We start from the raw sequence: 284,774 nt of genomic DNA, 5'->3' as shown, positions 1-284,774 counted from the left end.
GCAATATCTGATGCTTTTGAAAGAAAGATTTCTTATATAAACACCTGGGTGATCTGATGAAATTTACTACACATACTTGTGATAAATGAATTTGTTAAATACTATTTAAGAGTCTGAGCAATCTTTGGAGACCCACTTCTAGTGCCACAGTATTAGTGGAACACATCTTTCTGATCTTCTATACAAGCCAAGACAGAGATTTTAGTAAGGGGGTTTTTTTGCTTTTTCCAAAATGGAAACAATTTTAAAACTGTGTGTAAGTGCTCATTCATGCTTAGCTATGTGTAACTGGATTTAGAACAGTAATCCTGGCAATGTTTTTTCTTTCCCTCTAAAATGCATATTTTCCATTAAGTACTGTAGCTAATGAATGTTGCTACTTGTATGAAGTCTTTTTTCCAGTCTACCAGTGAATCACTTCAGGCTGTGACCTTATCTGATCTTGCATGCTCAACAGGGCTGGGACTAATCAATAATTGGTGAGATTTCATCACAGAGACCGTGGGTGCTGCAGGAAGCAGTTTGGTGATTAAGTAGTTGACACTCTTTCTCTCAACCATTAATGAAACTCTGTCCCATCGAAGCCCTAATAGGACTCTGCAGCCTTTTGGATGGGATGCAAAATTGAGATCTTCACTGCTCATCATTCATAACTATCTCATGGCATTTTTCATGTGTGAGCGTGAGAGTAGGACTATTCATCCAGGCAGTCCTGGCCGAATTCCAGTTTTGATAATTGTTTTCTGCCTAGCTTCCTTCGGTTTCAATTTAGACTGTTATTCTTCTTTGTTTCCTAACCCAAGGTGTTAAACTGCTGGTATGAGTGCTTCCCAGGCCAGCGCTGGGAATGCTGCCTGGCGGAGGGGGGTGCAATTCTGCTGCCTCTAAACTTTATCAAGTATTTTGTCATCTCCTCAAAGGGCTCTCTCTGTGAATGGCTGATAGGGTCGTGTGGAAACATCTGGACAGGGTGAGCTTTTCAGCTTCCTGGGCCGGAAAGACTTTAGCTATTGAGGTGCACAGATGTAGTCTGATCTGCAGTTTGATGTTTAGATCATAGACAAAACTCATGCTTTTTTCCCCCTGTGACAGCCTCTGGGAAATATTAGTGTTGGTGTTAAAGTGCTCTGTAAAACATAGAGGGAACGTCTGAATGCCTTTCTTGTTTGTTTGTCTGCAATATGTGTAAAGACAGCCTGGAAATCTCCTGGTGTTTGTTGTCGGTGGCATTCTCTGAATGCCTCCATCTCCCTGCTCCTCGTGGAGAAATACAGGAGATTTAGCAGCTGATCTCCTGCCCCACCTTCCCACTTCTACTTCAGTGCTGCCCCTCCAGGGACAGAGAGAGCATCCAGGACATTTTGCTGGGCTAACAGGGAATTGGGGGTTGTGTTGTGGGGGGGCAAAGACTTTATATTTCTGGGATTTCTAAGAATCACAGACTCAGGTCCCAATGAGGAATATGTGCTGCTGAAATGAGCACTAGGTTTTGGAAAAATCAGTGTTCCCCCTCCCCCCAGGTAAACCAGTCAGGTTATGAAAATCATTCAGATTATTTCTGTGCATCACAGGAGAGGCCAGTTCCAGTCCCCCACTCCTCCCTTCCCAGTCCAGCTGCTGGTTTCGCCTGGGTTGCCTCTTTGCAGTAAGAAAATTCAAAGGGGTAGGAAGAGAGACTGACTTTCCTGAGCTAGAGCTAGAGCTGCTCAAAGCCAGACAAAACCAGTGCAAAATAAACTTATCAGAATCAGATTGGCTCAACCTGATGTGAAAGGTTTTAATTTCTGTGGGGAAAATGAGAATCCTAAACCCCTGGCTGAAGCCTGGGCTATGGATGCACTCGGTCTCCTGGCTGCAGCTCTGCCAAATGGAGCTCATCACTGCTTTCCCCATCCAAAATTACCCCTAGCTGCATCTCCTGGTGGACCTGTTCCTTGGGCAGGGGTGGGAGGATTCAAACCTGTTTTAGTGAAAATGAGCAGGTCACCTTGTACAACACACACAGAAGGTCTTTGCTAACTGGATTCATGTAATCCTCAAGGAAGGTCTACCTTGCTCTCCAGGAGCTTCAACACGCTTCATCTTGAGCTCAGTGACCTGACACTTCCATGCCTTAACTTTCCTTAGGGTTGTCTTGCAGATGAACTCTGAAAGACAGATTGAATTTTTTTCCGTTCAGCTGAAGTAGCTCACCGGTGTGGAGGAGGACAAGTCCCTCCTGCCCTGTGCCTGCATCAGGCAGCGTCAGGCAGCATCCATGGTGCAGGAGCACTGCTGCGGCCAGCCCCTCGCCGGCTGTACTGGGTGGATTTACGTACTGGACATCCCTGTGCCTCAGCCTTCCAATACCTCCCTACAGGGTCATCCTGTTGGGCCTGTTTGGGCACACTTTGTTTTTGCGGGGTATTGTCACCTGGAGAGTGCCAATGGAAATTTTTGTTCCCATATCCTACGTGCTACATAAACATATGAGTAGAAATAGACCCTGCCCAGAAAAGCTGTAAATAATGAAGCCAGAGAAAGGCCATGGCTCCCCAGCTATGCTACAGTGGTATGACCGCACAAATTGCGGGCAGTGCTGAGCCCCAGCAGAGCAAGCTCACATCTGCCTTTATGGGGCCATGTAAACACTCTTGAGTTGTAAGATGAAGACAGCACTGTGTTATGTCTAGACGGGAAACTGAGGCACTAAGCAATTTGTCTGTCTGCCTGGCAGAGCTAAGAAATGAGCCTGGACCTCCTTCCAGTACTCCTACAGTGAGCCCTCCATCATAGCTACCCAGGGTCTGAAAATGATCACACGTTTGAACTGGTCCCCGGCACTCAGGACCAGTTATTTCCTGGTACAAAATCTCCTGTAGTTTTAAGTCACAGCTTTATTTTTAGATCTGCTCTACCTCAGCCATAATTACATTTGTACCAATCAAGTATGTGGTAATGCTGATAGGTCGCTGACTAGTCCTTTAGTGTAAGAATTAATTTGTGGGGTTGGAAAAGGCAGAATGGCAGGTGTTTCATGGTAGCATGTCATTGAGGTTTCACCTGCCCCATAAGGCTACTAAAAGGTGATGTCTCAAGAGAAGATAGCAGCAACAGTGGGGACTTCATTTAAGAAGCAGTGGTTCAGGGTCCTTCTGTACCCTCTCATTTCAGAATGGGTCCTCTGGCACTGACCATATCTTAGCCCTAACCCTTGACAGGCAGCACATTTTTAATGCTGCTTTATTAGAGAGTCAGAAGCATTTGTGGGATTGGTGTGGGAGTACAAAATTGTTTTCTGATGAGGAATTGAGTCAAAGTTTGCTGGCGTCTCATGTAGTGGCTGTTTATATGTAAACTTGAAACCAAACCAAGCAAACGGAGTGAAACCATCCAAGGCCTAAAATGTCATCTGGCAGCGAGGAGCACTGCAAATACCAGATTAGGAGAGCCCAGAACCAGCTGGCTGCTGTGAGCGCTGAAGTAAGCGCTCACCAGACGTTCAAAAGCTGTCCATAAAGCCTTTCTAAGCTCACTTGCTGGAGCTCCTATGGTCGCTGCTACTCATTTTAGGATCACAAGCAAGCATGAAGGGTGCTTCTGTTTAGCTGTGTGAAAGAAGGCAGGCAAAACAGCATGACATCAATAGCTTTAGCATCCTTTCTCCTGTGGTCCACAGCAAAGACCCGTTTTTCAGCAGAAGTAGGGTGAAACCAAAGTATAATGACTACTCACAAAGGCTATATTAAAGACTGACGCGTGCTCCCTGAGAAAACAGCTGTGGTGGTTTAAGAGGTTCTTGCCTCTTCTGGCTGTTTTGCCCCTACCCCTCTGACAGAGGTTACTTCTCCAAAATGGTGCCAGCAGAAGGGAATGTGAGATCATGCTGTGCTTCACAGCCTTCGTATAACCCTGCTTTCCCGGGAAACAAGCCTGTTCGCAGTTGCAGGCTGTGAACTAGAGCAGGCAAGCTGCTGAGACACATACACGCATGGCTTCTGGCACCTCCACTGTGGGGTGGCCATCTCCAGTAGAAGGGCGGGCCAGCCTGATGGGGGTGATAAGAAACCCACAGCAGCAAGGTTCGTCAGAGCCCATTGTCAGAGCCTGTCATTATCCATTGTTCCTTTTATTGAATGCAGTTGTGCCTATTGCATGTCTCCATACTGGCTTTGACTTAAAAAATTAGACCCGAAACACAATGGATAGAGCTTGTTGGTCAGGAAGCGTTTCTTTTTATACATTAAAACACATGAGGCTTTGTTGTTGTTGTAGCAGCAATATCCTGATGCGCTTGCTGTGATGATGGGTGAAGGAAGTTTCATTCTGAATATAGCTAGTCTCACAATAGAAACTTAACACTTTGAGACCTGGAAGTAACCATCACATGTGAAATCTCAACTGTCATGGGAAAGGATGACTTCAAAAGCCACCTTTGAAAGATTATCATTAAACCAAATCTTACACAGCTTTGGACTCAGATCAGTATTTGCACATATGTGATTCCAGTGACCTTGATGGAGTGGTTTCCCAGCATGAGTAAAATCAGAAGCAGAACTTGCAACTGCAAGCAAATACGTCTTTGCACTGTGCTTCAGACAGATTCGTAATGTAACAGCTCTTGTATAGTGTAGCTGTGTCCTTTAATGTTTTTTTTCCTTGATGCTAATGTAGCTTAGAGTTTCTTCAGCTAAAAAACTCACAGCTCTTGGCATCCTGCTCCATGACATTTACCTGGAGCTCTTGCAACCTTCTGTGACATTAGTTTTGCTGTTGAGCGTGTAATTGATCTTACCCAGTCTCAAATGTGTTTATTATATAATTCATTACGGCTCTTTTTGCACAATAGTATTTGCCCATCTCAGGAGATCTATGCAATATATATCTCCATATACTTTCTTTAGTTGTATGGACCATCACTAGGGGTTATGTTTTTTTGATCCTCGCAAAGTGTGAGGATCAGAACACCCCAGGGCAAAGAGGGAAAAAAAGTATGGGGAAAAATATTAAAGAAGAATTGCAGGCTGTGTTGTCTTTGTAAACTTAGTAGACTGCATAGATTTTTATGTATTTCTTTTCTTCTAGTGATGTTTTTATGAGCTGGTTAATTTGCAAGTCAAAAACTTAAAGCATCCAGTAGTTCAGCCTCTCACTTCAAGAAGCCTTTGTGGATCATGCTAACGTGGCCCATGGAAATTCACTTCAGATGAGAGACTATGGAGTAGAGGGACTGGGAGATCTGTCTTGGTACTCATTTATTAGCTCTACTGTGGGTCCCATCCCAGTGTCAGGGACTCCTGCATAAAATGGAAAACCTTAATTCACACGAGGTGGGTGGAATGTATAGTAGACTACCTATAGAAAAATACAATCCACATTATATATGGTTTAGGGTGGGTGCATTTATAGGAAGAGGGAAATTTCCTCCACTTGTCTCCAGGAATTTGAGACATGGTTTCATTTTTGTAATAATCAAGCATGTTCAGTAAATAGCATAAACATCACAACTGAAGTAATACCTCATCAAATACTGTGAAAAGGATGAAGACATTTAGATGACATAAATATAATGAGTTTTCAGCCACGGTATACACTGAACTATTTTCAATGGAAAATCAAGGCTTTCAATGCAATTCACTTAGCATTTCCGTTTTAACACTTCCTCAAAGTCAATTGCAGCAGAAAACACAAAGCTCAATGTGCTTCTTCAAACTGAAACACAGAATAGGCAAGAACTTCTGCTATGAAGCAACAAAATCTCTCCAGGACAAAAATGCAACCTTTTTGTACTATGACCAATAACACGGCTTAAGGGCTTTTTCAGTTTGCTGTCAAAGAAAAGGTACATCTTCATTGCTGATTTAAATTCAGTGTAATTAACTAAAGTTTGGTTTGGTTTGATGTTTTTCCCTCCCAAGTAACTTCGGTGTGGATAAAAGCAGCCCCTCCATGAAACAAAATGTGGGCAGTTGGGTACATGCTGGTCCTGCACTCAAGCATGTATTATGCTAAGGTTGCTGAGGGTTTTATCCTGGGGGTCTCTGCAGGAATTTGACTCATTTTATGAATTTTTACAGGAGTATTATCTCAGCACACAGGATTGCTGGGGAAGTCATTAATGACTAGTTGTACCCAAAAAAGAATAAAGTTGCCCAAATTGTCCTGTTAGCAATTGAAACTGCGTGCTAGCTAAAGCTTTAGCCTGTGCTTCCTGCAAGGAAGCTAAGATTGGTTTAAAAGGTACTAAATGCAAGTAAAGATCTTTATATCTAAGTAGGCCTCAACTGAAAGGCAACATTGAGGCTATATGTTTTGCAGTGAGGACAATCCCTGAGTATTTCTTTCTGAACTACTTATTTTTGTTTCATTTATTAATGGCTTCACTGGAATTCCCTTTATAATCAGATTTTGGGGGAATAATAGTACCAAGAAAAAGCCAACATAAGCAACCTCCCATCCTGTCCTTTAAAAATAAAAATTAAAAATAAAGTCCACCAATAACAGTTTGTTCTTTGGTAAGGGGCTAATGGGATACAGAACTTGGCATGCTGAAACAGCAACTGGAATGAAGATATTATCATAAAAATCACCTAAATCTTGACTTCATTAAAACCTATTTAATAGGATCAACATTTTTTCTTGGCCAAAATTTCTTAAGTTATGTAATAAACTCTGTGTGCCTTATCCTCCAGGGTTATTTCCACACTCCATTAACAGGCTATAGCAGGTTTTTAAAATATGCAGCATAGTATGGTGTGTACCTGGGAACAAGGAACAGAAAGTTCTTTTAAAGATTGTATGTACATATGTCTGTAGGCTGCATGAGCTTGCCTAAACAATTCACACCATTATCAAGAAGATTTTGGCAAAAACAAGAGAAAAAGAGATTCAGTAAGTTACATAACAAGCACATATCTCTTTCCTTTTTAAGCAATGGCTGCTTCCACTTAACAAATGATATTTAAGGCATTTCATAAAAAAATGCTAACAAAATCAATTCCCATGGCCTATCCAGGAATGGAATTGATTACATGTAGGGTGGTAAAACATTGGCTTCGGTTGCCCAATCTTCAGGGTAATTCCAGATATTTACATTCCTGGAGATTTCAAAATTTGTATTTATAAATATTTGATGGTAAGAGGTAGATACAGAAAGCACTAAGTTAGGAAGAAAAGTGGAAGGGCAAATAGTATGCTTTTTTCCCAGGCTGAGACAAACCTGATCGTACTGTAACTTTAGGGAGTAATCCACCTGGAAATCCCCCCAAACAGCTACTGAACATGCACAAATCCTGTATTTCTGGATGTACGTGGATATTTCAGAATACTGAGGACGGTCAGATGATCAGATGTGTTCACAGGGTGGGTGGGTGGAGGTGGGGATGCCAGAGTTCCAGCCTGGCTACCTTCCCCAGAAAGCTGTACTTGTTTTAGGAAGGTTTTGCCACTTATTCCTTCACCCTCAGATGCAGCAAAACCAAGATTTTTGATAAAAGTTATAGAAATGGAAAGAAATTTTCTAAACGCTTACAGAATTTTTTCACTTAGGGGACTGATGGGTGTTGAATATGACTCAAATGCCTGGCTGACTGAAGGTTTTGACTTAAGCATTTGGTCCCTTGTAGAAGAAAAGCCCCACTGCAAGAGGCCAAAAAGCCAGCCAGTTGACTGTCTCATCTCTGGACAGCGGACACCCAGAGCAGGGTGCAAGAAGGGGGCAAGCACACGTTCACATTCCCTCCAGCACAACCTCCTCGCTCCTGGCAGTCACTGCACAAGGACTTCCTGGCCCAGAGGCTGTATTTGTGGGTTTGTGTTTAACAGCTCACGGTGGCCTTCTCTTCTGTGAATTGGACTAATCTCTCCAGTTTTATTTTTGGCTTCTATAACATCCGATAGTAATGAATCCCACAGCGTAGCTATGTGCTTCGTGAAAAAGTGTGTGTGCATGTGCGTGTGTGCATGTGTTTTAAAACTATTTCCTCTCTCTCCATATCTTGCAGTGTGAGAAACAAAGAAGGAACTTCCCATGTTTGCCTCCTCCCAGTCACTCAGGCTGTCATGCTCTTTCACTCGAACTAGCTGTGTCATCTCTTGTGCAAGCCAAGGGCTTCTCATCTACTGATAGGTGTTTTTATCCAATTTGCATAGAAGCTGAACTTCTCTAGTTCTCCTTAATGTTGTTTGTTACAAAATCAAAGATGTGGGTGCATTTATATTAACATACCCTGTTTTGTATTACCTTAGCTGATAAGGCTGTCTTGTGCTTACTCCTCAGCAGTGCCGTCCTTTGGTTTGGTCAATGCCAGTATTTTCCCCTGATAATGTAAATTGTCTCTGCTCCTTTAAGCACCATCTCCGAATAACAGCTTTGAAAAATGCAAGGCAGGCTTGATGGGTGTCTATCTTTTATGTGCTGAGTTAGCTCCTCTGCTAGCCAAGACAAGAAAGCTCTGGAAGCAAAGTGCTTTGTCCAGAGGGGAAGAAGTCTCTTCTATCCCTTTCCCACAGTTAAGAAACAGCTTTTGTTGAGTTACAAGGAAAGTCACTTACATAATCTATGGTCAGAAAGCTGGGCTGGCATGCTTTTGGATGACTGGAAGTAGAACAAAGAGAAAAAAAATATTGAAATTTCCCAGCTGACCCCAAAATGAAAACCTCCCATTACGTTGGGACTTACTGCACGGCCACTGTGTAATTTGGTTTTGTACTGACTCCTTAAATTGAGATTATCTTTATGTAACTGTCATTCATTTGTATACAGGTTTCCTCGTAGAAAATGCATCAATGTCACAGCTCTCGTATGTCTGGAAATACATCCCCCAATGCCTTCCCCTAGCTCTCCACAGGGACCTGTTCCGCTTCCCCCCGTGACAGCGTTCTCTGCTCTGCTTGTATTTTAGGGGAGCAAAAGGTGCATCCACCTTGCTCTGCGGAGAGTGCCTTTCCATCCTTTGGCCGTTGGGCCTGGGTGGGAGAGGGAGCCAGAGGCAGCTGGGCAGGACAGGGTTGCGTGGGCGGCAGACGGCTCCCAGCTCAGAGAGGTCTCCCTGCAGGGTCCTGGCACTTTGTTGTCTTGGCAGTAGGACTGGAAACCCCACCGAGGTACCAGCCAAATACAGTTTCTTCTGCCTTGATGCAAGCGTACGCTCTTGCTGTGAAAACCAGAAAGAAGTGAGGGTCTAGGGATGGTGAACTCCCTCTAGCCCAGACCTGCTGATGTTGGCAGCTTCAAAAACAGGGGAGTCTGACAGGCAGACTTGTTCTGCACGTGTGCAGTAGCTGTTTGGGGGGATTTCCAGGTGGGCAAAGCACTTTGTTGGCTTTGCTGGGTATGAACTAGTGTTTTTAATTTTTTTTTTTTTTTAATTTTTATTTTTACTTCATGTCTGACAGTCTTGAGGAACTTTCCAGAATACATGTTGTAAACCATAGTCTTGATCTTCTGGGCGGTCAGTTGCCTGTGTGCCAGCATCTCCATGAGCTTCTGACCATGTCTGGAAGCGATCCATGGGTCAGTGAGTGTGTCTGTGTGGGACGGGCATGATAAGCTGCATTCTGCAGAAATCCCTGTAAAGATTACTCAACTTTTCTCCTGGAGTCTCTTCAGAAGGGATGGGATCCAAGAATTGCCTGCCTACCCATGAGCTGTCCTTAACAGCACCCCAGATAGCTCTCCCAGAAGCCCCCCAAAGTCTAGCGCTATGCATTTTTCGTACAGACACACTTAAAGCTTTTGGTTTGTGTAAGTGAAGACTTATGTCACAACTGCAAGAAAAAACATTATGACAGAAGGCTGGAGAGCAATTCCTCTGATTGTTTCAGAGGCTCATGTGGGACTATTCCCAGGCTACAAATGATACTGGTTACTTGCTATTTGGGAATATTGGATTCAATAAAGCCTTCAGGTGCAAGGCCTATACTGTGTTATTACACATTTCAGCACACCAATGGCATGATTGTGTGTCTGGTATATTAACCTAACAAAAAGGTGTAAACCTCATTTCCTCACTAGTTGGAATTTGGAAGCCAGTAAGCTATTTTAATGATGTCTTCTTATCTTTAGTTATATGTAAACGTGAAATAAATGAGTATATGTAACAGACAAATACAATAAAAGGTTTAGCATGTATAAATTTGCATTAGTATAAATGCAAGGAATAGTATAAATGCAATAGGAATATATAAAAGTACATATGTGCTTATCTGCATATGCTTATATACATGTAAGTCTAATGTAAGTCTAAATACATTAGGTATATTTATATATTAAAAACATTTGGTATATAAAAATATTAGACATTATTACACTCAGAAAATGCTTAATTCATCTGCAAAACTTAAAGAAATCCCTACATAGCACTATTATTGACAACAAAGATTGATTTCTGCTTCTGATGTGAAAGTCTGTGAGAGGACCAAAAGAGAGATTTTTCTGAGTCTCCTTAGATTACGTCTAAACTCTGCTGCTGTAGAAGGGAAAGAAACTGTCCTCAGTGTGTGCAGCAGAACATGCAATTGGTCCCCAAATTCTCTACTTCATGAGTGCGGGTTGCTTATGTAAGTTCCCTGTGCCCTCGCATGTAGCGCTAAGGGTTCCTCACTCCCCAGCTTCCACCCTCATCACACTACAAGTCCCTTGCAGCGTAAGCACGACACCCTGCTCGGCACTTTGACCGAGGGACCTTCTCATGAGATTCCCATGTCCAGGCAGTCTTCATGGGGATGTCAGCAGAGCTGCTGCCTTGTCCTGCTCCCCATGCAGGATGCACGCTTGCTTGACCATCCCCAGCCTGCATCCTGCCTTGCGGGGTCTGCGCCGTGCAGCGCTGAGCACCCCCGTGAGCCTGCAAGGAGAAAGACCCGCTGCCTGGGAGGTACTTGATCATACATGAGCTTACCAAAGTGCTCTTTCACTTTCTTGAGCGAAAGTGGCCCATTGTCTGACACATTTTGGAGAGGCGTGATTTTTGTTCCTCCTGCCCTCATCTGTGTTTTGGAGCGTCACCTAATTCGGTATGTTAACTTCGACAAACTCTTAATGAATTATTGCCATCATTCTTTCTCTCCTCCTATCCTTCCCCTTTCCCTCCCCCCATCCCCAAACTCCCTTATTTTCCATTACAGTCATCTTTAGTGAGGAGCAATGGCTTTTTAATTTTCCACCAGAAATGGAAGTGTGCAATTATTATGCAAAGCAGCTTTCTTTTAATTCCCCAAAATTTCCGGTGTACACTGTAATCAGTCATTTTCTACTGTACATTTTACTGTCTGAAATTGTAAGCCTAGACCATTAGAAAACCATAATAAATAATTCAGTGATTTCCTTTCAGCTTCATATTCTATTTTACTGAATATGTTTGGAGGTGTAAATATCTCTCTGGAGGGGGATAATTTTAAGTTTAGTTTTCTAATTTGATTAAGGAAGCGATGCCTGCCTGTTTCATCTACAGGCAGGAATTCAAGTGCACCAGGGAGATGTTTTGATATCTGTGTAGGTGTACTTAATATGTTCCGCCTAATTGTATTTCCTTTTCACTAAATAAGAAAAGTTGAAATGCAATGGGATTAATCTTCCCATTTCCCCCCACTTCCTTTTTCCTGTTTTTAATTGTCTTGGTCCTCACAGCCACAGCGGCTTGCCCTGGTAATGGATTTTGGCGGATCAAAGCATATCCCAGCATAGATGGCTGTGGCCAGCGTGGGACTCCAGCCCCATGGCTTCATCCAGGTGACACTTGGTGGGTAGTCCAGCCTGGAGTGAAACCACACAGCTGGATTCAACCCCAAGGCTGCACATGAGTTACTCCATCAAACGCGATGCGATGCAAGGGACACACTGGAAAACAGACTGATCTGTCTTGCACTGGTTTCACTGCCTCTGAGAAGGAAAGAAGAGATACCTGCATCAAAGTGTACAGCCTGTTCTCTCCCTCTCACGAGTGAAAGAGGGACCATCTTACATGAACAAGTCTTTAAAGAAAGCAACTTTCTTCTGTTTCCATATGGAGTTGTGGCTAGCAATTCAGTGTAACAAAAGAACAGATTTAACTTAGCAGCTTTTTGGAAACATTTCAACATATTTTGAAAAGGTGATTGTGATAATTCATTAGAACAAAACTGGCCATGTGATATGCTAAAAAAAGAGAAAACACAATGCATAGCTACACAGAAGTACAGGTGGGCTTAAAATTGTGATTTTTTGCTTACATAAGCTAAGGGTTCTTGAGTTTGTTTTCAGAGCCTGTGAGATAAATTTGCTTTATCTTTTCAAGCTATTCTTTGAAACCAAGAGAGATCAAAACACCAGGTCTTCAAAAAAAAAAAAAAAAAAAGAAAATTAAAATCCTCGCACAGTCTCTTGGTTTCTCTAACTGGAGTTTGAAGGGGTGTGGGGGAGAGAGCAAACATCGGCATAGCTGCAATGAGATTGCAAATGTTGGCAGTGCTCTTCTGTGCACGGCAGGAGGGGGTGTTAGTGTGGGTAGGCACCTTCCGCAAACTAATCCTTGTTCATCTTCTCTTTGCTTCTGCAGAAATTGAAAGGGCAGGTGTGCCTAGCCCTAGTTTCTGATTTTGCAATTCATATTCATCTATGTGATGCTCCTGGAAAATTCTGTTGCCATCAAAATATGCAAGGTTTATTGGACCGTATGTGTTTTCAAACATCACTCTTTCTGCTCCTGCAGATACCATGACCCCAAGTACTTCTGCTGAGTTTTGAAACATAAAGGTGAAAAACAAAGTTTGTAGTGATGTTAGTAATACCTGAGCACGCAGATTACTCATACATACAAAACAGTTTTGACCAATTCCTTATTTTATTCTGTAGCCCTGTGAAGCATAATCCTATTAATGCACACACAGGCCTGCTTTGTGACCGCTTCTCCCCAAACCATCCTGAGATTTTCTGAGACAAAGTAGTGCAGTAATTCCCAGCAGGTGAAGTCATGAGGGCATCATGGACAGCATTCAATTTGCGTCCCATCTACTTTGCCTCTCTTGCTCGTGGGGGAGGCTATGCAGTGCTGCCCTGGGGCTGAAAAATCCAATTTTACTTACACTGCTGAGCCTGTGCTGTGCCCAGTTTAGCGACCTCCATCCACACTGCAGCTTGATGCTCTTGCTGACCAAGCAAGAGAAAGACTATTGCCTTCCCCCTCCATTTTCTGTCTTCAGTGCCTGTACTGCTAACAAGTTAGTTACTACTGACCCTGGATAAACTGCTTTTTGAAGAGTAATTACAACATGCCTCTGTATTACTCAAAATGCAAAGAAAGTCTAAATCAGAGCATTTTGGAAAATGTTCCAATACTACTGCAGGCAGAACATTTTTTTTCTTACTCATCACCATGTTATCAGAGGGCCTGAGGGCTTGGAGGGGGCTGTGACCCTGGGCCTCCACTTCATTCTGTCCCCAAGTGCTGCACTATTGTTTGCTCCCATGTCTCTACACTGACAGCTCGTACCGTCTTGGCTTCACAGGGACCAGATGATAACAGGAGAGCATGGTGTTCCTCACCCAGGATGACCCATCCTGGAGATTAACGTGCTTTTTTGGAAAACGTGCTTGACTCCCTACAGGCTGTAGCATGTTGTTTCCAGCCCTTTCATTTCCTTAGCAGGTATGGTCAAAAGCTAACTAGCTGGACACCTTCACCTGCTATAGCATTATTTAAAAAGAAATCCTTCTGAGTGCCTTTGGTGAGGAACCTGGGCCAGTCTGAGGTGTGCTTCAAGCATCCTTGGCGGGGGGGCACTCCAGGGGATTTAAGCTCTGTGTCTGGAGACCAGTGGAGTTGAAGTGGAAACTAAAGGCACCAGGGCAGGGCAGCGCTTGGAGCAGGGTGCACCTAGAAAGTTCAGAACAATTTGAGGGACTGGCATCCTATCTGGGGGAGGGAGGCGAGGTGTGGATTACTGGGCCATAAGCTGTAGGTGGGCTTAAATTCTTTTTGAAGCCAGCCCTTTGTCAAGGGATGGTTCACTCTACAGCTTTTGGTAGGCTCTTGAAAACATCCTGTTTTCTGAGGAAGAGAACTTCCTTCAAGGCCTCACCCATTATCTTCCCTTTCATGATCCTTTGTATTTCTTGGTTCTGCACAGGACCAAAACCAGACATGCAGAAACACCATGAAAAAATGCAACTGGAGCATTCTTGGCATGACTTGTCATGTGGGAGCAGAGAGATAGGGAACCCGATAGGCTTCCAGACGTGTTCTGCAGATTCAAGAAGTGCAAGCAGTTGGATAAGCATCTGAACTTTTGTATGTTTGTCTGAACTGAACTCGAACTCCAAGCTATTTCAGAGTTTACCTAGCAGTAGCTAATAATTACTAGAATGCTTGTTAAAATTGGAAAGTAATCTCAATAATGAATTAGTTCACAAAAAGACATAAAGACATATTTAAATTGTGCTGGCCCAGGAGTTTGGAGCAGACATTCCTCTCAGCAGACAGTGAAGAAAAACCTTTGAAGCAAAAAAAAAAAAAAAAAAAAAAAAAAGTTACTAATTCTCCTCTGTTTTAAAAACTGTTGGGAAACTATGAAGCTGAAAAAAAAAGGGAATTTGATAAACAGAGAGGTGGCAGACCTGATTCCAGTTCTTGTATATCTTTGTATGTCAACAGCAATACTATGTAGTTACCTGCTGTAGTGGTGTTAAGCCAGTATAAGACCAGACTGTGCCCAACACTTCTAAAGGCAGAGTTATATTATCAAAAGAAGGGCAGTCAAGAGAGGCTCATTACTGTGAAAAATGTGTTTAGGATACTGCCTAATGGATCAATGGAACAATATGGTCAGCTTTCTCAGTAAAATGTGTTATTTAATTAAATAAATAAAGCCTTTTTGGTTATGTAGGCTTAGTTGTCATTTACTACCTCTTTAGTGATGTTAAACTTTAACGTGATAACAGCGTGGTGAGCAGAGAGAACAGTTTCCACCCACATGGATAAATATTGATCTCAGTGATAAAGAAGAACAAACATTCTGATAGAGTGGTAGGAAAGAAATTGAACATGATATAGGAGGGTTATTTTTACTGCGCAGTAAAAGCAAGCTAGTCTTTCAACTAAGAACAGGGAAGGGCAAGGGGATGGCTTATCAAAATGTTGTTTACAGGATAATAAATTCTCTGACTTCAAACTGTGATATTTGCCCATTGGTTGTGCACAAAACCAAAGAGATGACCGGGGTGAAGTTCTGGTCACAGTCGAATAAGCAGCAGCTTTGCTGCTCACTTCAGTAGCGGCAGGTATTTATAGCTGGAGTGCTGTGCAGAGGCTCTGATGCCCTGTAGAGGTCTCGTGTGAGCAAAGTGCTTCTTGAAGTCCTTCCTTAGCCAGTGTCTGCGTGAAACTAAGCGTGCGCTTCTCTGCTCTGCTGAACCTGGCTCTGAGATTGATGACTAGTCTGACATTTTAGGAAAGTTTGAATCGCTAAGGCACAACAAGCTTTTTTTTTAAACTGAGCTTGCCCGTATGGATGCCCATTCCCTCACCTAGAAGAGGCAGCTTTCTGCAGGGCCTCCTTCGCTTCAGTAAGCTCCATGTGGGAGAGCGTGGCCGGAGCTGAGCAGCAATGCTGGTGTAACCTACATGATGGAGTCATGTCCCCTCGCCACATGGCATGACAGGGCAGCACTAACCTCTGGGCGGTGAAGGCAAATGAAAGCCTTGATATCTTTAGAGCTCCAAAAGTCCTTTTAGCTGGGTCTGTGGATTGTGCTACAGGGCCAGAACCAGCAAGTGTGATTTGTATTCTCAAAAAGAGTTAAAGCACTAACCATACCTTCAGTACTGAGGCACGTGGATGCTTGGGAGGGTGAGGGGAATAGGAAGAGATTAATCTGACCAAAAGTAAGTGTCCTCAATATCTGTGTCAGAGTTAGTCATCTAGGCTCCACCTGCAGTCAGTGGGGAGGTTCAGACACCCGTAGGGCATGATTCATCTCCTTCTACTGCATATATGGATCAGGTGAGATGAACTGCCTCCTGCTAGCTGCTCGCCACTGGCTGCGAAAGGAGCCCTGTGTGACGTGCTATCTGTGCAGGTATCTTACCTGCCGGCATGTAAAGGTAGGTCACATGAAAGACCTGCCTTTGTTTTGGAAGCTAGCCATTTAGGAAATGTATAACACACTCGCAGGACCAAATAAACAAAGCTCTGATGTGGTATTTTTAAAATGTAAATTCTCTACTCTTCTCATGTCTTTCAACACAATCTTCTAGACAAACCACATCCATCACTTTTCCTAATCATTCTCTCTCATCAAATCTGGCTTTCTACACAGTATTCCTACTGCTCAATACAGTGTGTGTGACAGGGACATACCGCTACACATGATGTTGTTTTGTGATGCAGACATCTTTTTAGGTACAGATTCCCTAAGAGGTGGTTACATGGTCCCATTCCCATAATATCTTAGCACCTCATATGCCTTAATACATTTTCCTTTAATGTACAGATGTCAATTCTGTCTCTTCTACCTCCTGTCTTACCATTCCTCTTGGCTTAGGAAGGACCTAGGGAGAATTATACTTATGGAAGAGCTCATTTGGCTTTGAGCTATTCCCAGTAGCTCCATTCGGCTGCCTTCCTCTCTCTTTATAGGAGCAGTGATGAGTCTGGCGGGGAGGCAAGCAAACTCCAGCTACCTCTGACCTTTGCCTGTTAACTTGTGCCTCCTCTACATGATGCAGAGAGGTTTTCCAACTCAGTCACTCTCAGTTACCAAGAGCTTTCTGACAGTCAGTAAATCACACCACAGCCTCTAATCTTGATTGGAGCTTCTGCTGGCTGTTGCCAGATACTTACTGCAAATATTCGATATTACTATTACATTAAATGAGGTTTTAATCACTGCCATAGGTAATTGTAGGGCAAGGGTTGGGGGACTTGTATGCCTTAGAAATGGATTTTTGTGGGGATAATAATACATGTACATTCCAGAAGAATATTTCCTTCTTGAAGGTGATGAATTGAAGAGGGAAATGGTGGTTTGGAATCAGTGGGTCTCTGTATAGCAAACAAGCTAAGCAGTATTTGGCTTTGATGGGATTACCTGGAAAAGTTTATCTCTGATGGAAAGTGTGGCTTCTGCCTCAGGAAGTTTTGAAATGAAGTTTTTTTTTTTCGTAGCTGTTCAAAAGTCAGGCAGAAAAGGTGCAGAATAAAATAATCATTTCTCATTCCACTTATGACTCTACCTAGCTCAGTCTCATTCTTTCTTAATCTTTCAGGTTTTTATCCCTGGAGGTAGGCTCCCTTTGAAGAGCAGTAAGAATTGTCATCATCCTTTTCACCTTTTCAAAAGAAAACATCTTTGAATTTTCCTCTGCCTCCCTCTGTCTAGATTGCCTCCAGTAAGTCTTTTTCCCTGGCTTTCCTGGGATGTCCTCAGCTGTCAACGTGACATGCCAACCTGCCCGCACATCTCCAAGACCAGGGCGAGAGCAGTGTGAGTCCTTAGTGCCCTCTCCCATGGTTTGCCTCTTCCAGAGAGACACCACGGCCGCCAGGTTGCTTTGGAAATGTCTCACCTATGTCCCTGTTGTCAGTAAGAGCATCAGAGTGAAAATGCAAGTAGGAACAAGATTATAAAATCTAGGCTGGCTTATCAGCCCTCCTGTTGGATTAGTTACCTATATATGGAAAAACAAGGAGTGCCCCATGACAACTAAAGAGCCTTTTGGCCTGCGGTGGTCTGTAAGGGCTGCAGTGGAGGCAGGACTGTTGGGCCCCAGGCTGCGCGGACCCACTCCGTGCTGCGAGGGGTTCAGCTTGGTTCGGTACTACATGTGTTGCCAAACTGTGAAAGGCAGAGACCCTCGAGAGGCTGCCAGACTTAGCTACCAGGGTATCGAGCACATCCATTCACGCTGGGATTGTATCCTCTATGTTTGCTTGTCAGTTACTGAGTCTTCATTTGGCACGAGGCTGCCCACCTAGCAAGAAGTTTGTCTGCTATCTTCCCCACTTTGCAGGACCACATACAGCTTTCCTACACACAAAGTTTTTAATTAAAGGCCTGTCATTTTTTCCCAGACATCTTGAAGAAATGGTTTTGTCTTGGCCTCCTTCATAGTTTCCGCACCCAGCCAGAAAACAGCTCTTCGGAGCAGTTTCTGCTCCTTCACCACAGGCACACACTTGTTCCCCTTAGGCTTCATAGAGGGCTTTATCTTTCCATTTTTGCTTCTATTTTATCGACACTGAGAGCCTGCCTGGGTTTTGCAGGCTTTCCTGTAATGAGGCAGCCGGCTCGCGAAAGGCTGTGTCACGACCTGGCTTGTTCTTGTCAGTGGCTTTTATCTTCCCTCTGCAGTCACTTCTGTACTACTACTTTTGATTTTTGTTTTAGTTATTCTAGTTGGTTTTAGCTGAGGTTGCTTTCTCTGTTAGTAGAAAGATGATTTAGTTCTGCTGAAGCCTGGTGATGGTAGTACATAATAGCAGTATGTATTTTTAATCTAGATTCAGTTTCTGTGTTTTACGGCACCAGGGAGAGTCTGGTTTTGTGTCTGAGGTGTCACTAAAAGATGTGTATGATTTCCTGAGTGTTGATGATTGCAGTGAATTATCCCAGCTCTGTTTTAGAGCTGTTGCTTAGAGAGTTTTTAGTATTTATGTACAAAGCTAGCCAAAAAAACCAGTCTTCTTTCCCAATTCACAAAAAAAATCATTCTAAAGTTAGGTTTTCATCTAGAGTGGGCAGAATCAATTCTTCTCCCTCTCTGAAATCTCTGATGGATTTGTGAAATAGGTGCCATGTGCAGTTGCATGGCTCTTACCGCTGGTGCAATTTGACAAGGATGTCACTTTGGCAAAGCTGCCCAGCATTGCCAGGGCTTCAGGGAGCCATCAACCACCAAAGAGTCCTTGTTCCCCAGTAGCCAGGGAGCCGTGTAATTTGAAGGGTTCCTGGCCCCAAGGAGGACAGGCCAAGAATCATGATGCTGCTGAAAACCCTTTGAACCAGAGCTTGAATGAACACAGTGTTTCAGGCTAAGCAAACCAGCATTTTTCTGAGAGTCTCTCTACATTGTAGTACTTCTCTGAAGAACCGTAAGGGTAAATTTGGCCCTACTTAGTGACATAATTTAGTGCTAAGACTGCACTCCAGACAGATGTGGTGAAATAAAGCCTGAAGAAATTCAGGTCGTGAGCTTCTCACATCATGAGCTTCTGGAACCCCCAGATTGCCTGATTTTGAGGCAGTTCACTGCTGGGCGTGTTCTCCTGCACTGCTCTGGAATGAAGCGCTAGGGATTTGAAGGCTGCCTTTGGGCATTTTCTGAGGCTTTACAGACACTCTGTTTTACAAGTGGGCCTGTGGAGCTTGTGCATTACAGTGGTTTTCTAGGAGGTAGATGACTCTCACATGCTCACTTTGGCTGCAGGCAGGGTTACTCTGCTGTCCTCCTGAGCTCTCCCAGCACCTCCCCAGTGCTCTCTGCAGAAGGAGCGCTGCTCCCTGCCCGGCCGAGTGCGTGTTGCAGAAGGACCCCTTTATACAAGCTTGCTGTGTGTCAGGGTCATGTATCATCAGGCAGATAACCAGACAGTGTTTTCTTCATCTGCTCTGGTCCGAGCTCTGCATAGGAGGGGAGCTTGGCCTGACAAGAGCTGAAAACTGAAGTCAGAGGAAACAGTACTGAAGCATTTTAAGCGGAGACTCTGTTAAGTTTCTTATTCCACCTTATATCACAGTATGTGGATTATCCCAAACTATAAATTGCGGTAAAAGGAGGAAGGTAATGACCAAATCTGGGAACAGAAATGACTTTTTTGTATTACTGATAAGTCAAAATTAACAGGTAAAGTGGGTCTGAAAGAGTGCTGTGGTGCTCTTCCTGGCAGCGCTCCCTTATGAAACAGCCTTTCACTGTGAACCCAGTGACCTCACCTGGGGCCAGATCCTGCTCCTGCTTGCGGCACTGGCGGTCCTGCTCCCAACCAGCAGTGAGAACATGGTGAGCCCTCAGGAAAGCACGCACACAAGGCTAGACTCGCAAAGCAAACCATAGTTTAGTTTTGCTACCCAGTGATCCTCCTTGCAATACCAGCAAGTGGGCCAGAGCCCTGTGTGATTCTTCCTTATGGGCTTCCTTTTTTGACTGATCACCACTGGGAAGGATAAAAGATCCGGCAGAGAAGCTAAGGAGTGGGAGAAATGAGTCTGACATGAAGAAGGCTGCTTAAAGTGTATGTTGAATCAAAGCTTTGCTGTGTGGGGCATTTCTGCACAAAGACCTTTGCAGGGGTTGGCTGGTAGGTTGTCATTGAATTTGAGTTTGGAGCTGTATGTTAATTTGTCACAACTTTGGCCCCAGTGTGGTGGTGATTGAGGATCTCCTGTAAGACTGCTGATGAGTTTCTGTTGAATGCTTTGTCCTCAACAAGTAGAGCGGTACAATATCAGAGGGAAATGTAAGCTATTTCCCTACTGCTCTGGTAGCCTGATAAATTCCCATTGAATTTATTTTCCGTAAGTTAAGCAAGGATAAGCTATTGAACAAGAGGAACCAAGTGGGAACGACTAACATGTCAGAGTGTGCAGAGGTGAGCTCATGTCCCCATGAGGATATCTTTTTTGTGTGTGGTTTTTTTCACTGGGAAACCAGAAGTAAAAATAATTTTTTTCTGAGTAAAGCAAGAAGCAAATCATGGTGACATTTCCTCATTTTCTGTTTCCTCAAGGAAACACTTAGTCAGTCTGATTATTCACTCTGAAACATGTCCTTAGCTTTCTTTGCATTCTAGGAAGAAAAATTTTAAAAATAAATAAGTGAAGTATACACACACACACATATAGTTTAAGTTTTGGACTGATACCTGTTCTTCCCTCATCTTGATTCAGAGCATTTTCATTTCAGTGAGGGAACTGATCACAGTAATAATTAACCTCTTGTAAACCTAAGGCAAGCTAACTCCTCATGTTTTCATTAGTCCAGGACTAAAAAACCAAAGGAGTCTATTTTGTAGAAGGTTATGTCTTTTGGAAGTGATTTAAGCTTTATGGAGAAAATTTGCTCTAATTTCAGAATGACTTTGTCCAGCCCGTTTAATGATATGAATGTGATGCTTCAGGTTCTCCAGTCATTTTCCTTCTGTAGAACTCTGGAGTTCTCTTTCATCTGCTGTTACTTCTTATTTGACCCAGTGTGAGAAAATCAGGCAGCATAGGAAAGACTGGCTTGCTGATCAAAACAATGGAAGATCCCTCCTAAAAGCAGCATTTAGTCCAGTGGGTATGCATAGTAATGTTATCAGTTTTAAGGAACTGGTCTTCTGAGATGGCACTGATTATTTTCCATGGTAGCTTGGAAGGGTCAGTTGCTACACTATTCACAGAAGATGTGAGTCCCAGAAAGTCTGGAGCAATACACCTGGCTGGAGGAAGTCCAGGAAGGAGGGAAATATTTTTCACGTAGATCAGGCTTTGGCAAATTGTTACCTTCCCCATGTTTGTCATCTGCCTTTCTATCATAAATGTATAGGTTGGAAAAAAATCTTCCTTCAGGAGAACTGAAGCCGGATAGTAAGCCTTTCCTATGTGTGCTGTGTATCTATAAAATATGATCGTTGCTTTGACAGTATGGCTGTTGGCCTTCTGTAGTTTGGTTATATAGTTTTTCTCATTTGCAATGCACTGAATAATAGTGATTTTGCTATGAACAAAGTCTCTTTATATAATCGAGGCAAATCCCTGATATTAGCCACATCTCTCAGCAGCTGAAATGTCATGTGTTGAAACCTCCTGTGTAACCTCAAACATGCTGTTGCTGCTACCAAACTTGAGAAGTCTTTGGCAACACAGTTTTTGGCTTTTCAATGTGAAAAAGACCAGAGAAATTTTTTACTGTATGTTTTTTCACAGTTAAAGAAAAAAAAGAAAATCCGTTATTTATTTTTAATCTGGACTGTTTTGCAAATCAGGATTTTTTTTTTTTTTACCGCAACCTTGGATTTTACTATCTTCCTTCCCCTTCCCATTCTGAGAAGCTACTGCTAAAAACAATGTTTTTCTTGAGAATTACAATTTTTTTCAAGGTAGGTGAAGAAGGAGAAGAGAAGCCAGTTGCAGCTGCTGTTAGTGGATAAGGACTTGGTCCTTAGATGCTCTTGCACACAAGTAACTTGATGTATCTAAGCAGCCACATCAAATGCTCTCGTAAAGTTACTCATATGAACAAGTGTTTGCAGGACCAGTATCTAAACCATTGTTCCAGTTCTGAGTTCTCTCTTATTTCCCCATCTGTAAACCAGTGATTTTGCAGGTTTCATTTTGTAAATGCTTTGAAATCAATTAGTTTAAAGCAGTATAGATGAATGTGACATTTATTGATGTCAGAGAAGAGAAGGAATACTGACCAACAAAATGGCTATTTTCCACTTTCCCCCGGAAAGAATGATAAAGTAGAACAGTTGAGAGATTAACCTGGGAAAGCAATGAATAGTTCTTAAAAAGGAATAATCCCACAAAAATAATGCCTGAAGGAAGGCAAAGAAGCCTCTAGAGAAACCACGGCAAACACAATTAAAGCAGGAGAAAAATGTTAAGTAACTTTGTTGTTAGCAGGGGAACTTGGTTAGTATGATGTCGAGAGAGCTGCATGCTTTTTTTCTTTCCCTCCAATAGGCATGCATCCATTATACTTTCAGACACATTTTCTGGTTGATTCACCTGCCACTCTTCCTCCTGTAAACCAGGAACGGTTCTGCCAATGCACGTGGATTCACACTTCTGTGAAAAAGTCAGGCCCTGTATATTTTGATGTGACCCTCCAGGGGAAATCTTGGCCACACAGAAGCCAATGGCAAAAGTGCCACTGCCACCAGAGGAGCCAGGCTTTCCTCCAGCTTTTTTTATCTTCCTGACATTTCTGCTTTATACCCCATAGCAAACATATAATCTGTATGTTTCACAAATTGCTGGTGATGACATTTTGAATACCAGACTGCTGTCCTGCACACCCTGACACTTAATCTGCTCAAGCAGCAGTTTTGAATTCAGTGCCCTGTACTTTCCATGTTTGATATATTTTGATATCCTTGCACTGATGTTAGTGGTGTGGTGAGGGAGGTCATCTGGCAGCCCACTGGGATTCCTCCCTGCTATTTGAGAATGGTTTGAAAAACTTGGCCTAGAAGGGGAGTGGGGAAAGAAAGGTTTTTGTTTTTCTTTTGAAAGCATTTTTTAAAATGTCATGAGACACTCTTACTCTATTTCTTTTCAGCATGCTGTTTGTTAAGCTAATGTTTTGGGCTCAGTAACACAGGCAATTCATGTGTGTTTAGCCATCTGTGAAGGTCTCATAAATTAAAAGATGCAGTGCTGTAAAATGATACTGCAGTTGTTACCCTGGTTTATTTGGGTTTTTTGTTTTTCTATTTATAATGCCCTTATGATAGCAAGTGCTTATAGTGCCACCCTCTGGTTGAGACAGCTACTGTCTTCGCGTTCAGATTTTATCTTCAAATAAAGGTTTTGCTATTACTACAAGAAAATACAAGCCAGTCTTGTGAGATTGCTAACACCCCTTTCTCTTGTTTTCTCGTTGTTGAGAAGAATAATTTGAAGGCAGCAGCTAAAATGACTGGCACTCGAGAGGGACTTAATATCATCTATATAGGGTATGAATAACTTAATTTATCCACTTTGTAAACTGTGGATATTAATCTATGTTAATATTTGAAAGCTATCATTTAAGGCAGAGTTCTCAGCTTTTAAATGTGGTATGTGTTTTTGTGTTTGTTTAATACAAAATCCTTCTGTATGTATTTAGTCGTTCCAAAAAGGGTCTATTTTTGTCTTTGCTTCACTGATTCAGTCGAGCTGGGCAGTGAGATGATTACTTACTACAGCTAATTTTTCCTTTTTTATTTTTGCTTTTCTACAGTCTGATCCTGCAGTTATAAACGCCACATTAGCAATGGTTATGGGATCAAGCATGCAAAATAAGTATATAGTGTTTGTGACACTCCCCCCACCCCGCCTCAGTCAGATGGATCTGGCTAAGCATGGGAGCCCTGCAACAAATGCCTGTGGGGCAGGTAGCCCTCTTGGCAAGTAAGTGTCCTAACAGTCTGGGCTGGTTTGTAATTCCACTTATTTCTTCTGCATGTTTGCCCTCCCATGGGTAGTACAACTATGTCTATGCATGATGCCCAGCAACTGATAAAAACTGGGTCTGTGCTTGCTGTGCTGCCCTGTATTTCCATCCGCCTGCTGCCAGGATGGTCTTTCCAGTGTGCTGGCCTTGGGTTTCAGCCTCAGCACTGGTTTTGAGGACTTCTTCACTGCCTCTTCCCTGGCTCACCACTGGTATTACCTCCACCTGCATTAGATGCCTGAAGTTGCCCAGAACGCCTGCAGCAGCTGGGGGTGGTTGCTCCACAGTGCTCAGGGGAGTCCTGGGGGTACAAAAGTGACATAAGCCCACCTTTGCGCTTGTGGCCAAGTGGCAAACCACTGCCTTCTGCTTTCTTGGGCTCTGCCTTTACCATCGGAGAGCCTCAAGGAGGAAGTAAACCCAGGAGCAGATCCGTGCTTGCTCAACCGATGGACCCCGTGCAGTCCGTTTCTTTGACCCCCTTTTTCCTCTGTGGACGATTCCCTTGTAGGGTCCTGCTGAAGAACTTGGGTCCTCCTATGGGACAGGTTGGCTATGTCGTGCTGCCTCTCCCAAAGCTGGGAAGACCATTTAGGTGCTGCTTGCTGCTGCTTGAATCTTCTGTCCTTTGCGTAAAGCACAGGCACATGTGACAGTCGCTGGAGGACACAATGGTAAATATGGGTACGTAACCTCAGTTCTTTTATGGGTTTCTTCTCAACAGCTACGTTGTGCAGGTGCCATAAGCAATTACCAATTTTATAGGATACTTGAGCGAAACATTTTCGGAGGGGGAAATGTGGGTAATCTCCAGGCCCCAAGGAGTTGTTTCATTTTTAATTGTGCATTTTAGGGTCTATGGGGCTCTGATACTTCAAGTTCTGTGCAAACAGCTAGCACACTGCTATTATTGTGTTCCCCTGCTCGGGGCTTGTGGCTGAATTACCTCATGATAGGCTTTTTAAGTCTTTTGGCCTCCTTCTTGGCCTCATATTTCAACACAGCACGTGAAAGAGATGAAGAATGAGCTAAAACTCCCCTCCCAACTGTTGCAGTTATGGGCTATTTTATTTTTCATTCCATGTGTTTTTTAGCAACCTCTGGCTTTGCTAAAGCAATGCAAGCTAGGTGAAGGTGGCATGGAAGGAGGGAGTTTCCCTTCTGATGTCAGCAGTTTGACATATTTACCTTCACCTAAAAAGGTAGAGTTTTGCTTCTGTTTGCTGCAAACAAAGCAAAGGTCCCTTCCCCAAGTGTCCCTCTCCCCCCTGCAAACATCCATTCGTAAAGCATGGCGCACACTTTTCCTTGAAAAGAAAATGCATTGTGACATTTCCCTAGCTGCACAAAAGGCTTTGCGTTGCTAAATGTCAGTCAGTTATTCAGTACAGTAATATTTTCCCAAGGCCTGCCCAGACCCCTGGCAGAGCTGGCCGTGCCTGTGCGGGCATCCCCTGCCTCGGTTGAGAGCTGCCGAGGGCTGGGGCTGGAGAGGCACCGCTCACAGCATTCAAAATCTGCCAGACCTGGTGCCACCGGGGATTGCAGTTGATCTGCCACAGCCTTTTTCAGCTTTTAAGGAGGTTTTGGGGTGCCCGGGATTCCCTGGCCATGATTCTTCAGGAAATAAAAGGGAAATGGAGTGCCAGTGAAAGACAGAGACCTCTCCCCCTCCAGATACAGTCCTGTCCCAGGCAGTGTTTAAAAATGGTGCCGGTCTCACTGGAGGGGAGCGGTCACGTCCCAGCAGAAGGTGGGCAGCTGCCTGCGCTTCCCACTGCACCGCCACGGGCAGGAGCGGTGCCGGTGCCAGCAGCGGTGCGGAGGGGCGGCAGGGCGGTGTGCCGCCGAGGCAGCGGCAGCAGGTTCTGCCGGGGAGGACAGAAGGCAGCAGAAGCGGTTGAGCATCCCGAACTCCTTACTCTCCAGTGCCAGGGTAGCCCCCGGGCTGGTTACAGCCTGGGAATCATGCAAGTCCTTGAAAGCAAACTTAGTCGTCGCTCCGCATTCGGGCAAACGTGGGTGTTCATCCACGGGTCGCTCAGCTCAGACCTTCCCGTTGTCGTTTTGTGACTGTATGCATCCACTGGCACAACCGCTCCTTGCCAGAGAAACCTTTGCCCCTCCAAAGTGTGCATATTAAATCTTGGTCTTGAATGGAGAAATGCAATTCCCATGGAAACAGTGGCAAACATCAGAAAATGGGGCATGAGGGGGAGGGAAAAGAAATGGCCGAATTTGTCTTGTGACCATTTAATCGAAGTGTATTCCTATGGCATGCTGCCAGGCTGTTTGAGTTACAAGGCGTGTGCTTGGGGACATCACGGCGCAGAACCAAGGGACGCAAAGGCAGAGGATGGAGCTGGGAGTGCTCGGCAAGCCCGAGTGCTGCGGGGCTAAGGGACGGAGGAGTCAGCCGGTCGGTGCTGCAGAGCATGCAAGGAAATTAGCAGACAAACAGATGTGGTGTGAGAGAATGAGACCTCACTCCACGGCTAAGGTCTGGAAGGGCTGGGATCTTCATAGAACCTGTGAGGAAGAGCCAATTTAATATGGGGGAAAGGAATATTACTGCAAGAAGCGCTTACAGCAGAAGACACTTTCACTGGGTGGTCAGTACAAACTCTGTAGCCTGTTCTCTGTAGTGCAAGTCAGCCCAAATATATAAGAGAAGGTGGCTGTATTGAGCTGGAAAACTTTCTTCCATGCTGTCATCTGGAACTGGTTGAAAGCAGAGTGCATAAAGATGAGGAAAGGGTAAGAGACTTTGCTTCTGTTGGGTAATTAAAGGGGAAAAAAGCCTCATCACCATAAAAAGGGATGAGATAAATCATGTCACAAAGAAATTTGTTGCTGTGGTTATAAAAGTCTTCCCCTTTCATAAAAAAGAAGCTAATATGGCTAGGATCAAGTATGATTAGAGCTTAACTCCACAAAGAAAATAAAAATACAAAAACTATAGCAACCATGGAGGAAGAGTGGAGGAAGAGATAAAGGAGAACACAGGAACAAGATGTGGGTAATTTGTAACTTGGTATTGCATTCAGAAAAGATTTAGAGAGTCTGTATCCTCCCAAAGGAGCTTTGGCATATCATTAAAACCTTTAATATTGTCTTGACAACTCTTCTATTTCTTCTATGTAGCTGACCGATAAGGCAATATTCTTAACATTAGCATTGCCACCTTTTTTTGTTCCTTAAGAAAACTCTAGTTGATCTTGCGCTAAGAAAAGAAGAAGGAGAAAAAAAAAAAAAAAATCCTCGATCCCTTGAGATGCTTATTTTTTTAAGATTGGAGCCAGCAAGCCTAACAAAGCATTAGAGGAGCCTACAGCTTCTCTCCCTGCCCCTCCTCCCCTTCCCCACTTTGCTGCTGGAAAACATTTCTTCAGATTTGTTATGTACCTTTGCTGCAAAACCTGTCTACACATCTGTGGGTCCGCAGGTTATCTGCCTGGGGACAGAGCTGAGCTAGACTGTGAAACCCTGGCTCGTGACTTCAGGTCTGGTAGTCTGCTGACTTCAGTGCGGCTGCTGCCGTTATATGCTGGTTTTCAGCATGAGTAATGGTGTCACAATCTGGCCCATAAATTCTGAGTAATTTGTAAAGTGCCTGTCACAATGTTATCTACATAGCAATGGCACATTGGAAACTGTTCTGAGCTGTTGCAGAGAGGAGTCTTCTCAATTTGCCTCGCCAATGCAGCTCCATTCTACATTGTAGTACGCTCCTTTCCAACCTCATATTAAGATCATCGGAACCCTGTTCATATCATGGTAAACCATGATTCCCGGAGGCATTTTGATACTTAACCCTGGCAATAGACAAAACTGAACAGAATAATAGATGTTGGAATAGGTGCTACAGAAGGCAGCAATTACCTCCCGTGTTCTTTTGCTGTTTCCAGATGAATTAATTTTGCCTTTCTTTGTACCTTTCCTTTTTTGAGAGTTTTGAGTGACTGGTTTTCACTGGCACAATTCCATGGAAATCAGATTTCTAAGCTGCACGCATCGTTGTTGTTCCTGGTTGTGCCCATGGTGTCCGAGGTTGTACAAACTCAATAGAAAATGCTTCATTCATCACTTCCGAGTTTTCTATTCACATGAGAGCATTCTGCCAGAAAACTTCTTGTGCTCCCCCAGCCTGGTGAGCACATGTGGTGAATTACCTGAGCAATTAAATGAAGGCACTTGTGAGAATGGTGCACATGGAATATTCTTTGAAGACGTCCTGTGATCAAAGCAGAGAAAGGAAATAAAAATGAGTATGTTTGCTAAATATTGAATAAATTAAACATGAGGGTACTGCAATGAAAAGGCAGAACATGTGGTCATGGAAAGAGGCTGTATCCACTTCATATTCATGACAAAATATTTTCTGTTGTCCTGTTAACATTCCTTCCAGTGGTTCCTGGTAGAGGAGCTAGAGGATAAAGGAGACTGAGACATAAGGGGTTTTGCGGGCATCTCTTTATAATTAATTGTGTAATTGCTGGGCCAATGTCAAATTTCTTTTATCTCAAGAAGAAACAGAACTAAGAGGGCTGCCAGGGCATACAATTGTACAGTGATGCAGACACCAAGATAAGATTGTTCTGGATAGGTAGCAAGAACCATTAAGCACATACGACTTCTCTTTAAGTTACCTGAGTGGCACTAAATGGGAGAAGTAAAAATCAGGCTAGGCTAGGTTTGAAATTGTTGATGGTTCAACCTTTCACCACAGGGTCACCACCAGTTTGCAACCCCTTATAATTTACTTAATAAGCTTTCCGTGGATTGGAAATTGAGCTTTCATCTTTGTACATCAGTTACAGAATTAGCCATAGCTGAGTTCTTACTGTTCAGTACGTGCTTATTATAGAATGAAATACACCGTGGAATAAAAATGCATAGCCCTCAAGTCACAATTTCCATCTATTGTGAAGAAAGTCCCTTATAGATGTGGGAAAACAATTTTGCCAGGTTACAACTGGGAATACAACAGCACAAAAAACAGTGAACTGTAGATCATATATTCAGTGTCAGAAAGGGAAAAAACCTTGGGTCTCTTGACTCACTCCAGTATTCTGCCTAACAGTAATAAGTTGCTAGTCTTGTTTTAACTACTACTGGGCAGCCAGCAGTTCTCCACAGGAAGTACAATATTATTTGGTATTTCTTAAAATATCCAATGGCAAGTTAAGTGAAGATTATGATGCTTGACTGTACACAGATATGAAGTTATGCTCTTGCTCGCATGTGTGATTCTTCAAAGTCACAGTGAATCTGAGTGCGTGTATGTGTGTGTATGTGTAAGAGAAACTTGGTAGTTAATTTTCCAATGTCATCTATCTGGTTTATTTTTATTAAATCAAAATTCACTTTCAGATGTCACTGTGTAAAATTCTGAATTAGGCTGTCTATTAGCTACCATAAATAAGTTCAAAAAGGCTAAACTTTCAGATACATTTTATAGGGATAAAAATAACTGCCTGATTTCTGTGATTGCTGCTCATGAAAGATGTAAAGGTGTGCTTCTACTCTTCAGAAATAAGATGGTGATTATATGGATCATATTTTCAGACATGTAAAATACAGCAAAAGAAAAAACTTAGCTTCTCCTTTTTCATGAACTACTTTCTGAATAGGAGGGGGTTCCCGCCTTTTAACATGACCCTGTTCGGTTTCGCTTCATCAGATTTCTCGGTAGATGACAGAGTCCCTGCAGCACAGAGAGAAGGTGCTCAGAATTCTTCTGAACATGAATTTCTGTTACTTCTTCTGACTAATCAGGGAGTTTTCAGTTTTTCTAATAATTTCTCTTCTAGGTTGCCCCATTGATTTCAACCAAGTTTCCCTTAAAGGCATACACTTGGAAATCCTTAATTCACAAGAACAGCACCTTTTTCTGCTCTTTATATGCTGTATACATGAAATACAATACTTGGCATGGAGCCATGCTGTACCTTTCTTAGAGTGCGGTATAGTACTATGGGATCATCAACCAGGATTGTCAGACCTCGTGATTAAAGCACAGGTATTTGGAAGCACAGCAATCCTGAGGTGGAGCTTCAACTTTATTTAAGATTGATTGACATACTTATGTCAAACCACCATGTTGGGTTGCTTGAGTGTGGAAATAAGCTGAAACAAGTAGGATAAGGGAAGGGAGCAAGGCCAGATGGGATGCTTTCATACGGAATCCCCTGTCAGGAGGAAGTGTGTAAGCTTCCACACTAATACTGTCGACCTCAGTGTGAATCTGAATGCCAGGATCCCCTGGGCTAGTTGCCCCGAGCTCCCCAGGACCTCTGCGGGGGCTGCTGGTGGCAGGGGCACTGGCTGCCGGTGAGGGGGCCGAGCTGGCAGAGGACCGCTGGGCGAGATCTGCTGCTGCACTCACGTTCCCCTCCCGCCAGGCGCGAGCTCACAGGTGCCTCTCTCCTGAGCCCTCCGAAAGCTGTGCCCTGACTCACAAGGAGAGGGGGTTTGGTTTTACAGTCTCGTCAATACAAAGTAAAGCCGTGGTTTCCAGAACTCAATTTTTTATGTGGGAGCGCTCAGATCTTGGATCCTAACCCATGAGAGATTGTGAGGGGCTTGAGAGAAACACTGGCTGTTCAGCCAGTCTTTGCTTCCTTTATACTACCACAGCAGCGCTGACTCGAGTCACCTGAATTAAGTTTAAAGTTATTAAGCTACAGTCTTGCTAAATACAAGGTGATGTTTCAAAAGATGCCATCTAAGGCTTATAATCCAAAATGAACATGATTTACAACCCACCTTTTTCTTTTAAACTAACTAACCTTTAATTGCTGTGGTTAGACTTCACAAGTATGAGAAATCCATCAGCTGTTAGTCTCAGTAGGTGCTTAGTACGCCTCAAAATCTGGTCATTTTGTTCTCTCAAAAACATTGCACTTTGTTGTATACTAATTTTCTTGTACATTTGCAAAACTACATAGAAAATATGAAGAATGCAATCTTTGTCTCCCTTAATGTGCATTCCCATAGCTGGCAGATATCAACATATATTCTATTCACAAATACGTGAGCATACTTCTTTCTAAAAATATTGCGTATTATCTGCAAACCCTGTGATGTCTGCACATGTGCTCTTAACCCTGTTCAAGTAACTTTAAAGAACGAAAGCAGTGTTTCTTTATAGCCTACATTTAGCAGAGATTTATTAACATGTCTTAATTGTAGACCCTGTTTTTCTTAGAAGAAACGGCAATTGCACTAGATCATGGAGGGGCAAATTGCTCTGGAAAATAGTTTTAATACAGTGTTCCTTTCTGTTTCAAATCACTCAAATGTCTATAAAAACATGTATTTCTTCAATGACAAGTTAACTCCCAGGAAGTATTTAATCATAAATATATGCTGTCTCTTCAAAGTACGAAACCTGTTTGTGATCCTTAATGCTAATCACAATGGAAAGTGGATAAGATACCGTCTTCTAATTTAAATTAGGAGTGGCTAAATATGTTATACCTATGATCCTATTCTAAAAGTTGTGTTAAATAGGTGAACAACGAGTTCTTTAGGGCCACTGGGATGCTTAGGGGCTTGGAGCATCTGACATGCGAGGAGGGGCTGAGAGAGCTGGGACTGTTCAGCCTGGAGAAGGGAAAGCCCAGGGGGATCTTGCCCGTGTGTATAAATACCTGGTGGAGGGTCAGTAAAGAGGATGGAGTCCAAGTCTTCTCAGTGGTGCCCAATGGAAGGACAAGAGGCAATGGGCACAATCTGAAATAAAGGGAATTCAACTTAAACATAAGAAAAAAAACATTTTTACTGTTAGGGTGAAAAAGCACTGTGAACGGGTTGCCCAGAGAGATTGTGGACTCTCCCTCCTTGGAGATGCTCAAAATCAAACTGGACCTGCTCTGGCTGACCCTGCTTTGAGCACAGATTTGGACTGAACAATCTCCAGAAATGCTTTCCAACCTCAGCTGTCTTGTGGTTCTGTGTTTCAAGTTTTTGATAGAGAGGACTGTGCCTACAGGGCACAGGTTGAATTTGTGAGGATTTCAGAGGATGAACATATGCAGTGTCCTCTCTGAACATTCAGTATGGCTGGTTTGGTCTTGTTGAAGGCTACATGAGTACGAAGGGAACTGTGCTGTGGGAAGACCTCCACTGAGGCACTGGTCCCTGCACTACAGAAACCTTCTCCTTCTTCAGGGGAAGCAGAGAGACTGGGCAAGGTGGCCGCTCTTTCCCCTGCCCTACTCCTATAGAGAACAGAGATTCTCCCAAGTGGTTTCTGGATGTAGATGCACCACTGTTACCTTCACTCAGACTCCAGGACTACTTCATCTACCTTTGCAAGGAACTCCTCTTCCTCTACTAGGTCCACGTAACACAGGGGAAGGGCCTTTGGATTTTGACTCCTTTTTTTCTTATTCTGTCCCTGTAAGTAGATTCCTAGCACACAGCTGGGAACCTGTGCACTGTATCGGGACATGCTCTGCACTTTATGTGCTTTGGTCAGACATCAGGCAAATATTCACCAGCAAAACTTCACCAATCCTTATTACCTGTCACAGTGAACATACCTGCAGGAAACCATGGCTGACAGGGATCATCACTCTTAGTGCATACACAGATGTAGTCTGTTTTCTAATGCTCTTTCCCTCAGGCTTTAGTTCATGCAATACCTTAGATGCCACATTTCTATATATTAGGGGTTCAGTGACCTTGCCTCCTCCCCTTCCCCTGCAGTCTAGTCTTCAGCCACTTGAGAACCCAACCTTTGCTTGTATGCTAAATGACAGGACGTTTCTGTGTGCTTGGTATTTTCTGGCCCATAATTTCCAGTCTCAGAGCAGATACATTAAGCAGATTCCCTTTTTCTTATTACCTCCATCTATTAACAATTGCAGTCTTCAAGAATGGGAACATTCAGTATTTTCCCTAATGCAACACTCTCATTCAATACAGATTAGATTCCACCCCCTCCACCCCCATTTATTTTAAGGTGCAGTAGAGAAAAAAAACATGTAGAAAATAAGAGACTGTTTGTTTAAGCGTGCGGCATATTTTGTGCAGAAATCTTAATACATGCAGGAGAATTCTTAAAGACTTCTTTGTTATTCGGGTAGAGCCTGAACAGTTACCATGTCCTAATCAGTCTTATTCCCTGAGCCTGTCTCCTTTCTACAGTTACTAGAGATACAAGATCTTTTCACTGCAGAAAATAGAAACCTTTCTTCCCATCCTACTTGTCAGTAGCAGCCTTAGCCCACTTCCTTTTTTGATGCTATGTTTTGACTTCAGTAAAATATCTGCTCAAAATGTTTTGGGGTCTCCAGTCTGCCCTGCAACTTTTTTCTGCATTTACCTGGTTTAGGGCTGCTTGAATCATGAGGTTTTTCCTGATGCTGCAGGCTGTTGCTTTCCTAGGCAGATCGCAAACCATCTAGAAGCTCAGTTTCCAGCTCAGCTACGTTCTTTGCTTCTAGCCGAAAGCTGTTGAAGAACTTCACTCTTCTGATGGTTAGCAATCTCATTCCCCGTTTAAATTTACTTGTGGCCAGTTTATATTTATTTTCTCTTTTGTCAAGTCTATCCTTTGCTACAGTAGCTCAAATACCTCCCTAATTTGCTTGTAGAAGGCACTTACGCCTTTTCCCCCTTAGCTCTAACTTTGTTGGACTAAACAAATGAAACTCTACTAACTTCCTTGGGTGAAAAGCCTCTCTGTTTGCCATCCTAGTAGCCATTCTTCACATCTGCTATCATTTGGATGTTATTCTTACAGACACAGTTGTACAGCAATGTTTGCAATACTGAAGGTGAGATCTTAATACAAACATGGGAGCATTAATATTCACACTATACTGGCAGGACCTTCTGTTTGAATTTGTCCGTTTTTGAGCTGTATCACAATGTTTGTTTTTGTGAATTTAATACACCTGGGTCTTTTTTCTTTCTTCCCTCTCATTTTCAGCTAAGAGCTGCTTAGCATGCATGCTATTTCTGTGGATATTTCTTAGATATTTGAGGGGACTGGGAAAATGTGGGACTTCTGGTTTCCTACATTGTGATCTTTTCTGGAGCCAAGTTGCGTTTGGAGATACCCTTACATTTAACATAAGAAAAGCCAGGTGGGATCAAGCTTGAAGCCAACTTCTGAAACCTTTGCTCTTCATAATCCTCTGCAGACATGATTCCATTAGATACTTCAAAATATCTCAGCAATTATGGGCAACTTTTTTATGAAGTATCTTAGCATTCAAACAGTTGTTCAAGTGACACAGCTCGGAACTGTTATGTTAAAAGGCCTCTTACATGTTCTTGGCTACTTTATTTGTCATGACTGTTTTTGGAACGCTTATCCTTAACAGTCCAGTGCTTTGGCCTTTAACTAATACTTAAATATTCATGGTTCTGCCCAAAAAGAGCTGCTCTGATCTCAGCACAGCCCCCAAAGGTCCTGTTATTTCTGAAGGCTTACATAAATCAGGTGGAGGCTAGATTGGGTGTGACACAGGACTGGAGAGTGTAGGAGCAACTGTGGAAAAAGAAAAGCTTACCTATCCTCACCATAAACTGAGAAGAACATTTATCAGAAAGAAATGTAAGCAAAATAAATCATAGCTTCAGTATAAAAAATGTGTACAATACAGTGCTTAATCTCTTTGCAAATGACATAGAGGAGCACTTCAGACACAATCAGTGGTGATGTCCTGCATGTTATAGCAAGGGCTTGGTAAACGATGGAAGATTAAATATTCCAATGGATAAGGAATTTCTTAGCAGTTTAATGGTGTAAGAAGTAGTAAAGAAAAAAAGTGAACTGAAATAAGAAACAGCATGAGATAGATGTCTAGCCTTGGAAGTGCTAGAAGTCTTCTCCAGTTGCCAAGATTTCTGGTTAGCCAAGATGAGACGTAAACTAAATGTCACACAACCCAAGTGAGTGTGGGTATATAAATGACTGTGCAGTGACCGTGTAAATTAGCCCACAAAGGGCAGATGCTGTATAACAGCACAGCTAGTTTTCATTAATTTCTCCTCAATCCTCTGGCTACGTCTTCTCAGTAGCAGCTCTGGAAGACTCATTCAGGGATTCCCAAGATGTCTAGAATGGCAGTTTTCTGAGAAGCAGGACTGCAGGCAGTGATGAGTTATGCAGCACCTCTCTAACAACCAGAAACAGGGCTAAAATCCTTTCTGGTAGGGCACCAAGGGGGAAGAGGTAGTTTATGCAGGTTTATTCTAGGTTGTATTCTCTCCCTGCCCTGGTAGCTTGTGATCCGATAGATCTGCAGAATAGGAACTGCAGATTTGCCCTCCTTCATTTCTTCAGTGTGTTGGACATTTTCTGCAACAGAGTACTCTCACAGCAGCTCCTCTGGTATGCAGGACTGTGGATGTTGCATTATTTTGTGAGGGCTATAATTAAAGAATAATACCAATCTTTTCATTTTGTCTTTATGTTTTTATATATGAGGTTGTTACAGACAATTTCATTTTTATTTTAATATCTATAAAATAATTTTATGGGAATAGTCTGCAGTGGGATAGTGTTTTGCCACTGGAAATTTAGGAATACAGCAAAGGACCCATATTACTTCTTGGTAGAGTCATCAGCACCAGCTAGAGAAGACAATCCTGCATATGCTGTCTGTGTAGGATTTATTTTCATTTGTGGACCCATTGAAATAGTTATTCTCGGTTCAGCTTCATGAATTTGAACACTGTAACCCAGAGAAATTAGAAAACATCTTCTGTTTATGCAAATCTTGACAGTCCACACAGCTGATAGGTTTGGTTTTAATCTCTAACTTCTAAAGTATCATTATTATAGTATGTGTTTAAAATACTGAAAAAGCAATTCAGAAATGAAAAATTAAAAGAGTATTTGCTGGTTTTGACAGGCAGATTCAATGTGAGGAGCTGTCGATAGTGTGTTCTGCATTTAGTGAAACTAAAGCACAGTGGAGTAAATGATATGGTTCTCAGATACTTCACAACAACTTTGTAAAATGTGTTAATGAGTGAGCTAGTTAAAAGAAAAAAAGAAAAACAATCAGCAAACAAAAAACTATAAACAATAAGGAAGGAAAATACTTCATCCCAAACAATACTTGTCTGAGGAGAAGAAATATAAAAGAAGCGATAATGAGTATTTATATTTCAGCATGACTAAAATATCAGATATGGAGATGTTTATGCCCTATAAAGACATTTACATGAATAGCTAAATACTTTGTATGTATACAGTTTCTTATACAGAATATAAGAAACTAAATGAAACCAGGGCAATGTATTACAAAAAAGTGAATTAAGCATTCTTCACAATGTGCCTGCTCTGCCTAATGGTTTGAAAGAATAACAAATAATCTAACACATCTCACTAAAGATTAATGAAAGGAGAAGTTCCATAGACTTTTAAGTCTAATAATTTGTTGCCTGAATTCTACAGGCAACAAAGCTTGTGAGATCTCAACGGACCTGCATATTTGTCTTTGGCATTTTGCCTTTTAGTTCTTGTGTTCATTAATTTTTGAACTTTACATTTTCGGTGAGATTTGACACTAGGTAGCAGGCTCAAAAAAGTTATGTTAAAGTTTGTTACAAGTTTTATTAACATAAGTGCCTAGATAGAGAAGGGACACCCTGTTGATGCTGCTGCTGAAAGAGAGGCTTAAGTATTGGCTTATTCCCTGTTAGACGTCAGAGAATCAGCATGGGCTAAAAGCTTATGAAGGACCCAAAACCAGAGAATCCCTCAGCCAGACACACATTTGATCAGGCAGCAGAGGACAGGAAGAGGATAGAGGATAGAAGCCCAGATGTCATTAGCTGCTGCTCACAAATCTCCTCTAAGGGACTGCCTGGAGGAGGGTCGACGCTTTACACTGCTGCAGTAGGGACAGGTACACACAGGTGGCCAACCACGGGCTAGCCTAAGGACTGTGGTGTGACACACAATACACAAAAACCTGTGATAAAAGGACCTTTCAAGATCAAAACCTGTCACACAGGAAGACTTGTGTTAGCTATGCAGGGTAGTTTTACCCCAGCATCACCATGTGGAACTAGCTTTTGGTGTTGGAGTCAAATGAGCCCAGAGCTAAGTGGCTTTTCCATGTTAGGGCACGACGGTGGAGTTCATTACTGTGCAGATAGCCCATCAGTCAGCCACCAGGGTCGGCTGAATCCAACGTGCTTGCTCACAACAGTATTTTACTTTTTGTGTAGATTAGTAGAGGGTGTCTGAATTCACCTGTAAAATAAATATTGCCTATTTACTAGGGGTTACCATAAACTTTGATAGGATTTCATTGACTCTTGTTCCACTTCGACTTCAGGCCTTGCCAAATGGTTAGCAGGAGGGTTCTGACAGATTTGAGAAGTGTAGGAAAAGTGGAGTCAAAGCTCAGCTTTCATTTCACAAATGAGTTTCTTGCTCCTGGTCTATCTCACATTTTATGAACATGAACCAGCATAAATCTATGTGACCTATGATCAAGTAAGCCAGAGAAAGTGGATGTATCCGGGTAGAACAAGGTGGAGGTTTCAGTAGTTCTCACCATCCTCTAGCCCATAAATACTTCTCATGTCCATTTGGACTCAGTTTCGTCAAGACATGACCTGGAAAATTCTCCCAGCATCCTGTTGCATTACATGTATTGTCCCTGTGGCTGAGTAGCATAGCAGCGTGATAGCAGATACGCTGGTATTTGGTACATGAGGTGGGCGACTGCCACACCAGTGACTTAGTAAAGCTCCTGCAATGGTGCGAAAGCTGCATCTGTCCCTCTACTCATCAGGAAGCTAAAAAAATGGCAGGAATTCTTCAATGAATTACAACTTTTAAAAGCTGAGTTCCACTTGGTTTGCCTTTAAAATGCCCACTCCAACTGTTCCCTGTTTTGAAGATGTGTAGGAACAATCTTTCCGAGCCAACATTCCCCTGTTAAAAAAAAAAACAACAAAACACAAATAAGTTTACTGTGGATGACTTGCCATTCTGTTCTGTAAGACTCTCACTCAGCAAAGCCCTCCGGTACACGCTTAAATCCATCCCTGTTGACTCAAAGCACATGCTTCAAGGCTGTCCTATATTCGAGCCAGGGACTGGCACGGTCCGCAATTTCGGCAGGCTCAGACACCCCAGCCACGAAACCAGGGGAGAGAGTGCAGTCAGAGACACAGGGGTTACGTGCCGGAGGACTTACTTCAGCAGGACTTACTGTCAGTCCTGCCCCTTGGTTTTGTTCTGAAAATGCACAAACACTTAAAGCAAAAGGCGGAGACAGAGGCCACGCAGGAAGACGCGGCGCGTGGCACTGGCCTTGGGCGGAGAGAAGGGCGGCAGCCAGCCGGAGCCGTGTGAGCACATGAGTTATTGGTGCGGCCACGAGATCCAAGGTGGGAGACATGTGTCACACCGCAGATCTGTGTGACTTGGCAGGCACGTGCTCGACAGGAGCTGTGGGGCCTGCCGGGTTTTCCACCACCCTTCAGATCCCTGGCTGTCACATTAATCCCCCTTTAAATCCAACCGCTCTTCGCCAGTGATTGACTCCTACATCTTTTTTTCATCTCTCGGAGCAGCCAAACAGCATCCTGCGCAGCTGAAAGCTATTCAGCTCCAGGACCAAGCACACAGTGCGAGGGAAGCTTGTGGCCTTTCTTGGTGGTGATGGCCAAATATGTGTGTAATGTGCTTAGTCTTCCCTAGCCCACACAGCGAGAGACCCTGCTCCTCTCTTGAACTTGGGCGTAACATGTTCCCTCCGCCATCGGGCAGGCCAGCTCTAGACTAATATTTTCTGTACAGTTAATTATGACAGGACAAGTGCTGTACCCCAGTGGAAATTTGCCACTTGAAAAATTGCCTAAAAATATAACCTACAGTAAATGTTTCTCTGTGTGATTAAGTGTGCATGTGGACTGTACTGCGCAGAGGGTTTCCCAAAAACAAATGTCTCGTCTAAGTCTCTTGGCAAGGCCTCCTTGTTTTTTTAACAGTTTATCAGCTTTTGTGTTATTTACTAATGGCAGGAATTGCTCTGTAATTCCTTTTTAAACTAAAAATTCCAAAAGCCTGCAAAGATTAGGGACCATAAAGGTAAAAAGAGGAGGATGGGGTGAGGAAGAGTTTCATTCTTAAGAAGAAAAATGCTCCAGGGATTAAGATACATTCTTTGGACTACGAAAATTGGGGTTAGCTCCTTGTTTTGCCTCTGCCTTCATGCACACTGTTGGTACCTCACTGCTGCACAGTGACCACCTCCGTGCCAGAGGACCCAATGCACAGATGACAGGGAATGAGTGAATTCTGGAGCAAAGGTGACGTGACCATCTCAGGCTGTCACCACTGAGCGGCAGGTCAAAATACTGCACGCGTGCTGCCATGAAGATCCGCCTGTCCTGCTTTTAAGACAAAAAGAAGCATGCTCTCCAAGACGGTGCGGAGGCCCCAGCCCGGAGCAGGTCTGGAAGTAGGGTTACTTCTTTTGACAGCCCCGAGCTGCTGGATTAGTCCAAGAGTTGTGTTAACCTGCCCTGCGAGGCACGAGAGAAGCAGTTTTCTGCATGTGCGGCACTGAAACGGGGTTGTGCTCCCAGCTGGCAAGTGGGCTCCCGCTGAACATTCAGCTCAGCTTCTAGCAAACGCAGCCTGGGCTCTGATGCACTTGATGATGGCTTGCAGATTTCTCTGAGACAATATTGTGTAGCTGGCAAAAGAAAACACAACAAAGGAAGGAAGCAGCATTGATTGCTTTTCAGCCCTTTTCTGTTTGCCTCATCTCTTCCCAAACATGCAAAGACATCTCGCAATGCCAAAGACCCAACGCGACATAAGGACAAAACATCGCTTGGACCCACAGAACAAGTTTCAGCACAGACCTTTGCCTTTCCTCTTCAGACAGACTGGTGCAATTTGAAGGGCATAAGGCAAGCTATGTGAATGAGAGAGCACTCCCCTGCAAAAGCATGTTCCCGTAAAATGTCTCCTGGTGTGTGCCGTCTCAGTGCTCCAAGCTGGATTGCTCTGAAGACGAGAAAGGACTATTGCAATTGCATCCTCTGAGACAAATTAACACAATTCCACTCTGTGCTCATACAAGACTTACAATTCTGTGATCTGCCAGGGTTGTAGCATAGTTAATCTTAGAAGCAGAGTTTTATAAAGGTGCTAACTGGTGTTTCACGGTGCCCCTGTGGTGTTTCGTTTTCATACAAGGCCTTATTTGGAGAAATGCTGCGTGAGCATTTAAAGCAGTTACAAGGGCTGTTTGATCAACCAGAATGGTTCCTTTGGGCAGTATTTTGGAAAAATAATATTTAAAAATTGCACTTTATAAAAATTCCAAGGACATATACTCTGAATTGTTGAATGTCAGCATAATACCAGTTTGAGAAACATTCTTTTCCTTACTTTAAATTGTGACAAAAGAACACAGAAATTAGAAGGAAACCAAACTGCACAACTTAATACAGTGACACATTTTAACAGGGTTTCCACAGTTTTCTATATATCATGGAACTACAATTTTGAGGTGGGGTGGTTTTTTATTTTATTGAGCCCAAGGACAACTCCTTCCAGAATTAAAAGTGTTAGGATTTCATAAGTAGCTACTGCCACGGGGAAATTGTGTTCCTTCAGGGTATATTCATTTGGAGCTTTTGGAAAGGATTCATGAGAAAGACCCTGTTTGTGTTCAACCCCCAGCCTGCTTCACACCTCAGTGCTGTCACCTCTCACAGTGGATGCACAAATGCAATCCTGCAGACATCTATATATTTTAGGAAGTGTGCCACGGCAATTCAGAAGTCCACACTCTTTCTTTTCTCTGGCTATGGAGATGCCATAGGTTGTGCAGAGAGGTACCCAGGAGGGCAGGGAGAAAAGAGAAGAAGAGAAGGGGGGACACAGGGAGACTGAGTGTATCAATAGCTCCTGACTGTTTGTATTCAGTAAAGCTCCTATTGCCTTTTTTTTTTTTTTTTTTCCCCAAGTTTTAAAGGTCTACCTTTGGTGTCCTGGCTGTATTCCAACTCGTGTGATCTTTCCTCCTGACCTACAGTCCTTCTTCAGTTTCAGCTAAATAAGCTATTCCTCATTTTCTGTCTGTTTACCTTTGCTGTATCCTGTTAGGACTCCATCTGTGAGGTGTGGAGCCCTCCTGTGATATCCCAAATCGAAAAAGGTAGCAAAAGCCTTTCAGTTCCAGTAAATGTTATCCAAAGATTTTCCCCATTCTGAAGCTGGAAGAATAGTGGGACAGGAATTTGAGTGGGGGTCTCCCCTGCCCACCTGGGCAACCTGGCACTGTGCAACCAGTGCTCCTCTGGGCTGGACAGGAAATTTCATCCCAAATTGCAGAGCACTTACTGAGGTGACTTTAGTGAAAAGGGGATTTTCTTATGAGAAGTTTTGGTGTCAGTAGCTTGCAAGGATTTAAGCAGGGTTTTGTGTCATCCAAAAATGCTAGTCACCTCAAGCACTGAACTTTCTTTTGACTTCGCTAGCAGCAGGCAGCTTTCCCAGCCAAATGGATTTAGGTCCTTAAACTGCTGCTGCTCTTCCTTTGACTGATGATCTGCTCACTCACTTCAGCAGGCTGTGTGCCACGTGCAGTACAGCTCTCTTTGGTCTGGGCTGTCCATACACATGTATGCTGTCACTCTGTGCTTTGCAAAGGGTAGCGTTCACTTCTTAACACCCGGGGCTCCTTAACTAACACTTAGCTGGTGATTAAACCAGGTTCCCAGTTGAAACGCTCACCGCCTTTCCCTTTTGCTTCATTCTTGGAGCTCCGTGTGGTGTTATTTCTTCTGTATTTTTTTCTTTTTTTTTTAAGTCTGCAGTTAGGTTGGTGTCAGGACCCTGTTAGCAAAGTGGCCTCAGTTGCCCAAACCACCCTCACCTGGTACCCTCTGTCCATTGGCCAGGAGCTCCATTTAAGCTCAGCCTGGGCACTTGCTCTTTGCCTGAGTTATTGTGTAGGTATAACCTGGTCTCCAGCCCCATGTCCTGCTGCTCCTCCTCTTGACTGGCTTCTTGGATGAACCCTGAACCTTGTTCATTACTTGCCTGCTTGGGGTTTGTTGATGGACCCTGTTATGAGGTTCTGCCTGCCATGTTCAGATGCTATGGGCTAGCACTCTGTTGGTGAGGACGCAGCTTGTGCTGGGGTTATGCTCGGCTCCTGGGTCATCGCCTCTGCATGGAGCAGCCCCACTCTTGCCGCTCCCTGGCAGTCATTCCTCACTGTTACCTCCTGATCTTTCAAAAGAGAGCTCTATTGCTGCTATTAAGCTAGAAAGAGAAAATTGGAATAAAACTCTGAACCGAATATGACCTTGAGATCATCTGGATTCAAGTATTTCCTTATTCTTTGGATGGGTGTCTCCCAGCAGATGTTGGGCCCCTTACCATTAGTGCCTAAATGCATCTCAGATTTCAGGGAAGTCTTCATACAGGAGCCTTTTATTTCAAGACCTACAGGATTTCCTTCAGCATTAATCCATGGTGCTTACCTCAGATCCAGGATCTCACAGTCTGTAGGCACCATTCCAGGGAACCGCTGATCACCAGTGCAGGATCCCTGTTTACAGATCTTCCAAGTCACAGAGAGAACTGGGATGTGAGGTGACATTTTCAGAGGAAGAGCCTTTACCAAGTGACACTGAGAGGGAGACTGTTATCTTTGCACTACCCTCAGAGCTAAAAAAAGTTGTTAATGAAACTGGAGCATGCTAGTGCACCTGGATTGTAGCACAAGTTGGCAGTTCTTTTCTAGATCTTGATACCCATAGCCCATAGCTCAGTGGTACTTGCCTCTGAGAAACACCCTTGTTACATGGTCGCTGGGACCACGGAGACCTGTGTCAATGATACCTGCAGCATCTGAGCTGCCAGGCCCAGGACAGCTGTCTGCTTAGCTACTCTCACAAATGGTGGACCAACCATGGGTTCGTTCATGGAAGAGGTAACCCTATGAAAATGTGACCTGAAAGCAAGAAGGTTGGTAATTAAGCTTAATATCCTAATAAACCAAACCTCATTATCTCTTGAAGTCTCCATAAATTGCAAACAGCTCTGAAGGAGGAAGAACCTGTTTCACATTCAGATACAGATCTCCTGGAATGATCTATGGCAGTGTGCAGAAAAGAGGGACAACGAAAAAGCATTCTGGACAAAATATATGGTTGAGTATCTAAGCTGTCTCCATCCTCTGATCCCTAACAAAAGAAGAAAGAAGCCCTAACCAGTAAAAGCCACAAGACCCATGATTCTCCTGAGGGGAGAAATACAGGATCGCTTCTATCTGACATTTACTACCCACAGCTGAAAGATGTTCAGGTATCATGGTGAGATTTCTGGGGTACCTCTTCAGAGACACGTGAGAGTAAGTTGTTCTAAATGTTTTCATTATCAGGAGATATATATCTCTGAAGTCATTCTATTATCAGTGATATTTGTTTAAAATCTCACAAAATCTTTTAAAATCTGTCTTAAGGCATTCATATGTAATGAACGGGTTGTAGAGTTAGCAGAACAAGGGTCAGCTGCCAGACAGGATTTGGCCATTTTAAGGTCTTCGTTGCTGGTATTTGTTTCAGTGGTTTTGCTTTGGCTACAGAACTAGATGCCAAGTGCAATGCACAGACTAAGCACCAGATGCAGGCTGTTCCCCAGTTGAACACTTGCCAGTTTTCAGAGGATACTGGGGCATGATTGGCATCTTCTATAATAATTATTGTATTTATCAATTAAATATCATTGATTATAAACTCATGCTTTTACACAAATGCACATGCGTATCCACAATAGAGGAGGAACCCTGTGGTACATCAAGACCTACGCTAGTGGATCACAAGGAATATAGAGTCCTTTAGTTCTAAATTATATCTGATCCAGATCAATAACAGATTAGCTTGTTGACAGACAATTTTTTTGCAGCCTAAACAAGCTGAGTAGGGCAAGTGCCTTGAGTACTTAAGCTGCCATCATAATGAACATTGTCTCCCTTATTAGTAGTGATAACATATAAGAGATGACATATGTAAAATTCCCTGCCCCTTCCCCCAAACCTACAATGAGATTCCTCCAAGCTAAACTCACGTATTGAAACTCCCCTTGACCTTTTGTGGAGCAGTGCTTGAGTCCATTCTCCAGAGAAGTTTTCCTTGCACATCTTAGGAGAGGTAGGTTCACTGAAGTGTGCTTTCGCAAATGGAGACAGAAATTTTGTGGATGGGGAGAGCAACAGTCCAAGGGACATCACCTTCCTTGTGGCAGGGATATCTGTTCTGTTCATGGTAAATAGTAATACTTTGCCTATCATAATGCTACCTTGTAGTTTCACTTCTGTTGCAGAAGAACTCCATCAAGGTCTTTAAGCACCTAATCCTCATTGAAATAATTTCGAGTTAGGCATGCAAACCTTTTGAATGGTCAGGGCCCAAATGTACGTTTCTTTGTTTGCAGCTCTGATTTCTTCTCCATTTATATCTAATCTCTCAGTATAAAATTCAGTCTTTGCATGTGTAGGGCCATACCTTGGCCCTAATGAAGTCAGTAGTGGCTGATAATGAATGGTACTAGTGCAGTGATGGTGAAAGACATGTGAGTGAACAGAAAGCTTACAGTCATATTAAGACCATCTAATAATCAGCCTCACCTCTCGCTACCAGAACAGAAACAGCTGCAAGCAGAGAGATTTTTCACATTTGCTCATAAGATTTCCAAATGTATGAATTATTTCTAGATGGTAAGGCGGTAAACACTTACAAGAGATCTGGAATCTTGAAAAATATTTGTGCGAAGAATTTCGCTCTGTCAAATTCTTGTCCCAGCCGATCCTGCCAGGAAGGGGCCCAACATCCCCAAATCTGGCGGGTCAGTTTTAGCCCCTTATGCTAAAAACACACCCATGGGTTTGACAACATTTTGAAAAGGCGCTGTTTAAAGCTGGCTGCAGCAAGAATTTAAACAAATAACACTGATAATGGGAATAACCTCAGAGATAGTGTATTTTTTGGTGACCAGAACACTTAGAATAATTTACTATTGTATGAAGTGATGCAGCTGGTTAACTTAAAATATTCCTCTCTTCCACATGGAGAGAGAGATGGCCACAGGAAGCAGTTCTAGAAAGCCATTTGCATTCCTCTGTGGCTAGTTTTGCTAAATCAGTTGCAGCAAAAAGAGCTACTCCAAATGGTGCATTTTTCCTGCCTTGGTTTATTTTGTACTTGTTCAATAAAATAGATTCCAGAAAAGACAGGGTTGTATAATTTTTAATAAGATTTGTTAAAAATAGCATGGCTGTGGTGAGAGGAATGACCAAAGGAAGTGATTTGTTTCCTGCGATCATTCCTCCTCCTTTAACCAGTGACCTTTCCGAATGCGAGTAGAAGAGAAAATATTCACTTTATTTAAAATTCTTCGCAAACAGCGAGAGGGTAGCAGGGCTACCACAACTCTCATAAATTACATGCAAGCCTGACCCTTCTGGAAGACGAGGCCTTACTTTGCTGAAGGGCTTTCAGAGTTTGGTGCCGCCGCCTCCGACCACAGTGGCACACCAAATATACAGCGGGGAGCTACTCGGAGGAGACGGGGGCCAAGCCGCTTGCTCAGCGCCCGAGCGCGGGTCTGTCCGCCTGCTCCAAACCTCTGCAGAGGCTAACCCGGGAAGGAAGCCCTTGCCCGCAATGGTTCCTGCCTGTTCAAAAGGGGAACAGCGTGTGCCTTAATGTGGTCACGGCTCCCGCTTTCGCCGGCGTCCCATCCCTCCGCGACAGCCCCGGCGCGCTCCCCCGGGAGGGTTTTCTGCCCTGCCTGCACCAGGTGGGTGCTGCAGAGCCCCCGTCCTTCCCTTCCCTTCCGCCGGGGAAAGCAGGAAAGCTGCACCTGGCAGCAGCAGAGCGGTTTCAGATGCATATTCTGCCCGTAGTATTCGGGCATCTTTTTAATTCTTGTGTGACCGGTATTTCTCATGCAGGATTCCAGCAGGCACAGGCTATGCAAACAGCAACGCACCTTTTTTTTGCAGCCATGCCATAAAAGGGAAAAGCCGAGGAAGGTCCTGCGGAGTACGGTGGTAAAATAATCAGTGCAACGAGCCATATTCCGACTGAAAGTAGTCAGTTCAGTGCAGTTCATCCCCCTAAACTGGGGAATCTTCCTCCCATATCCAGAAATGATCATTTTTGTTCTAAAAGACTTTTCTGCAGGTCATTTTTGCCAGAGAGCTTGGCCAGTTACTCCGTGCTTAGTCCGTTTTAATAATAACAACAGCAACAAAACTTTACAAGATGTTCTTTCCTCTTTGTCTGGCAGGATTAGCAGTTCAGCCAAGGTCTGACCGGCCGCTGGCTCCAGAAGCGAAGGACTCAAAGGCACTCAGAGGGAGCAGTCATGTGGAGAGCCTTGTTACCAGAGTGGACTTTGGGGATTGCTTTTTCCTCTGTGCTCACCCAGAGCGGCACCGACCGCTGCCCAGAGTGCAGAATTGGGCTCTTTTGCTGTTGGAGGAACTTGCTCTGAGGAGTCTTCTAGGAAAAGCAAAGTCTGGGAGGCAGACAGACATACCAACAACATTTTTCCCTGCAAATCCACTTTTATACGTCTCGTTAGCACCGAAGGATTGAAATAGCAAGTCTTTGGAAATAGCAAGTCTTTGGAAATAGCTTGGAAAACTGTTTTCTCCCTTGGAGCAGTCATCTTTGAACATTTGTGTTTAAGCTAAAAAGAAGAGTAGATGTCATTCAAGCCGACTGAAACAAAAGAACAACCCCATCAAACTTATCTCTGAACAGCTTTAGCCCATCACTGAAAGTGGCGAGCGCATCGCAAGAGTGGGGCAGAAAAGGACCCATTAATAGAGCCTGGGGAGACAAGGTCAGGAGGAGGCGATGATGATGACAGGAGACCTTCATGCTCAAACAATGCAGTAAATGAGATTATTTTTTTTCCCTTCCTTGTCCATGCGAGCGGAGAAACTTCTAAACATTTCATAGGCACAAGAATATAAACACACAATCTCAGGGCCATAGGTACTGCAAACACTCAGGCTTCTGCTTCTCTTTACTCCATGGGCAGTTCCCATTGAAGATATAAACCGCACCATTTGCTTAGAGCAAACGTGTAAACGTTTGAGGCTGTGTAAGTAAAGTCAAGCAGGTGAGCCTGCGGACCGAACCGCACTTCCGAGGAAGCTTGGTTGAATTTGCCTTTTGGCTCACAAGGAGTCAGCATTAGGCCCTCATTCTTCCTATTTACATGCTGGATTTTCACCTTTTGTGCTCCTGCAGTGCAACTGCCTGCTAAATTTAGAATACCTTTTTTAGAAGTTGTTTTATGAACACACACACACATACAAAAATTACATTGTAAAAAAAAATGCAGGCTTTTGAAATGCCATTTGTGGAGCGTTCCAACTATGTATGACTGGCTCAGTTACTAGTTCACAATTGCCATCTGAACATCTATTTTTCCAAGCATTTAAGAAAAGTGATGTGTACATTTTTCATGTGTAATTAGGCAGCGTAATGTGATCTCTTGCTGCAGTCAAGCTGCCATGTGCCGTAGCCTCACTGAATAGCTTCCAGATTTCAACCCAATCTCTTCTGTCTAGACTCTACGTTGCTATTTTTTTTTTCTTTTTTTTTCGCCTAGCTTAAAGCAGACTCCAATATAAAATGCCAAAACCAGAAGGTTTTGTCCCTCTTTCTCATAAAGACATGGGACAGATCTGGGAGGCCCCGCCGAGAGCTGGGTCCCAGACTTTCATAAGACACGTGTCGTCTGAATCTGACATTAAAGATTGTGCAGGCATTTCAACAGGTCATGCACACGCGGGGGGAAAAAATGCCCAAAAATATGGTTTTCATTAAGAAAGTGAGTATTTTTAGAGAGGTGTGGTTCAGTTCAGATGAAAAGGAAAAGAAAGAAAAATGAAAGCGGCGCAAGAGATCCCCAACTGCAACATTATTTATATTGCTGTTGAAATGCAGTGTGTTCTCTTTATAAAGCTGCTTTTGGGAGTGAAATAATATAGACCCTGCCAGAACCAGGTGCATATCATGTAGATTGTTTATAATCCAAGTTAAAGGATAGCAGATTTATACCAGAAAGAACTCTCCAAGGGGACTTTGGAGTTTAGTGTACTGTCTTAATCTATACATTACCCCCTCAACAAAGTGGTTGTCTTGAACAAAAAAAAAAAATACAGTTTCAATGAATTCACAGATAATTCCAGGAAATTTTATCTAGTGTGATATAGTTTTAGACTGCTTATTCTGTTCCCAACTTTTTATTTGACTCTAAGTTGTTTTATTTCTGCATCAAGAAGATGAAAAAGATCAGAGCGGGATCATTTCCACAGAAAGATGCTTTTGTGCAATATAAGCAAAAAGCTAGGCTTTCCCTGGCTTGCATTTCTACCGCCTTGTCCTGGGATTTGCTGCAGTTTGCATACACTGCAATGGCTATTTCTACCCAAAGCAGAAAAGGCTCTTGTTTTAGTCAAGAAACAGAGTTGTGCAAATTTTCCCCCACTTTTTTCTTTATTTTGCTTTTTTTTTAAAAAAAAGCTTGTCTTCTCATCTATACTCTTGTAACACCACACCTTAATTTTCCTTTTTCTCTCAAGAAAATGGCTATTGTCCCACTGAAAACATGTCCTTCTGCCCGCTTTTCGTATAAATGGCAGATTGGTTGGAAAAACAGGAACATTTTCACTCCTTTCTGAAGGGAAGCGTGCAGTGCTTGCTAAAAATTCCCATGCTTCTGCAGAACCAACTGTTCTTTTCATTAAAAAACCATCCACCTACTTTAGCAAACTTTTCAATATATTGGCCCATTTTTTCATTATGGTAAAATGTGAAATGCTTGAAATGTTTGAAATAATTGTGCAAATACTTTCTCATACGTGCAAAGGGAAAGTAAACCAAAAAGCTACCTGTTCAAACTGAAGGTCCCTCTGAAATGCCAAATGATGACAGCAGTCAGCACAACAATTTGATGATTGTTAAACTTTTAAAATTACATTTTAAGTCAAATGAAATTTTTTTTCTCGTGTCTGATACCTAAAATCATCATGGGAAGTGGTTTTCATCCTTCTGTTTCAAACAGCTTTGCAGAACTAAAGCTAAGTAATACTACCGTGTTTGGGAAAAGGGGAAAACAAAGGGGAAAACAAAGCTCAGCAGTGAACAGCCCTTCCTTAAGGATGCAGGACAGGCCGATAGGTACCGCTTGATCCCCACGGTATGGCTGCACAGGGAAACAGAAGGACATGCAAAGCCAGCTGCTATGGCAGAGACACCCCAGGCAGCTATACGCTGCTGCCGCCGAATCTGACTGCCTGGCTCCCTGTTAGCAATCTTCTCTCAGTTTTTCCTTTTAATTTCACCACGGTAGTGGTGTGATGTTTGCCACTGTTCATACGGTAAGGACTCATTTCACTAAAATAGGGATTTTCTGAGCTGTAAATCAGGTCAGAATTTTGACACAGGGGCTAAGGTGAGTGTTTGCAAACTTCACATCTGTAACGGCTTTTTTACAGAGTGTCTATCCTAGACTGTATCGATTTCATAAATCTTAAAGCCAGATGGGACCAATTATGATAATCTATTCTGATGAATGGTAGTAAAGACCGTAGGATTTCTTACAGTTGTTTTGTGTCGCTGTCTTGTTATCATCTGTTGCACATTTCTGGACATTCCTCTTAGCATTTTCAAGAGCGTGGAGGGCCTTGTCCTGATCTTCATTCTGCTCATAAGCATCACCAAATATATACGTGTAAGGTGAGCAGCAAAGGCTTTCTTCAGTCTTCATGCAAAACCGTCATTGCCCTGGGAAAATGTCATCCTTCAGGAGCCACATTGCAACAGGTCATTATGTCCAGCACACCTAAGCTACCTGTGTAGCCTGACAAAATCAATCAGTTCTTGGTCTGAAGAACCTATTCTCATATTTTGCTCTAAACCCACAGTGTCAGAAGCATGTTTCAGGAGTGAGATATTGCTTTTGAATATTTTGCTTTTGGCAATGAACATTGAGCCATGTGAGCCTGGTCCCCTCTTGACTTGCAAGCATCTTTCAGCGTTCTCCAGTTAATACAAGGGCTGAGATACAAAATCAAGGAAAGCGTGTCCCTTTGAGGGATAATCCAAAGTATCTGAGGCTGTAAGGCAAAAACCAACGGCGCTCCGGCATGTCTTTTTTTTTCATCTGTGACAGAACAAATAGACTTCACTTAATCCAGTCCAAATGGCTGTCCTGAGTTAAACATGTTCTTCATTTTTCATTATTCAGAAGATCATGTCTGAAAGAAATGCAGAACATAAATTGTTCGTGCTGGACAAGACTGAGAGATGTGTGGTGGAACATACAGGGCATGTGCCACCAACCAGCCAGTAACGGAGACCTCAGTCAAGGTGCTCTCTGTGAAGCATCTGCCGCGGCATGCCCGTCCCCACGCACCGATGGGTCACCCACATCGCCGAGTGCTGCAGCTCCAGCAGTTACCATCCTCTACTTTAGAGGTGTAGCTTTAGCAGCTGGGAGTTGGGGGTGGGTCTCTCCCTTCACTGTGGCTCATCCAGAGGGTGATTCAGTGTCACATCCAGAGCTGAGTCACCTTCTGCAGCCGCCTCTCCCTTCCTCTCCAGCCGGCAGAGAGGGAGCCTTCGCTGAGGCACCTGCGTCCATCGGTGCCCGGCAATGCAGCAGAGTGAGCTCTGACCTGCCTGCAGCCTACGCGGGTGTCATTGCTAGGGTATGTGTAACTGGTTGCACTACTGCCACAAGGTAGGTGTGAAAAGAAACCTCTGTGTGTGTCTGTGCATTCATGTGTGTGCCTATAACTGTAGCTGTGGAAAATCAAGTATCTCTCATTTGTGTATCGCTGAGCTTTTTGTAGCTTCAGGTTCCGGGGGAGGCTGTTTTTCTGCCTCTGACTATAATTTCAGGTATTAGTCTGTTTTACGACACAGCCAATGAAGAATGCTGCAGAAGACTTGTGTTGAATTATCTAAATAAAAGAGGGGGGGTGGTAAAATGAGATGATTATATATGGGGATAGCTGCAAAGAGGTAGGTATAGAGGAAGAGCTAAGTCTGCATGCTAAAATCACGCTTCTTAGAGCTGTTTATGGTAGTATGCGGGTCTGCTAGCCAAAGCCATATGTACAGCTGTATAGGCACTTGTATATGAACATAAGACTCATTCCATAGACCTGAAGGCAAAATTTAGTTTTCTCCTGGTACCATGACAAATGCAGAAAATAGAGGAGCAGTCTAATGTAAAGGGGAGAGACAATTAAGATAGTTCACAAATTTAAATTGTACAAAAATTTTACTTATCTGGATAGTGATTCTCTATTTACTTACATTTTTATTAAGCTATGGCCTCTTCAGAGATCACTATACACCAACTAATTAAAGGGAATGCAGAAATGTAGGACATGAGCAAATAATAAGCAAATAACTTCATGGTATTTAAACTTATTAATTGCTCTCTATTGAACAGTGTAAGCATTTTATTCTGGGGTGGACTTGTCTTCATGCATTATCTATCTGCAGCCTTTTATGTTTAAACACCCATTCTGACCTGAGTCATTTCTGTACGCCGGCTGAATTCTTCACTGGTAAATAAATGCATACTTTAGAAATTAGGACATTTTGTCACCTACCCTAACTTTGTCTTTCTGTTTTTGAAAATGCTTCAACTTTTAGCTTTCTTATTTTTAATTTGTGCCATGTGGTTGAAGAAGTTTGAAGTTCTTGCAAAGAGGTACTGCTCAGCATTTGTGTGTTGATTCACCAAATGAGTTACTATTCCTTGAATCTAGGCATTGATGCAAAGAAATGCCCATTTGGAGAGGAGAGGGGAAATTCTTTGGATAAAATAGGAAAAGGCCTGAATTCTGCCACCTGCCCCAAACTGAGAATGAGTCAGAAGTTCAGTTCTGGCTGTGGAAATTTGCACTGGGGAGTTTATTTCATGATTATTCCACTTCACCTTGCAGACTGATCTTCAGCTTTATCTAGTTTGGGACTTACCTGCCAAAATAGAGGGAAAAGAGGCTTCACTTTTTTTCAGAGAGTCAGGATGTTTAGGAGGGATTCAGGCAAGCATCCCAGCTTTCCCGTCACTCAGATCAGACCTTTAACTTTTTCAGATGTCTTCCATCATTACTTGTGGCCTCATAAAAAACCCGGCTGAAATGCATGGGAGTCTCAGCTGTTCCCTGGACCTTTCCTGCCAACATACTGTTTGTTTTTTAATCTCAGCTATCAGTTTAAGCAGAGAAAAAAAAATAAAATGAAAAACCCAAACAAAACCCAAACGACGATTTCTCTTCCCTTTTAACCAATTGTTTGGGAAACAGTGTGGATTGTTTTAAATTGATACAGCAGTCCTGAATATCCATTGGTGTTGAATATTCTGGTGAGCAATATCCTATTCATCCGAACACCTTACCTAATCACATATTTAATGAGGTAAGTTCCAGTGCCTCTCCCAACAAAATGTTTTCTTTTGCTGCCTTAGAGCTTTTAATAAGAAATTATCTTTCTGTCCCTAATTAAAAGTGATTCTGTCATAGGAGGGACTCCAGTGGTCTTCTCAGAGACTGCCAAAATGCTGTCAGTGTCCAGTCTGTGACTAAAAGAAATCCATGAATGCTGTAAAAGTCATCCTTTCTGGTACTTGAAAAACAGTTGCCTGTTCATATCTAGGCAATAGGATGTGTCTCTATAGCTGCTTATCTCTCTTGGTTTAAATGTCATTTTTACATAAGAGAACCTTTACTAGTGAATGTCATCCACACCTGTGGGAGGTAATATTTGTAAAGGTGTCCCCTTTTTGTTGCCGAACTAGTTCATCTTCAGTGGTGTTTTCATAGGTACAATGTTAATCCTTTCTGATTTTACTGAGAAAATCAGGTGCTGGGATTGCATTTTGCCAGGCAAAAATGTTACACAGTGGAAAAAAAAACCCAACTGCTCTCCACTTATTCATATCAAAAGAAAAAAATCAAACCATTCATATATCCTATTGCATTGATAATAACTGCCATAATTAATGTTATGAACTTTTCACTAATATCCTTCTTTCTTCAGTTCTATTTAATGTATTGGAGTTGAAATACCTCTAAGATAAATAAGCGCTAGAACTGTAGCCCACAGAGGGCAACTGGTTTGTCCGAAGCCGCATGAGTTTGTGAACTGCCTAGAGCAGAGTTTCTGTGCTGCAGCTCACAACCCATCCTGCTGGCGTTTAAGTGCAGCAAACATGGGACACCTCTCACCTGTTGGTGTACAGGCAGCCCAGCACTACTGGACAAAAACCATTTTTTGTGTAATATACAGGAGGTCAAAGATAATTCCTTCTGTTTTGAAAAAACAGAAACTTCAAACTTCTGTGAACCTCAAAGCACCACACAATATTTGCCCAACAGTAGTGGAAACAGAGGCATGTTGGTAAATGATGAGGTGTAGGTGGATCCCTCATCCAATTTTGAAATCCCACAGCATTTGCCATTGCCTTCCCCGGAGCCTGTCGCAACCAGACTCAAACCGTGGTAAGCTTTGCACCCCTGAAGCGGTCCAGTCCCCAGTGAGGAGGTGTATGTTCTCCCATTAAGAGACTGCAAGTTACCTGAGGCTGTGCTACATGTTACATGATAAATGTATTTTCACAGGCCCACTGCTCTGAAAGAAAAATAGGAAAAGAGCTGGTTATGTTTGTGGGGTTTTTTTTCCAGATGTGAAAATTTGGTGGTTTTGATTGTTTGTTTCAAACATGTATTTTGAAAACTGTGTTTAAGGAGATGGAAGATGATATGAACACTGTTTTCTTTCCACATGACGCTCCTGAACAAGAGGCAGCACTTGAAGGCACACTCTTCATCTGCTACTATCTGCAAGTTTCCTCCTTCCTCGTGAGAGAAAGCTCCAGGCATGAGTCAATGAGACAACGGCCGGGACAGAGCAACTGGCTGCGAGCGGACGGCTGCTGGGCCGTGTGAGCTGGGGCTGGCTGCGGGAGGGGGCTTCTCGATGCCACCTTAGCCGTGCAGATTGGTGGCACAGCAAGAGATGCTCCAGCCTCCCACCCGGCTGTCCCCTTCCTCTTGTCCCTTTCCTACCTTGTGCTCCGTCGCAGAAGGAATGCTTTACTTTCTGCAGAAACATCGGCTGAGGATTTTAGGTTTACACATGCAGGGTTTAAAGGATCAGCAGAAGATTGGTTTATCGGGCAGCGCTTTAAACCTCGGTCCCCGACTGCAGTTTGAAAGGACAACGTAGAGGGGTTTGCACAAGGAAGTCCACCAGCTCGCCCCCTGTCCCCTGCGGTGGTGGCTTGTTTGCAGAGGGGCTGCGTGCCGCCCCAGCCTGAGAGCGACCGCACAGGGCTTTGCATCTGAAGGGGATGCAGGAGAGACGCGGCCGCATGGGCACACCGATAGCTGGGCATGGCCCCCACTGGCTTTGCTGCATCTCCTCAAGGAAAATACAGGATTTGAGGGCCCCACCATGGGTACTGTTCCTGCATCCACACCCCCCAGGGTGCAGCAAGAAGCTGACAGCATGCTCGGTGTCCCCCTCTCCGCTGTGTTATTCAAGTTAATAGGAATTATGCATCGCACGGTTTCACAGAGCAGTTTGTGGCCATCCCGTGTTACTGAGAGCTGCTGCGTGTACAGTGTGGCGAAGCGGTGCGCGACAGGGGCTGCAGGACCCCCCGCAGCCCACCTGCCCTGTCTGCTCCCGTCCTGCCGGGCATTTTCTGGCCCCAGGCGAGGGGCAGCTTGGCCCTCACCTCCCTACAGGCGTATCTAACTGTCCTGCTCCTCCCAGCCACGGGTATCTAAGCACAGCACCGGCGGGCAAACCTGGTGCCACTGGCACATTGAAAGGAGAGAACCGCTGCTGGCTGCAGTTTGTTTCGGGGAACGACCGGTTTTGGGGCCGTCTCCCTGCTAGATTTATATTCTCTGAAGAGTTAAGTACATTAGTGTGGGTAATCTCACTCCATTACCTTCTATAAAACCGAATCTGTGATTTCCTCCCTGGTGAGCATTTACCATAGCGCAATAGGCTACTATTTTCATATTTAACTCATTGGTAAGTCATAAAACCAGCTCAAGTTGTCTGCCCCAAAGAGCAGAAGCTGCGGGACAGGACGGTGGGTTGGAGCTTTTACAAGGCCTGGCAGTGTCGGCACAGTGCGCTCAGCATCGCCTCTAGCTCGCCCTCGCATCCCTATCGCATCCCCCCCCCCTTCCGCTTTGAAATCGACAAAATTCAGAAATTTACAAGGCTTTTTAAAATCCAAGATGAAGCAATTAAATCTCCAGACTGGAGGATGTGAACCTTTAAAGGCCCTTTGCAGAATATCAAAAGAAAGAGAGGATTATATTTAGCAGGTGTGACAGCCCTCGCAGGACATTTCATTGCAAAAGGGGCTGACATGAACCAGGAACCGATACTTAAATTAATATAAAACATCTTGGGGGAAAGGTGTTTTCTTTTCTTTTTTGAGCATTAGGAAATCATAATGCTTTCTGGCTTCTTCAAAAGCGAAAGGTCCAAATATACAGGAGTCATCTGGCATGTAAAATAAAAATGAGGGGGGCGGTGAGGGGGGGTGGGACACCTAAAAATGCTTGGGACAAGGTTGGGAGGTGAATGTTGGGGGGCAGGGGGGCTATGACCAAATGCCTGGCCAAGAAACCCAGTTGTGGTTTTTCCTCCCCTGCCTCACTTGAGGCTTTGCATTGCTGCTTGCAGATCCACGGGTTCCCCTGCCCCGGGGCAGGTTGCTCAGGGCAGAGGTGCAGGATCGGGACGTGGGATCCAGCCTTGCCGGGTGCCCCAGCGGGGTCTGCGCCTGCTCCCGCGGCTCTCGGCGCTGCAGCAGCATCCTCTCTCCCGCCACCTCTCCTTGTCATTTCCCTAACTCCCTGGAGACGCAACCCTTCCTTACAGGGGTGCTTTATTCTGATCGCTCTCTTTCTATTCATATCATAACCTACCGAGCCTCAGAGTGGAAAACTCGAGTTGGTAGTTTCATAGGGAGGTGTCCACTAACTTCTTGCTTCATTCACTAGTGCGTGTTCCTAATTTTAACCAAACTGCTCGGTTTTGATTTTCCTAAGCTGTGGATTTAATGCCCAAAAGCTCGAGTTGTTTTCACGCCCACTCAATGAGGGCCACATGAGTGACGCTGCCTATCCATAGCAGGGGAGGCAGCGGCTGCGGGGAAGGTGGGGCGGCCAGCGACACGGTCCCCAGCTCTGCACCGCGGCCTGCGGGGAAGGGACCGCGCGATCTCGCCAGGAGATCTCCATAGGTGGGTGCTGCTGCGGCAGGTCTGCGGCAGAGGGTACTCGGTCCCACTTTGGGGGTATTTTGTCTCTTCGCTCTGCTGGACGTGACGTGCACCAGGTTGTTGCTCGGGGCCTTTGGGTTCTCATTCACCCAAAAACGCACAGTGGGGTAAAGAGCCATCTTGCTGTTATGGCTATTCTCAGTGGGAGGGAGGCGTGTGGTTGCTCGGACCGGTGCATTAGTGGGTACCCTTTGGCACTGAGAGAGTTAAAGGTCCTCGGCACCCACCAGCCCTGGTCTAGGCAGTGTCTAAAATCAGTCCTAGACCCGCTTTATTTTTTCCTTAAAAACAGGAAATGGAGCCCTGAAGGCTTTTTAACTGGAGAGCGAGTGAGGAGGGGGTATACTCGCTCTGCCCATATCCAGCCCTGAGCCTGACCCAGACTTGGGGGTCTCTGTGTGTGTTTTTTTTATTTCTTCTCCTTTTTTTTTTTTTTTTTCTATTATTTTGGCAGACTTTTTGGAATGTCTGGGAGCTAAGGGCTTTGCTTCATGGAGCAGAATTCTGAAGCAAGAAAAAGAGAAAGTTATAGACTAAACCACAGAAATGTAAACATGTCTGCAGCTAAAATAACTCCACTTTCATTGAAAACACTCCTCGCTCACAATCAGACTTCTGTGTGCTATGCTCAATAAAACTGCATGCTAATAGCGACCAATTAATACATTATGTAGTTCTGCTTTAAAAACTGAGACGCTTTTAATTATTTTTTTTAATTTTTTTTTATTATTATTTTTAATTAAGGGAGTACTGGGTTTTCTGCTTTGTACGCTGGCTCTCGGCGCTGACCGCTGGCTGAGAAGCGCCGGGGAGAGCGGCGGGCGATGCCCGGCGGTGCGGCGGGGGCCGAGGCGTGCCCGGGGAAGGCCGGGGCAGCGCGGCGGCGGGCAGAAGCGACGCCCCGGTAAGGAGCCCCGGGCCCGCGGGCGGGAGGGACGGCACGGCACGGCACGGCACCGGACGGGACGGGACGGGGCGCACCGTCCGCTTCTCCCCGGCGTGCGCGGCTGGCCCGCCTCCCGCTGGGCTTCCCCGCGGGTGCGTGTCAGTGGGAGAGCGTGTGCGAGGTGAGTGCCGCTGCCAGGCTCGGGACGCATCCCCTCTCCGTCCCCCCTGCGGCGCCGGGCGACGGGGCGCTCGGCCCCGTTTCGGCCGGACCAGGCTCCCCCGTCCCTCCCCCGTCCCTCCCCCGTTCTTTTATTTCCGTGCAGCCCGTTATTTATCTCGCTGCCCTCCGGAGCCCCGCTGCCACCCGCTTAGAGGCCAGGCTTGGACTTCACGTCGGGTCCTCGCAACAACCGCACGCTTGTTCTGCCCCTCAAAACACGCTCTTGTTCCCCGCGCCGGCAGGAGAGGAGCCCCGCCGCGCCGAGCCCCCGCGAGCCCCGTGTCCCCCCCCCCGCGGGTCCCGCTCACCTCCAGTTCCGCCCGCCCCCCCCCCCCCCTACCCCCCCCCGGAGCGGGGGCGCCCGGGGGAGGACGCCGGGGAGTAGGGGGGCGGGGGGTCCGGTGCGCCCCGGGGGGTGCCGGTGCCCGGCGGGCGGCGCGGGGCCGCCCCGACGGCGGCGGGGGAGCCGGGGAGCGCCGGGGAGCAGCGGCTGCCCCGCTCGGCGATTGGAGAGAGGAAGAAGCGCACGGAGCCCGGGGCCAGCGCGATGGGCTGAGCCCGTCCCGACTGAAGTGACTCACTGCAGTCGGCAACGCCGCCGTCCCCTCGCCCGCTCCCTCACTCCCTCCCTCGCTCCCGCCGCCGGCGGCCGCTGCGCCCCGGCCCCGGCCCCGGCCCCGGCCCCGGCCCTGCCCCTCCCGTCCCGGCCCGTCCCGTCCCGACCTCCCCCCCCGGGACCCCGGACTCGCCCCTTTCCCCGGCCTTGCCCGGTAAGTCCTTTCCCTCCGGGGCTGCGGTGGGTGGAGGGGTGGACGGGACGGGGACGGACCGAGCGGGGCGCCGGGCGCGGAGGGGGCGCGGCGCGGCCCAGCCGTCGGGGCCGGCAGCGGCGGGGAGAGCGGGGCGGGCGGCGGGCAGCGCCGCCGGGCCGGGCCGGGCCGGGCCGAGGCGAGGCGAGGCGAGGCGAGGCGGCTGCCCGCGGGCGGCGGGGCGGCGGGGCGGCTGTCCCCTCGCCGCGGCACGTCGGCGGCCGGAGCGGGGCAGCCCCGAGGGCTCGGCCCGGCCGGGGCGCGGGGCGGCAGCTGGAGCCGTGCATCTTCTGCGGGAGCTCGTTGCGCAAACTGGCCCTTTCCGACTTTCTGTAGTTTTAAAGCGTTAACGCTGTTTGGTTTCGTTCAGGCTGGCTGCTGTCTTTTCGGGCATCAGCCTCTGAAATTATATCATCCTCCCCACCCCCCACCCCCCCCCGCCATCGTTTTTTATCCTGGTGTCTTTGCAATTCTTTCAGCAGTTCATCATTCAATTAACTAATACCTCCATTGCCTTTTCACAATCTGACTAGCTCTTGCCTGTAGGAAAACCTTCAGTTACCTGAGTTGGTCTGAGGAGAGTGAGAGTCGGTTGTGGTACTTTTCAGAGTAAGCGCTGCGATACAGTATGCGGAGATCTATTTTGGTGACCAGATGACTTTGCTGTAGAGTTTGGAGTGTACGTAATGATATTTACAAAAGCTGAAGTTGCAAGTTCTGGCTAACATAAACTTCCATTCATTGCTGCCTTTGCTAAGAACCCACAGTACAAGTAAACTTGCTCTTTCTTTAATGAAGTTGTTATTTGTATTCAAAGTGTCATTCTCTGAATTAACACTGTGCTTCAGTCCTGAAGTAATAGTTTGGAAATTACATTCTGCCCATGTAATTTTGAGTCCATTAGGAAAACCAGGATAGGTCTATGAACTACACATGGAGAAATGTCACATTCCTTTGGTTTAACCCTTTAACCACTTCCCCGGTTTCGCTGAAACAAGTGAAGTAGACAAAGACAGCTTCTCACTAGGGTATGAAATGTAAACTTTCATCAGGATATGTGTATCAGGTATGCGATTTCAAGCACACCTGAACTGATTGGAAAATCAAGGAAGAGAAATAGATTGTTTGACAACTTCCTAGTTAAAAGGAAATAAGCAAAGGCAAAAATCAGCAAAGCCGTATTTCATATGGGACAAATGTATTTTTACGTTGATTATCTTATCTGTTTCATAAAGGACATTTATAAAAGCAAAGATATGGTACATTGGAATAGTAAGGTCAGTTCTTATTTTCTCTCATATATGTAGGCGAACAATGGCAAACTTGCCATGCAATTCTTTGAAAAACTTTGCAAGAAAAAAATCACTACCTTCAAAAGCATTTCAGGGTTTAGAGCTTTGAACAGCATCTGTCCCCACCTCCCACAATTTAGTCCCAAAGTTAAACAAATCATATAGTACTGGATAGAGTTACATGTTACAGGAATTTTATAAATGATCTGTCAGTATAAGTCCTAGGTGTGATTAGTCGGACTTTTTGCTCCTAAGGTGTTATTCCATTTGGATTGTAATTTATGTAGCATTTGGTTCTTAAAGATATATTCTAATAGATATATATTAGGCATATTTTTCTTCCGGTGGTTTATAAGCAGTAATGACTATGTGGCTTCTCTCTCTCTCTCTTTTAAGCAAGATTGAGCTCTTTGTCAGACACTAAAGAAATCTGTGTGCCTGAGTCCATTGAGGGATTTCAGTGATAGGAACCATGAGCTTGAAATACAGATTGTTACAAACTTGGAGGTGGTGTCTCTATTGGAAGTACGCTCATTTGTACGTTAATAGGTTAGACCTTTTCTATCTGAAATTCCAGGTTGGATCCACAGTTGTTAGTGTTCAAATGACAATTCCACCTAAGACCAGTGCTTTCACCTTCCCAGTGTGGACACGTCTTTGCTACCTGCTCTTCTGTGGGCAGTTTATTTTCTGTGTGCACATGGAGTTGTGTAAACAAATACAAACCCCTGGGATGACTGTTGTAATCCAATTGCTTTGAACGCCACATGAGCAAAATACCTGGCTACTGATGAGGCAAATCCTCTCCCATTGCGCTTTCTCCAAAACACCAGTGCTTCGCTATCAAAATGTGAGGCTCCTGGCATTGGCTCTCCCTCTGCAGAGCACGTCATTTTAATCACTTTACTGAGGTCCCCGTATACAGCACTTTCTCCTCTTGGTTAAATGCACTCCCGTGAGGATCAAAAAACCATAAAAAGCTTTTGCAGTGCTGATGGCATCTGGTAGCCCTGAAACATTACATGTTACGTTTCCTTCCTTTCCTTGCCTCTGCATTCCTAAATGCTCCGGCAGTTACTCGCAGGTAACAACAAAATAATTTAAAATGTTTGGGTTGAAATGAACCCTTTCCCCTGAAATATCTGTTGCGCTGGGGTTTTTTCCACTATCAGGAAGCTTGTCGTTTTCTTTTAAGTGAATATTTTTAATTTTTTCGGGAGAAGGCAGCTGTAAGGGCAAACCATACTTCTTTTAATCATGCAAGTAGCTCTGTGGAAATCTGTGTCCCGAACTCGAGGTGGAAGTTGTTGACAGGGGGTATGATCAGAAAGGGCCCTTTGGGCCTGATCCGTATCAGCTAAGGTCAGCAGTGCAGGCTTAGCCTTGAGTGCCTAATGCTGCCCACTGGTTTTCTGCTGTACAGCTGGGAAGGTAGGCCGGGAATTAGTTGATGCTTTGTACGTCAGCTTTCCTGTACAGTTGATTTAAAATGCTTTTGTAAAAAAAAAAGTTCACATTGGTAAGATATTTTCAGCCTGAATTATAATGATGTTTGTCTTGCGCTGAAAGAATTACCTTTTGTACAATAACACCACACTGTTTTTCATTATACCCACAATTGGCCACTTTCGCAGCCACTAGAATAATTTTTATTTCCCAGTGTGGTTCTAGCCATGCACTTTTTGACAGGCAGGTTTCCCAGTAAAGTCGAGCATCATTTTGTCTTTTGGTTGAAGGTTTCAGTTGAGAGAATTTGTATCGCTTTGGCATTTTGGAAGGTAATGATAAAAATGGAGAAAATCTAATATGTTTCCTTCACAACATAGTTAACTAGTGTAGGTAGAAAACTGGCAGTCTAAAATTACTTTGCTAAATTTAAATGTAAGTAAAAAGTAGGCAATAGGAAAAAATTAAAGGGTATATCTAAATATGGAGTTGCGGACATATCTGTTATATTTAAACTGCATTTTAACCTCTTCTATTTATATTTAGTGGTATGTGTATAATCTGGAGGGCTTGATTGAGTTCAAGAAACAGTAATTTCACAATGAAAACCAAAGAGTTTATTCTGCTGTGGACATAGTGCACGTCCTTGTTAATCGGTATATGTATCAAAACTAAAATGCATGCAGCGAGACATTTTTTATGTTGTTTGAGAGCAAAAATGATATTTGATCTAAAGTAAGCATGAGTGGATTTGCAAAAAGCCTGCTTCCCGTACTGCTGTGGCAAGCGTATCTCCTACTGACTTTCGTGGCACTCTCTCTTGCGTGGAGCGTGAGACTGCACTGCAGGGTTCATTTTCATCAACTTACCTTTGCTATGGCCCATTCTGAAATGCCGCTTTTTAATTTAGAAAGCTACCATGATAAATGGATTGTTCTTGCATGCTGCTTGCATCAGATGAAATCCCTCCTTGGCACAACTTCATTCCAATAAGAAAAAACTTATTCCAGGAACAAAATACATAGTTATTTTTGTTTGATAATGCATCGTATAAATATTAATGGTCTGCCCAAAGAGAAAACAATAAACATATGTTTTCATTTTAGCTGGAGATACAACAGGCTTTGACAGAGGATGGTTTAAAACTAAGGGCCTCAACTTGTAGCCACACAAGCTCTTCAGCTGAACTCCGGGTGACCACTCATGTCTGGGAGGTTACTGCTGTGCACAAGTGGCTGGAAAGCTGGGGGCTTGGTTTTGAATTGAGGTCTTCTGGTTTGATTCATTTTAATACGGACGCTGAGTGATACGATACCCAGGTGCTTATTGAAGTGTCTTGACAGTAGCATTACTTTCAGCCTTCTCACTGTCCGCTAAAAGATGCCGTGCTTCTGCTGGTCCTTTTAGCAGCGAGAAAGCTGTAGCTGCCCGGATGCTTAGACACTCTGTAATATTGGTAGGATGTTAAAAAGCTGCTGCCTCTTTTAGATGCTGCTCCTGCAAATGAATATTGACTTCTGTTGTGTTTCAGATCTTCTGGATTTGTCAGGTAGTCTGTAGCTTTGAACTACACGCACCTAATTAGCTGCTGATTTGAAAAAGAAAGGTTGGCTTGTAGGAAATGATGAGCACCGACAGGCCCGCAGTACTGCGCAAGGCAAGTTAAACAAGTATGAGCTTAAATGTGGTTTCGATCAGCTCCATTTAGACACCCAAGTTTTCAAGTTTCTCCAGGAGGTCCGTAATGAAACAGGCTTGTTTTCTTTTGACCTCGCAAAGAAATAGCAACGGGAGAAAAATTCTGATCGAGCTTGCACCAGCTGAATGGGCAGCCGCTGCGGGAGAGCAATTCGGGGTGCGAAACTGGATGGGGCAGCATCAAGGAGTTTGAGACTGTTGCTGCTAAGTCTGGGAATACTGCCTATGACTAACACCCAACTCTGTAATGAGAGGAGAGCGGGACACAGCCGTTACTGCAGCACCTGGGCTGCGAGCTGGGATGCAGTGGGGTGGCAGGGGCAGACCTGGTAAAGGCTGTGCAGGTGTGAGTGGGTCAGGAGTAGGTTCCCTTCGCTCCCCTCATCCCAGATATGTTGCTTGCTGAATTAACATCTTTTCCTTCTGCTTTTTACTGTGGTCGGTAAGGGTCTTTTTTTTTGCTAATATTACGCTGTTAGTAAATATGCATTGATTTATTAACTGTTCAGGTCTTTTTCATTTTTTCTGGTGCTGGGAGCAGTGGCTTAGGAGTAGCAGCTTGCTGCCCTGTAAAACACTTACAACAAAATGTTTTGTGAAATCTGATTGATTTCTTCTAATTTGTAAGTCATGTAGGCTTACCAGTTTGAGCTTTTCATAATACCTTCTGGCCTTGCATTGAGTTTATTACTTTATTTTTAGCTTATTAAGTATGGATGTACACAGTATATTTGACCTGATTTGACTGAAGGAGACTCTTTCAAGAAGTCACATATTTTTTGATACTCAGTAGCTATACTGCATGCAGTTCCTGTGTGATTTGTTTTGGTGCAAATAAATGTATATGTAAAAATCATGTGGATTTAGCAAATTGCACAATGTAACTTTTTCTGTAAATTACTCTCATTAAATGAGAACAAAAAATGAAATATGCAGTCAAACAATTCACTTCAGACAAATTGCGTTTCTATCACAGTTTATATTTTTCTGCGTAATTAAAAAGGGCTTTATAAAGAAAGAAGTCTAGTAGTTCCACCGAAGGAATGTCTTCTAAGCAAAATTCAGTTTTCTAAGGAGGCTTTGTCAGTTCTGAATAAACCCTGCAATAAATTTAAACCTGGTGTTTTAAAATTCTGTTTATAAAATGGACTGCTCTCTACAGAGTTCACAAATTATACACAAAGGATTTATAGTAAACGACTAAAGTAACATTAATATGTTGCATTACAACATGCACTGAGACTAAACTGCAAAATCTGCTTGAAAAAGCAGCTGATTTGCAGGACTCTTGCAAAGCAGACACGGTCAAAATTCTCTGTCATTTCTCCAAAGAACTGCTTTTACATTGATTGTTCTGATTGTAGTTGGCTCTTCAAAGGCTCACAGAGGTTTGGGGGGTTTTTTTGCACAGGCTTGTGGCTGTGGCATTAAAAGCAGCTTTGAAAAAGAAAAAAATAAAGGATTTGCTATCGAATTAAGACAAAGGATTTAATATCAAATTAAGATCTAGTTTGGTCCTGGTGGGTATCTTGTGCCTTTTCTTGGATTTCATGAGATTTGCCCAGAATGCGAAGTTGGGAATTCGGGCTGGTGCACTTCATTCCTTTGCTACATTTGTAAGTTCTCTGGTATTTTAATGTATTTATAGCAAACAGTCTGTAACATGCCCTGTATCTCTTGCAATCAAGACAAGCCAAATCATCTGTCACCAATATGTATGTCAACATCCTGAAACCACAAAGAGCACCTTCTTGGTAGGCACAACCAAGGCTTCATTTCAGCAAAGCAATTCATCAACCTCTTGAAATGAAGACCATGGAGAAATCTGAACCTGACATCTTGGTTCTTCTACACGGAGAAGTCACTTCTACGTGATGAGACTGAAAAATAGTTTTAGGAGGGTAGGATTCACCTCACCTAGCTGTAGCCATCTAAAAATCAAGCATCTAGTTGACAGTAATTGTGTAAGTTCCCTCCTTAGCCAGAGGACAGGTTAATCTTGCCAGTCTGAGACAGTTATGTTAGTTTGGGAAAGTCACTGAAGATGCAGCCTCTGTCCATCAGCTTGGGTAGGAATTGGGGTTGCAGGACTGGGTATTTTGGCTTTCAGATGGCTGGCATTGAGTGCACGGTCCGATCCAGGCCCCAGCAGCTGATCTGAGGGAGATGTAAGTACAAGTACAGCAGAGAGACCAGATGAATGTTTTACAGTCTGACTAGGAATGAATCTTGTTGCTTACTTATTATTTTCATTTTAACGCTGACCCAGTACGTAATAGTTTCATTTTTACTATCAAACTACCTTTTTGCTGTCCAGTTTTATCACCAGCAATAGAAACATTAGAAATAGCGATGGAAAGCCCTTTTATGCTTTCTGCACTGCTGTCTCTTTTAACTTCATTGAAAAAATTGAAAAATGAAGACATTAACCATCATTTTTTTTATCATTAGAGTAAGATAGGAGTGCATTAAACTTTGGTCTTTCTATTAAGATTCTGTTCTGCTCATGAAGGAAATAGTAATATCCATTTAGGTGTTTTTTTTTTTTTTAAACCGGTCCAGTATCTCATCCTGCGCAAAAGGGTTTTGCCAACCATATAGGCGACACCCCTGGGTCTATACTTTGCTTAAATCTCTCAAAGCACAACTGTGGAAAGCTTGCTTTGGAAAGGCCGTAAGGTTTGTGCTTGGCCCCAGGCACAGGAGCAGTTTTTGGCCCCCGGTCGGTGTCTTGACATGAAAGTTGTCCCTGCAACGAGCGCAGCTTACCTCTGAAGCTGCCGGCAGTCTTGCAAAGTAGCTCTGCAGGAGCTAGCAGGAGGGAGGGGCGAGCTTCGTGTTTGTTATTTGCTTGTGATTTCCATGACAGTTTACAGGAAAGACAGTTGTAACTAAATGTGAGCCCCGGGAGCTCAGCCTGTGGTTGGTCTGCAGAGCAGGACCGGGGGGTGAGGTTTGCTGAAAGGCGCGGGAGCCGGGACGAAGGGAATTAGAGCTGCCTTCCTCTCCTCTCCCTCTCAGTTAACACCACCCTGTGTGATGTGATGTGCCTGGCATAGGGCAGGGGGACCGGTGGGCAGCGGCACCGCCCGCTCAGCCACCCGCAGGGACGCATCCAGCCCTCGCTTCTGCCCCTCGTACTTGGTTAACGAGTCCCGGCGGGTTTTGGTCTAGGATAGGATTTATATAACTCCCTCTTTGCTGTGTTGGTTCCACAGGACTAAAGAGGAGTGAGAAGTAGTAAAAATCTATTTTGGTCACTAAAATAAGCAGACATGACTCAGAATACTCACTGGGAACAGATCTGCTGGATGAAAAGGTGCCATTTTTACATAGTCACTTTTCTGACCATGCCCTTTAAACTCTTACAAAAATAGAATACTTTCTCTGGCACTCGTCTTGGAAAGCAGAAATGGGAGCGAGAGCAAGGATGTTTGCTGCACTTCAGCCCCTGCTTCGAAACCGGACAAATTGTGTGCGAGTTTTGTAAGGCATATGTAACATATGTTTAACACCAGGAAAAATAGAAGGAAGGCATTTGCATTTTGTGGGGAGGGGATTTGGGCTTGGATAGTTTTACCATTTGTAGTGGAAAAGTGTGATTCCTAGTTCCTGCCTGTTAACGGTTGGATGAATTCTGGCTGGCTCTCTGCGCCGATTTCTGGCACCCTCGTGTCCCTGCAGAAGTACAGTTCAGATCAGTAGACTCGTCTGAAGCACAGCGAGGCTCCTTTTGACCATGGACTCTGGGCTGCTCCTGGACCTTGCGAGGCAAGTGGTCTAAGCTAAAAATGAGCCTGAAACCACATTGACGTAAGTCGTGAGTGTTTATGGACCTGCGAGGAAACAAATCATCACTGGCAAACAGAGTCCTGAAGCGGTAGTGTTGACGCTCACGTGCGACGTGAGTACCCCCCGCGCCGGCGTGCTGAGCGCCCGTCCAGCTCCCGGTGAGGCTGATGGAGCTGGGCTCTTCTGTGCCAGCTGCAGACCTGCCCCAGCCAGATCCCCATCCATAGCGACTTTCATCTGCATTTCATGGAAGGGATTAGCAAGGCAAATCATTCCGCAAAAAGCCACTCATAGCTAAGTAGGCGATACTGAATTTTTGAACTCCTGTCTCTTTTTTTTTTCCTTTTTTTTTTTTTTTTTTTAATGGTTTGGTAGGAAGCTAGAGCCTGGCTGGCACACAGAAACTCAAAACCAGTGGTGTACGCCATCACATGTGCTTATGGGCGTTTGTCAGTCCTGTTGTTCTCCTTTGGACCATTGCTCTCTTGAAAAGAAAAACAACAAGCCCATTTTAACATATTCACCACTTTCAGTTGGTTTTACATGGAAGAAAACCACCAACCCATAAAATCCTCTTCCTCCTCCATTCCAGAATAACCCATGAAAGAGTTCGAAAACTCTGAGTTTCTATTCAGTGGATGAAATCTTGACCTTGCTGAAGTGGCTGCAGCTTCTCCGTTCGCTTCTGAGGGGGCAGAGCTCTTCAGCTTAAGTGTTTCTTCCTCGTGTTTCCACTGGAAAGCCCTGAAGCGTTTTCACTGTGGTGATTTCCTAAAGCCTTAATTCCCCCCGGTTACTACAGCATTTAAAGGCACTGTCTTTTTAGCACAGGAAACAGGCACTGCTTTTTCTCTTGATAAAATTTCCCTTGTAGGAACCCAGAGAATTTCCACTTTCTCTGTGTGGGCTCATCTTTCACAGAGGAGGAGACATGGGTCATACACCTGCAGGTCTTATGACTCCCTCCTGCTCCATCCCTGGCCTCCTCCCAGTCCCTTGGCAGCAAGGAGTCAGTGAAGGTTTGCTGTCAAGGTCTCCTGTTTCATTCATCATAGGGCCCAGTAGCTTCCTATTGCAGGGGAATCCTAATTTTTCTGTTTTACATTTGAAAGGCGTTTTGGATATGATGACATCTACAGCCAAAGTGCACCACCTTTTACACATCAGCTCCTTCTCTTGTGATTTCAACAGGCCAGAAAAGGGATGAAAAGCCCGACAGGCTTGGGAGACACACACAGGATTGTCACTAACCCAACACTGAAGGGCTGTGAAGAGAGTCTTCCCTTCTCAGCCCTGCTGATGTTGTCTGGCAGGAATCTGAGACCACTACAGGGGGGGAAACCTTAAACTCCAGTTTTTGAGTAGAGCTGGTTTAGAAGTTTTCTGTGTTCCGAAAGCCTGTGTGCTTTCTCTCACCAACGCTGAAACAGTTTCGAAAGACAAACTGACCCTGGGAAGGGGCAGCACGGCGAAACACAGCGTGTAATGAGGCACCTTCATTTAGCTGCCGTCACAGACTGCGGCGGAGATCGCACCGGGGTGCTGAGGGTCCCGCTGCTCTGAGCGCAGCCTGGCCTCCGGTCGTGTGCCGGCGTTAGCCGTAGGGTTTGATACGCCAGTGTCTCCTAACCACTATGAACTGAAGGGCTACCTACAGTTTTTACAATTATATCCCCATTTTTTTTGTGTGTGCGTATCTGGCAGTTGTTTGCCGGGGGCGGAGGGAATGAATGAGGAACTTAGCTTTTAGGTAAACAAAATGTTGCTGTTGTACTGCTATAATTACAAGCATTTTAAATTAGGTATTGACAGCAGTTGAGAGCCGGTTCTCGACTGTGCCTGCTGGCAGGCAATGAGATGTCTACCAGCTCCTAAGGGGAGCCTTATTGCAGGCTGTGAGAATAACTCATTAACCAGTTAGTCTATGGCGGTGTTACTCCACATATGGTCTGCGGGCTGCTGGTGGTCTGGAAGACATTAGAAAGTGGTCTGAGAAATGGCTGCACAAGAAAGGCAGAAATAACCCCACATAGACAGATTCACGTTCCCACATCGCTGGCAGGTATGTGCCCATGTCAGCAAGTCGCCCTGAGTCAGCAGGCTGTGCCGGGATATAATTGCCTTAGCCCCCCGGTGTGAGCCCAAATGGATGGATCTTGAGTAATTGCACGTGAGGGGAGCCATCGCTTGATCACATCAATATGGAGCAAGTCTTCCTCCGCTAAGGAGGATGAATACTTTGCCTCTTCTTTCCTGTGCTTTTGAGGCATGGGATGGGCTAAGGGATGCCGATTCTACATCCGTGTTGCTAGTGGTAATGAATGCTACGGGGAAACGGACGGCGGCGAGCCCATTTCCTTCACAGTGGGAGGAAAGTAGTAATTCAGGAGACCATTAAACATTAGAAATACCTCTACGAGGTCCCTACAAAGATACACTCCATTTAGATTAAAGTCCCATAGGGCCAATTATCTTGGAAGAACTTAAGAACTTAAACAAAAGCTGAGTTAGGTATGCTGCCCACCAATGGATTTGAGCAAAAATGGATGCAGTGAGAAAACACTCGTGTATTATGAAAGTGAGAACATTTAGAGTAGGTCTGTGCAATAACCAACTTTTACTGTTCCCCCAGGATCAGCGTGCACAGGAAATATCTGTGGCATGCTTGCTTTTCCTGGAGATGACAGCAGCCCTTTGGCAACTACTTTGTAATACGTGCTTGATACTTTTCAAAATGTTGGGCTGTTGTTTTATGAACTTGCTTTGATTTTCTGGTGCTAGAGCCTTTATGCATGACTTTCTACCCTTCCTAAACTTGCTTATTCCCATTTCGACCCTGGGCGCTTCTCCTCTAGCGCTGTTTGGTAGCTGTGATGGTGCCTCCATTCTTCTCTGTGCTAGCACTGGGATGGGGCTTGAGGAAAAAGGGGAGCCAACAAAAGTCCCTTATGCTCCTTGTGTGAAAATAACCTCTATGGCCTGTGCTGGTCTATGTCTGGGTGGCTCTGGACTCCTGGGGATGGAGACATGACTTAACACTGTGTTGTGGCTGGAGGGTTAGGGCAAACAAATTTGAAACACTTTGTTTCTGTTAATGTTTTCTAAGAGCGGGCTGAGTAATTTGCACAAGACTACAAAGCAGAGCTTGATACTAGCACTGGGGTTGAAGTCTGCCTTTGCTTCAGCTGCTAGACCACAGTTTTAATTGAACATTTAGCTATTTACAATTAGACCTGAGCACTGGAGTGCACTGAACCTTCAGGCAAGGGATTTTGAAAATGAGTCAGTTCTAAGACACTGGAGCAACAAGTTCCTAAAAGCGATTACTGATGTAAATTGCTGCCTGGTCTTGAAATGGCCTCTTCCATTTAACACCATAAAAGAACTTTCTTAGGAGAAGACACAATAAACAATCTGTGGCCTAATAACTGAACATGCAAGCCTGCAAGGTTTTAAAATACTGCTTGCTTAAATAAGAGTCATTAACGTTGTAACTGATAATGAGAAAAATGCTCATGCCATTAGTGGTTTACCACTTTGGTTCCGAAAGGATAAAAACAACTTCATAAAAGAGACCACAGACTGTCCATTTTCAGCCTCACTGTAGGGCAAACGTTTCAGAAAATACAAAACCCATCATTTAAAATAATAATTTAGTATTTGTGTTTGGGAAGCATGGTTGAAATGCCCGTTGAACACACGAGAGCACAGCGATGGGGGGCTCTGTGGCTGCAGCTGAAGCGGAGCGCTGCGGCTCGCTCTGGTGCAGCACGGGGAGCCCCGGCACCGGGTCTCCTTGCCAGGGCACCGCGGTGGGGCATCGGCTCGTCCTCCCACTGGGAGCAGCCTCTGCCCTCCAGCTTGCCTTTGGGATCCTCGCCTGGGTGGGGAAGTCTGTCTGTCTCGCCTTTGGCTGGTAATGGTGCAGGCTCAGCGGGTACGTGAGGATGTCCTGCGATCCTTTCTGCACTGGCCCCAGCGTTGCCTGCTGCAACACTAGTTAAGTTTTTTAGAAATGGTTACATTTCAGTCCCAGCTCAGCCTGCTGGTAGAGGAAATAAAAGATACTGGGTCTGGGAGGTGCTCGGTGCCTCAGGGCATCGCTGGGACTTGGTGGCTGAGGAGCAGCATCAGTGGCAGTGGTATGACCTCATTTAATTTGCCGATCTGGGCGAGCTGCTCTTTTCTTTGAGGATGGCCGCTTCCCCTTCTTCTGTGTGCCTTTTTCCCCTGGGCAAACTAGGCTGGACCCTATCTCCCGCTCAGGTTAGTGGAAGGACTTGCATTGACCTCAGCCAGGGCGGACTCAAACCCTTGAGAAGACCTGGTGTTTCTCCTGGGAAAGCTAAGTTTGGGACTCAGCGTGCTGTATGCTAGCCTTGTCTTTAGTAAGGGCAGCCGGAGGTTGAGGTGTTTTCTCCAACTATCTCTGATTGTAAATACAACTACACTGGGTTTTACTGATGCTTCATGCAGCCCTATTACATTGACTACAGCATTTGCTCTTACGTAAAAATGGAAAGTTTCCCCAGCTCCCCCCATGAAAATGACTGTTGTGCCTTATTCAAAATGAAAATCAATCAAGGAAGGAACACAGCTGGGCAAATGACAAGAGAAACAGAACGGTGCCAGGGTGAATTTTTATGGAAATGCTCTCTGAATAGTATTTCCATGAAAAGGCAACTTACTCGCAGATGTAGGCTGCGTTTGCATGAAGGAGAGTGTGATGCACCACACCCTGAATCTGTCAAGGTCTATAAACTTTTCACGTATTTTAAGTTTAGGCAACAGAGAGGCCATATTTAAGACACAAAGGTTTTCTTCTTTACTGCAATGTAATTATGCTATTCCCAAATGTAGAAAATGTAAGCCAGGGGAAAATAAAAAAGGAAGTTTACGGAAGAAACATTTCAAATATAAAGTAAACTTCAAATATCATTTGAAATTTAAAGTAAATTAATCTATCAAAAAGGAAATTTTCAGTATCATGAAAAGATACTGAGTTGACCTTTCAACAGCATCCTAGTTATAACAATGACTTGTAAGTCCATCTGTGTCAGGCTGTGTGGTGGTCCTCTTAGTGAAGGAGCACGAGTGGCTTAAAAACTGCAAAAACTTCCCTGTTGATGGCAGTGGGATTTTTCTCATTCACGTCAATAGAAACAAGATTTGGGGAACAATATAAAAAGCAAGAAATGAAGGATGATTGACGTTAGCATTCAAAAAACAAGAGAGGAGCAAAAAAGCAAAATGGTAAAAACATCAGCCCATACTCGAAACTGCCACACCTAGATCTACTTCAACACTGGTTTTGGAGATGTTGTAGCCTTCTCAATGGGCTGGTTTCTAAATGGCCTGACCAATTTTACTGTAGACTTACTGGCTATCAGCAGAGCTCTTGCTAAGGTTGATTTTTGGAATCTGTTAATTTTTCCTTGTTTCTGGGATATTTTCATGTTATACCAACAAAGTCTAAAATGTGCTGAGAGAGTAATTCTTGAGACGGCCTTGGAATTTTTCAGCCTATTCCTGCATGTTGCTTTCTGAAATAAATGGGAATGCATTTTTTTTAATTTATGATGGCTTATAACTCGATGTCATTGCTATTCTAAGAATAATAATCAAGGATTGTTATACTGACTTGATTGTTTACATTTCCTTTTGACGCTGCCAGTGATAAGCTAGAGGTAACAATACTAACCATATTCTTCTGTCATCTTCTCAAAACTTGTCACCATTGAATAGAATATGACCGTGCATGGGTTTTAACCATAAAGGCATTTGTCAAATGCTCTAATGTCTTCATAAAAGTCTGCAGTGGAGATCCCATTACAGGAAAACTTTGGAATGAGTAGCCCTTGGCTCTGCTAGTTGGGAGTAGAGATGAGTGACTGCCATTTTTAAACAATATTAGATTTGCTAAGAGGAAAAAAAAAGTAAAAAGGAATCTCAGCAGGAGATTGTGAAACCGTGAGCAGATTTGGTCGTGGCATTAAAAAGAGTTAGAAGATGTTCTCTGTAAGGGGTTGGTAGGTCTGTTGCTCTCACCTACTGATGTAGGTCTGTCCCCTGCATCCCAGATGGTTACGGAGTTGGGGATCCATGTTGTTTGAGGACCTTACAGGAAGGAGCCATGGCAAAGTGACAGTGAATTACCTGCCGGCAGCATGTGGGAGAGCATCCCCTCTCGCTAGGTGACAGTGGGCAGTGTCCTTGCTCCTCTCTCTGAACTTCCCAAGCTGGCTTGAAGCCCATCTAATAAATGCAATAAGCCACGGAAAATGCATCAGTAGCACGTGCTGACATGGGTGGAACACACATGAGGATGGAGAAGGGGATCCTGTTACCCCCCTGTTCAGCTGCACAGCCTTTCAGCCAGCAGAGAGCTAAATGTTAACCCTTTCAAAGCTCTTTCGGTGAACAGGGAGAAGGCAATAAAGCGCTTCTTACTTCACTGATGTTTGACTTTAAAAGGTCTGTATAAGCATAGGAGTGCCATGGGGAAACAAAAGTACAAGTGGCTCAGCAAATATTGCAGATGGCAATGGCTGTCCTGGGGTGAGTGAGTACAAGGCTGGGTTCAATCTGCTGCAGTCAATAAACTGCTTGTGCTGTGCTTTCATGCTCTGCAATGTCAGAAGAGCATTGGAGTGAATTACAGCTTTCTGTTTACTCTGGGACTGTTTATCATCCCTTGTGTAGTTGGAGGCATGTTTCACTACAAGAAGCAATTCACAGAACATTCTCCTAAAAAGAAGAAAAATCGGTTTATATCAATGCATGTCTTCCTACTATCTCGGGTTAATGCCTGCCCCCCCCACGTACCCACAAACGTATTCATGCATCGCCTACTTAGCACTAGAAAGGGGATATTACATCTCTAGGTTATTTCCCCAGTACTTTTATTTTTCAGCCCACTACAGGAAGGGTTCATAGAGTATATCCAGAAAGATGTTTTTGTTCCCCCACCTTGAGTTTCAGTCCCAAGACTGCCAATTAAATTATCCCATAAATCCTCCATTATAGGTAGTAAAACCTAATTTTAGATTTCCTGCCCACTCTAGTGTCCTGCCTGATTGCTACCACTTGGACAGAGGCTCAACCTGTTAAGCAGACAATTGCAGTGAATTGAGTGTTTCTTTCTGTGCCACATGTGGAGAACTTTTTAATATGTGGCATTTGGTCATAATTCTCTCTGGCTATTTTCTACCTTCTAGTTGCTCAAACGTTTTTTTTTTTAAGGCTGAAAAGTAGACATCTGTAATTTATTTTTTTTGTAAAAATTTTTGTGAGAGAAAAGGTTGTTACCCTGTGGATTAGGAAGAATGTTAACCTGCCTGCCACCACTAAAACATTAATAGCGTAAAATTAGTTTTTATATAATTCCTGTTTAAAAGAAAAGCTCTGTATTAATAGAGCTAACCCACTTCTGTGAGAGCTGAAAATATTTCGGGGTTATCTGAATATAAGTGCATTCTTCCCCTTCTTGTTCAAATACAAATATATTATCTAGCTGCAAACAGTGCTAATTTTCTTGAGGACAGCTTCTGCTATTCATATTCTCACAGAGGGGCATTTATTTCACATATAGTCTCACTAAAGATGCCTATTTTATTCTGAGTATAAACGACCCCTAGCTTGGCGTATTTCTTCATAAGCTTTACTGAGGACAAATAATAAATAAAGTTGTCACAAAAAGTGGGTTTATCATGTGAATAAGGTGGAAGTATCCATGCATAAGTGCCTTGGTCTTTGGACAAAAGGATATTTGCGTTCAGCATGGAGCTCTTCTGTCACTGAGATTTAAGTAGAATTCAAGAATCTGCATGTGAGGAAAACTGGAGCCTAACGTACTGTGAGAAATTTACACCTGTCTTTGGCTCTCTGCCAGATTTTTTGTTGTTGTTAACCTGGTAAAATTCCTGACTCATCCAAATCACAGATTTGGATACTGTAGAGGTACCTGAGTATATCTTGTACCTCCACAAAGCACTGTCTTTCTGAATCTATTTCCTGCCTGAATAAATCGGTAATGTTTTAACAATTCTGTGTCAAATCAGGAAGGTATGTGGCACTCAGCAAGGGACTTTTTCATCTCCAGCGTACGGTGACAGGAAGTTTAATTCAAGATACAGGGTGCGTATAATCTTACGGGTATTTGCAAAAGGGAAAAATACTGCTAAGAGCCATCACATTGAAGGAGCAAACACTGCTTCTCAGACTAACGTAACACACGTGCCAGACCGAGACTTTCCTCCGAGATCCAGCTTTGGTGATCCATCAACTGGCTTGCATAAGTGGACTTCAGCTGAACCTGTTGGTGACACCATAGCCTGTGCTGGTAGTGCTCAGATGACGGCATGAACTTGTCACTGAGGAAGCGCCCGTCCTTGCTGCTGGGCAGGACTGTGGGCACAGAAAGGGGCGGTTCTGTTCAGATGGGCAAATTAATTTTTTTTAGTGATCCTGATCCACAGGCACCAGCAGCCTGTGAGCTGCAAAATGAATCAGCCCCCTTCATCAGTGCTGTCCTGTGTGGATTCTCTGCTGTCTAATTAAGGCTGCTCCTTTTTAGCTATCCCCTCAGTGGAGGCACTAACAGTATTTCCCTGCTTCACCCAGCTGTTTGCTTCCCTCACTCTTTATGCAATGTAGTATTTTCAAGTCTATTAACCCCCTGTTAATTTTGGGGAAAACCCGGCGATGATTCCTAAGCTGATGGAAGAAAAGGTCAAGAAACACTCGTATATGCACACAGCATGATATCTCAAGTCTCATTGCTTGAAGAACTAGGCTAAAAATGGAACTGCTGTGGTCTCCTTGCTAAATGGATCTTCTTCACCTAGCTTTGTTTATTGTACTGTGACTCTATGTGGGGAGATTATCATTTGTTGAGTGATGCCTGAAGCACTGTATAAAAAATAAAACATACACAAAGACTAACAAAGAAAAGAAAAAAGGAATTTAGGCCTCCCAGTCACAGCACTGTTCCTTTAATGGTTGATGAAATATTACATGTATTTTTCCAGTCATATTATTTGTCCAACTTAGGAACCTGGAAATATGAGAAGGGATGGTTACATCGGTGCTCAGAAATGGAGAACAGACAGAAAGTAGGAAACAATCTGTGTGTTTTCTGTACTGAAGTTAAGTGCAAGAGCGACAGACAGTGCCCTCCAGGGTACAGAGCTCTGTGAACTGCTGCTGAATTTCTTGTTTGTGTAGTTGGCTGCAGAAATCACCCCTTGTAGCAGAATTGTGCTGCACAATCAAAACTTTAGGTCCCTAGTCACAGTGCCTATAAAGGAAACCTTGAAATGTAATCCAAGTGACTCAGTCACATCTGTATCTCTGTAGACAGCATGGGAAAAACATTCCTCGAAGCAGAGAGCAGTTGATTTATCCGTGGAGTATAATTCTGAAACCTAATCACGGTGTGTAAAATGTCAATACTGTAAATTATGTCCTAGTTGAATGTTTGGTATCAAACTCCCAGCAACACCTTCGTCTGTACCAGAGGTTCCAGCTCCTCTATCTACTATCTTCTGCACTTCAATGCATGTTTGTTGTACTCTGAACTTGTAATTTAGGAGCAGCAAGAAATGAAGACAATTTGATACCCAGTCCAGTAACAGTAGGAATTCTACACTGATTGATTGTACTGGGCACTTTCATACTTATCTCATTTAAAAATATTAGCTTTTTACATTGAGCTGAGAATTTTGCCGAATATCCAGTATCTTGCATGGGAATGCTCTTAATTCTAGGTATCCGGCTTCAGAATTTGAACTAGGCTTGTGTCAAGCCTGTGCTGTCTTGAATATGCTACTGTTACCAGAAAAAAAGTCTCCTTGGTATGCTAAGAAGAGGGGACGTGCTGGGGTTTGCAATTTTAGCATTACAGATTCTTTATTATTAATAGATTAGTGGGGATTTTTTCCAAAGACTCCTATGAGTCACAAGAGCTCCTGTTACTAAATTTCATATACTCATTTATTTATACAACTATACATGAGGTCTTATGGTCTTTTCAGCCCAGAAAGAGCCAAGATACTGTAAGTGTAAATGTGGTTTATTGAGTTCTGGAGATCGTAAATATCTTGTTTAACATCTGATTTATCTTGAACTATGTGCATTGAAAGAAGTGTCTCAAAATTAGGAAAGAAGGGGCATATGCTACTCCTTTGGACAACCTGTGTATTCATACCCAGAACGAAACTTTGGCAGAGAGTAGTTAGAATTAAACTGTCACCACCAGGGCAGTTTTACTTTATGTACTGCAAGGTTATATGAGTTTTATAGGTTCATTTATTTTGCTGATTAACAGTCCAGTCCTGCTCTTGACAAAGTCTCCTGATTTTTTCATTCCCGTGGCTTCTCCAAGATGAGCAGAAAAGATAAAGTCTCAGGCAGAGGGAAATGTGAGAACAGGAATTTCAAGGGAGGAAACTCCCCCTCCCAACGTAAATTTTTCTGGACTTTATGACAACATTTTGTTTTCGTACCATGCAGAAACCATCCAGACAGATCTCAGCAGTGCAAGACCTCAGTATACAAGGGAGCCAGCTACTGACAATGCCACATGGAGACTCTTCCATGCTGGAAAATACCAAGCAAAGGGATGCCATCAGCTCAGGGGACTTAGGAGCGTATCTGCTGCTACCAACCCACCAGCCACGCTGGTAGCTCCAAAGGTAGCTTGCTAGTCACAGATCAAGATGTTTCCCTTTGACCTCCCAGCTGTTTGATAGGTATTTTCCAGAGATTTATCACTGTCACAATTAGCCTTTGCTGCAGGAGGTCACTGGCCACCCATCCTCCTCCTCCATTGCCATCAGCAATGGCTTTTGATGTCTTATGCTCCAAACAGCCAGAGAGAGCCTGGAAAACTAAGCGGCAGCATAGCCATTAAAAGGAAAGGGCTCAGAAGGAATGTCCAATTTACTGATGTCATTGAGAACTTACTGCTTTTTATATCAAGGTGCTAGCCAGAAGAACTGAAAGAAATGTGTAGCATGTGTTGGAGAAAGAAATCAGGACCAGATGATGGTCTATGTTCTGTCAATCTTTCAGTGTCTTCAGGTTGTTTACTCTATGGGTAGGAAGCCTGCATGTTTAAGGGTGTATGTGTCAGCCTGAATTTGTGCGCTTTGCTGCTAAATTATTTTATTTCATGATTTCTTCTGTGCCAAGTGCAAGAAAAATACAGCAACATTCAAACACAAATCTGTGTAAAACAAGTGTAAATATTACGTAATCATAATAATGTAGGTTAGAGTAATTTTTCTTTAATGAAGCGTAATTAAGCTATTTGAAGTAATTAATGAGTTTGGGTGTTCCTTGTCTTCTTCTGAGTCTTACTTTTACCAGATGGGTGCTGAGCAGTTTTTGAAAATCTGTCCTCTTTCTTGTCTTGACTGGACTGACAAAATCAATAGTCTACTGGGAAAACCGTTGCCTGTACTGCTTGCTGCCATGGGAAGAAACAACATTCTGAGAAAATACTTAAGAACATTCTGAATAATTGAATGACAGTAATATGAGTGTTTTCAACAAAATGATACACTGTGGTTTCATTTTCCACAAGCAAATGAAGGTGATGCATCAAGACATGCAGGTGATGGTGATAAAGATGAGGAATATTGTACCAAAAGGTGCAAAATGCAATGACAATATAAAAAATTCTGAAAAAAAAATTTGTTTTGGGCTAAAATGATAAAGAAACCTGAATACATGCCTATCTACAGGCAAATGTGAGGCAACTTTGTCTTTTCTTTCAAAAGGTCTGCATGGCCATAGCTGGCTGTCCACCATGTTTTAACGAGACAGGAAATTTCTTCCCATGTGCAGGTAGTGCAGAGCTGCTTTTCTGCTGTGTTGAACTATATGGTGACTTCGATCATGCCCTCTGCCATGCTCCCTTTCTATGGGCCTGCTGTAAAGTAAAAGCTGTTTTCCAAGATGAGAGGATTTAAAAGGTCATAGTGGTTATAATAACCCTTGGGCAACCTGGACATGGAAGATAGCGTGTGCTGTTGTTGCTTTATTCTAAAGGGTATAGTAAAGAGGAGACTGGCACAAAGTAGGGTATTGGTTATCCTCCTTTATCTTCTGACATGACAGCTGGCCAATGTGTTATTCTGCTTTTCCTTTGCCATTATCTCTTCTTCTTTCCTGTGGAAAGCAACATCTTCTTTTAAGAAATAAATTGTCTCCTTACTTGCCTCTACATTCCCTCATACACGTTATGCTCTTTTCCTTTATTTGCCTTTCACCTGATGACTGTGTTAGAGACAGCCTGTATCCTGAGGGCATGTTAGTTGAGCAGGGAATCTGCCTATGAAATTCCTCATGGAATGAGTTTTTTCCAGTGATTATGGAAAATAACAATTATGCACTCTGGATGCACTGTTTACCTGCTAATTTGTATGAGTGCATGCAGGAAGAGCGTGCTGGCTGGGGGGGGCGTCACCTGTGTTAGTTTCCAACAAGCTTGTAACTGGTACACCAGGTGTTGGTTTAAATATGTAGTCCTGAATAATTTGAGATTCAGTTACCAGAACTATCACGTTTTTCCATAGTTGAGATGAGAAGAGGGAGCATTTATAGGGGCAGGAAATTATCTGTAAGGAGTTCTTGTTCCTAAGCCCAAATTATTATTTTTAAATCCCTTTCATTTGTTTCACAGACTTCCACAACATTGGGTCGGTGTCCACAGTTGTGTTTTAAAACATCTAGATTAATAATTTTTTCTTCTGTATGCTTCTTTAGCACTGTTGTGAATCGGACCGTTGGAAATGCTGTCCCCGAGCTCTTCCTGTTTCATCCTTAAAAGTTCACAGATTTGATTCCCTTACTGGTCCATGGAAATGCATTTTCCAGAGTGCTCGGAACACCCAGACCTCACTTCAAATCCCTACTGTGGTTTAAGTACAGCGCAGATGTAAAATAGGATCTCTCCTGTTTGGGATATCCTCATTATAGTATTAATATACATCTGTAGGAGTGGGTCCATTTTTGAGTGAAACGTTTAGTCATAGGGTGAAAAAGACTGTAGCCCTGTGGTTGAAACATGTGGAAAGTAGGACACATCCATGCTAGTCCCTGCTAACAGCGAATGTCTAATTATTTATGTAAAACACACCGTTGCCAAAAGGAGCAGTTAAAAGGCCCGTTGTGCCTTCGGCTGTCCCATCGCACGTCCCTCGCAGCACGCTCCCGGGAAGGGTGGGCTGCGACGCGGGCGCAGAGTGGAGCTGAACCTGCCTCCTCCATGGGCTGAGAGAGTGCAGCGGCCACCGGGCCACCGCGCCACTGGGCCACTGGGCCACTGGGGCAGGGAGAGGCACCCAAAGCTGGGGAGAGGAGCCGGCGCGTTTCTTAATTCCCACAAAATCTGTTGGAAGCAGGACTGTTCTGGAAGCTTGGTTCAAATCTTCTAATAGTTAGGGGTAGCTGAAAGCTGCATTTTTTTTCACTGAAAAAAATTCCAGGAAGTCATCATCCCTAAATTCAAAAAAGAAGTGTCTTGCTTGGAGCGGTTCCCACCAAGAAATAAAAATATCAGCAGTATTCCCATCACCAATACCACGTTGTCCTGTTCTCTGCTCTGCAGGGTTTTGACACGCTCTGCTTATGGTTCCATCTTGCTTGATTTTGATTTCAGAGGTTTGGAATATGCTTGTATTTTTAGGTAAATATCTTTCATTGGATTGTCCTGCCTCAAAGCCAGTTCTTTTTTGGACTCTATAGGAGTGATCCCACAGCTTGCAATGGAAGATTTGCTGTTTATCCCTGTGTAAGGGGTTGTAAGCTAAGTCAATGGAAACTAAGTTGCAGAACAATTGCAGCTCCTGAGAAACTTTTATGTTGAGACCAGTGCCCATTTTCAGCCCCAGCGTGAGTAACAGAAGGCATCAATTAAATTCATTTTACTTATTTAGATGCAAGTTCACGTGCAGACCCTTCCTCTAGTTAATAGCTTAACAAAAATATGACTGAGAGGAAAAAGTATACTTTGTAGCTAGACATTAAATATTTATCTCCTTAAGTGGCACTTCATGTTTTCTTTATATTCTGTGGCAAGAATTCTATGGGAAAAAAAAAAGTTTCTAGATTAGGCAGAGAAGCTGCCCAAATGTAGTTAGGAAGATGCTTGATCCAAGCTGGGGATTTGGTTACTGTTTTAAAATTCTTTTTTCCCCCCATTTAGTAACTCTGATCCTGGCAGAGACATGGGGTTTTGTTGCAGATGGTTGTTATACATACTGAAAGGACTGTATACTTACAATATGCTCCATAAGCTATTAAATGCTGTAAAAGCCTGGCAGACTTTATAGTTTGCATCCTGCCATTAGAGTTCCCTCTGAAGTCTGTCAGAGGGATATAATTCCACTCTAATTAAAGCTATTCCCCTTTTCCAAATGTGAAACTGGCCTAATTAATGACTAATTGTTTCACAAATATAAAGTGGGCCTAATTGTTCCTTACCCCCTGACTACAGTGCCCTGCTTACTCCCAGCTAAGCAGAACCCCTGTGAACAGTGTTTTGTCTCCATTAAACTCCATCAGGACTATGGTCTGTAGCCAGTGGAAAAGGGAGGATATTTGGAGCATGTTATTTTTCCATTGATGGTGAAAATGGTCTCCCTGAGGTAGTAGTATGTGGGTCCCCAGCTGCCCTACAGACCTCAGAAGTGGGATGAAGATTTTCAAATTGTTGTACTTTGTGCGCTTCTGAAAACACCAGCTCTTGTGTCCTCCTGCCTTTCTGCAAGGAGAGGAGAAAAATGATGTTGGGGCCAGTTCCTTGAGGCAAGATGGAATTAATGTTATAGGATCTGTGGTGTTGTGACATTGTCTGGGGGAAATCCTGAGTCATTTTGAAGTCATTTGGCACTCAAAAACCAGTTCATTACAAGTTCATGTTTACCACCAAGTCCTTAGGAAATACATACAACTTCAGTATACCATAAAGGAAGAGCATCATACCCATTACTAATACCATCCTAGTTAACTTTCCCTGCCATGCACATCCTTCTACAGCAATGGAATTTGATTCCTTTTTTACTTTCCTCATTTTGGTGTACTGACTGATCTCAGAGTGCTCGCTCCTCCACTGCTCATTTCCATATTTCTTTGGGTCAAATCTGAAGCCCACTGATATGAGCAGGAGCTGAGCAAGAGCTGGGCCTTTGGGCTTTGTAGTTCCTATCTGAGACTGAGTCGATTAGCTACTCAAGGGGTTCCTCTGCAAGGTATGAGCTGCTCAAAGATGAAGCACACGAATAATATACAACCAGTCCTGCAAACTCTCTAAAAGTAAACTTCCAAGTTGCTGTGTTTAAAATTATGGCATACTGCAACTGCAAGCATCAAAGACAGTGGAAGTGACAATGCTGATTTGTTTCTTTTTCATCCCAACTATATTTATTAGCAGGTTGTGTAAAGATGAGTCAAAGCTTGGGGTGGAAAGGATAGTGATTTACTTTTTTAATTCTACTGAAAAAGCAGAGTCATTGCTGTTATAGATCTGGTAGTTGACATTTATACACACCTGGCACATAAAAAAGTGGAAGAAATTGGATCTACATTTAAAGGAAATATTTTGCATCACTCAGTTAAATTCTTTGAACTTGCAGCTTGCTTTTTTTTTTCTTCTCTTTTAGGAGTACATTTGTTTAAGGAAATGCAAGACTGATGTTACAGAAAACATAGATCTTAATCTACATGCTAACATGTCTAGAAAAGATCTTTAATACTGACATATATGACTTTTTCTAATGGTTAATAATTTTCAAGAACACAGAATGAACTTTTAAAGCTGTATCAAGGCTTTGAATGCTTACTAAAGCTATGATCATACATTAGTTGTGACATGGCAAGCCAGTGGTTTGAAGAACTGAGGAGGCCACCACAGCCACATGCCTATTCTTTTTACTTCACTGGTGGATAGCAGAAAGGTATTTCAACATATAGTCAGGATGAGTTACATACAATGCTTATTTGGCCCTCAGAAATGAAACTTATCCTAACTTCCTATTTTAAGGGTTCATATGCTCTTGAAATAATGCCTTCACTTGTAATACTACACACAGCTACAGACACACCCACAGAGATGGAAATTAAGTCTCTCTTTTTTTAGCTGAACTGAATTGTGTTAGTACCTGACTATTGTAGCAAGCCAGTGTAGCACTGAGGAAGAGATCAAAAGCATAAATGAAAGAGGTCCAAAGTTTGTAGAATAGTAAAAAAATAATATTATTGCAGTCTTTGGCTAGTAATGGGAAGATGTAGAGAAGACAGAGCTACACTCTTCTCAGAGGTGTGCAGCAAAAGCCGGAGGGATTGGAGTTTAAGTGGCAACAGTGGAAACTGTGACTAGCAAGAAGAAAAAAAGTTGCCATAAGGGTGGCCACACACTGGAACAGGTAGCTAGAGCAGTGGTGTAATTCTGGCCTGGGAGATATTCAGAGCTTGACCGGGCAAGGACCTGAGCAACCTGCTGTAATAGGTCCTGCTTTGGGCAGAGGTTGGGCCAAATGACTCCACAGGTCCTGTCCAACCGCAGCTGTTCTGTGGTTCTCCTTCCCCAGAGCTCACGCGTGTTCCACCATGTGAACACCGAGGTGCTGCAGGGAGCATGTCGTAGAGTCAGGAGGCATTGCTAAATGTGTACAGCATCTTCTCCCGGCATCAGGTGGGATTTCCTTGTGTGCTTCAGCAGGTGCAGATAAACTTGGTGGTGTTTGGAATCTTGTGCGTTTGTGTTATACTGTGGGGAGTTTCCATTAGTAAGGAGTAGAAAGGGTTTCTTGAGACGCAAATGTAGAAGGTACAAGTAGAGGTAAAACTTGGCCTACATTGTAAGTTCATGTCAAACAGAAAGCAGTTTAAAGGGTCACAGTTCACCACCACAGTTGTTTTGGTAGTCCTTTGCCATCTAGATTGGTTCTCCTTTGCTAGATCTCCACGGTGGGTCTGGAGTTCACCTCACAGGAGACCTCAGGGCAGCACTGTGTTTCGAGTCCCACTGGACATGCTGCCTCCGTTGACAGCATCTCTGTAGCTGACACAAAAGCCATATGCTCACATTACCATCAAGTACTGTTGACTGTTGTGGGAGCTGGTCAGAATAAGCACAGAAGAGTCAGTGGAGTTTTGGAAGAAAAAATGTTGGGAAAGGTTGAATAATTTTTGGCTGAAACATTTGTCAGCTCTCACCGAGCATAGGAACGGGAGTGAGACTTGGAAATTAAGAATATTTTAGACAGAAGCATTGCAAAAAAAATGTGAGCAGTTCCTAGGTGTAGTGGGAGCTGGGGAAATGTGCAGAATGGTGGTGAGGGCAGGAGGAAAGAAAGAAGGGGAATTATTTGTTGTATTAAAACATACTGATGGATATTGCTTAAGGTTGCATCTTTGGGGAAGAGTGGCTGAAATCCAAACAAATGTGTAGAGGTATATAAAAATTTATTCTAAACTTGGATTCTACAATCAGGTTTTGAACCGCTATAAAATCTCAAAATTGTTACATGTCTATGTCTCATCATTTTTTCGCAGGAGAATTTGAGATGGGATCTGTTGCTTTGGAGGGAGAGAACAAAGGAAAAATTTTGATTATAAAAATACCGTGAGAACCTTTTCTTGAGAGCTAAACAATTTCAGGATAGGTCTGTTGTGACAAGGTATCCTATGTATGGCTGAACCAAAAGAAAGGGTGGACAGCCAGCCTGGGGTGCAGGCAATGGGTGTTAAATTCCTGTGACAAAATTCCCATGCAAAGGCACCAGCCCTCAAAATACTATCCAGAACGTACTATTTTCACGGGGGCAAGACATTATTTGGGCTTGCCTTGCTAAAGAAACAGTCTGAATTATTCCTATCTCTAAAATTGCCATCTATTTCTGCTGGTTCTGGGAATTAGCTATGTTCTGCAGCGGCATTCTCTGCTAGAAGAGTTGCTGCTTCCTTCCAGGCACAAACCCCTTCAGAAGTGGGTGAAACACATGTGTATGCCCATATAGTGGTTGAAGTCTGAACCTGCATGGCTGAAATCTGTGATAGTTTTGCTGTTTACTTTAACGTAAATGGGATTGGATCCTGTGCTAGTTGTGTGCTTTTGTGAACCGTCACGATGGAAGGCATGGCAATAAATGTAGTAAGATAATAAACTTTGGCCATATTTCTATAGCAATGTATAAGCCCATCTGTATGCCGTATGTCAATAAAAACAACTAATTACAGAATAACTAAATATAAAGGGCCCCACTGCTTAAGAAAACCCTCCTGTATCCCATTCCCAAACTTCCTATTGTATCTACGGAAAGCCTGGACCATAAGCTGTATTTGTTCCATTAAGTCCTGATTTTGAATTAAAGCTAAGCAAGAAGATAACTGCAGCCTTATCCTTGCAAAGGCCTATTTGTGTTTTTATACATTAAAACTAGTCCTATTTGCTTTGGGGGAACTACTTCCAAAGTGCAGAGGTAGTTGCATCTGTAACTCTTTGCCACACCGGAGCCTTCGAAGGTTCTGCTGAAAAAGCACGCAGGGTGAGAAAAACCTGCCTTAAACCCTGCAATTGCTTTTCTTCTCCAGCTGGAAGTAAAGCGCATCATAATTGTTAATATTTCTTTTTCACTTATCCGCACGCAAAACCCTGCGTGCTGCTTTTCCTGCGCTTTTTGTCTGCTGTGAAATCAGGCTCCATGAGCTAAATGCATTCCTCTTCCCCCTGTTTTTAAATAGTATGTGAGGAGGAATACAGACATTTCCCTTGTGATATAGAGAAATAAACATACTAGGAGTTTTCAGCTTACCTTAACGAGTGTCTTTTCCATGAAATTCATTTCTTCACATTTCTAAGTCAAACTTGCATCTTTGCTTACCACAGGTTCAATAACATGTTGTAAATTTTATGTTACAGCTTTACACTCACTATTAGGAAATACATTTAGGTCCACAAAATACTATTCTTCTAAACACTTAACTTTAGACTTTACAATTTCACAAGCGACAGGTCCGTGTTTCATCTAGCAAAGTACTGCAAAATCCAGATGCTGAAAAAGTGAGCCTAAAATTATACATTCAGTCAGTATTAGCTATTTATAGACATTCTTCAAATGCATTTGAAATAAAAATGAAAACAAAGCTGTGAAGGTCACAAATCAAAGCATTATTGAAGATGACTTATATCCTTCCAAGGTACTTTCTTGCTAAGGATATGTTATATTTCTATTTTTATAATGCATTCACATTTTTTATTGATAAAACAAGATTCAAGTTGCAATGGAAGTGCCAGTCTTTCTGATATGTACTTCTGAAGCACTTTTGCAGTGCAAGTCAATGCTTAATGGAAGTTACTTTATTTCTTAAAGACCTTGTGTTTATACAGGTGTTTGGATTTTTTTTTTTCTTTTATTTTACAACATCTGAAATGAAAGTGCCACAAATAAAAAGAGAAATTAAACCAATAGAAAAAAAGGATTTTATGCCAAGGACGTACAAAAGGAGTAAAAAGCATTTAGTAACAGAAAGGAAAAATTGGTCTGAAGAACTTCAGAGACTCTGCTTAGTTTTGTTCTGTAGTCAAATGATAATTTCCACTGGAAGCTGGCTTAATTTACTAATATGCTAAAGAAGGATCACCACATGTATTTACACTTTGTCTTAAGAATACTGTAAGAAAAACTGGTGTTGACAGTTATGTTGGTTGTTAATGTTGTTCCCCATGAAGCCCCTTTGCCATCCTTAGGGTGGAGTTTCAAAACAACAAAAAACCTGCAGGGGATTGTGAAGGGTCATCCATGCTTCTCCATCACCCTCTCTATCATGTTTTGCTTATCCCTTCACAGAGGACTGACTTACTCACCCATTCCTTCTGCTGCTGACCCCCCTCTTTTGCTGATGCAGGGGATGCCCATACATGGCTGTAGAAGGGAAGCAGGCACCAAGAATGTCTTTCTTTGAAAACAAAGCTGTGCTGGAGAAACTTGCTTCAGACCCCTCAGCTGACTATTCGGTCAAGTGTTGTTTCACTTTCAGTGAGTGTCCATGGCTAGGTCAGGCCTCCTTCTGGAAAGTTTCCACATGTGGGACCATTTTTCACGCTCCCTGGAACACCTTGGCTCCACAAACCTAATTGCTTGGATGTGCCCAAATCTCTGTGGGCATTTTCTTTGCGATAGGGATTGTCAGTATACTTCAGTAAGTGGCTATGGGATGTAGTTTACATTCACACGGTCTGCTCTTGATTTAACTTGCTTCAGAAAAGTTCTCGTCGAGCCCAGTTTAGGGCTTGATAGGATCTTTGCTCTCCCTCCCAGAGGCCCAGCACTCCCCAAGGGAACGTCTCAGGGGAGGTGCAGCTACTGCTCCCACCCACGAAGGGGGCAGCTGAGCGAATTTGGCACAGGGAGCCCTGCAGTGAGGGGCCACAGCAGAAGAAAAGGGTTGGTAGGTCGTGACTGGGGTGTACAGGTAGGGGCTGGGCAACTACAGCAGTTTCTTCCCGCCGATGCTCTGAGACGGCTTCAAGGAAGGCATTCAATGGAGCTGTCTCATGGGTGAGCTCCCCAGGACACAGAGCTGCCTCTTCTCTTTGCAGCACCCAGGACCAACAGCAGGGAGTCCATACACGCGGGAAAAAAACAACAAAATGATTTTGCTCATTAAACCAATGATTTTCCTCATTAGAACAAGAAGCATCCCCCAAAAACCTAGGGGGAGAACAAAGAGGATAACTTTCCACTGCAGATTACTGAAACATTTGTTGCATCCCCAAAGTGAGTGCTTGCATGCAACAGATTCGGTGCCAGTACATTCTGTTCCTGAACAGCATATATGTTTCTTGAATATGACAACCCAGGAAATTTATTGAAAGCAGAGAAAATGTTAACTATTTTTTATTTCTTGCTCATATATTTCTAAGCTAAGTGACATTACATTTTCGTTCTCCCATAAATCTAATTTAAGATTCTTCAGATTTTAGATATTGGTTTTAACTGCAACAATTCAGGACTTTTCTAGGTTTGGCAGAACTGTTGGATAATCTGCAGTAAATAATGTACTAGCCTAATGTACTCAGTAATTATTGAAAGTGCATGGTGTATGTAATTTCTGATTATGCAAATTTAATCACGTAGTTATCCTTGAAAAGTCTGTGAGGTGTTCACACAATTATTTATGACTTTTAAAAAATACTACTGTTTTCTACTTATTACATATATGCCATCAGTTTGTACTAGCTGCTTAAAAGTGGTTGAAAATACAAATGTATCACCCAAAAGCTGTGTGTGGTACAAAACTTATACTGATTCTTGCCTAGCACTTTCCATGGGCTTATTAGAAACAGATCTCTTGTGAACAAAATTAAAAATAGAGGCAGAGGTATCTGACACCTATAGGGCAGCTAGAGCATCTAGTCTAATCTCCTGTACATCATGTGTCCTTCAGGCTCACACAGCTACCTCTGGCCTGGAAAATTCAGGTGCCAGAACCAAGTGCTGAATGCCAGCATTGGCTAATCCACAAATCTTTCTCGAACAAATGGCCTTAAAGTCCAAGAGGCACTAGCCAAGGAAGGGTTGAAGGAGCTGATAACACGCACCACAGGAGGTTGATATGTAATTTGTTATTATTGAATTGGATCGTGTTGTTTCACTTTCTAAAACACTTTCATTTGCTTTTATCTTTCAAAATTAGATATTAGGTTTCCTTAGCTTGTGACTTCAGCCTCAAAATAATTTGGTATTAATTCTTTTGGCAATGGTGAGTGTATCTTTCTGCAGATGTAATTTTAAGTGGAGCATCAGTTAAAATGTTTGAAACAGGCTTGGGCTTTAACAGTGGAATGAATGTAAATTAGAAACTACTATTTGTCACTAAATATCTCTCCTGATGTCATCCTGCTTTTGTAAAATGCACTGTTTTTCTTTGGAAAGTCGTATTTCTGTAGAGCACTAAGGTCCATAATTATAATCTGCAGACAGAAATTACGTGGTGGTTACTTCGTGGCCGCATGTCTTGCTCTTGCAGAGCTGACTGGCGGACACCTTCAGCTAAGCATGGAGCTGAGCTCAGTTTGAATAGTTAAACACAGAAATCCGACGGGGCAGCTCTTGCATGAAGCAAAGGCAGCAAAGTGCACCAAGCAGGAATTTGACTCGATCTGGGGACTTTTCTGATGACCTCTGTGGTTTTGCACTTGGAGAGCACAGTCTTGAATTTATTCCTTAACTCTCCCCTTGGTATCCTGTGCATGTGTATAAGTATCCTGTAACAGGATAAGCATCAGGGAGTAATCATTATCAAACACCCGTGCATGGTATTAAGATAGACAGTCAAAACCTTGAGCTATGGAAAGTGGTTGGTGTAGTTAAATGTGTCAGACGTGACTCAAAAGTCTCCTTCCTTTCTGAAGATATTACTTCATTCATGTTAACCACATTTGTAAGTGGCCTGGACTGAAGAGATAGTGTTTGGGGAATTCCAAACTCTTTTATATGCAGTTGGGAGTTTCAGGAATAGCTGCTCTGCATTCCACATTGATATATAATCCTCATTATGGCTTTGAATAAGAACATGGTAATTCGCCAAAAAAATAAATAAAACAAGTTATTGGTCAGAGGCGTACTATATAGGGAGTACTAATAAAAACAAATATTTTTGGCTGTAGTCTAAAGTTCCTACTGTAAATGAGCTAATTTAGGGCTGTATCCTCCCCTGAGATCATGGGCTGGAACGTGAGATAAGCAGTAGCTGCACAGATACTTTTGGGTGGTAGCATAGAAATGTGCCTCCTCTACTGGCTCCACATTCAAAGGGAAGGAGAGGGGGAACATTTGCTGTCTTTTCCCTGTAGGAGGATCAACCCCTCCAAGAAAAAGGTACGCAGATCAGTTCTGTATCCCAGAAGAAAATCCGTCTTCCATCTTCAGTTTCGATGAACTCCAGGAGAGACAGACATAGGCACAGACGGCATAGACATGTCTTCAGATAGATGAATCCCTTTGCCTCCACAGACGTTAAGGACCTGGAGTATTGCTATTAGTACAGAGCTAACCGTAAACCCTGGCCATCTGTGCCTTCACAAACAGGTGGTGACACATGGCTTATTCTTCAGTTACTGACTTGCTTACAGTAATATTCAAGTTGTGGTTTCACGGTCAGCTTGAACCACACCAAGCCCACGTCCGCTGCCGACAGGGGCAAGTCTTACCCACCCACCGCCCCGAGCCGGTACGTGCTCCCTCCTGCCGTGAATTACCGTGAATTACCCTGGGGGCTCTGGGGGCACTTGCTGCGTCGGGGAACCTGTGCTGCTGGAAGGGAGTCCCATCAGAAAGGTGATTTGCTGCAACTTAGACCAGCACTCTGATCTGACTGACAGAAATAGTGTTAATGTTGTGTGAGGGAGAGAACTTAACAGCATGAGGTGGTCAAAAAACCAAACCCTTGGGAGGCTTTTCAGGAGAAGGGCTGGGCGGGGAATTTTTCTTTATTTCCAGAAAGAAAAAGAAGAAGAAAAAAAAAGAAAATAGGGGAAAAAAAAAAAAGGAAAGAGATTTAGCACTCTGTTTTTTTATTAACTTCTTTAGGTGTTGCTTGAAAGTGCAAAATCTTTCAGGTTTTGGCTGCCAGAATTGAAACCCATCAGCCAACCAGCCCCACCCAGCTTTTGTTTTTCCCACTGATTTTTTTAAACAAATAATGCCGTAATATTAAAAAAAACCCAAGAAACTATCAAAGAGATGTAATTGGAATTTTATCAATGAGTTATTTTTCTATTTAAATTGCTCCCAAAGAACTTACCATTTATTTAATGTACTCATCAGTACAGAAGAGGAGTGTACTAGATTCACAGGTTAGGAACCTCTCCTAGCCCAAATCTATTGATCCTAATTTACTACTGTAACAATCAATGCCACTTAGCATTGCTTCACTCCTGCAGCTAAGCACATCAGATGGTGCACAACACATCCCTTTAGTTCAGTCCTGCAAGGGCAGGATGAGTACAAAAAGTTTTCATTGAGAACGGAAAGTTGTAGAAACATAGATTGACACATCTTTTCCTATTTTGGTTTTCTTGTCCTTTACTGTTGCTTTATTCATGGTATCCACCTGCAATCATGAAGTCTTACCCTAACAGTAAATACACACTGACTGCAGGTGAGCTGCCTTGTAGTAGCATTTCTTGAGTATAGCAAGGTCTTTCCTCAGGGGTTTGTTCTTGAGGTTGTTAAAAGGCAGAGAGGTTACAACAAAAGAAGCAAAAAAAAAACCCAAAGGTGAAGTGGTTATGCCCAACCACAAGTTACACATAAAAGCTTTAAGCCCATGTCATGCAGCTCTGCTATGTAATAGCTTACTGTCAATATTGGCCCTGGGTTGGAAGAGTTGTATTTCATCACAGTCTGCTCATCGGAGCCCTGGTTTACAAATGCTGAATTATAAATGTTCCTGTGACTTCAGTTCTGGGCCTTTCTTCGCTACATACTACTGGGATTTGCTCTTGGAGCCATTTCCCCCCAGAAACACACGTCTGCAGTGCGGAGTGGGCCATGGTCTGCCTCAGCCCCCGGGAGGGCGGCTGCCCTCAGGCTCTCGGCAAACCTCGGGTGCTGGCGGGAGCTGACTCCGGCTGCTCACCTGGCTCTACCGTACCTTCTTCTAAACCTGGAAGTGTTACAGGAGGGGAGGCATAAGCTTACAGTACCATGTTGTGCAAGAAGCTTATTGTTTTGTTTGTTTGTCCGTTTAGCAGTTTCCAAACTGCACGCTTGTAACGATCTTGTGCTCCTGAGTTTTGCACATATCAGCTAAGGCAGAGCGGGTGAATGTCTTGTCTGCTTCAGACAGTGTCAAAAGTCCAGTTTATTTGAGTGGATGAGGATTTCACCTCTTCTCTTCTTAGTCCTTTTAAAGGACTTAATTTGAAGAACTTAAGAACTTAATGTAATAACTTAATTTCAATAAAGCCCTATGATATGAATAAAGCAGCAGCAGCACTAGGGGAATGAGTGCACACTGGTTTTCAGTTAGTGGTCCTTGCAGCTCCTCAGATCTGTAGACTACTTCTAAAGTACAGCAAGCCTAAATTTGGCTTAAATTTGCTGTACAAAGGGCTCCCACCATAACTGGAATGATCTTAGGTGTCCACAAATCACAGAAAGGCTGAAAACCACACATAGGGCATTCATCTACCAAAGAAGTGGAGCTCTAAGCTACAGGAGCTTCCACTGTTTCTACACACCATTGAGAGCAGGTTTACAGTCCTTCTGCCTTTTGAATATCCCAAACTTTCTCTTCTTTACACACTGCCTCACCAGTGCTGGTAGCACCCAGATGCATAAAAAGAGATTTCCTGAAAAAACAGTCCAGAAATGGATGTCTCAAAAGTTCTCCAACAGCTGAAAAACATCAGTTCTTATAAAATATGTGACAAGTACAGTTGCATGACAGTGTGAGGGGGTCTGAAAGTCCTGCTGGCACTCACTTGGGATAGTCCGCATAACTGTTCAGGGATTCACCTCCTGTGAGTAATGATAAAACATCCTAAAGTTATGCTGGTAGAAATTTGGTGCAATGCCACTCTGTATTATTCATCGTACCGGAGTGTGTGTCTGTGTCTGTGTGTGTGTGCAAATCTCAAGTGCTGTGTGCCATTCATAGCTCTTCATGCTGACATTCACATGTTTGTAAAGTGAAGGCTCTTACCGTCCCAGCGGTGGTGATACCGGGCTCTTTGGGGAGAGCCGCTGTCCTGTGGGCAGAGCTTTGGTGCTGCGCTCCTGTGCAGCCTGTGCTTGGGTAATCATTCAGTATCGTCCTTGCTTTCACTGTACCAGGAATCTGGCCCAGCTATTCTGGCATCTCATTTGCCGTTGATTAAGCAGCCCTTCATTATCTGGTATTGGCTACGCATCGTGGCTGTATTTTTAATATTATTCCCTTTGCAGATAAGTACTTTGGGCCACGTTCATCCCTGGCAGAACAGCAGTGCGGACCATGTTTCTTTATTTGCTGCAGCCAAGCTCTGCTCCGCGTGGGCGTCGCTTTGCTAGGAGTTTGGCCTGGAGCCTTTTTCCGTCAGTTTTGCTGACTGCCTGGTCATGCTCTCTCGCAGCACTTTAGTGCGGGGTGTAGGACACATTGGGAGGAACCTGCTGGTTTTTTTAGGTGAGCATAGCATGCCAAATTATGGAAAAGGGACCTACGTTCCTGTCTGCAAGGTAACATGAGTGTGAAAATGTACGAGAGGGGTGCGTACTGCCCCCCATATAGAGAGGACGTTCAGCCTCTCAGTAATTTGGCAGTATATGTGTACATTAAAAAGTCTAATCCTTTTGATACGACTATAAAAAGGAAAAACAATGTAATCACATCTGGTGAACTCTAGAGCTGTACATAATTCTGCAACCCTTTGATGTATTTACATAACTCGAAAAATGCGGGTTGCATGCACGCGTGCACAGGAAGACAACAGACTCCGTAGCTGATCTGTCTCCTCCTGTGTGGGGTAGCACAGGCATACCCAGGTCTGGCTGCTTTCGGACAATAACGTGGTTTTATCTTGATATTTTAATCTGTCCTGAACATCAGAGGGGAATTTGTGTCGTGAGCAACATTGCTACTTTTTACTCTTGCTGTTGTTCTTGTATGATGATGCTTTGGATGCATCAGGGGTTGGAAACCAGTACCAAAAGCCAGATCCTGTCGTGAGTATTTAATGCTGCCCACAGCCTGATGCCAGCTATCGTCTTTTCTTGGGGACGTGGGCAGGGCATGTGAGCCTGGTGTACTGTGCCAGCAGCCTCCTGCCTGTCCTCTGGTGTCTTCTGTCCCAGGGCCCTTGGGGCAGGCTCACTACCTGCTCTGTCCCCCATACATAACCAAAATACAGCTTCTTTTCGTTTGGTGGGTGCCTGTTGGTTGCGGGGTGGGAGCGCCCGTGCGTGCCAGCTCCACTGGGAAGCCGTTGCTTCCCCGTCCATGCTGCACCACAGCCCCACAGCAGCTCTGTAGCTCCAGTTGGGCGACCAGACACGCACAGTCCCACTGGTTACACTGACCCAGTGAATGATTATTTGTTTCATGTGGCAGGAAGGCTTCCTGTTACGCGACAGGGCCTTTTTCCATTTCAATCGTATGATGGACTTGCGGCTGGCCACGTGTCAGCAGAAGCTGCAGGGTCCATCCCTTGGGCGCTGCCAGAAGGACTGCTGCTGCTGTCTCTCCGCTCTCCGATGCCCTGCGAGGTGGGGTGCCATGGGGACCTGTTCCGCTAAATTAGGATTAATGAAAGCTAGTCTTGACTCAGGACGGGGGGAACTATAAGAAAACCTGCTCTGTGGCTACAAATACATCCTTCCAGGGTTAAACCCTAAAGCAGGAAGGCACTTAAGCAAGCACTTAACTTTCAGTTTGTGTTATGATTTCCTTGTTTCAGTTTCCTGAATAGAGATGTCTCCCTAAACCAGGCTTTAGTGTCATTTTGGCTCTGACATTAGAGTCATACTAGCCAGGGGATGCAGGGCAAAATCTACAGCCACGTGCAGACCCTGTGACAGACTGTCAAGCACAAACATGACCAGCATGAAATTTGGGATGGGGGTGGAGGAGGTTCTGGCAATAAATACCATCTGGTTCAGCAAGTTAGTACCAGATGTCGGGAAGCTTCCAATTCCAGCCAGTAAAGGTGGAGCTGAAATAATTAAAATTATATTTCTGTTTGGAAAAAGCAAGGAAAACTATCTCGGCTTTTTTAACAACGATTTCCAGAAGTAGAAAGACAAAAGTCATGTCTTTTGCAAACTAGGACATGTTCCACTTTAGAGTAGCTATAAATGAATATCCAGGTGAGAACACACTGCCAAAGGTTGAGTTTGAAGCAGAATTCCCCCTTTTAGGATCACCACTACACAGCAGTACAGGGGAAAAGTCGAATGGCCAGAACAGTTGCATATGCATCTTTCCAACTCATATTGGCTAACATTTGCTTGTCTTTGATTCCCATACCATGTGGTGTAGAGTTGGCAACTGGTTTGCAAATGTTCTCTATCATCTTCTCTTCTATAAAGAATCCATCTTCTTGGGGAAAAGATGTGATATGAATGGGCCTGGCATAGTTCAAACAACTTCTCTTAAACCCCAGTAGCTTCAAGAAGTCTGAGCTCTGAAAGAAAATCCAGAGCGACACGGAGCATTTCTGGAATGGAGTCTACACCTCTGAGCTCAACACGTGCTTCCTAAGCGCAAAATCCTGCTTCTGTCGGGCGAACCACCCAGACGGCGAGAGCTCAGGAGAGGCAGAAATCCCTGCACCGCTGTCCGGCGTTTCCAGCTCGGCAGCTCTCTGAGCCGGAGCAGGCTGGGCGAGCTGGGGTCCTGCGTGCTCCGTCTCCACCACAATGTGAGGTGGCACGCAGCTGGTCCTGGGTGGGTGACAGGCTCAGGGCAGGGGACAAGCAGCATTTCTGGGGGACAAAGAGGGGCAGGGGTACCCAGCTCTGTAAGGAGCGTCGGAGCCCCTTCTCTTTGACTAGGTAGTGTTGGACGTTGCTTCCCAAACTGTATTTAAACCCAGCTCTCTTCTGAAACCTGGGTTAACCAAGTAAAATACGTGGGTAGGGAGGAGAGACGCAGTGCATACTTGCACGCTGAGCAAAGACATCAGAGAGACAGAAATAAACACCGCTGCGGCACAAGTCCCCTCTTTCCTGGGTAGGCTTCTTTGCTGGGGGTGAGGTACCGTTATGGCAACACAGTGATGAAAGTATGCAAACTGTGAAAACATGATCTAACACTGGGTTCAAAATATTTTTCTGTTCAGTTTAAATAAAATTTAGTAGTTTCCAAATTCTGTGTATGATGTTTCAAAAGCTTAAAATACAAATCCCATAAATCCAATGAATAATGTGGTGGGCGTGGATTTACTGGGGAAGGGAGGAAGGAAACTGAAAGGCATGTCAGTGCTGCTAGTGTTTCTATATGACTTAAATCTGAACAACATCACTGTTGAAAGTTTGCTTTTATCAAAACAAGTGTCTGTTGCTTTTAAAGATATTTAAGTTCTGTGGAAGGAAAAATCTTCACTTAAAACCATTACATCGGTATCCCATTTGATCATCCACGGATAGCTGAGGAAGGTGTACAAAATGGGAATTTGGCTTGTTTTGGGGTTTTTCCAATAGACCATTGAATTAAGTACATAATTTTCATGGATTTAAAGAGGGACAAAGCTGGCTCCTTTAAGTAGTAAGGGGAAAATGTACTAAGATCTAAATGGTGATATCTTTAATTGCACTGTGTAGTACCACACTTTATAAATGGTTCCCTTATATCATGAAGACTGCTTCTGGGGCAAGCTGCAACTCAGTGTTAGTCAGTCTATCAACATTTCTCCTGAGTAAATAGGTAAAAGTTATCTGCAATTTGATTTGCAAGTTAGTGTAGATGTGGGAACAGATAACGAAATTAAAAAAGCCGATGCTGAGGAAAAAGATTTTTTTTTTCTCTGATAGTGCCTTGCTGCTTTAAAAGATGAAAGAAGTTCGATGTCATGGGCAAAAGGAAACCTCTTGCGTGAGAAATGGGAATTTCCAGGCTTTTAGGGAGAACGGAGAAAAAAAACAGATTACTTTAAATGACATTCATGTTCCTACATTTTTCCACGTCTTCTAGTTTTCTGACTTATCGATCCCAATTTATTAGCAGTTATTTGATGTTCTTGTTACTGAGCAGTACTTCACATTATTTACATTATATATTGTTATTATTTTAAATTGTTTTAATGGTCCCCCACCACCCACACAAGCAGACACAAATGCACCCCGCCTGCCCCAACCCCTCTGTACTTTGTTACCAGACATGGATAAGGGATCCCAGAAGATCCATGCTCTGAAGTGCTGTTAATTGAGTGGCTGGACCAGATATGCAGCTCTTGTAAATGGGCACAACTTCAGTGAAATGATACTTATTTATATCAGCTCCAGATCTGTCCCAATCCTGTTGTATGATTCTAAATTGGGAAGAAGGGATTGTGGAAATCCCTGATACCTCAGGTGAATAATGGGGCTGTGCAGGACAGACCACATCCCAGAGTCCTTATTTTGGGAAAATGGTCCTTTATAGAAAAAGGCCAATTTTCCATGAGAATTTCAGGGCTGACTGTTTTCGCCTGTATGAAATATATCCTAAACAGACTGTATGGAAACAGAAATGTCTTAGAGCTTCAATTGTACTGGTTCTCAAGGAGGTCTGGGGAAGGAAAGATGCTTATCAGTCTATAAAAAGATAAGAGATTTCTATTGAAAATAAACTTTTATAATATAATCATATGACTTTTGTTTCTTTGGTTATGCAGCTGCCTTGGGATCTGAGCTCCTGGTAAACACGTTGGCCTGTTAAAGGACATGATTCAGACTGTCCCAGATCCAGCAGCTCACATCAAGGTTAGTTTCCTGTTTATTGTGAGTCCTCAGATGTTTTCAGAGTGATAAAATTAAAGAATATGTATACATACTGCAGGTTTTCTTGCATGTTTATAAATTGTGCTGCTGCACAACACTGGCTCTTTTATTCCTCAATATTTATATGCTATTGTGCGAGTCAGTGCTGCAGTCTTTGTTGCTGACACCTGTACTGATGTGCTCTAACGTATGTGGTTATTTTGATGATAATTTTTTCTAAGATTAAAACCCCTTGATTGGCCTTTAATATTTGGTATGCTTGATAAAATACACCTGCTTGAAAAATACTGAATTCATATGTCCGCAGTTCTGCTCCATGAAAGCCAGTGGCATGCATTAAGTTAACTGGAGAAGGAAAATGAGCATAATGCAAAAAATCAAAGCCAAAGAAACATCCTATTGAAAAGATTCAGTGCATAGTTCTATGCAAGTCGTAGGACTGTAGACATTGAACTGTGCTACTGCCTTAAAAACAACATTGTTTTGCTACATTTCAAAAGCTGTTGTACTGTTTTTACTTTACTGTTACTGTTATTACTATTGCTATTGTTACTGTGTCTTTCTTATCCTTCTTCACTGAAGACTAGGAACCTGCTAGACTTGGCAGGTGTAGCTGATGATGTGTTGCTGAGAACAAGACATTTTGGGGCATTGCACATAAACAACAACAGCATCTGAGCCTCACAAACTGACTGATTTGGGGGTTACTCTATTTCTGCCTCACTATTTCATCATCTAGAGGTTTTGTTTGGAAACGGTTTCCTGACTGCTTCTAGAAAGAACAGTAATTCTCTTTTGCAAGGTAAAAAGACACTCATATAGCAGTGTCTTATGTGGAAAAAGCCTGCTGATCCTTATATACAATAATATGATGAAACTGCATACTTCCATTCACATGGATTTTGCTGTCTGAAAATACTGCTCGTGTAATAAGATTGCAGTAATCAAAGAAATAGATCAGTTGTGCTAAGCAGGTTGTAAGTGAAAAGTTTTCTTTTATTCTTTCTGACTGGCTTTCTGTCTGTCTGTCTTTCTGTCTTTCTGTCTTTCCTTGAAGTTACATTTTCTACAATTTCTTTCATGGAGTTTCTTCTCAGTTGACTGCTATCTACCAGTCAGCAGTTCTCTATAGAAAAGCTTCATTTTTCAACTTGTTTTTAACTGAATAAAAATGAAATATTATTTTAAACAACTCACTTTTCCTGTTAAAAGGCAGTGAATGAAAGAAGCTCTCTATATAGCTCCCTGCAGCGTTTTTGGATTGTGTTTAGATACTAGAACGACTGGCAGTAGTGTGAGAGCTTGTCCCTTCCCTCTCTCCAAGTTTTCCAAATCCCAGCACTTTCAGTGGTTGTTTTTATGAAAAGACCAGAAAAACACCACCACCATAAGCAGTCTCGCCTCAACATGTCTCATCACCTGGATTTCAACCAGTAAGACTTCAAAAATTGTAAGGGGGTTTAGTACCTCTTCATGCTGTTTAAGTGTCCGCAGTGCCAGAAATAACATTAAGAAGAACTCAGTTTCATGCTTTCTGCCAAAACTGGTATCTGAAGCAGGTTTTTTAACCATGGGAGTCAGCGATTGAGAGGGCAAGGCTGGGTATGCATGCATCTTATTACAGGACATAAAAGAGAGCTGCATAAAAATCTCTGTAATTATGTGTTCAAGGGAACCCGTAGGAGCCTGTTTTCAGCAGAACAGCATGCAGAAGTTGCTGTTACATTGAAAAAGGGTGTGAGGAAGGCAATTACTTTAATACTGTGTTTGGGATAGGAAAGCTAGCCAACTAGACATCAAATCCTTCACGTTTCTGTTTATGTCATCAGGGTCTGCTTTGGTCTAAACACATTCTTCAGAAAGCTGTCAGAGATGCTCTGTTCATTTAGACTTTAAAAGTGGATGGATGTAACTACATTCTTAAAAATAAGCTATGAGAAAGTATAGCACATGGGATGTGGGAAAGACTATTTGGTGTGATGGTCTTTTCTGGTGAGGTAGAAGGGACAAATTGGGTTCATTACAGTCATCCTTGAGATGCTGGTTTTGTTTAGTTAACTGTGCTCTGTCAGGTAGGTCACGTGGTATTGTTTATTTTATCTTTTTGAATTAGCAGAAACAGCCTCATTCATGTGCATTTAGAGCTGTAACTTTGAAGATCACTTTCTAGGAAGTGTCTGAATTATTAAGATTTGACAGATTTTACGATTTAAGTTTTCTGCCTGAACATGTGCAGAAAATTAATGTGAAAGATAAATGAATATGGCAATATGAATATTCAGAGACATCTTTTTTGCAGAAAGGGTGATTTCATTTGTATTATGTGAGCTTTTATGTGTGCTATTTTAAAATCTGCCTTTCCCGCTACCAGGAGAAAATGTAACCAATCTCAAAGCTCTTGTGCTCCATTCCTGAATGAGAAATGGTAAGAGCCGGATTCCAGCACCCAATTTTGGGAATGTTTTGAAAGTCTTAATGTGTGCTTCCTCATTTTGTTTAGCCAGCTCCATTCCATAGCTACCAAAGATTAGGCTTTACATTTTTTCAGCTTGGATGAAGCATCTGTAATTGATACGGTGAACCTGTGTTCCTGTTGCCCCCTAATGCCTAGTTTCACCTGAGCCACAGCCTTGTGTTTTGCCCAAGCATAAAGGAAAGAAACAGTTGATGGGGACAAGAAAAAAGATGTATATGTTCAGACCTTTAGTTCCAGTTCAGTAAAATATGTGGAATTTTGAACCTGATCTTTGAGCAGTTCCACACACTTTTAGTGCCAGTGAGAGGGCTGAAATAAGTAAGACTACTCGCATCGATAAATTTGAGTGTGTGCCCAGTGGTTTGTGGGATCAGCACCCTAGTTTAACAAGGTTTGCTATTGCTAAAGGCTTAAAATAGTGCTATTAGTTTGTATTAGTGGGAAACTGTTAAGAAAATAAGTGTTTGTTTGATTTAAGGCAAGAAAATGATTTCTTGCTCTCCAGTATCCCTAATTAGAATGAAGAAATTATTTTTGCACAGTCATTTGGGCAGTTTTTGATAGTTGCAAGGGCTTGGGTACAAGGCACTCACATTTATACCAAGGTTTGTGTATTCCCTCACTCTTCCAGAATAGGTTTTCTCTAACAAGTCTGCACACTGGAGAGGAGTTTGTAGACAGGACTCTGCAACCAACTCTGTCCTCACCTCTTACCCTGCCCATGCATGCCACTGAAAGGGGCTGTCATTTTTATTGAGTGCTATAAAATTTTTGATGTTAATCATAATATTAAGGAAGATTTTTGTCTATGCTGTCAGGTGATCAAGGTCCTTTTGTCACCAATAGAAGTTTTCAAACACAGCAAAAGTGGATCTCTGATTCTATGTCCACTAACGGTCACTTCTAGAAAATGCACCATTTTTGCTGTCTTTCTAAACTAGGTGTTGCATGAATGTGCTGAATATAGTTTTCACCAGGAAGCTGAGCCTTTGTCAGTCTGAACTATTTTGCTTTAGGTAGTTTGCCATTTGAAAGGTACATAAGGATCTAGCTGCTTAGACTGCTATTAAATAAAACAACTTAAGAAGAGTTGTATCTCATCAAACCCAAAAGAAAGGGTAGAGATGTTTTCAAGAAGTCAGTGGCTAGGTTGTCACTTTGTATGGGCAAGACTAACTGTCATTTACACACATGTTTTGATGTGATTTTTTTGTTGTTCTATTATTCATTAAACTCTAGTTCTTATAACAGTAGTCAGAGAAACACTGTGCGAATGCTACCTGAGATTTGCATATTTTGTTTTTAGTGATGTGTGCTTTGTGAATACTGACCATTCAATAAAACTTGTATTTTTTTAAGGGTTAAATTCTGCTTTCAGCAGCCTCATTTGCAAAGATCAAATGCTTGTTTGACTTTACTTAGCCTGTGCCATCACTGCGAGGGGATTTTGTGGAACCAGTTCTCAGGAATTGAGAAGTGAATTCTCAGGAATTGAGAAGTGAAGTGGCCTTCACTGGGAGAGGAATAGTAGAGCGTATGGCTTATAGGTAAAGAAATGAATGGATTTATCAGGAATGGAGTCTAACCTGGGGTAAATGGGTATAGTTTTCATTGACACAAGCGTGATTTATGCTGGTGGAAGATTTGGTCTGTGTATATTTAGGTGGTCTGATTTTTCTGTTCCTTGGTGATGATTTTGAGATCTGGGATGACATAACTGAAGAGACAGGTGAATGGCAGAAGCTGAACAGAGGTGCTTGTGAATTGCATAGCTGCCTTTTGTCTTGTAGAAGTTGAAAAATGGGGACACTTTACATCCCGGATAGCTTAATCAAAGAGGACATTTTTTATAAAAGTTCTCGAAGGGCATCAAACACTTTGAGCCAAATTCAGCTGGTCTGTGTCCGTACAACCTCATTTGTTCTGTGGATGTAACTAGAGGTTGTTGCCTCTGAATCTATCAAATTGAGGTTACCAAATCTGAAAGCTGTATCTAGTATTACAATGAAGGACAAGCTGGTTTCTCAGAAGAAATAGAAGGATTACTCCACAGCTGTTTCTGAAAATTACTCCTGAATTTAGCATTTATGTGCCTAGGCTATGAATTAGGTGGCACATGCACATTGCCATGCACAGCATCCCATATTGTCATTGGAAGTATTACAAAACCTGATCCCAGAGCTCCTTGGTTGGCCAAAGAAATATGTTGGATTTCAAATTGTGGTGGTGTAGAGATGCTGCTGGATGTAGCTAATCTGTTGTGTTATGGTTAAATCTGATTTTTTTTAACTGGTATTATTCATTAGGGAGCATATTCTGGGTCTGATATAATCTGTTATTTTTCCTGGAATTGTGGAGTCTCTAAATAGGATCCAAGACTTCATTATGCTGAGAGTTTTGTATGCATAATACAGTCTCTGCCTGAATGGGCAAGGGGAACAAGAAGGGAAGGAGGACAGAATTACTGTTATCCTCCAGGATAAGGAGGATAAAGCCAGGCTTTTCCTCCCACCTCTTTTTAGGGTCTTGACTAAGCTAGGAGCCTAGTCTTTGTGGATTCTTTGCATTGCTAAAGCACTTCTTTCATTGCTTATAAAATGATAATTGGGCAGCTCAGCTACGAGTGAGAGCATGGAAATCTGAGCCAAAGATACAAAGAGCTTTGCCCAAAGTCACATGTGAAGTAAGCTAATGGCAGACACATTGCAGCATGGTTGAATAGGCGATCCATATGGAGTATGTAATACTACTGTATCACAGTATGTCACCACTGGAGTCAATTTGATAACATACTCCCATCCTATCCAGAAAATATGGAATAACTGCTCCTGATAGTTGTTGGCTAATGAGCCAAGCCTCCCACAGGTATGAATCGGTGATGACCCCATGGACATATTGCCTGCAATGGCCTCTAGCTGTGAGACGGTGCCTTTAGCCCCAGCACACAGAGGTGAACAAGCTACTGTGGGTTATCCGGGCTGCAAACTTGCTGCCTGACAGCTGCTCCGGGATAACTGCTGCATGCAGGCTCTCATCTTGTGGGTTACAAATGTCCCTCAGTGACAGATGTGAAAAAGCATCAGTATCAGCCGTCCCCGAAGCTGCCGTTGCTGAGTAGCTGTAAGTCCCATCCCCTTTGCTTACCCCTCACTGTGTACTTCATTCATTATTCTGGCAAAACTTTAAAAGCTCTTCCCCTGCTTTTGCACTGACAGGGTAACACCACTGTTTCAGTTTCACTATGCTTCTTACTGATTATGCTAGCTGGATCACAGTTGCTAAATCTTGTTTGAACAATAGCCATGGTTTACGCTGGGTTCTCATAAAAATAAAGGAACTGAGTTTGTCATGAATGTGGGTGACACTCCTCCGTACCAGCGCTCATTCACCAAGCCCCCAAAGTGCCAGGCTTAAAATCTGGTGTGTTATTTCCATCCTCTGTCATCATACATCATTTATGTGTAATAATGCCAGAATCACTACTGTATTTGAAAGCTAGAGTCTCCTTACATGCAGAAATTGTGATTTACTTCTCAGAAGTTTTGAATTCTGGATTGTAACCAAATGATTGCCATAGAGTTTACATGGGTAAATTTTTTTTTTTTTTTTTTTTCCTTTTCTCATGAACTCTACCTCCTTCTCTCTGCCTGAGCAAATGCCTCCTTGCTAAAGGAAAAGGGAGATAATGGCTTCTGTGTACTATAATTGATGAACTTTCAGCAATTCGGAGCGAATCCAAGATTGCTGCCAACAGCCAGATGGAAAACAGTGTTAATGACATGTTCAAAGAAAAGTATGTTATTTTGATAGGGGATGGTCTAGAGACTTTCATCTCTATTGTTCTGGGGACTAATGGCATGGATAATTCCTTAAGTGAGGCCATTTTTAAACAAAAATTATCTTTTTCATAAGCAGGAAAGAGCAAATGAAAGAGTACCAAATGCATTTTCAATGCTCTGGCTGATATATACGCTTTACACTAACCCTTTGTAATGTGGAGTCAGATGTGTTCAAATCTCATTTCTGCGGTCTGCCAGATGGTTAAAAGTCTGGATGTTTCTGCTGCTGATGGGTAGAAATCATAAAATGGATGGTCCTGGAAACTAGAGCTAGGGTGGTAAGCTGAGGGTGGGGAGAAGTTGCAAGAAGAAGATGGGAAGGACAGACTGGGACAGGAACAAAAACGGGACAAAAAGCCTTTGGGGAAACTGGGAAAAAAGATTCCTCTTCTTCCTCTTCCTCCCCTCTAGAGCCTGGAGTGGGATGGAGGGCTCCCAGATCGTAGGCTTGTTCTGCTGCCTGTAGATCTCTCTCAAGCTCACTGCCAAAGTAGGTGTCTCCTACTTCTTAGGTCCCAGCCATCCCGGCAGATGGGGCCAGCAACTCCACCAGCCCAGGTGTCCATGCTGTGTTTCATGCCTCCAAGGCCATGCCTTTTGCATGTGGCTGCAGCGAAAGCACTGAAGGGATGGGGTGCAAGAAAGTCTGCCTTGGGGGAGCTCCACCAGCATGGTGCCTGGACAGCCTTGGGACTCTGAGAGGCTGTAATGACAGTCTCCTCCTTCCTTGACAAGTGGTTACAGAAACCACCTGCCCAGGACTATCCTCACACAAATATACAGTGCGAATGCTACAGATGTGCAGAGATTATCTCCCAGTGAGTCAGAGATTACTGTTTAATGTACATTGGATTTGCATTTTACCTTGATCTGGCCACAAATACCTTTAACCTTTCTTGAGAGATTATTCCCCATGACTTACTGTCATGCAGCATTTCCTCATAGGCAGCCACCCTGCTCCCCTCTTTGACCAGCCTTTGTATATCTGCTCTCTACAGATCCAACCTCCTTTAATTTCACACTGCTTTTGCTCCTCTTCACCTTCTTAAAGAGGGAGATTTATAGGGAGAGCTCAGGGGAGGTTGCCAAGCATCCCACAGCCTGTCCGCATTAGTTCTGGTCACAGTCCGTTTCAGGTGGTGGGGGCCAGGCAGCCTTCCCCCCATCACCACTGCAGCTGCATCCAGCCCTGCTGTCAGCTATACTCGTTGCATGAATCACCACGTTGTTATCCTTCTGGTAACACCTCCTAGAGCTGGAAGGCATACTCCAAGGGCTGTTGCTCCTGCAGCCCACAGAGGGCAAGATGCTTCCCTTGGGCTTGGTGACGTGTTTCCTCTGCACGTGATGTTAAAAAATTAATCTCTTCTCTCTCACACTCTCCCTCCTTTCTCTCTTTCCCTCTGCCCTTCATTTGGATCTCATATTGCATACTTGTACTGACAACTCTCCTCCCTAAATCTGAAATCTTACTTCATTATTTCCTACCCATGTTCTAATCTCTTCAAGACTCTTTTGGACTATTTCAGCAGTCCTGTTGGTGTCCCAAAGTTGACTTTAGGGTGTAATATCTTTTGCTGATGTGCTCTTTAATCCCCTTCTTTAGATTATTAATACAGACATTACCTCATAAACAGTTATGGGTGTTTGATTAGATACCTTCCACCAACTTGCTATTTTATCGTTTGCCATAAGTCTTTGCCCGTTATTCTGTAGGACATTTTGAGACTCTCAGTGTTCTTTCCCAAGCCAATTCAAATTCTTGTTGTGAAAAATATTTCTTCTTTGGCTCAGGTTAGTAGCCAGTATTTGGGTATTTCCAGGCATGTGTCATTAGAAAGAGAAACTGATTCTATACCATAGGTGTATTCTTGGTGCAATTTTGGTTTTTTATTGAAAATACGCATCCTGTCCTTTCTGCCCTAGAAGAACAGAAAGGATGACAGGACCACTGCTGTCCCCCTAAATTCCCATGTCTGTCTTGCCAGTGAGCCCTGTAGAGCTACAGTGTGCTCACTTCACTACCAGGTCCTGCTCAGAAATGCAGCTTTTTGCTGCCTAATAACGTGCAAAACCCAAATGTTACCCTCCAGATTTACAACATGGTTAAACTCAACTAATGTGGGTGAGTTTTACCGTATTACATCCCCTACATCCCTACGCCAGTACTTCTGTTGCTTCCAGTGGTTTTTTTGTGACACGAAAGGGATCAATTTCTTCTGCTGCTGAGGCCTGAAAAGAGTGTTTGGCATGTGCATTATATATTTCATATTGTCTGTGATTACCTTGGATCAAAGATAAACTTGCTTGCAGTCATTATCACCTCCTTGCAGAGCTGCAAAAGTTTGGTAGGACACTGTAACCTGCTATTTCAAATTCAGCAAAGGAGCGCTCAAAAGGAGGTAGATAAATCTGCAGTGTGCTGTGAGTCTTCCAGGATGAGCTGACATAGTTATTTGTCCATACTACCTTGGTCATATATAGATATTCTCCAGGAACCCAGAAACCTGGCAGATGTCAGGGCAGTGAATAATGTGGGAGGAATCCTGCAAACATGAGAAATCCTGTGTCCAGGACAGCCAGCCCTCAGGGTGAGCACTGCCTGCGCTTCTCGGATAGGTGTCAGGAGGAGGATATTGTGGTACGTAGCTTAAATCAATGGTAATCTCACTGCATCAGAGATCTGAACACACACCAAATGTTGTTGCCACTGCCCCTAAGGTAACAGCTGGGAATAGGAGAAGGAGCTTTGTTCCCAAACACGTAGCCTTGTTTACCTCTGTGTTTTATGTTTTCTGCTCTGTCGCAGGGCCCGGCATTGTGAACAGTAACACTCGCTTCGTGCCCTGCAGGGAGGAAAAATGGAGTAATATGGGATAACTTTAAAATGGCAAATGATCAGGGAGAACCTGAGGAAGTGCCAGACGAGATGCTCACCTAACTTTAGCTGCTTTTGGTTGGCATTTGGTTTAGGCAGTTTCTGGGTCCCCCCTTTAGAGAATGGGGAGAGATCTAAATTAGGAAGGCGTGAATTCATAGAATTGTAGAATGGTTTGGGTTGGAAGGGACCTTAAAGATCATCTAGTTCCAACCCCCCTGCCATGGGCAGGGACACCTTCCACTAGACTGGGTTGCTCAAAGCCCCATCCAACCTGGCCTTGAACACTGCCAGGGATGGGGCATCCACAGCTTCTCTGGGCAACCTGTTCCTTGGGAAGTGCCCATGTCTTTCTGCTGTTTACACAGAGGCTCTAGAGTAGTTACATTAAGCACAGGGGGACTGGTAGGTGGCTCTTCATTAGATGGACTGAATCCCATCTTACATGGAATATCCTCAGTATATAACACAGAACTAGCGATACACCCAAGCTTTTTCCAAACAAGCTAGCGCCAAATCCAAAAGCAATATAATCACATCAAGATGACATTTTACAGAAGTGTAGTAGTCCTTTGGAAAGCAGGGAGTAGATGGCAGGCTGCGCAGGAGCAGCCATGTCCCAAACCTGAGTCTGAATGTCGGGGCAGGAGATTTGCACAGCAGAACCGCAGGTCATGTCTGAAGACACTTGGGGCCCAGTCCTTGCTGCCTTGTCAGCAGGAGACAGGCTAAGCCACCTTCCTCCCAGCCTCCAAGCTTCCTTGCAAAGGAACCTGTGTAAGTGAGCAGTCAGAGACCTGTAGGAGCTCTCCACAGAGAAGATCTGGGGACAAGGGCTGAGAGCACAGCGTGCTGTGTGGCATGGACCCAGCTGGCACACGTGTCCAGGTCTGGGACAGCAGAGCTTCCCTGCCCAACATTTACACTAAGAGGCCCTCAAAATGAACTCAGAATAAACAAAAAAAACGTTGAAAACTTGAAGTGGAGGCCAACTGAGAATTCAAATTCATTCAGTTAGAGAAATTAAAGGAAGCCACTTACTCCTTAGTTACAGCTTCAGAAAATCTTCCCAATTCTCTCCGAGTTGTCCCAGAACTGCAACCAGTCAGCTAATGGCACATGAGCCATCGCAGAGACCTTATTAACTCAGACAGAGGAAAATATACTTTCAGTTATTACATGCTAATAAAGCACAAACTAAACAAATTCAGGCATCAGAAGCAATCATATCATTAAACATTTAACTGCAAGATTGATTTTTAAATTGCTAATAATTCAAACCAAAACATGCACGCAAAGAGGAAGGGAGAGGAAGGTAATTTTAACAATTGAATCTAATCAGTGCCTCAGTACAAATGTGTGGCTATAAATGTCAAAATACATAAGATCTGATGCAAGAACAGAAGTGGAACCAGAATGGATGAGCATTCCTCACTTCCTCACTTGACCAGATTCCTCTAATTGGGAGGAAGTTAAACACATGGAGTGCGGGAACTTTGTGAGCTCAGTTATCTCCAGAGCTCTCTTTAGATACCCGTCAATGCTCCTGAGCAGCCTTTCAAAATCAGCAGGAAGCAGTGAACTGAGGCACGAATTTCAGGCTCGGCCTCGTGCTTGCATGAGCCCTTCCACATTCTGCTGCTGTTGCCTGCAAAGGAGGATAAGCTGGATCCTTACCAAACCGAGAGGGCTGCTGTGAGGGATGGCTCCCCACAAAAGGAATGGAGAGATTCCCCTCCTCATCTGACAAAAACTGTTTTCTGTTGCTCTTCAAATTGCGTTGGAAGGAAGGGAGAGACTGTCGTGGGCTGCAGCAGAAGGTGGGTTTGAAGAAGATCAGTGCTGCTGGGGTGCAGCAGGGTGGGATGTTCTCTCGGTTGCAGGGTTGTATTTGTTTTCGCAGTGTATGGCAGGGCTGCTCCCTTTGAAAAAGTATAAATCTTAATCAAATAAAACTGATGTGTTGCCATATTTACCCATCTCACTGGTTGTCCTACATCATGTTTTAGCATATAAGTTACATGACAGAGTTATCCAGGGGTTGCCAGCTGACACAGAAACAAACCCTCATGTTAAATTGCCTGCAGATGTCCTCTTCCAACTCCTGTAAGGAACTTCTACCAGTTCTCTCTCCCTCTTTTTTTTTTTTTTTTTTTTTTTTTCGTGTGTGTGTTAAATAAAAGCAGCAGAAGAGGGGGAAAACAATCTCAGTTGAATCTCTGTGCTAGTGCCTCTCTTTGCAGGATAGGAAGCCTTAAGAAGACAATGCAATTTATAGGCAAGCGCAACAAAAAACCCTATAAGGATTTCTATGAACTTTAGTGGACCAAATGAGTTGTGGTTATTTTTAAGACTGAAGCTGACTGAATAATGCCAAGTCTATTGCTGCTAAGGTGGGCTTTTCAGAAGATTCAGACCTGAGGAGGTGAGAAGATCTTTATGTTCTGTCAGCTCTAATTTATTTGATACTAGAATTTATGGCGTAGAGTTTTGACTAGACATCCCTTTGTTTTGATACTGATCTAAAGAAATCAGGGTTTTATCCGATGGACTTAACTTCTTGTTCTGTTTGGCAGAAATCGCCAAGTAAGATTGTGACATTCTTGAAAACATTCACTGTTTTCATTTACATAATTAGGAATTTTTGTTTTGTTTTTGTTTTCATTGTATGAATTTACTGAAGTTTGTGAACTTTTTGCCTGGCTGTCCCCCTTGGTTGGGGAAATCACAGAATATTGTTTCTTTTTCCTGGCTGGAGGAGTATGGGCTATTTATGCATAGTTTTAAAATACGCTTTCTGTTAAAATACACTTACATGTTCCTCTTTGCAATGTGATATTTCTGGATGATCAGTCTAGCCAAAAGCAATTGCAAAAGGTTAGCGGAGAGCAGAGCTCCCATTTAGACACCTACATGAAATACCGGCCCTTCAAAAGTTGTGAGTGCCAAACAACTCCCACTTGGAACAATGGAAGCTGGTGAGTGCCGACAGCTTCCGAAAATCTGGCCTCACACGGCTTCAAAAGAGATTGATGCTAGCAAGTCCAGCAAGCTGGTTTTTTTCTGTACTTGCTTGGCTTTGCGTGGAGAATATTAGCTGCACTTGAATTGTGCTCAGCAGTTGCAGGTAATGCACTAAAAGGAAGGTTCCTCCCTGGAAGGTGGAGTTCCAGGTGGGTCGGTAGGCAGGCAGGTAGCTAGGTGGGCAGGCAGCTTTTTGCCAGGCTTGCTTCGGGAGAGCTTTGGTCAGAAGTGTCGAACTTTGCTAGGCAGGTAGAAGGAAAGCCCTGGAGAGCTACCTCTGTAACTCCCCCACGTGGATCTTCTTTCAGTAAGAAAACAAAAGTAGTTTTCCCAGTTGTCTTAAACTGTTTCGGAAGTGACATAAACAAAACCAGAAAAGGCCACTCTGACATTACTGAAATAGGGATGTCCAGATGGGAAATTATAGTAATATAACTCTTGCATTCAAACTGCACGTCCTGTGTAACTTCCATGTGTGGGCAAAGGAGAAAAATTTGCTCTCTGGAGCTACACATGCGCTTCTTTCTTTTGATTAAGCCTGGAACACTTTTCTCTTCCCTCCTGTGATGATGGAGTGAGGTCCGCAGGAAAAGCAGGATTAGAAATTAATGTTTTGGGAGCTTTATTTGCAAACTAAGTGATCTTTGTGGTTTTCTGAAATGTTTTTTTAAATTCTATCTATTGCAAATCACCAGCCATTTTTTTTCAGTAAAGCAGACCTTTCAAATACACAACAACAGGACTGGGCTAAAGTAAGGAAAGATTAATTCTGAAAATCAAATAATGAGTTTCGGTTATTGTTGCTTTTTAGACACGGTAAACAGGTTGGGGACCAATATGCTTGCAAATGACCTAAGTCTTCCTTTCCAGTGGTGATCCGTATTCTTTTGAAAAGCTAATAAAAGTGGTGTATGAAAGAAATTCCTGGGGCACTGCAGAACTCACCCTCCTAGGGAGAGAGCCAGATGTGCCGGTTAATAACCTAGCAAGCATTGAAAGCCAGGGCAGTAACCGCTTGGTATCACCTAAGCCAGACGTTCTGTGTCGATGCAAGGCAATATCGCATACTGGTCACATTCGCAGCAGAGAGCTGGAAGACATGTGCAGTCTTATTAAAGGAAGAAAAAAAAAAGGAAAAGAAAAGGAGGGGACAGGGAGAAGGAGAGGGAGACAATGTGTCTGTCCTGAGAAGCAGCAAAGTAGCAGACACACTCCTCCACATGTGCGTAGTCTGTCAGCCTGGATTCTGTTATCCAGATGTTGGGGTGGATCCTATGGCAGGGACCACGAAGGAAAAGGCTTTTAAAAGAAATCATATTTCAGTAGTGAAATTAATGTTACCAGATTTTTCAAATGCAATCAGTAGTGTCATTTTTCAGAATGCTTTAGTAAAATAACAAATACTAGATTTAATGCTTTTTACAGAATTACTTGGCAGTGCTTCTTCCAAACACAAGCGTACGTGTGTGAAACTTGTCAATGGCTTTTAGAACCAAGATGCCTTAGAGTAAACAGCATGTTAAAATTGTTCTCAAACCAGTCCTACTGAACTGAAAATTGTTTGTGGAGGGGTTCCCAAAGTCTGATGGGCCTTTCTCAAGGCCCCACCCCCTCAGCATCAAATCATTTGAGAGCTTTGGCCATCAAAAAGCATCAAAATGGTGCTTATGCATAACAAAAACATATATATTTGCAGTGGCAATCAGAATACATCAGCATCAAATAAGATTTTTAAAAAATCCCAAATTTACTTTCCCAGGCGCAGCAGAAAAATAAATTACTTATGGCATTTTTGGTATATTTGTAACTTGAAACTGATGGCTTCATGTTACTGGGCATAACGTGTGCAGCATATAAACAAACACTACACAAAAAGACAAGTCCCAGCTTTGTCTTTCTGACACTTTGCCTCTGTGACCGGGATCCCACGACGAACGCCACATGTGTATTTCTGCTGAGTTTGTGTTTACGCTGAGCTCAGCTCAGCCTTGTGCTGATCTTGCCCATGCATGGCAGGATCAGGGCATCTGATGGGAAACTGGGGTGTGGTGATAGAAGACGATGTGCATGCCTGACCAGCCACGGTCATCAGAAGGGGAAAGGGAGAGCATCTGTGAATAAACATTTATTTGAATGTGTTAAACAATGTGGTTGTTGTTCTTGCCTGTAAATTTTTCATGAGGCCTCAGGAATGCAACATTTACGTAAAAAGATGGTGATATGCAAATGTTACTAAACCTCATATTCATGACTGATAACGAGTCACTGCTTTCAGCTATCGCAGAAAGCAGAATGTGGATACGTGAAAACTTGAAGAGTGGAGTTGTGATTATGTTGCAAATAGAAACAAGGGAATTTTATATCAATATTAGTACAGTGCACTTTGGAAGCAGTCTGGATGTTTTCATACATAATTACGGCTTCAGTAAAATTGTAAATTTATAGAGACAGCTGGTGTATCTTTTCCCGTGTTGGAACAGTATCAGCTGAGTAGGTCTTGTGAGAAATCTCAGTTTGTAGTTTTGGTAAAAGCCAGACTCACAGATGTAGATTTCTTTGTGGCATTTCACCATTGGATATGATCTTGACTCTGCTGTGAATCTCAAAAGTCAGTGGATCTCTGCAGTTCAGTTTTGCATCTGTCACACAAAGTACATGGGGAGGTGCAGCACCACCTAACCGGGGTGAAGAAAAATAATATTTTCCTTCCTGATACAGCCAGGGTGTAGCTCTGAGTGCCCGGCAGAGATAACGAAGCCAGTGAAGGATGGGCCAGCTTTGGTGCTGCCCACAGCAGAGGCACACTGGCGTGACGCTGACGGCTCGCTAGCCCGCCCTGCTTGGCAGCTGCACAGTTTGGACTCAGCATCCCCTCTTGCGCCAGGAGAGGGGACGAAGGGGTCCGTGGCCCCCAGCCCCTGCCCTGCAGGGCCTCGAGGAGCCGAGTGTTATCTCAGACCCCCATTAACCTCTCAGTCTGCCCCGGCGTTGAGCGCACGCCTCAGACGGGGCTGGGCTGAGAGCTGCTGGGAGTCTGTGGACGAGAACTTTCAAGGCAAAGCGGCCCGTCATCGCACACTGCAGTTTGTCAGAGTGAAAGCCTTGGAGCCGGCAGGGTGTGATTCATCCATCCCGGCAAGGTCTCTGAGGCAACTGACATTATTCGGACTGATATCATTAATTAATGAGGGCTGAATGTTATTCTTAGACACTGGATTGAGTATTGGGTAGAGAAGCCTATGAAAGGGCTCTTTGATTTTGGAAAATTCCTATGGCACTGTCAAATTTGCTAACAAAATTAAATCATCTGCCAACTTTCCAAGTTAAGGAGCACATCCCTTCTGGAGGCTTGACTGAGTCTTCTCAGTGCCTTCTTGGGATCAAGGGATTATTTGATTTACATTAGTGCCAAACGAAAATGATAGATAGCCTCCAAAAACCAGTCATATTAAATCTATCAGGCGGGCTTTGGAGAAAGCGTTTTTGTTTGCTTCAGCACAGGTTTGATCCTCCCCCACCTTTGTTTGGCTGTGTTTGGTTTAATGCGCTCAAGGTGGAAGGGAGCCAAAAATCAGAGTTTTGTGCAGCCTGGGGGTTGGTCCCCCAGTTGTGCCTGGGCTCTGCCGCTCTGCCGGGGTGACCCGCAGCCCCCCGCAGCGGGAGCGAGGACCTGTTTATGCAGTCACGGCTAACTCAAACAAACCCTAAATTTAATGAGGTTTGGGTCTGGTCCTGAAAAACGTCATGGTGTGCTCCAAAGCAAATGAAGAGAGCAGCTCCCCTTGCTCCCAGCACTTGCGTCCCGGGGGCTGGCACTCTCTCCCCTCCTCCCGACCCTTTTCCTCCCCAGACCCACCTCTTGCCCCGGTGCCGGCTGGCCGCCCGCTTCACGGACCTTGCAGGTGTCCAGAATTAGCAAAGCCTTTGCGGGCCTCTGGCGGCAGATATATAAATATAATGCTGTCATTTAAAACCCCAGCCCCGGCAGGGCTGGGAGCACGGGAAGCGCGGCGCACGTGTGGGCTGGCCGGCGATCACACATGGATCCCATTGCAGCCCTAATAACGCTGGGGTGGGGGGAGAAGGGCGAGGGGGATGCTGGCAGGTCAGCCCCCCGGTTCGTCTGTCTCTGGGCTGCTCTTGGTCTTCGTGTAAACAAAGAGGTGCCCAAGCGCAACTGGTTCCTTGGTTTGCTTTTGCCACGTTTTTTGGGCAAGGAGGTGGCATGCGTGGCCAGCTGGTCCGCCCACGTGGCGGGAGCTCGTTGAGTAATTGCTGCGCTGAGCCCAATGCTTTGTGGTTGAATTAATGGGCACGTTATCTGAGGTAGGCACTTTTGGGATGATACCCACCTAGTGACGGTAATCATGTCACCAAGCATTCGTCTGCATTGTGGGTCAGGTTTGTGTTTCAGCTGTAGCACGTTGTCCTCAGGGCAACCGCTGCAATACATGTGCATGCGTGCGCACACACACACAGCTGGGAGCAGACCAGCAGCCACCTTAGCCGAATAAAGCACACTTACCATTTGGGGGGAAAAAAAAAAAAAAATCTGTTACAGATTGTGCTAATTATAAAGAAGTTTGACGTGGTACCATACGTTCAGCAGCCGAAAGACCTGAGTTATTTGAATCCCCCGTTTGGTTTGGTGTGGCTTGTGTCCATGAACCAGGCTGTAATCTGTAATTCTGGCTGCTGGAGTGAGGATTTTTTTAGGGATGTGTGTGTGTGTGTGACTTGCTTTAGATATCTGCTCTAGAGGCGCCCTTAAAGCATTTTGCTTCCATTGCCAGGATCAACAGACGAGGTGCTGGAACAAACTGATAAATTAAATAGCAACAAGTTACCAAGACCTGATGGTATTAATCCAGGAGTTGTGAAAGGCCTGAAGAATGAAGTGCCTGAGCTGCTTACAACAGAAATGTAGGGACTCAAGGGAAGCAGAGAACTTAGGAGTGACAGTCTTTGTACTTACTTTTAAAAACAAACATGAGAGTGGCGCTGGGAAGCACCTCCAAGCCTTACTGCAGGGCAAAAATAACACCTAACTAGTTTCAATAATAAACAATGGTGAAATTATAAATACACCTCCTACATCAATGATATGAAAGAGACAAAGTGGGATGTATTTTCCAAAGGAAAATTGGAAGCCTTTGTTGTACCACAATTTTTAGAACGCACAAAAAAGTGGATATGGAAGAAGAGGTTAATTTTTTTTTTTAAAAGCTCAAGGAGTTTTCTTGTCAAGGGAAAAAGTGAAATTCAGTCACCCATTAAAAATGGATAGGAAAGAGAAAAAAAGAAAATAGTAGTAAACATGCAGTTTTCAGCCTGGCACCCAAGATCAGCAGCAGGGTGTCTCACATTGCATCCTAAATCTGGCATTGTTTAATACATTTAGTAATCAGCTGGAAAACAGGAAGTGAGGCCCCAGTCAGATTGGAGATGATATGCATGTTCATGTATTTTTTAGGTTATTCAAGACAAGCTCAAGGAAATACAGAATGTTTCACCAAGCCAAGTAGAAAGCACTGTTATGACAAATCGATATGAAAATGCATATGAAAAAGTAATGTAGGTAGGAAAAAGCCATGTGCCATTGAATAACTATGACTGCAATTAAATATACTGAATACTGCTTTTGAGACACACTGCATTAATCTTCTTCCATGCTGAAAACTGGTCTCCTACTCTTTGCTTATCAGTTTCTAATTTATGGCGAAATATGAACCTGCATCCTATGACAACTGTTCCTCTTAAAGTTATTCTGCAGAAAGTCCTGAGCTTCTGGTACACTTGTATTCTGTCTGGACCAACCAGTGGTGCAATGGCTGACAAATGGCAGTGGCAGTAATTAAGACCATAATCAGCTGCTGTAGCTGCTACGATGGGCCTCTCTGTGCTTGTGACTGAGTGTGGTGGCTGGGGTGGATGCAGGATTAATGTGTGTCCTAGTAGTGCTTCTCTACAGAATCATTCTTAGTGCTGCTGCTGTTGGTTTTGGTATGGAGTTTGGTATCTGTATTTTTTTGAGATACCTGTATAATATATTTTTAGCTGGCTTACATTTACTGTCTCTTGCAGTATAAAAATATTCATTTTTCAACTTGTATTAAGAGAAGTGAGAGAAGTTCAGCAATTTCAGGAATAGAGAAATGGAATGTGAATAAGAAATACAGAAGAGTTGGTGCTCAGTGACATATTAGAAACCCAGTCTATAGCTCTCCCCTGGCCAAGGAAATCTCACTTGTTCTGAGACCGTAACACAAAAGGCCCTTGCCCATATTGTCAAGCGGTGTCCTTGGAAAAATGCTTTTAGTGAGCCTCAAGGTTATCTGTGGCCCCTGCAAGACGCTGTACTATTCTGTGAATTTTCTACTTGGGCATCACATCTGCATTTGCATGAGGATTGGGCACTGGGAAAGGACGGTAAGCCCTGATGACTGGTGACCCCTTTTTCCTGGGAGAACGGTACGGAGCACGAGGGAGCTGGGTGAGCATCCTTCTGGTCACGTCAGTGCCTTCAGGCACAGCCTCAAACATTCACTTGCAAGATGAGAGAATAGTTTGGTCTCTGTCCCTCTAGGAAGCCTTCTCCTTTCCAGAGGAGACTGCCAAGGTTAATAGCCATGCATGGGTGTAACCTGAGGTGTGGTCAACGTCTTGTTTTTTGGGACCTGGATTAAAACCACCACTAAATAACCACCTGTCTGCTGGTGATGACTTCTGGTTGTTCCCGAGCTGAGCTGGATTTAAAATGGTAATGTGGATGACCCAATCCCCGTTTACAGCTTCCTGAGCTCTCCCATGCTCCCAGATGTATCTTTACTTGGGGAACCACATAAAACAGTTGCCACATACTTCTTTCAGAGTTTCCATTAGTATCAGTTCTTGCAGAGGGTGCCAAGTCCAGTTCTCACTTATGTCAGTGAGATCCCAGTACTCTTTGAGTTCCCTCAGTTCAGGGAGCTGCTGTGGCTGGCACTGGCTGCCCAGTACCATGCATTTTGTGGCAAGTGTTTTCTGCCTTACCATCTTCCATTATTTCTGTCTTCCTGATGTCCTGTAGGTAAGGTCTATGAAACCCTCCTCTGACTTACATGCCATGTCTTCATTACTTTATGTCACTAAGGTCAAGATTCATCTCACCTGACTTTACTCACCTGAAAACTAAACCTATCTTCAGAGCTAATGGAAATAGAGGCATATCCAGAGAGTACTTAATCCCATTTTAAAATAGATTTCAAAGGAGCCTAGGCAACTCTTTTAGTCTAGATGTCAAACTTTTGGGCAGCTAAGGTAAGGTAAAGATAATCTCGCTAAAGGATTTGCATACATTGCTGCTTCTTGATTCTGTAGTGGAAAGGTGCATTCACAGGCTTGAAGAGTCTCCTTAAACTTTAAAAATAAAAATCACATGCCAACTTTGTAACAAGGGATCAGATGGAAAGAAAGTTCTACCAAATATGTTTCAAACTGCTATCTTGGGTAGTTTTAGTACCCAGTTAAAGGTATCAGAGGTACAGGGATTAGCAATTTGGATTTACAAATTACTAAATTTTTTTATGGTTTCTGTGGGGGGTAGAAGGGCAGAAGTGGTTCATGGCCTCATGGGACTGTGCCTTTTTAAAGTTTCATAACTCACTTTTGTATGTTAATTTTCCTTTCACCAACACTTGTAGGGTTACACATAATTTTAAAAGTATATTTAATCCTGTCTCTTCAGGAGTTTGGCGAAATATTTTGCTTTAATGTTTTGTGTCTGCTTGGCTCTGCCTAAAAATTAAATACACACTAATCTTTATTCTTTCCCTGCCCCAGAATGAGGTTCTTTTAAAATAGATTCAAATGTACAACCCTATTACCCAAGTTGATGGTATCGTTCCCAGCTAGGATCCCTGTGCCTCTTGCAGATTTTAGCTTTTGCTGACAAGAAGGCACAGCATTCCCAGCTATTTGCACCATATGGTGAATAACTGCAGCTTTTATCGTGAAGGAATCCCTGAGTGCTTTTCAAACGATTTTTATAGGAGTCACTTCACTCATCACTGAAGCGGAGCCAGTGCTGGGGTAAAACATGGGAACCATTCAGTGGTAACGAGTCTGCAGCACTTCGGAAAAACTGGGACCATTTTGCAAAATGTCAATATTTTTGACGACATTGGTCATGGGAAGCCAGGTCCTCAGTATGAATAAATTAGCGCTTTGGCTTCACTGGTGTCTGCAGAGTTGCTGTGATTTCTACCCATAGCAAAACTGGACCTGTCTGACTACTTTTCACTCTCTGAAGCCTTGATTTTACAAAAGCCACTTTTGTCTGATGTCCCAGTTTGTAAATCTTGAAGCAGCTATCAGAGGAAGTGTCCAACGTTGTCTGGAGGGGACACCAGCATTGCCCCTCCCTGGTCCGCGCCCCTGCTGCTCCCTGATCTCCCCAAGCCTTTCGCAGAGCAATAAACAGCAGGAGGTGCAGGTCCTGCACCCTTCTCGCTTCAGGATGACGGGAAGAAAAAACAGCCTTACCCTTGGTTTATCCTTATAGCCGACACCGGGTGGAGGTCACAACCCAGGTGGCCTCTCTTGATCTTCACACAGATTGGGCAGCTCTACCGGTTGCCTGCTCCATCCCAAGCATGGCATGAGGTCTTCCTCTGCTTCAGTCTCCTGCCATGCAGTGGGGAGATAGCATCTCACCAGCAACAAAGGAGGCAGCAGTATTTTCCCACTGCATGCATCTGTTATGAGGGTAAATTAATCAAGTAACACAGGCAAAGAGCTGCAAGGTGGATGCATAAGTTAAAAACAAACAAACACCAGGTAAAATTCCTGAGGGGATGCCTAAAGCTAGAAATCATAGCTTTCTGCCATCACTTAAGACAAATAAAATTAGAGATTTTTCCTATGAAAGTTTTTGAAAGGAAACTCTCTTCTCATGCAGTCAAAAGCCCCTCTTAAAATCTGGGGGCTGTTTGCTTGAGTCAGAGCCATAGGGTCTGGCCTGGCATGCATTGCACTTGCAAACGCAGTGCTCTTCGTCAGAGGGAAATCTCACACTGAAGAAATGAAACAGCAGCTGCAAAATAATGGACTTTGTCTTTAAGATTTGCAAATTCTCATGATCTTATAACTACATACCTTATCTAGAGGCTCTCCAAGACAGGTTTAATGTGAACCCTGGGATCTGGCAATGCAGGACTTCCCACGGCATCAGCTGGGCTTTTCTGAAAAATACGATAAAAATGAGGGCCATGACATTATGGGTGGAGTTGTGTGGAAGAGAGCGTGTGTCTGACAGCATGTTTTCCAGGAAACTGGACAGTGGGCTTGTGATTTCAGATGCTTTACTAGATACTGCTGGTGATCTTGATGAGCGAACCAGGCTGCCTTTCTGCTGGGTGAGGTTCAGATAACGCCTAGCCCCACTGTTACATACTTTAATGTGGTTTAGATATAGAACATTTAAACATTTATATTGTTTTGAATGACATAGACTTTAATGAGAAGGAAGTTTTGGAAGTGCTGGCTGTAATAGCAGCACTGTTAATATTACTGGTTTTGGCATGGCAGACACAGGAAAAGTCTTTCTAGAGCCAGACATCTGACAGGCTTGACAGGGGGTAGCATCTCTTCTATCTGTCTCGCTCTGCATGTGGCTATAACTTGAAACCATTATTTCCTCTGTGACAGGCAAAAAATTGTGGCTAAAAATTGACTTGGATGTGGGAGACAAAGATCGGCTTCGCACATGTAGGCATAACCTATTGCACGTCATCTTCCTCCCTCCTCCAGAGAAAAGGTGTGAGGGAGTTTCCCGAAATATTTCAGAGACAGGAGCACAAGAAACTTTTTTTGTAAGGAGAGGTGCTTAAAAGGAAGGAATCTCTAATTACATAACTTTCATTTATGCCAACATCCATTTTTAATTATTTTCATTTTCAGGTAGCAAATCAGCAGTCCATTTTCACATAATCTGTTGGCTGCGTTATTCTGAAGCATTAAAATGTTTCTGTATCCAATCCGTGTATTGACATTTGAAAACAAAACTCCATAAGAAATATCTTTACATTAGGGTTGGGGTTTTTTTTGAAGAAGCAAAAAATGATAAATCATTTAGAAGGGATTGAGTATATGAATATTGCCATTTTGGAGCTATATATCACTGAACACATTATCAGGAAAGCAATACAAAATGTTATAGTTTCCCACGTTGAGGAGTTCTGCTCTCTGAATGGAATAAAATTGAAGTAATGTGGAAGAATTACCTTGGAAGCGTATCAAGGAAATAAAAAAGATGTAAAATAACTTCACAATTCTTAATTCAAGTATAGTGACATTTCACAAGAAGACAGTCACATACAATTTACTGTAATATTTCCAGTCTGCTTCCTTGCACACTGGCTAATTTTCATACTTTTGGGATGCAACCACAAAATGACCAAAAGCAGAGCTCCCTGGAGAGGCTGCCGAGCCTGCGCCTGCCCTAGGTAAGGAGCAGGGGAGCTGGTCGGGTTGCGACCCATGTCAGCATCGCCTCCACACACCCGCAGGGGAGCTCAGCACCGGCACAGCACGCAGCCCGTTTTGTGGCCACGGCCCAGGGGAACCGTCCCAAGGCTGCCTCTGACCGAACACTTTTAACTCCGAAGGCCACCCTCTTGGGTGCAAATACCTGATGTGAAGAAGTGGAGCTGGGCACGTGACGGTCCCGTCACAGGAGAGCAGGGAAGCAGTGGTGCTGGCGGGTGGCTGCCCCGCTCCGGGCAGAGGACCGCGCGCCCAGGCTGGTCTAAAGAAAAAAGTTTCTTCTGGGAGAAGTTGCCTGACTTTAAACAGATCCTCCTCTCTCGTGTCATTTAAGGGTGGGGAAAATATTCTCCCGGCAGGCCTTGGTTGCTTGCCATTCTTTAAAATGAGGGCATTTAAGCATATATCTTACCTCCCCAGGACATTGTTCAAACCACAGGGTCACAGGAAAGCTTAGGATGTGGTGGAGAGCAAAGCAGGGTGACAGGGGAAATGCTTTGCTTCCTGGTAAGATTGATCCTCCCTCTCATGTGGGGTTTATGGAGCCAGAAAGTTGGATCTAACCATTCTCAGTGCATCTTGAGGTAGTGATCAGCACCAACGGGTGCTGAATCTCAAAGACGAAATTTTGCAGCCAGTTTTACAAGGACAGAGAAACAGCCATTGTGGATGTGCCTCCAGGATCAGTACAGTTTCGCAGTAAAGTTTCTACCAATGGGAAATGAAGAAAAAGTTCATATTTCATGGTGTAATTTGGTAATCATGGTAGTGTGAGGCATTTTTTTTCTACACGAAACTAGATCTTAAACCAACATATAGGCACATAAATAGAAATAACTTCATTTTCTGAGTGAAGGTTGGTTACGTGGGTTGGTGGCCCTTGTCATTTTTTTAAATCTGGGCAGCCTGAAATTAACATCTGAAAAGATGACTCCAGAGGGACTCCACTGTCTTCAGAGGGAGCCAGTCTGACTAGTCTAGAGCTTTCAGATAGCTAGCATAAGCAGAAATGTATCCCCTGCTTAAACTCAGATTTAGCCTGGTAGGCCAAAAATTTCAAAGCTGCCAGAATAAGTTTACTTTCATCACTGAGGCCGTTTTTAAATCTTCCCCCCTCACACACACATCTATTTTGGCTGCTATTTATCACTTTAAATTATTCCCTATCGAATATGAAAAGTGTTATGAGTAGCTAGGATGAAGTGCAGGCTCTAAGGAAGACAGTGACAAAACTCCCCTGGCTTCAACAAAGACAGGATTTAACCCTCACCATCTTTTTTTTTTTTTTTTTTTAGCTGTATGTATATACTTTTACTGGTTATGAACTCTATCACTTTTTGCGATTTTATTTTGGCAGAGCTTAATGCCAGATAATAATATGTAGTTTTTGTGAAGTCAAGTTGCTAGCTTTGTAAAAGGAAATGAAATAATCACTTTGTGGTGGGTTGACCTTGGCTAGGTGCCAGGTGCCCACCAAGCTGCTCTATCACTCCCCTCCTCAGCAGGACAGGGGGTCAGAAAATAAGATGGAAAAAACTTTGTGGGTCAAGATAAAGGCAGTTTAATAAAGCAAAAGCAAAGGCCGCACACAGAAGCAAAGGAAAACAAAAGATTTATTCTCTCCTTCCCATCAGCAGGCAATGACCACCTACTTCCCAGGAAGCAGGGCTTCAGTATGCCTGGTGGTTGCTCTGGAAGACAAGCATCATACTAATGAATCCCCCCCCGCCCCTTCATCTTAGCTTTTATTGCTCAGCAGACATCATATGGTATAGAATATCCCTTTGGTCAGTTTGGGTCAGCTGTCCTGGCTGTGTTCCCTCCCAAGATCTTGCCCACCCCCCAGCCTGCTGGGGAGAGGGGAATGTTGGAGAGTCAGCCTTGATGCTGTGCAAGCACTGCTCAGCCGTAGCCAAAACACTCCTGTGTTATCAGCACCTTTCTAGCTACCAATACAGAGCACAGCACTATGAGGGCTGCTGTGGGAAGAATTAACTCCATCTCAGCCAGACCCAATACACACTTTTAAGCATATTTAGTATGTTGGGGGGAAAAAAAAAAAAAAAAGCCACGTGTTTGTGTTAAAAACAGGAGACAGTAGAGCCATCCAGAGGGAATTGACAAGGTAAACTCGTGACCATAGTTGTCCATGAGCAAAGAATTGTTTTCTACACTTTGTATGCCCTTTGAAGTAACTCACACATTGCATCAATGCATTCAGGCTGTGGCTTGCTCACAAGTTGTGAATTCATTACGTTGATTTAAAAACTTATACTGGAACTGTATTACCAGTCCAGTCCCTGCATTTCCTGTAGTACATTTTCTGAATGGATAATAAAAGCTACAGGGCCCAAAACAAATCTGGCAATGCTCAATTGTTTTTCACCAAAGTCATCCTTCAGTTACAGAACTTCCATGAATAAAGACACAGTGGAAAGACACTTGTATGCATAGCTTCCAAAACGCCACAGTCTTGTCATAATTTCATGTCAGTGACTTCAAAGTGTGCCACATGGAAAACTAAAAATATCTAAATTTGCACAACTGTGGAATATATGGATTAGCAGTAGTTATTTCAGAAGGATGATGTAGCACACAGCCTGGTAATTCCTTTTCTCTATTGAGTTACAATTACAGTAACTAACAGTGCTACATTTTAAGGGAGTTTGTAGAAAATCCTACTGAATTTTTACCAGCAGTGATTATTGAATCTGAAAAATAAGTGATTAAAAATGAGCTTGTGGAGTGCCAAAAATGCCAAACAGTGAACATTTTTTAAAGTATGCAAATATTTGCATCAATGCCTGCATTAATACAAGTATTTTGACACACAATGAAAAAGCATTAGCATGAGGAATACATTATAGAAACCCGTGCTAATCACTGAGATTCTATAACATTTTGATGACCTTCCAAAATCTAGCCGATATAAACTTTAAGCTAGTAGTAGCGATGGTGTATTTTGTCTTGTAAACAGCTTGAGAGATTTGGATGAAAAAAACATCAACCTCGGCACTTGAGTTTTTTTAAACAAGCCACCAAAAAATGTACACACAGAAAAGTCACATATTTCAGCTTTTTTGGTAGGCTTCATCTCACCTAACTTCAGACATCTGTAATGTCTGCATTTAAGCTATTTATCCAAAGCTCCCTTTACGTGAGCACTCCTCTCCAGTGGAAGGAAACCATCCATTTTTAAAGGCAAAAATAATCTCAGCTGAAAGCAGTCACTGAAAGTTAACCAGAAAAAAAACCCCAAACCAACCCTCATACAGAACACAGTCCTCCTGATTGCCCCAAAGGATGCTCTGGAAGTGGCATCCCACTGAAAGAGGAGACATCTGCAGAAGGTGGGGAGGCCTTCAGGAGGAGAGCAGGGTTGTCCTCAGGCAGGTGTCCCCGGAGGAGAAGCGGAGCTGTCCAGCAGCGCCGGCACGGCACACCGAGCGAGCCGTCTTGGGGGTACGGCCGCTGCTCCGTCTGGCTGAGAGACAACACGCACATGGGGAGAAAGTCCTACCTTTCCCTTCCACCAGCAAGCGAGCCCCACACTTGCACGCTTTACAGCTGCAGCTAGTATCGCTTTTGAAGCCTTCTTGTTTGCAGGGACTGAGAAAGTACCGAATGTGTCTGACATCATCCACAAATGTTAAACACAAGTGTAGCTGGGTCGACGGAAGTTCTCCTTTGAAACACGCTTTTGAAACACTGCAGTCTTCAAAGCTGGCTTACATACCCTGTGCTGTGATACACAGCCTTTTGTTTTGCATAAGTGTTTGTTTTAATGAGGTAGTGCAATGCAGCTCATCAAAATCAAAAACATATGATGCACCCTAGGCAAGAGAAAGGCAATAACTATACAGATTTTTGAAGAGGGCTAGTCATACCACAGGCTACCATTATAACAGAAAAAACAACAAGAATTTTAATATAGCTGTCTGGCCAAATATATTAATTTAAATTGAATGGCTTTTTCTGATATTATAGCTGTGAGGCACAATGTTCTACTGGCAAGCATCTTCAAAACCTTTTTTAGAAGATTTGCTTCAAATTATTTCTGTGCACCAGATCTTGATGGTATGTACATTTGGGAGTCTAACCAAAGGAAAAAAGCTTTTGATTAAATCAATGACCTTTCCTGGAGGTTGAATGAAATGGAGATTGTAATACAAAAAGCTACCTCCTCCAAACAGTGTTTTCTTCAAAATATTTACTCTAAGCTCTCCTCCATTAACTTTGCCCTTTTTCACAAATGTTCGTATCCTTGTGCCAGCAGAGAAATATACTTTCCCATTAGCAAATCCTTTTAAATAAATTTTAGTAATTTCCATTATTACTTCCCCAAATGTCTTGCTAACCACCAATTTCCATTCTTTGCCAGAGAAGTCTGCTGGGTGCCATTTACTCTTGGAAACTTGGTCTTTATTGTGCTCATGCTTTGTTGTGCTTCTTCAAAACCTGATAATACTTGTTTCCCTCCGCTAATTGCATGTCTTCCTGCATGGCAAACTGAAGACATTTTCCTGCTGATGTGGAGAAGAATGAGTGTGATCATTTCTTCAAAATTATTTTCTGTATTGATTTCACTTGATAAAAATGGTGTCATCTTACCCTGGCAAATATCTTTGCACTTTGTTATTATTCCATGAAGCAGAGCTCTGGGAACCCACCAAAGCGGAGAACAACATGCAACATCAACTGCTGGGGAGGATGTTCATGAAAGTTGAGTCCCACAAGGAGACCAACAGCTTGTGTGGTATTAGGCCGCTTATTATTAGATGAGGCTTGCTACAAAGCGATCTTAAGTTTCACAAAAAAGCACAGGCTCAATAACAACAACTGTGCAGAGCTGGTGGAGGAAGAAGATCGCTTTCCTGCTCACCTGGGCGGCCTCATTTTCACTTGGTTGTGGGACAACCTACAGTCAGCCCTGACACAGCGTGCAGTGGTCTCTTAGGAGTTCTCCTCATGCTGTCTGGACAGATACTGATTCTCTGCCACCCAAATTGTCTTCTACAGCAAAAGGAATCTTCAGCGACCCCTTTAGGGAAGGCTTTTTGGGGTTGGGTTTTTTTTGGCCTGGGCATGTCTGATGCACCATAGATCACCTGATCAGGATTTGACAGTCTGGCTCTATGCTGATAATGCAAAGATTATTTTAGAACAGGAAACATGTCTTTGCTATGTACTTTTTAGAAATAGTCTACTGGGTTTTTTTTCATTCCCACACCACCACTGTTTTTCCAACATGCTTTCCATAATTTTGGAGCCATAAGACTGATTTAAAGCAACTCTGATAAAATCAGTTAAGGAAACAGCCTTCTAACAACATTTCTCCCATCCCTTTTGCATCACATGTTACAGTGTGCTGCAATTCTAAAAAGTTTCTGGGCAATTCTGAGCCCTTTACAGGAGGCAACAAAATTCTTCAAGACGTAAGGTGACAGCAATTTGCTTTCTCTTACAAGACAACATCTCCTCTATCCACAGAGGGTATGAAAATTGCTAATGGAAATATTAACTAATGTTGATTCCATTATAATAGCTCTGCTGCTCTGAAACACAAAGTAGTGGCAAATCTTTCTGCTAAGTATGCCCTTCTCCCAACTTGAGCTTGTGGTACCTTTTCTGAAATCACCATGCAATCATCCTTGGCAGTTAATAGGAGTGCACCACTGAGGCAGACCCAAGGGGCAGCATCCTCCTTTAGTGAGCAGCAGGGAAATAATTTTGGGCAGAGAATTTAGTGGTTCTGTCTTGGTTTCCAGGTTGCATCAGTTGTCTCCCCAGGAAGGTCTGGATGGAAATCTTGCTTGTGGAACACCACTCCTGACAGCAGCACGCAACACCAAGGCATGAGGGAGTGTAGGCATAGCACTGCCGGGCTGCGTATATGCCCCTCAGGCATATAGTATCACACAGCTTAATAACAGTGCAGATTCACACTGTTTTGTTTTGTTCTCAGTTACTTCCTTTGCCTTGAGATGTCTCCTTAGAGGCAAGTTACTGTCCACATTTATTTGTCTTGTGCCCAGATGAAAATTCAAGATCCATCAGTTAAACCAGGTTTTGTAAACCATGGGATTGAATGCAGAATTATGGTCAGTCCCCACAAAGACTTAAATGCCCACTCCAACTTAGTGGACTGGAAAGTCTGAATCTGGAACTCAGTGGCAATGCTCAAGACTGGTTCTTTCAGCTGCTCTCACATATGGGCAGCACAGGGCCCTGATCAGTTACATACAGTCACACTTAGATAAAAGTGGTTCAAATAGGAACTTTTCTTCTCAAGAAGTAGTGCTATGATTTAGCATGATCAGCATTGTTTCATTAGCACAACCAGATAAACAACAGTTTCCTAAAATGATATTTCATTATGATGCTAAAATAACCTACTGCATATGCAATGACTCTTTTCATATCTAGACAATTTTTGGTGAATTTATCCACTTACCTGAATGCTTCTCCGAGTTTGACTGTACCGCTGGTCACCAGGTCTGGTATGGTTGGAGTTTGGCAAAGCTGTTTTTCTTCTGACTTACATGCATTTCATTACCTGATTTGCTGTTCTAAGTGTTGGAGAATGTCCAAGTCTGTGTCAGATTTGAGTATTTTCAGCAAAATGTTCTCATTTATAAGCCTGGCTTTTATGAAGCAGTGATGTATTTTTCTTTTATCAAGGCCCACAGCTGTTACTCTCCCAGGGCCAGACCTGGGGAGATGCTGGTGCCTCAGGTCACCCCCTGATTTCAGAGGTGCCAGTCTCAGCACAGCTTGGGACTCAGCCTGCAGCGTGACAGCCCTTTTATCTCTGCTCAGAGGTGAAAGGGGCAATAAGCAACAGCTGATTGATGGGTGTGATCAGGTATCTCCCACGAATCACCTTGTGGCAGCATGGTGTGTCTCTGTTCTGCTGTTCTTTTAATGCCATGTGCAGGGATGATGTTTGTGACTTTGGGTAGGAGACCACTTTCCTTCTAGTCCTGCTCACTAAGGTTTTCTTCCTAGTTTTCTAGAAACTTCCTTAATAATAATTGACATTGTATTAGCTCCCTATCTGTGGTTTTTTTTTCGTCCACTAGTTTCTGCATTTACCAGTAGCAACCTACATTTCTACCTGCATTTGCCTACTGACCTTGGATTCAGGAAATTGCCTAAGTACATGCTTAACTTTGAGGATAAGCTTAAATTTCACCAATTTCAATGGGATTTAAGAAATGTGCTTAAAGTGATACCTAAAATTAAATGTTCTTCCTGAATAAGGATGTTCTCCTGAGTCAGACCCTGCATGCATTGCCTTAGAATAGATCCTGGCTGTCCCTTGTATATGTTAGACATGCCGGATGCTTTCAGAAGTGGTTAATCTGATGAAAGAATTCATCTCAGAGTCATAAAGAAACCACAAGTTTCCTTCACTTTCAGTCTGCTGCTTTGATATCGTTGGGTCAGCTGCTTGTGCTGCAAGAGCATTTGCATGGAAGGTTCCATAGTCTTACGGTTGTATAGGTAAGAGATCCACCCAGCTGCTCACACACAAGAAGCACGTGTGACTTTTCTTGCTTAACTTTGTGCAGATAACACCCTTTGTGAATAGAGACTGGGCTTGTGTACTAGTATTTCAAAAGTAGAAGTCGTCAGATGAAGACCAAAACTTCCAAGACTCAAGAAATAGGCACAAAATGATAAAACACAAAAGAGAGGACAAGAAGTGCAAGGGGCACGTACATCCCCATGACTCTTCTTCCTTGGACAGGCAACACACCGAAAACTTTGAAAAGGGAAGAAATAATGTCAATTCATAGCACACTACCATATAAATGTAATATGGGAGATAGCATCATTATTCCTGCTTGTGGCGCATTGTTGTAAATGGGACATAGCTCTCTGAGTATATAGAAACATTTTGTTTTAGAAATGTTGTACAATGTTTTGACATTTCCTAATTTTCTCACTTTTTTTTTAATAATCCAAAGCAACTCATGGAATTAAACTCAAATTTGCAAATATTTCAGATGGCTCAGAATTGTATTTTATAAGGGATATATTATTCACTTCTCCCCAAAATATGGGAACAATATCCCCATTATGTTTGCAGTTCTTCTCAAAAACCATTCTCCCAGTAAAGTTCTACTCCCTAACGATCTGCTTTACTTAGCCTAATTTATCCAGTGCGTAAGGAAGTTTGTCACCCTACTGTATCCTTTGCATTTCCTTAGTACATTTTAAATATTTGGGGAAGGGGGTTCTTTCCATGTCTTGCCCAGGGAATCACCATGTAATGAATGAGATTGAAGCCCAAAACAGCATGGTAATTAGAGCATGAATTTATGTATATAATTTCCATAAGGTACTTTAATGCATGAGATTTATTTTAATCTGTAGGTGTTCCAGCTTGAAAATGGCAGGGTAACTTAAAATAAAAAAAAAACTGTAGGAAAATAAAACACAGTAAGAAATTTAGCCTGAGGGAGAAAATCCTTCAAATGAAATTTCACCCATAGCAGCTGAATATTTTGTTAAGAGCTGAACACACTAAAATCATCATAGTAATTGAAGAGTCAACTGTTTTGACTTCTTTTGTACAGTCTTTAAAATTAATAACATAAATTACTATGTATGAATCTGGATATTCATAGTACACAAAGTTCTGTTGTTTGGTATAGGAAGCCAGCAAAAGCAATCTACTTGTTTTCCAACCTTACTTGAACTAACATGTATAATTTTATTTGTTATCCACTTCAATTTTTTTTCAAAGGGCAGTTTCTAGGATGACAGCTTAGTAACATCAGACTTGCTGTAACTTTTGCTTTTTTTATTTTTCTATTAGAAACTCAAGCCAGAAAAATATCTGACTTCTTGGCAGTTGATTAGAACCATTTACTATAATTTTTGATGCTGCAATTATATGGTTCTGTGTCAAATAATACATTCCAAATTCTTTCCTCATGGAGAGAGCTGTGTGGCTGGCAGTATCTCGATGGACTTGCTTCGATCATACTTGTGATATTGGCAGATACACAGCTTTGGTTCTGCATATGCTTGGCTTGAACAAAGCCTACACAAACATAACTTTTGAGAGAAATGCATTCTTCTATAACATTATTCTTGTGTGTTATTTGTATTCCAATGGCAAACAAAGCTTCTCCAACCCACAGATCTGGGGCTGCCAGTGTGCAGGACCCAGGAGGAGTTTATGATTGAAGGTCCTGATCCAAGAAAGCATTTGACCAAGTGTTATATCGTAGTTCAGTTTCTTGTAATTCCTTCCGTCCCACTTTGCACAGGACAATTAGAGAGCAAGAGAGAGGCCGAGCTGGCAAGTGAGTAACTGAACGATGAAGCTGCTGTCTTGGCAGGTGGCGAGTGCCTCTGGCGAGGGACGGAGGTGATCCGAGTGCTGTGCCTGGGCACGTGCTGGGCTACTGTGCAGAAAGGAGGGGGGGCTTTCCCTCCTTGAAAACTTTGAGTATCGTGCTCTTTCCTTCTTTGCTTTCATGACAAGTGCCCTGAAAACAAAGTGTTGAAACCACTCAAAATATCTGTTCAGGGGAACGTCCAATATTTTCAAAGCCTGCTGTTATTTTTGTTCAGGCCAAAACTACTCAGCAAGTTTGTCCTGAACTAGCAAATGGCTTCAGCTGTCCCCAGACCACATTCTTTGGCAAATAACTGCATTGCCCATAAATAAATACAGTTTCACTGAACTGTGATGGAAATGATGCATATGGTAAGAGGTCTTTGCAAGGCTGGACTTGCAGCTTGGCCTTGGAGGGGAACAAACACCATGCTTGAGTGCTAGGGTGTTAAACCACTTGGATATCTTAAATACCTGTGGCTAGTTGGCGAAGTAGGTTGATAAGCTGAGTAACTCTTTATGAAGTACTGGCACTAATAGTAGTGTCAGCAGCTCAGGGTAGGAAGGTCAGTCCATCTATACGGGATTGTTTTTCAAATGACATTTTTCTGTACTGTTGGTAAGCCCATTATCGGTATCATGTCTAAAAACAGTGTTTTGAAGACTACTTTCCACATCAGACAGGAAAGTCTAAGTTTTCTGAAAATTGCCTGCATTTTTTTCACCTGCTGTTTCGGTCTCCTAGAACTCTGAACATCTGATTACACTGGTAAATCTTGCAGTTGACTGACCTACACTGGTCTTGCAAACCAGTGCCTTAAAGCATTTGTGCCTATGGTATGTGAAGGCATGAATAGAGGCTCAGTTATAGCTAGAATGAAATTTCTCAGAAAAAAGTAAAAATTAAAAAAAAAGTCCCGAGCCTGCAAAACCACAGCCATAAATTTGTTTCTTACCTTTTATGTAGTCTTCACTGAAGTCAATGAAAAGGTAGTGTTCAATTGTGTAAAGATAAGACCATATATAAGTTTTCACAGGACTCAAGTTCACATCTGTGGTGTTATTTTCAAAACCAAAATGAGATCATTAAAAAGAAATCCAACAGTTAACAGTTGCTAAGTGACAACAACGCAGGTACCAGTAGTGTCCTTTGTTGAACCTGAGAACTGAAAAGCTATGAAATACTAACACTTAAAGAAAACATAAATCTTGGTTACTTTGAAGTCTAAGGAGAATTTCCTACTTTCCCTTTCCTGTTCCCTTTTCTTTTCCCTTTTCCTTTTTTTTTAATGGCAGATCATTAAAAAAAAAATGACACTAACATGAATAACATTTCTTCTCCCCTCTCCTCGTAACCAATTTGCCATTTACCAGCCAAACAAAAATTTCACCTTGATTCTCTTGGTTGTTAAAATAGAATTGTGTATGGGATACTGGTTACAACTTTATGGGTGAAAAGAGGATTGCCCCTCCATCAAGGCAGCCATTCCGTGTAGGGACAGATTTGACTGGAGGGACAGTCTGGGACAGGCTTGCCTCAAGTAGATCCTGTCCAGATTTCATAAGGAAAGAGACCTCTCTGCCCATTCAATGGAAGGGTTGAGAGCTCAAAGATAATCAGCTTTCCATGAGGTTGTGTAGCTCAGTAGGGAGGTGAGGGGAAGAAGTTGTCTGCCCACCAAGGGAAAGGCAGGAGTAGTGTTTTGTGCTGCACTGGGTGCGTTTTGCATTGCATTTGGCCGCAGCTGCCTGGCACATGGGCACCTGCACGGACCCAGACCGGCTACAGCACCCTGAGTCTTGCACAGCATCCATGGGTGACAGGAGGGAGCGGAGGGATCCTTGGCAGTGGGGAGGAAAGATTAGGGGGCAAAGATGCAAAGGAAAGCAAAGGGCGTTAATGCCACAGCTCCTTCTTGAGAAATGCGGTAGCACTTTAGATAGAAATGTTTTAACAAGGAACTTCTTCTGTAGACCAGTCGCAGTACATTGTGGGAAATATTGGGCTAATTCTAGATTGAGTAAGATCAAGTGATTCAAAGTCAGATCCAGCCCAACAGAAGAAGGGATAGTTTAAACATTTATCTTTCAGTTGATGCAGTCTTTTGAGAAGATAGAGATGAAGAAGTAGACACCCCATGGAGTTGAGTGCCATGCACTGGAAAAGTTTGGCATCTTCTAGGGCCAGGCCCAAAACACAGATCCTTTTAGAATAAGTGCCCCATTCTGCGGGACTAATGCTGCATAGAAAACTTCATTTCTGTTTTACTGGATCCCAGCTAATTGAGAATCGTTGTTGGGAAAGTCACAGGCCACCAAGGTAATTCAAGACACATGTTTTAGCAAGTTTTTCACACATGTCTGGCAAGCCTTTCATAGTAGGAGAAGGCTTTACGGATTCTTTCCCGGGCCTTAAATCATGCATTAAATCCTGTCAATTATTGCTTCCCTCCCTGTTTCCACTTCTGCTCATTTTTTGTTATTGGACAGTACTTTTTGTGTCTTGTAACATGACCTACTTAGAGCCCTTTGAAACTCAGAATTTCCAGTGTGCAGGAAACTGTGATAATTTGTGATTTTGTTTAATTCTCAATGGGTTGAGACCTTAGTCCCACTGAAGCGAAAGTTTTGCCATCCATGTCAGCGGAACCAGGACATTGTCTTTATTTGATTTTTCTTAAAACACTGTATAACCTACAAAGTGCTTTAGATATGGGTAAAAAGATTGTGGTGATGATGACAAATCCCAGGTCTGTAAAAACTCTTGAGTTAGAATTATCTTGGCTATTAATATTTTCAATGCTTTTTTCCAAAATGATAAGCATTTTATGCCCACAGTTTTTATCCATTAAAGTAATTGAGAACTTCTTTCCTCTCTTTCTTGCTGGTGTATTTAGTTCCCAGGAGAAAATATTTTGGTTTATCATTGCCAAGTCCTTTGATTTTACTGTAGTACTTTTAAGATAATAATCTAATTTTCTTGTATGTTGTTAGAAATGTCTTTCTCTAAATGTACTGACCTTTAGAAATGTGGTCATATTGAAATCAGATCAGGTAGGACTTTATCAACGTGGCATTTCTCGGGTGTTGGAAATACGTGGTATTTGTCATCAAGCTTAACAGATCCGAGGTACACTATTACTCTTCAGAAGAGTTCACAGGCATTTTTTGTTCTGGTAGTGAAAATTTATTTTACAAACTGCTTGAATAATGCCAAAGGTAGAGAGTTGCCAACAGGCAGTTACTGGGATCACCCAGTTTCCAAACAAAAGTCCTTTCTCCTGCCCAGACAATCGTGTGTGACCACCACTGCAGATATGGGGTAAAGCTCCCAGACATGGGATCTAGAAGAAGAGAGGAATGAGGGGTTTCATTGCTAGAGGACTGAGTAAGCTATTTGTAGCACATAATCATGCTGTGATTTGAGACCTATCCTCTCTGCTCTTCAGAAAGCCACAAGAAAACTGCGGTCTCTACAGGCATCTTTGGTTGTTATTTCCTCTCAACATATTTGTTCTGCTCTTCAGAAAGGTGATAAATATATTTAGTTTAATTGTATATCTGAGATTCAAGATAGACCAGTGTTAATTAACTGTGATTTTTTAAATTATTTTTTTTTCTTACAAGGCAGATGGTATTACTGGGTCTTAGAAAGAGCCAGAAATATCAGATGGTTACAGAAATGTGTGAATCTTATCCTTTTTGGACCACACAGCCTAGCCTTGAGAGTATTCCTAGAAGATGTACTATCACATTTTCCAAGTGCTTAATTTCTATTTATTTTTTCAATCTTACTGAAGAATAATTTATCAATTATTATTGTTTTCATGTTTTAAGTATTTAAAAGGGCAAGCTAAATGTATTCTTCTGTCCTAGACAAAAAAGAAAATAAAAGAAAGCAAGTTACCAGTGCAGTGGAAGTAGGTTGCTTTTACTGTATATGTATGCAGCATGCATTTAGTGTTTGGAAACAACGATGGGAATGGCATCTCCTGCAACCTGAATTTCTCCTTCATAATTTTGACAAAAGAAGAGTGTTCATGGAGGAATCTAATTAGAGCATTGCTCCATCAACCCCCACCCCATTGCTTTTCTAACCATGCCCTGTCACCCACAGCCGAGGGTGGCACCAGGCAAGGGGTCCCTCCTGCAGACAGGGCAATTATTTCAGTTTTAACGTAAGATACTGTCAGTTACTTGGCACGGATTGAGACAAACTAAGTAGACCAAAGTTATGTTTGTATGGCTATTGTTCCTTTTACATTTCGTCTCTTCCCCACTGTTGAAGAATTCACCTTTGGTAGAAGACAGCTGCCTAAATGGAGAGAGACTGATCAATACTGGGGAAAAAGATCAATGGGCAATCCATTTTTTTGCTGTTGTTCAAATCTTGAACTACATCTGAGTTCATAATTAGCGTAAGGATGTATAAAAGTCCTGAGGGTTTCTATTTGTGTCTGTCTGTCTGCTGGGGTGGGGGTTGGGATATTCCTGGGTGTTTGCATGTACCTCAAGGTGGTCAAAGGGTGGCAGATTTCAGTTATTAAGAATGATCTGGATTAGCCCTGGTCTTTCTGGGTCACTAAGTTTCAAACACAGATATTTCACATCTGTTTCTTGTTCACAGCCACTAACAAAGAAGTACAATACCGAAAGAGTCCCAATTTTAGATGCGTGTCTGGTCCTTTAAGGAATTCAGCTAGTTACTTAGAGAGAGAAAAAAAAAAAAGCACAGCTATACCTCCTATTCAAATTTGCAGCTTAGGCAAAAGCCCAGAGGTGAAAGGTCAAATAAAACAGTTGAAAGCATTTTCTATAGACTTCCTGGTCGTGGAGGGAAAAAAAGAGTATGCAGTCCTCCAAAGCATGCTATAAAAGCCAGAAGAGTGTGAGAGACACTTTAATAGGTTCCATTCTTGATGAAAATCTGGAAACAGCCTCACTAATACGGTGTAGAAATCCAATATGCTAGACATATTTGCTGTGTGCAATGCCCATCAATCTAGGGATGGTAGGACCTTGAAGGACAGTGTTCTGTAATAACTAGTTCAAACTATTGTGTAGTTCAGTTAAAATTACCAAAAACATTTGGAAGAAAGTGATGAAAAATGTTGGCCTTTGCCCTCACAGTTACTTCTTCTTTCCTTGCAGAGAAGTTGCTTTTTTAAAGTGTTTTGGTTTGGGGTTTTTTTTTTTGTGTCCTGTGGTATCATTGTCACTTAACCAGCTTTAAATTAGCATCTAACATAAAACAAGTAGCTTTCATATCGGTGGCAACTTTTCAGCCGAATTTTCAGCACACTTTAATTATTAATCCATACACCAGTCCTTTGGCATTTGGTGGTACAACTGTTAACATTTTGGAGATCGGAAAATTAAGGAAGAGTGAAAGGAAAGTTTAGTTGAGATTCATCTCATGTAAGCAGAGTTATCCAAAGGCTGGGTGTCTCAGGTAATCGTACAGGTTCCCTTTGCAGGTAATGGAGAGAGAGAGAGTAGTAATTTAGAGTTGTGGTTCATCTCACCTCTTTTAAGTAGCTGTTGTAGGTGAGACTGAATGACATGATGAAGATAGTGGTATTGGGGACTGCAAAAGAAGTCTTGGAGAACTAGCTGAATCTTGACACCTACATTTAAGATCGTTGAAGCCTGATGATGTGAATCCCATTTCAGCAGGTAGTGATTCAATTCCCTGTCTGCAAATGAGTGTGTCAGCACTTCCCTGTTATGAAGTACGTGTTGACTATTGCAAGTAACTCCAGTGTCAATGTAAGAGTGACTGTGTCAATGTAATACATGTAAACAGCGCTCCCATTTCATTTCCCATTCCTGTGGTATTTTTTTTTTATGTAGAGAGTATAGCTGGTTTCCAAAGATGATCAGAACAGAAAAGGTGGGCAAATAGTGGTGTAGTCACCAAAAATATTTTGGCTGATAGAAGCCTAAATAGCTTGCGTCATAGTTAAGGACTCAGAGTTGGTAAATGAAGTACTTTGACTTTCACTTTGAAAACTTCCAACATTTCATTTCTGTAAAACTTTGTCCTTTGGAAACCAATCCATTCTGGATTGCTGTTGTTCCATGAAGTGAAGCTAAAAAAACATCGCGTTGCCCCCAAATCAGGCTCTCTCCCAACTTTTCAGCTCTGCCAGCGAGTGAAGTGAGTTCATTGCTATGACAGGAAGGAAGGAAGGCGGGGATGGCGGAAAGACGTGAAGGGACTAATTGGCCGAACGGGTTGGAGCAGTTGAAGATAGTGCGCGGGGTGATTGAAAGGGAGCAAAGATGGGAGAGTGGGAAGAAGCCGTTAAGTCGTAACCAGCCCTGACGACGGTTTCGTGCAAGTCGTAACCGGTGGGTGCCACTGCAGCAGGAAGAGCTCTCTTTTATCTGATTCTGTTAAAATACTCCTTTTATCAAAAGAAGTCCTTTCTGACTTCGGAAAGAGCTCTTCATCGCGTGGAGTGGGAGGAAACGCTGGAGCCGGGCGAGCCGGCCGCTCCCCGTTAGAGGGGCACCGAGCACCCTCTAGTGACGGCCGGCGCCGAGCTGCCCGCCGCTCCCGGGGGTGCTCCCGGCCCTCGGCACCGGCGGGGGAACGCCGCAGGGAGGAGGAGGAGAGGAGGAGGAGGAGGAGGAGGAGGTGTTCCTCCTCCCTCCGCTGCGGTGCGAGGCCTGGCTCTATGGGAAACGTGCAGCGCGAAAGCTTGGAAACAACGCTGGAGGAAAGGGTGCTTTTCGTGGGACGCGTGCTGTGTTGCCCCAGTGGCCAGGGAGTGATAACGAGTATTAATTACGCTGCTTTACATGGGCTGCTTGCTTTGACATAGCGGTTGGAGTTTGGCGAAAGCAAATGCCCCACTTCCCTCGGGGTAGAGCCTTTCTCCCAGAGCCGACCTCCACGTTTCCGGCAATGGGTCAATGGGCACGAGCCCACCCCAGAACTGGACCTCATTTTTCCCAGGAGGTAGTTTGTCCTGTGCCCTCGGACCTGGTGCTGCATCAGACCCACTCAGGTGTGGAAGCAAGAGGTCCCTTCAGAAGGCCCAGCAGTCATGGGGATGGGGGACGAGAGTCCATCATCCTGGAGAGCAGCACCTGAGCTGCTGGCCCTGCAGCCCCTCGGGGCAGGTTGTGAAACTGTTCTTATCCTGAGCTCCCCTCTTTGTTCCCCTGCTAAAAGCCTATTTGTGAGAGCTTTCTTTGTGGTGAGGGGAGAGTTTCCCCCTCTGTGAGCAGATTTACTGATGTTTTCCTCTGAGCGAGCTGAAAGCTGTGAATTAAAGGGAGGAAGTCCTGCTGAAGGGCTTGCTGACAACTTGGTAAGAGTGTATTTGGCCCTCACACTCTGAGCTGATTATGGCCAAACTGATGTTTGCAGCTACATTTAGGCAAAATGCTACATCTTTTTGAGAGGACTAAGACCTTCACAGATGTATCTTCATGTGCCATGAAGTAGCATTAATTTGCCTGAATTTCTTAAAATCCGCTTCCAAAAACTGCAATGCGGTCTTTTACTGAGTTCAAGTTTTTTGATTTGTAGCCTGGTTCTACCTAGAGGAGAATCTCCTTTTTACCCTTAATGTTGGTAAGCAGAACAGAGCTCACTTTGTCCTTTCCTTTCCTTTCCTTTCCTTTCCTTTCCTTTCCTTTCCTTTCCTTTCCTTTCCTTTTTCCTTTCCTTTTTCCTTTCCTTTTTTCCTTTTTTCCTTTTCCTTTTTCTTTTCCTTTCTTTTTCCTTTCTCTCTCTCTTCTTTTCTTTTAATACCCACAACTGCAGATACTATATGTACGCATACTAAGCATAACACACAAGGTGAACGTGTCTCCAGTTTGCCCAATTATTTACTCAGAGTTATTTATAATGCAGAGAAATCTGTACAGTTAAAGGGATGAAGACCACGTTATTAGCAGTACTAACTACATTTGGAAAGTAAAAAGGAAAGAAGCTATCCAGGAAGGCTGCTGAACGAGCATTGTGAAAGTAAAAGACATAGTGGCAGTAGTGAGGATAACAGAGCACGCCTCCAGCCTCTTGGTCAGCCCGGGCTGAGCGCAGCGTTCTTGGTTTACCTCCCAGACAGCAAGATGGATTGCAGATCTGTTTACGTAGGTAATATTGCAATATATTTCCTATGTCCTAACACTCTAGCAGATATGATATGAAAAAATCTGAGGACAGGATTGCTTTTTAGTTAGTAGTGGTGTTTCAAATAGCATGAGAAATGGTCTCTTTGGAAATATTTTACACGTGTTTAGGTGAGTACAACGTGCATACTGACTATATTTCTAGTACATCCTTGAAAGGATGCAACAAGCAAAATAACTTTTTTCTTTGGAAATTCATCTTCTTTGTTTAGGACCCATTCTAATCACTTCTTTTGCATGGTGAGACCAAACTTTAGGTCTGTGCAGGGCCCTGTTGTTTTAAGCAGGCTTAGATCAGCATAGATCGGATCCTTCGTCTCCAGTTTAGAACGCTCTTCTCTAAAGAGGGAGCTCTTTAGTCCTAAAGGTAGAAGGCGCCTAAAGCAGTGTTCAAGCCTGTCTGTATTCAGGAAAGAACTTAAGCACAGCTGTAATTCTAGCATGTGCAAACCCCCTGTTTTGATCAAGAAACTTAAGCACATGTGTAATGGTAGTGTTTTGTTGCTCTGTGGTTTCAAGATGCAGGCTTGAATGTAGAAGAAAATTCCAACAGAAAGGAGCCCAGACAAATTAGGGTGACAAGCCTGAGAGAGAAATTAAGGGGTAAGGGAGTGTTAGGTGACTTGTGTGGCTTTTTAATACTTTTTTGTGTTTTCATTCTGTTTGTTGACCAAGCCACATTTTTTCATACTCGCACAGCATTATTTCAGACAATAGCACAGAGTTGCCTAACATAACAAAAACGTATTTTCTTTCTATTTAACCTTAACAAAATGGAGAAAAGAGAAAAATAGTAGAAGTGTGTGTACTATTTTTCTTTTGCAACTGGATGGTGGTGATTTGATAACCCAATATTTTCCTTTCCTTACAATACCAAGGCTCTGTCTTGCAATTGGATCGACATAAGTGTAAGCACTCAGAAATCTGCCTGTGGGTATTAGTTTGAAAGTCAAATAAACTCCATTGAATTCTTTGGCCCAGAATATGTGCCAGTTCAAAATGGCAAAATCCTTACCAGCCTGTGGGCTCTGTAAAACTTATATAATATTAATAGAGCTCAGCAGAGTCTGATACTGCCTGCCTTATACTTCCAAAAGCCTTATATAAATCAAGAGGAGGTTTGTCTACATGGAGGTAGTCTGGAGAAGAATCATTGCTAAAACCTGCTTGTGAATGAATTTGTTAAATCCCATCCACTGGAGAGCTGGAACTGATACTTCAAGCCTCTCAATATATTTGAGAAAAAACAAAATATCATGGGCTTAACTGGAGTGGAAGTCACCCAACTGAAACATTATACAACGCTTTGAAATTTCAAGAAAAAGGTTCTAATCTTTTGGCTGTCTTGCTCATTGTTTGGAGATGAAAAGGGAGGAAATCAACATCCCCATGAAATACAATTACTGTAAATTGCTTTCTTTTCATACTGTTCATAATGAAAATAGGAAAGTTACCAGAAGTTACCTACTCTGCAGAAGCACAGTAATTCAGTGGCTGTAGACTGCAAGAAGACATTCAGCCGTGCAACACCAGATTTCTACATGAACCAACTAATGGAGAATGCAAACAATTGCATGGCAGTGCTGACTGTGGATTGCTCTGAAGCGACCAGAAGTCATCTTTACAGTGGAAGAAAACAGAGCTGCGTAAAGTGAACTATAAAATCAAGCTAAACTTGTACAGGGAGTTGATCCTGTGGCACCTCAGGATCCAGAGCGGGGAGGGTGTCTGCTCTCCCCAGTCTCTCTGTCAGGATCTGGAGTTGGCTGGAGGCTTGCTCAGCCCCTTGAGCTGGCCAACGGGGCCCCAAGGCTTGTTTGTGAGGCAGCTGGAGATGAGTTGGGACACGGGCTCAGCTGGGTGACACACCGCCAAGCCTGAAACAGGGTCCTCCTGGGGGCAGCTCTGCCAGATCCCAGTTGCACTGGTCCTGTGTCACTCCATTGTGTCCAGGGATTTCCAGCTCTGCAGTCGCCATGGGGCACCTGGAAACGAGGATTTCCCGGGACCTCGTGGGTGGCAGAGCCATGCCCCTGAGCAGGGGCAGGTGGACAAGCCTTTCCTCTGCCCTGCCTTGGGGGAGGTGGAGCGGCGCCTGCAGGACAAATGCCCGATGGCCAAGCAGGCAGCGCTTCATGTCGTCTGGGTGCGTCTCTGGAAAAGCGCATGGCCGCGTTTCACCTTCTTCGGGTCAGGATAGGAGGGGAAGAGTGAGCTGGGACTTGCCGCTGTCATTGTGTACCATTTGGAAAAAATGCATGCCGAATGCCAGCAGTCATCGCCAGTTACAGAACAACGCTCCGATTTCCTTTTCTTTTCCTAAGGAGCAGGAGAGGAAGATGCTGGGAGAGGGTGAGGTCATCTGCTTCCAGTAAATAATGCTATGTCAAGCCACCACAATTTCTTCTTCTTTTTATCACAGCAGAGTCCTTGGTCAGAGGGCAGGACCTTATGACAGCGAGAATTATCTACCCAGTGCTGCAGTGCTTTCAAGCAACATGTCTATGGTTTGATGTTGTTACAGGAAGCACTGAGAAATCATAAACCAGTTATGGTAGGACCAGCTTTTAAAAATTACAAGATTATTAAAAAAATTAATACATACTGACTTCTTTTAATTTTTCCTTCAATTTTTGAGGGTCCTATTTTCAAGCTTTTCTCTTCTAGCTGAAAGCTCAGAATCTCTTGACACCAAGAGCTATGTCTTTTACAAAAACCTAAAATGTTGCGAGACTCAAAAGAGCAAGAGGGTTGTGCCAGCGCTGGATCCCGAGTGGTTCTTTACATGTGGACTTTACACTGGCTGGTACTGTGGAAACACTTTGCCTTTCTTATTCCCATCCATATTTTTTTTTTTTTTTTTCAGTTCAGCACTCCTAAGCAAGGGTCTGGGACAGGGACGGTATTTTGTTTGCACAGCTGGTAGTTTTGGCGTGCCCTGTGACTGCCAAGTGCTACAAAAGGACAAATAAAAATATAACACTGAATAAAAAATGACTATCACACTCCAACTGGGAAGGGAATCACCAGTGAAACCACCTCATTTTCTTTCATGGATGCATAGAGCTATGAAGTAAAGAAAGTGTGGAAAATTTAAGACTTTTTATGGCATTCAAGCATTTGCTTTTGAAATGTATGTCCTTTTGTGACTTCCTTTCCTCAGTAAGAAAGAGGCATCAAAAAGAAATGAATGTCTCCAATCTACTTGCTTCTTCTCTAAGAACAAAAAAAATGTGCTAGATCAGATAGGCTAGAAAGTGTCAATAGCTCAAGAATTCAGGAATGAGGTTAATGGACAAATATAGATGCGGTGTAAGCAGGGCTAGACTTCATTAACATATTTGGAGTTACACCCGCTTATACCAAGTCTGGCTTTGGCCCTGAATCAGCAATTCCCCAGTGAATAGACTGCATGAAACTAGTGCCGAATTTGGCCCATTTCATCTGACATCTGCATCCTGCCTCAAAGTGGCATGTCACACTTACTGCACATCAGATCACACCTGCCCAGGCAGTCACAGGCAATTGACTTTTTTGTTAAAAAAAAAAAAAAAAAAAAAAAATTTAAAAAATTCAGTCGCATATCATCAAGAAAAACAACATTGTTTTAGGACTCTTATCTCTTCACTCCCAAATATCCTGTTTCTTCGAGCTGCAGTGGCCAGGACCAATAGAAACCTCTTCCTGCCATTGGCTGACTTCATTTCCCAGAGTTAGCACAATCTCATCCGCTCTAAACAACCTCATCAAAACTTCTTTCTGGTCAGACCGAAGCAATAATTATTATTAGCAATTATTAGCGATCAATAATCTTGATCACATTATGGCAAGCACTATTAAGGTAAGAAAGGGGTACCTTTTTTGTTGGAATTTTTTTCAGTGGCGTGTTCTTTGGTTTCCTTTATCAACCTAGATAAGTTAGAATTGGGCAACACCCCCACTGCCACAATAGAGGACAACAAGATTTCCTTTGTACTGCCTAGTAAATTTCCTTTTTCCTACTCCAACCATCCGCAAGGCTTAAAAACTTCAAACTCGGAAAAAAAATTGGGTTTTTTAAATTCACTGTTCACTGCTGTGGATTGCATATGCGAAGCCCTTTTATGAGAGCTTCTGAAATTTCTTGTAGGTATCATTCTGACAACTTGGATGTGTTTGCGGACTGCCATAAGGGGAGAGGGTGTGCACTGGAAGGAAAAAAAGGGGTTCCTAAGAGCACTAACCTTTTGGATACTTTTAAATGTTTCTGTTGTTGATGGGGACACAAATATTAGCAAGCGGGAATGAGAGGCACCAGCTCTTGTTTCTCTCTCATGCAGGTGTTAATTATGTGCTTTTCTAGAAACTCTTATCCTTATACTCGGGACCTTTCTGAATGTTATTTTAATGGTGGCGGCAAGATCTCATGGGTGTGTTCTTTTTTGTTTTAATTTTTTGGACAATAAAATTCTCTTATTGCCTCATAAATTCATCTCACTGCATGGTTTGTTTTTTTTTAAGAATGGCTTTGTTGAATTTTTCAGGTTGTGTCAGAAAGTTGAATAAATCTATCTGTCTATCTATGTAGTTTTTGCTTCTCTTTATGTTGCAATAGATAGCAGTTACAGATATAGCAATAGCTGTGATTAATTGCAGAAGTATAACTGTAACTAATTGCTTTGTGATAGTGAAACTAATTTTACGTAAAGAGCAAACCAGCATGTACAGTCAGGACTCTGCGGCATTGTATTATCAGATTTGGGATCAAGGTAGTTGTTTTCTTCTTGGTATTGTGTATTTCTGTACTTTTCTTGTTATGCCAGAGATTTAGTAAGAGATACGGAATAGCAGCTGTGCCTGGCCATTAGCTAAGTGGATCTGCAGTTTGATTTCTCAGTAACTTCTGCTTAGATGTTTACATTTGAAAGATCATTTGATGCTTTTTGTTATGGTTTTTGAAATCTGAAAGTCTTGCCTGAAGACAATGTGATTAAAAAGACTAATGAACCTTCTCTTTTTGTAATCACTGATGCTTTCAAGAGGCTATCTGTAGAGACAAAGATCTGAATCGCCTCTGCATTGCTGGCCAGTATCTATTATATGCTAAATAGCTCTTGAAACAGCTGAATTCCCTTTGGTTTTGCTGTGCATTTCAGAGCACACAGGACATGATAGGCACTCTGAAAATCTTGAGGTTCAGAGAGTCAAGGTTTGCATTGCTAAAAGAAGGGCTATGTGCTGAGATAGTAATGCTGCTGCTTGTGTCTATTAATCAGAATGCACTATCGATATTGGTGGGAAATTTTTTTTCAAAAATGATGGCACAGTGAGATTAAATGTTGTATGCATTTTGAGGAGCTCTTTATTATTTATTTTTGACATGTTGTATTGGCTGAATTATAATAGGGTAAATTATTGTAAACAATATCTCATCGTTATTATTTTACCTCTACCTTACACTTACAAAGGTGAGAAGAGACTGTGTGCAGCTGTGTATTATACAGCCTGGTAATGCAATGCAATCAGCAAAGCCTCCTGAGTGGAAAAACGTACATTTTTGTCCTCATCTGGGAGTGTGAAACTTGCAGGGGGAAATATGCACCCCAAAACATTGAGGATTTTGTGCCCAGGGTGCTGGGAAGTCCTTATATGCTGAAGCAAGGATTTTATTTATGCAAGTGCAAAATGTAAAATGACTGGAAAGAAATGACAGGTGCTTTGCATTCCAGATGCAGGAAATGTACTCTGACATGAAGCTAAGTCAGTCCAAAGATACATAAAGAAGTCAATTAACTGAGAGGATTCTGAAATAAAGAAATTCCATTTGAAGGCCAAATGGGTATTTGTGCTTTTGCTAAACAGTTGTTTAGCAAATGTTTTTTGCAATTTCAATACAATGGCCTGTGTTCTCTGCTGGGAACAGGTAGCCCAGCTATCCCAATACAGGTGACAGGAGGCTGTGGTCAAGGAAGGTGGAAAGCCTTATCTGGGATCTCTGTGCTGGGAATTTACTCTCTTCTTTAGGGAAGCCGTGGAGTCATTAAATATCAAAATTGGGTTGCGAATGGCTATCTATTTGTTCATAACTGGGTAGAAATTGCTCTAAATGTACACACATGCAAAGGTGGCCTTCCAGTAAGACTGTTTGATTCATCCTTTTCCTATCACAAACCTGCAGACAGACCCATGGGACACTCGGGGCTCATGAGAAATCAGGCTGGCTCAACTGGGGCTAATCAGTATCTATGAAGGCAAGCATTTGTTTAAGTTTTCTGGCACTGGGTTTGACGTCAGAAGCGTGGCTTTACTGGGAGATTCGTCTCTTCTCATCCCCTGCCCTCCTTCTGCTGTCCCCTTCTCCTTCTCCCCTGTGATGGGGAAGGCGCCGCGGTGGAAGGTTTCTTCTAAGAAGGACGATGCAGGAGTGCCTTTTTCTTAGGCTCTGACATGGATGGCTTACTTTAATTCTGACTTTTACACTGTAAGAGCGGCCGCCCTCGCTCAAGCCGGGGACCTCTCCCTCTGACCAGGAGCAGGGCTGGCTTCCATGGAGGGCTGCATAAGAAACTGTGGAGAGGAGAGCGGTGGGAGAAGGTGTGCGCCTGCACAGCCAGGATTTGGGTTTCCGTACGCAGTCAGGGGGCTGATATTTCTAATGCATTCGCTTCCCTGTACCCGGTGTGCACGCGGCTAACCTCACTGTTATGTTTTTTGGCATTTGAAGGATAAAATACTTTTTTCAAGTAGAGAAAGCCTCCTAGCAGTCAGGATTTCAGTGCTAAGGTGACACGTTTCCTTCTGGCACAAGTAGTATTGGACAGATATGTGCAGTAGCACAATGGTGCAGAGCACTGAAGCTGAGGATTATCAAATCAATACAGCACTGCTAATTATAAGCGTCCCCCTAGTTACTGTAAATACAATTTTAGAAAATATCAGAGGCTTTTGAATTAGGCATCTGTCTTTTTTGGTGTTTTTTTTAATAGAATGGAGCAAAAATTACTTAAGTGTTACCTTGGGATAAAGTAATAATACTTACCCTGAAGGTCATTTTGGTTTTTTTCCCATTATCCTAGAGTGGAGGAAAGAACATTAAATAGAAAAATACAACCAGAATTCTACTTCCTTGCCATGTAGCAAGCCTTGTTATATTTCTCTCCCTGCCTGCCAATGCAATTATACTTATCCTTAGAAAAGCTCTTTGGTAAGTTATCTTGACTTTACAATGACTTATTGATTACACTTGTGGATATTTCTTTTACTCTAATTTACTTCTAAATATGCGCATGTCCACTTTTTATTATTGAATTCTAATGTGCTGTTCACATGGAAGCTATGATTTCTGGGAGAAAAAGTCTATGTATTTGATAAAGGACAGGAGAATCTTTGTGGTTTCTAAGACTTGAAGAGTATGGATATACTGATTAAAGCAGTATATAGTGAAAAGATTTTTTTTTTTTGTGAGGAATCTTAGTCTGTACTTATCTCTATAGTATTACTTTTCTCTCACTTTCTTTTAGAAAACCTAAGTACTCACTCAAATACTTCTAAAGCCAAGGAAAGTTGGAGACAGTTAAAAAAAAAAAATCTGTTCTTGGCATATGGAAATGTTTAAGTCTTTGTTTAGAGGACTGCATCTGCACTGAATCCCACAGAACTAATACAGTAATTTGTACTTCTGTTCCTTGCATTAAAAAAATTATAAAGATTATTCTCTTTTTGTTCTCATCTCAGTCAGCAAATGATCCAATGGTATATTTAACTTTAAGCCTGTAAATACTTCCATTGGCTTTGGTGATATGACACAACCCTCTGAAAGCTTAGCACACACCTGAGTGCTCTGGTGAATCAGAAGCAAGAACAGCAAGAGTGCCTTAAACCACTTAGCCTGATCTTGCACTCCTTAATTCAAAGTTTCCACCAATTTAATTAAAATTTTGTTCCAATAAAGGCAGTAGAATCAGACCTATAATTATTTCCAGGTAAAACAGTATTTCTGACTCAAATACAAATGTACAATTTCAAGGAAGAAATAGTCATATAAGAACAGAAGAAGATATTTTGGGGATCTTTGTGTTGTTTTCTTTTGCTTTTAATCAGCAGTCATTTAACTCAATCTGGTTTGTGGCTACATATGCCAAAATGAAGTCAAATATAAGGATTTTGCTTTCTAGAATTAAGTCCCCAGGCAAGGAAGAACAGCTGGAAAATGCGTATGTTTGACTGTCTGAGTTGCTTTGTTTGTTTGTTTTTTCTTAACAAGAACTATATTATCTCTTAACAAAATGTTTTTCAGCAAGTTTCATGAGTTACAAAAGGCCTTTCAGAAATAATGTTAAAAGAATCAAGTGCTCTTGGAGAATGACTTGCTGAAAAATAAATACAGAAGTAGTTCTGAGAAATGTGAATGCCGAAAGAAGATACTTATTTTGCAAGTGACAGTTTATAATCCATTAAAAATATATAATGCTGTTCACCCAAAAAGAAGTAGGCTTCATAATGCAAGTTTCTAAATCAAGCCAAAAAAATTATTTTTAAAATCAGCAAAGTGGAGAGAAGAAAAAGAAAAACTGGTTTGGTATCACTTGTATTATCAATTTTAACAAAGTAAAGGTGATACAGTAGAAAATATCACATGCAGTACCAAACCTTGTCAGGTTAACAAAAATCTTTTCATTGACTGCGATGTGGTTTCTATCAGATTCATCATTAACTATTAAAAAATTAATTTCTTTTGATAGATAATTATACAGCAGAGAAATACGAGCAGCTTTTCACATTGTCAGTAATGAAAAGCCAATGGTTGGTCAAAATGGCATGGGTTCTGCTAGTCATCTTGCTGTCTTTAATATATATTTGTGTGTTATAGAAGAAATGTTGACTGTGTTCAAAACACCAACAACGATCCAGAAACTTCTAAGCGCTTATATGAAAAAGGTATCAATCCTTTCCTTAAAGGATGGATGTGTCTTTATGGTTGAAGGGGTTATTTTGAATGTTGTAACCAAGCCTGCCTGAGGTTGGCTAGTGCTGTGTCCCTCAATTTTTTCCCTCCCCCTGCTCCCCTTAAAAGAAGGACTGTATAATCCTGTAAACAACTCATCACAGTGAACAGAGGGAGAAGAAGTTTCAGGAAACATGGTGAGATTCAGGCTGCAAACCTGTATCACAAGGAAGTTATGTCTCTCCTTGGCATGCATCCTTAGGCACCGGGTTGGTGATTTTTACTGTGCACATAGTCATCCTATTAGAAAGATTAGACATTGCTTTCAGGAAAGGGATATTAGTGGGTAATAAACAAGTAATATTAGTAATGGTTTTTAATAACTACTGTGTACAAACCAGTGATTACCACTTCTGGTAATTATCATGTCATAAATTGAATTTGTTTCAAAGTAAAATGAATAAAATGACAACTATTGTCATAAAAATATCATTGAAAATTAAAAGGTAAAAAAGAATCATAAGTAATAGTGATTTTTTAAGGCTAGGCTGAAGGACACACCAAGCAATCACCCACATACAGTGGACCAGGCAAATGGTCTTTTGGAATGGTGGATTCTGGAAATTAATGAGTGGAAGGAGTGGATATGATATGATGTCTCCCTTCACTTGCAATGTGTGTTTATTTGGAGTGTATATCTCAACTGATGGGTGGGAAATGGTGTCACTAGGCTGCTATAACCTTTTCACACTAGGAAAAGATCTGACTTGCTTAGTTAAATGTATGTGTTGCCAGGTTAAGTAGTGCCTGATAGATGGGAAGGAAATACAACAACAGATTACAAGGACTGGGTATATGCAAATACCTGCAGGAAGGGGTGGTGAATAACTATTTATGGGAAGTGGCAGAACTCTTTAAAATGACCTACCTGACTTAAGAGAGATGAGAGAGCGAGATACAGAGAAACAGTGCTATAACTGGGAAAAAAGCCACAGGAGACTGGAAATGTTTTGTTTGACAAATCCCTAATTACAGTTGTGCTGAGAGAAACAAGTAGCAGCATATTAATTCTACATGGAAGATTTTTGCAATGCTAGCCTGTAAGATTTTTTTTTTTAACCTCATTCTTTGGAGTTGAAAAACATCTTTTTTTAGACATTATGTTTATTACCTTGATAAACAGTAAAATGCTGCCACAGCAATTACCTTGATGATAAAGAGTCTGTAGACAGATACTTCCTGCGTTCATTTCCTACCCAGATAAGTCGCCAAAATCAGGGACTACCAATACAGGAAATGCTTTCAATAGGGACTTCCTATCTGTTAATATCTAATTCACTGAAAAGATCTAAGACCTTCTTGTTTGATATAAAGGTAATGTTCTACCTGTTACCATTTAAACATTTAAGCCACAGTACAACACATCTGTTAGTATAAAAATTTAGGACCAATGCTGTTACGTTGGACTGTGAAATATCAGGGGTTTTCTCTGCAATAGTAGGAAAAGTGCCCCTGCGTTTTACAATATTGCAAATCAGGATGCTTCAAAATACATTGTCATTCTGTCAGATGAAGAGCAAGCAACCTCCCTCCAACTCCTTGTTGCCTGCATCCTTTTCTTGTTTGTATGCATCACCAAAACACACGTTTCACTAGCCCTTGAGGTGGACTTCTCCAACAAATAGTTCAGAACGTGTTCTGGATATATTAAAGAGTCACAGCCATCTCTTGCAATCCACAGTGACATACATATTCAACCAAAATGACTGAAATGGAAATTTTCCCTCACTCTACAGAGAAATTAAACCATGACTAACCTGTATGTTTGAACTTCTGCTAAGAAAAAGAGAAACCTAGAGCAAAAGAAAAGTAAACAAAGACAGAAAACCTCCATTGCTAATCATAACTGCAGAGTAATTGCTTTCAGGCACATGAATAGAATGAATGAGGATTTACAAAACCTGAAGTGAAATTGGCCAAAATGAAGTCAAAAGTATTTGGCCAATGGCTTGACTGGGGCCAGGCTTTCACCCAAGTTTTTCAGGAGCTTAGTCCAAATTTTGTGCGTTGTTTTGCCAGTGATTCCCCTGGAGTCATTCCAGGTTTCTGCCACTGTGACTGAGATTGGTATCTTGGCCTTTCCCCATAGAGTTGAGTAGTCCCTTGCTATTGTGGCTTCATATATATTGGGCCTTTTCATCTTTGAGGAATAGATCAGTGTTCAGTTATCTCCTCAGACTACTGCGGGAAAGGCAGTTGTTTAAGTTCATGTTGTGGTCTAACCGGCTGGGAATCTGAGGTTGGATTTACAGACCCTTCTGGAGACTGCAGTGAACGCATTGCTTGGAGCACCAGCTGTCGGACAGGAGAGCCGGTCCTGTGGGGAGCTGACCCAAAAGCACAGTTACTGCAGATGGGTTCTGCAAGTTGAAGTTAGTTTTGACAAGTAATTTCCACAAGGCCACGGGTGAAGAAGCTCTAGGAAGTTGCCCCTCGGTTTTGGGTTCAGAGGGGTGTTAGGGAAATACATGCTTCGTCCTGAAAGCAATGTTCTTCGGACATGGTTAGTCAGCTCTTATCTACTTGCATACATTTTTATTATTGTTAGTCTTTGGCATATTCACATCAGCTTCCCTCATGCGTAAGGTATTCCCTTGGAAGTGCTCAGAATTGTTGCTTTTTACTAATCAGATCAACTCACTAAAGTGGTGGCCAGAGACATTTTTCACATTATTTCCATATGGCCATTACCTTTAAAAAATTTTCCTGCGATTTGCCATCAAGGCACCGTTACGTGTCCCGTTTTCATGGAATACAGAATCTGATTGTTTAGTCTATGTAAAGGGGGAAAAAAGAGGGTGATCCTGTGCCTTTAATGTTGTTTATAACGGTTGGACAGAGCTTGTCAGGTGAAGGTTAATTGCTCTCCAGTTAAAGCAGTTCTCTGCACAGATGGGTTATCAGGGCTGAACACTCGTTACAAGATTAATCTCATTTCCGACAAGACTTCCCTTTCCTTCAACTGATTTTTGCTCAGCCATTGGACCTGTCACCAGCCGTTAAAAGAAGGGTGGGTTACCTCTGGGATATTAATGCTTGTGTGCAGTGAAACAATACAAAGTGTGTGTCATATCGGTGGGGAACATCTTTAGGAGACAGCACATTTCAGTGCTGTTCTGAAGGTCGAGATTCATAAACAACAGAAACAATCAGGAACATTTGTATTAACCCTCTTAATGAACACAAACCCCAGCCGAACCATCCGTAGGCTCGTTTTTCATGTCGGTTCTCTTCTAAGTGTGGTATTTTTTAGTTCCAAAGGTGTATTTTTGTTGAGAATTTTAGTCAACAAAATAGCCACTCATGAGATGTGGAACCCAGGACTACGCTTCTTTCCAGTTGATTAGCTGATGAATGTGGCCACTTCAGTTAATGCTTGTTTCAGCAAGAGGAAATATATCATGGTGACCACTTGAACAGATTCAAACTTCAGGAGTTTTGTCTTGGGCTCTACAGTAAACCTGTTGTATTTTCCTCTTTCTCTAAGCTGGAGTAAATCAGAACTGGATCCACTATATCCAATGGGCTACAGATGGATGTAAACTGAGAGGAGAACTGGGCACAACATATTCTTAGCATAATATTGCCTTGCTAGCCAAAACTGCAGCAGATCTGCCAGTCCAGGCTGATCCTGAACTGTTGGATTGACTGAGTTCAAGGAGGCTATGGCATTGAACACAGAAGTCTCACTGGAGTTTTGGATTTATTTCAGGAGTTCTGTTACAACCAAAATAACACAGCTTGGCAAAAGTCTCTGGCTGCCAGGTTTCTTCCATGCAGCTTTAGTCAGTAAATTCCAAAACACTAAACAAATATTCAAGGCAACAAACAGGGTAGCTCTTGTGTTTCCTCACAGTTTCCTGTCCTGGCTTCAAATCAGCGTGGTCCTGTCGATGGTGCTGAGTCTTTCCATTGACTAAGGTGAACTTTGAATCAGGCTGAGTTGCCGCAGTCAAAAAAGCAAGCTCTGTGGAGGGTCGCAGGTGGCACAGCATTCATTGAAAGGTCGTTGTAGATGTGATCCATCAAACCATACAGACGTGTGCTGAACTGAAAGCATCTGAGCTGTTCCACTGATATTTTAGATTAAGAGTATGCAAACGTGCATCATTGTGCTGGACTCTGCAATGGCAAGGTGATGTCCCCTGCTTCTTTTTATTAAATGAATAAGACAAATCCAGCACATTTTATACACCTGTAAGGACAGAGATGTCTGCACATGTACAGCATTAGACAGGTTAAGTAGTGAGAAGAAATGCTTTTGTATTTTGTTTTCTTACTTAGGATGGGAAGCTTTAGCTCCAGACATTCAAAATGGGATAGCAATGAACTATGAATTGCAAAACTGCATGGCGGGCAAGTGTGGTGCAGATTTGACAGCTGTTAAGTAGTGAGGAGATTTGCATCCAGGGAGACATCAGAAAATTATGTTATTTCTTCTGATTTGGAGCAAAAATATAGGAAAATGATACAGAGGGAAAGATCATCGTCCTTGTGTGATAGATGCACAACAAAAATTTGTCCTTGTTCCCATGTATGGGGCTTCTACATACTGAGAAGAATAAATTTGTATGCATTGTTAGTAATATTGGTCAAGAAACAGTTTTTCTCCTGAAAATGTTTCAGTGAAGGTCTTTATTGAAACTGTTTATTTTGAATTTATGTTTTATAAACATTTAACAAAACCAACAAATTACATAAAAAATAGTTTTTGTTAGAAAACATCTATCTACAAGCTTCTGACAATTTCTTAATTTTCTTCTTTTTTTTAATTATCAAAGTAGTCTAATAACCTCACTGCTGAATTCTTAGGGTTTTTTAAAATACTGGTGAGATTAAAAATAAATTTTCCTTTGATTAAAATCGATGGGTTTTATGGAAATGCACTCACTACAGTTATAAAGCTGAAACGAAAGGTAGACAGGAATGTAACCTCTGGATGTCATACTCTTCAGCAGTATGCATTCAGAGCCAAAGAAATTCAACTAAGTGGATTCCATTACTGGTTCTAATAAGATAGGAAGAGTGCATAGTAAATCTTTACAATCCCAACTAAATCATTGGTGCTTTATGCCAAAAGAGGCAACTTTAGTAGATAGTCTTTAAATGGACCAGGTTGAAATTTTTTTTAAAAAAGGGTCCCTAAGGTTAGGTTGTTAAATCTCTGCTTAGAGCCCTGAATAAGGATCTTCATTTTTGAAGGTTCTGATCAACTTGAGAGTTCCCACTGTTTCTGCTGAGTGAGACTTCAGATGGATTTTTGAAGATGGACTGCTTACACACAATTGGAAAGTGTTGTTAGGCCACTTACCTGCTTTCACTGATGTGAAAAAAACCCTACTTGTCAACACTACCTTCCTAGAAAAAGTAAGGAAAATTGAAAGTGGTTAGATCTTTTTTCCCTAGGAAAAGTCTTTGTTTAGTAAAATAATTGAAAGTTGCAGAAAGACAGTTACACAGGAGATGAATTTGGGCAAAGTGCCTTTGTTGTACTCTTCTTTCTTACACCTTCCTCCCAACCTATAGTTTTAACCAGCTGAAATGCTAGAAAACTGCAGTTTTGCAAAACTTCTCCTCTATTTTCCCTCACACCTTTTAATATATGAAACAGAGGTTGGTTTTGTTTTGCAAAGTAGTAACCATTCCCTTTTAAACTCTTCAAACCTTTAGTTTGATGTTGGTGTGTTAGGTTTTTATTCACATGGGTATCAATGACATGCTTTTGGACAAAAAATTGCCACTAACTATTGGTACTCATGCGATGCTTTTGCATTTTGTTTTCTCACAGGATGGAAAGCTTTAGCTTCAAACATTCAAAATGGGATAGCAATGAACTACGAATTGCAAAACTGCTTGGCGTGCAAGTGTGGTACAGATTTGACAAATACAACACCTTTTTTAAAAGATGCATTTAAATAAATGTTAACAATATTTTGAAGTAAAGCACAATCTATAAAATCTATGTGTAAATTGTTGACTTTTAACTCATTCTGCATGAATTCTTTCTCCATAATGGTGCCCAGATCCTTTCCAATATAGCATGAATGTTAAATTTTAGCTGTCTTCAGATTCACTTTTTCTTTTCCACGTCTTCATCACATACTTAATCTAACCTTTTAGAACTCAGACCAGACCAAATTAAATTCCAGGGATGTTTCTCTTCAGAGCTTGGGTCTTCGTAGTGCTGTTTACCTCTTTCATAGAGCTTTTGTTTGGCCTCAATCTCTGTCAGTCTCAGCTGCTTCTTGGAGAATGCAATTCTTGCCAACTCTCACAATTGTTATCAGGAGTCTTGTGATATTTAGCAGTTTTCTTAAAGGGCAGTTTCTTAAATTTATGAACACTTGAAGTCTTCAGTTTTCATTGACAAAACACTCTAGTACTGAAGAATCTACCCTAAAGGCTTAAAAGCCAGGAGGCAGACCCAAAGTGGATTGCTTTTGAGTACTCTATTTCTGAGGCCTGACTTAGAACTTTGAACACTTCATGTAACAGGGCTGAACTCAGCACAGGGCAGAGACCCTGCAGAAGAAATACACACACCACCTGGACGTTGCTTACCTGCTTCTTAAGGGGCTGCATGTGGTGTTAGTATGGCTTAGGTCTTGACTTCGTGCTATGTGCAGAGGTAGATCTCACACAAAACGAGTACCTTGTCTAAGGGTCTGATGCAGATGAACACTCAGTAACCTGGAATTTTAGGGTGCACTTTTTAATTAATAAAAATAATGAGTCAAGCACATTTCTGGTCATGCTTTTAGTTTGTAAACTGGAATTCAGATGGATTCTTGTTATCAGATGTCCAATATTAAGTCTTACTCCTGAAGCTGTAAAGAAATAAAGCTGGCAGTCTAACCTATTGGAGAAATGTATTTTCTGTATAGTAACTGACAAAAGCTTCAGCTCATTTTTTAAAATCTGAAAATATCCAACGTTTGTAATAACGCAAGTAAAGATAATGCACCTCTATATATCTTAGTAGCAATTTTCTCTCCAAATAATTGCGATTTAGGGGGCTTGAAGGCTTTTGTGACACTGGAGAGGATTAATTAAGGGGATTGGTAGGTTGCTTGAGAAAGATCAGCTTTAAGTGGGGTGTCTGTGAGCCCCAAGGCTTTGTTTTCCTTTTTTTTTCATAGCTGCTCCTCTGTTTCTTTCCTTAGTGAAAAGAGGAGGACTCGGAGAAATTCAGAAGGTTGAATAAGAAGATGAGTTAAAATGTTGCAAAAGGTTCTATATGAAAGTTTCAAGGTGGAGGTAGAGAGCAGTGGGACGCGAGATTGAAATTAAGGTGACAATAAGGAATGTTATAATTTTTGTCAAAAAACCCCATATAGAATTCAGAATTCATGAGATGATGACATGAGTTTAAAAATCATGGAATATCAGGGAATAATATATGTTACATTGTTCATCTTATCTGCCTTTTAAACCTTGAAATTTACAATTTTTTAGCTGAAATGAAAACTAACAGTCTTAGGTTTTCAGCTGACTCTAGAATTTAGGTCCAAAGGAACCTAAGGTTCAGTAAGATCATGAAAGTTGGCAACTAGTGCTGTTAAAAAGGAAGCTTGATAAATCCTCAGAATTAACTCTTAAAATCTTGGTTAGATAAGATAAAGTAAATAGTATTGGGATGATGCTGAAAATGATACTTCTAAGTTTGATAATGACACTAAAACTAGATGCTGAGCAGAAGCAGGAACAATGCAGTTTGCTTCAAAATAATTTACAAACTACTGCTTAAGCAACTGAAGCAATAATAATCAGTGCCAGTCAGTGCTGAAAAAAACAAAATGGAAGGTGGGAGAACAAAATCTGTCAAGGAAGTACATTAAGTCATGAAGTATCCTAAGGAGGACAAAGTTTTAGAGTTTTTGAAACTATCAGATTAGTATACAAGGGACACTAGGAGAAAAGAAAAACAAAGTCATTATGCTCTGAGTTTTCATGACAGTGAGTATAAACTGTAATCATCTCCACTACTTCAGAGACCATTTGCAATTGCCAGGCTTGTGTAAATAAATGAGAGTGTGGCCAAGCAACGGAGAACAGAGGCCCAAACTTCCAAAAAAGTCTAGCTTTGCAAGCAAAGAAGTCCTATGCAAAACACCACCAAAATTTTCTGATTTTTCCTGTGAGTTAGGCAAATGCACAGAGAATCCAGAGCCCAAAGTACAAGCTAAAAATTTGCATTTGCTTTTACAGAACAGTGGGCAGTTGTAGAAGACACTTTTTTGTGCAAAGATCTTCTTTTATTAAATATGACTGGGGTCAAGCAGAGAGCTCTATTGCGCCCTTCAGCCGCAGCCTGGCAGATGCTGTGCAAAGGCCACTGCCATCCCCTGGGAGATCACCATTGCTGGGTGTGCTGCCCTCTGCAAGGAGGAAATGCCTTACGTTCCAGGCAAGTTGTGTCAGGGCAAAGACAAACGCTTCCCTACCTGCCTTGTACTTGGCAGAGTGAGTCATCTCTCACTTCCAGGGGAGGTGATGCCTGTGGTGGTCCCAGCACAACTGTGGACACAAGGAGTCCTCAGTTCATACATGTGAATGCATTCTCCTTATCACACACATCGTTTGCGGGGCAGGACATTTAGCAAAAGGCTTAGCATAACATGTCAGAGATTCATGTAAGACTATTTGTAAACTCAGCTGGCTCAGAAGGAAATTGCACTGTGATTCCCTATTTTGTCCTACTGCTAAAAAGCCCCAGCAGAGCTGCTATGAAAAATGTATTCAACCAGCCACTGTGTTTTTCTAAGCTATATCTTCTGTATTTGTTGTAGTATGAACGTGTTAATATCTATCCATTCTATTCCAGTCTGTTACCCAACATGTCTGCTGAATACCAAATGTTGATTCTATCTTCTTTTAGGTGATAGAGGAAATTTAAAGCAGAAGCTCTCAATAGAAGTGTTCAATTCCCTGACCTTCAATATCTTTTTTTTCTCCTTTTTCCCTTAGCATTCCTTTCTGATTCACTTTCTAAGCTTCCTAGAGCCTGTGGGTTTGCTGATCAAATGTCAAAACACATCTCCGAAATAAAATGAATATTTTTTTAAAGTTAGTTTTGTACACTGCTCAAAAAACCCCCACCTTATTTGTCTCCATATATTGAAGTCTTAAAATGCTAAGCGATGGATAGTCTGTCATATAAATTGTAAACACTGTGGATATCTTCAGCACACCAAAGCCCTCATGAACATTACCTCGGTTGCTTCTGATTTTCTCAGTTCCTCTGGTTGACTTTGTTGTACTCCATGCCTTCCCAGTGCTCCAGCCACCAGCAGAATCCTCCAGTCTCACAGACTTCAGCCTATTTTTTAATCATCCATATTCTTTCCTTCTCTATTTCTTTGATCTCCTTTAGGACTACTTCATCTCTTCCTCTGTTTTTCACTCAGATTGCAATTTCTCTGCTTTATGTAATCCTCAGTTTCCCTCAACTTCTAAACACAGGTTTCTGAAGGACAGAGCTGGTTTCACACTGTCTCCTGCATCTTCACACAAACATCTTAGGCCCCTTTCCACCAGAAACACAGTTCACCTGCAAACTGTCTTGTTGAAAGGCTTGTAGGACTAGCTTGCTCATATGAGAAAATCTTTCCCTCTGAATAATGAAAATAAAGGGGGAAAAACATCCAAAACCTTCCTATGTATAATCAGTAGCCTGCTAATTACTCCTGTAGTTGCTTGCTAAGTACAGGACATTTTGCCTTTTTTAATTCCCATGTTGTAAGCCCAGTAGGAGCAGAGAGTTATGTGACACCGATGAATCACAACAAATTTTGTACATGCATGACCTGATGGCTAATGACTGGGGCAGAGGACTGGAAGGGAAGCTTTTCAGTTATATCCACAGATTCACAGTGTGACTTGAAAAAATCGCTATGTATTTTCAGAAACAGATGCTTTTTTTTCCAGGTTCCCATCTGAGACACTTTCATTGTAATTTTCAGAGCTTTTCTATTTCCCACAGAATTGGTGTCATTACTAACCACTCTGCACTTTTAATCTGCCATCAAATGGGACATTATACTACTCAGCTGCTAAAATTTCGTAGGCTGCCACAAAGCTCAGTTAATGCTGAAGTTGTTCCAGTGCTTTGAGAAATATCTATAAATTAAAGGCTGTTAGCTCTTATTTGCAAATAGTTCTATTTATGTCAATAGAAGTGCTCATATAAAAGATCAGCATGGAATGCAAAATTTTTACCTACCATGTTTTAAAATGAGTAGTGTAGTTTTCACTGCAAGAATTGATGACTTCACTGATGCCTAAAAAATACTGAAAGAGTTAGAAAAATATCCTCAGGAATTTTACTAGAAATACAGAATCAGTAACTTCGGACATGGAAAACTGTATAAATAAGAACTGAATTTTCAGATGACTGATTAAAAAAATTATTTATGCATGTGATAAATGTAATATTTAGTGTACTCAACATACAAAGCCTATTTGTAGAAAAAGTAGAATATAAGATGTGGCAGGAATTCTAAATGTTTCTAGCAAACATTTTCTCCACAGTTGTGACTGAAGTCTGAAGCTTCAGAGGGTGATAAACAGCTTTAAAACATGCCTGGTCAGTGATGAAATACTCAACATGAGGAAGCAAAAATCTTTCTGAAGCCTTAGATCTGTTTTCCATATTCTTACAAAAGAGTTGGTTTCTAAAGATCTGTTTTAGATTTCAGTCTTACTGAAAGTATCTTATAAGAAAGCTTTTATATATTTAAAAGACATTCAGAAGAGTCAGCGTTCTCTTAGTAAAACCAATTATGTGTTTCTGCGAACTCTGATGGAGGAAAATTAGTGTGCATTGAACAATAATTTTGTTTTGATAGAATTAGTGGTTGAAATCCTCAGCAATCAGTTTGTATTTGGCTAGCTGCAGAATTAGAGTCTTGAGAAAATCATTCTTTGAACAGATGCCTAATTCAAACATGGATACCTGAGACTGGGCACCTACATGTATGTGTGCATTGTAATTATTTGCTTGACTTGCAAATGTATTGAACGCCCACAACTACAAAAGCCTCATTAACTGGATGTGTTCCAGGTGAACTGAATGATATATTAAGAAAATCCTAAGACTTTCCTTGGTCAAATTCCAATCTTCAGTCTGTCAGGCTCTCAGAGGGAAAATAAAACATAAAAAGCCCACCTTCCTGCTCTCATGTCAAGTGCTCTTATTAACTTACTGCTGCCTTTGGCTTACCTCAGCTGGTGGCAGCTTCTGACATTATCAAAAGCCGAGTCCCAACATTGCAGTAGGGCAGGAGGATTCTGCGCACGAGGAGTGGGAGCCGTCTTCCCTTTGGTGGGACGTGCTGTGTTAGGGAATTTGCCCCAGCAGGAGCCTGCAGGGCTATTCCCTCTCACCCTGCTCAGGGATCTATAGCAAAGTGTCTTTGGGGCTGACGGGGGAGCGCAGGAGGGCACCATCAGTATTGCACATTGCATTTGCTCCTGCATGTTCTCCCCACTGTGAGGTCCAAGGATGGTTCTGGGCAGTCAAAGGGCATCTAAAAGTGGAGCGATCCCTCCAGTTTCCCCCTTGCCACCATGATGTTGACACACAGAGAGGGAGATCAGCTAGAGCAGAGCCAAAGAAAGCAGCTGCAGAAGGAGCCCGGACAGGGATGAGTCATTTGTGTGGTGGTAGCTGGGTTTGCTCCAGACTGTGCTGAATAGCTCTTTGCTTTTCCATCCCCCTTCCTCAGTCTTTTCGCCTCCACTCCGCTTCTTGCCTGCCATGCGTGGTAGCCTTTCATTTTTTATTATCTTCTGTGTAGCTCATTCAAATTGAAAAATAACCTCTGGCACAACTGACAGTCACACGGGCCACCCTATGCACTTAACTTGTGCTTTGTATCTGTTTCCCTCAACTTGTGTCCCTTCTGCGTTAGCTGCAAGTATTTTGTGACAAGGTCAATCTACTGCTTTGCCTTAGCTCCGTGCCCAAGATAGCAGAGCCCATTGCTTTCTTGCATCTAGCACTGCATAACATTCATGGTTAGTAAATACTATTGAGGCATTTGAACGGTCCTTTTTGCTGCAGTACTATGACAGTTTAAAAGTCCACAGTAGGAAGTCAGCACATCGTGACATGAGTGTTGCCCCATATCTCCTTCTCTGTAAAGTACACCTTTCATGGTAATGCCAGGTCTTGCTGACACATGGTAGTGCTTTGGACTGTGGGTTTTAATTGCAAGTGACTGCAGTCTGTGGTTTTGCATCCTTTATCAACAGAAAAAGGAACTTAACCGCATTTTTTCACTGCAAAAGCAGTGTCTCCCTACCCAAAGATTTCAAAGCTGGTGAGATTCTTGATTTGGGGAAAAGCATTCCAGTTGTTGTGTTGATTCTACAAATGTTTCTTTCTTGCTTGCATAATTGTCATGGACAGCAAGGCTGAAATAATTTGTTCCTTACTTACTTTTATTCCTTCTTTCTGCTTTTATATCCTTGACAAGCCAAATATGGAAACAGGATTTTAAAATGGCACGGTGACATTTATCATTGACTTTTATCACATGTGTCTCAATGAGTGGTATGCATTATACCTATGGGAGTTTAGTGTATGAGTTTTCTGAGTTTACTGAATACCAGGAACTTTGGAGATTGCTCAGGTCAGCCAGGAACTAAATCAACATGATCTTCTGGTTTTCCCTTCTTACAGAATGACATGTATAATTTTGCTTTATTTAGTCCATGCTTTCATTTTATTAGATTGCAGAGAAGCCTAAATGGTGTCTGTTTACGTTCCTCACTGATTCAACTTGAAATTATGACCAAGTATGGCTTGAGTAGTCTATAAAAAGATATGGTAGTTTCTGGCTCTCAAACATGTAAAGGTGTTCCTGGAAGCTCAAAACCCGGAGTGCAAATCAGTTAGCCTTCTCGATGATTTTGAAACCTCAAATCCTTTGAAATAGTTGGCAACTTGCCTGTTGCATATTTACAGTTACACAACTCTTCCTCTCTGTGACTTTAAAAAGTTCCTCCTTCCTTTTTTCTTTAAGTCCCTTGGCAGCATCAAAACAGCTTGTCTCTCTCTCCCCCCCTAGCCCTCCCCCTCTAGCTCTCTCTCTCCTTGGTGTGGCACATTGTTCTGTGGAAATGGGTTGTTTTGAGTTCACACTTTGTTTTCCTGCTGTTTTTCTGGGAAGCTGGACGTGGCACAAAAGATGTGGGAACAGCTTGTAGGAAATGGGTTTGTTTGGGGAAACAATAAAAGAGAAACAGCCTGCATACCTCTCCTGTATGTTTGAAGGCATAGCATACAGTATATAAAGACATTTCAGGGGTCATTTTTCAATACAGTCCAAAGAAAAGTAAATCAAAATCTTTTCTTTTATCATACCTTAAGCTTTGCATCCATGCAGCTTCATTTCATATAGCAATGTTTATTAGACACTTGGTCTTATTAGCAAGGTATGGGGAAAAGCGTCTTAATGGTTTCTATTGCTGCAGTAAATGCATATCTGGGGGTTCTGGACTTGAGATTGTCTTCAGTTGCATTGACTTTCTCAGTTTGCTTTTCATCAATGGCAGCAGGTGGTCTTTTTTGTCCTGCAGCTAATGTTGGAGTCATTGAAAAATACAGTCAATATCAGAGCTGCAGGGCATGGTTTTAGTAAGAGCCAAAGTGTTGGTATTCACTAGTTCAGAAGAGATACTGCTACAGGGTAAAACTGCAGGATTTTTCTTGTCGCCACATCAAAGAAATCACCACGTGCATTTTCCTTTTCTTCTTCACATGTACAATTAAAAATGGGCCACAACCTCTTTCTGCTGCATATGAGATTCAGCAGAAAGCATGGTCACGGAGCCACAAGTTGCATGATAAAGATAAAGGTTGAATTTGTGAGGTAGTTCTCCTAAAAAAGGGAAAAAGAATGAAAAAAGTTCAAAACTTTCTGAAGTAATTGTTTACATTTTATGATTTTGGATTGGTAATTTTGTTTAGAAAGACATAGCTTAAATTAAGTAATAGGAACTCAGTTTAAAAGCAAAACCACAGGCATAATTGGGATTAAATTTTTTTTACTATTACAAAGCAAATTTTTTTTCTGTATGTGAGGGTTTCTTTTTGTGGTTGTTCTGTTTTGTTTTGTGCGGGGACAATCAAAGTACATTGACTCCAACATTTGTCTGTCATAGGTATGAAACAACATTTTTCTTCTGATCCCTTGGTTTGGCTACCTCTAACTGCAATATATCAAAAACCATACCAGTCTCATTGACCGATCTCATAGTTAACGTTTGAGCTAAAACAACGATATCTTTACTTTATACTGGTTCAGCAGAGCAGGTTAAATATGCTTAAACATAAGCATGCACTTAACTTTATTGTTATTTTACTAAGCACTCTCCTGTGTTAATCTTTGCACACACAGAAATGACTTAATACTGTGACATTTAACCCTGTATTAATTTCATTAGTCACGTTTTGTGGCAAATGACTAAAATAACGTGTGCTGAAGCATGAATCAAGATATTCATTATAAACAATTATAGGAAAGTATGTTAGGCTATACACTGTAAAGGTTATCATGACAGGAAGTCATATTTTACATACAGAGTGGGCATACTTGGAAAGTTCATTCTGAATTTAGAAAGATTACCCATCTGAGCAATATTCCATATGCTTGTAAAATGGGGAATACTATGAGAAGCATATAATACTATGTATGTATATATTCAATGTATATATGGAAGATTCAGAATAAAAGGTGGCTGAGGAAAAGGAAGTGGGAATAATGTAAACAAAAGACTTTCTGTTACAATGTTGTGCAAAAATGGAGAGCCCTCTCTTAATGTAGTGCATTTTTAAAAAGCAATAGCAATTTGCATTTTAATTCCAGTTATCTAATGCAGAGAAGTCAGTAAAAAATATCAAGTTAAACACATTTGGAAGTAAATAAAAACATCCGTACAAATAAAGATGGCTTAAGCAGTGTTTGCAAAAGCTGTCAAGCAAGGAAATTACTTTAGTAAGTGTTGGATGTGATAAGTGTTCTCTAAATAGGAAGGTGAGATTTTTAAATGTGTATGAAGGTAAACACAGGGCAGCATCTGAGACCTTGTCAGCCTGATGCAGTAGGTAAGAGGATCTCCAGCTCCAGGGAGTCCCTGAGGAGGAAGCTGAGCTGCAGGAAAGCAGCTCTGCAGATGCCCAAGAACGGTTCCCCCTCCCTCTCCGTAGGCTGATGGCCATGCCTGGCTGCCGGTTTGAGAGGCCCAGCCAGATTTAACGGGTAACATGCCTAGTGGACACCCTTTTGTTTACCCACAATCTCTTTGGGGTAGCTAATATTACATTTGGAGCTAAGACCCCCCCCAACTGCAGTCTTTCCAACCAGAAAGTGAGTGACACACTCATCACACTCACATGCACACACACGCACGCACGTGTGCGCACGTGCACGAACACCACACACACAGGCACTACCGGGAAGTGATGGGTCACCTAGAACTTCAGTTCATGGCCATCGTCCAAGTGTTATTTCCCTAATGCTGTTAGGCATTCATAAAAACCAAAGGTTCATTGGAAAGGAAACTAATTTGGATGCTCTTTTCAGTTTTGCCCCTAATATTTAATTCTTTCATCAATGCAATGTTTGTAAAGGTCTCTTCGTTCCTTCCTATACATTTCTCATCACTTTGCTGATGAGTTTGTCTCTGGTACATAGTATGCCTTAGAGAAAAGTATTTTAATGCCTGAATTATTTTTACTTTAAAATTTGTTCAGAGATTGAGGATGAGGTTATCTAAAAATGTGTGTGTGTGTACATATACTTATGTGTATATACATAATGGGCATATATAATTACATATACAACTATGTATGTGGTGGGTCAACCCACCGCAGTTAACAAATACTAAACTTAGTATAAATGTAATGTATAATCTTGTAGTTTTGGCTAAATGGTAGGAAAAGGAGCTGCAAATGTTACCCTTTTGTGATAACACTGGACAACTCTTTTGAATAAGGCAGAAAAAAATCATGTGGTATCTTTATGTTAAGAACTTTCTCAATAGAGTTTCCAAAATCGGAGTACCAGGGCAGTTACCATGTTCAAGCAAAGCCTTTAGTTCAAGCAAAGCCATGGGCAGATGTCCAACTCCAATAAACACACAGTAATTCTTGAAGACATCCCATTCAAACTGCTGGGCTACCTGTGATGCCAAAGATTTTAAGAGAAAACATGGAAAGGATAGGATTGCATGCCTACAATGGGGTTGGTGTCTTGGTTGGGGCAGCTTTTTTGGTCCCAAGACTCTTTCCCAATATCATGTTGATCTATTAGCAAAAGTTCATAGCAGGTGTGGCATGCAGCCTCAGTTCACTTCCGATTGGGCTGCGGGCCACTTTACAAACCTGCCACCTGTTTTGCCAAACAAATCTTAGCTTGAAAGATTGCCGAAAAAAACCCCAGATGTTTATATTTTTTAACAAAGTAGAAGGTTGGCTGCTCCTTCAGTTTGGTAAAGTCCTATCCTAGAAAAGCAAGGTAGAAGCAACAGGCTAGCGCTGGGCTGAGACAGAAACGAAAAGGAGTTTTATATCCCAGTTTTCCCAGTTTTCTAGGCATTTTGAAGCCCTAGAAGCTAACAGCCAAGCATGAAGGAGGAAAAAACTTCAAGCTTTCAAAGTTCATAGTTGACAATACTATCAAGATGAAAAGGAAGAAAAGTCTATTGTATTGACTGAAAAAATAGTCATTCAAACTTCAGTGTTACAGCTCTTTATATGGATGGAAGTGCTAAAATAAGCATACAAAGCTACAGTTTCTTTAAAAATCAGTATACAATATACAATCTGCAGGATACAATTGTATTGTTTTTAGCACTGGTGAATTAAGGTTGACATAATCATTCAGAAATACGTATTCTGAGCCCAACCGATCATTGTGCTGCCCCAGCCCTGCAGCCACCTAACTCTGTTCATTCAGCTGCTGGTGCAGTAGATAAAACTTGGTGTTGCCTCAGCCTTTAAGTAGTTTACCAGCACTCTACTCATGCGGAAGGAAAAACAGAACCAGACTCATCACTGTGTGGCACTAGATTGTCTGCTTTATTCCCTAGACTTTTTGATACAGTCTTGTGAATTTTGATGTCCACTTTCATTCAAAAGCCTGGTGCTGTTCTTCAGGCAGAGCTGCTTCCAAGCACACCCCTCTTGAAGTCACTCAGGCATTGAACAGGTGCTGAAACAGATGCAGGATGGAGACTTTCATCACTGCTTTTGACAAGCCCACTGCTTTGCTTAGATGGTGTCCACGGCAAGTGATGTGTATGAAAAAGTTTCCTGTTTCTATTCATTAACTCTTGGTTTGGGGTTAAACTATTCATTTGTATTTTACTGTAAGGTAAAGACTGCAGATGAAATAATTGATTGTGAAATGGCAGCTCTTTAAATCAGGTGCTCATGGACACTTCCTGATCTCTGGAAGTCAGTGGTTCATCGGCTCTACTTGGTGTGATAACTTTAGTGTGTGAGATGCAGGGTAGTCCCAAATATGGCATGGAGCTTGATGTGAGGGAGATATGTTTTCTAAGCCAACACCCATTTGTAGTCATTCTTACCAAAGTTTCCCCATCTCCAATAGTGGAATGGTGATTTTTTCTTATTTTATGAAGCCCTTGGAGACCTGGAGTTGAATGCCTTGTGCTAAAAATACTACCCTGTGATGAAAGGAGGTGACAAAAATAGCTTGGGCAAAAATAGGGTTTGCTGACATTTCAGGAATGACAGTCTATATATTAGAAATTATGATAAAGCACCACAGTCTACATTTGAATTTATAATGTCTCAGAATTTGTTCATTAAGACACAAAACGTTAAACCTTTGGGCTTACCCATGAGGCCTCTGTTCATATTACTAGTCCTAGTGAAGTCAGGAGAATGGCTGACTTACACAGAGGGCTGCAGGATCAGTCCTTAAACATCTGCTATTGTTTCCCAGAAAGGAATCTAGCCTGCAATTTCATAACATCATTTTGATGGATGCTTGATTATTCCTTTTTTCAAGTGGGACTGCAGCAGTGGCTTTCCTTTGCTTCCAAACATCCTTTGTATTTTTCACAGCAAGAGGTGAAGATATCATAAGTGGCAGCACCGGGCCTGTGTTTGGATTAACATGGACTATCCAAGTGCTCTTTGCAAATAGGTGGAGGATGTTAACTGAGCTGGCAATAAGATTCTCATGGGTGGAGGTGAGGACAACATCTGTCTTTCCTATCTTGTACTTGCCAAGGCTTTTTGTTGTTCCTGAACTCTCTCATGAATATAATATGTGGATTTTTGTCTGATCTAATGAATCCAAGACTCAGAGATTTAGAAGGAAAACATATTCCAGATGTCTGCTGCAATTCCTGACTCAGGTGACTGCATTTTAAATAGTAACCTTTTCCAGTATGTTCCACACACCATATTGAATATCTTGAGAAACCACTTCTTATGCGAATAGTCAGAAGAGGGTTGTAAGAGCATCATGATTAATAAGCTATAGCAAGGCTAAAACATCAATCATTTGTCTTCTGTTTCACTGATTTTTGCTGGATGCAATGAATTCAAGGCTCAAAGACTTGGCTTTAAAGCAGGACTGCAAATTTAGGCTAGAAGCTCTTTAAGCAGTTCAACCACAGCTTGTTTTATCGTGCAGTGATGCCTGTTGCAGACGTGAGCAGAGTGGAGCAGAGTTTCAGACTGGAAGACTGCCTGCTGCTCTGCAAGGTTCTGGTGTCCAGCCTCGCGTGTGCTCTCTGTTCCAGCATGGAAATGACATTCCTGGCCTGTTTGAAATTAGGCTTTCACTCCAGATAAACGGCTTCCTAGAGCATCAGAAGATGCAGCCTGAGGTCGAATAGAAAGAAGAGTGGCAAGCGAGAAGAGTGACTTGGTAAAGGCTGGAGCGGCTGTACCAAGGTGCATACTGTGTGCTCTCTTGCACACTTTCACCAGTTCTTTCTTTCAGTTACAATTGTACGTAATCCGACTGCGCACATTTTCAGTAACAAATGTTATCGTGTATACAAGGGATACTGGGTGCAAAAAAGCGTGGAAACACTTAATAGAGCTAATTGTATGGTCTTAATTGGAACAATCTTCCCTCAGAAAATGCAGGTCCTTTCCAAATATAACTGTTTATTAGAATGTTTGAACATCTGCAAAACACACGCCAATGCATTATGGTTCATCCTTTTAATAAACGTTTTGGTGAAAGTTTTCATATAACAGCTTTTTGTCTCAATTAAAATGAAAATAAGTCCCAGTATGTCAGAATTCTTCACAGAACAGAGAATTAATTTTTCTGACCAACTGCAGACATCCATCAAGTGATAGGAAACAGCCTATGTCTGAATGGATTGTGGCTGTGTGTAGGTCTAAGTTTGTGCTTACATATATATTCTCATGAAATCAGATTAGAGAAGAAGTAAAAGTTGTTTACATTAATGAGGAGAAATATCCTAAAACTGGTGTCAAAAATATAGATTATATAAATGCAGTGACATATGGCAGAGCTAATTAAAAGTTTTCAATTGCAGTGTTATTGCAAGTCCCTTATAGTCAAGGGTAACAGGTCTGTTTTGGAGTGTGGGAGTGCTGACTCCACAAGATGACTCCCCAAGCCATAAATGCATTTTACTGTCTGCAGCATCTCTCAATGTGCAATGAGGGTTGTTGCTGTATTTGTGTCTCCTCATGCATCCTCCTCTCTATGTGTAGTTCTTGCCCAGTGTCCTACTGGTTTGTGGCCAATGTTTTTCATCATACTGGTGTGCTATTACCTGCGAGGATTTTGACAGTGCTGGCCAGTAAGTTCTTGACTTTCAAAGTTCTTGAAGCATTTTTTTGAGCAGCAAATCACTTGACAGGTTTTGGATAGCCAATGGGGATAAAAAAGGTCTACTAAACATTTTCTGTTATAGGGATTAAGCAATAAACCATGGAAATATTTGAAGAAATGAAAAAAACAGAGCTGAATATTTTGAGATACACATATATACATACACATACAATGAGTGTACTACCTGGACACATGATTCAATTTGATTGCCATACAAATGAATAGAAATGGTGTTAGGTCTAAAGTGGAAGATGGGTTGATGACATGGAGGCACTAATATATTGGCATGCACAAGCCAGCATGTTCCCCAATCAGAATTACCTTGAGAAAAAGCATTGCCAGGTTAGAATGGCCTCCAAAGTCTTCTAAAATCCTGCTGCAGTATTTTTTCCCCAGTAGTCGTCAGCACAAGCAAATTATGCTAGACAGCTGCACACCTTATTGTCTTCTTTAACCATTTCTTAAGTTGATAAGGTTTTAGGGAAAAAAAATATTTTTCCTTAGTTCCTGACATTGCATATAAAGGATAGGCCAGCTTGCATATACTTCTCATGATGGGAACTTCTTCAATCACATTTCCTGTAACTTCATGTTTCTAGGCCAAGTAATCTTGCATTTGATTAAGTAAACACCTTTGTCCTAATGACTTTATGCCTACTTTAAAGGCGTTGCTGCACCTATTGTTCTACAAATTTGTCAGTCTGTTATTCTTTTTTTTTTAAACTTATCAGTGAAGTATAAGTCAAAACCAAATAGCGAAGACATTTTGTTCTTTTATCATTAGTACGGAAAGTCCAAGTGAGAAGCCAGGTTTTTCATAGTACAAGTGATTAAAAAAAAAAAATCATAATGCAGGAACAGATTTTTATGTTTTGCTGATGATATCATGAGAGGAAGTACGTGGAGAAAGGAAGATGAAATAAAGAAAATCCATGTCCAATATTGACCTCAGATAATATTCCCCACAGCTCTACTTCCCAGACTTGCATGAAGGACCTTTCCCACTTGCCACTGTAAGCAGTATGTGTTGCTTTCTTCATATTACATTACCCCAGACACTGGTTACTAGAAATGAAAGGCTTCATTTCTGAGATTTCAGGAGAATATGTTATGGTCCTGTGAAATCGAGGAAGATGACCCATTCACTACTAAAATTATTTCCATAAAGGTACAAAACTTGGCAAGATTGAAAGGAGCCTTATAATGCATCTATTTTATAATATTTATTAAGGTTTACCTTGGTTTATCCCACTTACTATTTGATGTTGCCAGACTGCTTTAGAAACAGCATTAATATGGATGAGAAAAAAAGATTAACATGTAAATGAGTAATGAGGAGTATTTAGTACAAATAGAACTGGCATCCATATGTATAAAAACCTTTGCCAAACATTGTCAGTATTAATAGTTTTGTCTATGTCTGTATGTGGCCAGACCGTGCGGCTATTCTTCATGATGGTGAAAGCTGACAATTTTTGTGTTACATTTGGTCCAGGAGCTTGCATTTAGAATTATAGCAGAAAGCACATTTTTAAGTCCCTGTATTTAAGAAAGAAATACCCACACTGCTTTCTGTCAGCTGTTCAGTAGTTTGCTGTTAGAGCCTTCCTTTCACAGCTTACGTAGGGTTAAGGCTTGAAGGCTTTAATTGGTAAAGAGAAACCAAGGAAAGACAAGATGAAATGATGCAGGCAAGGAGCAGCTGAAGGACAATTTCTATCTGTTTTGGGGGATACCAAATTATGCCAGTTATCAGATATTCTTGTATAGCTGAGAAATGCTTCACATTTCTTGATGCTACTTCTATGCTTTCCCACAGTATGAGTTTCACGTGAGGTTGTATCAGGTTGTATGAGCTGATTGTTCAGCATCACTGTGTCTTGCAAGGTCAGTGAATTCAGAATAAGATCACTGAGAGGAAGAAAGGCAGCAGTTGCCAACCCTGGACACACAACTCCCACCCGTGTGTTGCAGAAAACTTTTCCCTGTGTGGAAGGATATGCAAGGACCACATATATCACCTGTAGTCGTCGCTGGTAAATTGCCATCAATGGTTCTGGCTGCATTTGAAGGAGAGGACAGTAGGTATGACTGCCTGAGTCCTGGCTGACAGGAGGAGTAGCAGAACAGATGCTAAACATAGTTTCCATGTTTTCCACACTGAAACCTCAATCTCACTTATGTGCAAGAGGAGAAAAAAGATGGTTAAAGAGGAAGTATGGCTTATTCTAGTTTAGACCATGTTCTTTAGTTATGCTGACTCCTCAAAATTATGCAAAAGCTTAGATGGTCAGTTCAGCTTTTTTAATGTGCTCAAGGGAGGGGTGATACATGTCCTACTATCCTTCAAGACAGGCCAGCAAAGATCAGTGAGGACTCAGAGTAAAATATCAGAGATGCTCACTATCACAGAGTACACGTTAATAAGCCTTCCTCATAAGGACCAACCCAACAGCGTGCAAAGTTGGCAGAAACTCAGTTATTCCTACAGAGCCTTTACAGACCTGTCAGCGTGCACTAACTGATAACTAGCAGGATGGAGTACAGATAAGTGTTTGCTATTAAATCAGAACAAAACTCTAGCTAGCAAATTGATCTGTTTTTTTCCATGAATAACTAGGCATTTTTTCCTGAAATGTGAAGTCTGAGTCTGTCTCTTGAGTTCATTTATGTTTGTCTTAGTTTTGCCATAGTCTTTTAGATATTCACACAACCCTTATTAATTGGGCTCATATTTCCAGCATTTGCTGTCCTCCTCAGGAAGTTCAAATGTGTGTGATTTCCCTCTTTGTGCAACATAATAGGCATCCATAGCACAAGCAGTATTTACTGTCATTAGCAATGCCAATAAATAGAAAACCCGTAATTTTTTTGTTTACATTTATACTTAACATAAGTATTCATAAATGAACTTACATTAGGTGGAGTCAAGTTTAATAGGAACCAGAATGAATTTGCTTTGTTTCACTTGTGTGTGGGAGGATGAGAAATATATCCATTATATAGTGTTTGATGCCTGTTTTGAAAAGGTCTATTTGTAAATGGTTTACAGAGTAAAATAATATTCTGCCTGTTGTATTTGCAATCTTGTACCTGCTTTCTCATACATAATTCACACTTTCATGTATTTACTGGAGCTAGCTCTTCCAAATTAACATTTCATTACATGTTTTATGGTTCATGTATTAGCTCTACAGTGGGGCAGAAAAGAGGGAACTATTCAGTAAATAGTCTCAGGCGTGGGATGCATTGTGATCACCTGGCCAGGTTGTGTGTGTGTGTATACATGTGTGTATATATATTCATGAAAAACTCTCATGGAGTGCTGAGAAAGAACTTTTTATTTTCCTTCTAGTGTAACATTTTCTTTTAGTTCTTGTGATATGATCCCTGCTACTTTACTATCCAAGCACACAAAGTGCCCCTGCTGTCTCTCAGCGCAGTGTAGCCAGGGAGCAATCTTTGGGGAGCAAGGGACCAGCAGCCATCTCCCCCCACACCTCCTTGAAAAGCAAGAGCTGTCTGCAGGCTTTCCCAGAAATGGCTCATCAGAAAAGCTTCAGACCACCTACAGCAGCAGTTTTTAGCAGGCCAGAGACCCACAGGAGTCTGAGAGGCATGGCAAAAAGGAGAGATATTATTCTGGCAACCTTCTGTCTCGCAGAAGCATGTTCACACCCCCAGAGACCCAAGAAGCAGCAGTTTGGTAGCCGGGCACAGGTTGGCAGAAGAGTGTGGGAAGCAGGGGTGCTAACTGGGGAGTTAATATTAATGGTGATAGCCTGGTGGTGACCTTTGCACTCAAATGACATCTGAAAAGCAGTAATGAAATGGTGTAGGTCGCTGTCTGAATTTTGCCTTCTGGCCTGTGCCGGGAAGCGTTAGTGTTAGTGATTCAATCACGAGTCTTGTGGCATTTGGAGGGCTGCTTGAGATCCCATTTCCCAAGTCCAGAGATTAAGGGGTGATCTCAATTTTCATGAGAAGTAATAAGAAGAAAGTGATGTTCCAGCCCTTGCGGTTGCAGGGAAAACTATGAATATTAGCAGAGTGCACCCCGAGGGCTCACAAACCAGGCAAATAAAAAGAATGATAAATATATACTTCCTTAAAATGAACAGATGCAACTGCTGATCTTTAGGGCAGCATGCGACTGCCGGAGCTTGTGCAAAGCCCTCTTCCAGCAACCGGGGAAGGTAGCAGCCTGCTTCCCGGAGCCGGAGGACTCCCATCTCTCTGTCACACGTCCTCCTCTGCTGACAGGGCCACGCGGTTTTATCGTCCTCCCGCCGGCCGTCAGCAGCAGGGCTGGCGGCAGAGCGGGCCCACACACGCCGCCTCTGCCTCGCGAGGGTGCGGTCGCATGCCGAGCACCCTGCCCCGAATCCGGCTCGGGCTCCCCCCCCCCGCCCCGGCACCCCCAGCCTTGGCCCCCGCGCCTCCAGCCATCGCCAGCTGGCCGCCTGCGCCGCTGCTGTCATCTGGTGCGCTGCACGCCGAGCCTCCTCCGCCAGCCCGGGCCGGGGGCTCGCTCCCCGGCTGCCGCGGGGGCCACGTGGAGGGGAGGGGGGTGCCCGGCTGCACCCCTGCTCCATTTCCTCTCAGGGCAGAGCCGTAGTGCCAGGGTGGGAGGAGGGCGTCACGCTTCGGGTTACTGTCCGTTTACACCCGTATGCCCCACCTTCACCCTAAGTAGCCCCCGGAGAGGGGGGCTTTCCTTGGAAGGCTGTTTTTGGAGGGGTGGTTCCCCGAGCCTGCGCGGTGCTGGGGGCCGGCAGGAGGGCGGGAGCCCAGGCAGGGTCCCGTGGCCGGGGAGCCTTGGCTTAGGCAGGATGGGTCCCTTCGGCAGCATCAGCCCTTCCCGCAGCTTCCCGACGTGCCCGGTGGGCACGCTGTCTGCCCGAGCCAGGCCCGGGCACCACCTCGCTCCCATGAGTTGGGTCCAGATAACGTGGGGAAGGAACTGGCGTCAACGTGAATGCATGGCGGTGGGGAGAGAGGGTGGCCTTCACTCCCTCTGGTGTCTGTCTTGTCTCCAACCGGCCATGATGGCAGCCGCCCTGCCCCGTGATGGCAGGTGAACCCTGCCGCCCTCAAGGGCCGTAACCGAAGTACTGCCATGGCGAGGGAAGGTGGCCAGGGAAGCCCTTCTCACAGTGCCGGAGCGGGATGCCCGGCCAGGCAGCTGGCCAGAAAGGGTTGCCATGAGAGAGAGAGAGAGAGAGAGAGGCGGCTGGTGGGCCTGGCGTCCTCTTGGGGCTGGTGGCGGGCACCTCTGCCAAAGCTGGCGGCGGATGCTAGCAGAAAGAGCAGGGTCCCTGGACTGGAGGTTGCGCCCAGCTGTCACGGCTCCCTGTCCAGAACGGACTTGGCTTCGGTCCCAGAGGAAGGAAGAGGAGCTCCCAGTGAGTCAGCAGGGCCTGGCTTTCTGTCGCTCCTTGCAGGGGCAGTTAAAGCAGCCATGGCAGCTTGCTTACGCCCCCGGCAGATCTGGCCCTCTGCATCCCTACCTGGGACATGAGAGGCCTGAGCTTCGCTGCCCATCCTGCCCTCTCCTCCCTCCCGGCTCCTGGCCACTATTCCTGAGTGTTTGGTAGTGTGTGTTTGTGCATCTTCTCAGCCCATGGTGGGAAGGGTCTCCCCAGGGGAGAGGTGGTCCTCCCGCCATATGCTGATGGTGTGTCTGGCACCGTGGGTCCTCACCTCCACCAACAGCAGTGGCGTGCCTAGAAAGTAATGAGCATTTAAGCAAGTGACTGGCTGTTCATCTGCTCGTGAGATGGACGAGCCATTTTTTCCTTCGGGGATATTGTAATATCTGCTCTGAGACATGGTTGCGCTGACTTCTCTTCTCTGGTTTGCAGGAAGCGTTATCAGTGGTGAGTGAAGACCAGTCCTTGTTCGAGTGCGCCTACGGATCGCCCCACCTTGCGAAGACAGAGATGACGGCCTCCTCCTCCAGTGAATATGGGCAGACATCAAAGATGAGTCCACGTGTTCCCCAGCAAGACTGGTTATCGCAGCCCCCAGCCAGAGTCACCATCAAGATGGAGTGTAACCCAAACCAGGTTAACGGGTCAAGGTAATAAGGCCAGTGTTACACTGGCTCAAGTACACTTTTTCTTGTGATGGGTATAGCTCAGTTGTCTATATCTGTGAATCTAGCACCATTTTAGATGCCCCAAGATATCCAACCTGGCCACGAACTGCTGCCCCAGAAGCCTACAGGTCTCCTGTACATTGTGGGTCACACCTGCCAGCTACGTTCAGGTGTTACGGAGGGTCTCAAATGGTGCTACAGGCACAGTCTTCTCATGAGCTTGTGCAATACCTTTCTGTGTTTCCTCTGACTGTGGATAATTTTGGATGTGAACTTGCATTGCACGCTAGGTGAAAGAGCATATATTAAAGTTAGCAAAATGTGAGTTTGCTGTAGTCTGAGGCAGCACCATTGATCCATCTAGGGGTGTGGCATATGTGATCTAATACTCAATAGAAGTTGTCAAAATACAGTAATTTGGGCAGTTGCCTTTGCTCTAAGTATAACCAAACAGAGAAGCATAGGAAGTAAATTCTTGTAATGACAGAGGGAGTGAACTATTGATCTTTACTTTTATATTTACTGTAAACATAGTGCCAAAAAGCATAACCGTGGAGTTGGATTTAAGAAGAGCTCACACTGAAGAAACAGCATATTTATGGAGGCAAGCAGGGGAGTAGAAAGGAACAGGAGAAGAAATGACTCAGCTCAACAGGCAGTAGCTACAGCATGTCAGTGCGTTAATTGTTGTCTTGGGACTTTTTTTTATGAATGTCACTGTGAAGGAGAATTGTATCGAATAAGTTGAAAGAGTAGTGCAGTAGATTTGTGGATATTGACTGGTAGCTCTCCCAAGCATAGGACCACTCTATGGGATTTCTTCCATCTGAAAAAGCACAATGAAGATTTTTTTTTCAAGGAAACTATCCAAACAAGTGCTTTCCTGTTTAAAATGCCTCACTGTCAAAACAGTTTTCCTTTGGTGTTGCTGAAGGGCAGAGGTCCAGAAAGTCGGTTGCTCACACTTGATGATGATGTACCAGCGAAGACTGTGCTGCACATCTCTCTGTCACAAACACCTGCCTACTAATCTCATCTCCCAGGATCAGTTGTTTAGAAAAACCTCAGCCATGGGCACTGTGGTTACTGTTCACACTTGCTGCATTAATGTGATGAGCACCACAAGCAGGGCAAAGTGGTTTGACAGCTTATCACACCTACACCTTTCACTGGTAAGGATGGAAATTGTGCTGAAGTCAAATTAGAATTTCCAGTGAATAGTCAAAGATTTGAGATACATCGAAATAAACGGTGAACTGAAGTTACAAAGAATCAGGGGAAGTCTCTGTAAGCCTACTTATTCAGAACTTATTCACAATCCGTTTCAGTGAGGGTTTTTTCTTCTTTTTTTGTGCTAAGCAAATGCACAGACATAATTGCAAATGGAGTTTTGATTCAAAACCAGTTTCCCCTGCTTTCTAAAATTACCTCTAAGTATTTGTGCTGGCATTTCTGTAAGACAACTTATCACAGTTTTTCTCAGTGTAAATTCCGTAAAGTGCATTAGAGTAGATAATTAGTGTTGTTACTGAGATTAGTGGTACTCCCAGATCTTAAGGAAGAGTCTAGATGATACAGATCCATTTGAAATGGTTGGTCAATCACATTTTTAAAATAATCAAGACAGAATCCTGAATTTTCTGTCTTTGATTCCTGAAATACATAACTAGCCTGAATATTAGTGCTCAGTTTGTGAATCACAGGTATTTATTTGGCTGTTGCTGTGATGGTTTAAGGACAAAATGGTAGGCAGTAATACCGTCTTTTATTAGCTGAAATCTTGTCCGCTCTAATAGTTGTTAGCAACCCTGGTAAGGATTAGACTCTGATTTAGGAGGTCAGTACCCTTACCAAGACCAAAATGTGTGCCCATAGTCAGATCAGCTAAATTGGGTCTCCAGGCAAACCAATGTATCCTGTGGGTGAGAACACAGTGTAGAAAATATGCTGTCACACACCAGCATGCCCCAAACCGGTAGAGACTGGTAGGAGTCCTGATTTGGGAACACAGAAATCTCCAGGCACTAAAGCATCTGGCTCCTGCAGGGGCTGCCTTGGTCCACGGAGAACCAGGCATCCTGAGGGACCCCTGCCATTGCGGGGTGCCTGGGAAGGCAGACAAGCCCTGCCTCGATATCCAGAGTGGCCTGAAAAAGTCGTTGTGGATGGATGTGTGTTTGGGGGTGTAGCTGGGAGAGATCCTGGGCTCAGTGCACTTGCTTCTCTCCCGGAGGCTGTGCCGTTGTTGGATAAAACCAGAAGTAACCCAGGGAGCGGGGAACCCCAGTGCAGCCACCAGAGCAGAGTGTCCCAGCTGCAGTGCTGGAATTAGGCTCTCCATCTCTCGACTGAACCCGCAGTTCACATGTTGCTGCCTGCCTGGCAGCCCAACTTCAGCAGCCAGGACAGGGCAGGCTCATGTTCAGCTTATTTTACAGCCTGGTGGTGGGGGGCATGCACTCGGGTTGGGGGCAGTGCTTGCCACCCATGTGTCCCCAATCTAAGGTATGTTCACCTTGTATATGGGAACTCAAAATACTTTCCAGGGATGGATAAGCATTCAGAAGCCTTGAATTAAACAGGTGATTTGGACATATCTTCAGAGAGCCTATCATTTCTCCTTCCTTTATGCTATTTTCTATTAGTGTGTGCATGCATTGAATCCTTTAGGGTGATACTCCAGCTACCTGCACAGTCAATAGTCAGGAACTGACTGCTGGTTTAGGCTGCCTGAGTTGTCCTTTGTGAAGAGAGCTATCTGCCCTTTCCTTCAGAGGTATGCTGGTCTCCGCACTATCTGCATAAAATGTGTGTGCGTACGGTCTGCACTGTTACTGGCAGAACAGGCATCTACTTTTGCAAGGATATATGATCTGAGCATTGAGGAATTGTCTTAAAATCAATCTTTTTTGATTAGTCATGAGGCATAATTTTGACTCATACCTTTTCAGCAGAACTGTTAATTGTTGTAAAGATGTGACACCCAGGAGTTGCCAAGGCGTCTGGAACCCCAGTGACACACTTTTGCACCATCCTGACCACCTTTACCACCATTACAGAAATAAAGAGATGAAAAGAAGGAATTTTATGTGCCTCTTCTCTAAAAAAACATCATTAGGTCTACCTACTCCATCATTTGGACTTGAATCTTAGTGCAAATTAGCTGAGCAGCACATGAAGACTAAGTTCTTCAATTTTCTCTGGACAGCATCACTCAGAGGTGCTTAATGTGGCCATCATTAGAAAATGAACATCTCAGCAGTGGCCATTCTTTCCCAATATGAACCAGCGTGTGAGCTGGCACATGGGCTACGCTGCTGGAAGAGGCTGTACAGGTTACTACTCTGAATGTTTTTGATCAGAACACTGGTTTTCTAAGGGGCACATTCTGGCTGAAAATATAATGGGAAGAAATTGAATTCTTTCTATATTAAAAATAACCTGCAGCATTGGAAGCAGGGTTTCGTTTATTAATCTTGAATTTGACAGCCTCCCCAGCTGACAGAGCAATGCAGAGTTGCTAACTGGAGGAAACAAGGAAAATTCATACTTCACTGCAATTTCTAAGGCATGACATGCTGAAAAAGAAACAAAAAAAAAATCACTTACAGACTACCAAAAAAAGAATAGATTAACAGAACAAAAAAATTTTCATGCATATATTGCATGCTTATCCTTAACACACACACACACAAAATATTATTGTAATTAAAATACACTGTTTATTTCATCAGAGAACTGCTATGCTATAAGGCCTAACACATGCCTGAAAAAATAGATCTTAGTATTACACTTCTACTGGAGAACTAACATTGCAAAGTAACAAGTATAAATATGTTGTGGCATTTCTAAAATTCACATACATGTGTGTATGTAATACGTATAGTGTTATTACACTTCAGGAACTGGAATGCTTCCTTGTATGTGATATTCCTGCCAGCTGTAGAAGAAAGTGCGTATCACTCAAGCCTTGCATAAACTGAAATTACTTATCAGTAATAAATTATTCCTAAATAATCATATCAAATATTCTGATATGATACTGATTAGTACTGTCAATATGGAAGTCACTACAGGTCAATGCAATATATGCATCTCCTACAAATCTGAAACCCATTTGTTCCTTCCTCAAGTCCTGCTAGGCCTTTGCCATTTGTATGCTGGTGTTTCACTGGTTTCCTGACAGATTATCTGCTGCTCATCACATACATAATATTGGCTACACTATATATGCACAGATTAGTGGTAGCCCGCCATTCTGTAGGTTACTTTGCATTTTCTGAATTTCTGCAGAAGCCTTCCCCAACTTGCTCATTTGCAGTCCATAAATTTATTTCCTTAAATGAAAGGCGCTGTTCTTAAAAATGCTTCATATGTTAAAAATTAACACATGCAGTAGCTACAGAGCTTGGAGCTGCTTTTCATTTTTAGTAAAACTGTACCTGCTCTGTTTACACCCACTTTAAAATCTGGGTTGTCCCAAAGGAGTCTAAAATACCTCAGCCACATTGCAGAGCCGCAGAATTGCTGCCCTTAGAATCTCCAGAGTATCCTCTGTAATCGTCCTCCTACGTGGGAGCCTGGGTCGGAATAATACGATGTAAAGAGGATGCAAAACAGGGTACCAGACCCCATAAAGTGGTAACCAGAGAATAGTTAGCATTGCAATTTTTTGCTGTCCAGCTCTCCCTTCTCACTGTGTTAGACTGCTTCCTGGCCATATAGTCTGTCGTCTGGAAGGGGGTATAAAATTTTAGGAGCATACTGAACCCCTGACACATCAACAAATAAGTACCCACTCAGAACAGAAATGTACTCACTCTGCTAGGACTTTCCCCAGACATACTTTGGCTGTAATTGCCCTACATTAAATGTCAAAACATAACAGTCTCAGAACTGGCATTCCTGTGAATACCAAAGAAATAACATAGAATGAAATTAAAGGGTTATTTTCAGTGTGCTGCAGAGGGATTAGCTACACAGTTTTCTTTAACAGTAACAGTATTTTTAAAGCTAAACCCTGTGGCACAGCACCAGAAAATATAGCCAAAGGGCCTACCTTAAATTAAATAAAGAAAGAAATGTTTAAATTAAAGCTGTCATTTACCTTGCTTCTGTTGCATATATAATGCAGATTGTCACAGGTGGTATCAAATTGAGTTTCTTCAAATCCATTGTGTTGGTACAGCCATTATATTTCTTCCAGGTACATAAATCTAATGAGACCTTTTGTGCCTCCACATAGTCAATCTTTCACCTGAATGTAATAATATCATTTCCTGCTATTTATTGCTCTTGAGTCAGACCAAAAGATTCACCCTGTTATAGTAGGGCACTATAATATAAATCTGGAGATTGCATTTGTCATACTGTTACTTACTTTTCTGTTTATTGTTCATTACATATTTTATCAAATTAAGTATGAGCAATTCCATTACAATGAATGAATGCAATTCATACATTTAGGGTGAAATTCACTCCTGTGAAAATGCTCTCATGAGGCCCTAGGTACTGCTTAAACAACATTTAAATCCGTGGATTGCTTAGTGATCTCTGAATACACTCACCCCCAGGACTCCACCATGCCCATGGGTGGGACTATACAAAGGTAGCTTGGAAGAACTGCATTTACTGGTAGGAAATAAATCTTTTTAAGGGAGGCTGAAGTGGAACATAGAGTCTTATTGAGGCCACAGATAAATTTCACTTGCCGTGAGCAGTGTGGTGATTTCATTGAAAAAGCGTTTTGAAAGTTAGCTGCAGTGAAAGCACTGCAGAAGTTTTCCAACATCAGCTTGGCTGATACAGAAGTTTTAAAGAAATGCCAGAAATAATTAGTCGTCATTAAGATTTAATCATGTGCAAAATATTGATTTAAGTGCTACCAACTGTTGCTTGAAAACCATTTGAGAATGAAATTATCACTTAATACATAGTTTGTGCTAGCTCTTTTGGGAAATACCATTTTTCTTTGCATGTTACTGTTCTAAATTTTCGTCAAATAGCCTCTGTACTAGCTGGGTTGAGTGCATCTGACACACAATAGGACTTTTCAGAGTCCAGAGTGACCTCAAGTTTTTGTTTGGTTTTTGTTTGTTTGGTTGTTTTTTTTTTCCTTTTCCCCTTGATGTAATATCTCCTAAGTGGTAGCTATTTTGTGCTATACAAATCAGTTAATTTGAATGGGTAGCACTTCAGGTATCTTGCGCAGTCTAGCCATGTGCCAGCTGATGTGTCCAGCCACTAAGGAGGGTGTATTCATCAGTATGGGGGCTCTGTATTGCCACCACAACAGGACCATCATGCTCCTAGGATCCAGGCTGACGTGCATTAAGCTAGATGAGGCATCTCTGCATTATGCTTCTGTCTGTCGTATGATGCTGGTGGAGCTAGTTAGAGCATTTGCACACCTTGCCTTTGTCCAATACATGGAGAAACAGAGCTGGTCTGCAGTAATCACCCTGACATCACTTGTTTTTCAAGGGCGTGGCTTTTTCCATCACTGGAGCACAACCCCACGGCTGAGGCTAAGTGCCATCCCTTCCACATCTGGTGGTGTACCACCGGCATGCAGCCCTGGTATTCTTGGTAAACCTCAGCTCAGACTAAACAACAAGCGTGGTCCAAAACCCATGGCAGTCAATGGGTCTCTCTCCTCTGTCTCCAACGGGGCTTGAGTCAGCCCCTACGTCAGTCCACAGCAAAGCTGGGAGATCTGTCTTAAGAGGATGACTTTCCTAATGCAATTATTGGAGCTGCCTATATAAAGTAACATTAATCTTGGGTAAAAAGATGTGGTGTTAGTTATCTCAGACTGATAATATTTTTTCCCATTCACTGGGTGGTTGGTGGAGTGGCTGCCTACCAAACTGGAAAAAATGCAAATTCAGGATCTTCTCCATGTAGGGCTTTATGTGTGACTACTTCAAGAAGTTCCTCTTCGCTCTGAAAATCCACCAGTTTAACATTAGGGAGTGTGTGTGTGTGTGTGTGTGTGTGTGTTTGTGTGTGGGTGCATGGTTTGGCTCTGTTCTTGAGGCAAACATGTTGTCAAGGAGAAAAACAAACCCAGCTCAGCACTACTATAGCTACCATTTTGCAGCTTTTTGGGGTGTGCTGGGCTGGCAGGTGCTAGCTAAGAAGCTTTCCACTCTGGGATAATGTGTTCATTCATAATTGGCATGGTTACATTTTGGATTGACCGCTGGTGCTTAAATTGTGTGTTTAGCTTCAGGAGTTTAAGAGGGAGGTGAGGATAACCAGAATTTCAAAAGTGCTATGCGACCAAAAGCTCTCATATGGGTAGTGAAATATAAAAGTAGTCTTCAAATAGTGATATAGGACCCCACAAGAGTTATGATCACTGTCATTATTTATGACTATTGCTATTGTTACTGCTTTATTTCCAGTACAGTATTTACTGTGTCTAGAATGTTTAGAGCCAGTGATTGTAGTGTTCCCCTGGCTGGCATGGCACAGGCACTGTCAGTAGGTAGGCTGTCTCTGACCCAGTGCGTTTGCAGATGAGTCTTCTCCTTTTCCTCCTTCATTAGTAGGTGTTCTATTTTGATCAGGGCAGTATCAGTGGGGCTGTTCATTATTTAAAGTTTGAGAATAGCATTTTAAGACAAAGCAGAAGGTAAGAAAAAAGAAAAGTAGCTAATAGTTGGCTTTACCATTTCACACCCGTCAGCCTCACAGCTCGATAATGCTAATCACGAAAATCAGCAGACATTCCACAGGCACGGGGGATTATGGTTTCCATACAAGATGTCACTTCTGTTTATGCCTGGCATGCTCTACTTTGCTAACTTTCTATATGATCCCTGCCCACAAAAGAAGGCATATGTGGTTTGGGAAGGGCCCTGTCTCCCGGTATTTCATATTTTACGAAACCACAAATACAACAGTCTTACAAGCTCTTGAAATAAAATACAATTTGAGAAATGTAATCCATTACCATTATAATAGAATTTCTATAAAAATAATAAAAGAAAAACAAGAGAAAATAGGTCCTGAAAGTTATAGGCCAACTGGGAAGTCATTGTGGCTTTGGCCTAGCTATCACCATGTCAGACTTCAGCCTTCTCCCAGGCAGCAATCTAATTGTAAATTATGTATATACAGAACATCATTTCTTAGCTTTGGCTTTTAGTGACCCCCTTCCCTTCTTTCCCTTTCTTCACTCCAACCTCACACATAAGAAATATTGAAGTGTTTGCACTAATGGAGAAATGACAACGTGCAGTCAAACTTAAACCAGCTGTTTCCCCACACTGTGAACACAAAGAGCCAGGCTGGTAATATTTATAGCTTGACTGGCCTCTAGTGAGCCAGACGCTGACTGCCTTAATTTGCCATGATGGCCTCAAGGCTTGAAGCAGCTGTGGACTTGCAAGATAGCTGGGGAAAGTTAAGCAAAAAAAAAAAAAAAAAAAGAAAAGATTGTTTCAATTAGCAAAAGTTATTGTTTGATTGAAAATGAATGGCTGCTGCGCATACAACTCAATAAACAAGCATCTTTTGTTTTGCTTACAGAAAGCCAGCAACGTTGCATGTGTTGGCATGTGGTGTTTGCTTTCTGCTTTTGCTGGAGGAAGGAACCGGAGGCACCTCTACGTGCCACGCTGTGACATCTCTGAGCGATCCCTGGGCCGGCCCCATGCAACCCTGAGCACCTACCAAGCCCAGGGCACCCCACACAGCAGTGTCTGCCCCTGTTTTGGACACTGTGGGAGTGCGTTAGCATGGGGCTGCCCCAATCCCAGCCTCTCCGCAGCCCTGGTCTGTTGGGGCTGTTGAAGACCATTTTGGTTGCCCCTGAGTAGCCCCACATGGAGCAGTGCACTCCCATGACTGCGTGGCTCAGTGACGACTTCAGTTTTGCTTTTTTCTTCTTTTCTTTTGTCTTCTTAGGACTGCTTTTGACACTCACCTTATAGCAAAGCTAAACAGACTGTCACCATGGCTTCAGCGTCAGTTTAAGCCAGCTTTAGTCAGCAGTACAGGTCCCGAGGGGCTTCCCTCCCTTCCACAGACCTCGGCAGCTCGCTCCCACCCTGGCCGTCCCTTTTCCTGTGGGCGAGCATCGCCTTCACACAGCCGCCCCATGTGGGTGGGGGAGTGACTCAGGTTATAGCTAAGCACTGAGTTACTTACCCACCCACCCATTTATTTACTTATTTGCGTACTTGCTGGGGAAGCAGCTCCCCAGCCCAGTTCACTCAGCAGTTGTGTGAGAGCCTGTGTGAGCACCATAGGGATATTTCAAACTTCTGGCATTTTAATGCCTCTGTTATGCTGGAGTCCTCTGCAGGGAATTTTGCACTGCTTTCACAAGAAGCCTTGGAAGGAAAAATAAAACCTGTTTTTCTTTCAGCAGGTTAAGTGTGGTGGTGCTCCTGCAGCAGATTTAAGGGCAGGTGCCTGCACAGGAGCAGAGGGCTTGGTGCGCTTGCAGGGTTTGGCCTGGTGTATGCACAGAAGAAGCTGGGCAGCCGCCTCCAGCTGCGGTGCTGGGCGATGAGCGTGTGTGGTGGACTGAGCTCTGTCAAAACAAGTGTTGGGGCCTCTGATATCGCTTTTCAGAGTCTCACTTAGCACTCATGGGGATCACCGTTGGTGCCAGGGAAGCAGCCCCTGAGGCTCTGCAAAGCTTCTGGTGCAGCCACACTCCCGCTCCGGTGGCTGGGGAGTGTGGGCTCTTTCTCAGCAGAGAGGGTCGGGCTGTCCCCAGTGATTGCTGCCAAAGTGGAACCCAAAGGGTTCCCCGCAGGACCCCTCTTTGCATGTCACTGCTGTGGCAGGTCTCAGCAGATGTGAATCCCACTGATTCAAGAAGAGGAAGAGGGTGTAGAGAGGGGCAGGGAAGAGTGTTTAGGGCTGCAGCTGTGTAACCCTTTGAATTGATATTGTGGACTAAAGTATGTCAGGTGTGCTTTAAGAAACAGCAGTGTACATCAAAGTAAGAAATCTCAGGGAAGTTTTGGGTTTTCCTTTGTGGGCCACTTTTTCAGTGACAAACCATTTTGTGGGGGGAAGTGCTGACCAAATCCACTACAACTTGAGTAGTTGCAGTGAATGGAGATGAGCCTGAGCATGCTTTGCTATACACTCAGTATGAGTGGACCTTTATGTGATGTCATTTTGGCTAAATATAAATTTACATATGTTGGCCCAAATTATCTGAGGGAGCTGGCTTTGCAGAGTTCTCCTTCTTGTATTTAAGGACAGGGTGGGGACATTGCAGCCCTGCTGGGGCCATTCCCCTCTTTCTCAGATCACTGGCATTACAAAATGGGAGAGGAGAGATGAGGAGAGGAATCTGTATCCTGTAGGACAGTGTCACGGTTTGTTCGCCAGAGCCTCACAGAAGAGAAGTTCCTGGTAGCTCAGCGTGTCCTCTGACCTGACCAGCCACAGGCTGGATGGGGACCATGCACAGAAAACTCTTCAAAGATATCCTTACACCGCTCTACTCTCCTGAGACCTCTTTTCTATAAGTAGCCTCTGTAAGGAAGTTATCCAAGCTGTGCTTATTAAATAAGCTTATAAAGTTACATAGATATTTGGAGAATACAATTTTTCTCATTTATTTCCCTCTGAAATTCAGAAATATTAAATAGAGGGGTTTATATTATGGGAATGTCACAGAGATCATGTAAAATTTTGCTCATTCCTAATCTGTGTTTCTCTGACACCTTGCATTTTAACACAGCACAGGTGGTTTATGTCACATGGGGAAAATAGTAGCATAGCAAAGAGGAAAAAATGTGTTTCATACACTTATTTATGAACTTACATCTGCTTTCATCAGAGTCAATGGTTGGCAAAACTCCAATCGGCTTCAGTAGGAGTGGGTGCTAAATTTAACCATCAAATCAGCTTGATTCTAAGTAACCCTGAATAAAGGTGAGGCTTCCAGGTCCAAGGACCCATGGAGAAATACTTTCTTCAACAGACATTTATCATCAATCAGACTTGAATCAGCTCAGGACTGGACAAAGTGCTCTTGGGTAGCATAATTGTAGTCTTTCCACATTTTTTTTTTTTTTTTTGTAAATTCCAGGTGTAACACAGTATATTTACAAAGAGTAAAAATAACATGCAGCTGTGAAGAAAAACATCTCAGGTTTCATTTCAGACCTGGAGCTGAGGATGAATCACTGCAAAGCTGCACCCTTTACACTGGGCACACTTTCTGAAAGCTGCTTTTCCACTGCCCCTGCTCCCCCGGTGGTTCAGAAATAAAGCAGACTCACAGAAAGCACCTAAAAAAAGCCTTTGCAGACAATCACTCTCTTGTTGTTCTGGGCACTAAAAATACCATTTTCTAGTGTCTGCTAGCATTTTCAGTTTTGCTTTCTATACTGTAGAAGTCCGTTCCAGCCATTTGAATTAAGCCTTGGTTCAGTGGTATGCATAAACACACGCTCAATTTGAAGTACCTGAGTAGTCCTGTTAGCTCCCATGGAGCTGCTTACATGCTTGAAGTTAAGCATGGTCTTAGAAGATTTGCTGAACTGGGGATTTGCTTGTTCACCCAGTAAGCTAACAGGACAAAACCCTTGACCATCTGCTTCTGGAATTTAATGAAAAGTTATGACTTATTTATGATCTTCTTCCCCACCCCCGTCTGTTTATATTCAGATCAGAAAACCAGCTCAGAAGCCCTGTCAGATTGCCAAAAGCTGTGTGCTACTACTGGATCTTTCACATCATTTACTGTTCAGTGTTTACAAGGGTGTTTTTAATGCATGATTGCCCATAAAAGTGGTGTAGGCTAATACTGATGTGATATTTCACATCAGCAGCAAGACTTTAATGTCCCTATATCCCAAGTTCCTTTTCACAGAAAAACAAAATAAGGTAACTGTGCCAGTTAGGCCAAAGGATGCTGCTAGCTCTCTGTTTCCCAAAAACATCCCTAAAAAGTCAGTGAATGGGCTAAATGGTTCTTTCTTTTGTCTTTGTAATGTAACTGGCCTTGGGAGTCAGAGTGGGCATCTGCACAGGTACAAGGGCAGGAGTTGGATGATGTTTCCAAATATATGTGATTTAGTATGCAAACTCACTTATGCATATATGCCATTTGTATTTGTTAAAGGTAAACAGAAAAAGCCAAAGTTTTAGTCACAAGCAATCATCACAAAAGCTCTTTTTCAACATGTTTATGTCTGAAAGAAAAAGTTACTTTGTTTTGCTTAGCTCTGTTTACACAGAAATAAGCTGCATCCCAGAATTATATTTAGAGGTATGTAGTGGGATAGAAAAGTTAAACCTGAGAGAATAATGCCCAAGTATTTTGGTTCTGAGAGGAAAGGCTAAATTCACCACCACTCAATGACAGGCAAGACCATGTGCTGACTATATCTTGCCTTGTGGTTATTATTCAGTCCTTTGGCTGAAAAAGCAGTTGTAGGACCTTTACACAAGGCAGATTTTGTATGTAATATGTTACACGGCACCCAAGATATTTTATACTTGAAAAAGGTATGTGAAGCCAGTGTTTCCCAGGCAACATTCAAGGCCCTGTTTCTTCTCCTAAAGAAGATGACAGTACCCATTGAATGGTTTCTGTGATACATTTTATTTTTAAACTGAAAGCCATCAGCAGTTAATTTTTTTTAATATATACATTAACACAACATGGTAAAATTAGTAGTAACACTGCACAGAAAAAAACCTATATACTTAAAATGTACTTCTAGTATTTAATATGTATACTAAATCTTTTCAGCTTTCCAAGTGCTAGTTATTTTTTAAAACACACATGTGAGAATTATAACTGCATTAGTTCCTGACCCATGGTAGAGCTGAGCAGTCAGCTCAACTGAGTCACTTGGGCATTGGATAAAATACCTGCCACATCCTTTTGACATATGTTGAGCAGACAGTAGTCCAAACTGTATAATATTTTTCCTCTTTTGTCTTCAAAACAATAGCAAAACTCTTCTGGGAAAGCACCTGTATTCTGACCGCTGGTGGGCTTACAGTGACACTGCTGCCCGACACTTGCAGCAAGAGCTGGGATTTCTGAGCTGGGGAGAGCAAGAGGCCCTGGTGAAACACCTTCTTGAGGGGCAGGGAACAGATCCTGAAACAAGCTTCCAGGAGTCTGGGTTTTGGAGGGTGTCTCGGTTCTCTGGACTGCAAATTAGTTGGTTTGCAAGGAACCAAAACGAAGCATCGCAACCTGACTTGCTGCTTGTTTAGTAAGACCATAGTACAGTTTCAGGAGTTAAATGGCAGAACTAAAAGAAAGTTGTTAGCAATGTAGTATCACTAAAGAAACCAAAACCCAACCAACACCCTCCTTCCCTTGCCAAACAGCCTCTTTACATTTAAAGGTATTCCCTGTGGCTCTGTTCTTTATTTTGATTTTTGTAACAATTTTTCTCTCTCTGATGAAACACGTTGTAGACATTAAATTAAGGGACAAATATGTCTGTGTCTGCCAGAAAGAAAACTGTGATGCAATTAAAATGCCATTAGGGAACCCCCTGTGGGATGTTAAACCTAAAGACTCTATTCAGAAAGCAAAGCCAAAATTAAAGAGGTGTCTGGTTGCAGATCCTCTGCAGATTTCCATTTCTTGACTACAGTACCATGGAGACTGTGCTAGTCAGGAGCTGAAAGGTTTTTCCAGTCATGCGTGTGGTATTTTGAATCATGGCTTTGGCAAATGTTCCTTTTCTGTAAGCTGTATGTAGAAGTGTGTCTACATTGCATGACATAAAGTGCAACTGAGTGTGGCCCACATGAAACAATGACAGCAGTGGAGATGGGAAGCTGTCCAAGCCTTGGAGAAGCCTTGTCCAATGCTTGGACAATGAGAAATAGTGATAGTTTTCCCTCAGCAAATTTGCATTAAGTGCATCTCTGTGATTGCTGAGTTGTCTGTGAGATGTTTGGAGAGAGAAGTGCAGCTACTTGCAACCATCAGGCTTAGCAAGCTCATGAACAAGCCTCCATTCTAGCCCAGTCTCTGGAAATAAATCGTTAGTGTTTATATGTTTGGAGACATGTAAGAGCATGATCCTTTGAAAATAAAAATAAATATATGGTCCATTGAGGCTGGTCATTTTTTCTGAGGCAACTGAAGGAATCAACAGAGTCGTTGGGTGGTAGGTACTGGGTTTTCCAGTGACAGCCCAACCCTGGTGCTCAAGTCTCATTTTTTTCCATTTCATTCAGCATTATTCTTTGCTGAAGATATTAGTAGGGACTGGAATAATAATAGAAGCATATCTCTCTTCTCTGTCTAGGAATTCTCCTGATGACTGCAGCGTGGCAAAAGGAGGGAAAATGGTTAGCGGCTCAGACAATGTTGGGATGAACTATGGAAACTACATGGAAGAGAAGCATGTTCCACCCCCAAATATGACTACCAATGAACGAAGAGTCATTGTGCCAGCAGGTTAGACCCTCTACACAAAAATTTCAAGCAAAAAAATGCATTTCTCCTAAGTCTACTAACATTATTTAAGAAGGTGTGGAGAAAAGTGGCAATGTGATACAGGTGATCAGAAAGAAAAGAGCAGTAATTTCCCAGGGTTATTAAGAGAATGAGCTGAGAAATGTCATAGTGAAGCCACCTCCCCAACCTGTTCTTCCCTTTTCAGCAGCAGAACTGGATGATTACAGGCACTCAGATCTTACCTGACTTCTCTAGCTCCTTTTGGAGTATTTCACCCTAAAGTGTGCAAAATGAAGAGCCACTTCCATTTCTTAACACCATGGACTAGCTGGGTGCAGAGTGTGTGGGAGAGAGAAGGAATCACTGTACCACATGATATCCCTGCAAATACCAAATGCACTCCAGCTCTCAACATGCTAAAAACACAGTAGCTCCTGTGAAATAAAACAGTGCATGAAGAGCATTTATCTAGGTTATCCCCTGAGTTTGGGCAGTGTAAAACATTTTAATAAGCAAACTGACAACTCCACTGCAATATAAGAGCACAATTGAGAAATTCTTGGTTAGTCTTGGCAAGCTCGGTTGTGGGATTCAGCAGTTAATTGAACAAGAAGGCATTCACTCCTGTGTGCCTTGTCCTCCAAACAAACCTCTGCTGGAAGGTTTGTTGCCTCAGTTTGCAAAATAATTAGCATGCCTATTTCCGAAGTCAAAGCATTAGACCATCATGACATATGTGGGTGTTCATAAACCACTGGATATACACAGCATAGACACAACACCTGCAACCTGCAAATAAAAGGGATTTGCTGCTAGTTCCTCTCCAGCAGAGATGTGCCTATCTGAAACATTTCTGCTACTGCTATGTTGCTTAATATTCTTACAGTTTTTCAGTTGCTAAGATATGCAAGAGTACTAACTGTGGCCAATTTTGCAAGCTGTGATTATTTCAGTTATTTGTCAAGATACGTGTGGACAAATATGTTGCAGTATCCTTTGCAATGGTATTGACAGTTCTATTCTGAAGACAGAAGAGTGATGCACTGAGTAATGAAGTGTTCTGCCAACTGGAAGCAGACCACACTGAAATTCATGACATTTTAATGTTCTTCTAGAACATTTGTCTTCTTGGTGTTTGGCACTTTTTTTTTTTAGTCTTTTAGTAACCCTTTGCATGGTTAGCTCAGCAAGATCTTTATTTCTCCATGTATTCCTGGAGGTGTGTTTTGAGGTGGATTTGAGTGACATGCATGGAACAAGATGGTCACAGTCACAGCCTTGCTATTTTGAGGTCCCTAGAAGAAATGTATGGGTAAAAGTCAGTTGGTTTTGTTTCACTGCCGCATAGGCAGTGTGCAGCTCATGTGGCAATGTTTAGGAATAAAAAAAGCAAAATTCACATTTCCAGCTGTGGTAACTTTCTAGTTATCATAAATAAGAAACCTTTAAAAAATATAGGCATAATCAAAATGTTTTGGTAAACTTCCTGGTGTTTGGTTCTTTACTTCAAATCAAACTGAATGTATATGTTGGAGTTCTTTGCTGTAGGTGTGGCCAATCTCATCCAAACCCTAGGTTTACCACCAGACTTGCATCCCTCTAGTTTGCTACCTATTTCATACCAGATGGAGGGGTTCTTTTAAGTGTTTTGTGGTGCACTTCAGAGAACAGAGAAGCCCTCTGAAGCTCCAGAAGATTAAATATTCTGACTTGCAACGGCTTAAAATGCCAAGAGAAGCATCAGATAGCGGGAGGCTCTCATGAGTGAAGGATTGGGAGTGAGCAACAGCATGACAGACTCTGAATAGTTCCTAGCCTATGGAAAGAGGACCCCACCTCTTTCAGACCAGCCTGAACAACAATCAAAAGAGAGGGAATGGCACTGAAGTTAAGCCACAGAAAAGCTATTTAGGCTGTCATTCGAGTCTCAGCCTTTCTACAGACTTTCATGTGATGGATTACAGCCATTTGACCTCTGTGTGCTCCATTCTTAGTCTTCAGGATATCACAGAATCACAGAGTCATTTAGGTTGGAAGGCACAAACTCTCAAGGAGTTTGTTTCCCCTTGGCTTTAATAATTTCTCTGCAAAAAGTATACATTCTTCATGGTAGGAGCTGTCTTCCATTATGGGGATATGCACTGCAGGTCCTTAGGGACCTTCATGTTGATGGGTGCTTACTGTAACTCAAAAATAGGGAAAAGTGGAATGGAAGAGAAATAGAAAAGGAGTAGTTTAGAGGCAAAAAAAGAAGTTTAATTTAAAATCAAAATTTAAAATCAAATTCATTCAGAAACACAAGGTATTTAGCCTTATGTTTTGCTGAAGATCTATCTAGACTAGTTCTTTTTTTTTTTCCCCAGGTGGTTTTGCCAATACTTCATGTAGTAAGTAATAATCCACACAGGTGTAGCAATGTACACAGGTACAGCACAGCAGTCTAGGAAAGAAAGTGCAGAATATTTTCATATGGCCCACTAGTTTATGAAATAACTAGCGAAATCTCTGAATGCTTACTGAGCCTATGCCCAAGAAACAGTACTTCTGACGTGAGTGGAAATTTCACTTGAATAAAGTTATAAATTCAACAGAGAGCTATGAAAATTGTTCAGATATAAGTCGTAGTGCTGTTAGTGGGCTCTCTTAAATACTCTTCTTAAAGAGTATTCTCTGCATGAGGGCAGGAGCCTATGTTAATCTGTGGATAATAATGCATAAAAATTACAAGACAAAAGAACTAAATGGGAGAAGGACTTCGACAGCAGAGGGTTTGTTGTTAATAATCAGAGCTCACAGCTCTTCCCTAATAGTTTTTCACAGGCAGTTATTCTCCTTTGCACTCAACAGGCCAAATTAATTCCTCATGTATCTCCAGCAGTCAGTAAACAGGGGATTAAGGTCTCTCACAGTTTGACTGTGGTGTACGTCTATTTTGTACTGGTCCAGCACATCAACACTCTCCCCTCTCTGCCTAATTTTGTGCTTTGTGATACCACCAGATCCTACGTTATGGAGCACAGACCACGTACGCCAGTGGCTGGAATGGGCGGTGAAGGAGTATGGTCTCCCGGACGTAGACATCTTGTTGTTTCAGAACATCGATGGGAAGGAGCTGTGTAAAATGACCAAAGATGACTTCCAGAGACTCACCCCAAGCTACAATGCAGATATCCTCCTGTCACACCTACACTACCTCAGAGAGAGTAAGCTAGTTTTCTGTCATTATGGTTGTGGCTACCATCAAATCTGTGGTTGATATCAGTCTTAGATTTAATGGTGTGGATACACTCAGCTGGGTTTTCAAATGTCTGTTGCAAATGTTGCTGTTCCTAAGAACATAGTAGGGAGCCTGATCCAAAGCCTTTTCAGTTTGATGGAAAGATTCCCATTAATTTCAGTTGGCTTTCACTCATGTTCATCAAAGAAAAGAGTTAGGGAATATTTCTACATGTCCATCTCAGAAAAAAACCAGATTGAAACCCAGCATATTCATCAGCATACTATAGGAAGAAAATCATATGGGATTCAGTGCTAATGTTTTTTCTGGTCACATACTCATTTCTTTCCATTTTAATGATGAGAATGCTAAACGAGAGTGCAAACATTGATTCATAAAGTGAATTCCAGGCATGATTATAAGGACTGACAGCAGTTTGCTCTATTCTGAATAGAATCATGAAGATTTCACTGAATTGCATAAAAGTTCTATAAATTCATGGAAAAAAGGAACAGTCCCTGAAGTCCAAATGCAAATTACTTGTAGTGCATGGCTAGCATTTCAAAGGGAAAGAAGGGACTAGTGAATTCCTGGCTTGAGGGCTTTCATCTAAGCTTGAGGAAATTTTTCAGGTTTGCCTCAGTTTAAAGAAGTTAAAGTAAACATAGTTTTTAAAGAAAAAAGCAACAAGCATTGCAACACCAGTGCGGTGTAGTCTTCTCCACACGCACACTGTCAATAATCAGTCAGAAATATTATGCATTCATAATGTTGAATAAATGAATGCCCTAGTTTAAGCTGTAGTGCACATGCCTCCCTCCAAACTGCAGACTGAAACTGACTGTTGGTAGACTCACGTTCAAACGATCCTGTCAGGGGAAAATATGGTTTAAAAAGATAATTCACAATTTTTTTTCATTTTGGTGTTGCTTTTTGTTTTGTTTTGTAGCTCCTCTTCCACATTTGACTTCAGATGATGTTGATAAGGCCTTACAAAACTCTCCACGGTTAATGCATGCTAGAAACACAGGTAATGCTGGCACTGCTCCCATTGCTATAGGTCATCTTCGAAAAGCACAGGATTCCTTTTTATGGGTTGCTTGCTAAAAATGGAAATGGTAAATCAGGAGGGAGACAAGCGTATCCTCTCCTTGCTGTGTGTGTGAGTTTTATGCACAGACACACAGAAAAAAGGTGAGATCACGCAGGGCCAGATGGTGCGAAAATGGTCTCCTTACTGGTAATTTCTTTTGTCCTACAAGAAAATGGGGTCCCTGACACATGATAAGCTGCAGGCTTGGGGCCTTTGTCTCTGAGGACTTTTTTTCTCATTCTGTCTCATTGTACTGTCAGATCTACTCCACGGATCCCTACAAGGTTGGTGGAGCTCCTAAGTGCTTCAGCACTTGCCTAAGTGCTGTGGGCTCTGGTGAATGGGGACTGTGTCCCCTCCCATCCAGTATATTTCATATAATTCAATAAAATTGCTATTTAGGCAGGTACCTCATCTCATTTGTCAGCTATATGGCACTTGAGCTGGAAACTAAGTTTGATGTTGTAATCTGCACTAAGTCTGACCTGAATGTAAAATACTTTTTGTTAATATTCACCCTTCTCTTAATTTGGCCCAGAATAGTATTGAGTGTAGGTAGGAGAATGATACAATACATGCCTCAAAAGCGTCTGTCTTTCAGGATGTGGCTTAAAATATTTATGAAAATAATTCAGAATAAATTTTATCTTGCTCTAGCAATTGTACAACAGAGGATGGCATGGAATTGTACACATAGTATGGTATACGTACTGATTGAAGATGTTTGGAATATTGCATGATCATGCCTGAGGGTATTAGTTACCTACAGTGACCAGAAATAACAAGTCTTTATGAGAAATGAAAAAGATAATACAAAGGATAATGCAAAAGAAAAAAAAAAAAAGAAAACCTTGGATAGTGATGCCTCTCTCATATTTCATTTAGTTTTTCACTGTGGTAAATAGCAGTGAGTTTCCTAGCAAAACTGACAGATTAGAAGATCTCTCCCTGAGACTAGATGTTTGCCACTTGACATAAAGTCCTATTGTGGGCTGTAGGCCTACTGCAAACCCCACCAAAAGCAACAAAATTTTTTCCATTGACTTTGATGGGGTTTGGAATAAGCCTTGAGCCCTTTTTAAAAATAGATGGACTCAATGGTCTTTTCCATTTCTGGCTTTCCAGACTCTAATTTGCCAAGCAGTTTCCACATACAGTTATCCAAGTGTTGTTCAGCAGTTCTATGTGTTATCTTTTTCTATATGTGTGCACTGACAATGATATTTTGAAATTCATTTCACCAAAATGAGATTGTCTGCATTTCTGTCATTGGGAGTGTGAATAATATCGTGCTGATCATCAGCATAAGGAAAATTAGTTGTTCTGTTGGCAGAAGAACTTTGGAGTGGGATTTTCAAAGGACCCCGAAAGAGTTAGAAACAAATTCTTATTGAAGTCAGCAGTAATTGCAGAAATCCTTATGACCCTTTTCATATTCCTAGAGATGGTCATTGAAGTCTGTTGATGTAGTTAGAGCAATTTCAATGCCTGAGATAAATGAGTTACCATTTTCTATATCAAGCTCAATATTTTTAATTTTTTCACTCTGTGAAGAGAATGAGATTTCTCAGGGTCTGACCCAAAGCCAACCAAAGTCTGTGAGAAGATTCCCACAGACACCAATAGGCTTTGGCCCAGGTCTACAGTCTCAGTTGAAATTATGAACCTATTTGGGAAGTGCATGCACTACCGAAGAGAAGGCAAAGAAGTTTTATTTCAGAAGATATGAAATGACCTGCCCAGGTGGAGGTAATTGTGGTGAAGGTAGAAGAGATTTCCTGAACTTGACTGTCTCATGCCTTAACACGGATTTTGCGCAGATTTTATCCAGTAATTTGAATGGATTTACACAGGTGCAAAGGCTATCGGAATTAACTTTTATATATAACAGTCCCAAGATAGAAATTAGTTACTTGTAGTCTTCATTCAGACACACTACAAGAGGGAAAATAGTAGTGGACTTAGGGACTGTGAAAATGAATCTTTAGGTGTTATGTCTTCTTCTTTCTCTTTAGGAGGTGCCACTTTTATTTTTCCAAATACATCAGTTTATCCAGAAGCAACACAAAGAATTACAACCAGGCCAGGTATGAACAATGACCATCTTTTGTATGCTGTGATCTTACTAATTTCATCTCTTGAAGTATCTCACTCTTTTTCTTCTTCAACTCTCTTTTCAAAAATATGAAGCTATATTTTGAATACACACACATATTATATACATATATTTTATATATATGTGTGTGTATGTATCGTGTAGAGTGAGATGATTAAATAGAGCAGTTTAGTAAGTCTGTTTCTTCCACATATCTCTGACTTTGAAGCAATGCTATCTACTGTTTAAAGCACCAGAGAATCAGAAGACCTGAGCTTTATTCATTGGTTCTATTGCATTGTCCCAGCCCAGTCACTTTTCAATGTACTTCAGCTGTCTGTAAAATAAGGCAAGAATACCCTCTTTTATAATACTATTTGAAGTATATTGGGAAAAAGTACTCTAAAAATGCAGGATGCTTGTTTCTCCTGCTATCAACTCTTTATTTATGTTTGAGGCAAACAAACACCACAACATCTGATTGTGAGTTTAAGAGACTAAATAAGTAAAATCAAAACATAAGGAAATTCTTACTGCTCAAAAGTTTGAAGCCTGTGAAAGTATTGTGAGTGTGCTGGCTTGTGAAAGGCTAAAGGGAATAATTAAAGAAGATGAGGACATTGCTATGAAGCTAAAAATTTTGTTTGTATCACCCTTCACCACTAAAGATGCTGGAAAAATGCCTAATCTGGACATTTGCTTTCCCAGTAATAAGTGCAGAGTACTGTGAGACATCAAGAGGAGCTGCAGTAAAATACTAAATTTAAAGGAAATTCATTAGTGAGCCAGAGGCATACATCCAAGTGTTCTGAAGGGACATACACTTGAATTGACTGAGCTCTTGTGGAAAGATACGTTCTCTCATTAAAAACAGAGCGGGTTTTTAGACAGCAAATATTTTATCTATCTTTCATCAATGCTTTAGGGTATAATTCAGGACAGTACATACAAGTAACTATTTTATATACACTTGTATACATGTATATATGCATGTCTGTAGATGTGTTAACTGATAATCAAAATAGATAGATAGGGAAACAGCTACCAGGCCATTATGTGATCAAATCCACCCTGCTAAGTTTCTAGGAGAACAAACTCTTCTGCTAGATTTATTTGTCTATAATAGTGAATAAAAAGGAAACCACTGATCCAATGCATATATTTGGCATTTGGCTTTCATAAGGCCTTTACCGAAGTGCCCCACAACTATTTACAATAAAAGTTAAATCAGCATATCATAAGACACAGATCAAGAACTGGCTAATTAACCTGTTAGCAAGACTAAATAATGGACATCTTAAGTCATGGGTTCTTTAGCATTCTCTGCAATGATCTATAATTATTAATAATTTGAAAAAGGACACATTAAAATTTGGTATAAAACTTAGAGATGGCATGATTTTGTCATTACTTAAAACCAGAGATTCCTCTAAAGGATTCCTGCATAGGCGCCCAGAAGTCTTATTAGAGAGAAACGAACTGGCAATATGTTAACAGCTGAAAATACAAGTTGATAAATGCAGTATAAGACACAAGTTGTTTGCATATCTTACTGATTTCAAATTAACCCTCTTCATTCATGAAAGAAGAACTTAACATAAGCATCTTTATTTATGGCACAGTGAAAGCCACTGCTCCAGTTGTTGGCCAAAGTGAAAAAAAAGTAAAAAAATGAAGAAACACAGTGGAGGATCATATGGGAAATCTGACTATACCATTAAATAAATCAGCAGTGTAGCCTTGTACAGAAAGCCGTGTGAATCGTCCCTTATCAAAGAGGCTATTTGCAGAATTAGAAGGTGCTTAGAGCAAGCCATGGGAATATGGAAAATCTTTCGAGCATGTTGAAAGATATAAAAGTTTCAAATTGTTCAACTCAGGGTTTGGGCATGAGGAAACATGATATAATTATCAAAATAAAGAGTGTCACAGAGTACCTGCTTAGTCTCAGTATTAGAAGAAAGGATATTCCAAAAAAAGTTAGACATTTTCATGAAACATTAAAGCAGACTGTGGCCCTCGTGATCACAGGTTATTGTAGCACCCAGGAGCTTTGAATGGCATGGAGGAATGTGGACATGGATATGGATGAGAAGACAAAGCATAGCTATAGAAACAATTACCAGCTATGCAATGTAAAACTGAATGCCCCAAACTCTTAGTAGTTTCCAATGAAAATGAACATGTAACATAAGACCAGAGGGACCTGGCTGTCCTGCAGGAAATAACCATGCCAATTGAGAGGATTTCAGGCAAAGGCTAGAATGAGTCTGCTGTGAAAGAATACTATTTTATGGGTATGTTTCCAGTGGACTTGAACAAAAACTGGATTTTTTTATCCCATGAGAAATTCTATGATTTCAATATTTGTTTTATCCTGACTTGTGATGGCAAAATAAAATACTAGTTTTCTCTGAAGTAGAAGGTTCTTAAAAAACACATATCAGACATAGTGGACTCCTTCATTTCAGCATTCTATCTAAATCGCATTTACAGTGACACTTACAAAACTAAATGCTTTATGTCAACATCTTCCTGTGTTTACACAATTACTTGTGGGAGTTGTATTTTATATATAGGGTGTCTCTATTCTTCTGTGTAAACCCATATATCCTAACTAAACAATTCCTACAACAAAGTATCATGTGATTTTGAAAGTATTATTTTATTTTATCTTTTACAATTCAAAGTTGACAAACATCTTTAAAATCAGAATTTTCATTTGGAAAGAAAAAAGATTTTTTTGCACAAATTCAGTTTTCTCTCAAGAAACATTTTGTTGACTTATTCTGTGGTACTCCTTTTAGTTAAATGTCACATTTCAACTAGATGGCAAAGAAGCTTTTCCATAACAAAGCGTCCTTCATGTGAGAGCAATAGCAGACCCTGGGGACAATCACTTGATGACATGAAAAAGGTCAAAAATGGGGGGGGATGGGGGGGGAATAAATAATGCTAAATGGGAATTAGCCAAATCCTGGGGTGCAATTTTGGAGAAAGTAATTAAGCATTGCCATTGTTAAGGCACTACAATAGAAAATAGGAAATGTGCAGGGCTTGTAATGACCTGCAATGACAAAGGCATATTTCTTCAGTCACCTTTACAACAGAACATGAGGTTTCAGCAAGCTGAAAGTAATACAATGAAGCTATCAGGAGCTCGGGAAGACCTAATATGGGTTTGTCTACATGTCTCATCAAACAGGAGCATTCCCATCAAAGATCTGTCTAAGATAAGGACATGCTGTACTAATATCTCATGAATAAGAACAGATTTGCTTATCTAGGATAGCAACATGTTTATCAAGGCACAATACTGAACTAAGAATGAAGTTGGAATTTTGTGCTATTTCAAGAAAGGCTGATAACTGGATTTTTCTTTTAATGGAGAGGGTGTAGTCGGAAAACCATCTTATGATGTGTTGAGTTAAAAGGCAAACCAGTTTTCTCACAGTACTAAATTTGTACCAAATATATTTCAAGGTTGCAAGTGTCACTGAGTACAAGCACACAGCATCACACAGCACTCAGCGTACAGGTGTCTAATAATTTGGAGACACACAAATAGGAGAGAGAGGCAAAGGAGGGGAGAGGAGAGGAGAGGCGAGGAGAGGCGAGGCAAGGAGAGATGAGATTGTGGGAGGAGTTGTACAGCCTAATGACAAGCACATACCTTCTATGTGATCTTTCTGCCCTATTTGTCTGTAGTCTTTCTGGGCAGGGAATGGAAGAACTGGGGAAAAATTAGGTTCCTTATGTCACCAGAATCTCCCTGGCAAGGCTGCCATGGAGGTGGAGAACTGGCCAGGCAAGGCAGGACTGGACAAGATACATGCAAGCAGCCCATGGCTGAGCCCTGTCCCCCCTCTGTACATACAGAACTCAGAACCCCCTGGAAACATGACCAGAGTCCTTCTGATTTTTTTTGCCAGATGATAAAGTCCTCAGGCCATAAGGTGTTTCTAACTACAACAGTTAATAGTGTTGATCTCAACCTAGTTAGGACATCTGCATGTTACAGATTCACCTGCACACCAGTTTTCTGCTCAGAGATGAGCACTTGTACAATTCACGTTATTTTCTCCGAGTTTCTGAAGGACAAGACTGTGGAATAGTTCTCAAGAAATCAGGGATAGAAGATCACAAGTTATTCAAATACAATACAAAGATAAATTGCATATCTCAGCAAAATCAAAGGTTTTGAAGTGTAAGATTCTGCGAGACGACAGTGCTGGTAGTGCCAGTCTGCTCCTCAAGCCAAACAGACTAAATAAGTTACGGGCAATTTGGTTGTGAATTTCACATTACACTTTATTTCCATTCGATACTTCTGCTCATAGTGCTTGGAAATTGGCAGAGATACATCTGTTTTGCACAGAGACAATCTGTGACTGTTTCTTTAATTCCTAACTGGTTTCATTTCCAAACATCATTTTTAAAATAAAGCACAAGCACTGTTAAGAATCAAATCATCCACATCAACTTAGTTCACCCAGGTGGGTACTGCTATGTTCCTGAGATTGTGGGCAAGATAAGTGTCTGATTTTGACAGCAATTTTAGCTAATGTGTTAAAGCCAGCCATAGAAAAGCACAGGCAACTGCAAAAGATTTCAAAGGGTAAACCAAACATTTGAATTTGCTACCTATACTTTATGAAGAAAGCTTTTATGTTTTAGTTTCTTTATTTTTATATGCTAAAGCATTTAAACGAAATAGAAGTAATGACTAAATGAAAGAAAAGGCAAATGAAAATTTAGATACATAAAGTTAAGGAGCTTGTCCCAAGAAGCAGAAAGGAATATTTAAATAGATAAAGCAGGAAAAAAAGCTATCTATTTTTTGGAAGAGATATAACATGTATACATATATATCTTTAACATTTAAGTATGTTCACTGTTTTCACATGTTAATGTTTCTAAAGATCTGTGAGGATCCTGGGGTGTGGAAAAAAATATTAATAATTTGAAATTACTAGTAGAAGAGAAACAAGTGAGATTGGCAAAGTGCAGCAATCAATTATCCCAAAAGGATGGATTCTGAACTATGGAGAGTGAGACCAGAGCGTGCATCTGAGGAAGAGAGTGTTTGCAAGCATGAGGAATAATATCACAGGGAGATCATAATAAAGTGCGTGATGGCAATGAGAGCTAGTGCAAACGTAAACATACAACAGTGGTTTAGAGGAATCTCCAACAGACAAAACCAAGACCTTATTGTCTCACATACTTCTGCCTATGACCAGGTGGCAGAAGAAGGAGCTCTCAAACTCAACCTATAAGGTTTGATTAATCTCAAAGGGTGACAGCAACAGACTAGCAGAGAATGGCACATTAAATCAACTAAAGCCTATCTTCTTAAAAGAAAATACTGTTACATGCTGAGATTGGGAGGGAGTGGTACACACTTTATGCTTAATCTGAGCTCTGACCTCTTGGGGGACTTCTCCTGCAAGACTCTAGCATAAATTGTCCATGATGTGCAGTGTGTGTCATTCCTTGGTGTTCTGCGCTGAGGAAGAGGACCAAAGGGAGTACTCTGAGCCTTTGGAAATGATGGACTCTATAGCATATTTGTACCAGCTATTTGAGTGCAGTTTGGACATCTAACAAGAATAAGCACCTCTAAAGAGAAATGCAGAGGGCAATGTGGTACTATTACTTTTAGAGACAATGAAGACGATAAAGGTTTTAACAAGGAATATCCTTCTTATTTCAGTAATTTTTTCCAAGCCAGTGAGTCCCTTAGAAATGTGCCCCTTGTGGACATAAACACTTTATGCCATATCTGCATGAATCGGTGTATTTTTCCTTTGCAGATCTGCCTTATGAGCAAGCCAGGAGATCAGCGTGGACGAGTCACACCCACCCCAGTCCTCAGTCAAAAGGTAAAAGCATCTGTGTATATCTAGCCTGTGGGCCTAATGCATATCTGGTGCAACCTGCATAGACTCTGAAGTGAACTGATAGGAGCTACCTCAACATTCAGCTCTGGAGAATTCTTACCTGTGCCTTGGCTGGAAAGCCTGTTAGCTGTGTGTAGGCAATACTGGGTGGAGTCACTGGGGCAGCCACATCCTTACATGAACTCAGGCTTCATCAAGTCCATGACCCTATATATAGTCTTATAAAGCTAAATCCTATTGTGACCATCATTGATTGGTGAGCAGCAGGAGTCCCAGGCCTGTGATCTATCACAGGTTTGGTGACCAACTTCCAAACTGGAAAAATAACTACATGGGTTTTTCTGTTTTCAGCTACTCAGCCATCATCCTCAACAGTTCCCAAAACAGAAGACCAGCGTCCTCAGTTAGGTGGGTGTCATTTTGTTTGAATTATGCCTGGGTGTTATGGGGTTTGTTGAATATGATGAGAAGGACAGCTCTCACCCAGCAACCAGAAGCAAATTGCAACATCTAATTGAGACCACTAATGAGATCTCCAGCTGGTGACCACTAAATCCCCAGACGTGTATGAGTTGGTTCTACAGCTGGATCTGAGATGAAGGCTCCCATGGCCACTCAAAATTGCTTTTAATAATGTTTAATGACAGTGATGACCTTGCAGAGTGAAAAAGCTGTTAAACAAAGTGCCTACTTACAGTTTAGGTACAAAGGTGGAAGGTAAGGATGTCAGAAGACCATATACTCCACAGTAGCTGAAATGCTAGCAGTTGGAGAATGGGCATGGGGCAAAGAAATGAAAATGGATTACAGGGTACAGAAGCCTATTTGAATTTGGCTCCTGAAATTAAACAGGAAAATTAGAAGGATTCTCAGTCTATTGGGAAACTGAGGAGAAGGTAGAAGTTTATGAGTTTGTAGACTAGTGGTTTTGCAAAATGGGCGCATTTTGTGTTTTCAGAGCAGCTAATCCATGAGGTAGGACCTAATCCCTTATTTTGCATTCGACTGTGTTTTGGACAGGTAGCTAGAAAGCGCTACAGAGATTCTGAGGTGGTTATGGCTTTTGTTAACAGGAAAAGGGTAGAAGTAGGAAATAAAAGAGATTTGGAGGATATTCTTAGCTCAGAAGACTCTGAGCCTGTTTTTATCACATGGATTTCAAATCATTATTCTGTTTTTTGTTATAGCTAAATAAGACTGTGCACATGACTACATCTCATTAACTCATACACATGGTGCCTGGGAAGTATTATACTGCTTTTTGCCCAAATAGTGTTTTATCTAATCTGGCCTTCCAACCATGAGAATCTTTCAAGAAATATACTGCTGATTTATATAAGTCCTTAGGACCATTTAATGGCTGTGTATGAGCTGCACAGATTATTTAAATGTATAAGGAATGTAACCTGATTATCTTCTTGGCTGTAAAACTGGCAGCCATTTGAGAGCAGCTGTCAGGAGACGAGGCAGTCCAGTGACAGGGTCATTCGGCGAAGGGCGAGGGGCTGTGCTTGCAGCCCATCACTTTGGCTTTTGTACTTCTGTCACAGCCTTCCCTTTTTCCTGCTGTATTTCAGTTGAGGCCAAAATAAGTTTTCATTTTCAGAGGGAATCCCTTGAGGAAAACATTGAGATACTACGGACATTGTGTGGCTGACACAGGCTCTTCTGAAAACCCTAGTTGCAAAATTAATACAGGGGATCCCTCACTGGACTTCAGTGACAAAGAATCGACCCAGCCACATTGCCTGGGTTCAGCCGTGCACTCTCAGCCCTCTTCTGGAGACTCTTCTGGCACAGAAAGTGTTAGCAGTGGTGCACAAAAACCAAAGAAAAACAAAAGCCTTACAAGAAAAAAGGCTGCTGTCCTTTGCAGAGGGGACTCTCGCCCCATTACCTGTCTGTGCCTGTAAGCCCTGACCTACTACAATGGTCAATAGTACCAAAGGATGCCTGTGTGTGTATGTATGTGTACTTTATTTAAGTAGGAAACAGAATACTTCTGGGACAAATTTACAGTGTGTCTGAATATATGCTTGTGCACACTAGTACAGTACAAAAGGCAAATGTGTATCCTTGCAATTGTTCACTTCCACACCCAGTTTTAAGGGAAGACATGCAAATATTGTGATGCAGAGAAAGGAACTGCTTTCCCCAGTGTTGGACCTGCTGTCCCATCAGGCAGTATACACTGCCCCTTACTAGCTTAAAAAATAACACCTAAAATATTTGACATCATTGTTATATGATTTTAAATCTTTCTTTCACAATTTTGTAGATCCATATCAGATTCTTGGACCAACCAGCAGCCGACTTGCAAATCCAGGTGAGAAGGGATTTTGCTGATTTAGGAGGATTTCTTTTCACTGCTAGTGTCCCCACTTCAGGTTTAAGGCCAGACCTGGAAGGCGATGTGACCAATTTTACCGCTGTTCAGTATGTCTCAGTGGCAGCTGGTGATGCCTAGTGTGTTGCAGGATTAAGTTTCTAAATTACACAAGGGTGGGACTGAGGTTACAGATTAAGACACATATACTCATGTATCTTAATGTAGGTGTCTACATATAAGCTAGGTGTCTTATTTCCCGTGATATTCATTGGAGACGTAGTTAATATAGCTCTCCATAGAGAGCTATTCAAATCATCCTAGAATAGATGGTTACATTCTTTGAACTCCTCATATCAATAGGAACTCACTTCAGTTGCCTAAATATCAGGATTTTGTTAAGTGCTGTAAGATACCCCATCTGGCCTCCAGGTACCCCTCCAGAAGGGCATGAGTCTCTTACCGATCTGCATCATATGTGTCCCAGAATCTGTTAATCCACACTACAATGCCATACTGACCTTGACAAATAGAAAATTTTGGCATGAATAACTCAAACCAGCAAAAATACATAGGGAAAAAACAAGAAAGCATAATCTGTTTGCAAAGAATAATTGGGTTAAACACTTCAAAAATGTTCTTCCACTTTAAGAAGGCAGCAATGGGGTGCATTGTGGACAGGGGCTTATAGCATATTTTAGCTAAAGACGAGGAACCTTCTTCGTGAGTTAATAACACTGATTGTGAACTGTGCAGATTTCACTGTTGCTGCTCTGAATCTGCAGGACACACTGTGGCCATACACCACCATAATCAACATCATAATCTGCCACAATGGATTGACATTGTACGTGCCACTTCCTATTTCCCTTGCTTTAACAGCCACAGGGCACAGTGTTCCTTGTTCCACATTGCAAGTCTCCTCAACCCCCAGTAACAGTGTTTCTTACAATGATTGTATGGCTTTTCAAGGCATGAAATTGCCAAAAACCTGATGCATTTCCTTTCACTTTATCGCAAGTGACATCAAGCACAGTTCTAGATTAGCTTACTTTCTAAACAGTTTTGCATGGCATAAGAAAGCAATTAAGTAAGTTTTAAGAATAGGATTTTCCAAATGGCCTAAGGCGGTGGGTTTCCAGGTGACACTGATCTTAACTGGAAGTGGGGGCCTACCTCCCTTTAATTTGTTCGTAAACCCTGGGTTTTACAATTGTGTCAAGCATCCATTTGGTAGACTTCGTTACTGTGGAAGACACTCACATGGTCTGGACTGGGATACTTTTTTAACAGTTGGATACGGAATTCCTACACACCATCATTCCTGTGCTTTAACATGTTTTGTGTGTTTATAAATTGGTGGAATTACTCTCTCATTAAAAGGAAATTGACAGCAACCGTTTATTTTCATAGGACTATATATTACATTTGGAAGGCAAGTGTTTATGTTAGAACATATGTTGGATTGCTTATTCAAAAATTTGTGTTTTGTCCAGTGCTGAACTGTTTATTGATTTTCAAAGGCTAATCCTCTTGTTATGTTTCATGTACTAAAACTTGCATGCCTTGCTCATACCATGGATTCTTTTGTTTGTTTGTTTACTTAATGCATGTTAATGGAACAGAAGAAATTCATTAAGGACAGTTTGGATAAATATCATTTAAACGAATATGGGTTTCAGTTGCACTGAAGTATAAACTGCTAATGGATTTCAGATGCTACTCTAGCTTGATATTATAATTCGCTACTATAAGCTTTCTAAAGAAAAGCTTGTTTATTATACCCACATATCTGGTTTGGAAAAAAAAAAAAAAGAAACCCAAATGATTCCTGGTCAGAGATGTACTTAGAAGTTAGCACATACAAGCTGGTTGGCAAATTCTGCTGACATTGTGCTTGTGAAACAGATTGCCTTGCAAGCTGCTTCAGCTGTATTTTGCATCATTTCAGTGCTGCTTTATTAAGAAATGCTAAGCTTTTAACATGAATATCAGTGGCAAGGCCCTTTGAAATCTACTTTCAGTTGCCTAAAATGGACAAATTTTGTTCCTATAACTCTGGGCAACACAATTCTGCAAAGTTGACAGCAGATTAATTTATTTTCTCTTTAAGATGAAATTGGCAGAGGAGTGCAAAAAAACCAACAACAACGTTTTAAGTCTTAACTTCAATAATCATTTAAACTCGTTTGACACAGAACGATGACAAGAATGTATTCTATGGACCTTTTCACTGGTCTTGCAAATGTTTTGCCCTATGGTTGTATGCAGTGCAACAGCAAGCTAATAAGTTTCCGTTCTGCATTTCCCCAGATGCTGCAAATGGATGATATGGTTTGGCACAAGCCCAGCTTTCTCTAAACTTCTCCATTTTGTGTAGGCTTATTCCATAGCAGAGAACATTTAGTTGCAACATAATGCTGTGAGAACAAGCAAAATGTTACACAAGTGAAAGCTGTTTGTCCTGAACTTTAGAGATTAGTTTCCTAAATGAGCGCTGTATTATTTCCCCATCAATTGTCTACACTGAATGACATTAGGTAACTATTAAATCTCCATGTAATGGCATTCTGCCACTTAGATGAAGGAAAACATGACACATTACCATTATCTCTGCTCTTTAGGATTTCATGAGACAGCGCTGGGAGAAAGGGGACTAGTTAAGAGTAAGAAGTAGGAACCGACATTGCAACATTTCCTAATAGGGTCCTATGTGAGAGCCTGGAAGAATTGATGTCTTAATGTTATTAGTCAGTAGTCCTGACATTTCTATCTCATTTCCCCCTGCAGGGAGTGGGCAGATACAGCTATGGCAGTTCCTGCTGGAGCTCCTCTCGGACAGCTCCAACTCCAACTGCATCACCTGGGAGGGCACCAATGGGGAATTCAAGATGACCGACCCTGACGAAGTGGCTCGGCGCTGGGGGGAGCGAAAAAGCAAGCCTAACATGAACTATGACAAACTCAGCCGTGCGCTTCGCTACTACTATGATAAAAATATTATGACTAAGGTTCATGGTAAGCGCTACGCCTACAAATTTGATTTCCACGGAATCGCTCAGGCTCTCCAGCCTCACCCCCCAGAGTCGTCCATGTACAAATACCCATCAGACCTCCCCTACATGAGCTCCTATCATGCACACCCTCAGAAGATGAACTTTGTAGCTCCCCACCCCCCTGCTTTGCCCGTAACATCTTCCAGCTTTTTTGCTGCCCCTAATCCATACTGGAATTCACCAACTGGAGGTATTTATCCCAATACCAGGCTGCCAGCTGCTCATATGCCTTCTCATCTTGGCACCTACTACTAAGCGGGGAAAAAAAGAAACACCAGAAAAAGCAAACAAAGACACTTCTCCCTGGGATACAGTCCCTGATGAATTGCAATGAAGAACTCTATTGGAGTACACGAATGAAAAGTGCCTAAGAGACAAGTGAAGGTTTGGCTGGGAAAAAACACATTAAAAAATAGATGTCAAAAAGACTCTTTGTAGTAGGGATTTAAAGGAGATATTCAAGAAGTATTAAGATACTAAAATCTAATGTATATGGGCATCGACTCTGTGGACCAAACAACAATAGACTATTGTAGGTAAAAGCATGAAATGGTAAGGAAAACCTACGAAAGCTAGTGGTCTTAAAAAGTTGATAAGCTTATGTGTAAAGTTTGATATCTTGCTAGTGCAAAACTGGGACTATACTACAGCAATATAAGGATAAGTCTATAGTGACCTAACATACAATATATGAATCATTACAAAAGAGGGGGGAAAAGGGAAAAAAAAGGAGAAAGACCCTACCTGTATTTAAAAAATAGAAACATATCAACAAAAGAGACTGGTTTAGTGTGGAAGCTGATTTGGAATATAACAGCATTGTTTTAGTTGAAATCAAATGCGTTCCATTCATCAGAGTGTTATCAGCTACTCAAACTGTGAAGACAACCCAAACTTTAAGATTCCTTGACAGTATTACAGGAACCCTGAGCCAAGCATTGGAAATGAGAATGTGCTGAAGGGCAAGTGTATGACTGTGATCAGAGGCCTGTACCTGACAGAGGAAGCAGAAAGGAGAAAGAGGAGGACAAAGGTGGTGAGAATGGGAGAAAAGAAACTTCTTTACCAGTAGGACTGAAAAGACTCAAAACTTACTAGCGTTGGGACTATGAAGAAACACTTGTTTGGACTTGTGAAACATATTGCTCAGTATCATACCATTCCCAGTATTACAGGAGGAACAGACTTGATTTTACAGTAATAAAAAAAAGTGGAAAAAGGGAAAAGCAGAAGAATTCAGAAATCAGAGTATGCATCTCTTAAAAAAAAAAAGTAAAACTGGAATTGTGTTTGATATTTAAAAGTTACCAGTTAGAACCTCATCATTATTAAGGGAGTTTGTTTTCTATTGGATAAAGCAAGAGACAACCCCTGACTGCCAAAATCAGAAATCATCTAAGTATTTTTGTTAGGCGGGCGCCAGTTTTTCTTTATCGAGTCGCGAACGCTGTGCGTTTGTCAGAATGAAGTATACAAGTCAATGTTATTTTTTCCTTTTTATATAATTATTATATAACTTATGCATTTATACACTACGAGTTGATCTCGGCCAACCAAAGACACAAAAAAGGGACAATCAAAAATATTGTGGCCTTGAATTTTAACTCTGTATGCTTAATGTTTACATTATGAACATATTAGTACTTAGAATGCAGAATGTATGTAATAAAATAAGCTTGGCCTAGCATGGCAATTCAGATTGACACTGTAGTTTGCATTTGCATTTGCATTTTTAGTGCCTGACACGCCTATCAGATCTCCTACTCACCATGTTAAAATATGCTAGGCATTTTGTTTTAAATTTTTGTTTTGTGAAATCTGGCAATCTTGAAAATGTAGGACCAAATAGCAATGCTTAGCCTAAGTTCAAAGTGGACAGGTGCTGTGTATCTTCTTTTCCAGACAGTTCTGCTAAAATACTTGCAGCCCTTCTTTAACAGTGCCTTGCCATTCCTGTCCTGAGCTCCTTTTTGCCCAGAGATTGCAACCATGCCCAATTCTTTGACAACACCATGGCCAAGATTGAAAATGAAGTCTAAAGGAGGCCTCTAAGGAAGAATACTGATACCCAGAAATTCTTTTGTTGCCATCTGATTATGCAGCATAATCTCAGCCTAGATGTATTTTCATATGAGTCATATGTCAAATTACCATAACCCCTTGCTATTAATACATACTGTATCATTATTAGTAAATAAAGTGAATAATGAATAACTTCCATTATTCCTCCCTTTAGAATAGAGTGTATGGTAGCTTATTAATTTGTCATTGCAGTCCATCCTGTCTGTTTACAAAGTGCAGGATGTTTTTTTCTCTTCTAGATTTAGAGGCTTCCCACACTGTACCCCAGGCCCCAAAACTACATCTGGTGCCTAATGGCATGACTCCATTTTTTTGCAACACCAGCTGAAGAACTGGTCTGGAAAATCAGCACTGACATTTATGAGTGCCTCTCCACAGCAGGGAGTGTTTACTGCAAAGACCCCAGTCAGCTTAGACCTCCAACTGTATCCCTCTTTTTTTCTGTTCTTTTGTCTCTTTTTCAGACAAAATGGGTGTGATTTCAGGTTTTATAGCAAATGTTCTGCATATCCGTTTTGTGGAGCATTAATTGGTGCTGTGGAATGGGAGCCTACTTGCCAGACTCCTGTGTTATGGGTGTCTTGGTGGCAGTTTATAAGCACAGGATTATATTACTAATGTTTGAGACCTGAGCAGTGGCATCATAAGCCTTGTGATCGTTTGGGAAATAAGCACTGTAAGTCTATATCTCTTAAAAAATAAAAACTCAAGGAAAGGTTAGAAAAACTGAACTCTTGGAAAAGGTTAGTCACTCACGATTTTAGAAAGTTATGGAAGGCACACCTACGTGCTGACTATGAGAATAATAGTTTGCCTTTCAGTGGAAATAAATCTACAGATGCTTGCTCTATCTACTTCATGTGTACTTCCAACTCAAAAAAAAGGGTAAGTGTATTATTGAACCACCTTTTAATCAAACACTTAAAAATCCAGATAAAACAACCGTCTTTGTTTAGATTGGCAAGGACATGCCTGGAGGCCTCCAAAGCATCCCCAGCACTGACAGAGCTGCCTGCAGGATTTCCAGATTGTGTTGCCTGGCTGCTATCATGTGCAATGGGAACAACATCCTGATATTAAAAGAAAGGGATTGAATCCTGGGACAGGGATGAAGTCACAGCAGATGGCATGATGGAGACCCCTTATGATGAAGAGCAAAATCCTACAGTAGGCCAGGAGTAACTCACGGGTGAACCAGTCCAGAACATCTGTCTTAGAGCTACACCTTTCCACACGACCAGCTCACAGCTTTCCGGGAGCCTTGGAAAACCTGGATTTTGCAACCCTGAGGATAAAGAGGAAAGTGAAGGATGGAGAAAGCCTACTGCTGCTGCACTGGGACGGGTGACTCTGCTACTTGCAGGGCCTCCCTACCCCAGGGGCAGCAGCCACCCCATGGGGTCTTCCTGTTGGAGGGGAAGGCCAGCCCAGTGTCCCAGGGCACTGGCAGAGGCAAAACAGGCAGTGGACCCATGGTAGTGTCTCTGCTGCTCACTGCCTGCTACCCGATCTGGTCCTGCTACTTGGAGCCAGGAAGACAGGAGTGAGGCCAGAGTTTTAGGGGCTGGTTCTCAGTTCAGACCATGACAAAGGATGGGCCCAGTACAGCCAAAATGCTCAGGGAAGCTGAGCATCTCTGCATCCGTACCGTGAGAGACATTCACATGAGGCTCAGCCAGACCCCAAGACCTTGGCTGAACGTACCGTCTGTTTGCCATTTAAGCACCTGGAATCATGGACAACATGGCCCTGATGAGTCCACATTTGTACAAGTTGGTCATGTTGATAACTTTGGCCCCTTGTTTAAATTAGGACTTCTTTTAAAGTCAGTTGTCAGTTGTCTCATACCTTATTACAGCACTCTGAGGACTCCTCTGAAAGTAGAAGCTTTATATTTCCTGAAATTTAGAGATATACATGTGTGCTTATCTTTCGACCAAGAAATACCCATCTGTCTGAGAAGCTACACTGTAACACGGGAAGTGATGCTGAGAAAAGTTTTAAAACTAAAACTAGGAAGCTCAACTTTCACCATTCTTGATCAAGATATTTCCCCTGATATTAAATTGGGTTTAGTGTGTACATAAAAAAAATCCCTTTGAAGGATGTATTTTACAGCACTTGTATTGTGAGTCTTAAGGGAAGATCAACAGAGGTTAGGACATGATTTTAAACTGCCCACAGAAACACAGGTATCATCCATGATTTAGACTTTCTTCTGCAAACTCTTCTTGCTCAGGCTGTTTCTTACACCAGCTAAGATCTAATTTTAAAATAACTTTTTAATTACAGATGCATTAAAGACAGGTAAAAAAACCACTCTACATTATATTATATGCTTAATGATCCCATGATCTTTTTCTGTGCCATCTTCTCAAGTTTTGGTCGCATCAGGGGAATGGCCCTGAGAATAGTCTCTACTTACCTTAGTCGCCGGTAAGTGAGAATGGCACCTCAGCCATCCAAAGGATTCCGTTAACTCATGCCTGAATTTTAACTGCCTCCTGAAGCAATCCTGGTGCAACACAAGTGCTTAGTTCCCTGTCTGGTCAGTGGAGGGAGCCTTCAGATACCTTCACAGCAGATCCTGTCTGCCTTTGGGGCCTATGTTAAGGAGATTAGGTGCTACCATGGAGGTTCACAGTGGACTGTGGCTAGTCCTTGGGCTTGGTTGGGACCTTGCTGACCATCAGCAATACAAACCCTTTCATGAGTGACAGGTAACAGAGTTATGTGGCAGCAACACCTGGCGGAAAAAACAGAGCTCCCTTGTGCTTTCTTGGTAAAGACATTTCTTCTTTTTTGGCCCTCACTGGAGTTGTCACATCCCTTGCTGTGTTGGGCTGTTCGGAGATCCTTTCCTCCTCAGAGCTCAGCTAAGAGCTCGCAGCCCTTAGGGTCCAGAGGAGGCCACCCTTCAGCACTTGGCATTACACTGAGGGAGGCAAGGCCTAAGGAGTCCATGAAGCCTCTCCCGTGGTTAATTAGCCCTATGGCCCTCCTTCCATAATGACAACTGCATATACACACGCCTGGTCAAGGCATGAAGCTCTTGGCTATGTACCGCATGCCTTTCACCTTCTGGTTATATCTTGACCTCCTTGCAGACCACACAAGTGGGTCACACCAGGATTTCAGCAAGAGAAAACATGAAAATGAAGTCTGGGTAAGCCACACCATTTTCAGGAAGCACATGAGGCTGCTCAGAAGGCTGTCCTGGCTCCCTGCTTGTTTCCAGGCTTCAGCTGCAACCTCCAAAGTGGCTTGGCTCCTACCGCTGCCCCTTGAGCAGTGTGACTGCTCCTTCAAGGCACTGGCAGCTAAGACTACATCAGATGCATGACCTGTCTTGCTTGAAGAAGGGGCACTACGTGGTGAGCTGGTTAATGAGGATATTAGGCCAACTGGAATGTGGAAAATTGTTTCAAAATGTAATGGCCATCATTGTTTCAAAAGGCACATATTTTCAAGAAAACTAAATAAACCAGCCGGGCTGGTTAGGCTAGGAATTGCCCTGAGATGTACTTTTAACTCAGTGGAGTGAGGACTTCTCAAAATCAGGTTCAGAGAATTTCTTGGGTTGTGTACCTGAATATTGGGCCATATATATTTTGTAAAAGAGTAAGGGGCAGAATAGTTTTCTATGCATAATCCTAGAAGTAGTGAGAAAGTCTAATTGGGAAACCCCATCCATCCCCCTCACTATTAGAGAACTATTTTCTATTGTATACTTACTGATGTTTCCTTAACCTTCTTCTCATTTGAAAAGGTCTCAGCACCAGGGTATTTCTACCCATTCCCTTAACACAGAGGCTAATACATCTCATTGTCAACATGGGGATTTTTTTTTTGTTTTCCTGATATTTTTGTATTTTGCAATTTCTTCTGATTACACTCCCCATGCATCACACTCCGGAGTTCCTAGCCTGCCTCAATGTTTACGGCTTTCCAAATATTTGTAGTTTGTTATCATGCTCCCTTTGACTGGACGTTAGCCAAGCTTAGACATATTCCACTTCACAAACCTATCCCTCTTCTTCTCTGATAATTGTTAATGGGCCTTTCTTATTTTTCTTTCTTTTTTTTTTTTTTTTTTTTAAATTTTTTTCTGTTTCTGCACATGGGCAGGCCTGATGTCTCCTGCTGTCTAAACCATTTCTATCTATGACTTCTCTGCCTGCCACCTCCTTCCCACTGGAGTCTGTGCCACTCTCCTCAGTCAAGCAGCTAATGTGCTTCTAGCCTCACCTGGCTGAAAGGTCTTCCTTGAGCAGCTAAAAGACCCTTCACCCCTTCAGCTCTGAATGGACTTCCATGTTCTTCTTTGTTTGGAGCAGTTTCTTTCTCATGAACTGAAAAACCTCCCTTCCTCAGATCTCTCCACCAACAGACCACTAGGAAGGTTTTTCCAAACTATTGTTGTGAACTTGCTGCACTAATTCCACCAGCTCATCTCGCCCAACTGTGCAGTGTTTATTTTGGCCCTCTTCCGTCTGTGTCCCGGCCAGGCTGAAAGCTGCTTCAGGCAGAAAATGCACATCCACAGAGCACCCAGCAGCGTGTTGCTGCTTAATACCAGATAATCATGAGTAACATTGCCAAAAAAGTGCCTATACTTTTCCGATTTTCTTCATGATGAAGGTGTCATTCTTCTCCACTGGAAACTTGAAAGCTGCTCTGCAGAAAATGGATACATGGTACTTAGAACAGGCACAGGCATTTGGGCTAAATGGTTGCCATGGTCCTTTTAGGCTTCAAAGCAGTCCTAAGAGGACATGAAAGACAAGTTTTCAGTTTTAGACTCATCTTTCACTCAATTCTTTCATATATTTTTGCAAAATTACCAGTTTGTATCAGAAAACCAGCCATGTAGACCCCTTGGCCACCTGAGACATGAGTGCAGGACTGCCAGGAACAATACAGGGCTTCAAAGACCACCTTCCTGCACCCTCCTGGAGAAGAGCTGGAGGGATTGTGAAGCTCTCCAGTACATCTGCAACAGCACTGACCACTGAAATGGTCAATTTTTAAAATAATGTCCCTTTTCCCTTGTGGGTTGAGGAGGGTTATGTTGACCTGCATTACTGTATTCAAAATACAAGGGGAAGAATAGAAAAAAAGGAAAGTAAAAATATTCATTTGTTTTATGCTTGAAAAATCACCCCATGCTGTCTATTTCCCAGAAACACTGCTACATCAATATGTTTCAGTTTCCTGGGATGAGAATGGCATTCAGATGACCCAGTCATGAGTCGGATCCTATTGTGCTGGATGTGGTAAATACAGATCATGACTAACAGATGTTGCTTTTAAGTGCTCATATCTTTAAATACACAAGACTAATAAATGCTGGAAGAAGCTGTATTTACTACCAAGACTGGCTGAACATTTTCCATTTCAGCTCTTTCTTCAAGGAGGGAGGATGGGATTGTTTTTTTCTTCTAACATGCTCTGAGGATAAATCCAGGAAACATGTAGAAGGTGCTTGGACATTGCAATGGGCTCATATCCTCACATAGATAGACAGCTCACAGCCTGGCTCCCCAAGGGACTGAAGTGTCTGCTGTTTCCCTGACGGTTACAGCTATGGAAAAGTTGTAAATGGCTCTGTATGGTTGTAAGCAAGTTGTAAACCTCCCACCATGAGTTTCCAAAGAAAAGACAGAAAATTAGGACTAAAGCAAGTGGCACACAGCCTTTGGAGCAGAGCAGGGCTTGATCCTTAAAACAGTTGTGAAAATAAAGGTTGTTACCTTGGCTGTTCCTGGAAGATTGAAGTGAAGGAGGTGACAGGAAAGAGGGCATAAAACCAAGGATGCATGGAAATGAAAGAGCTGTTATCAGTTGGGCTTGGAAAGGGGAAGGAAAAATAGGAGGAGGAGGCCAAAATCAAGAGGGAAAGAAGAAGAAAAAGAGTTATGAAGTGCTGTCAGAGGCGGTAGCAAAGTGTCATGACACTTGCCCGCTTATTAGCAATTTATGGAAGAGGATATAAGTGGACCTTTAAGACATTCTTGCAAGGATTACTCAGTGCTAAGTGTTAGACATGATTTGATGATAATGACATGAGATCAGATCTGAGTTGTCAGTAAACAGAGAGCCAACCAGAGGATCAAAACATGGGCTGACAATGTGAAGGCAGCAATCAAGGAGGTTGACTTAGCTCAACCTCCCCTGCCCCTTAGGGAAAGGGGAATTGCATGTGGTCAGGGGGTGCCAGGAAGGCTTCAATACCTGGGGAAACCCAAACACGTTATTTTCCTGTATAGGCATGGAAAGCGAAAGATGGATCTGAGGGATGTGGGGAAGGAAACAGCAACTGGATATCAAGAGGTTAATAGAAAGGGAGGTGCAAGTGGAAGGAGACCATACACCCTAGAGAATTTAGAGGTTCAAGAGAACCAAAAAAGGCTTAAAAAGAAGATAAGGTCAGGTTTAATTCGAAGTACTGAGCCCAAAGGAGATGCTGGAGTGCAACTGTGATGTGCAGTTCGGTAGGAGGAGGCAGGTTAGCACATCTGGGGTGAAGTAACAGCTGAAGCCGCCTGAGCCGAGGAGACAGTGGAATTTGTAAATGTTATACTTCATTTCTCTTTCTACACTTACCACTTTAGTATATTTTCAGCTAACATTTCATTACCATTTCCACAAACATTTCATGTCACGACTTCATTACAATGTAGACAGCACACTGAACAGCTGTAAAATAGCCTTGCCAATGCTGGTAATTTGCACTAGGAATGTAATATCCAGTTCCAATCACTGATGAGTGCTATACAAAATGAGCTATCCAGCATTTTTCATTTCTTTAACCACTTACCTCAACAATTAAATGTATTATAATGCTAAATGTACAGTATGTAATAAATCATTCCACTCTGTATAAAAGCATCAGACAATACATCTCTGTTGTTTTGTCATAAGCTGTATAAAACGCTGGCTTAGCACTCTGTAAACGGCTTTGTTCACTCTTGTTATTTTAATTGTATACCAAAAACCAGTAAAGTTTCACGCATACAGTGTGTGTCTCCTGCTATGTGCCAAATCCAATATGCTCTCCTGTTCCTACTAGATGAAGATCATGGTGAAAGGTTTTAGCATAGCAGTATGAGGTGGGAAACCAGTCACAACATTAACATTTTTGATGTTCCACTGTACCTACTGGAATAGCTTTTGACCTGAGACATTGCAGGTGTTCCTAGTTACTGTTGCATTTCCATTTCCCTACTTTGGCTAAAAGCTGAGATGTTTGGTTTATGGCTCAGTCATCTATTACTCAAAAATGTCTGGTGGGCTTTAGTGTAATTATAATTATGTTATAGAGAGTCATTGGGGTCTAACATGCCTTTTTTCTTCAATTTTCGCACAATACAACATAAAAGTAGAAAAACTGGAAGAGGTAGAGCAGCTTTATTTGGTCAGAATACCTGGCAAAATGTTGTTAGTTGACTGATGATAAGGTTTCCAAAAGACCCAAAGTAGCTTAGGCTCTCAAATCTGATAGACTTGCAATGGGATTTGTGTCCCTCAGTCCCTCAGACATTCCAGAAATCCTTCCCTGGTGCTTTGTCTTTTAACAAAGTCACATTCATTTGGAAGGACTTGGAAATGAGTGCATAGCCCTGGGGGTGACCCACCCTCCAGCAAAGGCAGCCATCAGGGGGTAAAATGCCACCACACAAAATGTTCACTGTTAAAGTAGTTCACCAAAGCACTTTTCAAAACTGTGTTTGGTAGCTTTATGTCCCCATGGTGGGGCTTGGGGTGGTCTTGAAAAGAAAAACAGCTGGACAACGATGTAGATTTGGGATTGTGTTTGAGTAATCTTGACTATGAAGTCTACAGTCTTGGTCTGACACCTGCATGTTGTTGTGTAAATGTGACCTTCTGTTCCCAAGCAAGCTCTCTGACACAGACGGAAATAGGGGACTTATGGCTCTTGGACCTCAACAAAAAATGCCCATGCATTTTCTAACCCCTTCTGTGGGGCTGCTGGGGCCTCTGAGGGCTTCAGGGTAGTATCAGCCAGCAAGTGTCTGGGCAGTCACCTATTTCAAGGCTACAGAGCATCTGTAGGGAGAAGCACTCTCGCAGGCTGTGAAGGTGCTAATGAGTTTCCTGAATAATAATGTAATATGAGGCACTAAGGAAGGTCTGCGTACTTGTGGCATTGTCTGACGGTCAAGTGATCTGGGCAGGGTTGTGGTTCATTGTGAACCATATGGAGAATTGACAGGCCTCCCGGGAAGGAGCAGTGCTCCCTTACACCTGCTGGGCCTTGCATGGTTTATGCAATTAGCCTTATAATTAGGCTCCTGGAGACTCTCAGGCTTAGTCCCTTGCACCTCCTATAGAAAGAGGTGACCTGAACATTTTCTAGGAGTGGTATGGTTTGCTTGACTGTTGAAGTAAGTACAGGAGTGCACGCTGGGCTCAGCCTGCAAATACTTCACGCCTCCACTTTGACCCTGCCTCATGTTACACAGTGACTGAGTCAGCTCCTGCGACTCCTCCAGTCACTTAGCTCAGGCTTTGAGATCCAGAAACCATGGCTCCAGTGGCAGCTGGACACCCCAACTGATCAGTCCCTACAGGCAAGGCTGCTCAGAGAGCTGTGCATGTGCAAGGCATGGGGCATTCTTCTTCTCTTTAGCAAGAAAAACAAAAAATCTGTTTTAAAAAATACAGGAACTGGTAAGTGAATTTGAAACCCACGTGTTACTGGCAGCAGCGTGCCCAGGCTGGACAGCTGGGGCAGGGCTCCTCCGGCTGTGCTCCTGCAGAGCAGTGGAGAAGGTGGGCTGCCAGGTTGGGACCAAACCCACTGCCACAGCCATGCCGGCAGCCCCAGCGTTTTCAGCATCTCTGGGCTGTGGACAAAAGCTTTGTAAGCTACCGGTGCAGCCTATGTCAAGGGGTGCTGGGGCAGAGGGATGCCAAGTCAAAACCTCCTGCTTTCTCATCCTGCATGGCCACTGTGCTCCTCCTATGGTGGGGTTCCTCCTGGGGCACGAACCTGTGGGGTTGGGGCTTTTGCAGGCAGTGATCCACCGAGAAGCCCAGGGTGTCCCCCGCCTGCCCCTGTGCCCCCTCTTCCCCGCAGCTGTGGAGGGAGGGCTGGGCACCCTCAGGCGTGGGTCAGGGCTTCCCTCAGATGTCAGCAGAAGAGTGTGTGTGTGCGCGTGCGCGTAGTTTCCATGCCCATAATGCTCCCTGGTAAAGTCTCCCCATGATCTCGTCATTCCCACACCAGTGCTCAGTAGTACTCAGTGACGTGCAGGGTTTTGCCAAGTGATTTATAACTGGCTTTTGAGGGCTATGTTTTGTGACACACATCATATTCAGTCTCTTTGCCCTCTCCCCTCATTGTCTTTCCTCCTGGGCTACAGCTGGGTGGCTGGCAAGAGCTGAAGGCACAGGACATTTTTGGATGCCCTCTATTTCAGATGTTCCCTGAAGTTTCTGTTTGAAGGTCTGGGTTGTGCCCTTTTCCCCAGCCTGGAGTAGGCCAAGGTGCTGAGCCTGGTGTCCCCGGGCCAGCCAAAGGAGAGATGGAGGTGTGTGGGAGAGGGACATGAAGGCAGCATGGGCTGGAAAGGTACTGCAGACTGTGCTGTCCCTCCTCTGCTGCCCTGGACTGACTTTACAGCTGTACTACACCGCAGGTGCAATCCTTCTGGGAAGAGCCTGCATGTTTCCCATCCCCTCAGCAGTTCCCTGTGGTGTGGGTGACAGTGTGCTCACCCCAAGGACAAGGGGTCCCCAGCCCAGTGCTCACCCTCTGCTGCAGTGCTGGCTGTGCCCCCCCCCGCCCTGTAGCCACTGTTGAATGCCACACTGTCCTACTTGTCCTGGGATGTGGTCCTGCTCACGAAAACCAGCCCTAGCTTGCCTCCTCAAGCTGCTGCAATAACAAGGGACCCAGGAGACCTTGCACCTCCAGCCCTGCCCTGCAGGCACATCAGCCCCAGGGACAGCCCACTCCCCTGGGAGCCAGGTGCCCGCGGCAGGACAACCAGAGCTGCTCTCCTGAAATGTGTCAGGGCATATTCACCGGTCAAGGCATATTCCTATTTCCCCCAAAAGATGGCACTAGGATTCACCAAAAGTGAACCACTCGGCATCCTGAATATTTTTACATCTGTGAAAAAAGCCACCAGGGCCCTCCACTGGGGTGCCCATGCCTCGCCTCCCATAACGGAGGGATGGTCCCTCCGGAGCTTGCGGCCACCACCTCCCCAGGGCAGACCCTAACGGGCTTTAGGTGATGGGCAAGAACAGCAGAGTGAAAAATGAGTTGCCACCTGCTGAGAGTACATAGCAGGAGGGGTTGTCTTTTGGTAGGATGAAAATATTCTCCCTACGTACATGCCGTGGTTTATTTCTAAGGCAATGAGAAAACCAAATATGCGATATTGGAATTAATCTTCTTGTACGCTGACACTATCTGCTGTAGCAAAATTGACATCATTAGGATTTTTGCTGAGAAGTTAATTATTTTTTCATTTGAGCAACACAGCCCATAAACCTATGAATAGAGAGTCTGCCTGGTAATTTAGGCCACATTTTTAAGGTTTTTTTGAATGCAAATGCTTCTACATAATGATAATTATAGAAATATTTTCATGATTAAAAGAATAAAACTAATGAAAATAACTTTTAGCAAGATTATTTTTCCTTGCAATTTTTATAACATATTGAAGAAAGCTTTTTATCTGTCAGTGAAACCTATTAGGTTTTTGCCTGAAAAACAATCCCCATTCCAAGATAATGGACTTTTTGTATTCATTATCGTCTCTAATAGAGCTGTCACCTTAATAGCTGGAATTTTTCTTTTCATTAAAGAGAATGGTAGGAACCTAGCTTTATAAATGAAAAGAAGTTAAAGCATGCAGATGAAGAGTTTCTAAAGACTGCAGAACACCGAGGCTGAAAGTGCTGCCTCATTGCATTTAAAAATGAAGGGAGCACCTTGTCAAAATGACTCACCTTCCTGGGCAGCTCAGCAGCCTCCAAGGACTATTGGGTCCCACAATTGCCCGAGCAAGTAATATTCATTAGCAATAGCAAGTTCAGCAGTGACACTTCTTGCAAGGTCTTTGTTTTGCAAATGCTGGTGTCTCCTGAAAGATAGAAGTCTGATTCCCACGTGCTTTCAACTTTTTTGGACCAGAGGTTAGCATACAGTGATTCCTACTGCTAGCAGCCAGAAAGATGCTTTTTTCCTCTGCATGTTACTGCCACTAAAGCATGATTGAAAAGCCAAGTGTGAAGGGCAGTCTGAAGACTGGACTTACCCCTGAGCTGAAGAGCCCCTGTGATAGACCTGGGGAAGGTGAGGTCCTTGCAATGCAGATGTTATTCTAAGTACATAAACTTGGAGGTGTCTATTGAACACATTACTGTTGCTGAGCGTTACCCTATTTTAACAGTGTGAAGTATGATCTGTATGCCCCGCTTATTGCATTGCCCACTCCTTTTGTTGTGCTTAGCAATACACTTTCGCTATTCATGTCTTTGGGTAGAATGCTGGTCTGTTCAGTGTCTACAAATTGCCATGCACTGTTACAGCACAGCTACTAATGAAATAGTGGAGTGGTAACACAGTCTCAGAGGAGAGGACTGCTCCAGGCTGGATTCACCCATAGGCCTTCTGGAGTTTGCTTCAGTTTGCTACCTTTTATAAACTCAGGAGACCTCGGACAAAAACAAAACAAAACAAAACAAAACAAAACAAAACAAAACAAAAACCAAACCCCCAAACCAAAAAACAACACGCAAAACTTTACAAAGCAGACCCTGATTTGTGGAAATGCACTGTGTAAAGAGTCTATATTTAGGATGCTTTAGAACAAAACGCGTGGGCATGGGGGAACGGAGTGTTTTAAAATGTCCTGACACTAGATGGTGCGGTGGATTAGAGCAATGCCCTCTTTGCCGGAGACCCCGTTTGGAGCACTTTTCAGCCCCGTCCTGGGGTTTGGCAGGACCGTGCATGTTTGTCAGCCTCCGCTCAAGAGGCGCCAGGGTCTGGAGGAGCCGTGTGGTTTCGGGTCAGGACGCAGAGAGGTGCTCAGCTGTTTGCAGCTCTGCCAGCCCGCTCTCACTCTGGTTCCGCTTCTCCTTCGCTCGCTTTCATTAACAGCACCATTGCCCAGAAATTACAGAAAAAGCAAAGCTAATTACCAAAATTAATCATCCCCAAAAGGGCAGGAGCTCACATCTAGTGCCAAAATAGGGACTGGATTGAGTCTAGCTCTGCTGCAGGCACTGTTTCCCCGCAGCCCATAAGCATGTGTCCAGCTCGCACCGACGCTGGCGGGGCTGGCCGTGGGAGCAGAAGTCGGCATGTGTGCATGTGCGCTGCCATACCAGGGCATCGGTGCTTCATCTGGCAAGTGCTGAGCTGCCACGGGGAGCCGTGGGCGCTCGCTGATGTCAACGGCAGCAAATGGGATTCGGTGCTTTGAGGATGGCTTGGCACCTCGCAGGCAGAAGGCTTTAATGTGGTTTCTTGGGTGTAACTGCAAGCAGCTTTTGGCCCAAGGGAATGAATATTTTTTGCCTTTGTATATTCCCTGATTTTTGTAATCATGCTGTTAAATATGTCTTCTGAAGAGCGGTAATTAACAGAGGATATATTTTAGTTACTTCTTCAGAAGCTGTTGAGTATGGTTGTTCAAGGCGTGATTTTTTCCTCTTCTGAATAGATGATTTTCTTTTCATCAACATACGTGCCGGCAGCATACTGGGGGTCAGAACAAAGACTTCTGGGAGGATTTCCTTCATGATGCTGTGGATTAGGCACATGAAATCCTACTGACCTGTGCTGAACTCTGTGATCTTGAGCAACTTCAGCAGTTTTGATCACCTTCCCACCACCCCAAGAAATATTCCGAGTGCAGTTTAAACCTGTCCTGGTGTTTGGTACTTACCTATTTTTATTAGACCCTTCTTCAGTTATATGCATATAGTGATCAAAACTGGGACATCATGAAAGAGCAAAAGGTCCCTCCAATTGAGGCATTCTTTTATAATTAATGAAGAACTGAAAAGGAAGAAAACGTGATGCATTACAGTAACTGAGTAAGGCTTTCAGCACAATCCATCGTAACTGTTGTTCCTTAAAAGTCTCTTTCTGTGGTCCTTGCAATGTAAACCTGAGCTTAGCTTCCCAGAAGAACAAAGTTTCTTTTAGCATGCGAAAGAGTTTTTCAAAGCTTGAGCTTTTAAAGCTTATGGAAAAATAGGCATTGAAATGATACAGGAAAATAATAAGCTTGGGGAGGGAAAGAGGTATAAGATAATGATCGCAATAAAATGGTTACAAGCGTGATTTCACTGTCAGGAATGCTGCAGCAGGAATTTGAGATATTTTTTTTTATCATTCATCAAGAGGGACAAAACCTAAACAATTGGCTCAGAAATATTTTTTATGAGCAAACAAGGCAAGTTTAGTTTGCTGTGTCTCCTGGATTCTGTTTTGAGGTGAGCAGGTAACCATTTCCTTATCTTGCCTGACCTCCTTCATTAGCAGAAGCCACACAACTTCATGCAGCTACTCCTGTAATGAACTTGACACTAAGGGAACAGGCTCTCTATTTTTCAATAATGTCCAGGCAGAACTTCAAGAATTCTGTCACTTTCATCAGTTTTAGCACAAATTCTGCCAAATGTTCAGCCACTACTGTGTTTGTTGCTCTTTAGTTCCTTTATTTGTTTACTGTCTATAGCAAATATTATGTTCTCCCGTGTATAAGTGCCCACACGTCAGTCAGGGAATAAGAAACAATCCCACATCCCTGAGGTGACTCACACACCTCGTGGATACTGAATCACCATTAAGATGAGGTGAACATGTGGTGTGCAAAGCGGAGGCTGGAACGTTTTCAGCCAAAACATTCAGAAAATACTGGTACACATGAAGGAATTCACAGGAGGGGAAGAGAAGCAGCTTGTGAATGATTATTTACAACCCAAAGCACTATACTGACAATTCCCAAATGCTTCTGGCTGTCACCCCCATTACAGACCATTCTTTTTGTGTAACCCCAAAACCAGAGAGAAATATAGAAAATTTGGCATAACTTTGTCTACTTCTAGTCCACAACCCCCCCTCAGCAGTCCCCATTCCAAGTTTGGGCACTATTGGGCTAAACTATTGTTTGCTTAGGACTATGAGTACTAGCAATACAGTGGTACACTGTCATACACCATATACCACCCAAAACTCCCTTTACAGAGTAAAAATGAGGCTCTGCTGTCCCTGCCATCCCCAAGAGAGGGCTGGAATCAGTGGCACCAGCTCCCCAGGAGAAGATGCTGCTGATCTGTGATGGGCCTCGTCCTTCAGAGTTTCTACCCACATCCAGGTTGAGAAGGAACGAGGATGATCCTCAACAGCTCTCAGGCAGACTCCTCCCCTGCCTGGGCATGGGGCAAGTGGAAGTCATGTGTGCATGATCATCGTGGTGCCAAGCAAAACCAGCTACTCACTCGGCATGTGAGCTTGGAGGCAGTGTCATGTTGAGACAACTGCTGGGCCCCCAGCAGCACTGAGCACAGGCAAAGCTCACTTGCAGCAGCACGGCACGCCACAACGTAGGCACCCTGCAAGGGCTTTTGAAACTCCGTTCTTGAGTGACCTGGCCAAGGCTATACTGGAAGCACACTGAAATTGTAGGAACTGAGTCACAGATCCCAGCACACGCATTCACGTTGGGTGCTTTCATAGGCTAAAAGTAAATCCTCTTCAAGAGGCTTTTTTTTTTTTCCCCATATGAAGGTAATTTGGGGTGACTGTTTTGTTCAGAGTTGGATGCATGATGTTTTGTTGTTGCTTGAACTGAGAAGTTCATATGTTAAACACTGTTCCAGAGCTGTACCCGATTGTGTCCAGGTTAATAGACGAGCCTTTGTCAAGGACATTGTGCAAACACATTTCCACAAGACATTATTGTCTGGACACATGAGCAAATATTTGCCTAAAAAGTGTAATTGACTATTGTTCAAGAGCTGCCACCTGCCCCTTGGTTTTTTGGCACTCTCGTAGAAGGGACTACACTTTACAGCATTGCCTTCAGCCAACATTTCCATGGGAGCCAACTCTTGACCAACAATTAAGTAAACATCCAGCTTGCTGCGTTTTTTTTTTTTTTCTCCCAAGGCTGCATAACCCTTTTACAATAACGGAAGTGTTACGAAGAAAAGGAGAAAAGGCAACCAGCCTCGCTTCAGCAATGGTGCTATGGGGAAATGATATACATGGGGAATGGTAGTCTAACATGAGGGACATGCTGGAGTAGTCATAGACGAGACCAAGCAGCAACACAAAGGACAAGCTCATCTGTGTTGTCAAGTTCATTGTGTCAGCTGAAGCTATGAGAAGTGATGACAGTCACGATGCCAGGGGATGGACGGACAAAAGGAGACTGTGCAGCTGTCCTGTAATATGCAGTGCGTGACATGCCAGGCGGTTTGAGAAGGAGCTCTGCAACCTCCTTTTGCATCTCCAGTAAAGCTGCCCCAAACTGCAGATAAATTACTTCAGAGATAAACACTTGCCCACCTGCCTTAATCATAAAGATATATTTATAGAGAGATATATTTTGGAAAGCTACACTCAATTTCAAAGCAGAAAACCAAATATTTCTGTTTGAGAGTCTTGAATTTAAATATTTTGTTGGTTAACCATTGTCTTCTCAGCCCTTTCTGGTTGAAGTAGTTCAATGAATTTGATGGAAATTCACCAAAATATTTGGTCATTTAAAAGAGATATTTTTCTGATTTAAACCCTTTTGTTCAAAATAGTTTCATCCAGTTCCACTCATGAAAACTGTATGATTGTCCAAACTGATATTTTCTTCATATTTATATCACCTTTATTTCAAATTTCTTCTCCCAAAACCAAATTATGTTACAGCCAGGCTAAGCTGTGCCACGGGTTTTGTGCAGGTAGTGACTGGCTAGAAATATGTAATTGCACTAGATGCATTCCCTTTTGGTTTGCTCAGTGTAATAAAACATTTTGCTATTAGTTAGCAGAAACTAGTATTTCTTTCTACATCTATCAGATTTCCCAGCTGACTGGCCTCTGCGACCCTGGCTGTTGCAATTCTGCTGGCCTCAGAGCTCAGTGAATGAGTTTCTTTGACCCCTCCTTTGTTTCTTCCTCTCAGACCCCCACTACCAGCTGAAATGGTCCTGTCTTTTCAGATCTTCATCAGAATTCTCCTAATCTTGACCCTTATATTCCCACTTGTCCTTGTCTCATTGCAGAAAATATGGCTCATGAAATCCCTGCTCTGTTAAGACCTGACTGAACCACTGAAATAGCTTGACTTCACCCTGTACTCTTTCTTGTGCATTGCCACTGCAACCTCCCCCCAACTATCACAGCTCTTCAGAGACATAGTCCATGCATGGTATTATAAAAATGAGGATTTGTGGCATCTCTGTGCTCATCATCTCCATCCTTGCTCAGAAAACATGATTGTCAGGCGAGGGACAGCTGGCCCTATCTGAGGATGACAAGAGTTGAGTGGAGATACCTGTGTTTGCATGGTGGGACATGCATACTGTCCTGAGGTCCTTAACTACCATCATTTTTTTCCTTTGATCTGTCACTGTACTTGTGTTATGGTAACCATCGATGCTGTTGACAAGAAGAGTAAAATAATGTTACCAAAACTTCCCCAAAATAACCTCCTCCTCTCCATCACTTGAGAAGCCCTTTTTCAACACCAGCTGTCAACTGCCCACAGCAGGAAATGCTTCCTCCGGTGTGTTTTCCTCCTGAGGGACTATTAGCTCTGAAACATGCCATTGTGCAGAACATGGATTCAATACACAAAAGGCTAAAAACTGCACAGCATCCTGTCCTTGCTATTCATAAAGTGGAATCCTTCTCTCACTCTGTGACATGGTGAGGGGCCAGAAAGAAAACCACAGGTGCCTAACCCAGTAACACCGTTGTCATAGCAGTGTCACATCCCTGAAGGCTGAGTCCTATACCAAAGATGAACACGCTGAAAACAGAGTAATGGTTAGAGGGCTGACATGGCTGTCACTGCCTGGAAAGAGAGGGAAATGAGACGATGAACTATTTCCTTGCACAAGGACTGCACGACCTGTTAAGCTGAAGGGAAGAGATGTGCTAATGAGTTATAGTGATTTCTACTAGCAGATTGCCACCATTACCTTGCCTACCTTCTGAAAAAAATAATCACACTTGTCCTTCAAGCTGCTTTACTGGCATAGCGCTCTAGGTTTGGTACGGTAAAGGCCTTGGCAATGCCTCTGCTGTTCAACTCTTTTGTAGAAGGGAGCAGAGGTGAGTGAAGGTGGGCCACAACAAATTGGCATTGAGCCATCAAGAGTGTGAATGGCGTAAATGCCAAGAAATGTCCTCCCGCTGCTTACATTTAATCACTGATGAGGCTGCACTGGCCCGTAGCATGCTGTGCCCTCTCTTGAGCCAAGGTAGATCCAACAGTGTCTTTCCTGCCAGCTCAGGAGCCGGGGGAGGCTTGTGCAAAGGTTTCACTGATGAAAGAGGAAATCATTTCTTGATGCATGCCAAGGTTATAATCGGGGGGATTTGCGCAACTGGGAAAAACCTAGACTTTTCTTCATCTCTCATGAGGAAATTGAGAAGCTCGGTCGCCAAATATCTGTTGGGAGAATCAAGAGGAAGCAGAGGTGTTTATTCGCTGAAGGAAATGGGAGGGCTCAGTGGCTGCAGCAGTGACATTATTCGAGCACGGGGCATGCACGGGGCCGTGCTGGGACTCTCATCCTGTTGCCTTGGTGGAGCAGGAAGCTTTCATCCCTGAGCCCTCCGTCCTGCTGGTGCCCATGCTACGCTGAGCCTCAGGGGGGGCATGAGCCCTGTGGGATTTTTTATTTTAACTTCTGCTTCAAAGACCACGTGTTTTTCTCTGTGCGTGTGTGTGTGAGAGAGAGACTTGATTCTCATCCATGCCCTCTGCAGCCCTCTTAGTTAGCTTTTCCTATTGACCAAAGTTTTGATTCCACTCTGGAGGAAAAAAATCACCAGAAATGCCTCTCTGTGCATCTCATCCATCCTTTACTTCAGCTTAATGGAAATGGCTCTGTGAATTTAGTGAACAGTGCTGTTCTACTGTCCATAGTTTGGGGTTTTTTTTATTATACTGCTTTTGTCTTCCCAGGAGCTGTACATGATTCCAGTAGTACATTATATCACATGATTAGCATATGGTGCGTGTGGTTTGGTTTTCCTTTCCCAGAGGAAAAATTACTTGTACAATGTTGTGTTTGATTTATTGCTTTTAGGGTTTTTAGGATGCACTTTTTTTTTATTATCCTCATTCCTCTGTGTATGTGTATTAGAGGGTGACAAGGGCTGAGATTACCCACAGTTTCTGTGGGCAGATGATTTCATGGTCCAGGACCAGCTTTCAAAGCAACCTTTTCTCCTGAACAGAAGAATATTAAATTTATGGGCGGAAGTTATTGGCAGCGGCAAAGTCATTCTCCACCTCAAAGCTTGAGGCAGGTTTTCAGAAATGCTGGGCTCAGTCCCGTGGGATGTCTGTGGCAGCCGGTATTGCAAAGCAGAGCTGCCACAGCTTTCTCTTGCAGTTAGTGTTCCCATGGGCTGATGGCTTTATGGTTTTGCTGTGGTCTACATAATAAGTGAGGAATCCAAGGGAGTGCAAATGGCCATGTCAGAAAAGAATGGCAGTTCCTAGACAATGGGTGTTGACCAACAGTGCTGTTTATTGGTACCATTGAGCATTACTTAACAGACATGGAGGACCCGGGACCTCCCTGAAGCTGCAGGCTAAATGAATCTGCTGCAGTTCTGCAGATTGAACCCCAAGCGGCTGCAGTAGAGCTGCAAACTCTTCTAACCGCTGCCCTTGGCCAACCAGAACCACCTTCACCCTTCCACTTTGGCATTGGGTCAGAAATTGTGCTTTTCCCTTGGTTATACCTGCCCATCTGATCTAAAGAACAACAATGCTTATACATCATTGGGACACCTCAAAGATCTGTTGAATAATATGTAAATGTTAAAGAAAAGACAGCAATCTGGCATTATTTGTTGGCCTAATGCTCCTCTGGGAAATGTCAGTGCTGTGAGGGCAGAAAGGGAAAGGGTGAGTTTATGGGGTGTAATAACCCTCCTCTTGAATGGGGAACTACAATGACAAAGCCTCTGTGATACTGGAGGTCTAGGACACATCATGAAATTGCTGCAGATGCAGCAATTGTTTTTCACTTTTTTCCTGGGCCATTCCAGTCTTTGAAACCCATGAAACAACACAGAGATGGTGCTCACAGAGATCAGCCTGGGATGGTGTGTGATCTGCACTGGGTCCTTGAGGCGATTCCTGCCAGGCCAGCCCAGCTGAGCAGTGCCACCTGCAGCAGAGGAAAAAAAGCCAACAAAAGCAGCCTGTGTGTTTATACCCCTGTATGGGGCTGAACCACTGCCTGGTGCAGCCAGTGGGTTGCTCGCCCCTGAGCTGTGTGCATTTCAGACAAGGCTCAGGGTGCTCTGGATCAGAGACCTTTTTCTTCATGTGTGCATGCAAGATGTATTGCCCTCCATCAGCTGGCCCATGCCCACTCCTGCAGAGCCTTTCTAGGAGAATCAAAACTGGCTTTTAAAGTATCTGCCCATTTTACTGCCCACAGTAAAAACGGATTACATTATTGTAGCTCCTATCAAAGTCCAGGGAGTATGTCCACAAAGCAGCATGACCTGGCCTTTAAACAGGAGCCTTCTTACTAAATTGAACAATGCTGCAAAGACAAAGTCTGTTGTAAATAATTTATTTTACTTGGGTAACCATGGGAAAGGAGAGAGCAGAGCAGGAAGGAAAGGGTACCTGCATTTGCAGCCAGCAAGATTAGTATCAGCCCTGGAAAAATATCTGAGTAGGGATCAGAGAAAAACTGACAAAGATTGTCCTTTGTGTGTGATCTGCAATAACAAAAGGGGGTGTAAATGCCTTCCAAAGTAAACAGCAAACCTTCTCTCTTCTTTCAAGACACAGAGCCCTGTGACCGGTGATGGCAGTAGCTTGTGCCTGGGATGGTGATGAGGAGAGGAGGAGTGGGCGAAGCCGTGCGGCTGCCAAGGCCCAGCCATAGCTGCCGTGTTGACAGGGACAGCACAGCCCCCGGAGCTGCCATGGCAGGGGCAGGTCCGTGTCTGGGTGCAGGGCAACAGGGACCACACTTTGGCCCATGAGATGCACCTGGAATAGGAATATTTTTCAGTACAGCTCCATCGCTGCCAGAGTTAGCAAACAACTGACCCCTCTGACCCAGAGAGATCCACACACTCTCTGAACCCCTGTCCCATGCTCTGACCCCCCAGCCCTCCCTGTGCTGGGGGAGGCATCCCTCAGGTCTCCCCAGGTCCCCAGGCACTGCCAGCTGCAGTTCAACGCACTTTCTGCATTGCCCACATCACTCCAGCCAGCTGGGCTTGTTTATGTCAGCCACTCTGACTTCAGTCCCACCAGGGCAGTGAGGGTGGTTTTCAGTAGCAGGCACAATCTTCAGAGCCAATGACTTTTACTTAAATCAAATCCACTTCAGAGAAAAGAAAAACCAGAAAACCTGATTCTAGCCCCTTCCTGAGGCTTGGCTCTTCCCTGCTCCTGGAGAGGCGCATCCCACCTCCTTCCTTTGCAAAAGCAAACATGTCGCTTGCTTGTGCTTACCCATCCTTTTACCTCCCCCCAGAAAGGCTTTTAAGTTCTGTAATCTCCTTTTGATCCCAAGCTCCACCAATTCATAATTTTCAATGCACTGGAGACAAGACCTCTGAACCCAACAGCACTGCTTACTGTCTGTTGATATAACCTTAAATCACCTTCTACAGAAAACTGGTAGGTTACTTCCCTGTTTATGTTTTCCAGAGACTCCTTTAAATTAAAACATGCAACAGCTATTCCTGGATGCTGATACAGTTTATACGGATTCTCTTAATAACCTTCATAAAGTCATTAAGTTTATTACCTAATAATATATAGTTGGGAGTCATAAAATTTATTTACATTAGATAGTTTTCCAGGTATGTGGAAGGTAATTCAGCACTCCCAGCCTGTGTTCTGATAAGGTCAGACGGATTCCTTAAAATAGAGGAAGTTTACCAGCAAACCAATTTTTTTTATCAAAGTAATATTCCTGCCAGCTCTGAGATATTTCTCCGTAATGTGTTGACCTTCAAGAATAGTGTACTTTGTTCCTTTGTTCCTGTCATGCTACAGTAAGTGAAACTGTTCATGTTTTTCTTTCCTTTTGGACCAAAACGAGCCACCTGAGAGCCAGCAGCTGGGCATCGCCTCGGACGGTGCAGGGAGCCCTTGGGAGGATGGGGGTGACCGAGCACTGCAGTTCACACTGTGCATCGGCACCGGTGCTGCCTCCCCATGCTGTGTGTCAGGACAAGTCCTGAAGTCACCCTCAGGTCACAGCTCACCTGCCAGGGTCTGTGCTGAAGAAACATGCTCTTTGGCACCTGGGGACACCCGAGCAGGGACCCCCCCTTGCCCCAAGAGGGTCTCCAACCACCCTGGGTGCCTCTCCTGCACAGGCAGTGGCAGCTGGTGGGGGAGGCAAAGCGGAACCTGATGACAGCTCATCTGGTAGTGGCTTGCCTCAGGTTGCTGCCTGAGTGTTACTGCTCTCATTTCTTTAGCTTTTGGTTGAAAGGAAGGCTTTGCAAATAAGGCAGTCTCCTGGAAATCAGAGTCTAGGTTCAGTTTTGAGCTCTGCCATGGACTTCCTGAGATAGCGTGGGAAAGTCACTCCATCTCGCAGTGCCGCACAGTGTCTGTCTGTGAAGGGGGGAGGGAGAGATAATCTCTCATTTCTTCCTCCCTTTGTTCATCTTGTCCTTTAAGGCTGTAGCTTCTGAGGTTAACGGCTGCTTCTCATAGAGTGTGTGAGTACCCTGAGTTTGGCCAGGGGCCATAGGTGTTACTTTAATATAGACAATAAACAGTAATAAAAGTAGCCATGAAATTGCTGTCACCAGATATGAACCAAAAAGAAGGGAAATAAACAGCATGCAGCCGAGGTTCTATGCCAGTAGAAACTTTGCTAGTTGTCTCGGTTATGTGGAGCTCCTATGGCAGGTCAATGTGGCAGGTTCTTATAATGGCACTAGAAGACTCCCAATATTTGAGTTTTTCTGAAAATTTCATGTCCTAGAGTCAGGTGGTTACAGCTGAGTCTCAGCTTCCAATGAAAAACAAGTTTCCCTACTTCTAATGGTCCAGAGAAAAGCTTTAAAATATTACTCCTGGAGGAAGAGAGGTGGAGAGCAGGAGAGAAATAGGGAGAGATAAACAGAAAGAAAAAAAGAAGGAAATAATCCATATTTTCTTGGGTTTTTAAGGTCTCGTGATGTTTATGCCAGTCTTAAGATCTCTAGTGGCCTGATTCGTGGTTTCTGAGTGGGTATCTTTGGCAGCACAGGAATCTCATTTAAGACTTTAAATAATTATGTTCTCAGAGTCTCCAAATAAAATGCTTGTGCTTTAACAACAGCAGAAAAGTGAAAGGTCTGGCTTCTTTCCCTTTTGGATCAGCAATGGAATGAATGGAAAACTGGTGCTGTGTGCTGCACTGATAAAAGAGCAAACAGATTTGTTTCTAGCGGTACTGGAGCACATCAGCTAGGAGGACCTGACACATATTTCATCTGACTCTTCTGGTCTGGACAGGTTGTGTTGTTCCTGCCAAAAAGTGTGTTTCTTCTATAAGCTAAGAGAGATGTCACCCTCAGTAGTTTCGAAGACCCCACCTTCTTTTTGAGCGAGTTGTCAGACGTAGTGTTGTAAGGTGTTGGGGAAGGAGGTCTCCCAGAAATGAATAAAAAACTCTGATGATAAGCATCTTCTATTAAGCCCTGATACCGCAGAATCAAGTTCAAATAGTAAGCAGCAATGCATATTTATGGTACGAATCTGCCAGCCGGCACATGTCCCTTAGCCCTCCCTTAGCCCAATCCCCGTGCCCTGGCCAGTGCAGCAAGTATACTCACCTCCACAGCCATAGCAGTGGAGGTACACTCCCTCCCAGCTAGATTAGGACAAAGCCCAGTCCTATGATGCTAGAAGTCACAGTATCTTTCGAATACCCAGGACTTTGATCCCCACAAGCAAACCTGCTTCAGTGGATACTGTTCAGCATAAGAATTAGAAAATCATAAGGCTCACATAGTCTGGTTTTAGGGTTTGAATCTTCTGGTCATACCATGGAAATCAGGGATGCTGAGGGGATACATTATGTCCTGCTCTGCTTCATGTGTGCCTCAAATCCAATGATAGCAGCTGTTTTGGTAAGAATCCTCATCAGATGAATCCATGAGTTTTCCACTCCTCAATTATGAGTATGAACTCTAGGTCAGCTTCGAGCCACAAACCAAATCTAAACTTAATCTGGATGCAAACCCAGCCCCTTCACCCGTTCAAAACACGCAGGAATTCCAAAGGCAAATTTTGGAATTTTCCATGGTTTGTGATAGTCTCTGTGGAGCAGCGTGTGGGCAAAGCAAGCACGTAACATGGCTATTGAGAGCCAGATGAGTGGAAGCAGTTGTTTGCTTTGTGGGTAATACCTTGGAAGTCAATGAGGCTGCTCTCTAGGGAAAACATGGGAAATCAATGGCAGAATCTGCTCTGTCTGTAACCTTCTGGAACTACAGGGTTCAGCAAATATGCAAGAGGCAGAGCTAGCAGGGAGCACTAGGGGAGCTGCTGCTAGCCCACTGCAGACCTGTTTTCTCCAGGTTTGAAATCTGAGGGAGGAAAAAAGAAAGGGAGTGTTAACAATTTCTGTCTGAGATTCCCATCCTTTGCATTGTACGCCTCTAAGAGAATTTGCCCAGTGAACATCCGCCAAAGCGGAGCAAACTATTAAAAGTGGGTAAAAACTCAGTCCTGTTCAGAGGGTTTACACAAAAGCCTTACCCAGGCCCTGAAGCTCAGCGAGTGCCTGTACTTGATCCCTACTAGGCGGGCTGAGTGACTGCTTGGGTGGGCACAGGGCTGCCTCACTGCCCAGGAAAGCCTGTTACCTGAATTCTCAGCCTTTTGTAACCTAAATGCCACTTAGAGTGTTTTTTCCCAAACTTATTTTGCAAAACTGTCAAACTTCAGACATGCAAGCATGTATGAAACCCAGTGGTGGAGTTCGTTTGGGAAGCACTGGGTGAGTTTGCCTAGGAAATGTTTCAGACATATATTCCAGTTAGACAGCACAAATGTTCGAATTCCTTGGCTGCTTTCTGGAGTCCCAGGTCTTTACCTTGGCTTCAGATCTGGATCAGACCAGAACTGCTTGGGAGTGATTTTCCTTTATCAGTTACTTTACAGATAATTTACTAGCAGTCCAAGCTGCATTTACTTGGAGGAGCAGAAACTTCATCCTTCAGATAAGATTACTCTCCTACGAGTAAATATTGGGCAGAACACAAGCAAGGGATGAAAACTGCAGACAAAATGAAAAGGAAATGACTGATCAGGCTATTAGATAGTTAGTTCAGGTTGAAGTACCTTCAGAATGGCTCAGAAAGGAGATTAGAGGGGAAACCAGTTCATGGCTTTGTAGGACCAAGTGCAATGCTCTACATTGGCTTGTGATCCTTGCAAAATATTCACCTGGCAAGTTCAGTAGATGTAGACACTGAAAGTTAATTCAGAAAAAGTCTGAAGAGCTAGTATAAATACTATTCAGCTAAATGTGGCTGTTCACTGTAGCATTCAAAGTCTGTTGCCTGCTAGCCCAAACTCTTGAACAGGGAAAATTAAAACCCTGTCTAAAAGCCATTTCTTTGTGGAGGGGATGCTGCACTGCAGGGCAGCAGGTGCCAGGCTTGCCCACCATTCCCATGAGGGACCTTTCGGAGGAGCGAACGTTTGTAACAAGCTCTTTCGGAGTGAATGCCGTGGGAAGCATGCCAGGGTGGGGAACCTGGGAGAGAGACAAAACGATGACGAGCTGCATCAGCTGCAAACCTGGGTGCCGCATTTCCATGTGGTGCTTGGCTACCCTGGTGACAGACACGTTATAAATACCTCAAGACAGACCCATTTTGGAGGGATGCCTGCAGCTGTGGGGAAGCTGCAGATTAGAAATTCCAACCGACTCGTCACAGGCACGAAAAATATTTCCCAATGCTGCTTTGTGCTTGGGGGGCTTTTCTGAAGCAGATGAGACTTCACTAGCCTCATCAAACTGCTGTTAGAAAGGCTTGTGAGAGCTGCATTCAGCCCAAAAACTGATTACTGCTGTTGTCAAAGCCAGTATGATGTAATGCTTGCCCTTGGAGCAAAATAACAAGACTAGTGGAGAACTGATTGTGGTTGAAGAGGTGAAGGCTCAAGCTGGCTGTTTAATGCCATCACTGGATTGTGAAACAGAGGGGCCAGTAGCAAGACCCCACATGTGCACCTAGCCACCAGGTCACGCAGACCAAAATGTGCTTGTAGGGCTTATGTCACTCACGTGACGTCAGCCAGCAGAAGACTGCAGGCAGGATTATGTCACTACTCCTATCCCAACCTATATTCAGGGAGACATAGGTGTCCACCTTCAGTAGCGTGCTTTAAATTACATTTGACATTTAGTACAATGTCCAAACCATCCCCACTCATTTGTTCCTGTGCTTTGCGCTCCTGAAGAAGTGACCATCACACAAAATCTGCCTCATGGTAGCTTGTCCATGTAGGTGCTTACCTCATGGGTGACAGAAATGTTGACAGAATGGTTTACCACATAGGTGAAATGTGAGACAGATTTTACCCTGAATTATGAATCTCCCAGATCTAAAACCTTTCCAGGATAGACCCTTATTACTACAAATGCAATTGTGAAGACTCTTAATAGGCTGAAAGCATTGTCACTTCTGAAAGATGAGCATTTGTCATTCTGGTGTTCTAGCGAGCTCAGTTCCAGGCAGTACAATACCCAGGACACAACCGAGGCCTCGCTCCTGTGCAAACAACGGGAAGCAGAGGAAATGATGCAGAGCCACACTGGAGCATCCACCTTCCCCTTCATGAAGACATGAATAAGAAATCACCAGGCTGAATCATTTCTTTCTGATAAATGACTGTGTATTAATTAAACCTAATCACTCTAGCGTAGCTCCTTATACGGCTGCTAAATTGTTACCAGCTTACTGATGATCATGTTTACGAAAAGTAATTGGGCTACCTTTTTATTGGCATTACCAGAGATTTCCACCCATCGCTAACTTGTTCCTTCCTCCACCACAGATCCCTTAGATGTGCCAAATGCCAGATTAACTATTTATGGAGCTGCTGTCTGCCCGAAGGGGAAGAAATCTCCAAACTGAAGAAGGAGGCAGGTGCAATAAGCATTTTTAATAGGGTTTTTCCTCCTCATTGGTCACTGGTGGTGTTTATAAGGACAAATGAACAAAGAAGAATGACATGGTGCAATATCCCTTTGCTTCCCTGTAAGTGCTATTTTTCTGCACTACCACAAAATTCCTCCTGCCCAGACTGATATTAACATAAGGCTTGTATGTGCTCTTGGGGCCCTGATTCCATTCGCTGTCTCCCCTTGCCAACATGTAATGTGTATTTTTTTCATATATGTTTTATATGTTCATAAAAAGCTACACCCCACTTGACATCTGTTATCTGGATTAAGGCTATCCATTCAGCTGGCCAAAAAGGGATGGAAATCTGTGGAGCATTTCAGTTGCCACAATACACAGATGATGGTCATTTTTCAGGTTGCTGACATGAACAAATCCAATAAAACTAGTAATCAGCCTATGGACTTAAATAAAACAACAGAAAGGGGAAGAAATACCAGGTCCTCCTCCATAATGCTCTCCTATTTATTATTTTTGTCTGTGTGGTCTTGCGATCATAAATGTTGCCATTACAGTCTACATGACTTTCTTGCATGTATCATGGAGCAAAGGATTTATCACCAAGACCTAGTGAAGAGAAGACAAAATGCAACGCTTTGAAGGTCTCCTCTGAATTCAAATGTCTAAACTGAAAATGGCCAGTATTGAGCCAGCTCAGAATTACTGCTACATTTACTAGATCTAGTAATGTCCAGAGTTATTTCCGCTCTGCTTTTTTACAAGTCACCTGATTTCATTTCTCCTCTATCAACAGTCCAGTAAATGAAAACCAGACTCATAATCATACAATCAATTTTATTACATTGCCACTGCGTGAAAAGGAAGGCTTCAAAGATGAAGCAGCATTTTAGATAGGGAGAGTGAGCAAACCATGACTGCTTCAACAACAACAACAAAGAGGGAGCATTTAAATAAATGATTATGGAAAAGAACTATTTCATATAGTCAAAATGTAATTGGGTACATAACATGGCCGATATGCTGATGGCCATGAAAATTTAATTACCTTCCAAACCGCTGAATGAATTATGCAGCCTCTGATTGCTGCAGAGCAAAGTTTATAGGCCAGATTCACTGTTGGCACAAGCAGAGTTACATTGGCTTCCATGGAGTTGTCATCATTTGTTCCACTGGTGAGCTTGGCTCGCCATCCCTGCAGTGCAGATCCAGAGTCCTTTGAAGTCAATGGAAAGGGCCCTTGACTTCAAGGGACTTTGGATCATGTCTGGTGTACCATGTGTTTTGCCAGCAACTGAGTAAGTTATACTGCAGATCACCATGTACATATGTATTCAGTGTCGTGACACGTACTGATCTGGGAGTGGGACTGAAAATGCATCCCTAGCAGCAAATACTCTATTTCTGTAACCTAAGCCTGCATTTGGAGCTGGTCTCTTCACATTTAGAATATTTCCACTTAGTGCCCAGCCCCTCAGTTTGTTTGCAGTTTAATTCCTTCTAGCGTGTTATTCCATCACCCCCTCAAATCGCTCAGTAACTGCCTGAAAAATGAAGCTATTTTAGATGAAGCTTCATCGGAAAAGATGTGGTTATAAGCTAACATATTCTTGCCCTGCACCAGCTGTCTGTTCTCTAAACCTAGCTGTGAACATAATTTTCCCAAGAAAGCTCTCTGGCAGAAGTTAGGTAGGAGAAGGATGACGGAGAGCAAGATCATGCATTTTAACCACCAGTTAGTAGCGTTAAGTTGCAGAGCTTGCTCTTGTCAAATACTGTCCAACCTGGGTAGAGAAGCTACATGTAAGCAATGCAGTGACTCCAGTCATCACATAACTAAAGAAATGCAGAGAAAGTCCAATGAAACATGGAGCTCTTCATAGGGTCTGCTTCCCAATGACTTGGTGGGGTGCCTCAGATGGCATCTCTGGACAGGCTCAGGATGCATCACCTGGGTGGCCCTCAGTCAGACCTGTGCCTGTCTGTCCTGGGCCTTTAGATCGAGCCACAGGTCTCAGCAGTGGCACTCCACCTTTCCTATTGAGAGGCTGAGGGAGCAAATGGATTTTTACTTGTCCATCTCAGCACAACAAATGTTTGTGAGAGAAGGCAGCCATGGAGAGACGGAGACGGAGCAGACACACAGAAAAATAACCAGAGAGGCTGTCCTAACAGGCAGGAATGGCAGCACAGGCTGACCAAGAGAACTGAGGAGAACAAAAATTGTGCTAGTTAACAGTGGTGTTTTTCTCAATGGACAAACATCAGCATGAATTTGAACTATCTCTTGGATGAGAGGAGATGAGATAGAAAATCTGACACATCCACTTCTCAGGTAGCATCAACTGTATTAAAAATATTTACATGCCTAATGTGACCTTATTGCAACCTCACTGAACTAAAAATCAGGTCTCCAGCTTTGACACCTGGTATTGACATTTCCAGCTTTGACCTGCTGGGTTACCCTTGCTGTTTTGGTATTCTGTGCCACAGCTTCCCAGCTATGGAGAGGAATGACAGTAAATCACGTTGATTGCTTTAATAAAGCACTATCGGACTTCCTGCTCTAAAGAGGAGCAAAAGCGAAATAGGCAGAGTTACTATTATTTAGCAGCTGTATTCAGGTATGACATGGATACTCAGTAATGGGATGGTGATATCAGATTGCAGGTTTAAAATAGACATTTTCAGAATATAGAAGTCCACAGACGAACTTGTGAAATACCAGTTCAATCACTGACCATGGATTAGCAATGAAGTCTAAGTTCAAATTCCAGCTAAAAAGCCAAATGTATGGTTGTAAAATATAATGTTTAAACAAACCTGTATCTAACACCAACTGATCTTCACAAAACAGAATTACAGCTGGCTACAATCCTTCTGGGTTAGCATGAAACTACTAGAAGTTTAAAGCTTTTTCATGTTTTGTCACAATCTTGATAATGGGCTTATTATGAGGGTTGTAAAATTTCATTACAGCACATTCATTTCTTGAACAAAATGAGGCTCATTTTTCCAGTGGAAATAGCCTGCTCTTGACGATGCTTCTCTCTGCGCCAGAGAAAAGGTTCAGCTGGCTTCTTGGATCAGCTTTACGGCCTCTTTGCAACGCCAGGCTGCTGCAGAAAGGGGAACTGTGGAGCCAAGAATTTGGCCTCTGGATTTCAGTGACATTAACACCCAGCAAGAATTCCTGGGAAGGACCACTTCCATGAGCGAAACTGGAGCCATTCCTCACAGTCTGGGGCTTGTCTGCACATGCAAATAAATGCATCTGGAATAAGAGAAGCTGTAAATTTAAAGTGGGAGAGTGGTAAAATGGAGCAAGTCATGTGGCAATGTGATTATTTCTTTTTTATTTCTGATGGAATCGGTCATGAAAGTCAGTGAAGTTGGTGCAGAGAATGACACCCACATTCCAGTCTCACAGCGTCCACGTGTACTATCGCTCTGGACTGAGTTACTTGGAGTTGTTAAATGATTGCGCTGGAATAACTCCATGTGCAGACAAGCTCTCATTTTTCTGTAGAACAGGGGAATGGCAGAAGTCTATCAGGGAATAAATTCAGCTTGCATATTTCCTCTCAGGACGAAACATTTGCCCGTGTTTGTGCGGTTAGTGTAAATAAAATTGCCAGAATAAAGCAATCAGTGTTTCGTTAATTGACATTTCACAGCTGAGTAAACTTTTTTCAATATATCAGCTGGAAGACTCAACCATTTCTGGTTTTGGAAACATCAGTTTTGAGTGTCTGTTCTAGCTTTCAAGCACTTTGGTTGAAGGAGAAAAGATCAGCTATCATACTCACCCAGATATAAGTCAAAATATGGTTTTAGGGCAATTTTCTAGAAAAAAACCCCAACTTGCCTTATACTTAGGTGCAACTTGAAGAGGAAAGCAAGTCTCAGTTCTGAAGTGCTACACACTTAGAAAAGGTATTTATCTGTTCCTCTTTTCCTTGCCTGTCTTTTGGTAAGCATTTTCCCTATTTTTTTGCCAGACATGAACTGTCATAATATGCACCCAAGTTTGCAGCTTTTAGAGATGCTTCATGTTTATACAGAACTTGTAGGGTTCATTTGTTATTCATTGCTATTTCAGGGCACTTGGTGTACAGAACAGATCCTCTCAAAATGAATTCATGGAATAGAGCAGAGGAGAGAGGGAGGGAGGAAGAAACATGGGGATCTCATTGGGAATTACGCTTAACCTCCATTCTGACCTGCCCCAGACACCTGATGGTACCGCACTGAGACTGAAGTGAGTGATTCTGTCACATGAGTTGGACATGCTTTGGGAAATGAACATAGCCTAAACCTTTGTTTCGCACAGGAAAGCGGCTATATGTCTGCAGCTTTACAATGAAAAACTATCCTGACTTACAACAAGCATCTTTCATAGGCTACTATGGTATAAACTGTTCTTTCTGAACTTTGTCTACCATCAAGATAGAATTTATGATACTTTTTTCTGAAAATAACAATCTGTTTTTTTCCAATAACTAGCAAGATTGGCCATTTAGCATGAATCACCTAATTTGTTCCAGATCTTGGACTTTGATATTTATTTTGAGATATTTCTTATTTTGGAGCACATCAAAGGGTACATTTCAGAGACCATTTTACCAATTTCATTGGGTAAAGAATGAATAATAATTCCCTAACTTGAAAATTGTTGTTCAACCGCAGTTGTTAAGTGAAATCTTACTCTGCTTATGATTCAAGTATATATCTTTGTTGCGAAGGAAAGATAAATAAATTATGATCCTAACCAGCTTCAGATAATTAGATGCTTAATATGAGCAGTAGAAGGGAAAAGACGTTGAAATAGGTCTATGGGAGGTGAACAATTTGTCCTGCAAAAGCCATTAATGAGTACTGGAGCCATCTGACCTCTGATAAGTCTTCCTCAGACACCTCAGCCCTTTTGAATGTATAGCAACTCAGACTCGCCACATTGTAGTTTGAGGATGGTGTGTTCCCGAGAGAGAGTAGGTATACAGTGAGGGTGGCCAAAGACAGCTTTATGTTGCTGCCCCCATCGGGCACTTTTGCTCTGCATGAAAGTCAGAAGAACAAAACGCACGTCTTGCACCTCCACAGTGCAGGATCTTAGCACCAACTTGCCTCCATGAGCTGGTTTTGGTTTCAGCAGAGCCTGCCATACATTTGAATCTCAGCCGGAGCCTTGGTAGTGCCAGGCAATGCTCCATTCTGCTGTTGGTCCTGAGGATGCTGATCTTGGGCACAGGACAGGAGCAGGCAGGTAGAGCAGTACAGTCTTTGTCTGCTATGAAAGACTCATGCCAATGTGTCTGTCAGAGTCATAAATCCTATGTCCTTAAACACTTTTCCTCCTCTCAGTATCACTAATGTCAGTCATCATGTCATATTTGGTCTCGATAAACATTTACAGGGCATAGTAAGGAATGAATTTAATGGTCATGCAATATGGTGAGGTGCACAGTGACCATTGTGGAATTTATTGTTAAGAGGAGATACAAAAAGCATATGTATGTTGTGCTACTTGTGGAATTATGTTATTTTGCTGTGTGTAATGTGTGCTAATGCAGGACAGGGCAGCTCTGAACAGTCTCTACTGAGGGAATACATGACATCCTGGAAATGCTCCAAAAGCTCTTTCAAGCCATTTGCGTACAGGATGTTCAACCAGTACCTATTGCATTAAAAGGGCTCTGTTCTGGTAATCTAATATTTGCAGAGAGCATCTGCTGAAAGCTGAGCAGGCAAGTCAGGGTAACATTCCTTTATTCATGTAATCCCAACAACATGAGGGTGACCAGGACATGACTGCTTTGCAGCCAAACAGTATATTAGCAATGAATAAGCAAGAGCTAGAGCATACACTATGCTTTTTTTAAGCTTCTCTCCATTACGGGTTTGATAGTCATCACAGAGTCTTACCCGCTCTCTTTCAAGATCAGGCTGTCATCAGACTAACACTGAGCAAACACATTCAGAAGTCATCAGGAACTGTTGCTCAAATACAGAACTTGCATTCACTTTTCCCAGTCCTTTGAGTCATCTCAGCAAATCTGAGAGTAGGAGTTTTTTTAGCCTGGCATCCTATGGAAGTGGCAAATGTTCAGTCATACGGATCAGTATGAGTGTGCATGATTGGTTTTTTTTTTTCTCTCTGTTTTTCCATTCTGCATCCCCTCACCCAGTACCTTTTAGACCTAATGGCTATTTGCCCTCCTACCTCTATTCAGAAAATTAGAGAACCACATTTTTCTGGAGACCACTATGCTCCCCTGTCAAGTTCTTGGCTTTCCCCAAGCATTGTCATCTGTTTGGAAGATGAAGTGAAACATTTGTGAAGGATGGTGGATCTGACTCTGGCACAGTCAGCCTGCAGTCTCTGGGGGTTCATTTCTTCCCTTCCTAAGTCATTCCAAGGAAGCAACAGAAGTGAAATTACGCTTCTTCAATCACCTACCTCCACAGAAAAAAAAAATCAAAAAGAGGAAAAAAAAAAGAATAATGAAGTATTGAAGCCAAAGCCAAAGCAAATAGTTCAGAAGCAGTCCATGAGCTGAAATAAGTTCCCATTCAGCTGTGTGCTGTACAAGTCCAAATAATTAAAATGACTCTAAAAATGTTCTGCTCACTGATAACTCATGAATCAAAGAAAGACAAATATGTCATATTCCTCAGTAAATTTTAAAAGGTAAATTTTAATTTATCATGGCTATTTCCTTCTGAATAATCTAGTTACTGGGATGGAGGATTTACTTGATGGACATACTCATGCACTTAGTGCACACAGGGACATGGGGCTCCACTGCTTTCTTTACTCCCTGAAACTTTAGATTTAGATTGAATTTAAATTTATTCGTAATGTTAGTACATTTTAGAGACTAGTGTAATCATCCAACACAGTGGTTCCCAAAGTGGTATCTTCTATTTGAGGGGCAGGGAGAGGAGTGAGAAGGTGCTGCTGCCAGCTGTGTAGGGACCTGACCTGCTGGAACTGTGGATGTTCTGCTCCAACACCCTTGGGACAAGCAGTCAGCAGACAAGAAAGCTCTCACACCCTCAGTCACCACGTGGGCAGGACAGTCCTTACTCACGGGTAAGGCAGCTTTGGGACGGCCATGGAAGTTTTGCTTCTGGTTCTCCATCCTGTCAGTCCTCAGCAGAGGTAAATCACTGTAGCTGTGTTTACACAACCAGAAGAGCTTACCACGAGCAGTGAGAGGTTGTGGTTTGCTGGTGATTCATATCAGATTCACATGCCGTGATATTTTTCCACCGCAGTTCAGTACTCTGCAGGTAAGCATGCTGCTGCAAGGCCACTTCTGCTCTTCTTAACTTGCAGATAGAGCAATGGAAGTTGTGCTTGCACAAAAGCATGAAGGCGAAGTACAGCCTGTTGCAGAGTAAGACTGTGTTCTGAAGCTGGAATGGATGAATAGCAATGCATTTTGTATTATACAAATGTATGTATATAATACTACTGTACAGTCTCTCACTAGCTGATGAAGGTTTGCTTTGACTTTGCCGAAGTTTTCTAGTGTTTTCTTTTTCTTTTATTTTCTTTTTTTTTTAAAGACTTGTAGGACTGAAAGTTCAGACAAAATAATTTCTGTGATGCTTTTTTTCTTTCCAAGGCTTTTGCTCATGATGTTTTTTCTTCAGAATAACCTAATGACTGGAATGGCCTAGTGAACATAGCGACTGAACCTTGGTATTGATGTACACAAGGACTTAGGTCTCTACCTACTTGCTTAGCTCCCGAAGTGAAGATCCTAAAAAATTACTGATCAGCAGCTGTCAAAGCCTGGAGCAGCCTGGTCTCTAGGCTCCTAAATGGCTGCCACACAAAAGTACATTGCTGCAGCTGGGTACCCGCAGGACTTCCTAGATCTGACACTCAAGAAACACGTAGGCCCACTGGGACTTGGCACGTGTGTACCCTGCAGGGCTCAATGCCCTAGGATTTCTTAAGATACAAGCAAGAAAGTGCAATAACAAGTTTATTGAAATCAATGGAGTGCTCACCTGAAGGATACAAATTGACATGTCTGTCTTTGTTTCCAGGGATGGGAAGAGGATGGGAGGAAGGGGATCAGTTCATCATCAGGTACTTCTGGAGAAGAACCAGCTCACCTGCTGTTGGTGAAGCTCTTTTACAGTCAATACACAGACAGTTACTTTAGGAATGATCTGAGCACTTACCCAGATAAGAAAGAATTGGAGTGTATGTCTGATTATCAAAACACGGAGGCTAAGGCTTGGCAGAAGTAGGGTTAAGACACCTGCGCACTTTCACCTCAGCATCCCAAAACACTGTTCTTTCTTTGAGTTGTAGGACATGAACCTCAGGTCTACAAAGTGACTGCAAAAATTTATGGAGCGTAAATGCTTCCTTGCAATGAAACAAGTGATCAGACAAAGTGAAGGAAAATTGAAAATTAACAATCAATAATTTAAACATTAACATCCTCTATATGTGGTTGCAAATGAAACCTGTGTGACAACACAGCATAATACCACCTGGAAATTCTTTCTAAAAATGCTAGGCGGGCCCTGCAATTACAATGGTTTGAGAAACCTTGCTTGTATCGTAATGGGTAGGGAGCCTTCTTTGATTAAGTTGAGTCTCTCTCTTCAGACAATTACTTGGATCTCTGACTTCTCACACAGAAGAGCTAACCATTTACATGAGCAGTTTTAAGCCCCTCATGGTCCTCCTTACTACCCTCTTACCCCCCCCCCCCCCCTTCTTCTTGACATTCATTCTTGGTGCCATGGGCATCTCTGCGCTCAACTTGCTGCATGCCTCTTTAGGCACCAGGCTAGACTAATTTATTGTATAGAGTATTGTATGGCAGACTGCAGGACTACATTCCACTAGGCCACACGGTGCCGGGAAGCTAAGCACAGTAACAGTAATTGTAATGATGCCAAAAGTCCTTTCATCACTGCAGGCCTTGGTGGCTCTCAGGCCAAGACCTGGCCCACAGGCCCAAAACTCGTACTTAATACAGCTTTCCCTTGCCAAAGCTTTAGAGGAGCAAAATCTCTAGAACTCAGAAAGCTGCCAAAGAGATATGAGTCAGAAATAATTTCTAAGTCCCATTAAAAAAGCTGAGTTATGTATAATAGGCATGCTTTGTGGACACCACTGCTACCTGGTTTGCTCCCCATAACCTGACCGCTGTAGTGGTCTGCTGAGTCCCTGGGTTGTGTGCGGGATGCAACTGCCTACGCCAAGCACTCGGCTTTTTCTCTGAGGTACCACACCCTCTCCCCGTGCCACAAAGAGATCAGGAGCTGCTCAAATTAAATTCCTTTATTAATGGAATGGTTTTAATAGACCAAAAATGAAATGGATGAAAGGAATGCTTGTCCTTTATGGTTGCCAAAGAAAGTAAATGTTGTCTACAGACATTATACAGCTTTCTTTTAACCAAAATTAAATACGGTCCATAGCAAAGCAAGCAATCTGTAGAAATGTATTGTTATGCTGCTATTGCAAACTATTTACATTGGATAAAAAACAGGTGTCTCAAAGCCAGCTTTAACCTTAGTTGATTACTGTAATGATTCTGTGTATCTTGCCCTCATCTCCCCTTTTTGCTATTATACATAAATCGGGCATTAACGAGGTTAAAAAAGTGTGCGATCACAAAACAATCACAAAACGAGCTCTGAGTAGCAGAGACAGAGAGTGAGCTCCCTTCCTCACCACCCAGCATGACTACTCTGTCACCCTCCTTCAAGATTTAAGAAGGAGTTTATAACCTCCCTACAGGCTCTTCCCACATCCAACCATTTGTATCTCCAATCAATTTACTTTCAGTGCCAGGAATCCCCACTAAGGCAATACCTGGTATGAGAATATACATTTTAAATATACATATTTTAAAGGAGCATATTTTCTTCTAGCAGTACGGTGTGCTGTCTCTGTGAATCCGTGTTCACAGTAAAACCATGTCAAATAAATATTTGAAGGAATCAGCACAGTGCATCCAGTTTCACTTTCCAAACGGAAAGTGGTGTGTCTGCTTTTAGTGGTGGTATAAGGCAGAGACTTAATACAAATCCAACTTTGCTAAGTCACGATCATGAACAAAGAAATCCTGCCTAATTACAAAATACTTGATTAACAACTCAGCCAAACAAAGGGATAGGTTTACTATACACCAAAGCTATTTGCTGAAAAGGACTTCACTGCTGGTTTCATAGCAGACATACAGCACAGAGATTATGTTTTTTCAGTTTGCGAAAAGAATTAATCAGAATAGTTTGTCCATTCAGTCAAACATTGCTCTGCTGCAACAACATCGTTCTCAGTTCCCTTTCTCTTTGATCCTCCTGCCTGTATTTCTCCTCTAGTTTTTGTTTTTCAGAGTCCATACTATAAAAAGTGGAATCTGTGCTTCTCCTAATCTTCTCAAACTGACTGAAATCCGCAACGTACTTTCCATTTGGAGAGAGAGAAACCACAGGCACGAACTCATAGCCCCAGTGGATCTCCTCGGGGATGTAGGAAGTCCTGCTTTGGCAGACAGCACTGGTGGACTCCACCGTGGCGTTCAGGAGCACCACAAGCTCAAAGTCCTTCTCCTTGAGATTTTGAGGTGTGAGATCTCTTAAAGGGCTGCTTTCATCCAAAATATGGTAGAAGGTTAAAGGCAAAATGAGAAATGGACTCTCTGAAGAGGAGTCAACGTTGAACTTGACACTGGCTTGATTCAGCAGGATCCGCTCCCCTTCTTTGGTTTCATACGTTTGAAGAAGCTTCCCAGACAGCTGACACTGTATCAGAAGGCTCTTCCTCATATTTGCTACTCTGATCACTAGGCAAAGTTCTCCATTGTGTTTAGTAATGACGGCACAGTGGCTGAATTTAATAGTCTCTGCCCTTTTTTTAGGTCTTGCAATTTTGGCCAGAAAGGTACCTGTGATGAAGATTTCAATCAAGGTGGTGATGACCAGTTGGGCCACAAGTAAGAAAATGGCATGAGGACACTCCTCTGTAATGAAACGAAATCCATAGCCAATGGTTGTCTGTGACTCCAGGGAGAAGAGGAATGCCCCAGTCAGAGAGTCTACGTTCTTGACACATGGCTCACGCTTTGGGGTGAACTTATTTATTTCTAAATCACCATGAAGGAATGCAATGGCATAGTAGATAACTCCAAAGAGGAACCAGGTCATAACAAAAGTAGCAGCAAATAAGGTGAGTTTGTACCTCCACTTCATGTCTATAACTGTAGTCCACAAATCTTGAAGGTAGAGTAGGTAAATGCCATCGACTTTGTCTATCCGCACATTGCTGTGACCACTTTTGGACATCACACGGGGTTTGTGTGCCTTAAGCATGGCAGTGTCAATGCCTCCGTTAACCAGTGGGACGCGGGACATATTAATCTTTGTGGTTTCCATTCTCACTGCTTCAGTCCTAAGGAGAGAATAAAAGAAGATTGTTACTTAATGAAATCAAAGCACATAACTGATTCTGAAAAGCATTTGATGGAGAGAAGGCACAAACATAATCTAAACACAGCAACAGTGAATAAAAACAATTGGACTATAAAGTTACCATCATACAATATCTGACATTACAAATAATTTGGAAAAAAAAAAAAAAAATCATTCTTTGATTCTGGTGACTGCCAGATATGGAGAAGTAAGTTTCTTTTATGATAGCCTGCAAAAGAAATTTGACAAAGCTGAAATTTTATATTAGTACTTTATTTCTGTAAAATGCATTAAATTTTTTTTTCTTACGTTTCTCTAGAGAAGAGGCTCTTTTTGATTACTGAGCAGGTTTTCTTTAATGCCCTGAAGAGAGACATCTGATCAAAATTAAAGTCGCGTCAATGCTTGGTTTAGAACGCAGATCCAGCACACCACCTCTGTCTCTTCCTGCGACGGAGACAAAATGAGCCAGACCAGCTTTCACTGTGAACAATTAACTTCCACAAGTGATTTACTCAGTCGGATCTGGCTCTTTGTTACAAACTTACAACTAACCTAGAGGGAAACAAAGCAGACCTGAACACATCAAAGTCGAGATTTGGAAAGGAATATTTACACCTGAAAACACTTCGAAGATGTTTGCACTGTACAGCACTCTGATTTTAAGCCGTCTAAAGAAAAAAAAAGGAGGCAATTCACAAAGTCAGCATTCTAGCCGTGGGCCCTGACCTGCGCGAACCCAGCAATCATTGGACCACCCGACTCTTGAAGTTTGTTTACTGTGCATCAGTCCGGATGGAGAATAAGTGTGCAGACACTCAGGACTGAACAAAGCCCACAGAGTGAAGCAGAACAGTGCCTGTGCCAGTTTGATGAGGCAAGTAACAAGACCCGGCTTGCAGGACTAGACAGTGATTACGTAGAGCGAGGACAGTGCATGTTATAGTCGTTTCCAACAACAAAACTTCCTGCTGACAAAAACAACAAAGAAAGAAAACATCCCATGCATCCTTTGTGCTTTGGCAGGTCGTACAAAAAGCATTGTTTTGTTCCATTGTTTTCCTCAAAAAGAGCCTTAAGTAAGTGATTCGTTTTCATGAGCCACTGAAAAAAAAAAAAAAAAAAGAACGTCTTCCTTATAGCTACTTAAAAGAATTTTGCAGGAAGTACAAGATATATTTGTGGTACACACATGTGCCAGTCCAGGACATCAGCATAATTGCTCACTGAAGTACCTTTCCTGTTATGTCAATTAGGGAGAATTTTTGTTTATGACTATACCCATCACACTGTTGCAGGCTTTCTGGAAAAGGGTAATTTAACTTAACTCCCATTAACACCTGTAGCTCATTCCAATTTTGGTTTAATCACCAACATTTCTCTTCCATAGCCAAGGAGCCATTGCCATATATATATATATATAAAAGAAAGGAGTGCATCAATGATCCCAGTAGGAGATTCCTTATGTGACAGTCAAATCAACCCACAGTGCGCAGCATGTCCGGATAATAAACAGGAAAAAACCTTCAAGTGATCTGAAAAAGAACAACGGGAGGAAATGGGGGGGTGGGAGGAGTAGGGGTGGGAAGGAGCATACATGCAACTGCTCTTTAGGCAAACTCAAAATCAAGCGCTACTGTCAGTGCGTGTTAAATACAGGCAACCTCTCATGGGAAAGCTTTTAGAAAAATGCATACCACTTAGTGAAGAGGCTCCATTCCCCACACCTAACCTCACCCTGCATAAGCTATGGATATAAAATGTATGCAAAAATCTGTCCCGAAATAAGCACGCTGCTTGTCCTCAAGCACACTTCCCTTTAGCTATTACTTCCAGGCACAAACATTACGTTGTCAGAACAAATTTCCCTGCCACGGATTGCTAGGCCAGGAGATAGCTGGCGTTTCCAGTCCAGCGCCGGAGACACAGCCCCATCCCATCCCCCTGCTCAGCCTACCTGGACGCCTGCTCCTGGGAGCAGCTCCCCAGGGCTGCCGGCTCCTCCTCCTCTGGAGGCCAGGAGGATAGAGACGGACAAGGCTCCACCTTCCCTCCTCGGTACTCCAGCCGGTGGGCTTTTGCTGGTGGGGCAGGGAGAGGGCCCGCAGGCTCGGCAAAGAGCAGACTTACCTGCTCAGGGTCAGGGGTGGCCCAAGGCGAGGGACGCGTGGACAGTCGGCACAGCACACTCGCCATGGCTTTACCATGCCCAAGAAACACTGGCTTCTGCACAAGTGGTCGTCATATGTGCAGTAAATATTGCGTGTTTGGGATGCACTGGGCATGCTGTGCAGAGTGGCTCTGCCCCACACGCACTGTGGCTCTGATACTTCCTTCACATGCCAGACTTGGTACGTGTACACTGCACCATTCGTCTGCAGCACCAGCCGGGTCCACAGTTTCAACCGGCACAAGGGCCTGGTAAGAGTTCTTGCCCCTGCCTCTGCTCTGCCCTGAAATACGTTGTTCCCTGTCCGGGAGAAACAGAGAAAATCCTCACATTGCTACCTGCTGCATTTCGAGACCTGGTGGAGGACACCTAACATCACAGACACACTGACATGCCGTAGCAGAAGAGTTCCCCCCACAAGATGGGAGGTAGGAAGATAGTTGCAAGGCACAATGTCTTCCCTGGGCTACGCCAACAGAGGGACAGCCACAAAATTTGCCGTTTGAGGCTTAATCTGAGACGTAAAGTTTTGCTGCAGCCCTGGGCAATGTCTGGCACACTCCAGCCTGTTTCAACTCACAACCGAAGCCATTTCTCGCTGTGCCTCTCTACTGTCTGCATGTGTAAAGTTCATCTCCACATGTGAGGTCAGTGTGGCAGAGCTGTTAGTTTTTGAGTCCGCCATAGATGAAAGGGGCTGTATCAGAGCTCCCCTGTCATCTTTTGTGTCCTCCCCTGATTTGTATTTCTGTATGTGACAAAGTTACTCAGCTTTACAGTGATTTCCTGAAATGGATCCCAGCCAATTTCTGGTGCTTTTTTTGGTGGTAGGGTATTTTTTGTGTTGATTTGCTTCCTATTTTTTTCTCTTACATCGCTTTTTCCTGTGTGATCCTGAATTCCTCTAGTGCTCTTTTCCTCTCCAGGGAAATTCATCTTGGTTTCCTTTCCCTGCAGAAATACTTCCCTTCTTCGCTGCCACACTAATACGGGAAGAGAGGATCTGTCATACCGCCTTGGAGCAGCACTGCCTCTGCTCCCCTCCCTTATTGCTGGCAGCAGCCAGCAGCAGTCATCTGGGAGAAGAAACTCTGATGAAACCAACAGCGGAACAAAACTGGGCTTCAGAGGAGAGTTTTCCCCAGCCCTCCACTTCCCCACTGTTTCCTGAGTGAAGTGACCAGTACAATATCCCACAGTAAATGATTTGTTGGTGTCCGTATGTATAAAACCCATGTTATAACATCTGCATTACTATTTCCTTATACCTTATATAGGCACCTCAGATGCTCTACGCCTTGACAACCATCCCCAGCACCTCAGCCAAAAGATTTTCGTTTGTTTGGTTCCTACTCCTTTCCTGCTAAATCAGAAAGCACATCTACCACAGTACATTAATATAAGCAAACAAGCCTGAGTAATAATAGTATACATTTTTAAATTAAAAGAACATCTACTGTCCATTAGCTAACTGATTTTACACTGATAAAGTATTTTTTACTACTGTAAAAAAAACCTCTACTCAAACTGTAGCTGCAAATAGAAGTGAACTGAAGTACAGTTAAGGAAACAGATACTTCAAAAGGGAAGAAAATGAAATTGTCTCAGACTTGTCTAGCACTCTAATGTCCTATGAATTACCTCCTTTCCTCACCAGCCCTTTGGAACAGCCAAAGGAGACTGCCCATCAGAGAACATGCTGGTAAGGAAGTTTAGTGCAGACAAAGTCAATAAAACATAGAGCTACATACCAAACCACCAACCATGAATACCTTGATGTTAAGGTAATTCCAGCAGCCAGGGATATAACAAGCACATTAACACTGCTTCCAGAGACCACATTATCAAGAAGTCGAAGCCAGCTTGCATACACGCAAAAATGTTCCTGTTGCATGAAGCCAGATTTGCTTGTGCAAGATCTCTTTTGGCAGACACAACTGATTAGAAGTGTACAGGAGCATGACTTGTTCAAATGGCTTCAGCTGTTTGCTTTTTTTCAAATCAGATATCCTTTGCCACTTGAGCACACCCTCATGCACACTTCACTACTACTCTGATACAGGGGCAAAACTTGAACTGTTTTTTCAACCAGCATAAACCATTAGCAGGCTTGGCATTAAAAAAATGCAGGGCTGTGGAAAGAAAACATTGAAAAGAACTACATAATCTTTAGATCTTTCCTAGGTCTGATGTGGTTCAGTAGGTTGTAAAAGTCCCTCCTGAATTCTCAGTGCTCTGCCTAGCATGAACACCCTCGTCCCTTTGGGCAATGCACCAGGTTATGCTGCACAATTATCAACCAGCAAAAACCTCCTCTGTAGCTGAGTTATGGAATAAAAAAGCAGAGAGCAAAGGTAGAGGGAGGGAAGCAGTGGTTGCAAAAGGATGCTTCATCTCGGCCACACGCTGCAGTGTGCAGTCATACAGCTGGACACTGCTACCCTGGACTTCATAAAAGAGTCCTTCAGCGCTAGGACTGATCAGCGTTGAGAGTGGTGATAGGCAGGCTGGCAGTCAGTCATTTTGTGAAAGATGCTGCCTTTAAGAAATAAATGAACACCTTTTTATTTTCTTTCACAAAAGGACTGAGCCAAGAGAACTGTAAATACGCCCTCAAGTCAAAATCTGTTCCCAAAGCTGTGCCTTCAGCTTCCCATCCCTCCGTAGAGCCACCCATCAGCGCACGGCAGCCCAGTGAATGGTGACTCTCCCCGGGCTCGGGCACCCCGGAGCGGGTGGAAGCAGAGGCACGGCAGAGGCACGGCCGAGCCCGCAGGCAGGGTAGTGTCCGGGGGCTGCAGAACTGACGGCGTCCCAGGTGGGGGTGAGCAGCGCGGTGCGGGAGCTAGCGGCGTGTTTTTCATCACTCACGGCAAGGCCAGGGCAAAAACCGTTTCCAGACCAGTGTTAAGAAAGTGAAAACCCAAATCCATCTTTGTCTGTCCTAGGCTGCCTGCCTGACATCTGGCCATGGAAGATGAATTAAAGCTGGAGAAGTGTCATGGTGCATTGTTTCTAAGGGAGTTTTGTTCAGGAATCTTGTTCTTTCCAAGGGCAGGATGTAAGGTTTTGCAGTAACTGTTGATTTACGTAGATGAGCCTTGGAAACTACACTGATGCAAGCAAATAGAAAAACCAAGCAGGCAGAGAGAAGGCAAAAGATGACTCAAAGCTTATTGAGGTTGATGGAGAAGCTCCCAGTGATTTCACAGGTCTCTGGATCAGGCCTCCAAGTGGAGAAAAAGCACAAACTGCTAGCATCTGAACAGCTAACACACTGCAAGTGAGCTGTCTGTCCTTCGAAAAACCTGCCCGCCAGCCTCTGCCCTGGGGTCTGTGGGTGAACAGGGCACTGGGCCGTGTAGAGCCTTCAGTCTGGGAACCTTCAAATATGCCAAAGTCTTCTTTCAGAAAGAAGTAAGTAAACTGATCAGTTTCTGAAACTGTCCTTTTTGTGTTCGGTAATATGGTTTATTTTATACAATGCTTCTGGAAAAGAGAGAAAGGTTCCCCAGAAACCTGTTCTCTTCTTTTATTTTTACGAATGGCTTTTCTTCAGCAGTGCAACATTCAATACCTTTGAATGTCTCCCTTGCTGGGGTATTGTTGCTTCAAACTCTATCCTATTTCAAACTCTTCATTAGCACAGTTAAGCATTTAAAACCTGCCTCTGCTGTGATGCTTTTCCCACCCACTAACCCTTTCCTCATTCTTGCTGTGCAAACCTTAGCTGTCTCTTTCTACACGGGCAAGTCTAAACAGACTCTCGAAAGCCTGTCCTTTCTGTTTCTGAGAAGCTGGGTGCCAGAACTGCTCTGCAAGGCTGAAAGGGACATTATTGTTGCATTATGCTTATCAAGCTCATACCCTGTACTATCACTTTCATTTACATCTTTGACCTGCTGTAGGAACATTAGTGACCCCTTACAGTAGGCCTCCGGCACAAGCAAACATCTCAGCAACACCACAGAGAAGGAACTGAGCTAAGGGAGGGTGGGAGTGATGTCCTATCCCAATTGACGTTAGCAGTCAATAGTAAAGCCAGCACTAGACCTTTAGAGAGCTTAACACCTACTGCTGTCCTGTTTCGCAGTCACTGCCAATATTTCTTCACTCTTCCCTTCTAGGATGCCTTTGGGGGCTTTCAGAAGCTACATCCTGTCCTTCTTTCTCCCCGAGGTGTTTCTTTTTTCCATGAGGGTATCTCTCGTTATCCTGTTTTCCTTCATTTTGCTTAGAAGCCCATTCCTTTCTTCTTTCCCACTCTCTGCGAATCAAAAGATCCAAACTAGTTGTTGTGCTTACAACACCACCAGAGGAGCATGTAACCGTGGCAGCAGAGCTGTTTCTCACAAGACTGCACACTGTTTTATGTTCTGCAAGTATCTTACCATAGGTTTACAGCACCTATTCCTGACCCCTCCATCATATGACTCTGTTTTCAATGGTTTCAGATTTTGCAAGGCTTCAATCCTTTGGGCTGAGGTTTTCCTCAAGACTGGTCACAAGTGAACACACTTTTTTATTCATTGTTTACTTAATGCGTCAGTCAAAACAAAATAGCCATTTCCAAAATCAAAGCCAAGAAAATATGTTTTGGGATGTTTCTGCGTCCATGTTAAGACAGTTTCGGGGTCTTTTCCTTCAGGAAGGCAGAGTGTAAATGCATAAGCAATTCTTGGTGCAGAGACGGAAGCTCACACTCCCCATGGCCAGCTGAGCACCCTAACAGCTTGGCCATAAAGTAATGTCAATGTCTTCTTGCTTTCTGACATTATAAATCCTCATCCATAGAGTGATGCAGCTTCATTAGGAAGTGCAGAGTCTCCCCTCCCTATCTACCCAGTTCCTTATTAGTGAACTCCCCTGCAAGGGTGGGAATGTGGGAACAAATTGCCTCAGACACAGGGAGGAGTCTCACCTCCACCTCCTTCGATGGTCAGATTTGGGAACACAAGTGGCAGCAGCCACACAGTTCGGGGAGCCTTGCTATGCAGGAAGGAGGTGGAGAAGTAGAGAAGGGGGTATGTTGGGAGAAGATTGAAGAAAAGACAAGGAATGCCTCATTTCTGGCTCTTCTTGCTTAGACACAAGATAAACTAATCCATTTGGTGTCTTATAGGGTGTTTTGTGGCATGCCCAAATGCAGAGCTGCTGGGCGCCCAGCGAAATGAGGGTCAGAAATGGAGACACCTGTACATGTCGAGCACTTCCAGCACAAAACAGAAGCTGGGCAGGGATTTTCCGCAAAATAGTTTTTCACTTGGTCAGCTAAGGCCTACCTAAGTCCTACTTAAGTACTTAACTCCCTTTTGGGGAAGGGGCCCTTTGCCAGCCAGCTGCTCCAGCTGCTGTGAGAGCGTGCTTTCATACAGCCCCCACTGCCTTCCCCATCGCAGTGTGAGGACAGGCCACCTCGCTGGAGCACGGCTCCCAGGGGAGCACCGGCCGGGCAAAGGCATCCAGAGCGGCGCTCTGATTTCAGGGCTGGGGCTCAAGGTGGTTGAGATGTTTGCCCAGAGGCATATTTTACCTCTCTTTATGCTTATTTATATACTGCCTGGTATAAATCACCTGGCTATAATCTGACCGCACGAGCTCATGTGCCAAGACAGTTTCATGTTTCTGTACACAACCAAGGGATGACTGTATTTCCTTCTAGTGGTGGCAGCTTTTATAACGATACAGAAAATAATGAGTCTGAACCCATCTACTGCTCATTTCCTAGGGAAAGGAGTCCCCTCTCAGGTCAGCGCAGAGCACAAATGTACCAGACTGAGCTGCTGCCCAAGTTTGCTGTTACTGTGGTTCCCTACTCACTGTAGCTTGCCTGTACCCTTGTTTTCCTTTCTTTCACAGCAGGTAAAGGACAGCACCTTGTTTTTAACCTCTCCAGTACTCACCCATCACTTCAGAAGCTGGCAGTCGTGTACTCTACCACTGAATACTAATACTACTGCTAATACTAATAAAGTTAAACTCAGAGCAACTGATTTGCCAATCTGCAGTTAGTTTGAAATTTGCTGCTTTTGTTTCAGACCTGAAGGGTTAGTGGGACAGAAAGTTTGTGTGGTTTCTTTTCTTGTTTGTTTGCTTTTTTCTCCAAATTAATTTCTTGGTCTAATAAAAATCTGGTTTCATTTAAAAACAAACAAGCAAACAAAACCAAACCCAGACACTTACTCTAGATTTTTAATTTAAATTGTCAGCAGGTGGCTGAAAATGAATAGTAATGTGCCTAGTCATGGTTATGCAAGAGGCAGGGAGAAAATTTAGCACTTTGCTGATTGTTCACGAAAGCTGGCTAAAACGTCTGCAGTCTGCCTTCCCCAGGGCCTCTTCTTCTCCCTGTTTCTCAGCTACCATGGCTGGTACATGAAAGATATTTATCAGGCAGCAGTGGGGTATTTCAAGTCATTTAGAGTGGTTTGTGCCCCTCTTTCCCTTCTTGGACTACAGATACCCTGAGCCTCAAACCCAACATTGGACACCAGGTCCCAGCACCAGCCTTGTCTTTACTCTGATGAGCAGGGCCATCACATCCCACCTGTATGTTAACCGTACAAGCATGAATACATCCAGTGGCTCAGCAGCTCTCTTTTTAATTACCATTTGCCGTGCCAATTCATCGCATGATGCATGCACTGTATCCCAGTCAAGTTGGGGTTTGTTTTTTAATTAGTCATTGCACACCGGGGCTCTCATAGCTCACTGTAGGTGTGGCTGTAAGGTGAGGCTCCCTGCAGGGTGTCAGGCTTCTGCTGTGGCAGATTTTTTAATGTGATCTCTCCATATGAAAGCTGCATTTCCTGTAAATCACAGCACTCCTTTAGCCCATACCACGAGACATTACGTTGGTGGAGGAATGACCTTAGCACCCCACAAATATCCCACTGCATGTACACATTCACAAACACTGCCGAAATAAACATGTTTATAATTTTCCATCTCTATGCAGTCAGTAAATCTCAAAACTGAAATACCAGTCTATGAAAAGAATTTTCCACCAAAAAATTTCTGCGTCTTTTAAATATGTAAAAACCACAATAGTATTGAAAATAATGGTAGGGCTGCAAAAGGCAAGGAAACTAGCAAGGGAAAAAAGCATGTTATTTAAAGGTCTGTATATTGGTAACCTTTTGTTTATCTAGTGCCTAATGTAGACGGAATCAAATCTAACTGGGGAAACGGCACACTTTGACCCAGCAGGAAGATGGACCCTGTTACGGTAGTAAGGCTTTTCCTCTGTAACAGTTGCTGCATCTCTCCTACCTGTATGGTGTAGCTGTTTTGCCCTGCTTCATCCAGGCAGAGTAACAATAAATGCAGAGTAACCTGCTAATTAATCCAAATTCATGGCTTCTATGCATGGCTAGGACATACCAGTGTATTTGGCTGTGTGATTTTTGCAATACTACAAAGCACATTTCCAAGAAAGAAGGATGGGTTTGGCATGGTTTCATCTTAAAACTTGTTACAAGCTGATTTTCTCAGGAAGTTATTTGGTTATGAAGAATTGCCTTACCTGTGTGAACAAGTTCATACTGTGGAAAATGTTTTCAAAAAGTGACTCTTTCATGCTAGCAAAATGCAGCCTGTGAGACGAAGTATCCACTTCCCTCACCCAAACCTAATGATTTTTAAATTGGATGTCTTTCTCTCTTAGGCAAAGTACAGATGATGCTACTGGCACAGCAGAGACACATATAGATTACTTACTTACTTACTTACTTACTTTTTGATAATGAATTAGTTTATTGTGAATTACAGAGTAAGTGTGGCCAGTATTCTCTTTGAGGGACACAACAGCTTCAAAAATGTTCATTCCTCCTCTGTTTTCTCTGCACTACAAAGATTTCAAATTGCACCAAGCACCCATTTCCCTTGATTGTCCAGGTCTGATAAACAGAGAACAAGTTCTACTTGATCTCAAACAAACATTTGGTAGCTACTTAACAAAAACAAAATATTAAAACTTTTAAATGCTGGAAAGAAAATTCAATAGTTCCAGTAAAATCAGGACATGATATTTCACAGGTGAACACATATATGCACTTTATAGAGAAATCACAGGTTCATTTTTACTATTTAAAATATTGCTTCATGGTATGTGTGTTTTCATAAATGAGGCATTTCCTATTCTGTAAAGCACAAGCAGTTGCAAATATCGAGTATCAATGTGGGAGATTTTGGTGTATCTAGAGTCAGTTGTGAATGCATCTTCTTTTACATACGTTTCCCTTTGTGCCATTATTACCCTTAATAAAGCCTCTAGATCTTGACACAAAATAATTTTCTCAAACAGCAAGTCTCGGCCACATCCACAATGCCCAGTAACCACAACCTGTGACTATGGTCTCGGAGCAAAGTCTTCACCAAACCAAGTCTCCCCTTGAGCTTTGCCAAAGCACTGCCCAAACAGTCACAACGCAGTCCCCAGGGGCCACTGGTGTCACCCTGGGGTTCGTGCAACCTGTCCCCGTCCTCATCTCTATCCCTGGCTCCACTCCCGTCCTGGACCTGCTGCTGCCCCAGCCAAGCGCTGCCTTCTCACTGGTCTCATGGAGGGTGGCCACAGCTCCTGGGGGGACAGAAATGGTCACGGGGGTCCTATGAACCATTAAAATGCTGCACTGGTGTGTAAACTGGGGCCTTTCACCTGTCTCTCTGAAGTGGTCAGGGACAAATAAAAAATATCAGTGACACTTTCATGTTGGTGTAGGGTTGCTTATTCTCAGTACTGCCCCAGAGTTTTATTTCAGGGCAGCGATCTCTTTTTTTTTTTTTTCTGACCAATCCATGGATGTGGTTAATTTAAGGTTTAAAAGGCTTTTTCTCACACATACACACACACCCATATATGTTTTCCACTGAAGTCTGTGCTTTTTCCTAGACCCACCCAAATTCCAGTACATAGCTCACTCGTGTGCCAAGCTTTCATACTCTCCATGCAATGAATGGAAAAATGCCCTTTTTTCCACTTCTGCACATTTTGAGGGGAGGAGGAGGTGGAGAGCATGTAGAAGAGAGGGAGGAAAGGCCTCCAGAGGAATTTAGTTATACCTGTTATTTCAGAGCAGGAACAGGAAAGAGTCCCAGTGTCATCCATGGGAACACTGTTTCTGCCCATGGGTGGAGGTGCATGGGGTCCAAGCCCCACTGCTTGCTTAGGACTCTAAGCTGTCTTTGTGGAGTGCTAAGGAGATTTAAAAATGAATAATTACAAAGTAAAAGTAGCATAAGCTGCTGGCTGGTATGCGTTTCCATTCTGTTTATATGAAGTACTTTAGTAACACTCTTGAATGCATTGTTATTTTATGAGAGGGATGAAAAAAAAATCAAAGCTTAATGGTGTAAAACGCTGGGGAGTTTTAAATAGAAGTGATAGTTTTCAGCTGTGTCATTCTGTGCTCCCTTTAATAGGGTATTTCAGGCCATAAGCATCTCGATGAAAGGTGGGGGACTGAGAGCAAAGGGCTCCTCTTGTCACCCACAGCAGCGTGGCAGAGGGAAGGCTGCAGGACAACCACCTTTCCACCTCTGCCCACGCTTTCCCTCCTACAAGGGCTGCCTTTGTAGCTCATGGGGTGGCAGGACCCTCCAGGCCACAGGGAAGGAGCCAGCAAAGCCCTGTTCCCTCCTGCTACTGCATCTCCAGGGTGAACCCCAGGGCTGTAACAACATGCAAGCACCATGCAAAGCCTTTTCCATTGCACTCGCCTCCATGGGCATTCTCTGATATCTGGTTAAGGCTGGTCCCCCTTGATTTCCTCTTTTCAGTGAAGGCATTAATAAAGTCTCTCTGACTTACAGAGCCACCTAGTTTCATGAAGCTTGTTGGAACGTAATTTCTGAGGCCTCTGTTCACCTGCCAAGTTAAGTTGAAATTAGCCTGCGGATTTAAATATGTGGGCTGTTTTGTATCCCTTTGTTTTGAGGGGATGGAAATGAAAATATGCTAGGTTAATTACTTATCCTTTCCATCAGCAAAATGTTATCATTGTACAGAACCTTATTGCCACTCTTATATTGCAAAAAAGGGAATAAAAAAAATATACATTTTTAAGAAAAATCTGTTTCCCGAGTTTCTTGACTGGGAGGTTACACAGCCTAGGATTGTATGTCTTCCAGATAAACTCCCACGGAATCAGAGGGAAAAGAATATTTGTTTTCCTCATTGCTTTCCCAAATTACTCAATCCCTGCCAATTTCCATGACACAGACCCCTCAGTCTGCTGCAGAGACTGTGGCTTCTGAAATGGAGGAAATAGCATGAATGTACTGGTGCACATCACTGTTTTTTGATTTTCTCGCCAAACCAAAAATATCAAAACAAACAAAAAAATGCAAAAAAAACCTTTCAACTTTTCTGGCAAAATAAAAAAAAAAGTCATTCTGGACTGAAGATGTTGTTTGTTTAAACCAAAACTAAACCTTTCATTTTATTTTGACATTTGTATAGATATGTGTGTGTGTGTCTGATTTAAATCAGGTGAGGAAAAAAACATTGCTTGAGGTGACAGATCACAACATCTTGCTTCCACAAAGTCAAAATTAAAATTTTTAACTTTCAAACTTGTTTTCAGACTTTTTCAGTCTAAGCTGCTCTATCTTGTTCACATGAATTCATTACATCTTTCATGTGACTTAAATCTGCATTTTCGGCCCATAAGATTTCGGGCTGAAAAATCTCAGCCTTCTGTAACTGTAAAGACCATATGAGTTTCCTGGCTGGTTCGGTGACAAGTGAAGCTTGTGCAATGAACTACTGTTCCACTTAGGACAACACAGCAGAAGCAACGCTTGTCCCCATTGCTGGGATGTGAGGACATAACTATGTGATTCACTAGTCATTTTTCTTTGTCCTATAGTTTCTTGGGAACCTCCATAAAAGCTTTGTGGTGCTATGGTACAACAGGCTGAAAAAAAAGCAGTGATAATGTGCCCAAACAAGAAAAAAGCTCATGCTGTTTTTCAAAGTTACTACATTTCCTTATACTCAAAGGAGGTTATTTTGCTTGTTTATTTACACATACCTTATCTTTATGACTGTTCCTTTATGAACCCATGTCATCTCAAAAGCTCCGCAATCTTTTACAGTTGGGAACTTGGGAAAGTCTAGCTTTGATCACTGAAGTAATTAGACTGAATAGAACATTGTTCATGTTCTGCTGAGAATAGTTTCCGACTACATTCAGAATACCACAAACTTATTTTTAAAATTCTACAATATTCAGCAACTTCTACCTTGTTTTTTGTAAGTTTTACAGATGCGGTGAATTTCAGAAGTCACTTTGATGTTTTCCAAGCAGCCTGATTTATGAGAACAAAAAATACCACCATTCCCCAATTACTTTCTGTCGCCTTGTTATAAGGCTTGATACATCAATGGAAATATAGTCTGGCGGAGGAGACCAGGCATAAAGAATAACTGGGCTATGAGGAAATCAACTACATCTCCCACAAGAGATCATTCTTTCAGTGGAATAATCAAACTTTTTGATCTCTAACCTTCTGTACTTTTCCTGTAATATTTAATTTAATAAAGCCTCCATTTTCATTGAAAAACACACTTGATGGGAAATGTGTAACTAGACCTAGTAGACATTTATATGTTATTTTAGTGCTATTTATATGTTATTTTACTGCTATTGAACAGAATTCATATTCTGCAGACAATTGCTAAAGATAAGTGGTAGCAAAAAGTAGCTAAGCAGACTATGAATATATCAATTGCAGCAGCCTATTTCAAATGGGGTTAAGATAGCGCCATTGCTGAAAGTCCCAGAGACTGTGAGTCCACTAGTCAGATGACAGAAAAAGCCTTCATTCACTGTTCTGGAGACACGCTGTCAAACCCAGTCTTTCCCCGAAGGACATTTCCTTTCTGAAAGCACTTCCTCTGCTCCACTTGCTGTATGGTTCAGACTTCTTGTCTGTAGGCAGCTTGAGGCCACAGCATCTCCAAAATCCACCTTTTCTTCAAGTCCAGAATTTCAGTTTATTAATTAACCATTTCCCAATGTGCCTCTTGTTCACAGTCTTTCTCATCTGTTCCATGGCCAAATGACTGAAACTTCTAGGGCAAAAATCTGACTTCCTTTCTGCTATTTTGACCATAATTTTCCCCTTCATTAATGCAAACAACTCTTTCATTACTTCATACCCATAAAGCTCACAGCCTAACCGTTCCACAGCTACTGCCCTGGCCCCCATAGCTCTGCTTTCTTTTGCTCTTTGTTGGCATGTCATTCATCTTTCTCATCAATGCCTACTCCTTGTGATTTTTTGCTCTCTTCATGTTTTAGACTTCTCTTATGCCATTCGATGGTAGCTTCCCATTTGACATATATGAAATTCCCCCTTTTCACAGTGCAGCTCAAATCTACCTCACCATGCCTAACCTGCCATTCAGCAAGATGGAGCTAGTAATCAGTTGAAAAAAAGAAGATTAAACCAGGGCCATTCAGTAGCATGTATTGTCTTAAGCTGAGCAAAGCTGAAGATCAGAAGTAATTTCTGTTAATAGCACCTGGAGTTTTAGGAACTCTGTGAATTCTGAAGCTTTGACCAGTGTTTTCTTCTGAGGCTGGGGAATGAGGATCTGGTCCTTCTCCCAGCTTTTTTGCAGATTTCAGTGTTAATGTTTGAGCTCATATAGTATGTATTATTAGCAACATGCTTAAATCAAAGTTTCTAGTGAGAACACAAAGGTTATTGACTTCTGTGGTACTGTCAGTCTTTATGTGACAGCTTGGGTGGTTAACAAGTTTCTTAAGATCATATAAAGCAATCAGAAACAAAAGCTTTTCCTTGATTATGTAATCATTATTTATAAAACCTAAAGAAGTATTGTAGCATTTAAAGGCATAGTGTCCCACTTTTATGTCTTACAAACCAGAAATATATCTGCAAAGGCAGAACCCCACATCAAGATGCAGTAGGAGGATATATCACTGGAGTTGCTCCACTGAAATGTTTTCTTGGATTTCTGCACATAAACACTAAAAATGGTCTTAAAATAAGATTTTATGTTCCCCCTCACCTGAGACCTTACAAAGGGGAGGGAGATTTACTACCAATAAATATTATTCGGGGTTATGATCAAGTCACAGCTTTGGTAATTTTGACAGGAAATTTGACAGCTGACAGGAAAAGAAATGAGCACTAAATTTTAGACATTTTTTGTTCCAAAAATATATATTTAAGGTTCAGTACATCTTTGGGGTTGTTTCTTATTTGTTGGTTTGGTTTTGGGGGTTGGTGTTTTTTTTTTTTTAAACTGCAACAACAGAAGACAGTAAGAATGAAGTTCAAGGACCAGGCACTCCTCAAGACTTGGGCTGAAGCACCGGTACTATTGTTACCTGTACTGAGGACAGGGAGTAAGGCTTGTAGTCTTAAGTGTATTGGCATAATTAGCTCAAGAAGAGAAAGGGTATGAGGAAAAATAAGATATATTATTGGGATTCCTGGCAGCATGACAGACGGTTAGACCTCTGCAAAGCTATCTGACGTATGGCATAATTCTATGAATTTTGCTTGTTGAAATCTTTTCTCACAGATGAAACCAAACAGACCTCAACTTGGAGCTCATCGTGTGATGCCACCAGCTGAAGAACACCTTCTGGCCTCTACATGTCCCATAGCAGTGTGAAAGGGCCACAGTGTGAATGAGATCCAGACCTGAAGCCTTTTGTTTGTCCATTATACATAGATAAAAATAGCATCGTTAGTTTTCCCACACCTGCCTGAGTTGTGTTCATTCACCTCTAGTCTTGTGGAAGCATTTTACACTGCAGGCCATTTCAGTCTTTGACTCTTTTTTGTTCTTTGACAAGAGCTTTCAGCACCTTTTACGTAGCACATTTCACAACAGGTAACAGACATATTGAAGGCCAGCACCCATGAGCTGACGTTCGCTATGTTAATTTATAACTCATAAACGGAGTCCCTTGTAACAATTGACTTTCTGCCTAGTCTTAGGGAAAGAGGAGTTGTGATCTAAAACCATTAATCTGGGAACAGTCAAGAGACCAACTACCATGTACCTTAGAGGCCACCAAGTGTGCCAGTTAATGAAACTCAATATGGTACTAAAATAAATTGTTGCCTTAGAAGTTTTTCTTTTTTTCATCTTAAGCTTTCACATTGTTGCGAGAATGTTTTGTCATTTGCCTAAGAAAATGAATCACAATCTCAGGTGCTCTGTATCACTCAAACACCTCCTCCCATATGCTGTTACACCTTCGGTGTGCGACTGAAGCCCAGCCTTGCTCAAGGGCTGTGAAAGACACAGAAAGCACATCTTTGCTTGTCCTCCCTCAGTCCTTTTATCCATTGCTGCAGTACATAGAGTTGTGGTTTGGATGCACATTGTGGAGAGAGCGGACTGTTGATAGGTTTGATGTTGTAGTGTTTGAGGAAGGAAACTTCCAGGAAACATTAATTCTGGATAAGGCAGCAGGAAACTGAAGCCTGTTGGTTTGGGTGAGAGGCTGGAGGGGGTTCAAAAGAGGACAGCTGGCATGGAAGTTTCCAGGACTAAGGGTAGGCAGCTTTGGCTGGCATCATTGCTAAGCAGAAAACAAGGGGGCACTTACGGGGACCTTTACAGACAAGGTCAGAAAAATTCAGAAACATTTTTTTGGTTGACATTTTCCTTGGAAAATATTGACTGAAATAAAAACCATTTAACCAGGAAGAATTTATTTACTGGTCAAAATGTTGGGAACATCTATTCTATTATATGGTTTTGTCAGGCTGTGTAATTCTAGTGAGGAAAAGGGGAAATTTTGATCATAATCTATTTTTCCCTTTTCTCTTCATCAGTTCATGCTAAGAATATACCTTTTAAGTCATCTAAGTAGGTGTACTGTTATACATATTGCTTCATTACAGATTACAGTAATTTATTCAACAGATAAACATTTTTATCATATAGCCTCAACACAAAAGTGCTAACTGTAGATAAGGAAAAGTTCATAACGTAAAACCAGAGAGGTATCCTGCAAGCTATGATCTAACTAAGAGTGAATCACCTCAGTTAAAGCAATGGAGGTTAAATTAATCTAATCAGGCCATACTATTGTTCCAGTCAAAACTTATTTTACTTTATCACTTTTTATTTACAAAGAGAAGGTGGCTTACCTAGGCTCTCTAAGCACGGACAAATCTAGCTGACAATCTCCATGAGAAAAACAAACCAGAAAGGAGTCAAGTGTGGTTTTAAAATGTACCAAGCTGCAGTTCCCAAGCTTTAGAGCTCCCCTCCACCTTAAAAGCCAGCTAAAATGCAGTATGCCCTGAAGGTCAAATTGCAGGGGCTACTTTGAACCAAGTGGAAGAAAGACATTTCTTAATCAAGAAGCCCTCCTGGGAGGCAACAGAAAGGCAGCTGGCTCTCATACCTCAGCAGACACAGTGCAGGGAGGGAAGGGGCTTTGTGTGATGAAATGCCTAGATCAAAATGATCAAATGTTCACTACTGACACCTGCAAAATGAGCCAAACCTCCTCAGCAAGGAGGCCAAGGGGATTCTTAAGCCTTGGTGACTAAAAGCTTGCAAGGCTTCCCAGTATCCCCGAGGGTGTCCTGCAAACCTAGGGAATCTGCACAACACCATGGTACTTCCCTGAGGTACATGCTGGGTCCAACCCCTGTCCTAGTTTCAACCCTTCACCAAAGGCAGCCCAAGGTTTGCAAAGGGGTCTGCTCAAAGATGAACTTTGCCAAAAAACTTTCTACCCAGAGGGTAAAAATGACTGCAGATGTGTTATCCCAAAACACATGCCTACCCTCTTTATGTCCAAGCATTTATTTTGTCCAGTAAAAGATGATAATACTTAGAGCATTCATGTCATTGCTTGCCTTCTTTCCGCCTGACCATGACCTCTAACTTGCTGTGAACCTCAGAGTGTGCTAGTCATACAAAGACAATTTCATATGCTTAGGAGGAGGGAAAAGTGCTATGGTTCTTACCATTTTTCTTCCTTCCTCCAGCACAATTAGTAATGTATCCACTCTTTTTGGCTGCTCTCCATGTGTATTTCACACCATTCAGGCTAGATAGGTATAGAATGAGCAGGCGTTTCAATTCATGCACAGCCAATACAAGGGAGCTACTTTTTTCAGCTGTGCCCTGTTCACTCCAAGAGCATGTACATGCTTAATGCCAAGCTGTTTACCATATTAAAGATACAAACACACTGAGTGTTAAAATGATCCTCAAGCCTGCGGTAACTCATTCAAGTAAGCCATGAATATTCTTTCATCCCAAGGGGTTAAGCACAGCTCAGCAGGAAGGTAGCTTTCAAATATTTAACATCTAGTGAATTTGTTTGGACTGAAAGGTTGATTTTAACTGATACTCCAACCAATATTTTTTCTAATTTTCATATACACAGTATAGCCAATAAGGTAAAGACTTTTCCCTCCATTAAAAAAAAAAAAAAAAAAAAGTTATCCTATAATCTGCTTTGTTTTTCCTGGAAGCAAAGTGAATCAAATTTCAAAATGTTCTGAGGTTCAGCATGCAAAACAGTTAAGTTTCTGTTTTTCTTGGCCCCTCACAAGAGTACCGCATGGTACTTCACAGCTTTGGTCTCTACCTGTTCCCAAAGAATACAGCCTGTCCCTGTGAACTATGTGGCTTAGGAGACAGAAACAGGAGAGGAGGAGGGAATAATCCAGACTGCTTTAATGAAATCTGGACAAACAAAAATTTCAGCTCCAATCAGGGCTGTGGGTTGATGGCTTGTTTGTTTCATTGCATGAGGAGCCAGGATAAAAAAGAACTATTTGTTTTCATTTGAAATTCTATAAAAAGTAACAGAACTGAAGTATTGTATGTATGTTGGAAAACCGAAGCCCAAGTCATCTGCTGCTGTTTTTGTCTCTAGGCCATGCCTCATTTACTGGGATTAAATTCTTGGGGAAGTTTTTGGTCTCGTCTACACTCTGCTTTACAAAAGCAATGCCAGTTTGCACTGTACAACCAGCAGTATGTTACATTCCAGGCTTGTTTCCCCCCTCCTATAAGCTGATTATTAGAGAGCGCAGAGAGCATAGTGACATTTTACAACCAAGGAAATAAAGATGACATTTCTGTAATAAAAAATAGCCCCCTTTCCCCCTCAATTTTAAAAAAAAGAAATTGCAGGTAATAATATCACAGGAGAACACAGACAATAGGCTTGGCAGATGGGTGCGAAGGCACTGTGATCAGAAAGACCCTAGAAATGCCTCTAAACCCAATACAGCCAAAGGCAAGTGAGGAAACAAGGTTAGTTAAAAAGTAATGTAGATACTCCTGGTTCACAAAGGAAAGCCAGCTTTGTTCCTTTTTACAACCAGCACGTCATGGAGAAAAAAGGAACTTATCTGTAAATCTCTTTACAGCATGATCCCTATGTGAAAATAAAAAGGAGGCAAAAACGAGCTACACTGAAGTAGAGGGGAATTTGTACCACAGGCTCAGACTGTGTTTACTGAGGATAAGCCAAACCTGTTGTAAACAAGTAATATGAAGACACATGCAAAAGTTGGAAGAAAATGCATAATGTTCTCCAACTCAGACATGTTTACATTCTTTATATCTACCACAGAAAACTTACTTACATAATCTTTTCTTATACAGATAGGTAACAGGGACTGGATAAAGTTCTAGGCAAGTTTTCCCACTATGTCAATGAAAACTGACTTCTGCATTGAAAGAACAAAAGCTGACTGAAAGATATGCTTCTAAGACCCTAAAAAGCACTATGTATTTCTATGAGAAAAAGTCTCTGGCAGGCAAACGTTTACAAAGTTAGGTACAGCATCTGACCCCCTCCCCAACATATAAAAATATCAGCCACATACATTACAAACCTCACATTCAGTAGCTTGCATCAGTGGAAAGACCAAACCATGACAGCTTTTGCTTTATCATCGCTAAACTGCCTGTATCTCAAAGTTCGCAGGAAGGCATAATCTTATAAATATTTTTATTTTACAGTTTCTAAATTCTTAAATTACTAAAATAAGAGAAAAATAGGAAAAGAACCTACTCATTAGCTTTCAGTTCCACACAGTTTCCAAAGCACTGTTAAGCATGTATGCATTTTTGACAAATACCTCTTACCTGTAAAAGAGCAATGTTCAGATTCCTTACTAGATGTTATCGTCATGACAAGTCAAACAATCTTTTTTATAAAAAGTTGGATGTCTTTTCAATAAAGCATGTGTGCATGGTTTAAAAAAAAAAAAACAAAACAAAACACAACCCTCAGAGAGTCTCCCTTCCCACACTGTCAGTCAAAAACAAGTTGGAATAAGTCTGAGTTGGAATTACCTGAATAAAGAAACTGGAGAGAGGGAGGGAGGAGAGGGAGGGAGGGGGAAAGAGAGAGAAAAAAAAATAGTCCGAGAGGAGACTCAGTGATGTCAGCAGTATGTCTTAAGGAAATCTACAGCTGAGCCCAGCAAACTTTATAACTACATAGCACTCGACACCCAGTTACGTGGTAAGCAAATACCTGCTTAAGAGGAAACTGATGTACTTTTAAAGAACGTCAGTTAATCTTTGAAGAAACTTTAGCCAGGCTGATCAAAGTCCCTTAAAGGCCTTATTGCTTAAATAAATAAGGTTACAAGTGGTTGTATAATACTAAGAAAAGAGTAAGAAGAATAAAAATTCAACATTATTGATTACCACTTTCCTGTTGGCAAAAGGGAGGCTGAAACTCATCTGAAATAAAATCATACTATGGTTATAACACACTGAGCTGTAGCAGCCACGGACGCAGCTGAAATCCCTGACCACCAAAGTTTCCAATCTGTTTAGCCACAACACTCTTTTCCTTTGATGACTTATTCTGGGTTTGCTTCAGTGCCTTTCTGCTCTTGTTTCCTAGATGCAGAAAGCACAGATTGTGCTGATTTGAACTGGAGAAAGTCAGGTACCTTGAACACAGCGAGGAAGAGGTGTGGATGTTTGCCATCTATAAAACCTGTACACTGCCATTGGTACCACTCTGGTATTTGATGGGATTCCCAGAACGGAATGCAAACAGCAGCAGTGAAAGGGAAGTCACTGCAGCACTAGAAAGGCTAATGTGATAGCCCTTGGATATCATTCTTCTGTGTCCATATTCCCAGGGATACGGCTTCCAGGAATTACTTATATCAGTAAATTAGTCCAATACACCTGTAGCTCAGCATCACCTGCAGGGACATCCCATGGGCCAACCGATGCCAGGTTAACTTCATTCCCTTTTGCTTGGGGGAAAGACGAGATCAACACATGGGGTGAGTGGTTTACTAACAAAACTCTGCCCACCCCAAATTCACAGAGAACACATTAGCAAAAGCAAAATCACTCCTTTTCTCGGCAGCATTGGTAAACAGACGCTTAAATGCCATTAACAGACATTAATAATGTTGTGTATGCAACTGTAGGAAACTAGAGGCTGGAATTCTGCCGTCAAGCGGTCAAGTATGTAGGCATCCAGGCAGTGCCAGTAGGCAGCAGCTGTTTTACATTTAAAAGGACAACAGTTAGATGTGATTTTTTTCACTTTGCCAGAGACTAAAGAATTTCACACGACTTGGATTGTTCCCCAAATCCATGAACCTGTTGCACTGGTATCTCTTTCTCTATATTTACTATGAGGGAAATGGCAACAGCTCCTATCAGTTTTCATTATATATATATATATAAAAAAAATGCCTGCGAATGTCTTTTTCTGCTTTCAGATAAGCTCTTCTGTTTGCGGAGCCCTCTGCAATATCATGGGATGAAGCACCTATACTAGAAATTCTTTTCCACTACCCAGTTAAATTATGTTTAGCTGTAACTGAATTATGCATTATTAAAAATCCCCAATTACAAATTCTCTCTTCTTTCTTCTGTCAAAGTTTTGGGAAACTGCCCCAGTCATAACTGTATATGAATATTCAAATGTGTTAGTCCCACACATCCCCCAATTCAGCATCTGTGGCAACACGGTGCCCATGAAATCAGCTGTAGTGTGAGGGGTCATTGGGACAGCGTAATACGAGGATATGCTCTGAATGATGCATTTCACACTTTGTGCAAACACACTACAGTGCAGTTTTTAACTCCTGTGCTGTTTTGCTAATACCCTGTGGATCCCTATCCCATTCCGGAAGACAAACCAGCAGAACAGAGGGTAGAATTTAAGTTGCATGGGCATTTCCCAGCTTTGCACGCTTGACTTGAAAATGTAAACACCTTTCTTTGAACACAGTTTTCCATTCATCCCTTTAGCAGAGAGTCCACGGGTGATCAGGGCTCTTAGCAGGAAATGATGACTACAAAACCTCTCTCTCAGAAAGCTATGGAGAGGGTCCAGAAGATGACTGAGTTGACTACACTGCTCATGGCCATACAAAGCGATCTTCCAATTTCTCATCCCCCTGCTTTAACTGTGCTGTCCCTTCCCCACCTTTGCACCATCTCTGGTGCTTGTCCAACCCCCTCAGTGAATCCTGTCAGCTTACTAAATCAGACAGAAAGTGCCATACGTCTGTTCCTTTCTGCAGGGTTACCTTTCTGCCAGTTTAGTGATCTGAGGCACCTCATCTAGAGGTCACCTGAGTTTGGGAGCTCCTACAAGAGGAGTGAGAGGAGTGTGTGGCCAGCAGAAGAAGAGCAGGACATGGGTTACCACAAGTCAGCTGCCTGCCAATAGCTGTCTGTGCTCAGCTCTTACTCGTCCTTTATTACAAACAAACTATCTTAAACAAGCGTCATTTCCTGGTGGGTGACCACATGCTCCTGGACTGTTCCCACACTGCTGCTGAGGCAGGCTAAAAGAAGAAGATAATTTGTTAGTTTGTGCCCTCCAAAACGCATAAGCTCACGTGTTGTTTCTTCAGCTTTGCCTCAGTACCGAAGCTCCTAAACCTGCCTCCTTACAGCACAACAGGTAAGAGTTCAAAAGTTTGGGCTAGATAAATTGAAATACTTATCCAAACTTCTTCAGTCAATAAAGCTGAGCAGGAAATCCCATGATGATAAGAGGCTTGCTCAGGGCATTTTCAGTTCTTGTGTTGGCTCTGGATGGAGTTAAGTTAGGAAAAGAGACAATAAAACTAGAATCCCTGGCAGAAAAGTTAGTCCTACACATCAGATCTGCACCTCCAACTTATCCTTGATCCAAAAGTCAGTTCTTCTTTTACTGAAAAAGTGCTTTGGGCTTCTCATGCGAAGAGTGACCCTGAGCTCACGAGGATGTGCACAATGGGAATGGGGAAAAGCCACAGTGACACTTCAAGCCTTATCTCTTTTTCTCTGTTCCTGTGAACCCCAAATTCATGAGTTAAAAATCAGACACAGGATATAAAGAAATTGGGATTGTTATATAAAACCAGACACAAGACAAGAAATGGCCCTTGCCGAAAATAAGTTCAAGATGTCCTGAGCAGACATGTCACCTGAGAACTGCTAAACACCTATTTATACTTATATGCACCTAAACATCTGTGTAAAGCTGAGCCTTGTCTACCCTTGCCCAGATTTTTGGAAGTACTGAAGAGCACATCTCCTAGAGAAATCACACTGGTGCCTAAACACAGTTGCATACATGGTCTCTCAGGACTCGAGCTCCCTCTGTAACATTGGGATAATAGCACAGCCAAACCTTAGAAGTGTTTCACGACAAATACAATAAAGATGGGAAGGAAAAGCACAAAAATTTATCTCTTGTGATAGCACATTTATTTTTAGTGCACCCTCCAAGTCAAAACAATTTGGTAAAGCGTTCAGTTCTGCTAGCTGGAGGCCAGAACTATTCTGCCATGATTCATGATGCTCTGCATTCTGCAGCCACTTCAGTCCTGCAGCCCAAACACTGCTTTTATATTTTGGTACTAAACTGCTAGAACTTAATGTTTTCTGCATGTACCAGCTGGCTTTCCACCTTAATCTACGCAAGCTATTTTTTCTATTTTTATTGTAGGCTTTTGAGAAATTGCATCAATAATAGCAAGGCCTTAGTTAGTAGAAGTGTTAGTGAAAAGCTGGTAGGAATGCTGCCTAAGTTATCCATGGACTCATTACTTCAAAACATGTCTTGATTTGAAAGCACGTACTAAAAAAACCAATGTAACAGAAACTATCCACTTCATATTAACAATAACAAAATGTAACCCACAATGCAGAACTAAGCCCAAATACCATTTTGTGAAGCAGTATTTAAATTATACCTAGTCATTCAGTACAAGACACCTCCAGGATTAAAATTACATTTGTTAAAAATAGTAAAAAACCCAACATTGTTGTGCACATGAAAGAATTTGATTTTAAAAGTAAGACACTAAGCTAAAATTTGTTTTCCTATTCATAAGCTTACTAGAAGATCTCCTGCACCTAAAGTTTCAGTGACTTTCTCATATGGAAATAGAAATATATACTTTCCAAACCAGAACTCTTGGATATGAGACATTCAATGCATTTAATCCAAAACTGGTTCTTGTTAAACACAGAGAAACTCTCCTGTGACTTTGCACTTTCTTTACTGTACATCTTCTTTAATTGTTTTAAAACAGACTCTTATTTTTTATATTTCCCCCCCCGTGCATTAGAGTATTCATCTAAACCATAAATCAAACCACTCATCTGCTTCTTATGGATGAAGTTCTTGATAAAAAAAGAATTGAAAGGGCTAAAATTCATTATGCACATTCCCATGAGATTAGGTGAAACATTGGACCTGACGGTGCTATAGGAAATGCAGTTCTCCAAGCATGTGAATGCTAATGGGTACATGAATCTTCACAGTCCAAAGAAATCAGAAACCATGCTCTCACTGCATATTTGTGCTCTTAGGATGGTTGATACACATTTTTCTGTCTTCTTTCTTTTGTTGCCTCTTTTTTGACATTGCAACGGCAGCAGCACCAAGGAACTCGCAGCACATTACCTAGCCTGCTACAGTTTAAAGAGGTGGTTTGTGTACAAGCCCTCCACTGTATGTTCTTTGCATTATGAGAGGTTGTGGCTGACACTGTCATTCCTATGGGACATTTGCGCACATGAAAACATATAATTGGAATGGGATTTTATTCCACTTGACAAGCTTCACACAGAAGAATCTGGCTGAGGAGGGCCTAGCTCTGTTCTCAATGAAGCGAGCAGCGACCTTTGTGGAAACCCTGTTACCACAGCAGTTAATGCTTTCAAAAGCTTCAACTTCATCCCAAGTAATTTGGATTCGAGAAGACTGCAGTTGCTGAGATGTGTCTTATCTGTTCACATTAGAGAAGGTGTTTGCTCTTCATCCAAATGGCTGGGGGTTTCAGAGCCTCAGCAAGGCTGCTGTCCTGCTAGGGATGGAAGGACTTAGATGGCAAACCTCAGCTTCCAAATTTAAGCTCCAGCCCAGAGGTGTTGCTTCTTGATGATAGAAGTACTGACATGTTACTGCCCAAGATGTCAAAAGGATTACCAGGTAGCAGAAAGCTCTGGAGAAAAAACAGTCCCCTGAGAAAAGCCACTCATTCCCAGGTGCATTTGGCTGCCTTCTCCTCGGCTGCGGAAATGAGCATCCTCTGGTTTTGATTCTAGCCCAGAGCCGGGGCAGATTCACAAGCAGGAATTCAAATCCAAGCTGACTTTCCACACCAGCGTGAAAACAGCAATGGGCTTCAGATGCAAGAGGGATTTTAATTTCCCCTCCCCCACCAATCTGGTCAAAACGTCCAAAGCAGCCAAAATTCACCTCAGATTCCTGGAACTGGGCCACAAGTCTTTGCTTTCTGAAACTCTGTGGTGGGTGCATGCTTGGTTTGCCACATCATGAACCAGCAGGATGCATAAATCTGTCCATAGGGATGATCTGCTCACGTTGCTGGTAGCACCCCAGCAGGCAAAGATGCTTCCTGTAGCGTTTCCATGTTTCGTTCTGATGAGAACAAGAGCAGACAGCTTTCCATGTCACTCAGGTTGTATCTCTAACATGACATCGGGTTTGTTGCAATACGATCATCCAAAGTCATGGAGAACTATGCTCTGCAGGACGCAGTCCTGAAAATTGCTCTCAGCTACAAGCAGGATATCTGACCTAAAAAATAGCCCAGGGTTATGGTCCAGAAAAGCTGCTCCAGGGGATGCTGGGAGAAGCAGGGCCGAAAGCAGTCAGCTGTGAGAACCACTGACCACGAGAAAGGAGGCAGCTTTCTCTGATCTAGCATTTTCCTCCACTTGACCTATGATGGTCAGTCCCCTTGGTGTTCCTGTGGCTTCTCGTCAAGTGTGAACTTCCCTAGTTAGAGCTGCTGTGATGACCAGAAATCCTTCTGGGAAATGCTGGAAAGCCCCAGCTTCTCAACCATTGGATCCCTCCTTCTATTGATGTGTTTTCTGTGGCACAAAGAACATTCCTCAGTCAAAGAGAAAGTTGCATATTCAATACCTCCTAGCTATATCCTGTCACATATCTTTACTAGCACACTTCAGGACAGCAAGGGGAAGGGAAATCTCTCCCAGTCAGATTTCAGTTCACTGGGGGTCGCTGAATCTGGAGAGTCCACTCTGAATTCTCCACCACAGGGCCACAATCTCTAATTCCCAAACACATTTCTTAGCAGTCTCCAGCAGGTAGGTTAGTTTCTTCCCTACCTTTAAAACTCAGTGATATTTTAATGAAGCCCTGCTTTGGAGTAATTTGAGAAATAATGGATTATTTTCCTTGGAAAATTATTTTTATGAGCAGCAATAAGAGCTCTGTGAAAAAAAACATTCTGGACTTTTTTTACTGAATTTCTTTGAGCTGTACAAGCCTGTGACTATTTGGGACAAAAATGTGGCATTACTATTACCAGATTCAGATGCCGAGACTAGATGGCCTGTCAGGAAACAGTACTAAAAAGGCAGAACAAATTAAACTAGTACCTTTGTGCATTTTAAATGTGTCTTCCTGGAAAATAACTTCTGGCTTGAATGAAAGGAACTGAAGGCTGTACTTTTGCCAAACTTTATCAAAAAGGATTATGAACAACTCTTGAGGTTGACAGAGCATATGACACTACTGAAAGTACAGGAAAAGAGGGTAATAAAGGGAAGGGTACATAGTTTGCAGTACAGAGTATATGCACAGAGAGTATCCCCAGGCTTACTATCACCAGCGTAGATCATGGCACCCCTACTACAAAAAGATTAGGGTAGTGGTCTTCCAGAAGCAAAGTGCAAACATTTGTCCAGACAGTGCTAAAAAGATTCAACTTTAAGATCAAATTTTGTAGAAAGCAGAGCTGTCATCATTTATCTACCGAACTCAACTTTGAGAGGAAGCAAATTGTAATCTATGATATTACAGGGGAAGAAAATTATTGTTTCGTGACAAGAAGATGGCACAGGGGTGCTGGCCGCACCCCTTGTCACAGTGATTGCACCATAGTTTCCATCGCAACCTCCTATTTTCATATGCCATAAGCATTGCAAAATGCTGACCTTTGGGGCTGCATTTTTCCATGCTTGCTCCCTGCCCCAAAGGTGAATTCTTTCAGAAAGTCTGAGCAAAATCTTTTCAGGGACCATGGCTATTACTTTTCGGCCGTTGCCAGGATGGCTTGCCTGGGGCAGATAGTATAGCAATTGCTTTGCTCCTCTGAGCTATAATAAATCCTCCCATCCATCATGTAAAGTAGAAAATTAAAAGCATGAAAAACGAATCAGAGCTCTCCTGATTTTAATGTTTGCAAGGACTGTTTAGGCTTGCAAATGGCAGCAGGTAAAGAGAAGAGAGATTTAACTGGGAGATACTCAACTGAGCAAGAGTCTCCTTTAATGACAATTGCCGACACTACCTTATTCGTATCAGGAACTCTTGGGTTACAGAGACAACTATTGACAAGTGGTGTTAAATATGGTCTTCAAGACAGGGCAACACGACAAGCCATGCAACAGGAAACTGGGTCCATTTTGTCCCTTTGAGTGTCTCTTAGATGGGATAATGCTTTTTTCAAGCAGTTCATTAAGAAGTAAAAGGGTGTGCATTCCCATCCATTGCCATAAGTTAGCTGGTTTCCTAAAAGGCTGGGTAAGTCAGTGCCAAGGGCATTAGATGCTCTGCATTTTTCAGAAGCAGAACACTTGAAGGAGCCTTAAAACATGGATATAGATGCTGAACTACAGGTACCCGTGCTTGAAAATGCCCTCTCGGGGCTTTAAACACCACAGACTATTCATTAGGATAGAGGTAATGAGCGGCACTCAAAGCCAAAAACAATCCCAAAACAAAACCCCATGTCTACTGTTAAGACATAGAACCCAAGTGGCCTCATATACCCCCACACATTCTCCTGATTTTATCATTCACAGAAAATATGTCTAAAAGATACTGTACAGACAGGAAAAGCCAGTCTCCCTACAGGCCACAATAAAGACTAGAGCTATCCAAAGGTCTCTGGGAGTGCAAATGTATTTGTTTCAGTAGGTCTAGTCTATGAGGATGCACACCCAGCTTACAGCTTCATTTGGTGCCAAGTTGCAGGCAGAGAAAATTTGGTTGCAATATGATCTTTAATACTGCTGAACCGTTGATTAATATTCAGCTCTAAGTTTGCCTCGTGTTGTTTGGTCTTACAGGGATTTCAGTCACATTTTAAGGCACAAACTGCATGAAAATCTGAGATAGGCTTTCTAGAAACAGATAGGATGGCTTCAGTAAAACATCACAATCAGTGTACAGAAGGCCAAAGACAAGTTACACTGAAGCCTTAATTTATGCATCAAAACTTTTGCAGGCAACAATGAATGATATCTTTAAATGCCTTCTTTCTCTGCATTTCCCAGGCTTTCAGCAGACACCGGGAAGAGAGCAGCATTGCTGCTTGTCCCTGCCCAGGGACTTGTTCCTCCACTGAGTCCAGTTTGGCTACATCCCTGTGTAGGGCACCAGCCCACTTAGCTGAACCCATTCAGACCAACCAGTTCAGTCTGTTTCTTGTTGAACTGACCTTGGCTTCATTTGCATGACTATCTCTGGCATTCTGTTTTCTGTTTGATTTCTGCAGTATTCCCACCATCCTAATCTTTTCAGGTTCAGTCGTTCCCATGCCTAGATTTCACCTCCTACCCTCCTTCCAGTTTCCTCATTTGTCTTCAAATGATTGCACTTTACATCTGCTATTGTTCTAACTTCAGCCTTTGAGTGCCTGATAATCTGCTTTCATTGACCACATTGTTCAGTCCACAAGAACATACTGCTCGTGCACCGTCTTGATACATTTGTATTTGACATTAAATATAACACTTTAATGCAATACTTTTAATCTCAAACACAACAAAATGCCTAGCAAAGATAAAGTTTACAAGGTGCACAAAATAATCTGCTAGGTTTATAACTTCCTTTTCTAGCTGCAACTAATTAATCTAAGTGGTAATTATTGTTAAATAATCCCTCTGGTTTTGCATGCTATCTAAGAATATCTGTCAGATATGCAATTGCACCTGCATATGGACCTTAACATCAGACCATCAGTGACTTTGTTCTCTAATACATCTAGTATTTGTCATACCTGATTAAAAGCAAAAAGGGTGTTTTGCCGTACTGTTTTGTCATTCACTAAATTTTTATATGAAGCAATTGCTTAACCCCCATAAATTCTTATGCCACTGTTGTGTAGGAGTTCAAGCATAGCCTTTATCAGTGCATTTATGTGGAGCTCCCTATGTTTCTTCTACTTCCCACAATATATCTCAGCTGAATGCTGTGATGAATCCCGCAGAAACAGTGACAGTGGAATCACAGTGGAGTGCCTCCCCTCTCCATACTTTTCCATGTGCTGTTGGAGTACTGATACCTTGACCACTGCAACATACCCTGATTTGAAGTCACGCTGTCTCTTCCCCCTACTCTGCAGCTAACTGCAGCCTGCTGACAATTGATTTCATCAGAACAATGAACTTATACCTCTGGATTGCTTGGAATGAAAGGAACTCTTTTCCTTAGGGTTCATTCAGCTATTTTCTTTATTCAGCAACCTTGAACCTCCATTTGCTCCAATATACCTTTTCAGATTTTTTTTTCTACTTTGGCAGAATTTGTTCCTCCAGCCCCTAAAAGGCCAGCTGTGCTATTTGTCTCTTTTTGGAGGACATTTGCTTTTAACTCCGTCTTGGAGTAGAGTTTTCTGATGAAGGAACTGAGCCCATTCAAGCGTGTCTACTGTGTTTGCATTGCAGGATGGACTGCAAGCTTCTAAAGCTGGCTAAGGCAGGCTTCAGAATACTTCCTCCATATTTACTTCACCTTTGTGGTATGTGGTTCACCACTCTTTTTTTCCCCCTAATTATTGGTATTATTGGCCCAACTGCATTTCCACAGAAATTAACCTTTAGCACACTGCTCTTGTGCCTTGTTTTCTTGATCTTCCCTCAGATCTTTCTCTGCTTGTTCAGCCTTAGAGTGATTTGCTCAAATTTCTGCAAGATACTTTTATTTCTTTTGTTTCTTTTCAGCCTTGGCTTGTTTACATTTTCCCCATATTGCCTTGTTTTATTGCTCATCTAGACTGTCATTAACTATGTGTACTTTCCAATAACTTCCTTCACTTTGTTTTTTATCACTTCCTTGAATATATCCCAGATGATCTGTAGTGAGATTTCTTCATCCTTGCAAGTCAGTGGCCTGAAAAGTCACCAAAAGCCCCTTAGAGGACTGTCTCCAAGAGCTACCCTTTAACATGATCCTGTACTTGGACACAGGAAGTTTGAGGTACTCTCCACAGGTGAACAGAAGCAGGAAAGCACTGTACCTTGACTGAAGCCATAAAGTTTCCACTGAATAACATGGATAAGATGCTACTGAGCCAGGTGTGAGAGGGACACAGACTCCAGGCGGGCAGCTCACAGAGCTATACTGGTGAGTCTGTCTCAGAGGACAGCCCCGAGTTCCCACCTGGATGATGGAGACCATCTCACTTTGGACAGCAAGAGGGCAACATCCGGTCCTGGCCACACAATGGGCCCTGACGTGGCTCTCCTTCCTGCTGGACAAAATAGGCTGGCCAAAAAGGCACGCACTCTGTCCAGAAGAACGTAGTGAGCTGCACTGATTTTTTCTGGAGCTTGGCCATCAGGCCTAGGCCATGGAAAGGGCTCTGGATTTCCAATAAGTTGAACCTCCAGGAATCTGGAGCTATCAAAACTGAGTGAGACAATTTAATTCCAGCATTGGCAAGACAGCATTTGGACGCAACACATTACAAGATGTCCTGCCAGTTCTGGTTTTGGGCGCACGCTCCAAAGCAGGTGAATCCTTCCTTATTTGTAGTTCCACAGCAAGTAAAATGTTTCACACAGCTCTAGCAAAGATGAAACTAGCTCGCTGCTAGAAAGAGAGAGCTGAGAGAAGTGGTCCACCTCAAAAGAGCTACTGTACCTGTTGCCAGCAGTTTCTGAAATGAAAGCCAATTAAATTAAAATAATTGTAGTCTATACCTATATCTGCATTGAGATAGGTACCTCTGTGTAAATAAAACCTGAATTTGTATACACACATTCATACTAGATGATGTATGTATTTTGTGTACATGTGTGCACATAGGAGCAGAGGTATTTTCTAGAAGTGAGCTTTTCACGCTTTCCTTGGCAGACCAGACCATCCTTACCTCCTGTGATCCCAGATCCCATCGTGTTGGAGAAGGAAGGGGTCCTTTGCTTCTCCCAGGTTTCTGGAACTACTTCACTTCAGATTCTTTCTCATTTTTATATCTCTGCTCCTGACACATTTACCAATCAACATACATCTCTATCTCACTCACTCTCTTACTGCCATGTTAAGAGTAGGCCGAGTATTGTGGACATTGACAACTGAGTCCTAAAAAATGAATGTCAAGAGCTTCGTTATGGAATAAAGAAGGTTGCGCTGGATGGTGTTGCCAAACTTTGAAAAGCTTCTGTAAAAATGTACATTTTCCTATAGTGCTACAAAGCCCATATTTACCTAATAGACTGTCGAGAGTCCAAAGGAGCTTCTACAAAATTTCTGGTAAATAGTATTTGTTTTAAGAATTGATATGCATGCCAAAAACAATGTACTGCATTTATCAGCTTGGAACTATTACAATCTTTTCAGTAAATAATATCCTGGTTTCTGAAAAAGCCTAAAATGTGTATCTAATCCAATTGTGTCACCTCTCATTTCCTTCAAAGAGGGGGAAAAAGGCAAAGCTAAGTCTGAAATTCTGTTTTGAATTAACTGCTACTTTATCTCTAAGTGACCTCTTTGTGCAAAGCTATTACTGCAAATACTGTCTCTGAGATCATTCAGTCATCTCCAACCCCTGTAATACAGAACTACAAGGTAGTTAATACTATCAATCAGCACTATCATCTTGCATTTGTGCAGAGCTTCTCATCCAAAATGTTCTAGCTCCTTGCAGGGTGATCCTCTCACTGGGAACCAGGCTGCACCCTTCAGGGACGGGCTCATACTGTGGGTTCTGTATTAAGTATTGCAGAGGTAGGACAACTGGGAGTAGAGAGTGGAATTATACACTTTGACTCCACGTCAGTGTGTCACTGTTAAAGCAAATAACCCTCCCTAAGGTGAAAAGCAGCAACAAGTGCTCTGCAGTGCGGCACAGCATTCAGAGAAGGAAATGAAGAATATTCCAGGTATTATTCTCAATTCCACTCAGTTCTTTTTACATCTCTCTGGCAGTATGGAGAGACCTAAGTGTAAGAAAGGTTCAGACCCTCTAACGGTAAGTGCAGGGCTAGAAAGGGTACTTAAACAGAGAGACTTGGTTATTCCAGCTGTGATAGAGCCCTGATTCTAGTCAGGACGATCTGGCATCGTAAAAGCTTGAATATTTCAATTGGGATGCTTAAAAACCTGATTAATTGTCTTCATTAAAATAAAGGCAATTTAAACTCATTACACTATTCCTTGTCAGTCATGCCACTCTCTCCACTCAGCCATGCACCCACAAATACCTTTCCATACCAGTCCATTTATTCCTGGTCCCTCCTCCTCGCCTTCTTCAGCAGACAGGGGCTCCTCTGCTCAACGGCATCTCCTGAGTGTGTCAGCAGTCAGTTGCTGAGGATTGAAAATCTCATCTCACCTCTCTTCTGCCCTGCTGGTTACTGAGGCTCTGTTGTTTCTTCTAGTCGGACCCGTTCCTGACTGCTCCTGCAGCTTCCTCACTCTCAGCTGCTGGAGAAGGTTGAGGTGGTGAGCCGGAGAGCTGGAGAGCAAAGAAGAAAGAAGAGAATTTATACTTTGGAATTTTGGAAGCTGGAATCCAGGGAGAAGCTTAAGAACGTGACTTGAGGCCAAAATGCTTGGCTCTCCAGTTACAGAGCGGAGCGAGGCAGGTTTATTCCTATCGCAACACTGTGGCCCATGTCTTGTCAGAAGCTGCCAGCATCAGTGATGTGTGGTGGATTCACGGGAACCTCTCCTTCACTCGTCTCCTTTCTGCAGCGCTGTGGGAGGAAAGGGATAACAGAATAATTAGCAGCACTGCAAGAAACTTGTCTGAGATAGAGTGGTCTACTGTGGAGCATAATACACCCCGCATTACGAGATCGTGTGCCTGGGAGTTATTATCAGGACATTTGGAGGTTGCAATTCCTCCTGTCACTGTCCTCCTCAACTGTCCTCCCTTCCCCTCATTCCAGCAGACTTGTGGCCCTCAAACTGTTAATTTGGTCTTTGACTACTATTTCATTTATCCCAGCTGCTGAGTTAGGGAAAAAAAAAAAAAGCAGCATCTCACTGAAAACAGATGCTGCCTCTGTACTAAGCAGATAAATTAAATACATAAAGCGTGAGTTGTTTACAATGTTGATTCTTTGTAAAGTTGTAGTGTTTTTATCCTTGATATTAAAATTCCAAGTACATCATATCACTTTATTTTTGATCCATCTGGATTAGGGAAATAGCCTGTTGGCACTTCTTATGAGTACCGTAAATTAAATGGATTAACAATTTACCACAGAAATGATAGTAAGGAGAAAAAAAACCTGAGCCCCACTTTTACTCCTGTAGAACATATGCAGCTTTTCTAGCCTGCATTTCTCCACTGTCATTTCCATTTCTATGCAATTTTTCTCTATATCCCTCATGCAGAACTTTTAACACATCGGAGTAAACCATGCACTCCCAACACAGACCTGCATACACACAGACACACACACACACACACACACACACACACAGAGGAATACAGCTCCATGCAGAGATGCTGGACTAAAGATGTTCCAGCATGATGTCTTCCTTGGAGCTTGCTGGCTCCCCAAGAAACAGTGATGTATTTTGCTATCAAGTTAGCAGAACTGAGACAAACACCTACCTTTGTTTTATTACAGTGCAATAGCCAAAGCTGACCCTACAGCCTCTGAGATAAAAACTGATCTTTTTGTTGGAAACAGCTGATCAGCATTTACAGTTCTATGGAAACACAACAATGTGCATAGTACAATAATCTTGAAAGCTCAAACGAGAAATACCTGTGATTTGCAGGTTTTGAAGTTAACCAAGGGATGATCTTTGCAACTTCTTAGATCTATTGAAACAATCTTTTAGGAAAGACAGGCAGGGAGTTTGCGGTCTGCCAGGGCCAGCACAGTTTGAAATTTGTTAAAGTTTTGAGATTTTGTGCCTCAAGTTACATTAAACAGAATATGTATATGAAAACTTATCAGTATCTACACTGATGTATGCTGATTTTCATCTCAGTAATATAAAAAAAATTAAATTACAACAAAAATGGTTTAGCAGCAAAGCTGTCTTCAGACATGGTTAGGGAGATGTGAGTGGAGGAAAGAGCTAAGGTCAAAGTCAAAGCACGGCAACTGCAGAATTTCATGCACTACATGTTTATATAGGTTTTCATCTCCTTCTGCCTCCTTTGGCACTTACGATGTCTCCCCCAGGCAGATCCAAGCAAGATGCCACAGACATCCTGGCAATCGCTACGTCTGGGGGTCCAGGTTGGAGTAGCGGTGGGGTATAAGGAGGGGATGGTGGCAGATTCTTACACCCCAAGGCAGCCCCAACAACTGATCCTTGTGGCCCTTTTGTTAGATCTTCCGCATAAGACTTAGATGGCTCAGTCACTGGTTTGCCTGATTTCTGTGAAAACTGTCTGAATGGGCAGAGATGTGAAAAGGAAAGTCTCTCACACTTACTTCTCACAATACAAGACGGGGCAAGATTTACCTTTGCACTGTTCTCAACTATTGTAAAAGGGAGCTATATGCTTGAAGCAGGTAATTTGGCTAGTTTTAATTTGCAGATAAACACCTGGTTTTCTGTGTATAGCCAAAACTCTGAGACCATGCTTGTTACTGATGTTAGAGAGTTCAGAAAACCCCCATAAGCACACTCTTGCACGCTCTCTGGTAAAGCAACAGGAGTAGGAAGCCCTGATCTTTTGGATTCCTCTTGGGCAAATCACCTAAAGTCTGGAAGTCTGGTGCCATTCAACTTCTTTACTGGAGTCACACCTGAGTAGCCTCAGAAATTGCTGCAGCCCAGTTGGAGATCAGGGCTTCCTACTCTGTCCTGTTGCTTTATCCCTGGTTTCCTGGATGGCATGCAAGAATATGCCTACAAGGCATCCAAAATTTAACCCTTGGGAACACAGGCACTCAGAAGTACCCTTTTGCAGACCTCTTCTAAGCACAGTCACATACTCTTTTTGTGGGAACTAGGCCAGGCTTTTGCAGTGGTTGGAGACTGCACGCATGGTTTATACAGCTATCAGCTGATTTATACTCCCCCCCCAAGAATTGCCTCCCCTCAGGCACAGGAGGGTCTCCTCAGGAGTAATCCCAGACCACCCAGAAGCAGGCTGAGCACTGCACCTGTGTGTTCTTCCCTCTTGCACAAGCTGGCTGTTGAAAAGAAAACTGCCATATACTAAAATAAAGCATCACAGGCACATCTCGTGAGGGGGTCTGATTCTGTCAGGGTGTGATAAGCATCCTGACCTGAACACTGACCAGAACATTGACCTTGTGGCAGCGTAGGTAAAGAAATTGCCTAGTCCCCCGTTAGTCTAGGCAAGAACTCTGGGCTTAGCTGGTTTCAGCAGGAAAATGCAGGCCATGTGCAGAAGCAGAGCTGTTGCTCTAAACTGACCAGAATTACAAGCCTAGTTGAGATTATGGATCACCAAACCAGTGTTTGCATCCCAGTCACTTCAAAAATAACGGCTCTTGTTAATGCACCTGTACTGGGGAAGGGAAACGGATTGCCAGGAAAATGATTTCCTGAAACTTACTTTGTGATGGCCTGACTCCTGAGTGGTTACTGAGGCTCAGTTGATCAATACAGGGTTTACATCCGAATTAATTCTTTCCTATTTGTATTTGAACAACTGTCTTTGCTTTTTCCATAGATCACTTGGATATATAATCAATTACTCGGTCCACTCATTTATCAAATAAAACTTTTTATTTGCTTGTATTCTCCTCGTCGCTGTCACTGGGCAATTGTTTTCAGCTAAAACTGCATTTAATGACACTATAGCTATAGTGTAAGACACTCTGACAAATCCATTAACTGCAGTGGCTGTTATAAAGTCCTTTCCTTCTGCTTCTTGTGAAAGCTAAAACTCAGTGCCAGTGTGCCACCCTAGCAGGCAAACTCAAGAATCCAAAGGAGACTTCAGCAGACAGCTAAAATCTTGTAGTGTTTTTACTGATAAAACTACACTATGTTTTCCAAAGAGCAAAAACTATGCTCATTTTTTGGAAGAAGTCGTGCCAATGGTAAAACTTATGACTGAAAGCACATGACAAATCACTTCTGATATCACAAGAGCCAAGATTCAGCATTTATTCATCAGACAACCTGCAATCTGCAAGTACAAAAGCTGTCTGCGATGGAGCAGGCACCACTGTGGTATTAAGTCTTTGGTTCAAGAACATCATCTTCCATGATGTTTAACACATCAGTAAGAAACCTATTATGTATGAATTGTATGCTGGCTACTTTTTAACCATTCCTGGTGAGCAAAATCCTGAAAATGTACACTGAGTCAGTTGTTCAGTAATCATTGAATGAATTCCTACCCTTAAGTAATTGCCCTCACAGTTCCTACATCCTTCTTCAGCAATTAGAGGTCCAGAGGTTAACTGAGGATCTAACCAGTTTCTTATAAATGCACGGGGACAAATCCTGTTCAGTGGCTCATTCACTGACACGCCTGCATGAATCAAGCCAGCAGGATCTGCCCATTACCATGGGGACCGAATGAATGGCCATTCAATTCAGTGGTGAGCCAGCGCTGCTATGGCAGAAGGTGCTGAATCGGGCCTTTATCTCAGAATAAGTTAGCACCAGGCAAGAGAGTTGGGGAATGCAATTGCCAGTTTAAACTGTAGGGTAATTTTTATTTAATTTGACAGCTTTCAAACTATACAACCTGGAACATTTGCAGAAAAAGCAAGACCTGACTGTCATACCAAGGTGCTGGAAATGCCTCTCAAATAATACCAGAAACAATTAGAAAGTGTAAAAGTATAGTTTGCACTAAGAAAAAATAAATTAGGGTATATTGATCAGATTTTCTCAGTGTCAACATGAAGATCAAGGTCAGAAAACTGAGCCAAACATCCTCAGCTATCTTTTAACACAAGGGCCTTTTTTCCTTGTAGTGCTGCCATAGCAAAACAGATGCTAGAAATTCTCACTCCAAAACTCTTTGCTTTTCATCCAGTTTTAAAGCTGTGGTGACGTTCCAAGTTAAACTCACAAAGGAGAAAGAAATATGCTGGTGTTTTCATTGTAATATGAATTTTCCATTGAAGATGTGGTTGAATTAGCAGTTCATTTTTTAACTATTACTTTAATTTGCTCCTTGTGGTCAATCTTTTTTTTTCTTTCTATAAAAGCCATGCCTCAGTCCTATGCCTTTTGAGACACCTCGACATAAAAAGTTTTAAAGGGAAGGGAACTGTCTAATTATATGTCTGTAAAGTGGCTAGAGAGCTTCATTTGTGTGGAGTAAAACAAATAAGAGAAAATGTGGAGGAATGTGCTGCTGAATGAATGTGGGCATACCCATCTTGTTCCCATACATGAGCAGTAATATTAAGGTGTTGGGAGTGATTCTGAGTCTAGACATCCATTATAGGTTTTGTATTTTCAACCCCTCTTTTAACTTGTGCCTGGAGTAACTGATGTGTTCACACATTTAAAACAAGGCAGAAGGAAACATTTTTTTCCCCTTTTTTCCTCTTTAGCATATGGAAAGTAAAGAGAATTTTGTGCTTTTTCATTATACATTTCCCACGCTTTATTTACCTCCCAGGCGCTATGCTTTAGGGGTTCTCCAGTCCTGATCAATGGTGGGCTTTCAGAGCCTGGGATGCAGAAACCCCTTAGGACATTTTGAATTGTGGACCATTCTCCAGGAGGTAACTTGTAAGGAGTTCAAGGCTGGTGGATCCTCTTTAGCTGGACAATCAATGTGGAGCTGTAATCTGAATGCCAGTGTTGGCCACTATGAGTATGTGGGAGGGACACATGCAACTCATGATCCTTTTCTTTTATGGAAGGTAATAGAAACTAAAAGAGCGTTAACCCAATGGCATACTGGAGAGAGAGGAGGCTGGCAATAGGATACACAGAGAGGAGGTAGCCAACCGAGACCCCCATCTCGAAGCTAAATAGGAAAGAAGTGAATTCGGCTCACTGAAAAGATGGAGAGGCCAGTAAGGCTGTGGACTGTGAAAAGCAGGGAGGAAGGGCTCTGGGGAGCAAAGATGACTTTTCCCTCTGTTCGCAATAATAGTTGTCTACCTCCAAAGAGGGAGTGTTGGACAGGAGCTGCACTTCAGCTCCTTCCAACCTGTCATATCCCAGGATATACTATATACAGATTGTATGCCCAGGCAACATGAAGAAACCTCAGGTGCCCTGTGCAGACCCTGATGAAATAAACATTTCAGCTACATTTAATGAAGCTAAGGCTATTTAGAAACAGCAGCAGCTGTTGGAGATTCGGAGTGAAAGCACAGGCCAGCAAACCTTAAAAGAGCCCAATGCCTTTCCCCAGGGAATGTTTTCCCTAGGCTCCAGTAATGACACTAGACCATAACTAATGAAACAAGACTTTTTAGTGTTGGCTGGATAAAGTTGCCTGCAGGTTCTGTTTTCTTGCCTAAGGCAGCACCAGAGGGAGTACAGATAAAGTTGTCTGGGTGGTTGGACGGGGCGTTTTCACAGGTTTGCGTTCTTTTCAGTTCCACTTAGAGTCTACATTTTACAGATGTTTAAAGTATCCTGCAATCTGCAAAACTGCTTCAGGAGCTTTCTTCCCTAAGTAATAGTTGTGCATGATCAGAAAGCTTTCCTTAACTTGATTGCACTGGAGTTTTTAAAGTATTCTTAAATTCAGTTTGTGCTTGAAAGTTATTTCCCCTTTTTCAGTGTGCAATTGCCGAAAAGGAGTGTGAAGGAAGAGCCCTGTAAAGGCCTGACTGCCCTTACGCCATGCCTGAGCACAGAAATTAACAGACTTCTGATAATTTACTGTATAGGTACACACTTTTTCAGCCACTCCTGGTACAACATTTAATCTGGGAAGAAACAGGACAGTGCTCTAACAACATAAGAAAACCCCACAGAGTGCAATAGTTCGTGAAGTGAAAAGCATGATTGCCAGGTTAAAAATAAACTTTGCAAGACAGACATCTGCTACCTCTTCTATCACCCATTCTGAGGGATGAAAGTTTCTGTATTTAAAACTGCATATATAGGTAGATATGGCCCTAACAAAATACAGTCTCTTTTGCCTTTCAAAACTTAACCCATCTTCCATACTAATACATTTTAATACTACCCAAATCCATTACATCTTAATCTAAATTCTGTAAAATACACTTGCTGTACCAAAATATGCCTCGATATCAAAAATGTCAAATAACTTTGACTCCTGAATGCCACTCAGAACTACTTCAGTACTCAGAAGCCACTGATTCTGCAGGCTCCTTTTAGTCTCTGTCAATTCCTTCTTGACATTAAGAAGCAGATTTTCAAGAGGTTTTTTCTGAAGGGTATCCCTAATTTCTGGGACTGGAGAAGTGTGTGAAGGCTAGCCATTCTTCTGGCAGTACGTCTTCAGCCGTATTTCCTACCCAGCAATCCTCCTCTGGCCCTTGTAGTCCGTAAGTTCAGCTCCCAGATCTCTCTCTCCCTCTCCTTTATTTTTCCCCCAAAGAAGCTGAATTTGAACCAGATTCTGTTCTATTTTAGTGTAACTCTCTGGATATGAATGATCATTTACAACTGTCACTGGTTTAACCAGAAGCAAACTGTGCTCTCATGACT

At 42.6% G+C, this 284,774-nt stretch overlaps 2 protein-coding genes across 19 annotated transcripts; one reads left to right on the top strand and one right to left on the bottom strand.

Moving 5' to 3' along the window:
- Window positions 1-55,784: 55,784 nt before the first annotated feature.
- Window positions 55,785-213,489, top strand: ERG (ETS transcription factor ERG). Of its 8 annotated transcripts, none has more exons than XM_030020584.2 (11): window positions 55,785-57,376; window positions 96,985-97,072; window positions 172,044-172,261; window positions 186,547-186,698; window positions 189,698-189,901; window positions 190,865-190,945; window positions 193,024-193,095; window positions 198,920-198,988; window positions 199,358-199,414; window positions 201,285-201,332; window positions 204,123-213,489. In XM_030020584.2, exons 2-11 carry the CDS (start codon window positions 97,034-97,036, stop codon window positions 204,641-204,643), a joined length of 1,461 nt encoding a protein of 486 aa, XP_029876444.1. In that variant the 5' UTR covers window positions 55,785-57,376; window positions 96,985-97,033; the 3' UTR covers window positions 204,644-213,489. The 8 variants fall into 8 exon arrangements, with proteins under 8 accessions (XP_029876444.1, XP_029876442.1, XP_029876447.1 ...); XM_030020582.2 differs by having other exon boundaries at window positions 55,785-57,539; XM_030020583.2 differs by lacking the exon at window positions 55,785-57,376 and adding an exon at window positions 58,316-58,350.
- A 28,662-nt stretch (window positions 213,490-242,151) lies between these two features.
- Window positions 242,152-278,124, bottom strand: KCNJ15 (potassium inwardly rectifying channel subfamily J member 15). 11 transcript variants are annotated; one of them, XM_030020704.1, is made up of 4 exons: window positions 264,596-266,073; window positions 262,453-262,535; window positions 260,219-260,222; window positions 242,152-244,281 (listed from the first exon to the last, which is right to left on the bottom strand). In XM_030020704.1, the coding sequence occupies exon 4, from the start codon at window positions 244,263-244,265 to the stop codon at window positions 243,135-243,137; it is 1,131 nt and encodes a 376-aa protein (XP_029876564.1). In that variant the 5' UTR covers window positions 244,266-244,281; window positions 260,219-260,222; window positions 262,453-262,535; window positions 264,596-266,073; the 3' UTR covers window positions 242,152-243,134. The 11 variants fall into 11 exon arrangements, with proteins under 11 accessions (XP_029876564.1, XP_029876559.1, XP_029876558.1 ...); XM_030020699.2 differs by lacking the exons at window positions 260,219-260,222; window positions 262,453-262,535; window positions 264,596-266,073 and adding exons at window positions 244,611-244,748; window positions 248,223-248,238; XM_030020698.2 differs by lacking the exons at window positions 260,219-260,222; window positions 262,453-262,535; window positions 264,596-266,073 and adding exons at window positions 244,611-244,748; window positions 244,857-244,872.
- Window positions 278,125-284,774: the final 6,650 nt, after the last annotated feature.

This window comes from Aquila chrysaetos, chromosome 7 (assembly GCF_900496995.4).
Source record: "Aquila chrysaetos chrysaetos chromosome 7, bAquChr1.4, whole genome shotgun sequence".
In the NCBI taxonomy this organism is placed as follows: Eukaryota; Metazoa; Chordata; class Aves; order Accipitriformes; family Accipitridae; genus Aquila; species Aquila chrysaetos.
Note: the sequence above shows the minus strand (reverse complement) of the source record. Positions and strands in the feature narration are given on the sequence as shown.

What these genes read in the sequence shown, in the direction of transcription:
- ERG (XM_030020584.2), top strand. Translation starts at nt 97,034, where the DNA reads ATGATTCAGACTGTCCCAGATCCAGCAGCTCACATCAAG. An exon ending in ATCCAGCAGCTCACATCAAG is followed by an intron (nt 97,073 to 172,043) that starts GTTAGTTTCCTG and finishes TCTGGTTTGCAG; the next exon opens with GAAGCGTTATCAGTGGTGAG. An exon ending in AATGCATGCTAGAAACACAG is followed by an intron (nt 190,946 to 193,023) that starts GTAATGCTGGCA and finishes CTTTCTCTTTAG; the next exon opens with GAGGTGCCACTTTTATTTTT.
- KCNJ15 (XM_030020696.2), bottom strand. Translation starts at nt 246,497, where the DNA reads ATGGCGAGTGTGCTGTGCCGACTGTCCACGCGTCCCTCGCCTTGGGCC. An exon ending in TCCCAGGAGCAGGCGTCCAG is followed by an intron (nt 244,282 to 246,258) that starts GTAGGCTGAGCA and finishes TTCTCTCCTTAG; the next exon opens with GACTGAAGCAGTGAGAATGG.